The sequence below is a fragment of the Trachemys scripta genome, chromosome 4 (assembly GCF_013100865.1).
Source record: "Trachemys scripta elegans isolate TJP31775 chromosome 4, CAS_Tse_1.0, whole genome shotgun sequence".
In the NCBI taxonomy this organism is placed as follows: domain Eukaryota; kingdom Metazoa; phylum Chordata; order Testudines; family Emydidae; genus Trachemys; species Trachemys scripta.
Genome location: NC_048301.1, coordinates 88,543,039 through 88,831,396, shown reverse-complemented (window position 1 = coordinate 88,831,396; position 288,358 = coordinate 88,543,039).

Sequence of the window (288,358 nt, the reverse complement as noted above, 5' to 3'; positions counted from 1 at the left end):
GACTTCTAGACTGCTGCAGTGCTCTAAATCTAGAGCAGGGGTGGCCAGCCTGAGCTGGAGAAGGAGCCAGAATTTATCAATGTATATTGCCAAAGAGCCACAGGAATACGTCAGCAGCTCCCCATCAGTTCCCCCACACCACTTCCAGCGCCTCCCGCCTACTGGCAGTCCAGCTAATCAGCGCCTCCCCCTCCCTCCCGCATCTCCCGATCAGCTGTTTCGTGGTGTGCAGGAGGCTCTGGGGTGGGGGAGGAGCGAGGGCATGGCAGGCTCAGGAGAGGGGGTGAGAAGGGATGGAGTGGGTGCAGGGTCTGTGGCAGAGCAGTGAGCACCCCCAGCACATTGGAAAGTTGGTGCCTGTAGCTCCAGCCCCGGAGTCGGTGCCTATACAAGCAGCCGTATATTGACTTCTGAAGAGCCACATGTGGCTCCGGAGCCACAGGTTGGCCACCCCGATCTAAAGCTTCCTTTAAACAGTTCCCCAGAAGCTTTGGCTGGTAGAGAATGCAGCTGCTCTCTTGTGGAGTGTGAGAGAGCACATAATGCCTGTGCTCTACACTCCAGATGAAATTCTAGATGCTGGCTACCATCTATAAAACCATAAATGGCCTAGACCCAAGTTACCAAAGAAGCTACTTTTCATTCCCTGACATGCTGCTCCACCTGCATTCATCTAACTATTTCAAGCGTGAAGCTCATGAGACTTGGGGGCAGGACATTCTCAATGGTGAGCTCCTGCATTTGGAATTTGCTCCCAGTGGTAATCTATTATTTATTATTTCAATTAAAGTAGTACCCAGAGGCCTCACTGAAGATCAAGGGCCTAGCTGATCCATCCACATCCCCTGCTATTGTCAGAGTTACTCCAGATTTATGCTTGATTAACTGAGATCAGAATTTGGTCCTTGTTTCTTAATAAAGGAATTCTAGTTTCATGGGAAAGAACTGTTCATTATATGGGGAAAAACATTTCTATCAGCTGGTATTCATTTTTTAAAAAGCAAGAAAGTTCACAAAGCAATACTATCTGAAAATCATGACTAGATTTTAATACAAAGCAACAAAAGACAGCAATCCCACACTACATGGTTCCACATGACAAGATGACTTTTTAATCGTACTGCAGCTGCAAGGAGGAATCTTGATCTTAACTTTGAATTTTCTTGCTCTTGTCAAAACATTAATGTTATGTAAAATCTTTCATTATTATTATTTATTATTAATTTGTTTTGAAAATATGTAACTTTCCAGTGTAGTTCATTAGTGACACTGTTTTATCTGCTGCCTAACCAGCTTGTTGTGGTTGTAGCTTCATTTGCTATCTATTGACACCCTGGATTATGTAGGGTTATCTTAAAAAACAAAAACCACCACCATCACTGGCACAGTCTGTGTAAAGTATTGAAAAGACATTTGAAGACAAATTTAACTGCCTTAAGGGAAAGTGCCACAGTGATATCATCAGTATTTCGGCACAGCAATATCATCAGTGTATCTCAAAGTGAAAGGAGGTAAGGCATCTTCACTTCACAACTCTGCCTTAATTTTGATTAAGTGCAGAAATTATCAATGAGCTTCACTTCTTTAATAGAAAAGGGGAAAAACCTGACTAAATACTAGTAAGCTGCTATTTAATTGTTAACCCCATTTAACTGGCTTCAGGGCGCTGACACCAGAGATGAATTTGGACCCATGTTTCTTAAATTTCACATCTTTGGGCTATACCATGTTTGAGAAAGAAAACACAATGTTGTTGTGGGTGGCTTGTTTATGACTGTTGTGAGTAAAATGATCCCGTGTTCATGGGGAATGTACATGTAGAAATCTCCTTTCGTGGTGTAGGTGCCCCTCCAGGTTGAACTGATCAGGAACATAATGCTTCACCATGTTCATAGTGGTGCGATAGTTTGATTCATTCATTAACATTGAATAAAAATCAATCACACGGTGGGTTATAGCATACAGGCAGGTGGTTAGTGCTTAAGGTGAAAATGAAATATATGGCCCAATCAGGATGGGTGGCTCAAGGGATTGGGAATGCAAATATAGAGCATTTCACCTCTATCTTGCTAGTTCATCTCAAGAATAAGCAGGTAGTGATCGAAATTAGTTACTATCTGATGTCTGTGAGGTAGCCCTTGTGTAAAAGCTCTGGGAGGACTGATGTTGACATCACTAAAACCACTACTACATTTGGACTAATTGGCATCTTCTTGGCAGTCTCCTCAGCAGATAGGCTTCAAAATAGGGCTTAAGTGGTGCCCAGGCCTTGTACTAATCCTCTCCCCATAGGTGAATGTCACCCTCAGTGATTACCAATCAGTGGTGTGGGTATCCCTGCTAGTACTTCAGGCTTTTCTAACTGGTATTTTGTGCTCCCACTCCCTACCATTGGGCTGAATCCTGAGGTCTTTACTCAGCAAAGCTCTCATTAGCTTCAGTAGGAAATCTGGTTACAAACCACTGAGGGGGGAGCAGTGTAATTGATTGCAGACAGTCTTTGGTTTTCCTGTGGGTTTTGGTTTTTGAAGGGGAAGGGGAAATTCTGGCAGAACTTAATAGCTTTCCTCTGTTCTCTTCCCACCCAAAGAACTGGATCCTCACAGAGATTGTGTAAAGGAGGTTCCACAGCATATGGGCAAGAGGGTAACAGGCTGTGAAAGAAGCACTCTCCCCATTCCCCTAGAAGGCTTCTCAATGCTTGTTGCCTTTTGTGTCAAATTGCATTCTAAGCTTCCTGGATACAGGGACTGTACCTCCTTATAAGTTTGTATAGCACCTATGACAACTGGTCCTGGTCCTGATTGCAGTGTCTGGGTGCTACCATAAAACTAATAATAATAATAGGGGGGAGACTGGCTTTTTAACAATAAACTCTTCCTTTGACAGACCGAAGTTTTAATTGTCTTGAAAGCACCATTCCCACACCCCCTTATGGATCTGTAGCAACAGTAGATACAAGTGATAATCTTATAGAAGTGTTCATGGCTTAATATACCAGTAAAATATTGCTTAAAGCAATGCTTGAAAAAGTAAAGGAAGCAGATCAGTCATTCTCATAGTTGGTTAAATGCTAAGAATATGTGAGTGGCTTCTGATATTTCACCTCAAGAAGAGGTGAAGCAATGCTTCAAATCTGCACATGGCTTTGGGTTAGTTAGTGACAAAATAAAAGATATAGCAGATTGCTGCTACATGTTCAAGGCTCTTGCTACACCTCAAGTACTCACTTTTGGAAATGAAGAGATAGCCTCAGGCTTATTTGTTTGACTACTTCGTGTTAAAATCCTGAAACTGTGTCAGCCAGCATGGTGGATATTGTGCATCAGCTTGATATTGATTTTTCCTTAGGTGACCTACATTTGTTGAAGAGAATAATTCATAGACATCATTAGAACTGGCTGAATTTTTTGTTATGAATAATTTATCTGAGACATTTAGGGCCCCTCCCCCCTTGTTTTCCCCTGTATAAGAATGATCTGTGAGAAGAGCTAGTTGAAAAATAGTGGAACAAATTTTTCAAAAATATTTTGCCATTTTGGGCACAAATTTTTATCAATTTCAAATTTTCAAAAAAAAAAAAATTAGACTGGTTTAATAAGCTGGTCATAAACAGCAAAACATTTTTGCTATACATTTTATTGAAAATGTACACTTCTTTTTGTTTAAAATACAAAAAAAAAATGTAAGGCATGTGCTTTGTATCTTGCTGAATTAGGAGACTTAAGATATAAACAAGCTTGTTGTAGCAGTGAAATATGTCCTAGACCTGAAGCAGAGCTCTGTGTAGCTCAAAAGCGTGTCTCTCTCACCAACAGAATTTGGTCCAATAAAAGATATTACCTCACCCATCTTGTCTCTCTAATATGTCTGAAGCCTTTGAGCTTCTTATGGAATAGGATAAATCCTGCTACATTTTCACCTGCCCCTGTTGAATCAGAAGTTTTCAGCTCTCTGGGGCTGTGTGGTAGTATCAGATGAGTTTCAGTTCTTAATTTTTCCAGATTTGAGCTAAATACAGCATACAAGAGCATCCACTTGGGAGAGGATTTAGTGAAGACTGGCAGCATTAAAAAAGGCTTGGAAGTGTCTGCATTTTCTTCACACCTGCTGAGCAAACTGACAAAACATTAAGCATCACAAGTGTTAACGCTATTTGTTTACGATGAAATACTAGGTTTTGCTGCAAGTGTAGAAAATAGCAATAGAGAAATATCACATGGTGCAGCCAAAAGAGCACATGGGAAATTTACAGAAAAGCTAAACATGACAGAAAACAGCAAGAAGAGGATTTGTCAGCCAGCTACTAATGTCTACATTTGCAGCCATCTTTCTCTCCTACCCACCCCAAAAACGTGCAGGATTTTGAATTCTTCTACCAAGATGCAGTGTAGTGATGCTAATGTTTTTATAAAACTCTAGGATGGACAAATCAAGAGCAATCCTCGTGAGAAAGTTTTCTGTAGTTTCTAGTACTGCTTGGTTCCAGATGGGTGGGAAACAAATTAATGACTTCTAAATAGGCTACTTAATGGAGGAAGAGTATGGAAAAGCAAACACTCCCCTTATTTTGCTCATCACTCATAAGTAATATACAAATAGCAATGGAAGATTTCATGGATGCTTAATATCAAATATGACTTCTCTTTTTTTAAACCCACTTCATTTAATGTGATAGCGCTTATCTTTGTACATATGTGGCCCAATTAATGTCTGAGCAGCTGACAATAACGTATTCTGATAACAAACCCTGTGAGATAAAGCAGTGCTATTATACCCAATTTATAGATGGAGGAACTGAAGTACAGGCAGCCCTCAGACTTACGACACAAGTAGTTCCTGAAAATTGTGTCGTAAGTCGAAACATCGTAACTCGGAACCGCAATCCACTCCATTGCGAGACCGAGTGTCATAAAGTCAAAACCAACTGTTGTAAGTTGAATCAGGGTGTCAATTCAGAAACATCGTAAGTGCCGTTCATCGTAAGTCGAACGTCGTAAAGTCGAGGACTGCCTGTACAGAGAGAGTAAGGGCCTTGCCCAAGGACATGCAGAAGGTCTGTAACCAAGCAGGGAACTGAACCCAAGCCCCAGCTCCCTAAATACTGGACCATCTTTCCTCTCTTGGAAGCTCTCCATACAAGGATTGAGGCCCCTCTGTGCTAGGCACTGTACATACACATAATGAAAAGACAGTCCCAGTACATGGTCATGGGGTTCCTTGGCTTCATTGGGAGTTGTGGATGCTTAGCAGCTGCGAAAACTAGGCCATATTTAATTAGGTGCCTAAATATGGATTTTGGTGCCTAAACTTAGGCACCGACATTTGAAAATATTGGCCTCTATGTAAAAAATGTAGTAAAAAGAGCATCACTTTTGTCCTGAAACGTGAATTATTCCATGGCTATACCAAGCAATGTCAATAATGGCACACTATGCATGGGTTTAGTAATATAAATAGACAAGGGTAAACCAGTCAATATAAAATGAAAAATCCCCTCCAACCTTTATTCAAAACCTGAACCAAACTGAACCAGTTTGGAGGTTTGGAAAAGTAGATATCGTTTTTCCACATCCCCATTATTTCTTATTATTTGTGTATATCTTTGTACCCTGATGTTCTTGCTAGGAACCAAGTGAAGAGCAGGAGAATGTGAGAGTCTGCTTTTTGTGGTATTTCTGGCCAAACTGGAAGCAATAGATACTGGAAATATTGCAAAAAGAGTTGTTTTTCAAGATTTCTAGTCCTTGTGGGTAGTCCAGAGTTCATGCAGGTGTTTGTGTGCATATCAAAATAGAACTTCCAACCTCATTTTGTTTTTGAATTTAGTATCTGTGAAAGATACCAAAGAGAGCTGATTAGAAACATTTGTGTTAAAATTTTCAGTTATTTTCATTCCACAGGTTTAGAAAGAACAAATTTTCATTTATTCAAAATTTTTCCAAAAAAGTGGATTATTTCATTTCCATTTTTTTTTTCTTTTTTCCTGCCCATTCCTTTCTTCTTCATTTTCCCCTCTTCTTCTTCTTCTTTTTTTTTTTTTTTTGTTCAACTTGCCCCTGCTTTCCCCCTTTTTGCCACTGAAAAATGGAAGAGATGGGGAAGGCAAGGGAGAAGATTGAGAAAAAAGAAACCCAATGAACAAATAACTGAAAAAGACTCAATTTTTTATTTTCCGCTTTGTTGAAAAGCAAACCTTTCTTAAAGAAACTTATTTAGTGCTTATTTAGTGGGAACTGGAAACCACCAAATTAATTTCACATAAGCCACGGAACATCTATCAGGTAGTAGCCAGTTTCAATCGGACCCAAGTTGAATTTGAACCTATGACATAAAATTAAATTAAAGTGAAAGGTTCTATATGCTATTACTGCTTTCCTACATTGGTCAGTCTCTCTACATCTGAATTTATTAATGTTTGCATATTGCTTATGATGCTTAAGTGCCATGGTCCATCAATATTTTTTGTGGTGTTGTTGTAGCCATTTCAGTCCCAGGATATGAGAGAGACAAGGTAAGTGAGGTAATATCGTTTATTGCACCGACATTTGTTGATGAAAGGTACAAGCTTTTGAGCTACATAGAGCTCAGAAAGAAGACAACAAGATGAAGAGCTGTGTTTAGCTTGAAAGCTTGTACCTTCCAATATCCAAAGTTGGTCCAATAAAAGATGTTACCTAACCTACCTTGTCTCATGTCTATCATTTTTTTTTTCCTTTTTACTCTTTTTGCTGTGTTCAGAAACAAAATTACCACTGAAACCAGGCTTAGTATAGATGGGAATTTAGACACTTGAGAACACTGCTGATTCATATTTAAATGACAGGGTAATTTAACATCCACCCCCAGTGGATGTTGAACTGCAATAAAATGTATAGGATTAACACAGTTCAGCCCTTTAGTTGTAAAAAAGATTTTATAACTCTCATTGGAAAAATAAAGATTGATTTTTGTCCAGCTATTAGGCTGACTTCTGATGAAATACAGAGACACTTGCAAGAAATCCTAAAGAAGAAAAACCTCCACAAAGCAGAATATATTAAGACGCTATGTCACTGAGAAGAGTGTAATAGGAAAATTTTATTTTCAGAGATAAGGTAATAATTTTAGCTGTCACAACTATAAAATATTTCTGTGTCTGTGTAGGCACAGGGCTTAAAGTCAGCAAAGAAAGTAAAAAATTTGTACTCTTGTGATAGATGTTTACAGTTGTGTTGTTCGGAGAATGTAGCTACAGCAGAAAATATATACAGTGCAGTAGTTGGTTTAACACCTACATATTGAATCCACTTCTTTTGTGGACTTTTCCAGATTTGTTGCAAAGTTGCTTATTTTTTAATGAGAAGGGAATCCCATATTTAATTTGCTTCTGTTTACACATGAATAACTTAATATTCTTTGTGATGCTGAATATGCCTCCCACACTTTCAGTCCTAAATTCCTTGTATTGTAATAAAACAGAAAAATTTGAAAGTATAAGAGTGAATTTTCAAACATGAATGTATGAAAGATATTATTAACCACCTGTTCTGGTAATGTATAGGAACAATGGTAATAAAGGTAAAATTGGACTCATTGGATTTTTTCACATTAGAGAGTTCAGTTTTCTATCCCAAAAGCAAAGTAAGCCACCCACACTCTTCCCATATTTTCATTGTGCTGTACCATCCAACTCTGAAAACTGAGAAAGTTTAAGTAATTTCAAATGTTTACTGCAGAGGTGCAAATTTAATAGGTGCCTTTTGTTCTAAGTTTCTCATGGGAATATTTTAAAGTAGTTTGCAATAGTAGGTAAACATTTCAATACAAGAAAACAGAAGCATTTGCTAAGATGAAATAAGTATTATTTATTTTATTATCTTGAGTTGCAGATATACATTACAGGCAGTGAACGGCTCATTATATTGGGTGAAGTCATGCCCCACTGAAGTAATGGGAGTTTTGCCATTGGCTTTAATGGGACCAGGGTTTCACCTATTATGTATGAAGTGACGGGCTTGCTGATTTGTGTGTTGAATGTGTATTTCCAGATCTAAAAACAAATGGAGGATTTGTTTTTTCTGCAAGCATATATTTATCACTCATATCTTAGCTTACTATTTTTAAGTCATCTCCCTTAACTACCATTAGACTTTTTGACTGCAATTATCAATGATTTTTTAATTCTTATCAAAATTAAGCAGACAAGAAAAAAAAAGTAACAAATAGTGGATGAGAGATGGTCAGAATTTCAGAAGTGTCCTCCCACCTTTAAGTCATATATTTTAAATATTTCTGTGGTCCGTCTTGTTATGGTGTCTAACACTTTGTAATTTTGTAATGATTTAATCCTCATAGTCCTGCCAAAGTCACACAGAAAGAGCAAGGAACTAAATCCAGGTCTCCTCAGTCCCAGCTAGCACCCTCACCACCAGACCATTTTCCCTCTTGTATGTAAATATGTCACAATTCTGATGCCTCTGTGCTGGGACTAATGTGTTTGTTGGCTATGCTCAAAAGGCAGCTGTTCCATTTCATTGCCTGAGTGAAGAACCACATTTATAGCATATTTTTGTTCCTGGGTGGGCATTTCTTGGAGAATAAAATCTAAGAAGGAATTATGAGCCATTTTTGTGAGTTACATCACAAGAATTATTTCTGAAATGGCAGTGGCTGGATGTCAGTCCTCAAGCCTAGTGGATTTTATTATGGCCATGCCTCTTACAATGTATGTATCACCTCATTTACTGCTGTGTCAACATGCACAGGCTGATAATATTTTAAACTCAAAGGAAATATGGGAGGCTGAGGATAAGCAGGGACATGATTATGCCTACCACAGGTAATTGTTTTTTATGTTTATACATGCACTGTAAATGTTTCTTGGATCACTGCCAAGGGCTTTTTTTGTATTTAAAATGTGTATCTGTCTATCCAAATACATTTAATTCCAGCAGTTACATCTAGAGGGACGTGTTTCATGTGGTCCAATTTAATTTCACAGTGAGCTTTTTACTTTCGAGCTAGTCTTAGACAAACCATTGGAATTATACAACATGGAATAGTCCTGGACTGGCAGGGCCATGGCTACATGACATAAAAGGTCTCTTCCATGTAGTTATCTCATTAGCGTTCTCTACTATGGCTAATTCACCTGCACTTTATGAGTCAATTATAGATCTTTGGTATTATGGTTTTGTATTTCATTTTTCTTCTGGACCATACAAGAAGTGGAGCTGTGGTGGTTCCTTGGCACAGGGAGCCTATGCAAGTCAATCTTCACCTTTCTGCATCACCGTGGAGGGAGCTTAGGATGTAGGCAGAGGATAGCAGAGTGGGAAAAACGCAAGTGATTCCAGCCCCCATTCACCCCAAACTGCACGTGAGGGATGCAGCCATGGAGGCTATTGCTAGTCTGGAACTGAGAGAAAGATTCCTTCCTCACAGACACCTGGTGGTTCTCTGCAGGTGACAGCCTGATCAGACTTTGCTTTAAGTACAGGATTTAATCTTGCATATATATTGTAACAAGAGAAATTATTATGGTTCTGTGCAAACCACTGATAATCCATCGACTAGAGACTTCTGGTCTCCATTGGCCTTTGTAGAACTGGCTGGTCGTTCCTCTGTATTATTATTTTATTTATATCACTGTAGCATCTATCAGCCCCAGCTAAGGTCAGGGCCATACACACAGTGAGAGACAGAAGAGCTTACAATCTAAATAAATGTAACCTACATAAGACAGACAAAGGGATGGAGGTGAAACCAAATCAGAGAGAGGTCAAGTGACTTGCCCAAAGGCACACAGCATGTCAATTGCAAAACTAGTCATACAACCTAGATTTCCTATTTCCTACATCCAGTGCACTATCACTAGGCAACACTGCCTTTCTAGCTGCAAAATTGCAGTAAAGATGACTAAAATCACATTAGGAAAATATGTAAGGAGATTTTCCAGCTAAGCAATTGCTGTGGTTGTCCAGAGATATTTCCCAATCTCCGATGGGAAAAGTGGTGTGTAAGGTGATGAGGTGTGCCTGAACTAGAGCCTGATTAAGCCACATGCACCAATGAGTCATTTCTCTGCTAGGTTCCAGCCAATTTGCAAGCCAGGAGCTGGTCTGCCGACAATCAGGGCACTCTTTATGACTGTCCCATACTCTTGCTGGATAGTAAAATAGTGAAATGCGTTAAATAGCATGTTAAGTAGAACATTTCACCATCCTACGATCCATGCAATACTTGTATTGCATTAGTGCCCAGATGCCCCAGTTATAATCAGGGCCCCTTTGTGCTAGGTGCTATACAAACAGATGAAAAGGCAAGGATCTTGATTTGATGATGTTTAGTTTCAATGCCTAGAACTGTCCCGGACACACTGTGTGACCGTGGTCTAGTTACTTAATTTACCTGTGTCCAAGTTCCCCATCTGTAAGGTGGGTATAATAATACTTCCCTACCACACAGGAATATTGGGAAGATAAAGTCATTACTAATGTAATATAGTGCACAGATGCTACAATGATGGAGACCACATTGCTAGCTTGAGATACCTGTGTTGGAAATAGAATCTGTCTGTCATTAGGAACCTTGGAATATCAGAATTATTAAATAAAATACAAGTCATGAAACCCACACATCAACAATTTAAGTCAAATATCAATCCACTCAGCTGCATTTTCTTTATTGGCTTCTAGCACCATAGAGGAAAATTTGAAAAAGCATAGAAACAATTTGCTCAGGAAATGTATTCAGAAGCATTGTTGTAGTGACGCAGTGTGGCCCTGCGTGATCATACATGGTGGTGTTGGCAAATGCATCAGATTGCTCTATTGGTTCCCTGAGCTGTGGAAATGTATAAAAAAGCCATCCCGCCTGGCATTGACCTCTGCTGTGTGGCAAGCAAATATTGGGTTGGGTAAATGAGAGGGACACTGAGAGCTGTCTGAGGACTTACCTGCATAGGGACACTCAGAAAAATTAATCCAAATTAACTCAAGGTAAGAATTTAAAGTGGATTAGTTAAACCACATTAAGCCTGTGTGGATGTTCTTATTCAGAATTAGTGGTCAGTTAATAAAAATATTTTGTATTTAATCAAAATAATCTTTTTTTTAATATAATACCATGCCTGCCTGTCTTAATCTCAGTCTGTCTCTCTTTCTTTTTCCTCTACCCATCACATCATTCATTTATTCCTGAAATCATAGTCTCATCCCTCACAATGTACAGAGCTGTATTGTTCAAAGGTAAAAAAAAAAGGAAGAGAATGAGGGGAAAAGTGGAAAATGTGGGTGACATAACTCTAACATCCGGGTACTTTCACTCATCAGTGATGCAGAGATCCCATCACTCAACAATGAATTGTTCATGGGCAGTAGCAGAGGGATACAGGAGACTCAACTGGTAGCCACTATGGGGCTGGGAGAAAGGGCTACTTGAGTCTTCCTTCTGTGCCCCAGCAACAGTGCAATTAAGATTTTTAAGGCAGATGGTTCCAGTCCCAGGGCTTTAGGAGAATCATGTGAACTGGAGACCTTCACAGAATTTCCCAAACATGTGGGACTGGAGGAAGCAGAGAGTCTGAAAAGGAGAAATTCAGCGGCAGCAGCAGCAGGGGGCAGAAAAGGAGCAGCCAAATCCCCTGTCTCTGATGGCTTTGGTTACACAACACATATTCTACCCTCTCCCTTCTGTAATACAAGGAGTTCTCTTCTTCTACTCCAGTATCCCAAGAGTGGAAATCCTATTGCTTGAAAAATTTATAATTAGATGAAAAAAATACTCAAAAATGTACTATAAGGTACAATCCTGCATTGGCCGGGAGATGGGCTGGAGCTCCTATGAGGTTTTTTTCCAGCTGTAATATTTGATTCTGTTTTAGAGTAAGGTATTCTTCTCTTTTAGATCATAACTAAAGAATATGCTCTCTCTGTGGGCTTTTCAAACATTTTAGTTATCCCCAATACAATCGGATAAGTCATGCTCTTTGCATTGGTTTTCATCAAAGCCAGAGGCACATTCCATGCTGCAGGAGCTGGCAAGGTTACTTTATATTTTGTAATGGCTTAGTTCACTATCCTTTTCTAATGAACGTATCTGAACACATTGTATAATTGTGTTTTCCACAATACTCCTTCTTTTAGAGCTCATAATCCCTCTATTTATAATGTATATTTTATTTACTAGACCTAACCACTTACAAGTTTTTAGCCTCACGATTGACTGAGTCACTTGGAACAAGAACAGCCAGAAATGCTACACTATCTTTCGTGGTTTTATTACTCATTTCTCAGTGCTCTGCCTCAGTTGGTATTGAGGCATCAAATTCATTATACATTTTTAGAAGTTGTGACAAAGTTCCTCCTCTATCTTGGTGGGTCCTGCGCCTATTGGCAGATTTTCTTGCCTCAGAGATTCACCATGTGGGTTGGGGAACAGCCCAGAGACCTTCCCCTCTGGGAGAACCCACAGTCCAGGTCAATTGGGAGGTTTGGGGGGAACCCGGGCCCACCCTCTACTCCGAGTTCCAGCCCAGGGCCCTGTGGACTGCAGCTGTCTATAGTGCCTCCTGTAACAGCTGTATGACAGCTACAACTCCCTGGGCTACTTCCTCATGGCCTCCTCCAGACACCTTCCTTATTCTCACCACAAGACCTTCCTCTTGGTGTCTGATAACACTTGTGCTCCTGAGTCCTCCAGCAGCACACCCTCTCACTCTCAGCTCATTGCACCTCTTGCTCCCAGCTCCTCACACTCCCACCACAAACTGGGGTGAGCTCCTTTTTAAAACCCAGGTGCCCTGATTAGCCTGCCTTAATTGATTCTAGAAGCTTCTTCTTAATTGGCTCCAGGTGTCCTAATTAGCCTGCCTGCCTTAACTGGTTCTAGCAGGTTCCTGATTACTCTAGTGCAGCCCCTGCTCTGGTCACTCAGGGAACAGAAAACTACTCATCCAGTGACCAGTATATTTGCCCTCTACCAGACTCCTGTACCCCACTGGTCTGGGTCTGTCACAAAGTACATTGGAATGACTGCTGATCTTTTATTTGGGCGTTAGCCCTTTTTCCATAGAAGCATATTAAGTAGAGAGATGCAAAATACATGAGCACCCAAAATGTAACTGGAAAATGTGTGATTTTCAGTGAGTTCCATTTTAATTATGACATTTTCCTTTTGCCACATGTCTAGTTCTGTGAACATAACAGTTAGGCATGGAAATTCAGTTTTGCTGGCCTATTTGGGAATCAGACAGGCTCCATTTTACTTCTGTCTGGAGAGCTTTGCACTGTAAACATATCTGTAAATGGTAACTGTGTTCCAAACACAATGAAACCAAGGGGCAGGTGAGATGAAATCATTTCCTTGTCTCTCTTGTAGGTTATAGCAACACTGACTTATGGGATCACTGGATAGGTAGAAGATAAGATCATGAGGAAATGGACAAAGTGGGATGCTGGACAGAAGAGAAAAAGCAAAGAAAAAGGAATTCTTCTGTTGCGTAAGTTCCATGGCGATAAGACACAGAGGTATGGACTCCTATGTTCCATCTGTTGGGGAGACAGGGAAAAAGACTGTTCTGAATGGCTACCTTGTGTTGTTTTGGTTGGAATTTGGTTGCTGTGATGTGTAAATGTGATAACAGATTAACAGTACAGTACTCATGACAGGATGTTTGGAATTGTGCAGGGTTTTGGAGGATGTAGCTTTGGTGAGACAGGTTCTGGACCTCCATCAGCTGGACATTTAATATTTGGAACTCAGTGATGGTGTATGTGTGATCAAACTCTAATATATTAATTTGAGTTTCTCAATTCCGTATATGCAAGCAAACACACACACACGCGGGGGCGGGGAGGGGGGGAGAGAGAGAGAAGAGGCATTTTTCTTTTGACTGTTTCCCCATTTTCCCCCAAATAAAAAATACTTGTGTTCCATGTTCCCAACAAACTCGAGTGCTTGTAAATAGGGGGCAAACTGTTTGCAAAGGTAACCAGGGAACTTCCCAGAGCCAGAAATAAGAGTATAGCTCAGGGTGAGGGGTCAAGCCTCCAGTTTTATCTATTTTTCAAAAAAAGTCCCCTAGACACATTGAATCCAGCCCTTGTTGCTTCTGTTGGCACCTGGCAGAAGGGTTACAGAAGGAAAAATTAAACTTCCTTAGGCTCTTCCTTCTTAGGCCATCCCTTACATCCCAACAACACTTACTCTGTTCTCCTTTCCCCAATCTAGTACAACCAGATCTGGGCTCTGTGGACCTGGGACTTCAGGACTCAGATGAGATAAACTGATCCCAGGCAGACAGATTTAATTCCTCTTCAGATAATTCTGTACAATTAACCTATGATTCACCATTGCTCAGCAACTTCAAAATGCATACAGATGCATCCATTACGTGCTACTAGACAGAAGATGGGACTTGTATCCACTGTGAAAGCATCAGACATGGTGGATTTCTCCAGAATATAATTTGGTACCCTTCAACTCATTAGATGGGTTATACATAGGGGCAAAACTGACTCATTCCATTCCATGGGCATTGCACAGTTCTATCTGAGGCAATTACAGTTAAGCTGATCCTTAATATATGTGTGCTATTTATGTGTGTTTTTGCAAATAGCACACATATATTTGATTTTTGGTTTTGTTTATTTCTTGTAGTTGAGCAGTTAGAGTCTATCTCCCATCTATATTTTTATATGACATTAATCACTGTGGTATCTGAATGCCTTTGATAAAAATGTTAGCATTTTAGGGCCCATTCCTCATCCAATTAAGTCCTATATCACCATGATCAAGCTCCCCATACTTCAAAGTACTTAAGCATGTGCATGAGTTTAAGCACGAAAGTAGTTCTATTGACTTAATTAGCACTATTCAGCTTCTGAAAGTCATGCATGTGCTTCAGTGCTTACCTAGATTGGTGTCCAAGTCCCTAATAAAAACCATAGAAGCTTGTATAAGGGAGACTTTTTAAAATGAAATAAGTGTCTCTCTTAAAACCTAACCTAAAATACAATTTTTTCAACTAAACTTTATTGTGAGGGTGGGTAGTAATGTGCGGTGAGAAAGTCACAGCAGAATCAAATACACAGTCCCTGCCATGACCACAGCCACAGCTAAGAATCAATTATACTGGCTAGTTACTTAGATTTACGCCCACAGTTGGAAGTGTGGGTACAAACTTGAAGGCACAGTTTGTGCTCACAAAAAAAGTAGTTTTTCCTTTAGAGAACTTGGTCCATAAAGTATACTGTATATAATATAGAGACAAAAATGAACCTCTGTGAAAACATGCATTTATTTAAATACTCCTCTAATATACATGATGATGGAGACCATGAAAAAAGTGCACCAGATTCATAGCAATCTGTTTTGAAATATGTTTGCACTTGCTTTATATTCTACAGGGAACTTGTAGTGCCACCTATAGTTAAAGTTGCCTGACACTATTATTGTACCCTGTTTTCTGTTGCTTATAACTGTGATTGAGATGGCAATTTCCTGCAATATCCTGAACGAACCTTATTGAATTAAGTTTAAGTATCTTAGGAGCTCATTGTATTAAAAATGCAAATGTTTATTTGTTATTGTGGGATTGTACATAGCTTGTCTAGGGGACATGACTAGTATCAGTCTTGGGAAGTGTTATGAGCGTCACAGGAGTCTTTTAAACAATGGGCTAAGACAAAAATGAATTGTTACTTGAGTACGTTTCCTAGGAAATACTTGGGAGGAAGCGGAGGATAAATGTCGCCTCTGGACCTGATCTTGTGAAGGCTTACCCTGGGAGAGGAACTTTGTCTACAAATTACCTCTTCCCAGCATCAAAAGGTCTAAATAGCATTAAGGAGTAACTCTCAGATTATGCAAAAAGAACAGGAATACTTGTGGCACCTTAGAGACTAACAAATTTATTAGAGCATAAGCTTTTGTGGACTACAGCCCACTTCTTCGGATGCAAGTGGGCTGTAGTCCACGAAAGCTTATGCTCTAATAAATTTGTTAGTCTCTAAGGTGCCACAAGTACTCCTGTTCTTTTTGCGGATACAGACTAACACGGCTGCTACTCTGAAACCTCTCAGATTATGAGCGTGCTGGTTCTGAACCAAGTGGTTATGAACTGGTATCCACCGAAAAACCCACTGGTGGGTTTGAAGGACTGTTCACCAGCCAGAGCCCAAGGTTGGAGTTGAGATAATCTCTGGTGAGCTTATTAGCATGTTCATAGGGTCTTTTATTGTTTTAATATGTTTTATCTGTAAAGCTTTTACCTTAAGAACAAATGTGCTTGCTTAGGAAGAGCTGTGTGGTAAGTCAATAACACTGTTTATCATCTCGGAGGAGAAAAGCAAAGCAGGCTGGCTTAGGCAGTCTGACTTTGTCGGGGAATTCTCAGTGTGATCAGAGAGCTGTACAGCCTTGAAATACCCTAGACAGGAGCAAGAGAGACACATGTTTCCATCGAACGGAGGTGATTGTTGGGGAGCCAGAAGCCTAAGAGTGAGTGCCCTTGCTGAACTATAAAGAGGGAAGACAGGTGCAGTTGCCCTGATCTGTGACAATAACTTTGACAGATTTTAATCATTCAATCAATTTTTAAAGATAGAGGTGTGCCTAATATCCAGGGTGTTTGCATAATATCCAAGGCGAGGTGGGGAATTTGCATTCACATCCTCCACCCCCGGATATTTCCAAGGACATCCACTTCACATGTATTGTTCCAAAAGTCTATTATTATCTGGCACATTGTTCAATATGTTCTTTGATCATCCAGGCCTTATTTCCCATCTTCCCCTAGAGATACATACAATCCTGACTCACAATAATACACAAACTTTGCAAAGATATTTAAATTTCCTTCAATAAAGTTTTTCAAGGAAATTGCCATATCAATCACACATTGAAAAATCAGGATGTGATTATCTCATGTTGGGAACCCAAAATTAGTGGACACTTGGAAATTTTGGTTTTTATTTCTCCATTCCTCAGTTTTTCAACAGTATAAAGAGAATAACAATATCAATTAACACAAAGGTTGTGAAAATAAATTCATTAATGTTTGTGAAGCACTCAACTACTAGGATGAGAGTGCCATAGAATTGCTGAGGAGGAAATAAGTAATAGTTGTATTTAGTGCAGGGTTTGAATGATGTAAATAAGACCTAGGGTCACATGCTGAATGAAGAGGATAAAAATGAAATATTGAGCAGCTACCCACCATTCACAGGCTGGGGCAGGAGTTCTGTGGGGAAAATGTAGTATATGATCATGTAATTAAAGACTGCATCATACTGTATATGCAGAAAGGGGGAAAATTAAGGTTGCACAAGCAAGCTTAATTCTGGCATTTACTAACTCTTGAGTGGTTAGCTTAGCTATCTTTTTTTTTCCTATTAACTTTTTATTTTTTAAAATATATCTACCGAGAAAACAAACATAACAAAGCATACAAAGTTCTCATGATGTATTAACAATTTGCTATCTAACCTTAGCTATACTTGAAACATTTAATTCTATATGTAAAATATAAATGGTTAAAATATAAATCAATTATTTGTATTACAAATTTATAAACAGAATTTGTTTATAAAAATCCAAATATTTAAAGAAAAAATATTAAGTTAAGATAAAGAATAGAAGCAAAATTCAGAGGAGGTGGGTAGAAAAGGGGAGGGAAGAAAGTGGATAGAGAGGACAGGGAGGCGAGATGGGGGCCATGCATTTAATAGGATTATTCAGATACATCCAGGAAAGCATCCCATATCTTTGAGACATTTTCTGGGGTATTTCTGTTACGATAAACAATTCTTTCCATTGTGGGCAAGCTTATGATGTCTATGCTCCAGTTTTCAATTGTTGGTCGCTTTTTGGATTGCCATTTTTGTAGTGCTAGTCTTTTAGCAGTTATTAGTGCTCTGCTGAGCCAAAACTTTTCAGATTTATTCAGCTTCCACTTAACATCCATTTGGTTTTAAATTACATGTTTAGTTTGTAACATGATCTCACATAGATGAGTAGCTTTGTAACATGAACAAGGGTCTGAGACTGATTCATTTTAATCTTTGCATCTGCTATTGACATGCAGGCAAGCTTTGGGCAAGTGACTTCACTTCTGCCTCAATTCTCCTGTCTGTAAAATGCAGATAATAACACTTAGCTACAGTACCTCAGAGTGGCTGTGAGGGTTAATTAGTTAATGTCATTGAATGTGCTTTAAAGACATAATGTGCCATGTATTTCATTAAATTAGATCTCTGATGTCACTAATATATAGATGTATACCAGACACTGATATTAAATTGTAGATCTCTGATGTCACTAATATATAGATGTATACCGGACACTGATATTAACTTGTAGATCTCTGATGTCACTGATATATAGATGTATACCGGACACGATATTTATCTGTACTGTGCTTTTTGAAGCATTCTTCATGAAAATGCCACAAATACCATGGTACACTCAGCACATGTCCAATTTTTAATGGCACCCACCATATGTTGCATGACTGACTGCATTTTAGGATTCCTAGAAATTAGAGCTGAAAAAGATCTGTAGTATTAGATTATCCAGTTCATCCCCCTGCTGGTGGTATAGTGACATATATGTATATTTCTGCACAAAGGTTGTCATTCTGTTTGCTTTCCTTTTAGGATTATGGCATAAAATGTCTTTTGGAAAAGCACAGCCAGCCTGTCTCATTTATAGACCAAGAACTGTGCATACTTATGACATTTCTTTTTGTAAAATTTCACATGAGATGAGACCTCATAATAAATTAGCACAAAAGTACCTATATTTCCAGTAACCACAAAGGAGCATTATGGATGATAATTGGCTCTGGGAGTAAATGAGGTACAGTCCAGATAACTAAATAGCAGATAAGACTCATACCTTTTAACACCTACTATTTAATTTCTCAAAGTTAGTTTTGGCTACAAGGGGGTCAGTATTCCTCCAATGAGAGATACAGTGGGCTGTAGCTCATGAAAGCTTATGCTCTAATAAATTTGTTAGTCTCTAAGGTGCCACAAGTACTCCTGTTCTTTTTGCAGATACAGACGAATACGGCTGCTACTCTGAAACCAGAAAATAATTTGGTATTCACTGGAGTGTCAACAATTGTAATGTAATTTTTCTTAGCATAAAGCAGGACAATGAATTGAAAGAGTTGCACGATTCCAGTGGGAAATTAAACACCCACTAGGTGAAGGAAGGTGCTGCTCAAATTCATGAAAGGAAGGGAGAAGAGGAGTAAGACCATTTTCTTAATCTTGACCTTGTGTTGCCTTTTGTACTAAGGTGTGGGAGTGAGGTTTTTTTTTAAAGCCTTTGAAAAGTATGAGCATTTCCGTGCTGACCTGAACAAATGTGTGGAAAAAGGTTGGTGCTGAAAGGTATTATGGCAAAGTTTGGTTTGTGAAATGTCAGCGTGGGTGGATGTGAAATGACTGAAAGAAGGTGGCTTATGAATATTTTATTAAGATAAGCTTGCCCCAACTCCTTAACATTTGTGAGAGTCATTTATAAAGGGGATGAATGATTATCTTTTGAATTGGGTTCTGTGTGGTATAAAGGGGTAATTTTAAATTATTGGACACAAAGTAATTTGTGTTTCAAAAATAACTAAAAATATTTAGTCCAAGAAACAAGAAAATGGTAAGTCAGCTCTTACTAATTGTTTCTCTTACCACCAAATCCGGGGTGTGACTCCCACTGTTTTAGTCACAGAGGTTCTTTTACATACCTTAGGGGACACAATAATTAAGATGATCACAATTATTAATTAAGGCTATTTAATTATTAAAGAGAGGAAAAGAAGATATTGAACAAAACAACACAAAAGATAGAACACAAATGATAAACTGGTTACTTCCATTACGATTTCTTCTGTATGTGTCCCTGTGGAGACTATTAGCAGAGATTACACCTCTGAAAGTGGACCCAGCTTTGGTGGGCCACTTTCCCTTGGTAAATTGAGACCAAAGTATATTGTTCCCCAAAATTATAGCAAACCCAGACTTAGTATCTTATTAGATACTTAAAATTGGTTATATGTGGGCAAACTAGTTTGTTTATGGTGGATCTGTTTTTAGTTATTAATAATAATTTAAACTGTTTATGACTAGGGAAAGTAAAAAATCTTAACTAAATTGTATGACATCAAAGAAAATATTTAAATCAGTTAGAAGAAGCCATTTAAGGAGCTATCTGAAAACAGGCTAATTATGAATGTTAAGAATTTTAAAACCCAGTATTTCTTCATTTACCAGTGTTGAGCCCCTGTTTTCTCTGCAGGAATACATGGTCTAACCATCTGGGGATTAGCAGGACAACTGGGTTAGTATTTCAAGTTACAGCAGCATTTTCATATTCCAATAAAATCATTACCAGAGTTTAAATCTAATCCCTTGGATAGTGTTTTAGTTAACTTTTTCTCACCAATCTGTTCTGGAGAGGTTTTTTTTGGGTTCGTTTCTTATTGAGTTTTCTGTGTTTCTTATCTGTGGCAGATTTCTTGTTGAGATGGACAGGATAAGTCAATGAGTGCTTGCTGTTTTAAGCAGGATAGCAGAAGGGGGATATGTGAGTGAGAGGTTTATTTTTTAAATATTCTTCTCCTTCCTATTTCCATGCAATTATAGGAGGGAGGGACTGAGTGAGCAGTGGGTGGCAGGGGCCTCTCAGGAACTCAGTGAGAAGTGGTGAGCAGCAGGGGCCTCGGCGGAGGAGAGAAACAGGGACTGGAAGAAGTGGCGTGTGGGTGGGGCCATGGAGGAAAAGTGGGAGGGAGCCTCGGGGAAGAGCGCAGGCGGGGCCACCAGGGCCCAGGCGTCCATGCCCTCAAAAGGTAGCAGGTCAGCGCTGCATCACAGGGGAGGCTTAGCCTCCCCTGGCCTATTATACCTGTCACCTATGTCTTCCAGGCTTCCTTAGATTTAAAGTTGGTTGCTGTCATTCTCTTATTGGCTTCATGCCTTTGGGGTTGGCTTAGGTGACATCTTTGGCTCCTGAATATGCAGTCTGCCTAATGAATATGCAACATTTCTTTAATTGCCTTTGTTCTTGCAGTGGGAAAATCCCAGATAACCTTTTAAAGTTAAAATCTAACTTTTTATTCAATTCATTTTCTGAGTTAATCCCTCAATTTTGTCAGAGGTCAACAGGAAATGAAATTCTGTTTCCAAAAGTCCAAACATTTCTGTTGCTGATATAAAAGTTTTTAGTTCTCAAAATAATTCTTAGAAAATCTTTAGCTTAAGTTGTTGATTCTACATGACAATTTTTGGAAAGATGATTTTTCTTGTCTTGCTGAATGGGATGAGTGTTGAAAGTAATTATAATTAATTCCCCATTAATATAAAAATTCTATACTTACATGACTTCTTACGTTGGTAATTAGTTTAGCAAGATCATTAGATTTCATGTCGGTACATAAAGCATGTTTCCATTTACATAGCAATAATATTAGGAGCTTTGCATGTAGCTAACATATCTGCAAGTATGTATTTCACAAAGGTCTTTGCCTTTTCAACACTTAAGAAATAAACAAAAGTTCAAACCAGTTCCAACTACACATTTTTTTTCCTGGAAAGTTTTAAAAAACACAGAGATTTTGATTTGGGGTCGGGGTTGGGGGCGGAAGTTGTTATAGTGCACTTTACAGCCTAGATTTATTGCTCTGATAACACACACTAAATTCCTGTTTACAATTAGGAGTCTTCCTAAAATATGAATGTTTTACATGGTTTTATGACTAAGGAGGTTATTTTTTTGATGTTTGCTTGTCCCTGGGAGACAGAACAGAAATATTCTGAAATTCCTTAAATAAGGCTGAACATTTTATAATATAACTAATCACATACAAATACTGTATACCTTTAGGCATCCTGGCTACATCATACTTGTAGCTATATCTGAATACTAATTAAAGGCTGAAACAAGTTTGTAATGACCTAATATTTTTTTAAAGTTATAATAAGTTTATTGCCATGTTTGCATCCATACTGAGGTCTGTCCATCACAGCTCTCAGATCTGACCTATTGTTGTAGCTCAACAAACTACCCAAGGAATGAATGTTCCATTTCTCTCAGCAAGGTTGTTATATTGTATTTCTCTATTTAGTTTTCGTATTAGAATCATCTTTGGAATGGCATCTGAACAAGCACTGTGTAGAGCCTGCAGGTTCAGGCAGGTGTGGTGAGAGGGTAATATTCACCTACTTGTGAACAGGAATTACATTACCAAAGCTGCTGTTACAGGAAATCAAGATATAACAGAACACTAACAATAGTAAAATAAATAAACCAGCATTCTTAGAAACATTTACACCTAACACCTATATAACGCTGTCCTCGGGAGCCAAAAAATCTTACCGCATTATAGGTGAAACCGTGTTATATTGAACTTGCTTTTATCTGCCGGAGCGCACAGTTCCACCCCCCCTGGAGTGCTGCTTTACCGCGTTATATCCAAATTCGTGTTATATCGGGTCGTGTTATATCAGGGTAGAAGTGTATTTAAAAAACCATCTGTACGAAAAAACACAGAAAAAGCTTCCCAGTAAGTAGATATGGGCATGGTTGAGAACAAAGTGGCTGTCTCTCACTTCAGGCAGAGTGGAAGTGATGCTTCTTGACATGAGGAAACGCCTGGAGGAAATGGCAGCATTGATAGCTCCATTAGCTATCGTGGCATACACCTGTCCCTCAGCAAAACAGTTTGTAGCTTCTGATCTCCAGTGGATCCACTGCTGATCCTGGATTCACAACTATAATGATTGCCATTAAAAAGTCAACATTTGCTAACAGTTATTGCACAGTAATTTCAGAGCTACCATTGGTGTTATACAGAAGGTAAACTAGATTATCCAATGGTCCCTTCTGGCCTTAAAATCTGTGAATATGAATCTTCCTCTGTAGTTTCAAGGGGGAAAAAATGTATGAAGTGTGGGATATAGGTTGGCAAATACTGGCTTTTTAATGGTGGCCCCTGTGCCTTTCATTATCTGTGGCTAGCCAGGAAGTAGCAACCATTCCTCTTAGATGTGAACATCACGATAGTCTTCTATGCTTTGGTCATCTCCAAGCTAGACTGCCATACTTAGAACTAACCATGAAGTCTACCTTGAAGATTCAGTTGAAAGAGAATCCAGCTATTCATCCTGTGAATGGCCTGAGGTGTCTTCTCAAGTCTCTTTGCTGGTTTTCTGTTTATTTTTGGGTTTGGTACAACGTATTGAAGGTCTTTAAAGCCCTGAGTGGTCAGGGACTTGACTACCTGAGAAAGTGTCTCTCACCCTGTACCCCGTGAAAGCAGTTAAGATTGTCTGGGAAGCTATTCCTGAGATTGAACTCTCTGTGACTGGCAAGAGGGGAGTCTCCACTTAAAGAATTCCACCTCTGGAATTCTCCCCTTACAGACCTTTAGTCTGCACTTTGTTTCATCAGAATTCACTCTTGGTGATCTTCTAGAAGGCAAGCTACTGATGTGTGCACATAATGGACAGTTCTATCATCCCTCGATAGCTAGGGGAAGCAGGAAAGTGTTTGAGTCCCAATCCTAATATCTAAGGGATCCCATTGAAGGCAAAGTTTTACACTAGTATGGACATCATAAGTGTGAGTGTAAAATTAATGTAGAGTTGAGGCATCTGAAAGAGGTGTCCATGACAGTGACTAACTCTTCAGTTAAAACAGGGAACTAAATATCTTTGCCAGCTCTACATCACTATGTAAATACGCCCTTCAGCAGAAACCAAAAATACTTGCTCTTTTAGTGAGTAACACTTCGAAACACAACTTTGATCTCCTTTTTGGCAACATCCTCCATGATTTTGGCATCTGTTACTTCCGAGGAGATGGATAAAGATGTATGTGTTTTTAAAAATGTCATTCGTCCTCTATACTGCACACTGACATGCCATTTATTTATAATTTATTATATACTGAATCTATTAAAAGTATATGAGTTAAACCTATATTGTTTTTAACTAGCCAAAGCCTTATTTATAAGTGATAAATATTCTGGCGTAAGATTTATGTCACTAATGAGTAAATCACGAGTTTACGAATGCATTCTAAAGCAAGACAACCACCGTTTAAAGAAAGAGACATCAGGAGCCAACAGGGCAGATTGTCTCTAGATCTTTTATATTATTTTTAAGTGAATTTAGTGCTGGTGAGAGAGAGGGCTGACGTTGGAAAGTGAAACACTCTGTTTCCAGAAGAAGGATAACAAAGGCAGTGGGAATGTAGCAGAACAAATCAGCTGACTGTACATCTCAGCTCTGATCTGGAAGGATCCCGTTACAAAGAGGTGAAAATGGTTTTCTGGAGTGAGCCCAAGGGAAGAATAATTCAAAATCATTTTTAAATATTGCTGATAAAAACAATCTCACAGAATGAAGGGGTGGTGTTGAAGTCTAAGGTTTATGTTTGCAAAGCTGTCTCCCTAGAAGCACAGATTCATATCACAAAAGGGCTGGCTAAACCCTTTACCTTTTGAAGTTGACAAATTGAGTTTCATAAATTTTACTGTGTGGGGATCTTTTGGTTGAGACCTTAAAAAGGAGGCTGCCTTGTCTGCTCTGCATATATGTTAGAGATCCTACTTTTGTAAAAGTAGTTATTTTTCTGTGGTGTCCTTGGCCACAATGTTTCCCCTCTCCCATGATGGCCAGGCTCACTGTCTGGTGCAAAGGACTGAGGGGGATCCTTTGGGACAAAAGACACTATATACATATAAAATATTATTTTAAAGCAATTGTATCTTTTTCTGGACTTGCAGTGTGTTTTATGTTAATGTAAATGGAGCAGTCTGTATATATAATATACCCTGGCACCTGGAGTTCATGTGTACCACTTCGCTGATCTCTACATGCACATGAACTGCTCTTGAAATCGGCATACATGTACAGTCTCTGTTCCTTTCACTCCTGAAAGTAATAGTATCTAATAGAGTTGAACAGCTACTAGGTATTCAGAGATGTGGATAAATGTGTTTTGTTCTTTCTTTAATATATTATGCCACTGTCTATAAAACTATGATCAAAGGCTATGAAGTAAATTCAGCCTTTGCTTACAAAGGTGAAACCCCCAATGGAATCAGTTTGGATGAGTGCTCGCTTATGCCATTTGACCACGTCATTCAAAAACTCTAGAGTCCATTGTTATAAAATATATCTCTTATTGTGTTTATCTTTGGAGGTTGTAACACCACATTACCTGGCTATGAGCAAATCTCCCAAATGACCCCAGCCCAAATAAAAGCTCCCAAGCAATCCATTGGTCTCAATCAATTCTCCCACTGCTCCTTTAACAGATCCTTCCACACTGGTTAATTCACCCCACTCCAGCTCAACAAACGACCTCACCTTGTCCAAATTCTTTCCCCCAACCACAGCAAATGTCTCTTAGTAGCTCTTTCTATCTGTTTCTATCTTTGGTGGTTCAGCAGATTTTTCTCTTGAAAGGCTGCTCCTATTAGATTACCTACCAAAGCAAGGACTTTTGAAGTTGTAAAAAGTTTAGGGGAAATTATTGATTTATAACTATTTCACTTAATGTAGAAGAGGTAAATTAATAAGAATCATAATTGAACTTACCATACAACAACTATGAACAATTGATTTTCCCATGAACTCAAATGGGGCCTGCAAATCCTTATTGTTACATGACATTCTTACTTCTCCCACTAGGAAATCTCAGGTTCGCCTCTCCCACTGAGACACCATTGAAGCCGTTGGAGATAGAGGAACATCATTATCGTTTGTATTTCACTATCACATTAAATGTGCTAGGTGCTGTCTATAGTATTAAAAAGTAAGTCTAAATATTTTTTTAAAATCAGTCTCACAATAAATATTTATTTATTTACTCTATCACTAAATAAACATGCATTTCCCCAGTATGGCCGTAAGGAATTGTGAAATAAAAATGATGATTTGGGGCCAACTCTAGGCCCCATTCAAATTAAGAGCAAAATCTCCATTAATTTCAACTGGGCTGGGATTTGATCTCTGAATAGCAATCCTGAGGAATGTCAGGCTAATTAGACATCCTTGAAGATGATGAGGTAAGAGAAACCATATATTAATATACTAGCAGTGGCTTGGGGGTCTCTGGTGTCACATCATTTTTCTAATCCTAGATTCCCCACTAACTTTATTGTACAACATCACAAACTGAAGTGGCTCCAGTAAACCCCGTACCCACATATAAACAATCTGTTTTTTCTGCTTAGAAAGTTTTTATTTGACCAACTTAAGTGCACAGAGTGGGTGTAGTGATGGGGGTGGAATCCTCACCATACTATTAAAAGCCAAATCGTTGATGCAGGGATAACAAAATCTTTAAAACCTTGCAGCTGCAGTGTCAGTGAAATCAGCCAAAACAACCTTCTTCCTAGTTGCAAGGAACTGTCAATGATCAGGTATGACTCAGAGTCAGAGATAGATGGTGGCTAAAGCCCGGGTTAGCTTGTTGAGTATGCTTATTGTACAGTTCTCTTCACGTATGCTAATGGGGAGATACTGCTAAAGTGTGCCTGATTTAATGCTCATTGACATAGACAAAATCAAACATTTATGCCCCAACTACTGTAGATAAAACTAATTGTGCTTGGTAGGTGATCTATCTGGAGTACATACAGTACCACTTATCAACTGTGGTAAGTGGGCAGGTAATAAGCATTTTTATAGAGGGCCTGGTGCTTTACAGAAAAAATAAATGACAAGTCTCCGCTCCAAGGAGTTTACAGTGGAAGGGTCTCATCTTATAGGCTGCTGAACAATGTGAAGACAAGGGAAATAAGAACCTCACAAGATTAGACAAAACACAGAAAGGGATGACAAAGAGGAGGTAGACCAAGAGGTGAAGTGAAGTGAAAAGTGGCTGGAGACTCAGAGAAATGTTCATAAAAGTCAACAACTTGGGGGTGTTCGTTTACACCACTCTGCTTAATCTCCCTTTCCTTTAGGCACCCTGGGTTTTATCTTCCTTGGGTCAGTAGTGATGAAAACTGCTTGTACTGGCACCATCATTGGTCCCACCTTGCTTCACTAATATGGAGCGGATTTGTTCAGGTGTCAAACACCCAGGTAATTGACAGATTACTCGCTTCCCTATGTGTAGTTGAGGGGAAACACTTATTGAATTTTCATTGCTGTTAACCAGGCTATTTTTATTTTTTTAGTTAAATCCTTGGTGTCATATATAAGATTATTCATAGATCAAAACACCGACTAAAATACGTTTTAAATGTCAATATTTTCAAGCATTAATTACTTTGCTAATATCATGCATGAATTTGCATGCTCCTCTGCTGACAGATTCATGAGTAGCCTTTTCAAACCTCACAGGGTTAGCTCATCCTTCATACAAAGCCTTTGGTTGGGAAAATGGCAAAACTTAGAGGGGAGCAATTACAAAGGGTGGAAGGTCAAGGGCAAATTGACCAGGACAAGCACGTAAATGAATGACAGACGCATGGAATAGGGTTAAACAGCAGGCCTCAACTTTATTAATTATACCTCGGGGAGGAGCAAAATACTGCCGCACCCTGCTCTCATGTAGCAGACAGTAAGTTGGTTCCCGTGCGGGTTACAGAGCTTTATTCATGAACCAAAGAATAACTTGGGGTATAGCCTCCCTGGTCTACCCTATGGACTCAGCTCTCCCCCACATTACACAAAGGGCGGGGGGAAGGAAAATGACAGAGGCTACAAGGCTGGGGAGATGGGGGAAAATTTCAGTGCACAAAGACTTCAGGCTTCTCCCCCGCCCCCATGAGCACAAGGTCCAACTGCACAATCCTGGGTTTCATTTACCATGTGGGAGCTGGTCCTTTAGTCTTTATTTACACTGGACACCAGCCACACATTGCAATCAATCAGTAATTTTAATCTAACCCAACTATACCTCTAGAAGGCTTTAAGGAAGGCAAAAACCCCCACCACACCACACCACATAATTTGGCCCAGTGAGAAAAAATCCTTTCTGATTCCTGAAAGCAGGCAGTTGGTCAGACCTGCAGAATAATAAACGGTACAGTTCCTAATCTACAACTACGGGGAGGGAGGCTGGGGCAGTTTACCACAGAGAGAGAGGCTTTTGAAAAGCCCAGGCTTAGCTTAAATTGGCTTCTATGTGCCCGCCTCTGCCTCTCAGCTGGCCCCATCCCCTTTTCCCAACTAATGGCTTAGCAGAGAATCAAAGGAAGGGGGCACTGACAGGATAGAACTCCCTCCCCCCCCATGCATGCTTTTGAGCTTCTCTCTTTCCCAGCTGTCTAGTTAACCATCCTGCCCCACTAACAGCAGTAGAGTAAAAGGATGTTTTAAGGTTGGGGTGGGATATGCAGCATCATTTTGGATTGTGATAATTAATCAAAGTGCTGCCTTACACCATTTGCAGCTATAAAAATTGATCCTTTTACTGCCCTGTGAATATTCACTTTTCATCCCAGGGGTAGATGTGTGAGCTCCAATGACCATACTGAGTTAGCGGGTTGGCTTTTATATTTTCTTCTTTCTGGGTCCTGAGCAGGCTGGACAGAAGGTGCACATTCTGGGATTAATTGATCCATATGTGACTTAAGCACTTCTTGCAACCTGGAATTAGAGCTCTATGTAAATGATTTTGGTCCTGAAGATGGGAAGTTTTTCCTCTATCAGACTTCCCACTTATGCAGGCCCTTATCAGTGTTCTATCACACATCTATTTTACATGAAGATAGTGGAAGAAATTTGGTGTTCAAGGAAATTAAATCATGAGTAAAATCGTTGGTAAATTTAAGACAATAAGCCAAATCCAGAAGAGTTTACTCATTTTTACCTCTGCCCTAATGCAACTCCACTGAGAGGTCTGCTGTGCAGGTAAACATGTTCAGAATTTGGTTTGATGTGATGACATAATGGAAGAGGGAAAATCTCAGTAACTTTGATTTTCCTTAATCTCAGGCTGACCTTCAGGATTTGCTTTTAAAGTACAAGGTTAAATGTGCTAAACTTTTGAGAATATTTGCCAGCATGAACCATGTTTTACTGTGTCAGAGAAATGAGGATGTAACTTTAATTCTACTGAAAATGGCTAAAATCAACTGGGATGAGAATTTTCTATGCCCGTGGCTCCTCCTAATTCCAAGAATCCTTCTGTTAGTCACAATTCCCCACTAGAAATAATGGTTTGCAGTGAACTGTAACTGGGTTGGTGAAACAGGTTGTGTAGAACCTGAGTAAATGATCTGAGAGTCAGACAATTGTAATCTTTCCAGATATGTCTCCTCACACCATAAGTCTGTCAGCGCAGGTTTTTACTTTACAAAATCTTGGATTTTGAAAGGAGAATTTTCATTATTGCTCCTTCGCACATGCAATGAGAGATTTCAGGATATGACCAATCAGCTTTCTGATTCATTACAGGGAGAGCTGAGTGGATAAGACTTGGATTGTCATGAGCTTCTGCTAAAGTTGATGCTACTAGTTGTTCTGAGGGCAAGCTGAGCCAAAGCATGGACGTTAGAAGATTTAGAATATTTAAAATGTTCCCTTTTGATACAGAGTTGATATTAGCATTACTGTTTATTTTTTAAATCGAGAAGGTGGCTGAGGTAAACGTCTTATTGGACCAACTTCTGCTGGTGAACAAGACTAACTTTCAAGCTTACGTAGCATCTATTTGCTATTTCCTGAGGAAAATATTAATATCAATGTGTATTTTGTGTGTGACTGTGAGTAATTGACTACCCACATTAGACCCCTATCCAGAAAATCATAATAGCAAGAATAATTTTGAGTTGTCCCAGTGACTGCAGGGGGGTTGCTCATCAGACTAAGAACTACTTTGTATTAGTGGCATTCACCCAATCACTCTGACCAAAGTTTTGCGTAGATTTTTTCCCCTTTAACTGTATGTATATACTAAGTTTATTAACAATGGCCTCTGTTTTTAAAAATGGACATAAAGAAAAGGCAAAGTCTGTCCTTAAAATATGTAGCAGAGTATAAAAGAGAACTGGATAAATTCATGGTGTTTAATGGCTATTAGCCAGGACGGGTAAGGAATGGTGTCCCTAGCCTCTGTCTGTCAGAGGGTGGAGAAGAATGGCAGGAGAGAGATCACTTGATCATTGCCTGTTAGGTTCATTCCCTCTGGGGCACCTGGCATTGGCCACTGTCGGTAGACAGGATACTGGGCTAGATGGACCTTCAGTCTGACCCGGTACGGCCTTTCTTATGTTCTTATGTATTACGTATAGTTCCAAAAAATCATACCAAAAAATTGATAATATGACTAGGAATATGTACTGAGGAATTTTCAACTCTGTAAGGATAGCAGCACATATATAGCCAATGGCATACTTAATGATGCAAATACTATATTAATATACAAACCTGATGAGAAATTTTGTAAAAGATAGAAGATACTGCATATTTTATTTATTAACAAGCTCTCAGACAACATGTGTTATTAAAAAGTTCCATAAACAGCTTGGTCACAATGAGCCATGCATGTAATCAGATTAATGAGGAGAGATCTACAATTCAGTGCTGCTCATGAGTCATAACAAAATCCTTCCCTACAGCTTCATGGATGCCCTTTATGTACCATTCATTAGATACAGACAGGTAATATTATTAAGAGTGCAAGGAACTACAGGCCAGGAAAAATTCACTTGACCAAACAAACTTGTATACTTTAAATTTCATTCACTTCACCTCATACTTTCACTTCCTTCCTAGCTTTAAAAAGATTTACCTGTCTTTTAAAACCATTAAAGTGGTATGTTCAAGTGCCTTTGCTTGGCATGTTGTTTTGCATGTTTATTAATGTATGTGGGACTGGCTGCTTACTCTTCATTTCCTATATTCTAAAACGTGCACCCAGGTTTTGAGCACCTCATCTTCTGGCTGGTATTTTCAAAGGAGTCTAAGAAATTTAGGCTTCGGATTCCCACTGAATCCCAATGGAATTTCAGCACCTAAATTTTAGGCAGCTTTGAAAATCCAATCCTATATTTCTTCCTGTTATAGGAAACTCCTTAACAATAAGCCATCTCAGAGTCTCTCCCCCGTCTCCCCTCCACCCCAGTGAAAATAGCTCAAATCCTTTAGGATTTTCCTTTCATGAATATTCTGAAAAATATCAACTAACCACACAACGAAAAGCTAAAATATCCTTCCTATGGAAAGGTGGCATACATTAATGTAAGTATTTCAGAAAAGGATTGACCGTTTTTAAAAAATACAATAATAATCACTTTCCTCTTCTCGTGTAGGGGTCCTTAGTTCCTGCATGGAATGATTGGTATCCCACAGGAATCAACCTCTCTTAAGACATCCCCCCAAGAGACCCTACATTGCAGCCATAATTCTCCCAGATTAACATAACAGGACAAGAATCCCTTCCATGGGAGCCTGCTTTGCAGTCCCCATCTCCTGTATTCATCTTAGACATCAAGGCTCTGATCCATAGGTCATTAAGGTAAATGGAAAGACTCCCATTGACTTAAAAATGGGCTTTGGATCAGGCTTTAAGAAACCAAGTCAAATTCAAATCTCTTGCAAGGATAGCAGAAAGCAATATTGCCAGGGTATTTGGGCCACCCAACATTTTTTCCTTTATTTACTGTGTAGATTCCATAATCTTCATGTATTTTCCCTTTGGGGATGCATCCTATGTGTCTTTTTGTTTATTTACTGGGGTTGATGCCTTCAAAGATTTTTTTCTAACTCCCTGATCTGTCTCATTAGAACATGCATGTTAATCAGTTTGGTTTGTTGTCTCCAGCCACATTGCTCCAAATTACAGTCTCTGTGAACACATGACAGATACATTTATTTGAATGAATTCACCAACAAAAATAAAGGACTCGTGCTATCAGAAAAGTTGAGCCAAGATTCTCCTCAAAGAAGACAACTCCATCATAACCTGCATTGTAAGTAGGTCCCACAGCATCATTATCAATAAGAAAAAACTTCCTCTGGAAGGATACTTGGATTACTGGATGAAAAGCTTTTTTTCCAATTTAGAAATGTATTCAATTCCTTTTCTATATCATTGTGCTTTCTTTTACTTTAGTAATAATTTCATTCCAATCATATTGCTTCTCAGAATATGAATGAAGCTGTACAAAGGGGGCTTCCTCCTTCCAAAGAGAATAATAAATCAGCAGACTGCTATGCTACTTCTTCATACTCATTTGCACAGCTAAAAATGAGATCTCCAAGTGTCAGATACAACCTTTCTCCTCAACAGTGACACTCAGTATGACACATAGAACTGAGTAGAACTCAACCTACTCAAGCCATTGACCAGATCTCACTCAATGCATAATAATCCAATAGCCCCAAATACAGTCTTTCCAGCTGATTTTTAGTTTCATCAACAGGCTTGCAAAGCTTCCTGTTTCCACAGGGAAAACTCTTAATGTCCTTCTTTTTGAATTTCCCACATTATTTTCCAATCTCTGCCAGGGCCTGAAATGTAAGAGTTGAGAAGGAGGGGAGGAATTAAAAAGCTAATCAAAATTTGTCATGCCTCCAAAGCAGTTTGAGGTTGTGGCTTGGTTTCATTCTAGTACTGGGTCGTATTTTATATAATCCAAACAGCAACCATTCAGCTATTTCTAAATCTAAATGTGGGGTGGAAGAGCCTTCAATTTAGGTGTTGAACATCTACATATGTGCGATGGGTAGAGTGCTGTTTAGCTCATTAGAATATGAGAAAGTCTTGTGAATAAATATACAAGTATATAATGTTAGGGCCTGATCCTGAGACGTGCTGAATCCCAGCAAGATTAATAGGAGCTTTCAGGATCAGGCTCTTTATTATTAACACAGTTTTCAATTAATTTGGTTGTTTTCAGCTATAGTTCTGTATTGGAATTTTTAAAAAATCAAGTATGTTTTCTCCAGTATTATTAGTGGCTAGATTCTGATCTCAGCTACACTGATGTAAATCCATAGTGTCTCCACTGAAGTAATAGAATGACTCTGGGTGTACAACAGTAACTGAGCTCTGAATCTAGCCCAAATCTAAACAGTTATGAAAGGCAAAGTGTCAGAAGCATCTGTTCCAAGTGTTTAGTCCATGCATTGTATAGTTCTTTCATCTATAGTTCTCGTCCCATGTTGTCATCCTGAATTTCTGTTCCACTTCAAAATTAGCAACACGTCAGCCAGCAATTTCCTCAAAATCCCCTCCACACTCATGGGTACTTCAACAAGCATGATTTGACATCACTGCTGACACTTGACATACCTCCTCCAAAAGACAGTATTCATAGGAATGGCAATCAGCATTTCCAATGCTGAAACATTCTCGAAAGTGCTGTCTGACTCATCTTCATTCGAAAGAGTCTTCAGCTTCAAGGTAAATTAGAGAATATACTCTATTGTTGGAAAGGACTCAACCCACAGGCCCAGCGTACAAATCAAAATAGGACCGCTTTTGGAGTGTTTCAGAAATGGAGGACATTTATTGTAAAGCAGTCTTAAACACATTATATTATGTGGTAAACATAGACCCTTCATTACAAGTCTCAGATGGAACTGAAATACGTCTGCATGTTCTGCAGTATACGTTTTACATGGCGATTTTTTGTAGCTTATGCAACCATAGTATCGTACACTTGTAGAGCTAATATGAAGCCAACAATTTTTTTTCTCTCAAAATATTTGCCATGGGGAAAAAAAAACAATTACCCTACAAAAACTGGCAAAATGTTGAGGGGGGAAAATTGGTAGAGTTTCCTGGTAGTATGAAAATACATTTTAATTCCCCTCTCCATCATGATGTTTGGTCTGTTTTCTATGATCATGCAAATTTATGCAATGATTTGTCAAAGCCATTTTGACCAGTGAAAAGTTTTTCATATTTGAAAGTAGCAGGAGAGACTTTTGTTAATTGCCTTTTTTTTTCTTTTCATTATGTGGGTAAGGTCTAGAGCCCTGTTTATTGAAGGTAGAGTATTAGCTTAAGAATCTTAGATTCTATTTCCAGCTCTGCTACTGACTTGAAGTGTGTCCCTAACCAAATCTCACTCCTTCTAGACTTCAGCAAAAATACTGTTACCCTGACCTTAATTTTACTATTAGTAAAATTGAGAATAAGTTAAGAATGATTCCTGTTTATGGGCTAAGTCAAGTCAGAGGCTGAATGCTGATCCATTCATGTATAGTATACCTACATTCGAGGTATTTGTGTTGCTGGAGCTCAGCAGGGTTATAACCGAGTTTAAGAGGGATCCTTTCTATTAGCGGATTATGGGAAGGGGTAAGTGACTGGGTCAGCGATATTTGTGAGCAGAGAGAAGTAAATAGTAAGGGACAAATGTGTGAATCCCTTTCCATGGATATTTGTGTCCAAAGTTGACTAGCTGAATACTTGCCAAAAGCAAATGTTAAGCTGAAATTCTCAAATATTCATCGAATGCAAGTTTAAGATACAATTGTAAAATTTGCAATGTGCACTGTATTGGTTAGCAACATCAAATTTACATCACATTAATGAATATTAATAATGCCATGTGATTATATAAATAACTAACACAACTACAAATATTCACAATTAAAGAATGATCTGCAGATAGGAAAGAATACTCTCAAAAAATATTTGGTGAATAATTTCCAGTAGCAAATACATTTGAGAAGTTCATGATCTGTTAACAAAGAATTGACAAACAGGTGTTATTCACCAAATAAATTATTATTTCCATATTACAATCCGAGTGGTGGAGTTCTGAGGCCAGTAGTTGACAGAGCTGCTCTCTATTAACCAGACCACAGGGATTATTATGCTTTACAGTTATTGAAAACTAAACATACTGATCCACTGAAATCAGTGGAGCTATGCCAATTTATACTAGCTGAATATCTGGCCCAATATCTGCAGCAAATGCTTTCACAGAACTCTTATAGGATGCCAACATCCTGAAAACTTACTTCAGACAAAAAATATGACAACCGCCATTATATACAATTAGTCCACATGTGTTTCATTTACACTGATGTAACTCCATTTAAGGAGTTAGTCTAGAGTTAATCTAGATTTACTTTTGGGGCAAGTCAAAGTACTATTTGGCCCAATAACTCTTCTCTCATGCCATAGTCCTATTTATTTCATTTCCATCAGAATCCAAAAGGTGAGATTGGTAAGTAAAATGAGAGAGCAAAGAACATATTCCACATTTCACAGACCATACCCCTACTGATGTCACTTAATCTCATTGACGTCAATGGTAGTTCCATTCATGGAATGAATATAGAATATGCCCCAAGGTTGTATGTAAATAGATTATTCCTAATTCTGTATTTCAGGCTTTATATATCTTTGTTTTTGACTGTCAGCTTGTGCTTTCTGTGGCAAAAGAGATTACATCTTTTATCTCAGGGGCATTGTTTAGCTTCTGTGTAAACAGAAATCAGGAAATGAACACTTACTTTCTCTTCCCAAATTTTAATAGCAAATTATCTATAATGATCGTAGGTGGACATTGATGGCTGAACTACAAGGGATAGATTTACAATTCAGAGGAAGACATTATTTTGTGGTGAGAAATGACTTTTCTGATGCAATGTAAATAATTCAATCACTCTGTATTTACTGTATAATGTAAGGATTTTTCAGACCTTGATCTCCCTTTTTCTATGGGAAAAGGGGAACAATGCTTTGAAAATTTCATTCATTTCTTTCAAAAATTTCTGAATGAATAAATGATGCATCCTATGGGGTTTGTTTGTTTTGTTTTAACCGTGTAAAATTAAGGATCCTTTTTGTATTTTATTATGACTAATTGTTCACTGAATGGAACTTTGTCTTAATTCAAATGCCACTCTAATAAAGGTTAGCTCCTATGATCGTATATAACTTGTGTGGAAAAGCTTTTATAAATTACCTTATTGTTTCACAGGCCTGGGAGAGTGCTGCTGGGGATGGCAATGAGTGTGACTCATCTGGCAGTATAGCTGGAAATGTAATATTAAAGAAAATAAATAACAGGACTGAAAGGGCATTAAGTGAGGAAATGAGGCACGAATGCATGAGACCGAGGTTAGTCTACTGCATGTAAGTGGATTTTGCCCAATTACTTGGGAACCAGAACTTAGTAAGGGAACTGCAGGATCATGAATGAACTGAGGCATACACTTGAATACTTCTGGCTAATTGAAACTACTAGTTTCTCCTAGATTTCATTTCCAAACAGAAGACTGCTAGTCTATTCCCATTCAACATTGTATGGATTGACAATTTGAAAATTAGAATATTTGAAGAAAATACCTTGTGGCTGTTTATATTATTTGTACTACTTACATATGTCACCATGTCGTATTTTGGATTCCCTGACTCAGCAGAATCAGAGTTGCAAACTTGTTACAAACATTCTGAACTAAAATTTCCTAACCTGTACATTGTGCAGGCTTTTGAAAGATGCAGGCTGGAACCTGAAACTGACTTAGATCCTTGTTATATCAAACTCTGAAGTGTCGATGGAAGCCCAGTTTTCTCATTGCTCTTTATTTACTATATGTAAGATTTCTATATTTTACTGTAGTAGAAAAGAGTAAAATCTGCCTGCTTTGTAAAGTTACGTATGAGCTAATCTGTTTCAATATACAAACTCCATTTATTATTTCAGTTGACTTACTGACCATATCCCTGACTAGTGCAGGAACATACATGTTACCATTTCTTTCTCACTATTCAACCACTTCAGGAATTTCAGAGTACTTTATCATGTAAAAATTATTTAATTTTAGGCAAAAAAATCACTTGGCCATGGCAAATTTATTCAAATGTTCCTGACATGGATATGTTAGGTATTTGTGTTGCTGAGAGTTCAACAAGCCATCAATACATAACGATTGATGACTAATATTAAAGGACTACACTTTTGGGTTACCATTCTTCTAAGAAAGATGGTTGATATAAAAGGCTGATGCCTGTTTAGAACTTTATACTGTGAGGCCTACAGCTTTGGATTCAGATAAGTTTTGCCTCATGAAGCTCTTGGGACTACGTGACAACCTTGCTTTGCCCAAATATTGGGTCTGCTAGGTGACAGTCTGTCTGAGGCTATAAATCTGCCTTGCGCTGAGGAGCAGTCAGCCTGCCTGCCCCCAGGGCCAATTCTGGTATATGGAGATGAGTCAGAGATTGCAGCTCCCTGGCTCTGCCCTCTTTTCTCCAGCCACACCTCTCATACATATGGGGTCAGCTTCAGCCACTCCGTGATTTACCCTGACAGCAGTAGGGGTGGGATTGTGGTGGGGCGGACCACTTGAGGGTAGGATTGGAGTTGATGCATCCATAATTACATGGATCTCTCAGCCAACCCCCCATTATCCTATGCAGAGGGAGGGAACAAGGGCTGCAGATGATACTGTAAGTGAGGGTAAAGTAGCAGCCTGAGGGAAAGAATTTTTGTTTTCCCTAAACCCTGAGTGCCTAAATCGCCTCTTCCCTCTTTAAAGTCAAAAAGTTGATGAGTTTGTCTGAGATTTGGGCACACACAACATGGAGCGAAGGTGTAGAGGCCAGAGTCTCAGCTATGCCCAATGAGTTCTCAGTGCATCCGGGGTGCACAAAAGGACTTGTTTGCAGCCCCTGATTTTAGGGCTAGATCTGTGCTAGCCCAGTCTCAGTGTAGTCAGGGCCGGCTTTAGGCCAATTCCACCAATTCCCCCGAATCAGGCCCCGCGCTTAAGAGGGCCCCGCGCCCAGTGGCAGGGTCGCCCAGAGTGGGGGGCAAGTGGCAGAGAATCCCTTCCCTGGCTAGAGGCACCTTTTAATTTTTATTCACCCAGCGGCGCTCCAGGTCTTTGGCAGCGGGTCCTTCACTCGCTCCGGGTCTTTGGTGGCACTTTGGCGGTGGGTCCTTCAGTGCCGCCGAAGACCCGGAGCGAGTGAAGGACCCGCCGCCAAAGACTAGGAGTGCGGCCCGGTGAGTACAAGCCCCACGTGTTTTTTTTAAGGTGGTTTTTTTTTTTTTAGTCATCCCTGTCGGGGCCCCGTCGAAACTGTTCGAATCGGGTCCCACACTTCCTAAAGCCGGCCCTGAGTGTAGTTCAGAGTAGCCTCCAGGCCAACAGCCCCAGAAGGGATGGCCAGGTCTCAGGATACCAACGTCACAGTCCCACCACGCACCTTTCCCCCTACAATGGAGGTCCTCAGAAGGTGGTGTAGGAAATGTTATGATGACTCTATACAAGCTAGGTTTACCCCATGCCATGGGAATCCTCCACAGTCATGAACTGCCAGCTGTGAATCTGCTTTTCCCTAGGGAGAGCAGTTGGAAGACTTCTCAGAACTACGCCCTTATTATATATAAATATCCAAGAACTTTTTTTCTCCTGCTTTTACTGAGGTCAAGCTATGGTATGTTATATAGTTGTAGTGAGAGACAGTAGCGTGCTCAAGTGTAACCCTAGCAACCTTGTTTGACCAATTTAAAAAAGTGGCAGAAACAAATACAAAGCTAAAGAGACAGACCTAGATGAACAAGGCAGAAGTAGCATACAAAACAAAAACAAAATGTTCATAGGTGTTGAGCCAGCAAGTTATTCCACTGGGGGCAGTGAGGCTTAGGTATCTATTTTATAGTATGGAGTTTTTCAGTTTCATAAATACCTGTGCTAAACTAGTTCAGTCCATCTCTAATATTCTATGTTAACATTCACCAATATTCCTTTTTAAACAGCCATGACATGCAGTGAATAGGAGAGGACACTTAAAACTCATAAAATTTTACTGTAATTAATTTTATATGCTTTATATTCACTTTTTTTGAAAAAGGGGATATTTTTTCCTTGATTCTCAACTCTAATGGAATATTCCACGAGGATGAAAACTAAAACTGTTCAACCAATCAGAATTCCCCTGCATTCTGGCAGCTGCACAAAATGACTCTCTTAGGAAAATGTACGTGCTTTGGAACTTTGAGAGACCCTGGCAGCAGACTGATGCTAGCAAGGAGGTAATTATTTATAATACCTGTATGATGTTTTTGAAACTGTAGTCAAATGCAGATTTTTGTAGGAATGCCGCTCCTGCCCTTCTCCCTTGTTTATATTCCTGTAAGTGTGCATGGCTGGTACTTTTTCAGTCTTAAAATCTTGCAAACAGCTTACAGGTCAAATATGGATGCAATGCTTTTGTCCCAAACCAGAACATTCTTGTACTCATGGATTTTCCTTGAAATGGTTTCATTCATAAAAGCACAGCCCTCCAATTAAAATGTGTATTTGGTAGGTGTGCTTACTGCAATCCATAATTATGTTCTTTTAGATCTGCTCTCTCCTTGTTTTGTACATCAAACATCCTCTTGTGCTGTGCAAAAGAACAGTTTAGCCTGTCATCAATTTGGCATATCCTTAATATAAATTAATATACGCATATCTGAACTGATCCTCCAGCATTCTGAAATTTAGTAAGGCAACTTAAAGTTGTAGTTAGTCTATTCCAACAAAAGATGGCAGCGCTCGGTTTATTACAAAACCATAGGGGGCTTGCACTATATTTAACACTTGTAAGGCTGCTCCCTTGACTTCGCCTGGAGTGTGCACATTATGAACAGCATTCCTTATTACCAATTAGCTCTGCTCCTTGGTCAAACAAGTTAGCCTTACATCTTTAAAAAAAAATGTGTTCTTGAAGAAAGTTCCTGTAAATACTGGCCTGAAATTGCTGCATATTTCATGAAATGTAACTGCATTTTTAGCAATACTAGCAACCTGTTAAAGCCCAGCTACAGCTTGTCAAATCATTGCTTTTATGAAAATTGTGCTCCAACAAATAGGAAATGAAAGAAAAACAGTAGCCAAAGATGTCTTAAATCTGTCTGCATAGCAGTAATCTATTACACTCTATCAAGGCATGAATTCAAATATTAAAAATACAATATTGACTAAAATGCTTTTCCTTAAAACTTTTGCTCATATTATATCATTATTACCAAACATGGTACTTGACATGATTTTTGTTTGTTTGTTTTTGGCTTCTGCTTTGCTTCAAATCAGAAAGATATTTGCTTTAGAACTCTAACTTTAGGGATCACTTAAGAGTAACCCCTGTAAATATGACAAATACATGAAAAAGTAAAATGATAATATATATTCGACAGGCTCTTTTTTTAAGTGATCTGATAACATTAGATAATAATTTCCTCAGGGAGGTACCATTCTATAATGTTTTTTTGTAGTAGTACAGTGTTCTAAATTGGGACCTCTTGACCATACCATGATTAAAAATAAATGACAGTAAAAAGTGCAGGTGTGGGGAACCAGTTTGCATAAAAAGGGAAGAAAGAAACCTCAAACTATATTGAACTTCAGATATTGTGTAAAGTTTTGGAAATAAGTAAAACTGTTCAACTCTATTCCTCCTATTTTCAGTGGGGACCTGGAGTATCAAAGTATTGCGATAGAGACTTGGCCTGGATGACACCAGGGAGCACTGGAAATCTCACAGGACCGCATAATTTTATAAATATCCATCCTGTTTTCCAGACCAACCAGATTCAGATAAGTTTGGATAAACACCGCAGTTGAAATTGATCTTTTGAGGTTCTTCTATCACTATGTGTGGACAAACCGCCGAAGTTTGAGTTCATGTGTCAGATAAGCACCCAGAAGTTCAGATGTTTCACCACATTTTCCAATTTTGGGGGATTTTCAAAATGTGGTTACATATGCCATGAAAAAAGCCTTCCTTGCAATATTTCAGCACTTTCAATTCCACTCCTATCTAGAACAAGGCATTATAGAGACAACACAATAAACTGTTTTTCATTATTTTTTCTTAACTGAACACTTATGAACCTTCCAAAATGTTTGAGCTACCTATGTGCAAAAAATTGTAGTGAGAGTGGGGAGGGTATTAGTCTATCTTACTTATGAAAGACAATTCAGTCGATAGTGAATTCCTGGATAATCTCCCACTTTTGTGATGACCATCGTCTTGGATGAGACCAACTGCTGAAGTAGGGACCTCCAGAGCAAAAAGAATGAATCACTACAGTTTGAGCTAAAGGACCAACTTTTGCATCTGGTAGCTGTAACCTTGTAAAATGCTAACACACTGACCAGTGGTTAAACCTACAATCACCTTTACTTTCAAAGATTATTCTAGATAAAATTATGTTGCCCAAATGTATGTCCTGTTTTCCATTCATATTATCAGATATGAAAGTTTGGTAAGAATAAAGAGAAAAGGTGACATCTTTTAAAGCTTTGTTATTCAAACAGGAAATTGGAAGAGTTATGCTAATGAGATTAAAACAATCCAGATAGTGAAACAATGCAACTCCTGGAAGCAATGCTATGCTTCCTGCATTACAGATGGTCATAAAAGAGATGCCCAGTGCAGAGGTTGGACACTTGTGACTCTTCAGTTCAACCTGATTGTATGTGGTTCACTGGATCAGCCGTCTCAGCAAATGATATGTAGACAAAAAACTGTCATTTTTCTCTATTATTTAGAAAGATCATTTGCATTTTGACAGATCTTGGCACATTTGCACAGCAAGAAATCTCCTTACCTCATTAAAAATGCATGACTGCTTTATCAGTTTAAAAAGAGGATATTCAACTAAATTCATCTTAAAATTACTGTTCTGAGAGTCTGGGTAACATTTTTGACCAACATTTTCAGGGTAAAAGATGCAGAATCAGCAACCTTAAAACGTTTGTGAATTTGTGTCAGTTTTTCCAAATTCTTCATTCCAAAAACAACTCCAAAAATTCTAAAAAAGTCAAAAACTTGTCTCAACATTCTTGAAAAGAAACACATTGATTTTCTTGGTTTGGAATAACTTTTAGGAATTTTAGAATGAATTTTGGAATTTAATTCAATTTTATTAAAATCAAAAGCTTTTAGAAGAGTTTGAAATTGAAATTAAATGTTTAGTTTCAGGTCAAACAAGTTTTTTGGTTTGCTGAAAACATGTAAAATATTGTCAGATTTAAATAGTAGATGGATGTGTCAGAATCATGCTTTCAGAATTATTAAGACGAAATGTTAAAAAACCTTGAGTCAGATTCCAAAAAATCATGGGATTGGCTCAAAAATAGAGATTAAGAAAAAGTTACAGTGCCAGATTTTTGTGGGGAGGGGGGGCGGGTCTGGTTTTGGATTTTTTAATGTCATCTTGCCCATCGCAAATGTTTGTGGGGCAGAAATACAATATTGCCAACTCTCCTACCTTTATAGATTAAAGTGATTTTGCCCGTCACCAGGAGCGCTTGCTAGCTGTCATGTGTAGACAGAGCTTCTACCTTCTCTCCAAACCCCAATAATCTAATTAATTATGGCCCCAACCCCACATCTACCCATTCTCCTGACCAGCAATTAATTATACACCTGAAACCTCCACATCAACTTTGCTCTCTGCCCCTTGCCCCTCGGTGAACCTCTGCTCCTCCATCTCCAGGGATTCTTTATCCCCTTCCCCCAAACTTGTGGGAAGGGAGCAGCTTCTGGGATTCTTCACCTCCTTCCCAGACCTGGTGTTGCAGAGATGGAGAGGGGCAGGGAGCAAAAAGCAAGCTGAGCTATTTTTCCTTAGGAGAAGAGGGAGCTTCCTGAGCTGCTGAAGCCTATCCGCTCCCTTTCCCCTCTCCCCTCCTGTAAGAATGGTGGCAGCTGCTCCCTCTACCCAAAAACTCCTCCCAGAACCTGAGAGATATGTGAGGGAGAGCTCTGCCTGATGCCTGCAGCAACTCTGAGTGGCTGCTCTTTCCCAGGAGGCGGGGAAAATAATCAATCAGAGGATTTTTCCTCATGGGCTAGAAATCAGGTTGGGGCTGGAGCTTTCTCACTGGAAGATTTGCTCTAGCAAGGGCCAAAAGCACATTACATGATCAAAGGTAAAATTGAAACCTTTTTACCAGCAAAAACAGGTATCTTCTGCGAATGTAGAAAAATTGTTTCAGAATATTAATTAGTCACTATCCATGCTTCCCAGAAATAGAGGCACATGAAAATGAAATGAAAAAAATAACTTAAAGTTTACCAAACTTTTTCAAACCACAATAAAAGTTCAGTTTGAGTTTTAGAGGAAAAGCTTGAGTTGGTCTTTACTTTAGCCAAGTAAGGGGGAAGAGATAGCTCAGTGGTTTGAGCATGGGCCTGCTAAACCTAGGGTTGTAAATTCAATCCTTTAGGGGGCCATTTAGGGAGCAAAAATCTGTTTGGGGATTGGTCCTGCTTTGAGCAGGGGGTTGGACTAGATGACCTCCTGAGGTCCCTTCCAACCCTGACATTCTATGATTCTAAGTTAATCATTCTAGATTATTAACATGATATTCTTTGGTGGAAGGAATGCACCTTCTTTTATGCTGGTACAGCATCTAGCTCATTGTGGATGCTACCAAACAAACAACCCCTACCCACAAAATGTACTGCTGAATATTAATGAGATGGGATCGGGCTTAGAAGAATGAAAGGAGAGAATAACTTGCTTGGGCTGGCTGTAGAGCTCTGATGATACTTTTCAGATGCTTGGCTCCAATATTGTTTCATTATTGGGTATAGCAGAGTTAACATCAGAGTTTGAACAAAGAGCTGGGTTGTGATGCCACAAAACCTCGGTGGCAAACAAAAGTCTAGGTGATTTGGCTAATATGGAACTTGCTTCTGGAGTTGTGTGGGAAGCCGTTCAGGTTTGATTCACGTTTTGGCCTAATTCTAGTATATTCATTTGCCATGTATTTCCCATCTTTCTCAGTTGGGAGATTTTTCCATGCACCCTCTTTTCTCTGAGTGGAGTTTTGAGTTTAGAAATGCCCTCTCAGAGAATATCATTTATTGAACCAAATTCTGTTGGTGAGAGACACTAGCTTTCAAGATTACACAGAGCTCTTCCTCAGGTCTGGGAAATGTACTCAGAATGTCACAGCTAAATGAAAGATGGAACATTTGTTTAGCATAAGTAGTTAACACATATTTCAAGGGACCATTCAAGGTGAAGTGGCCTCTCAGGGGACTGGACCCTGGGTCTTCACCTCCCACATGGGTGCCCTAACCACTGGGCTACAGTCACTCTCTCTGTCAATTCATTCCCTCAAGAAACAGGATTCCCTCAATCCAGTTGTGGATTGCTAATCAAAGGGAGGTACCTCCCTACAGCCAGGACTTAGGCACCTAGCGCTGAGATAGGGGGAGTAACTTAGCACATACCCTGCTGGCTAGCTTCTGTGAACTGCATTCTTATACAACAAATAGGGAAAGAGAGGTGTCTAAGCTTTGTGGACAGCAGGCTTGTTCCTGTTATTTTCCTGGCACCATTGTGCTCAGAACTGCAAGCCTAAATCTCTTTGTGGATCCCACCCCAGGTGGCTTAGAGGCCTAAGTCCCATTAACCTAAACTCCTAAGTGTCTGAGTCACTTTTAAAGAATGGGACTTGGGTGCTTTTGGAATTTTTATCCTACATCTATATAGGGCAGGGATCACACTTACCCAGCCCATTACTTATTACGCTCTACTCCGCGCTGATTAGGCCTCAACTGGAGTATTGTGTCCAGTAATGGGCGCCACATTTCAGGAAAGATGTGGACAAATTGGAGAAAGTTCAGAGAAGAGCAACAAAAATGATTAAAGGTCTAGAAAACATGACCTATGAGGGAAGATTGAAAAAATTGGGTTTGTTTAGTCTGGAGAAGAGAAGACTGAGTGGGGACATGATAACAGTTTTCAAGTACATAAAAGGTTGTTACGAGGAGGGAGAAATATTGTTCTTAATCTTTGAGGATAAGACAAGAAGCAATGGGCTTAAATTGCAGCAAGAGCGGTTTAGGTTGAACATTAGGAAAAACTTCCTAGCTGTCAGAGTGGTTAAGCACTGGAATAAATTGCCTAAGGAGGTGGTGGAATCTCTGTCATTGGGGATTTTTAAGAGCAGGTTGGACAAACACCTGTCAGGGATGGTCTAGATAATACTTAGTCCTGCCTTGTGTGCAGGGGAATGGACTAGATGACCTCTTGAGGTCCCTTCCAGTTCTATGATTCTATGATTACTTGATATAGGAAACACTTATAGGACATTCCTAAAGTAAAGAAGATGGACCAGATCCTCAGCAGTTGATATAGATGGAAATCTATTGCAATTCATACTAACTGAGAATCTGATGCTCACTTCAACATTTCAAAAAGACCTGGAATGCAGATCATGCAGAAGCTGAATCCCCTAATACTGGGCCCTTTTCTTCACTGTAGGCCCCCACAAGAAATTAAGAATAAAATTTTCTAGATAGTCTGGGAGCATGAGTAATTCTGTGGGCAAGTTAATGATAGAAAGGTAAGGCAGTATCATTTGATGCAGAAAAAACAACAGAATCGTAATTTCAATGATGTCACCCAATATGGTGTAGTGGAGGGGACTCACCATCCACCCACCCTGGCTCCAGGTACTCTGGTAGGTGGAAATTTTGATAATACTTTTCATTGGAAATGGTTCGAGTTAGGACTTTCGAATGAAACCTTTCTCTCATGAACACAATGGTACCAAACATGAAAAACCTAGAACAATTATGTGGATAAATATACAAGAAAATGTTTAAAAAACAAAGTTTTGGTCAAACGTGCAGTCCTCACAGAGTTAAATTGTGACCCTCGACTGACAGTACTCAGTGAGTACCCAGAACATAAAACCCAATTTTTTTTATTTTGCCATCAGTAAAAAAGAAGCAGTTCAGTGGTATTAATGATCAGTTTTGTTTATAATGCCAAAAGTGTTGTAATGAGGCACTGGTTAAGACAACAGCATCCAGCCAGAAATTACTGGAATCCATCCACAAATGTTATGCATATAGTTACATAACACATTACACAACAATTAATTACAATCCCAAATTAATTTGTTACACATCCTTGTTTTTACTTTGGTCTTGATCAATTTTAGGCATCAATGAGGAGGCAAAGAGTACCAAGTAGTAGCTGAAACACTGGAAATACCACTATGGAGGACCTGGTTAAACACAACACTTGGTGGCATCTTACATGCTATAAGAAGTGCACCCATAAACTGAATTTGACATGAGGAAGTATATTGAACATTAGGAAAAAATTGAAGATGCTGGGACAAGTGTCAGCTGTGGGTGAGACTTGCCTTATATCAGGTTCCATGGCACAAGTTTTAAGCAGAACACCTGTTTCTTCTGCAGTAATCCAGAAGCCCGAAGGCATCCATTAAGCATAGTGGAGACAGGTGAGAAACTGTACGTGAGCAATCACTGTTAGCGAGAATGTTCCATTGAAAGTAAACTTAATTGGGTGCATTGAGCCAAAAGACGTTCACACATATGACAAAACACTCAATGTGATATGCCACGCCAATAATGTATGTAACATATTGCATCAAAAGATAAAAGCACAAATACTGATTTTACTATTGCAAACTGTGTGACTCTGTTGAGTTCTAAATTCCCTCACAGAGGCTCTAATGGATAGGAAAATGGTGGCAATAGCCAATGCAGAGTCTAAGTACAGAGAAATATGCATTTGATTAAGAATCTTTTTGCTGAGCACCTATTCCTCTTCAAAGCACTCATTGAAGAGGAACTGTGGGATATGGATGTAGTGTTTAGCAATCCTATCTCCAGAAATGAATCTCAGTGCATATCCTTAAGACGTGACTCTATGAAAAGCAAGGCCATCATAGATGGTATGGCTGATGTACAAGCTCTAAACAAACGAAGAATTGTTAACACCAGCCAAGATTTGGCTGAACACTTTATTATGAGGCTACCGAGAAAATACTGGACCTATGATGAAGACCACTTCGTGTTTCTCATGGATGCAGAGGAATTCATTTAAAATATTACATTTAAGGTGCATATTGTATTGCACCTATCCAATTCAAAAATCACTGATTTTATAAACATCTCTCATGTCACAATGAAGAAGCTACTGTCTCATAATAGCCCAAATGACAAGTTAACTGCATACCTTGCGAGAAAAATGCTCCAGAGAAGAATTGCTCAAAGAATTTCATAGTCACGTGGCGTAATGAAGCTGCTCACTTGCAGTGTTCCATGGAGTTTCTTCATTCTTCCCATGAAGAGGCTGGCACAAATTATCTTGCATACCATCAATGCCACAGAGAAAGGTGCTACTAAACTCTGATTTTGGCACAAGCCAGATATTCTAGTGCTCTCTGTGAGACATTAGACTTCCACTAGATTCTGTTTTTGTGGTCGCCGCTGTAAAATAGAACTGCTGTACTCATTGATGTGTTCCTATCACATAGATAATTAAAAGCTGTTGCACTGCCAGGATTCCACACCCTTTCATGATGTGACACTATTGGAAGGTTAGCTGGAAGTTACCTTTCTAGAAGGCATTTGATTCAGCCTCCAAAGACTCTCTGCTCATTCTGAAGGTGCTCGGAATGACTGAGACAGTCATTGATGAGTTTATACATACACTGGAAGCATTCTTATGCCAAGTTTACCATTGGAAGACCAACATTACAACATTTGCAGATGTTTTCTAAGAAGATGGTTGATGTTTTCTAAGAAGCAGACAAATAGAGAAAAATTTCAACCAGCAAATGGTGCATTTATATCTACTATCAAGAAAGCAAATTATTAAGCCACAGAATGGCTCTGGGATGATTGAGCACATCCAAGACTACTCCCCTATCAGGCATGGATAGGTTTTGGAGGATGGACCAGTCACGCCAGTTATGCGTGAAATACAATGTACTTCCAAATCAATCAAAAGATGCTCAGCACCCTGCAAATGTCTGGCCAGCTGCCTGCCTTGTACAGAGATGTGTGAGTACAGCATGGATGAGGATCAGTGTGACAACACATCTGGTAGTTCCCTAGATTGAGAGGAAGCTGAAGATGACTTTGAGCTTGGCTAATACTAAGGAAGTCAGCCTTGACATGTAGGACTGAAAACATTTATTTATCAAAGTCTTTTTTATGTAAGCAATGCATCCATGTGTTAAAGTATAATTTAAAAAAATGATTTTTAACATTTTCTTGAATATATATCTGCATAATTGTTCTAGGTTTGTCATGTTTGGTACCACTGGGTATATGGGAGAAAAGGCTTTTCAATTATATCCAACTTGACCCATTTCCTGCAAAACTATATTATCAAAATTTCCACCAACCAGAGGACCTAAAAATGGGATCCAGGTGGGAAGGGGGCCGCAAGACTCCCGCCATGCCACAGTTGGTGACATCATTGAAAATATATTCCCAAATCAAATGATACCTCCCTTACCTTTCTATCGCTAACTTACCCACAAAATGAGATTTTACTACATTATGCTCCCAGACTAAGAAATGTATAGGCTAAACATTCTTTTCAATGGTCACTGAAGGTGTCATTTAGCCCAAAAAATTTCTATAGAAGAGTTTTGTTATTTTATAAAGATTTACATTTAAATGTTTTATCTTGATTCCCTGATGCCTAAAAACAGTTGCACATTTTAAAACAGCAATCTTAATTACATGAGAGTGTATAGCTAATGTACTATCGGTAATATTTTTTAAGACTGCTGTGAATAATCAAGAGTATCTAAAAGCTGCAATTTTAATTGTTTCAGCATTTTTCTCCAAACATATTTTAGCACTCCTGCAAGTAGATCAAAAGAACTCATTTTTATTAATAGTATAATTCAGCATTTAGTGATATGAAAAAGCAAATATAATCTTCTTCCATCTGTGTTTGCTTTACAAATTGCAATTAACGTAATGTAAAATAGAAGTGTAATATTTGGATTACAACATGATCTCATGCAAGAGAATTTGTGTTGCTCTTTCTTTTCTAGAGTTTGCACCATTATATTTATGGGTGTTGTAACATTTCCATTAAAAGGGGTTTTCTCCCTTGTATGCAACTTCCATCAAATAGAAGCCTAACTCTACTTGTAGAATAAAGGCAGCTTTAAGAAAGCAGGTTCTGTAGAAAAGGTCCATAATTCTGCCCTCAGTTAGCTCCCTTTGAAGTCAATGAGAACCATGAGCCTAATTCTGATCTCTCAAATTTTACAACATTGTAACTCAACTGACAATGCAGTATTAATCCCTATATTCTCTAGTGCTTTCTCCATCACTTTCTTTTCAATAGTCTATAAATTTCTCCAGTAGGAAACTTTTAGAGACATCAAACCTATCCTCCTCTAATTTCATCCCATTTCACCTACTGTAGTTTATATGCCCTTAAATTCAGAGGCCTGAAGTTTATCATCTAAAGGTAAGACCTATGGGAGGGACAGAGGATTAAAAAAAAAGTTTCACCTTCTGAAGTCTTCACCAAATTATCCCTGAGCAGGAAGCTTCATGATGGATTGGAAAATAGATTCAAAATGCAGCTTCCAAACCAAAGGATCCAGGGGAAAAGTCTCCAGCTCCGAAGGGCTTCTCCTGCTTTTGGTAGCATGGTTTACCCAGGAATTGTGTTGCCACCAGCCATCCATGTTCCACTTGATGCATCTCATTCTTCCTCCGTGGTGGCAAATGACACTTGCAGCACATCAGAAGTGGTACTTTTGCACCTTTGATATGGGAACATATTGTGTAAATTGACGCTAACCCCACTTCAACACTCTCTCCCAGGGCCATGAGTCCTAAACACATGGAGTGGTATGAAATGGACCTATGGACCTTCCTTCAGCTCCTTTTGGGCTTCTCTGTCCCATTTGATACTTGTTTTCTCATCACTGCAAGGGGCAGTGGAAGGGGGGAGCAAAGGCCCAAGAATAGGGCCAAGAATCCAATCCTATGAAGTGCTGAACACCATCAGTGGGAGCAGAATGACAGCAGGATTAGTGTCAGGCTTTTATAAGTCTGTCTCTTGGCCATAGCATTATTTACATGTAGGGCTTTGAAGCTGATTGATTTTAAACAGTCTAATATGTGTCACTGTCATATCCCTCTTGTAAGGTTTAGTAAGCTCTGTAAAATACCTTCCATTCATCCTTTCTTTCTAAAGATTTTCATAATTAAGTTTAATCTCTTCTCTTTGGAGGTCTAGAGATTCCCCTCACTATGCACTAATGCCTAGTACAGAGACATTTTTATTCTTGCTGTCAAGGGGTCTTATTAGTTTGGATTGATTTGGAATTGCCTTATTGGTATTGAAGTTTGAAAGCTCAATGTTGTAATAAATAAAAGTAAGTTATGTTTGACTCAGTTTTAGGTTGGTCAAATTATGCATTCCAAACAAATTGTCCAGCACAATTAGCCCTTTTGTCTTTTCATGAACTGATCTTGATCTCTCAAGGTTTCCACTTCTTGAAAGTATTTGCCAAGTAATCTATGCCAACTAATCTCAGTTGATAAGATATTCAATAACTTTGGAAGTCATCACCTGGTCCTCCTCCTATTCTTGTTCTTAAGGACATGCTGCCCTACCATCTGATTCTCCCTTCCCCATATACAGGATGTCCAGCTGCCTAGTTCCCCTTTCCAGCTCTTCCCCTGGATATGTTTTCCAACCTCCTCGTTTTCTTCTTTTTGCATCTCTCTCTTCTGCTGGCAGCTCCTACTGATACAGTCTTGCTGGTGGTTCTAGTACCTGGGAAGGACTTTTGTTTCCTCACTCGCTCTCATATGTAGCAGTATCCCCTAAAGGTAGCAGTTTTGCTAGCTTCTTATTTTGTTTCCAATGTGATTTTCTGTGCATTGAAGATTCTGGACATTTGTAAAAACAGCTGAAAACAATCAGGAAGCCAACCACATGTGAGTTCCTGGTTCTGTATACACTAGTAACAAATGTTCCATGGTATACTGCTGAACTACAGACCACAGCTTGAGACCCACTCCATAAAAAAATTCTGAATAATGATAATTTGGAATTGTTTAGAAATGTTGTAATAGATGTCCAAAAACAATTGCACAATCATAAAAGAGTGCTTCTTTGGGTAAAAATTCTATCCTGGTTAAGAGAGGTGAAAACATCAATTAAAATAATTTATAAAATAGCATACAAAAAAATAGGGAAGCTGATAGTGAGTGGAAATCAGCACTTAGGAAATGCAGACAATTGATAAAGGAAGCTAAAGCTATTAATGAAAAACAAACAAATAATCTATAGCCAGTAGGATTCAGTAACAAAAAAAAAAAAAGGAAAAAAAGAAAACAAAAAAAGCACTAAACAAGAAATCACTGTAGCCCAGACTAAATGGATTGGAGATGGGTTAACTGATACAGGACATCAGAGTAGGTAAATGTGCACGAGGGAACTGCTAGTGCACTATAGAAGGGTTCACACCTAATTAGTGTGTGGCAAACCAGGATGTAAATCTACAGCACACTGTTGTGTCACGCACTATCTGTTCATCTAGACAAACCCACAGATTGACCTGGATTGCTTGGTAAGGTGGACTCATTTGAACAACATGCATTTTGATAAAGCCAAATGAAGGTCATACATCTAGGAAAAAAAACTTAGGCCAGACAAGATGGGAAGATTGTATTCTGTAATGCAATGACACTGAAAAAGATTTAGGGATAACAGTAGATAACCAGTTGAACACAAGCTCTAAATGCAATGCCATAGCTAAATGGGCATTTATGATCCTCTGATATATAAGAACGTTGGAGCAAGGAAGTGGTATTCCCTAGGTATATGGCATTAGTAAGACCACTGCTGGAATACTGTGCTCAGTTCTAACATCCACACTTCAAAATGGGTGTTGAAAAATTGGGGTTCAGAAGAGAGCTACAAGATTGATCTGAAATCTGAAAAAATCATGCCTTATAGTGAGGTTTAAGAAGCTCAATCTATTTCGTTCATTCAAAAGAAGACTAAGAGGTGGCTTCATCACAGTCTATGAGTACCCACATTGGGAAGACACTTTTGAGAGTAGATGGCTCTTTAATCTATGAGAAAAAGACATAACAAAATCCAGTGGTTGGAAGCTGAAGCTAGACAAATTCAGAATAGAAAAAAGTGCAACATTTTAAGAGTGAAGGTAATTAATTATTGGAACATTCTACCTAGGAATCTGGTGCATTCTCCATCACATGTCATCTAAATCAAGACTGTATATCTTTCTAAAAAAGATATGCTATAGTTCAGGGGTCGGCAACGTTCGGCACGCAGCTCGCCAGGGTAAGCACCCTAGCGGGCCGGGCCAGTTTATTTACCTGCTGACTCAGCAGGTTCGGCCGATCGCGGCCCCCACTTGCCGCGGTTCGCTGTCCCGGGCCAATGGGGGCGGCGGGAAGCGGCGCGGGCTGAGGGATGTGCTGGCCGCGGCTTCCCGCCACCCCCATTGGCCTGGGATAGCGAATCGCAGCCAGTGGGGGCCATGATCAGCCGAACCTGCCGCGTCAGCTGGTAAATAAACTGGCCCCGCCCGCTAGGGTGCTTACCCTGGCGAGCCACATGCCGAACGTTGCCAACCCCTGCTATAGCTCAAACAGAAGCTATGCATTTGATGCAGTTTATAATCTAACCTGTGATGCGCAGGAAGTCATTAGATAATCATAATAGTCTATTCTGGATTTAAAGTCTATTAAATTAAGTGACAAATAGCAACATTCTTGTCATGTATTTCTCACTAGTTTCTTCTTGTAAGTCTTCAAATTATTTCCTTTTTACACATTAAGGACCCAATCCAATTTCCATGGGGTTTTTACTCTTTGTGTCAATGGGAGCTGTACTAGACCCTAACTCCAGCTATAGCAGTCTCAAACATATATTAATCTTTTCATACTTTCCATATTTATGGAAAGCGTATTGTGTAGTTTTCTTCTAAATTGTCTCATGGTAAATAACAGGTGCTTCTAATCTTATCATTGAGGATTATAGATCACTAAAAAATCTGAGCAGAAGTGAATTTTCTACTAGAGTTGAGACTGGTGAACCCTCCCCATATATAAAATCATACAAAACCAAAATTTGACAGTGGCCACCTTGTTATCTGTTGTTTCTGGGAGAGATTTTAAACTCTTCATATTCCAGAGACTGTCTCCACCTCCTCTTTCCCCAGAGCACAAAGTATAGCTTTTGCAGAAACTGCATAGATTATAGAAAAGGTTAAATTTATTTCCATATATACTGAGGTGTTCCCATATGTATGACTGTGTTGCAGACAGGCTAACATTTCCTAGTTGAAAAAATATAGAGATAGCAAACAAATTCTAAATTTCAAAATACTTCCATTCTGCAGGGGTTAATATGGATGATTTTTCAAAGATTTCATGAAATATCTTTTTAAAAAAGTCAATGAACTAAATTTTTTTATATTGTTTTTTTCCTTGTTTCCAACTGAGAAATTGCATCCAGGGCTGCTCACCCTCCCCTTCACTCCCCGCCCCCTTTTGCCAATCTGTAACATTTCAAAAATTGAGAAAGTTTTGAAAAACTACAGTGAGAAAAAAGAAAAAAATGACTAAGCAGCTCTGAGAAGGACTCCGTTCAAGCAAACTCACAAATCTTCTTAAATTGAGATTTTCTAGATCTTAAACTAGTGAATCCTGAGAAGCATTGTCAATTGTTGCACCAGGCTAAACAATTATGTGAAAGGTTAACAATTTTATACCTGGCATCTAATTTACAAGGTTTGGTTAGATAACTACATGTACAATTAAAATGATGAATGAGGGGTCATTAAAGCTAACTTTGGGGAACAGGTTATAATATTTGTGGGTAGATTCAGAAATTGCAAATGTTTCAGAAAAATTGCTGAATTTGTTAAACAGAATAGTAACTCAGGGCTTCTCAACTGACTGAACACTGGTTTTCTAGCTAAGTCATTCAGCAGAGGGAGCACAGTTTTTAATCTCACATGGAAAGCTTTAAGATTATTAAAGCATCCAGATACTCTATTGATGGGCACCAAATAAATGTCTATGATCATGATAAATAATTCATATAGGAGTGGCTATATTTATCCCTAGTGAAATCGGTATAGCTGCACAAGGGATGAACATAGCTCCTCTAGTAAAATTGTGCCATATCATTCAACTATGGTAAGCTATAAAACCCCAAGTTTGTGAATAAGTTTGGGATTTTTTCCCCAGGTTAACAGGGCAAATAATATTACTTTCCTGATCTACGGCTGTACAATAACTGCATGCATGTGAGGACAAGAGGGAAATTTGTTTTGTGATTTGCAATACAGATCACTTTTTATCTTTTACATTTAGAGAGTCACAGGAAAATGAGGCCCAATGTTTTCAATTTTGGGCCCTGATCTTGCAGCTGGGGCCATCCAGGATGTGTCTTTGTGAGCTCTAGTGAACATTCTGGAGTAAGAGGATGGATAGGCCTGTAATTGAACCTCAGTATATCTGGGTTCAATTTATGCCCCTACCACCAATTTTCTTTGTGCCCTGGGGTAAGTTGCTGCTGTCTGTGATTCAGTTCCCTATCTGTAAAATGGAGAAAATACTGCCTTTCTCCCATCCCGTCTGTCTTGTCTATTCAGATTGTAACTATGCATTTACACAGCACCAAATAAAAGTCGGCTCTGATCTTTGTTGGGGGGTCTCATGACTTTAATGTGATAATATAATAATTAGAGTCAATGTGGCTCTACAATGGCCTAGAAATCTTCCTGTTTGGATCCAATTTTAGGATCAGTATCTTGCTTTAGAATTTTCCACATTGAAAACTGCCATTTGGCCCTCTGTGTAATGAATCCTCTCTCCTCCTTATACATTTTTGATTTGTTCTCCAGATATATCATCCATTTATTTTTAAACAGTATTTTTCTATTCAAGTGAGCTTGATTTTTGTTTTACAAGAAGATTTCTCAACAGGACCACACTGAATAATTCACAGTATTGTCCAGGTAGACTTTGGACTGTTATTCCTCTCTTAAGGGCATCATTTTTATTGGGACTAGCTACTTTTTTCAGACTATAGGCCTGATTTTGCAAGCTGTCTGTATGTGCAGAACTCCCATTAACTGGCTGTTTCACACATAGGTGAACTGAGGGGTCAGGTCCCCAAAGAGTACACTTTCAGCATGGAAGCCAGCAAAGCACTGATTATTTCCGTCACTGAAATGTAGTTTATTTTCCTTAAATCAGGGATTTTCAAAGGAGCCTAAGGGAGCTAGATGGTTAAATCCCCTGAAATTCAATGGGAGTTGAGTGCTTTCTTCCTTTAAAATTCCCAGACTAAAGGTATGTCTACACTTACAGTGGTGCTTAAAGTACAGACACTACACACCCAGTTAACACAGGTATAAACAGCCGTCTGGATGGTGAGGCATGTTTTAGGCAAGTAGCATGGTCTACATGCCAGAACCCTTGGGTACATACCCTACACAGCTCTCTGGATGCCTAAGCAGTGCCTCCCATGTCCCTATTTTTAGCAGTGTAGTGTCCCAGTGCTGCCTCTAAAAAGCATGCCTAGTGCCTGCCCCACCCAATTTCTGGTTGATTCTAGCCTATCCAGCAGAATTAGCCTGCCCAAGTTAGGCAAGTCTGCAGGCACACATAATCCTCCAAACAAAAAACTATGTCTCGGATTCACAAAGGGACTTAGGTGTTGCAACACTAAGCGTCTTAGTGTCTAACTTTTAAGCACCTACAAAATCACAGGACCAACACTACAATCCACAAAGCCTGAGTTAGGTGCCTAGGCCCCTATACAATGAATGGGTAGAGATAAATATCTTAAACTGCAATCCACAAAAGCCAGCATGCTAGGCAGGGAGTTGTGTAAATTAGCCAATGGCAAAGGCTAGAAAGAAGGGTGTGTCTTAAATCCCACCCCTCTCTTCGAGCCAGGCACTGAAGTCTAGGCTGCAGGGCGGCACCTACCCCTGTTTAGCAATCCACGAATGGAAGACCCTTTCCTGCAGTCAGGCAGTTTCGGTGCCTAAATAGTTTCTTGCAGCTGCCTCACTCCATACATAAATGACCAGAGGAGAAGCAGGAAGAGGAAGTGGTGCCTGTGCCCACCTTATAAATTTTAGCCCAGTGGTCAGAGCATTTGTCTTGGATGTGGGAAACCTAGCTTCAATTCCTTCCTCTGCCACAGGGGGAGAAAGGATTTGAATAGGGATTCTTGCACCACTCCAGAAAGTGCTCTAACCACTCAGCTATGAGATATTCTGATGCAGAGTTCTCTCAGTCTCTCCCATTGAAGCTGTTCCACTGTGGATAAATAATGGAAGTGTGGCTGGAGCTAGGGGAACTGGACCCTGAGTCTCTCACCTCCCAGGTGAGTGCCCTAACCACTGGATGACAGTCTCTCTCTATTATTCAACAGGAGAGATTGCGGGAACCTCACATTAGCATATCTCATAAATCAGTGGTTAGAGCACTCTCCTTTGACATGTTCAAATTCTTTCTCCCCAAAAGGCAGAGGGGGGAATTGAATGTCAGTCTTCCACATACCAGGAGAGTACTCTAACCACTGGGTTAAAAGTTTTAAGATGGGCACCATTGCCTCCTCCTGCTGGATTTTGAATGGCATGTGATCTAGTAGGCAGCCTTTGAGCACACCTACTGGATTGAGCCCTGCATGCAAATTAGGCTGATGAAGCCTGTCCTCCCCTGCTTTGAGAATCACACTGGAGTTAGACAAGAGACGTTTACAGGCACCAGTGCACACAGCATGAGGCAGAGCATGGTGCTTAGACTTCCCAGTACCTTGTGACTCCTCTCCACCATTCTTTCCATTATTTAGGCAACTAAATGCTACAATGCAAGTATGTGGAATATACTGGCACAGAGATATTAAGGTCAAAATATCCACTAATTTTGTGTGCCCAAATTAAGATGCCTAGGGCCTGGTATTTCACACTAAGCATTATAACACTTTACATATTCCAAGTACAGCTCTCTCTGATTTCAGTTGCAGCTGGGAGGGCTCAGCACTTCTGCAAGACAAACTACAGGGTCTCAAGTCAGGCACCCAGAAAATGAGGGACACACTTTGCAGATCTGGTCAAGTTTCCCCCGTTCAATACTCACCAGACCACTGGGAGGAGATTCAAATGTTGTATCTCACATGCTCTAAGCATACAATCAAGGTGTAAACCTCATTTCTGACACTCCTCTTGGGTGGGCCAGGGACCACACATTCCAATTACCTAGGCCTTGAAACCAGCGCCATCTCCCTTAAGCCTCCCCTGCAGCACTTGCTCATTCCTCAGAATCCCACTGACCCTGGTTTATAAAGTTTACCTTTTCAGGGATGTGTGATAGCCGAAGCAAACATATATAGGCTTAGCAAAAGGTTTCTAAGTCAACAGGAACTCTTTACTTAATCGATAAAGCATAGAAGAATACAGAGCATTTAGAAAACAATACCCTGAATGCAATGTCCCTTATTCTAGCTCACCTTTCACTCAGGATTCTCTTTGGGGACGGAGAGGGAGGGCTGCCTATGTTCAAGTTGGTATGTAGACAGCAAAACAAGGATTCCCTCCACCTTATGGGGCTCCTTAGCTTGAGCTGATAAAACAGTGGTGTGCAAAAAAAAAAAGTGGGGGTGGATGGGTGGGAAATAGCTTTTCCCCTTTTATAACCTTCCAATCTCCTCTGTCAAATGACCTCTGGATCAAGCTCCACAGGAGATCACAGACTCTTATCAGATGATTTTGTTGTAGCCCATCCATCTCTCCCCTAAAAACCCAATTCTCCTGGGTATAGCAACAAAGAGTCCTGTGGCACCTTATAGACTAACAGATGTATGGAGCATAAGCTTTTGTGGGAAAAATAGTATATGATCATGTAATTAAAGACTATCATATGCAGACAGGAGCTTAATTAAAGATGCTCATGAAATCTTAATTCTGTCATTTCCTAACTTTTGAGTACTTGACTTTATACCCTTCATAATATTATTTTAATGTAGTTTAATGTGTGCAATTTACTGGGTAAATTTTAAAAAAGCAATCTGGAAAAAAAAGCAGAAATGGCATCATTTTAACATCCACATGGGTCATAATCAGTGTTGGACCCTTTAGATACACCACTGGCACTTGAACTGAGTAGTTAGTTGTCATCTCCTATGTGGACCAGCAGTGAGACACTTTGCCCATGCGGTCTCAAAGATATTTGCTCACAGAAGAGGCATGGTGAAAGTGAGGAATCCTGGGTTCCATTCCAGGCTCTGGAGGGAAATATGGTTCAGTGGGCACAACCTTTTCTCTCTATTCTCCTTAAGTCTGGCCCTTCCCTTCAAAACTGTCCTTGGCCCAGTACTTTTCTCCACCCTTGGCTACTCATGCCAGTCCCAGTCTCCTTGTCTACCCAGTCCCAGTCTCCACTCATCAGGCTTCTCATCCCAGTCTCATTCCCTAGCCCAGGAATCAGCAACCTTTGGCACAAAATCACAGGCCCGCCAGGGTAAGCCTCCTGGTGGGCTGGGCCAGTTTGTTTACCTGCCATGTCCACAGGTTTGGGCAATCGTGGCTCCCACTGGCCAGAGTTCACCATTCCAGGCCAATGGGGGCTGCGGGAAGCGGCGCGGGCCGAGGGATGTGCTGGCCGCATCTTCTCGCAGCCCCCATTGGCCTGGAACGGCAAACCATGGACAGTGGGAGCCGCGATCGGGCAAATATGCGGATGCGGCAGGTAAACAAACTGGCCCGGCCCACCAGGGGGCTTACCCTGGCGAGCCGTGTGCCAAAGATTGCCGATCCCTGCCCTAGCCAGTCCCAGTTCCCCCCAATGCCAGCTCCTCGAATAATCTGCCTCTCTTCTCCCCCTTGACTTCCAGGTCTCCACCACCACCTTGCCAATGTTCTCTGTCTTCACTGACTCCTCATCTCACTTTCCCTCCATAAGCGCTTCATCCAATTTCAGTTGCCCACCCCCCATTCCTTGTCCCTCTTTGCCCAGCCAATCCCAGTTCTCCCCTGCCTTGTGGCTTCTCATCAGATCTGCCTTTCCTCCTACCATCTAACTGACTCCCATAGTCTCCTCCTCCAGATCCTAATCTGATCTCAGTCTCCCAACTACTGTTCTTAGTCTTCCTCCCATTTCTCTCCCTGGCTCCCAGTCTCCTTTTGCAGACAGTCCTAGTTTCCCACCAGATCCCAGATCCCAGTACCAGTCTCCTTTTGCCCAACTAGTCCCAGTACACTCAGCCCCTTCCGGCGCCTAGTCTCAGTCTCCCCCAGCACCCAGTACTAGTCTCCTTGCCCAGCTAATCCTAGTATCCTCAATGCCAAAATTTACTTTCCCCCAGCCTTCTCCAAAGGCTCCTTATCCCAATATACTCCACTCTGCCACCACTCCACAAGACTGACTCTTGTCCCCTCTGCCTTAAATCAAGCTGCTTCCTACTCCACAGTGCCTGGGGAGGCATTCAGAGTGGAAGAAAGTCTCTCTTCTTTTCAATTCTGGTGCCTGGTCCTGGCATGTTCCTTAGCAGTAACTTCAGGGAACGTTGTATTCAGTTCTAGGCTGGAGAACGTTCAGTTTGGATGGACTCTTCAGTGATTTTAGATGCTAAACTCTAGCAAGTCTCTACTGAGCATGTGGGAACCGTGATTTTTTCTTCAGATGTTTATAACTTGGCCAAATTTGGACAGATTTTCACAGCTATGGCAAAAGGCATTCTGACACAAAGGCCCCACCCAGAAAAATGTCAAGTCCATTCTCCAAAGCATGGGCACATTAGAACTTCTCAAAGAAAAGGGCAACAGAAGCTTCTAGCATGGGCAAAGCAATATATTTGTCTCTAACCTTGTTCTCAGAAATGGCTGAACCATTTTAGGCTGAGAATTTCCAAAAATATTTCAGCCTGAGGCAGACACCAAGACCAATGGCTGAAAATTTCAGCTCAAATGGTTAAAGTTTAGCAAAATTATAAGCAACTGAAAACAGGGTTTTATAATGGGAACTGTCAGACAAACAATAATAAATGGTGCTATCAGGCCCACCTCTAATAGTCTGCATTAAGGGCCAGAGCCTGATCATAATTACACATGCATAACCCCACTGAATTCAAAACACTTGCTTAGATTAACCAAATCCAGAATTTAGCTCCTAATTGTCTTTAATTTGCTCCTGTATTTCTGCCCTTTTAGTGTATATTTATTTTTAATGGAAGGAGACACTTTGCTTGGATTCATCCAGGAGCTGAAGCATGTTTTAAGCCTCAATAAGACTACTCATGCTTGTAAGGACTTGGGACCTTAGGACCGGAATTGCCTCTGCATTACTCCAGTTTTATGTTGGCATAACTCCATTGGTGGAAACTAGAGTGACACAGAGGTGAATCAGTCCTTAATCTTCATTATAACTTTCTTTAGACCAGTGGTTCTAAACCTGTGACCTGCAGGCTGCTTGTGGCCCAATCAGCACACAGCTGTGGTCCATGTGATATCCTCAGGCCCATACAGGGCCATATATATATATTGTATGGATGCAGCCCACATAACAGAGAGCTGCATATCATAGAATCATAGAGTTATAGAAGATAAGGGTTGGAAGAGACCTCGGGAGGTCATCTAGTCCAACTCCTTGCTCAAAGCAGGACCAACCCCAACTAAATCATCCCAGCCAAGGCTTTGTCAAGCAAGGCCTTAAAAACCTCTAAGGATGGAGATTCAACCACCTCCCTAGGTAACCCATTCCAGTGCTTCACCACCCTCCTACTGAAATAGTGTTTCCTAATATCCAACCTAGATCTGCCCCCACTGCAACTTGAGACCATTGCTTCTTGTTCTATCATCTTCCACCACTGAGAACAGCCTAGCTCAATGGATGCGGCCCACATAACAGAGAGCTGCATATCATAGAATCATAGAGTTATAGAAGATAAGGGTTGGAAGAGACCTCGGGAGGTCATCTAGTCCAACTCCCTGCTCAAAGCAGGACCAACCCCAACTAAATCATCCCAGCCAGGGCTTTGTCAAGCAAGGCCTTAAAAACCTCTAAGGATGGAGATTCAACCACCTCCCTAGGTAACCCATTCCAGTGCTTCACCACCCTCCTACTGAAATAGTGTTTCCTAATATCCAACCTAGATCTGCCCCCACTGCAACTTGAGACCATTGCTTCTTGTTCTATCATCTTCCACCACTGAGAACAGCCTAGCTCAATCCTCTTTGAAACCCCCCTTCAAGTAGTTGAAGGCTGCTATCAAATCCCCCCTCATTCTTCTCTTCTGCAGACTAAATAAGCCCAGTTCCCCCAGCCTCTCCTCATAAGTCGTGTTCCCCAGCCACCTAATCATTTTCATTGCCCTCTGCTGGACTCTCTCCAATTTGTCCACAACCTTTCTGTAGTGGGGGGCCCAAAACTGGACTCAATTCTCCAGATGTGGCCTCACCAGTGCCGAATAGAGGGGAATAATCACTTCCCTCGATCTGCTGGCAACGCTCCTATTAATGCAGCCCAATATGCCGTTAGCATTCTTGACAACAAGAGCACACTGTTGACTCATATCCAGCTTCTTGTCCACTGTAATCCCCAGGTCCTTTTTTGCAGAACTGCTGCTTAGCCAGTTGATCCCCAGGCTGTAGCAGTGCATGGGATTCTTCTGTCCTAAGTGCAGGACTCTACACTTGTTCTTGCTGAATCTCATCAGATTTCTTTTGGCCCAATCCTGCAATTTGTCTAGGTCACTCTGGACCCCATCCCTACCCTCCAGCATATCTATCTCTCCCCCCAACTTAATGTCATCTGCGAACTTGCTGAGGGTGCAATCCATCCCATCATCCAGATCATTAATATGCAGCCCATAATGGTAAATCGGTTAAGAACCACTGTGTTACACAGAGACTGCACCAAAATAACAACATTGTGTCTTATTTAATAAAAAAGAATTGGAGAATAGTTGTCAAATATGAGGGCCCAAAAATATAAGATACTCCCTTCCCACCTACAATTCTGCATTCAAGAACAAGAATAGGAGCTGATATGACTGTGATTGTTTCCAATGGGAAAACTGCTACATTTCCTAATGCCATGCTTCACTGTTTGATACCCTGGTATGTCACCGTTCACTGGAACGTACATCATAATGATGTAACAGCTCCACAGTACACAGATTTTCCTTCTGTTTTAAATAATCTGGTAGGTCCCAGCTGATAAACTGTAACAATGAGCCAGTATAACTAAAGATTCGTGATGGGTGAAACTCCTGTTCATGAACCAACTACAAATGTCAATAGTAGGAGTTTAGCCCATCTCAAGATGTTATATGATTCAGCTTTGAAATTATTATTTAAAGTGAAAGAAATCTTTTTTATATAATTATCAAAGAATGGGTTTAAAACTATTTGCCTATTTTTAAAACTAATCGGTCAAATTCCGATCTCATCTTCAGGGTCCTGTATAAATAATCACACAAATATCCATAATATTTGTATATAAAGTGCTACGTAAAAGCACTACAGTGCCATTTTTCAGCTACCATTCAGCTCTTCAGGCTGCCAGCCTGAAATTTTGACTCTCTCCTCCATGTCTGCCTGCATTTCAATGTTTTCCTTACAAACAGAGATTTCAGTGGGTGCAGTAGCACAGTTACACATCAAAACTACATTATGTGTGTCCATACAGAATTGTGGGTGTAAAACCGCAACCATACAGGGTGGTTAGCATGAAGCGCCAGTCAAAATCAGGCCTTATCCAATTGCAATTGCATAGAGCGGTTAGTGTATAAAATCAAACATGAGATAGAAAGGTCCAGGGGCATTTTCAGTTATGGTTAATGGAAGTCAGGGGAGAGGCATAAGAGGCTCTGTTGGGCATCATTTTGGTAGAGACATTGGGAGGAAGTACAGAAGAAGGAATTTCAGCCAACACAGAAACCCTCCATGGAATCAGAGTAGCAGCCGTGTTAGTCTGTATCCGCAAAAAGAACAGGAGTACTTGTGGCACCTTAGAGACTAGCAAATTTATTATAGCATAAGCTTTCATGGGCTACAGCCCACTTCTTCGGATGCATATAGAGTGAAACGTATATTGATGAGATATATATACACACATAGAGAGCATGAACAGGTAGGAGTTGTCGACACACCACACGATCCATTGTCTACAGCCAAGCTCTAAGATATAACCGCATTTGCTCCAATCCCTCAGATAGAGACAAGCACCTACAAGATCTCTATCAAGCATTCTTAAAACTACAATACCCACCTGCTGAAGTGAAAAAACAGATTGACAGAGCCAGACGAGTACCCAGAAGTCACCTCCTACAAGACAGGCCCAACAAAGAAAATAACAGAACACCACTAGCTGTCACCTTCAGCCCCCAACTAAAACCTCTCCAGCACATCATCAGAGATCTACAACCTATCCTGAAAGATGATCCTTTACTCTCACAGATCTTGGGAGACAGACCTGTCCTCGCTTACAGACAACCCCCCCAACCTAAAGCAAATACTCACCAGCAACCACACATCACTGAACAAAAACACTGACCCAGGAACCTATCCTTGTAACAAAGCCCGATGCCAACTCTGTCCACATATCTATTCAAGTGACATCATCATAGGGCCTAATCACATGAGCCATACCATCAGGGGCTCGTTCACCTGCACATCTACCAATGTGATATATGCCATCATGTGCCAGCAATGCCCCTCTGCCATGTACATTGGCCAAACCGGACAGTCTCCACGCAAAAGAATTAATGGACACAAATCTGACATCAGGAATCCTAATACTCACAAACCAGTGGGAGAACACTTTAACCTGTCTGGCCATTCAATGACAGACCTGCGGATGGCTATCTTACAACAGAAAAACTTCAAAAACAGACTCCAACGAGAGACTGCTGAGCTGGAATTGATATGCAAACTAGATACAATCAACTCAGGATTGAATAAGGACTGGGAATGGCTGAGCCATTACAAACATTGAATCTATCTCCCCTTGTAAGTATTCTCACACTTCTTATCAAACTGTCTGTACTGAGCTATCTTGATTATCACTTCAAAAGTTTTTTTTCTCTTACTTAATTGGCCTCTCAGAGTTGGTAAGACAACTCCCACCTGTTCATGCTCTCTGTATGTGTGTATATATATCTCCTCAATATACGTTTCACTTTATATGCATCCGAAGAAGTGGGCTGTAGCCCATGAAAGCTTATGCTCTAATAAATTTGTTAGTCTCTAAGATGCCACAAGTATTCCTGTTCTTTTTTCCTCCATGGAATGCAAACCTTACTGGACAAGCTGCCAGGAAAGGTGGACACATGTACTTAAATAAAATGCCCACAAGAACAGCTGGAATAATTGTCTTTCTTTAGTTAGTTTTACAGAGAACTGAAAAGCTCAGAAGTTCTTCTTAATACTATGGTAGGAGCTAAGCCAGGTATTGCATATTTTGAAGGAAGAAAAGACAAAGTGATTACTTTGTCAATTGCTGTTTACTATCACTATGAAGAGTAGAAGTTTCATACTATGAAAAGCAGAAACATTTGTAGACTATTAAAATGAGTCATTTCGATGGCTAATTATGTAGGAAGAGAGGTAGCAAAGTGATCAGGAATTAAGGAAGGAATCGATGTACAGAACAGATGATATGTAGGATTATCTCTGATAGGTAGGATTAGGATATTATACATGCATATACATTTTTTTACTGGCATTGCTGTATTGTATTGACACTTTTCAGTTGTTATTTGGTTAGATGCTTACCTCCTATCATACCAGTTTCTGTTTAGCAAAGCATTATCCTTCATCATCACATGTAGAGAGACAGGTATATGGTTCTAAGTGTCACATGAATCACAATCCTTCATTTGACCGCAACGCTTTTAGGCATACTATTAAAAAATGTCAAATGAGGAAACCTTTCATTTGACATTTATCTGAACAGCTATAATGTAGCTGTACATAAATGTCAAATGAGAATATATGAAACTGTATACCTATCTGTATAAATATCAAAGGAAAGGTGTTTTCCTCTGATATTTAAGGTGCTGACTGGGTGATGGTCAAAGGAGGTGCCTACCCCCTCAAAGGTTAATGGAGAAGATGGGTAGAGTGACTGCAGAAATCTGGAGAAATAGACATTGATGGTGTGCAGGCTTTGGTAGCCGATAGCAGCTCTAGTTAGTAGCTTACAGATAGAATCTTCCCAAGGCATCTTTTACCCTCAGCCCACACAACACTATATTCCTCCCCCCCACCCCAAATGTTAGCTGTACATGACAGCTGGTGTTTAGTATTTTTGTTTGTTTGGCTTTACCCTAGTTGTGAAGAAATATGCCACTTTTAGCTCTTTAAAAAAATCATTTTCTTTTCTCTCCCACACCCAAATTTGCTCAGAGATCCATCATGAGGAATGATGTAATTTTGCGTGCTCACACACACGCACACTTGTGTTTTTCAGAAGCTCAGTGACTGTTGGTAGAGCTGTGTGGAAAATACTCATTGCTCGTAAAAATTGGGGGTGGGAGGGAAAGGATGTTTTTCTAGGTTCAGACTAAAGAGAAGACAGCCCAAAAGTATAGGCAACTTACATAGTCCCTTTACACACTCAAGAGGGAGTGTGCCGTACTCAAGGCTGTGGCTAAATGCCATAATCTAGCTCTATGATGGATGCGTGCACTTTATTCGCAGTTGCACCAATTATGCCTTACTTTGAAATTTTGTCTCTAGAGGCAGAGTATATTAAGAGACTCATTTTATAGCAAGGAAACACAACAGTAGTAGCACTCAATACTTAAGACCATCCCTAATTGTAGTGCATGGTCATTTTCCCAAAGGTCATGGAAGCACAAATTGACAAGGGAAACGTTCAAAAATATATTAAAAAATATTTATACAGTAAAATTCACCATTTCAAGACTAATAGAACAATTGTTCCACACCTGGAACTCCCACAGAAGTCTATGGGCATTTGTAATTCACATCTGTAGCTACTTAGTTACTGTCCCTTATTGCTTTATAGTTCAAACTGGAATTTAGCTATAGAACAAGTAGGGCATAGTGCACAGCTTCTCCAAGTAGCTTGGCACGCAGGGGACTGTACAGTCTTCCCCCTTTATTAGATGCCTTTCATATGTGGTCTTTTATGTTTGCATATGAAATTTTTGTTTAATTGTGAATAATGGTGTATGGACTCAACTAGTATTCTTCCACCAATCTCCACCATATAATATAGTCTAATTCAAAGTATACTGGAGATAGGATTTTCAGCTACTTCTCTCTGTTTGATTTAATGGGCCAAATGCAGAGTTGGTATTAGCAGGTGCAACTTCAGTGAACTCCATGGAATTGCGCCCACATACAATATGTCTGAATTTAGACCCAATACTTTTGCACAACCTGTTCATAGTGGTAAATCAACATTGAAATTACTTTTAAGTGCAGGGGCTTGATGGAAATCAGTTTAGGATTTAGCACAAATCCTTAATAAAATAGATGGTGCATTTCACTGTAACAATAGTGATTTTCATGATTATCATTTAGTATTTGTATTGGAGTAGAAACTTGGAGCCCCCCGGCATGGACCAAGACCCCATTATGCTAGGAATTGTACAAACACAGAACAAAAAGACAGCTCTAGCCTCAAAGAGGTTAGGCCCTAATCCTCAAAAGTTTTTAGGCACCTAACTCCCATTGGGAAATCAATGGGAGTTAGGTGCTTAAATACTTTTGAGAATCTCGGCCTTACAATCTCAGATATGGGCTGAATTCTCAGTTAGCAGAATCTGCTGCTATGGGCCTGACTCTCAAACACAAATGCCCCTTTTTACATGGCTCTGATAGTGTAAAGACACCACTGGATATGTGTGCCTCCCAGCCTAGGTATCAGTGGAGATGTTGCAGCATGGGTGGCAGCTCTGGGGGGCTAGACACCTGAGCTCAGATGCGGGGGAAGGATGGCACCGTTCAGGAATGTCCATGCTGCTATTTTTAGCGCTTTAGCTTGGACAGAATTAGTGTGAGTCTGTTAACTCGAGCTGGGAGCATCATTCAGTCGTTGCAGTATAGACAAAACCTTAGTGCTAATGAGAATGAGGTCCTATCTATTTAATGCAGAAAGGGCTTACACGACTAAGTTAGTGACTGTTAAGAGGAGAGGGAATACCTAAAATTTGTTTCATCCTGATTTTATTTTTTATGCTTCATAATACATTTGACACTTTTAAAAACTCACACTTAGTGTTCAGTGTCTAATGTTCTGAGTGTTTCATGGTTTTAAACTATCCTGCTAATGTACTGCTTTGCATAATATTCATGTCTAACTGCTCCCTTTGTAACCTGCTCCCATGCTTATCTTAATACCCTCTTGCATGTGACCCCTTTTTGCTTAGAACAGCCTCCTAATCCTGGTGCAACCACCATCTCCTTTCAAAGCCCTCATTAAAGCACACCTCTTCCAGGAAGCTTGTCACCTGTGTTTAATTACCACAAGAAGAAGTGCTATTACTTATTTGTTTAAAAAAAAAAAACACCTAGAGAATCACTATGTAATGATTCCATCATCAGTTCTCCTGATGCTCTATGTGTTTCCTATTATTAAAACTAGAACTGTTACCTCCATGTCCTGTACAGCACTGTGTGCAATTAGTCCTCAGTAAATAATCATAAGATTTGTGGGTCAGTGAGATCAGAATTGGGTAGTCAGTTAATACGTTCATTTTAGTCTTTTCAATAAAACAATGAATGGAGGTAAGGATGACAATGGAAGGGTCTAGCAGAGTGCTATATTATCTTTCTCTCCCACCAGGTATAGCCAATTCAACTTCTTTTTCGATTCTACTTTGTAGGATGTCTAATACATTCTCTGCAAACATGGTAAGATGTGTGAAATGAACAATGTGTATATAAGTGTGCTGGGAAGAGTGTTGATGTTGAATCTGAAGATAAAGCTAAGGAAGCATATGATGTGTGAAACATATGGCCCTGCATATGTATGAAGTTTGGATGAGAATATGCTTCACAAAATAGTAATGTATTTTTATTTTTTAGTGAAGGGGGTGACGAGGCAAAGAAGGCCAGAAATTCACACTAAAAACAAGAAGTGGAATCTCCTTCCCCTTGTCTGCTTGGCTTTCTCCCGTGAGGGGAAAAAGGTACTTAAATATCTTTATAACCTTTATTATTAGAATGTGTATTCCTTCTGATCTCATTTAGAAGCATGTGTTCTGTTTGGAACAAATACGTGTATATAAATATTTCTATATACTGAATTGCAGTAGACTCTCATTTTCTGCACTAATGTGGAGAAGAGTGACCCATTGTGGTCCAGAGAGCATTTGCTTTAGTGAGGAACAGGGCAGGTGACATTATATTCACCACAAGCCAATGGGGAAAACAGCTTGTAACCTCAACTTTGATTCCTAACACAGGGCTAGGAAACAGCTCTTGGCACACCCTCTGTTTGGATACTTCTCCTCTTGGTGGTGGTGGTACTGATGTTGTCTCTGCCAAGGTCTCATTGGTCTCACTCTGGCCTCAGCAGAACTGAAAGAAAAGAAAAAAGAGAAAAGGAATGTGTTGATGGTATTAAGCAGAATGAAATGGCTTTTAAAATGGCTGTCAATCTGGTCTCCTCCTCAGAGTGGTGCTTCTGTGCTCCTCACAACACTGCTGGTTTCTGAGACGAGAGGTGTGTCCCCTCCTCCACTCCGGCATGAATGTCATTGGAAGGGATCTGTTCAATGGGAGCTACTCAAGCCCCACAGAGGTGTGGGGATGTAAGAATACATACCCCAGCAGATCCCCTAGCCCTCCCGCCTTGCTAAACCCATCTATACTCTTTTCCAAACAGAAAATTCCTACAAGCCAGTCTTTTTTTTACAATATTTATCTTTAAACATTTAATTAGGTTCAAACTTCATAAGGTTCGAAGGTTCACTGTGAAGTTCAGCCTCCTTAGCTAATTTTCTCATGTTTTCACCTTACAGCATCAGTGTTGTAACTGCTTATTCAGACTCAGTAAACAACCGAACAGGTCATGCTACTGCTCCCTGTGCAGCAAGCCTGCATATTTTAAGCTGCTATGGGGTTTGCTTCAGGCTTTCAGGGTACACTTGGATTTGGACTTCTATTGGATCTCACCTGGTCATCTGAATTACAAGCTTTCAGACCAAAGTGGAATCCAACTTTCAGTGCCTCAACTTGAGAATGCCCACTTTTAGATGCTTACAAGAGTAAGCTCTCGGCTGGTGAAAATTGATGTAATTCCATCCAGTGCAATTGATCTATGCTAATTTTCATCAGCTGAAGATGTGGCCTCAATAAGTACCCCTGTCTAAATATTTTGCCCCTGGGCACCCACAAACTGAGGCACCCATAATTAGAGGTCACTTCTGAAAATTTTCACCTTCCTGATTTAGTTCTGTGTATGTGATGGTATCAAGATCAGTGAAACATGAAACTACATACCTGCCTGTTTATACTAAATGAGCCAGATTCTCGACTGTCATAAATTGGCATAGCTCCACTGAAGTCAATGAAACAACACTGATTTACAGTAGCTCAGGATCCGGCCCAATATGTTCTCTAAGGAACAGGCATAGAAACATGGCAACTACATCGTTCCTAAAGAGAATGGCCACTTTCTGTCATTGTTACTCACTGGAAACAAAATGTACAATTAATTAAAACTGTTCAGCAAATATATATATAAACAGGGTTTGGAAAAGGTTCAAGTGTAAGTGAAAGTGAGGATAGAATATAATCAAGCCACAGAGCAGATATTATTATTTTGTGCTGTTCAGCACAGTAATTTCATTCAGATATTGTGACTAATGGACTGAAGCATACTTGTTAAATTGATCATGGTTGGCATTGCAGTATATTTCATAATTGCTAGGAGTCAATACCGTGGTGGCACAGAGCTCAAATCATTTTGTAGTCTCTTTCTGAGGGCCCTAACTTAGGTTCTTAATCGTCATCTAATTCGTCCAAGAGAAGAAGGTCATGGAATAGGCAAGAAATCTGAATTGTCAGCTCTAAAATTGGCCAATGGATTTATCTGAAATTTGACCAGGATGCAAAATATTTTTGTTTGTTCATTTGTTTTCTCCCCCCTTCAAATTTTAAACTTCACGCTATAAATTTAATTTAGAGCTGAATTAACCACTATGGAGGTGTCTCTAAAACCAAAGTCTTGCTTTCACCAACCAAAGCCAATAAGCCCTAAATCTAAAGTTTGAAGCTATGCTACTTGTTCTTAAAATAGATATTGATTTATAGCAGAGATGTGCTCTAGCTGCAAAATAGTCAATAGCTTGGAGTAGTTCAGATGCACCTTTTGCTTTGACCATTTATAAAAACAGGGGCCATTTGCAAATTTCGGATCCAAATCAAAATGTGGGTTTTGAACATTGCCCCATTCAGAGTAGTTCAATCCAGTGATTTAGGATGGATGACAGTAGCCACGGGAGACTCTGGGTACGGATCTCAATCATTGACTGGGTCATGAACCTTTTGTAACCCCAACCCATGTCAGTTAACAGCACCAGGAAATAGAGACCATTTTCTTACTAGCACGCTTTTGTGTCACACCTTTACTACAGATTGGGTCTCTCTCCATTTACAGCTATGATTAATGCAACAATTACTATCAAACTGCCTTATAGAGAGCTTCCTCCATCCTTCTAAATTTTCTGAGCATGCATTGGCCCATTTCAGCAACCTACTCAGGCACATGTCTACCACATGAGCATCACAAGCTTGAAGTTAGGTATATGCAAAAGCACTTTGCTAAACTGGGACCTCAGTGCAGTTCACACAACCATATTTGGAATATAGAAACAGAAATATGGTGTATTAGAAGGAAACTGGTAGGGACTGAAACTGTCAAATGGGAATCCTCATGGTCCTTAGGTGAGGGGGAAATAGTATATTTTGCCTTGTAAATTTATTTTATGTTGATAACATCTTCCCTGTACTCATCATGCAAAAGTTAGCATATTGCATCTGAGTTGTTGACATACATTTATTCCTCTGGAAAATCTTTGTGAAATTTGTGTTCTATTTAATTTTAAATGTTTTTCTTCTTTTTTGGAACAATTTTTGTAGAAGAAAAACTTAGTCAAAAAGAATTCCGGGTTAATTAAGTGATCTGAGTACTTTATGTCGTGTGTGTGTGTATATGTGTTCCTAAGCACTCTCCAACTTCTCATCTAGACTTAAGTTCACAAACATTAAAGGGTTGACATGGTTTAGACTGAAAAGTCATCTCTGACTTGCCCTTCATTCTTGATCCACATATCCAAGCAGTATCTAAATCTTGTCCCTTCTTTCTACTTAACATCTCAAAGACCTGGCCTTTCCTCTATGATTCCACCAAAACAGAGCCTTATTTTGTGTCTTGACTAATACATCCCTTCTTCTCTCTGGCCTTACTTATTGCAACTTTGTCCCCCTAAAGTCCACGAAGAATGTTGCTGGTAAGGTCATCATCCTGGCTTGCCATTCAAACATTATCACCCATCTCTTTCAGCACCTCCACTGATTCTCCCTGAACTTTCACAGCAAACACAAGCTTCTTGTATTTACCTTTAAGCACTGTCTGCTCTTGTAGCTTACATCAACCACCCACCATTTGCTTTGCTAACATTCCCATGCAACCATTAGATTCACCTTCAAACAGCCCCAAACTTTCTAACACTTGGAAGAAACTCCCTAAAATCTATACAGCCACTATCTTGCCCTCTTTCAAATCTGATCTGAAGATTCACCTCTGCCATGATGCCTACAAAAGCCATCTAACTGTGGTTAGGCAAGTGATGGCAGTGAGCGCCTACCTCTCTTCCTCTCACTTTTTCTTCCTATTTCCTTACTGTTACTAACTCCCCCATTCCTGCCATTCCCCAACCCTCTTCCTTTGTCTCTTATTAAAAAACATCACCACCGACAACATGTAACAAAACTATGGCATTCGTTCCCATAGTCATTTGCTTGAGCAGGAGGCACTAGTGTAAATTAAATAAGTAATAATAATAGCAATAAATATTTTACATGCAAAATAGGTTCATATGCTAAATATTATTTACATTACACACAAAATAGGCAACATCATGATATGAGCTCTCTGCTTTTTCAATGAACTAAATTGCAAATGTGGCTGCTGTCCTAAAGTAAAATGAACTCAATTGGGGCAAATTCTCCTCTCATTTACACTAGTGTAAAAGTAGAGAGATTACATTGTCTTTAGTGGAGTCACTTCAGATTGACATCACTGATAACTGAGACCAGAATGGCTCAGCTACTGTTGGCTAAAACAAAAGGACAATTGGGTATAAATGCAATGTTTTCTCCGGGCTGTAAAATGCACTCAGTGCAGTTATCCAAACTGTAAAGCCCGCTTGTGTTCCTATAATACAGTATGTTCTAATTTTAGAATAACTATTTCCTGCCTTTTTGTAGTGATTAAGATAATTTTGCTGGTATTTTATTGATTAACTCAGTACTAAAAGGTGCTGAACTGCAGAGTCTCGATTTCATGAGAACTTGATTTCAAATAATTTATCACAGTCAACTACAAAAATTAAAGAATTGAAACTGCTTGTGGGGAGATGTGTCACTTTCTGGTCATTTGATTCCAATTATGCTATGCACATGTACACGCAGAACATTTCTAATAGCAAGCTGTCACTATTACTGCACGTCACTTTTGTCCCAGGAATGTTGGTTTTAGAAACACCATTACACAAAATGAATTGCATCAACCTTTAGTTTGACTTCTTTCTTTCTTATTTTAAAGACAACCTATGAAGTTCCTGATAGAGTTGAGGTGGAGCAATAAGTACAGATTTTTCTGAGTCTTCCACAGACACGTAAGTCATCTGGTTCATCCGTGGGTGGTCTTTAACTTATTCTGTTGGCTTTGTTATAGACTCACTAACACATCCAACATGATTAGATAGATTCACAGTATGGTCTTTACAGAATATCATGCAACCATGTCTTTTACAACAAGCAATTATGAACCATCTTCAGGGCACTGATTTATTTCTCATTGCCCTATCAATTTAATGACCTTATGATTTATACTGATTATGGGAGGCTCTCTGTGGCAAGCAAAGTAATTATCCATCAATCTTAAATTCATTAAAGGAAGAAAATGTTTATTTTCTGTCTACATAATAAGCTTTATGTCATTTTTAATGTCATAACACCCACATACACTAAAGATATATGTAGTGACTCCTAATACCACGGAGAATGCAAGTTGAGAACTCAGTCTGACAACAGACGTCGCTTCTAATGTGTGGACATTTGGAATCATACAATGAAGATGCTTAGCCTTGTCACTGGAGGGTCACACCGTATTCTGCAAAAAGAGTACGGACCAAATTTGTGGCCTGATCCCAGGGTCCTCAGGAAAAAGCACTGACCTGGGTGGGAGATTTGCCTAGGTACTGTAAAGACTTCAGGATTGGGCCCTTGAATGGGAATGGGTTTCATAGTGGCTCTCACTAAGGGTAGGTCTATACTTACCTCCGGGTCTGGCGGTAAGCAATCGATCTTCTGGGATCGATCCCGGAAGTGCTCGCCCTCGATGCCGGCACTCCTGCTCCGCGAGAGGAGTACGCGGAGTCGACGTGGGAGCCTGCCTGCCACGTCTGGACCCGCGGTAAGTTCGAACTAAGGTACTTCGACTTCAGCTACGTTATTCATGTAGCTGAAGTTGCGTATCTTAGTTCGAAGTGGGGGGTTAGTGTGGACCAGACCTAAGAGACCCGATATTCACCAGATTAAAATGCCGTGCATCATTCTTGTTCTTGAGGAAAGTTTCAGACAGATAATCCATCCATTTGTGGGATTTTCTTTAATTAAAAGGCTCTGCATAAAAATAGGAATATCTTTAAAATTCAAAGACCAAAGCAGGAGTGAAGCACTGAGGAGTAAATCTGACTAACTGTACTATTAATGCATATGAGCTTCATTCTTACCTCTCCCAGTTCTGTTTTTCAGAGATCAATAACGTACATGTGTCCCAAGCTAAGCACAGTGGTCGAAATTTATCCTGTGTAATAACCTCTGCACCTTAAACTCCACAGCAGAGCAGCCATGTGGCAGAACTCTGTGGCCTCTATGCTTCATTGAAGATGAGTCTCCAGACCAGGCCTACAAAGGTGGCCTAGATGACAGTGATGGAAGAGGCCAGGGCAATGGGATTGATGATTATAATATTCCAATGGCTCTGGCACCCTACCCAAAAGGTACAGATGGGCTGCTGCAACTATATCAACCTATAGTTTGCAGTAGCAGTTGGTGGGTACGATGGGGAGGGGAGATTGCACCGTAGCCAAGACCATGAACTGGATTTTGAACCTTGCACTTTACTCACCAAATTTCTTATTAGACTGTCAGCAGGAGAAGTGAATTTCATCAACTCTTTTTTTTTTTTTTTTTTTTTTTGCTTTAAAGTTTACCATCAGGTCTTTCTGAAAAGTGACTATCCTAATACAACTACTTGTCACTTTTCTGACCTGCTACAAAAATGTTGACATGTGAATATATTCCCACCACTCTTTACCTTGAAGATGAAAACTACTTTGGTGGTAGTTTTCCTCCTTTGAACGTCAATACTTTTTACAATCAGTTGCTTTGATTTAGAAATGAAACTGAATCAATTTTCCTGATCCAATCTCCCCTGAATTTTCAGGGAAGGACTAGGAAATAAAATTTGGATCTATATCTACATTTTAAGGCAGACCCCCAACTCTATTACTGGCAAAACCAAAATCATAGATCTGCACACTTCCAAACTTGGGAGGCCACAAAACCCAGCTCTGAATGTTGTGGCTCAGGCACACATAGGGTCAGGTGATTAGCTGGGGCAAATTGATTTCATTGGAGTCATGACAGCTTGCAACAGCTGAGGCTCTGGCCCATTTACTGGAATATTGTATTTTTTAGCTATATGAGAAAAATAATAGAAGAATTCCACAAACAGGTCTGAGTCTCCTTCCCCATACACCAGTTCTACATCAGCACAACAGCAGGACGTTGATGGAATTATCTTGTATGTAATATTAGAGCCATTGAGATTAGAATCAGGCTTGGAATGGCAGATACATTTTATGCTGCTATGCCAAATGGAGTCTCTCGCTATTGTATAATTTAAACGGTTGTCAGCCAGATAAATGGAGCTTGTTGTAGTATCCACATAGGCATTCATATATATTACTTAACTTTTGTTTCATGCATATACCATCAGCAAATTACCACATCCCCTGCACCAGCCCATCTATGTTGGCCTGCACATTGGGGGACCAGCAAAGACACTGCCCATTTCTGACCCTCTTTACCTATCCGCTCCAGGAGCTGAATAAGTGGGAGCCTGGACTCAAGGTTTGGGTAGACCATGGAGTAGTATAGAAAGTTTTTTTGCCTGTACAGGCATGTAATCTGATCCACAGGCTAACTCTAAGAAAGGATTTTTGTAGAAATAGTAATAGCTTTTCATATAGACCAAGGGGAAATAATGGAATGGCTGGTACAGGACTCAATAAATAAAAGAGTTAAATGATGGCAATAGAATATAGGTGCTGTTAAACAAATATTGTATCATTTTTATGAGCTTACAGTTTGTTATGATGTAATATCCGTAGACTTCTGTTAGGTGTTCGATTTAGTACTAAACAGCTTTCTGATTAAAAAACTAACACTGTGCAAAAATCAATATGACATATTAAATGGATTAAAAACTGGCTAACTGACAGATCTCAAAACACAGGTGTAAATGGAAAACCATTAGTGAATGAGAATATTTCTAGAGGGGGCCAAGGGCTTGGTTCTCAGCACAACACTATTCAATATTCTTTTACCAGTGATCTGAAAGAAAATATAAAGTCACTATTGATAAAGTTTGCAGTTGACACGAAGATTAGTGGAGTGGTAAGTAATGATGGGGACAGAGCACTTAGGTTACATCTACACTATGAGCTGGGGTGTGGTTTACATACACATACAGTAGTTCAGTGAGAGCTAGTGTGAGTAGCTGCAGTAGCATAGGCAGTGGAGACACGGCTTAGATATGCTGCGTACATACCCAGGGGTTTCAAACAGGTTTATACTCAGCATGACTAAACTCCACTGCTGTTGCTTGTGCTTCCAGGGCTACACTATTTATAATAGCACTAGCTATCATCCAGAGCTCACCTTGAGTATGTCTCTGTGAGCTGGGGAATCACATCCTTAGCTGGAAGTATAGACATAGCCTTATACAGAGATATTTGGATTTCTTGGTAAGTGAGATCATTCAAACAACATGCATTTTAATATAGCCAAATGTAAGGAACAATGTATGTATTTACAGGATTGGGGACTGTGTCCTTTAAAGCAATGACTCTGAAAAGGATTTTGGGGTCATGATAGATATCCATATGGACATGACTCCCAGTGTGATGCTTGGCTATGAGATCTAATTCAATCCTTATGTAAGCAGAAGAACATCAAATAGGACTAAAGAGGTGATCATACCTCTGTATACAATATTGGTGTGACCATTACTACATTACTGTGTTCAGTGCTGTTGTTCACTCTTGAAAAATTATAGAGGATACAGAGAAGAAAAGAGTCAGAAGGATGATTCCAGAACTGGAAAACATGTGTTCCAATCAGAGACTTAAGGAGGTAAATCTGTTTATCTTATTGAAGAGAAAGTTAAGCAGATACTTGATCCTGATCTCTAAGTGCCCTCACAGAAAGGTATCATATTAGAGGATTTTTTAATGCAGAATAACATAATCTAATGGTTGGAAGCTGAAACTAGCCATTCTACCATATTGTGTGGAAATGCAACCAAACAAACCTCAACTCTGCTTTGTAGTGACAACATGAAAGGAAAAATTTGAAAACAGAACCTAATGTGTTTTTAAAAATCAATCCAGGACCGCAAACACTAAAATGCCTTAATCATAATTGTATAGCATCATTACAGGACAGAGTTAAGGTGGTTTGGGTCCTTAGTTGTGCCTTTCCCTAGCTTACGTGTTTGGATGTCTTTGAAGTGTAACCTTAATTTGAATTTCCTGTGTTTGCAATGTTTGAATTTGGAATAATGACAATATCCTTGTAGTATTTTTGCCCTTAAATTACTGCTATATACGCTCAACCTAACTCTCTTCTGACATAGTTTTTTGTATAAGACTATATGAAGGCATTGAATTTCACTGCATTTTGGACTGGTATATTTTATATCTAATCTATCCATCTCTATTTTCACCTGTACTTCAAGGGATTTCCAGCCCACAGGATGAATAACAGTCCCTGTATAAAAGTTCCTTCTTAAAGGACAAATTTATATTTATATTTTTAAGGCTACGTGGATTACTCGCTCTCTTTTCCCACATACCTTCCCTGTCTTATTTAGGTATTTCTAGGGAACACATCACTGGAATCTCTCTCTCTCTCTTACACACACAATTTTTCATGCCATAAGGTTTATTATAAAACAAATCTTTGCCCTGAAGTTTTTTCCTAGTGCTATGATTCACTCAGACCTCCTGTACAGTACATAGGCTTATGCTGCTTCTCCCACTCTCTTAATCATATGCCAGTGTACAAGACCTAAAAATGGGTTGTTTTTGTAGGGGTACCACAGAGATAAAGGAAAACACAAGGAAATATAAAAAATATGCCTGATATCTGCACAGTGAATCACTAGTTATTTTTATAAGAGAAACAGAGTTGATTGGAAATGAAGTTAGACACACACACACACATTTCATGATTATATGAACAGTTCATGTTCTTTCCAACATTTATTGGGTGGGAGGCAAAAAATTATATATATATATATATATATAAGGGGGTACTCCATACTCCCTTGCAAAGAATCAGGAAATCAGAACTGAGGAAATGATGGAAAGGAAGGATATCTTTTTTTTTTCCTTTTAGTTTTGTTATTTTATATCTAGCAGAGTAGTTTATTTTGATCAGAACTGATGCTTCAAAAGTATTTGATCATTAAGAATATAAGAATGTTTGATTGTGTCGAAAATGTCAGGGCCTTTGGGAATAGAACATGGGAAGCAGATGTTTGTTAATTAAGGTTACAATGTAATTAAACCAATGGGACTGATATCACTTATATGTCATTACTTAAGAAACAGCTGTTCCTCCTACCCCCCGCTCCACTGATTGGATCATATATATTTTCCACCCCCATAACACTACCTTCCTGTCAATATAAGTTTTCTCTTTCTGGTAAATTGGATAGCAATGAAGGAGGGTAAACATTATTGTAAATTTAAAGGAAACTACCCCAACATTTGCATGCTTTCAGGTAAATAAAGGTATTTGTGCTCCTGTAAGTTATATGCTCAACACTTTGAACCTGGCTGCACTTTAAAGGGATGCTTTGTCTGAATAAATCAAAAGAATAGGACTATTTAAAAAAAAATAGCCCCATCACAATGTGCATTACAATATTGATAGAATACAATCATTTTAGGTTATTGGGGGGCTTATTAGGGGGGTTATTGGGGATTGCCTGTATACCTATCAAGCTGGCCTTAGTACTCTGTTCTCCTGAGCAGGCAGAGTTTGAAATATACAATATTTTTGCCTTCTGCATAAGTCATGGGAGAACAGGTGCTTGTATGTCTCAATCTGCTTGCCTCCTCACAGGCACAAAGCATACTGGATAGCAGGGATATTTGCATGCTTATGGCTGTGAATCTAAACAGAATGTCTATAGTTAATTTTAAGTCTCTGAGTCTTGACAGTGATGCTAAGAAACTGTGTGAATGTGTAAAAAAAAGTAATTATTTGTAATGAAGTTTAATTGCCTGGAAAATCAGGGAGTTTATTAAGACAAACATATTCAAACCAGTGTCCCATCAAATCCATTTTCCTGGCCCTGACAATGTTCAGTACCAAATGCCATGGAGGATAAGTGCAAGACACTATGTAGTAGGAACAAACTGTGCATAGGGAAAGTTTCTTCCTAAATCACTCTATAGTAGAGGTTAGTTTAAAGCATGAGGGGGTACTCTTAATGTTGATTCTTAGATTTCCTACTTCTGGAAATAAAGTAAATAGTCCCAATATCTTCAGTCTCTTTTTATGAGAGATTTCCATACTCCTAACCATTCTCGTTGCTCATTTCTGCACATACTCTATCTCTTCTATATCTTTTATTTACCTTGTGGAGTTCCCACTGGCTCCACACTGCCCACCATATAGTGCTTTAACTTAATGCAACTAATTAGCTATAATATATTTTCTACATAAATGGGGCCACTGTTGAAATGTGTTCTATTGTTAAACTGCTGGGGTGAAATCCTGTTTCTACTGAAGTTAATGGCAAGCCTCCCATTCACTTCAATGGGGTCAGAATTTCAACCTAGTACTAAGCAAACTCAATATTTTTCAGCCTGCAGATTGTTCAGTAACAAATTTGGTTATAGCTGTGTGCAAAGACACATTTTTTCCCATCAGCAAGATAGTTGTCTTCCTATCTATTTACCTGATAAATCCATCTACGGTATTTAGAATCAAATCAGATAATGCAAAATATTAGGTTAAAGTACAGCTGAGTTGAGTTGAAGTGTAGTGACTTTCTGTATGTGCAACATTTACACAAGTCATCCAAATTGAATGATTGTAATAGTTTGCTATTTTATTATAGTGTGAAATTTATTAATATGAAACTTTGGTATTTAATTTTAATAGCTGGATGATGACATTTCAAGACTGAAGTAAAACCTTTTCATCAGTAAAACCTGTATCTTTTTTGATGTATTTTACAAACAAAACTACTAAAACCTTCCCCATTTTTATGGTTATAGTAATGAAGCCTTTACATTAATTTGCAAAAGGCCCCCAATCTTTGTTGGTATTCATCTGAAGTTTGGAAACTGTTGATCTCAGTTAACCTCTTAGAACCTAATCTCCCACAAAGCACCTTGCTCCAGGTTTTCAAAAATACACATCTATACAGATAGCTAGCCACGTAGGGGAAGATTTTCAAAAGCACAAATGGCATTTTGGCAATTATGCATGCACTACAACCACAAAGCAGAGAGGTATTGGATAAAATTTCCCAAATAACATAGAAGCCTAATTTTTAAAAGTAACTTAGACATTTAGGAGCCTAAATCCTATTGTCTTTCATTGAGATTTTGGGTCCTAAGTCTCTTTTGAAAATGAGATTTAAGGTCCTTAGTCACTTAAATACTTTAGAAAATGTTACCCATTATTTATTTATAATATTTATCTATAATAATGAGGGGCATTGGCTACAATACTCCACTCTGACAGCCCTTTTAAGAGGAGAGTTAAAACAGATGGCCAGCTTAGCGAACGTGAGAGTCACAGTAAATTGCCTTCAGAGATATACTCCAGTTACACCAGCCACAAAAGACTTGTTGGGTCAGAACCCCTTTTTTCTTCACTTCTAACTGGCTCCTAGAACATGGATTCACCCTATCAAGGAAATCTATGACAACAATTAAATATTCTCATTATTTTCTTATAGCCCATGAGCAGAATCACAGAAAATATTTCATTTGTAATATCCTTTATGAGTACAAAGTACACAGTGAATTAAAAAAAAGAGAGTAGCAGCAAATAGCAGAGGTTTAATTGAGCTGTCATTTTTGCCACAGAAGGAAGGGATACTGCAGGCATTAAAGTATGGGCTCTCTCACACATCATACATGTCTCCAGCATGTCCGGGAAGTCTAGATAGGAATTTCAAATCCACCCATTTTGTGCTATTCTGATGCTACAATTTCAATTGATTAACCCACTTCTCCTGCACACTCCACATAGCACTATCACTAGTGTTCTCAATTTTGCCCAGGATGTAACATAATATATAACACTTTCTCACCAAAAAGAATCCAACTCAAACAAATTAATACAATGGGATGGGTCCCATATTCCCATTTCCTCCCTCCATTTCCCTGGATGTCTACACTCAATCCATGGTGTGATTGCAACTTGGGTAGCATATCCACACTAGCTTTAATACAGCTAGTGAAACAAAAAATAGTAGTGGAAATGTGGTGGCATGGACTCTGGCATGGGCGTGGAACACAAGTACATACCCAGGGTTCTGGGCAAGTTTGTACAGCCTGCTCTGAAGCCTGCACCACTGTATCATCGCTGCTGTTTTTAGCTCCTTAAGGCGCTCTAACTTGTAGCAGCAGATAGTTCAGCTCCCGGTCAGGCACAGGATCAGGGAAGGCAGAAAGGTGGCTTAGACTCATTTGCCTTCAACCCCAGAGCTACATTGAGCTCTGTTCTGCCACAGCTTAGAAATTAGCCCAGTGTTGGTAAATGTAAAGCTATGTACTAATTCTCAAGGTGAGAGGTAATAGTTGTATCTACATAAGCAGATTTATCAGAGAACTTTTACCCTTAGGTCCAAACATGAGGTTGTGCAGGTGTGAGAGAGGGCAGAATCTAGCCCTGAGCTGGAGCGCTTATTTTCATGATAACATTTCATGTGTAAATCCTTTGAATTTGCAAGTACAATCTGTACTCGCAGCTCATTAGCTCATACCATACACTCTGCCAAATTGCCAATTATAATGCTAAAAAAAAACCTCAAGCAAATTCTAGAGAATAATGACATGCATAACAATATATTAATGCCAAGTAGTTTAGCATCAGTTGTATCCGTAAGAGATAAAAGGCAAAATCTAGTTCAGAGAGGCCATGAGTTTGACAGGTTTTTACTATGGGCCAAAATATGTTAAATGGTTACCTTACGCTCTGAGTAGTCCCATTTATTTCAAGGAATTACTCATGGAATAAGTATCAGAGGGGTAGCCGTGTTAGTCTGAATCTGTAAAAAGCAACAGAGGGTCCTGTGGCACCTTTAAGACTAACAGGAGTATTGGGAGCATAAGCTTTTGTGAGTAAGAACCTCAGTTCTTCAGATGCAAGTAATGGAAATTTCCAGAGGCAGGTATAAATCAGTATGGAGATAACGAGGTTAGTTCAATCAGGGAGGGTGAGGTGCTCTGCTAGCAGTTGAGGTGTGAACACCAAGGGAGGAGAAACTGCTTCGGTAGTTGGATAGCCATTCACAGTCTTTGTTTAATTCTGATCTGATGGTGTCAAATTTGCAAATGAACTGGAGCTCAGCAGTTTCTCTTTGCAAATTTGACACCATCAGATCAGGATTAAACAAAGACTGTGAATGACTATCCAACTACAGAAACAGTTTCTCCTCCCTTGGTGTTCACAGCTCAACTGCTAGCAGAGCACCTCACCCTCCCTGATTGAACTAACCTCGTTATCTCCATACTGATTTATACCTGCCTCTGGAAATTTCCATTACTTGCATCTGAAGAACTGAGGTTCTTACCCACAAAAGCTTATGCTCCCAATACTCCTGTTAGTCTTAAAGGTGCCACAGGACCCTCTGTTGCTTTTTTCATGGAATAAGGATAGTTCTACTTAGCATGACTAAGGGTGGGAGAAATTGCCCCCAAGAGAAAGGATTTGTGTGCTTATTTCACAACAGTTAATTGTATGGGAAACATTATGAGATACTTATTCATTCTGGGGGAGCCTCCACTTTTGGGTGTCCAAATTGAGGCACCTAAGATCTGATTTTCAAAGGTCTTGAGGTCCCTCAGTTCCCTGCATATTCTTCATTGGCCCAAGCTTGCAAGAAGCTGAATGCCCTCACAACCCATTTAAATTAAGGGAATTGAAAGCATTCAGCAACTTGCAAGACCAAACTCTAAATAAACCACTTAAATATAGTAGTCTAGGACATGCTAATGCTCTCATGAAAGTCAGCTGCAAAATTCCCATTGACTTCAGTGTTCATGATATAGCCCTTAGATCCTAGATTTAGGTTTAGTTAAAAATCAGAGAAGGGGGAAGGTGTGGGAGGCTTCACAGATCCCAATAGGAATAAAAATGTTTGTGTTTCAATGAAAGCAGGCATTTAATGTTCCCTTGAAATACTGGCAACCAAAACACAACAGCAGTTTCCTACTGTAGCTCACGAGAGCCCCTTTGCTACACAAATGTACAAAACTCATCTACACAAACGTGCTCACCTTACTGATGCAAGTAGTTCTGTTTAAGTCATTGTAAAAATTTCACTTGCAATTTCATGAGAATGGAGATGGCAAGACTGGGAGGCCAGATCCTCAGCTGGTGTACATTTGCGTGGTTCCATTGACATTAATAGAGCTACGCTTATTTAGACCTGCCAATGATCTGACCTAAGTATTTCTTCTGCTAGGGGCTGATCCAAAGCCAGTTGAAGTCAGTGAAAGACTGGTGGGAATTAGGAAAAAAAAAAAGCTACGCAAATATTAAAGACAGAGAGAAGTTTTCCAAATCTTCTCAAACATAAACAAAAGTTTGGGTAGGATTTATTTCAAGTGTTGTGTGAAGAATTGGATCAGTTCTTATTTTATCCAAACCAGTCCACTCTTCTTTAAAGATCCAACTATGGACCTTTAAATCATACAAATAATCTCAAATGTGAGTCACTATCTTTGTTCCAATAACTTCATTCATGGTGGGGAGAGGGGCACAAAGAAAGAAGGTGGGGAAACTAAATGGCCTAATTCTCAGACATATTGAATGGAGTAGAAGATAGAAAAATTTAACCCTTATGAAAGAATTTCAGAGCGCTGTATAAGAGTAACAGTGTAGTATGAAAAGTTTTCCCTGAAATCACTGTAGAAAGCAAAAAAAAAAAAAAGTGTTTGTGTGTTTTTCCCACGGATATTAAGTATCCTAGAGAGTTGCCACGGCAACAATGATTTTTCATTAGCATCAGCATAAATAAGTACATATTTTTAAATGAAATACTGTACCTTCTCAGCTCCTAAGTTATAATATACATTGGAGAAACTAAAGGATCTTTTTTTGTAATTTTTTTCTGATGATTTCCAAAGCAGAAGAATGTGACTGCTTATTTGTGCCTGGAAATTCAAGCCATGTTATGTATTAAGTGATGTACAGTAATCAGATATTAAAGTGGTGAAGAAAGGAAATGCTATCCAATGTGAAAACAGACCATCACAATTGCTATGCTAGCTGAATGCTTGAGTTCTTGTTGTATTTGTCATTAATACAGCCATGTCAAGTGATAGAGGCAGGGAGGTGATAAAAAATTGAAATTGGGTACTGGTGAAAGTTAGGGAAGGACTCATAGCACTGGTTAGATTCAAGCATATTGTAGTGCTGTGGGGTACTCTGCACATATTTCAACTCTGCCAATGCAACAACACCTTGCCTTGCATCCTCATTGCTCTTGAGACTTCTATTAATCTCACCAAACTGCATGGTAATTTTGTGATCCAGAGAACTATCTAAACAGAATTAGGATGAGACAGCCAAACTCACTTCTGTTTGTGGTATTAGTTGGAAAATAGTCTCTGGGACGAGAGGCTTGTGCATTAAACAATAATATTTTGTACTTCTCTAGCACCTTCCATTGATGGAACTCAAAGAATTCTGCCCGCATTAGCTAGTTAAGCCATGTAGGTCTCCTGTGAAATGCTAGTATTACCCTCATTTTATAGACAGGGAAACTGAAACTTAGAGTAATGTCTACACTTAAAACGCTACAGTGGCATAGCTGCGCTGATGTAGTGCTTACGTATAAACACTACCTATGCCAACAGGGGGGGTTCTCCCATTGGCATAGGTAATCCATCATCCCAAGAGGTGGTAGCTAGGTCGACAGAAGAATTCTTCTGTCAACCTAGCACAGTCTAAAGGGGACATAGGTCGTCTTAACAATGCCACTCAGGGGTGTGGATTTTTCACATTCCTGATGGACATAGTAAAACTGACCTAATTTTCCAGTGTAGACCAGACCATAGTCTCAGGAAAGTATACATGTTTTTCATTTTGACTATTAAGCCAAATACCAGATACCATATGTTGGTAAAATGAATGGAACTTTGTGCTTGACATTTTACCCATTAGGTTTTCAATTATTTATGTTATGATCAATTTTCCAATTCCTGTAACAGCTGTTTTTGTTTTGTTTTGTTGTTTTTTAAATCTCATGCAAGCTCTACTTCTACTCTTTATCATGAAAAACATCCTTATGTTTGGACAGCTCTCTGAAGTTCATCACTGACAGAACAGTAGCTAAACCATACAATTGTTGGAATTTCAATGTATAGGAAAAGATGAAAGATGGGAAAAGAATAGAGAATAGGTCAATGAAAAACCAAAGAATTAACAAAAAGGGTCAAATTACATGAAGTTAAAACTGAAAGACATCAAAGAGCGAAAAGCCAATTGATAAAATAAAGGGATGATAGAAGATGATTAGGGAAAGTATTATAACAAGAAGGAGATAATGGTTTGTAACTGGAAAGAGAATTGTAAAGAACTAGAAACAAATGGGTGAAATAGAATTAAATGAACTATAATGAGAACTGAAAACATAATACACAGTGATGCAGTGAAAGATAAACCTATCATATTACCCAAAGGTGCTGTATGAGCCCAGACAAATGCCTGGTTATTTTAAGTTTCTGAGTGGATGCTTTGGAACCATTATTTCAAGGTGTGAAGAGAAATTCTGCTGACATGAAAATAAATTGGGAAAGAAACTCTCTGGAATATTAAACTGGGGCAAGGTTATTTTATTATTATGTAAAAGAAATTCCCTGCTTGGTTGCACAGTGTAAAAGCTGGCAGTTGTCTGCAAGGATTTACAAATTGCAGTATTACACAATGTGAGAGGAGACCTGAGAAATCTAAAGAGCTTTTTTTGGATTGTGAAAAGAAAGTCAACAATTCTACTAGGGTTCCCTCTCTTACATTTAGCAGCAGATGGGGAAAAGGAAAATGTAGTTATATCACAGCTGTTAGCTACAATGCAGGCAATCACTATTACTGAATGACGGTACTAGAGATTGTTTCTAAAAAGTAATACAATACACTGCATATCCACAGGGAGCATTGCATTATTTCTGCAAGCCTCCAGCCCCTGGTGAGCCAAGAGCAAAGGACCAAGCCCAGATTCCGACCTTGGATTCCTATATGGTAGTAAGTTGTACCTACTTCTAATAAATAAATGGAACATGCGTCTCTTTGATGAGATCCTTCTCTAAATTCCATAGAACAAACTGCTTGCGATGAATAATTTCATCACTTCTTGTCTTGACTAACTTGTCTTGGTCAGCCTGTTTGGTAGGCATCGTGTATATGTAGAGGAAAGATGATTTAGTGGTTATGCCACTAACCTAGTACTTGAGAAGCCTGGGTTCAAGTTCTTGTTCTATATAGGCTTCTTGTGTGACCTTGGGAAATCATTCGTCGTCTCTGTACCCCATCTGTAGTATGGGGACAATAGTACTTCTCTACCTCACAGATAATAGTACTTCTGCTGCACGGAGAAATACATAAAATCTTGTAAGGTGCTCAGATATTATGGTATTGGGATGCCATATACATACCTCAGGTAGAGAAAGATCAATGTGGATGTCCTTAGACATGATCCTGCCAAGCTGTTTGCCCACAGGTCTCTCACTGAGGACTCTGCATGTGGATGGCTTGAAGAACTGGGCCCTTAGCTTGTTTCATGTAATGAGTTTATTACATACATGACTTACCCACTGGTGGTAGTTCTCTCTCCTGGACAATAGAGTTCAGGAATGGATTTCTTTTCATAGTGAGGTGACCTCTTTTGAAGGTTGTATACATTTATTTTTAGTTGTGCAGTAATGATTGGAGAATATGTTGAAATTTTGTTTTTGTTGTTCTTCCAGTAACTAACGGTCCCAGATTGGTGGTTTGCATATTGGCACAGGGAATGTAAGTAAATTGTAGGGAGTCTTCGACTGCCACAAGTGGAACATCAAACTGTCACAGATCCACAGCTTTGAAACAGCCTCCAGGAGGAACCCCATCAGTGTGCCAGAACCTCCATGGGTCTCACTCTTCCTCCAGGGTAGGCCACGTGGCTTCACTGCCTTCTTAGAATACGGCTTTGGGCCTTCAGCATTCCTGCTTCACCCCATGAGCTCTGTTCAGCGAGTGCAACTGAGACAGACTCCTGTTGGAGACTTGTGCACTCTTCAGGGATTAATGCACCTGACCAAGCATTTGCAGCTACACTCACACAGCGTTATCAAACAGTAGGGTTTATTCATTAACTGGAACACAGTATAGGAAGTCCTTAGGTTAGCATAGAGCACTGAAGGTTAAAAAGAGTAGTCCATTCTCGTTAGCCCAAAGCCCAGCCAAGCTGTAGTGAATTCCTTAGTTCAAGCTCTATCTGTCTCTCTGCCTGACCTCCTTCCTCAGATGCCAGTTGAGAATCCTGAGTCCTTCCAACTTTTATCTCCTTAACTCATACTTCCCAGTCTTTTGTTGGCCAGCTGGGGAATGTTGTTAAGCCTTCCTGTGAATAGGTGAGGAAATCCTCCTCCCTCTCCTGTGTTGGTTGCTAGGTATCAATGTCCATGTGATTTGCCATTGCCTTTTCAAATGCTGCATTGATATGGGGACCTAACCCCAGACAGCTAGGTAACATAGGTAACACCCATACCTGCATCTCCTAATCTGGGTCAGAGCAAACACTCCTTTTGCACCCTCAGTGGATAACAGTACAGCATATGGGTGAAACTAAGGCACAAACAGGACTCAAAAAATATTACAAAAATATCCCCACCTCATCACTCAAACCTATGCAGTTAAGAAGTCTTATCAGCTCCTCATAAATATAAGAACAGAGGGGAAGGTGCAAATCTGAGCAGGCATTTCTGTTTTTCACATCAGTAAGCATAAAATGTTTACATGTTAACAGAGAACTCTAAAAAATGTGTGGTCGGAAGAAAAACCAATTCTTAAGTTTTAAACAGGATCCTGCTTGGTAGAGATGCAAAATTGAGTGCATCACCATGTGAGTGCAGAGTGTACGGCTTGATCAAATACCCTCATCTTAACTCTCAAGACAGTCAATGTCAGTGGAGGGCTCTGATCTAGCAAGTATGGGAGAAGGTTCCAGGTACGTGTGTTGAAGTTTGCTGGAGGGAGCTGCAGGATGATAACAAGAGAATGGGGAGTTGAGTATTTCAGCTTCAGTAGGTTCTGAGACAGTACAATGATGAGCTGGATAAAACCTTAGGATGGGATTATAGGTGCACTCACCCTTCAATTAATGTAACTGTAAGCATAAGACCCACCTAATACAAAAGCAGAGTGTGAACCTGCCCTACAGATTTTCTGAGTATTGTTTTCAGGAGGGTTGTGGGTCTATGGAGAGTGTGTGGCACGGGGTTGGGGAGGCAGAACACAAAGAAATGGAGAAGGGATGAGAAAGAGAAACAGCTGAAAGTTCTAGTTTCTATCCCTGGAAGAAACCTAGGAATAATATTTTGGGCAGGGGCAGGCTGAAAAGAGTATTTTTGGTGCTGTGAGCAAAAGAAGCTGTTTCCTGCAATTTTATTCCATCTGCATTCAGAGACACGGAATTTAGGTATTTCTTTGATGCAATTTTGTTTATTTACAAAGCATCACCATATTTAGTCCCAATTAGAATACCCTCAGGGCCCAAAACTTTGACTAGGCACTCAGGTCAAAAGGGGCTACAGTGCAGTTTATGATGCAAAGTACTCCATTTAGGAAGGAACAATCAGTTGCACACATACAAAATGGGAAATGACTTCCTAGGAAGGAGTACAGCAGAAAGGGATCTGGGGGTCATAGTGGACCACAAGCTAAATATGAATCAACAGTGTAACACTGTTGCAAAAAAGCAAACATCATTCTGGGATGTATTAGCAGGAATGTTGTAAACAACACACGAGAAGTAATTCTTCACTCTACTCCACTCTGATTAGGCCTCAGCTGGAGTATTGTGTCCAGTTCTGGGTGCCACATCTCAGGAAAGATGTGGACAAATTGGAGAAAGTCCAGAGAAGAGCAACTAAAATGATTAAACGTCTAGAAAACATGACCTAAAAAATTGGGTTTGTTTAGTCTGGAAAAGAAAAGACAGAGGGGATATGATAACAGTTTTCCAGTACATAAAAGGTTGTTACAAGGAGAAGGGAGACAAATTGCTCTTCTTAACCTCTGAGGATAGAACAAGAAGCAATGGGCTTAAATTACAGCAAGCGAGGTTTAGGTTGGACATTAGGAAAAACTTCCTAACTGTCAGGGTGGTTAAGCACTGGAATAAATTGTCTAGGGAGGTTGTGGAATCTTCATCGTTGGAGATTTTTAAGAGCATGTTAGACAAACACCTGTCAGGGATGGTCTAGATCAGCGTTTCTTAAAGTGGGGGTCCCTGACGGGACACCAGGGGTCTGGTGGCCCCACTGAGAAACTCCTCCCCATCCCTCCCAGGCACATCTCCATCACACTGGGGACAGGGTTACCTGTTCTGGCTCCCTGCCACTTCTGGAAGTGGCAGGCATGTCCTGCGGCCCACGGCGGGGGGGGAGGGGAGTGGGGAAGGGGAGGTCAGAGGGTCTCCACGCACTGCCCCCACCCCATGCAACAAGTCCGCAGCTCCCATTGGCCATTGCCACCTTCCCCCTCCATCCCCCCCGCCTAGGAGCCATGGTCAGAGGGATGTGCCCGTCGCTTTCGGGAGCACCCCAAGGTAAGCGCCGCACCCCTCACCCCCTCCCACATCCCAACCCCTTGCCCCAGCCCAGAGCCTGCTCTCCTCACCCCCTCCTGCACCCAAACTCCCTCCCAGAGCCTGAACCCCATACTCCCTGCCCCACAACCCCCCTGCCCCAGCCTGGTGAAAATGAGTGAGGGTCGGGGAGAGGGAGTGACAGAGGGAGTGGGGGTGGGGCCTCGGAGAAGGGGCGGGGCAGGGACATGGCCCAGTGGCAGGGGTAGAGAAGGGGGCAGGGCAAGGGCTGAGTCGGGGTCCCTGAAATTTTTTAAATCAAAATGGGAGTCCCTCTGGTTGCTAAAGTTTGAGAACCGCTAGTCTAGATAATACTTAGTCCTGCCATAAGTGCAGGGGACTGTACTAGATGACCTCTCGAGGTCCTTTCCAGTCCTATGATTCTATGGATTAACCATTTGCTTTGCAAACCAAACAAGAAAATAGGAAGCAAAGCAATTTATGGAAGTATATTCTTAAGTGGAAACAGTAACTTAGACCTGGATGCATCATTGTGACACGGAGCATCACAGCACCTAACTTTAGGCTCCTAGAAAAATCACTGTCTATCACGAAGCCTGAGTTAGGCACCTATGTTCTTTGTACAATGAATCAGGAGAGACAGACACCTTAGACTGAGATTCTTAGAAGTCAGCATACCAGGCAGGGAGCCACCTAAACTAGTCTAATTGGAGATACTGGCAGTCACTAGACGGATGTGTGCCCCTCTCAAAGAGATAGGCATCTAAGACCTGGCTGCAGGGAGTTGCCTATCTTTGCTAGCGATTGGCAGCCAGAAATCCTCTTTGTATGTAAATGCCTATGCTGTTTTTGCAAAAAGGTGGGAAGGAAGGAAGGGAGGGAAAGAGGTGGAGGAGCAGAAGGACTGGATCTCCCAAGGTGTCACATATCTTGGATGAGTGCTCTAACCAGCAGGCTATAGAGTCAATCTCATGCTTTCTCGCTCTCAGATAACTAATTATCTATCCAGAGTGCAATACCTTGAACAAGACAGACCAAGGAGGCTATATCTACACTTGTTGCTGGGGGATGATTCCTAGCTTACATAGACATAATCACTTTAGCTCTCATTCAGTTTGCTTGCTAAACATAGAATTGTAGCTGCAGTAGCAAGGGCAGTCTTCAACAGCTGCAAGGGCTAGCCACCCCTCAGGACATACCCATGGGTCCAGGCAGGCTTATACTCAGGACTGCTAGTCCATGCCGTTGCTCACTGCTGCCTATGCTACCATGGCTACACTCCTGTTTTTAGTACGCTAGCTCTATGAGAGCTGGGGCCAGCATCCTACATGAGCTGGGAATCACTGCCTTAGCTCCAAGTACAGATGTAGCCTGAGGGATACCCCACATCAGAATATCCCATAATGAAATAGTTAGAGCACTCACCTTTTCCCACTTAGGCAGAGCGGGGACTTGAACTGGGGATCCCTCAAATCACAAATCAGTTTCCCTAGCTCCAGGACTAAAAGTAATGAAATGATAGCGGCAGCATGCCCAACCCAGTTGCCTTGATCAGAGAGTGTTGGATCGAGGTCTGCGTATGATGTAAGTGGCCAGTCACCTATATTCCCCTAGTTTGTGAATCACCCTCGGGACTAGGCAGAAGATAGGTGTGAAAATAGAGTGAAACAGCAGTGTGCAAGCCCAGAGGCAGAAACATAGGCACCCAGGGATTTTTTATGCAAAAACTTAGGTGTCACATATGTTTAGGTGCCTACAGGGATCAGCGGGAGTTCTGTGCATCACAGTGGTGCTGAAACTGTTTGCAGTTTCCATTAATCCTAATGGTAGTTACACAACTCATTGAAACAGCATAAGCCTTAGTTGAACTTGGTCAGCCTTTAGGAAGAGATACTCTTCATTAAACTGAACAAAGGTTTTATTGCAGTCCTTCTTTCAAAGTGGACTTGAACCTCCCCATTGATTTGTCTTCTAATTTACTTAGAAGAAATGTAACATTATCATACTGTTAAAAAGAGTGTACAAGAATGTTACTAATGCTGATGACACAAACTGCGAGCATACAATTATTTATTATTATGATTACCATAATGCCTACAAGCTCTTATCATGAACCAGGATCCCATTGTGCTAAGTTTTGTACAAACACAGAACAAACAAACAAAAAAACAGTTCCTGCCCCAAAGAACTTACAATTTAAATATGAGATAACTTCAGACAACACGATCCCCTACATTTCACTGATTCAGTGTCATTGTGCCAGGGTTTGTAATAAAGAAAGGTTTTGCAAAGCACACTGCACTTCTGCAGTTATTTCTTCTCTGATATGTTTTGTGTGGGGGTTTAACTGGGCAGCATAATTCACTCAACTAAAAGGAAAAAAGAACTCTGTGGCACATCACAGTGGTACTAAACGGGACTGTTTCTTCTTTCATAATGTTATCAATGGGCACCATGAACATTCTAGTGTGACTCTTAAAATCAGTTTCTGATGCAGAGAAGTGAGCAAACAAAAGAATGTTCTTCCGTTCTTGGAACTAGGTTCACCTTGAACCTCACTCAGAGAAAATGGGTAATGGAATTTCTATGTTTTTAAGTTACCAGGCACCTGGAAAACTACTGCTATAAAGCCAAAGAACGAACCAGTCAATAGAAGAAAAAACACTAGAAAAGTATCTATGGTGCAACAACAAAAGATACACTGGCCAAATTAACTCAACTGTTTTGAATAGAAGATACCTGATTGTCTTATGTCTGATCAGACTAGTCCCCAGTTTTGAAAACTTTACATGATAATAGAGTCGCAGGTGGACAGAGAGAGGATGTTGTTCAAATGCTGTAAGTGGGTGTTAAATAAATTCTAAGGCACTTCATCACCACCAATAACAAGTAAGCAATTTTCTGAAACCTTTGCACATTGGGGATCTATAGGTGAGTAGAAAGCCTATGTTGGCTTTGGCTTCACATGTTCAGTGGAGAAATTCAAAGGATTGTCCTCTGGATAGTATGAGTCTTGTTCATCACTGGTCTATCATTAATCAACATAAGTTTGATTGCCTGCAGCTATTGTGTGTGCTTTATTCTTGTGAGTAGATCACTTTTGTTACTGTGAATGCTCTGGAAGCTTGGTTCTAATGTACAGCTCTCATCATCTCTGGATGGTTCCACTCACTACACCTTTGGTTTAGGTTACAGAACATGTAACCTTTGTGATGTTTGTATTGTGTGATGTTGTGATGTGATGTATAATATTTGTGATAAAATTATATGCACTTATGTTAAACTGTAATGCTTTGGATTTGAATTCTTTATTGAACTCTTTAAAGGTTTGCATAATTTAGAAAACATTTTCTCTGCAATATGAAGGTGAAAGAAATACAGCATGAGGTGAAAAAGAAAAGTTGAAAGACTTTTCAACAATTAGTCAGAATCATCATCTGATTATTCCTTCATTTACATACAGAATTTATGAAGCAGCCTGATTAATTTATCAATTTAAGAGGGTTCTGAGAAAAGCCATGAGAATGATTAAAGGATTGGAAAAAATGCCTTCATGAAAAATCTGTTTAGCTTACCCAAAAAAAGGTTAAGAGGTGACTTGATCATAGTTTTGAAGGCCTACATGACAAAGTTTAATTTGATAATAGAGTACTCTCCACTCTAGCAGACAAACGTAGGGCAAATTTCAATGGCTGGAAGATGAAACTAGAGACAGTCTGACTAGAAATAAAGTGTAATTTTTAACCGTGATGATAATTAACCATTGGAACAGTTTTCCAAAGGTTGTGGGGGGTTCTCCATCACTTGACATTTTAAAATCAAGATTGGATGTTTTTGTACAAGATAAGCTCTAGTTCAAATGAAAATTGATTCAGGGAAGTCCTATGGCCAATGTTATACTGGAGATCATACTAGATGATCCCTTTTGACTTTAGAATATATGAATTGTGAGTTTGGGACTGAGAAGAGCCACAGGATTCAGAAACTGGAAGAATCTAGATACAGACAAGCTAAGGCCTGGTCTATACTACCCGCCTGAATCGGCGGGTAGAAATCGACCTCTCGGGGATCGATTTATCGCGTCCCGTCGGGACGCGACAATCGATCCCCGAATCGGCGCTCTAACTCCACCAGCGGAGGTGGTAGTAAGCGCCGCCGACAAAAAGCGGCAGAAGTCGATTTTGCCGCCGTCCTCACAACGGGGTAAGTCGGCTGTAATACGTCGAATTCAGCTACGCTATTCACGTAGCTGAATTTGCGTATCTTAAATCGACTCCCCGCTGTAGTGTAGATGTACCCTAAGTCTATTAAGTTAAGAGTTTCTATAGTTAAGAAGCTGGGAATTGGCACATCAGTGTGTCTGGATTTGACTGCGGTAATTAAAAGTTTAACTTTCTTGAGACTTGGAATGGAATTATTGTTTTCCCTTGTTAGCGCTGGGAGTTTAAAATATCTGTTGTTGAAACGTGAAAACAACTCCAAGTTAATGGAGGGAAAGGAATGATTTTGAGAAAACTCACCCAAATCTGATTTTTGTAGGGAAAAAATTAATGAGATGAGATGAGAAATTGACATTAAAACTAAATAATAAAAATGTGAATAGAGAGACTAGGATACAGTCTCTGAGCAAAATGCTTTAAGATTTAAATGGGAGACAGAGAAATAATCCCAACAAGAGTATTTTAAAGCACAAAGATGATGGTATTATTAAATATAAGTGTCTGGTCCTTAAAGAACAATTACCCTACAAAGCAATTGCAGAAAGACAATTTGGTTTGTTACTGACTCTGATACAGTGTAAAAGCCTCTTGCTTATTAGGTTATAAACACTGCATATGTTTATCACTATTGTTCCAAACAAAGAAATGCTGGCTTTTTGAGAATACCATGTAGAATTACTTTTTCTATTGGGAAAGCTATTGCCAATTCTTATAGTGGTTTTCTCAGCCTGTAGTAAAATGAATTAGTGTAAAACAGACATTTAAAATGGGTGAGGGTTTTCTTTTGATCAAAAACTGAATATTTCCAGGAACAGAACCAGTTCAGTTTGATTCCTAAAGGACTCTGTGTCTCCTCTATTCTTCACCAAGAAAGAAGCAAAGGCATGGGGAAAAAATAGTTTGGAAGTTCCCAACCCTCATGGAGAGGGAAGTGGTTGACATTCTTCTCCCTAAGAGCTGGCAAAAACCACTCCATTTCCCTTGGTATCCTGTGGATGTGGAGCAGGGGTGACAGGCAAAGGTAGCACAGTTTCCTCCAAGAGGCAGACAGATTAGGAGGGTCACATTATGTTCCCAATAGATTCTAAACCTCATCTTTATCCCAAGTGCCACAAGCCTTTACCCTTGAGAGGGACCTTTCCCTCCACAAAGTAAACCTTGCAACATTCCTTCATGCTTTCAAGGGAGGGAGCTATGTGGTTCATATTTTTCCCCCCGTTTTGGATTATAGTTTGTAAGTTTTACAAGCCTGGATTCTAGCCAGGCAGAATGAAAACCTGAGCAATGATTGCCAATTACACTATGTTACACGTAAAAGTTTTGTCAGAAGATGCCAATTTATGAAACCAAAAACCTTTAATATGATTTTATTAGGAGGGTCACATTATTTCCACAGGCTAATCACATGCATGCTCACAAGCATGCTCAGCCTTGAAGTTCAATACAGTGTCAGAGTAGATAGTGGCATGCAAACACGCTTGTGTCTTACGGTGGCGGGAGGGTGGGGGTTGTGATGGGTTCGGTCAAAGAGACCCCCTTGGAACTGTTACCTGATGTGCTGAGATTACCTCTGAGCCTGTTTTCTCTGACAGTTTGAGCCTCCAGAACCCTGCCTGGTTGAGCCAGACACGCAAGCCTGCTACCACACAGACCCAGGGCCTGAACCACACCCCCAAAGCTGCAGATTTAACTGAAAACAGCTTAAGAAGTCTTCCTGTCTCCAGCACCCAACTCCCAATGGGATCCAAACCCCAAATAAATCTGTTTTACTCTGTATAAAGCTTATACAGGGTAAACTCATAAATTGTCTACTCTCTATAACACTGATAGAGAGATATGCACAGCTGTTTGCTCCCCCAGCTATTAATCACTTACTCTAGGTTAATTAATAAACAAAAGTGATTTTATTAAGTATAAAAAGTAGGATTAAAATGGTTTCAAGTAATAACAGACAGAACAAAGTAAGTTACCGAGCAAAATAAATCAAAATACACAAAGCTAACATAATACACTAAGAAGCTAGTTACAAATACTAACTTCTCACCCTAGATGTTATCTCAGGTAAATTCCTTTTCAGACCCACATTGTAGTTTATGGCCTTGGTCCAGCAATCACTCACACCGCTGTAGTTACAGTCCTTTGTTCAGTTTCTTTCAGGCATCTCTTTGGGGTGGAGAGGCCATCTCTTGAGCCAGCTGAAGACAAAATGGAGAGGCTTACAGGCCTTTTATATTCTCTCTCTCTCTTATGGGCAGAAACCCCTTTGTTCTCCTGTGCAAAATCACGACAACAAGATGGAGTTTGTAGCCACCTGGATAAGTCACATGTGCATGAATGATTCAGCTTTTTGCAGGCTGACACCATTGTTTACATGTTAGTTTGAACGTTCCCAGAAAAGCTCAGATGTGGATTGGTGTCTTCCAAAGTCCATTGTAGTTAAGTACTCCTAATTACTTGAATAGCCCCTTCACAATATGTTGGCCAAACCTCCCTTATGTGTTTCCTACAACAAACACTTCAAATACAAGCATAGAACCAATGCTCATAACTTCAGATATAAAAATCATACATGCATACAAATAGGATGAATATATTCAGTAGATTATAACCTTTGCAAAGATGTGTCACATGGCATATCTAGCATAAAACATATTCCAGTTGTTATATTTACACTTATAAGCATATTTCCATAAACATATAGAGTACAGCATCACAGGAGTCATCTCGATACACTTATTTGCAGCAAAGGTGAATTCAAGAGAGGATTGAGATGGATAACTTCATTGCAAGTTGACTGGTAAGTTAGCAGTAGTGCCAGCAAAAGAAACAAAGAGAGCCCCTTAGCTAGGAGAACTGGAGTACCTAAGATTACTTTGCATGAACAACCTGGCCACCTTCAGTTGCAAACCCCAGGAAGTCCCTTGTCAATCTGTGCAGGCCTGGAATCTCCCCGCTGCAGCATTTCAGACCTGTTTGCAATCACCCCTGGGAGAAGACCCTGGATCTGCCCTAAATCTCTCTCTCTGCCCTCTTGATTAAGTCTACCCCCTTACAAAATCTCAAATGGTTTTCACCCAGGTATACAATAATAATTCCTGGTAGCTAATTCCGGGCTGCCAAAGAATGTAAGAGAGGCACCATCTGGTCCCAAAGCATGCTCTTTTTGCCATGCCAACTCAGAGGCCCAACCCATGCCACCACTGAGGTCACCTGTGAACCTCCAGATGAACTGGCTGATCAGTGCAAATTGCTGTGCCTGCAGATTCAAACACTGACCCTCATGATGCATTTTTTGCACCTTTGGGCATGTTTCTCCATCCAGGACAACTCAACTCATATCTTAATACACTGCCTCACCACTGAACTTCCATTCCCCTGTAGGCCAGATGAACAATATTCTATTCCAAGATGTGTTGTGGATGTAATCCCTCCAATCCTGCACAAATGGAATCCCACTTCACCAGGGAAACTTCAACAATCTGCATACTTTGACATCACCATGAACTGAAATTTGCATTTCCAAGGTAACTCCTCTTCCTGTGAGGAAAGAGTTGCCCGGCATCAGGACCTCTACGCAAAGCAAGTCTGTACTACTCTAACTAGGCCAGTTTCAGTACTACAAGAATGTGTGGAGGCTATGATTCACCTTGCCATCCCTGAATCAAATTTTGAACACTGAGTCAGGATGTCAGATTCCTCCCTCCATTGCAAATCCCTGAACTCGAAAAATCTACCTAAATCTCCCTTGTTGATTTTTTTTAGCCCTCAGAGAAACCATCCCTCCAACAGCCTATGTAAAACCCTGGTGTTAGGGAAGGGGCTGTGAACTACCTGAGGTGCCGATGGGATGTAGGAAAGCAACCAAGTTAATTGCTAGTACCTCCCTGTGGCAGGTGATGGGGGAAGTGCTCCCTCTCCACCACCTTTTCTATAGTGGGCAGTAAGCTCCCCTCTGCCAGCCTACCCAACTCTACTAGTCTCTTAGGGGAATGCAAGGAGTGAAATTTCACCTGCCTTCTGTGCCAAGGAGGATGTAAAGACTCCTTGGTCTCGCCCCTGTTTGTGCATTTGTACCTGACTCAGTCTTGCCCCTGACAAACTTCCAGGAGAACATGTATATATGAAGTTAATAAATAGACTGCCAGTATTATATGAGCCATTAGATATAAAACATCTAACAGTGTGTATTAAGATATGCACATATCTATCGTCATCAGAGAGCACTTGGGCTTTGCTCTCATGGTTACCATGATATCATCACAATCCCTCTGAGTGGCTACCACCGTCTTTCTCACCATGTACATCAATTATTAATGCCTGTTCAAAACACGCATCACCCACAAATTCATTCTCAGTTCTCTCTCCTATATATCTTAGAGAATTTCCAATAGAGATGTGCTGGCAGTAAAAATACCTGTTTGCAGATGTCCAAAGAAAAGTACCTGACTCTCCTGAATTAGCTGGCCCACTAATTACCCACAGCAATTGAATTGGATGTGAATCACTGGAAGTGTGCTAAGCAAGGCAGGTGGGAAATATTTATATAGACTAGACAACTAACTGTTGCTGGTGCCAGAACAAACAGGTGCAGATTTTATTGATACAACAAACATGAAAACTAAACCAAACAAACACACAGTTTACAGGGTATATTTCTGTACCACAAACACAGCCTTTGCAAAGTAAAATAAAAGATGTTCTGTTTTCATGGAGGAGGAACCCTCATCATTAGTGATGCACGGACTCTTCCTTAAACCTTTGAACTCTAACATTAGTGCCTAAACTTATGGGGTTCTTCTCAGCTCATCAAATGCCCTCCCAGAAGGTGTTTTAGCCCTCCTAAATAAATTATTCAAGATATGCTGACAGGTCTTATTCCTTGTTGCCTTTTTCTCCATATAACTCTATCCCACCCCCATCTCACATAGCAGTTATACAGGTTCTACCTACAACATGTAACTGTATGGCCAAAGGAGAGAGCCATCTCTGCAGTACCATTCAACACAGCCAGTGGTTGCTATTGCCATCATGTTGCATTACCAGCTGGGCTACTGCTAAACTAGGTAGAAATAGTTCTTTCAGCCAATCTTGTGGTTCTTTCTCCCTGATCACCTGCAAGACAATTTCCCCCATTCTTTCTCCCAGGTTCATATCAACACAACCTTGAATTTCCAAAGGAGCCTGTAGTCACACCTCTCACCTCCACAGTGTCCCTTAGTGTCTGAATGGGGTGTTGCAGGGATTCTCTCAATCTAGTGCCCCCTTCAGATGTTCTGGTGTCACACAGTTCCTGAACTCTTCCACTTCTGGTGCTCATAACTTGATCTCTTGATCTGGAGGAGGGCAGCAGAATTCAAGCCCACTCTCCCCTTTGGGTTCTTGCCAGGGGACCCTGTTTTAGGCAGATAAGGACTGTTCCACCACTTTCCTGAGTTGCTCCTACATTCATCCTACTTTTTGACAGCTTCATTAGGTCCCTGCACTTGGCTACCCCCACCGGGATCTGTGGTTTCTCACAGCTTCTCCCTAACTAGCTACAAAGGTGCTTTCTCAAAGCCCACTCTCTCCCAGCCCTTCTCTACAGTGAGCTAGGCTGTATTGTGAGCAATCCTTTTTGTCTCACTAGTTTAGAATGATGAATATCTCCTTCCTCGAGACAGGAGTTCACCCACAAACCTCTCTCTGGGGCTGGGAGTTGTATCTCAGACCTCTTGCCTTAGAATAGTCTCTCTTCCCCTCCTTCAAACAGGAGGTCCACCTCAGCCTTCTTCCTGTAACTGGGGCTTGGGTCTCAGGCCTCTTGCTTTGGAAGAGCCAGCTACAAAGCTTTTTGCCAGCTCCCTTCAGCTGAACACCTGCTCCAATGAGCCTTCCAAGCTAGAGGGGTCAGCAGGCCATCCCTCTCCTATCAGCATCTGCTTGCTGTGAGCGAGAAGGCAGCTTTTGTTAGTCCCCTTCTCCCAACTCCTCCCCCATTGATTGGTTGAGAGGGAAGCCTTACCTTGCCCTCTCTGCAAGGCTGTCAGGATTCCTTCCCCTAGCACCACTCATTCCCATATCTATTGGACCTTTCCCAACCCTTAAAAGACTATGCCAGGCAATGGGGTGAGCTAAACACTAGTCACTACTACCTTCCATGGCAGACTAGCCCATCACAGAGGTTAAGGGACTTAGAACCCCACCTCCATTGAAATAAGAGTTGGGCACTTAACTGCCATAAGCTCCATTGAGGAACCCCAGCCTTATATCTCACCACCTTTTTGCTGCCAAGTAAATTTCTCTTTCAGCTCACTATTTCCTAAGGGCTCAGAGAAATAATCTATTTTCCCCTTAACCTAACTATTTGCTCCATGTAGGTCAACATGACACATTTGTTTGTTAATCTTGTTTTCCAAAACAGAAATGTACTATAGCAGAAAGTGACAAAAGCTGTATGAATTCTGAAAAGCAAGTAAACGACCAAGAAACAGAGGTTCCAAAAAATTTCATTTTTAAATGATATACAAAAAAAATTAATTTTAACTTCAGCTGATTTGTAAAATCAAGTATTTGTTTCATGTGTTTCACCTGTGCCATGTGATTTGGTCATGCCAAATAATTTATAATAAAGAATCATCAAATATTAAAACAATATTCTAAGGTTTTTGCCTCCATTTTCCTGCATTCATCTGTCAAAATTAAGAGCGGGAGGGAAGGGATGTGAATGAGGTATTTTCCACAATTCGCCTGTTTTAATAAAACGATCTTTTGTTTAGGATGAGAACAAAGATAAAACAATCCCTGGGTTTTCCTTCACCATTCCCCCTTAAAATGCTCTTCCATAATGTCACACATTACTTTACTTATATTTTAGATGTTCCTGTACATTTACAGAAGGAAACACCAGTATTTGAGCAACTTTTATGAAATCTTGATTTTTTTACATTAAAATAATGTTCAAATGTGTCTCTCTGAATGGTGATGTCTTCTAAGAAGAGATGACAAAACAACATTGGAATTATATTGCATGGAATGATAATAATAGCAGTGTTGCCAGCTCTTGTGATTTCGTCATGTGTCTCACATGATATCTGGTGTTTTTCTTAAAGCTCCAGCCCCCAGATTCCTGTCATTAGTTAAGAATCTCAGCCTTCATTTAAAAAAAGTAAAGTTCTTGCCCTCATAGTTGCAGAGAAAAGCTTAAAAAGTGCACCCTGAAGGGTCAGAAACCAGAAGACAAATACAATAAATCCAACATTTATTACTGTGCAACAAGCTCGTGATTTTTGAGGAGTGAGTTATAATTTTTGAGTGTTTGGATTTAGCAATACTGTAATAGATATTACTGTCAATTTAATTTACTCTGGTAATCATGCTAGTAATCATGAACATAGTTATAGTTCTTGCAGAGATATGTGCAAACCTGGAGTCTAATATTTCCATCTGTCCTATGGCAAAGGATCTCTACTCTACAGAACTCAGTGGTGTTCAGTTAAATTCACACTGCAGGGAATGTGGGGCTTTCAAGCTCAAGGTCTATATTATGTCATTTGTTTTACTTAGACTATCAAAGGTGATATGGGGCAAGCTCTGCAAGGTACTCAGCACCCTCAGCTCCCAGTGAAACTAACAGCACCTTTAGAGAGACCCTCAAGCGCCTTGCAACATCCCGATTGAGCCCAAAGTATTTTCAGAGTAATTATTTCTGTTCCTTCTTATTCTTCCTTACTGCCGCTACCTCAGTTGTCACTGCCTCCAGAAATATCTGCAAGTTTATCAGAAGACACTCATTTATTTTCAAGGTCATGTGCAGATCTGACCGCAGCAGGAATCTGGTTTATTTAGAGAGTCTCCTTAGTGACAACTTATTTTTTAAGAGCTCACCTGTGTGAGGTTACTGATGCTATATATATATTTTTTTTTTACAAGTAGTGTATGAATCTGAATCTCATCCGGCATGCCTGTCATCTTTGGAAACTCTTTTCCACCTAAATTGTACTAACAATAGCCCCTGAACCTCTAGTTATTGTTTTTTTCTTTTCCTATTCTTTCCTGTAGACTAAATATTTTACAAAATTAAACCCAACCCCTCTAATCTGTTGATCTCTCAATAGCCCATTTTAGTTATGTTATGAGAAGCAATATGTTTGGCTTTATTATCCTAAAGTTATTACCATCCAGGTTTTGTTGTTTTTGTTTAATCTACCATTTCCTGAACAACGGCATAAAAATCCCCATAAGAAAAATCCACATTACAGAGTAAGCAATCAGCACACATCAGTGGTCTTTTAAAAATCTTAGTCACTCATTAAATATGGAATAAATGTTCTTTCATATCTAGACGCCTTATTAGGAAGAATATCCCTGTACAAACTCTCTAAATTTTATACACGATATATTCCATTCATACCAGCTCCTGTGTCATATCAAAAATGCAAGTTGGGGAAATGATTTATTATTATGCCTCTAATATCTGTAGGCAAAACAGAGAACCTGTAGCTTTGCATAATACTCCTTCATTTTCTTGTTTGCATAATTAACGCTATGCAAGGGGCTCCTTTGTTTTTCTTCCTCAGCTAGTTACTATGACAATGGCAATTGTTTAGAGAGCAAGAAGCTATTGGCACGAGTGTGTTATTCAGTGCAGAATTATTACAGAATAATCTGACTCAAAGTTGCAATGAGTATGAAGAATAGCAATTCTGATACTATCCTAACCAGTATTTTTCTGATGTTAAATCCACAGAAACATTTGGAAAGATGTGAATTAATGTTAAAAATCATCTGGTTTGACTGTTATTAAACTGTCAAGAAGAATCAGGCTGATCTTTCTTTCTGAGTTAACACATAAAATACTTGTTACCTGTATGATGAATGGGAATACATCTTTATACATCAATTACCTGCCATCAGCAGCAGTAGCATTTAGCCAGAACTTTAGGTGAAGGCATTGCAACCCTTTGTAACCGCTTGTTAGATGCTCTTCAAAAGCCCTTTTGGACTTACTCTGTCCTTTTCTTTAGGCTGTCAAAGCCATGAAATCTGCATCTTCTAAGTAGAGAACTTTGGTTAAGGTTTTTGAACCATTCCTACATATGAATGCCCTTAAGCATGTGCCTAACTTTAAGCATGTGAGTAATCCCACTTATTTAAATGGGACATGTCCAAAGTTATGCATATGCTTACATACCTTGTTAAATCAGGGACTCAGGGAATATGCTGTTAAATTACCACCTGTGAATGCAACATATAACCAGATGATTGTGAATTGATTTTCTTTTGTTTCTTGTTGTCAAAGTGGGCCAAGGCCCCAGATGCCTCAAAGGAAGAACCATAACTGGCCATGAACATCTTCTTAAATTAAAACTTAGGCCAAGATTTTCAAAAGGGAGGGAGCCTAAAGTTAGGGTTCCACGTCCATATTTAGGTGCCCATTGTTTTCAGTTGGAGCTGTTAGGAGCTCAGCACGTTTGAACATCAGGCCATTTACTTAGGTGTCAAAATAGGATTTTATGAGCATAATTTTAGGCAGCTATATTTAACAACCTTGAATGAGTTTAGAATAAAAGCCTCTCTTTATTTTGCCTTTTGTAATCACATGATCGCATTTACTTTTCCCTTCCTCAGGCCTGTCAGTTGGAGGGAGAGTGGAGGCATTTCCCCAGCCCCCAGTGGATTCTCCTTCCCCTGAAGTATCAACACTGGCCTCGACTGGAAGGGGGACACTGAGCCAGGACTCTGATGTGACACCAAGCATTCTCTCCCTCTCTCTCTCATGTACTTGGATGGCTGGTTCTTGCTCACATGATCAGGGTCTAACTGGTCACCATATGTGGTGTCAGAAAGGAATTTGCCCTCTAGTCAGATTGGCAGTGACCTTGGGATTTTTTCCCTTCCTCTGAAGCACATGGGTGCAGGTCACTTGCCAGGATTATCTGGGTATATCTGACTTAATCATTTCCCTGCCATTGCAAGGGCCTTGAGCACTGGTGCACTTTGATCCCTCCTACATTCTGCCTATCTAACACAATAATCTAGTCTCCTGTGGGCTGTAATTCTTTGGTCTCATTTTGATTGTTGGGTTTGGGATGGGTGGTGTTGGTGGCCTATGATATGCTGGAGGTCAAACTAGATAATCTGGTGGTAACTCTATGTCCTATCCTCCAACTATTTGTTATACTTGCTTGCTGTACCTTGCTTTAGTCAGGGAGTAAGCTCTTCAGGACTGTCTTCACTCTGTGTTTGCTGAGTGCATAGCATCCTGATGACTCTATCCCGATTGGAGCCTTTTGGCACTACTGTAATAAATAACAACGATATGGAATTAAGTGGGAGTCTAAGGGTTCTATTCTCAATATAGCCAGTGACCTACTGTGTGATCCTGTACGAGTCACTTTATCTCTCTACACCTGTTTGTCTCCCAGCCTTTGTCTAGCCTATTTAGTCTTGCTCTTCTTTTCTATTCATGCTCTTGCTGTGTGTCTGTACAGCACCTAGCACAATGGGGTCCCTGTCTCAGTTGGGGCCTCCAGGCATTCCTATAATGTAAATAAGGCTAATGGTTTAAAAGGATAATTTGCTACCTTTGTTTTGCATGAATAGAACAACCTGTATAATTTGGCATTTTAATAATACAATATTTATATTACATATCAATATATTTGTAAAAAAACTTGATATATAGGTTAGAAAAAGAAAATCCCAAGTGAAAACTTGTGTGTATAACATTTGTGACCCTATTTATAGGAGTAAGGATTTCTTCACAATCTTTTGGTGATAAATAACTCATTCTATATATACTACAACATTGAGCAAATCTTTCTAGAAATTATATTGCATAATTAGCAAACAGCATTAAGAAATTCACTGCCGTTTATAAAATATTTAAAATAATTATATGTGATTATGAGATTAGTTCCTAAAGCACAGAGCAAAAGCATAAAGTTACTGCATGAGTCATTCGAACACTAAATCCCCGTTTTCTGTGTCAATTTTTAGTTGTTCACTGATTACAAGTTTTTATTAAATTTAGTGAATAAAAATACCATTAGTTTGGTGGCAGACTAATACAGTGTTTTCATCTTCACTTCATTATTAGACCTGGGTTTACTCAGACATTAGCTTCCCAGTCTAACAGGAGGCTAGGAATATTGTCCAAGTGACCCATTCAGGAGAAGATTTTGTCTACATCTCTTATAGGGCACCAAATACTCTTTCAAAAGCAGCATTAGTGTACATGCAGTTGTGTCCTACAGGGGCTAAGCACCCCCAGGTTCTAGTGATCATGATATTGGAAGGTGATCTGCTGCTTCAACTCCAATTGAACTGAGCGGCACTTGGAGATTGCAAAGAGCCTCACAAAAGATCCTCAGCAACTAAAAGGATCATGCTCGCTCAGTTTCTCTTTCCTTCTCGCTGTCAAGATGCCTCACGGACTCCTGTTGCCAAGCTGCTGTTCACTCAGCTTCAGGAATTCAATGATTCTATCACTTTCACTCTCTATTTTCTTCTTTACCATCCTCATTCATTCTGAATTTTCTCCATTTACTACTGGGTTCTACTTCTCAGAGCCACTCTCTAGCAGACTTGCTTTCCCACCCTGCCTGTCCTTTCCTTTCCCTTCTAGGCCATATCCCTTTCTGCTGCCAGCCCTTCCTACCTTCCTATCTCCAGACTGTCCCTTCCTCCAGGATGCCTTTCCTCTTCCCTCCCACTTCCAGGATCCCTCTTTTCACCAAGCTATGTCATATCTAGACCTCTCTCCCTCCCCCCCCCCGCTTACTTTAAGTTCCACTGATAGCCCCAATCCTGTTAATTAACTGTCATGCCATTTGCTCTCTCGGTATTCCCACTGCTGTTTACATGTTCCTTATTAAGCCTGCTACTATTACCATTGTCGTTAATGGGAATTTTGCCATAGATATCAAAGGCAGCAAGCCCGGAGACCACAGTTTATGTGGCTGTTCACACGCACATTCATACATAGACTTTAAGGCCAGAGGGACAATTCTGATAATCTAGTCTGGCCACCTGCATGATACACCACATAGAATGTTACCCAGTAATTAAGCCTATAACTTCTACTTGAGCTAAATTCAGCTACTCCTTTTTATTCAGTTGACATTATGAGCACAGCTTATACAATGAAACTCTAACCACAAAATCTTCACTTTCAGAGTTAGACTCGAGGCCTGATTCTTCATAGCCTCCCATCTTATGGGGGGGTCAAACCAAACTTTCAATGAAACTCAGAAAAAATTGGTTAACTTTTTCAGGTTTGTGTTTTTCATTTTCAATGCCTCTCCACTTTCAGGTTTGGATGGCAGTAGAAGTGACAAAATATTGCTCTTGCTATAAAGTATTTCCAAGAAGCACTGTGACTCTCATGAGATACCAACTTTGTGTAAGATTTCCTGATAAACAAGATATTGCATATTTATCTGGACAACCACTCAGTGTTTGGGAGGAGAGTTAGGCCAATGCTGAGTGCTTTGGAAAATTTCACTAAGTCTTCCGATTTTGTTACCCTTGTTTTGGATACATATTTGCAATTAATCTCTTAGTCGGTGCTACTAGTCTTTTTATAGTTATAGAACTCAGATCCTGGAACCTTCATAGGCCCGTGCACTTGTATTACTTAATAAAGTAGAGTTGCACCTTAAGTATCTCTTGAGTTTTCAGTACGTGTCTTTTGTACCTTCTGTAAATACATCTCTTTTGCACTGCATACTGCCAATGCTAATGTTGCTGTATGATGACCAGTGAAGCCAAATAAGGACCTGATTTATTCTATGATTCTTTTCTCTGCAGTCTTTCAGCCATCTTGTGTTTACCTGGTCATTTGCTTGATGCTACAGTGGCAAATAAAATGGTTGAACTCTGAGAAAATGTTTTAATTTTTTTTCTCTTGTAAAACTGCAGACTATTATCCATGACCATTACTACTAAGGCTTGGTCTACACTACCCCCCTAATTCGAACTAAGGTACGCAACTTCAGCTACGTGAATAACGTAGCTGAAGTTCGAAGTACCTTAGTTCGAATTAGTTCGAACTTACCTTGGTCCACACGCGGCAGGAAGGCTCCCCCGTCGACTCCGCGGTACTCCTCTCGGCGAGCTGGAGTACCGCAGTCGACGGCGAGCACTTCCGGGTTCGACTTATCACGTCCAGACTAGACGCGATAAGTCGAACCCAGAAGTTCGATTTCCAGCCGTCGAACTACCGGGTAAGTGTAGCCAAGGCCTAAGGCTCCATAACTAGACAACATGGTTATATTGCATGATGATGTGATCAATAGCCTAGCAAAGCTCGACTCCTAGTAAATAATGAACAAATCCTCTTCCCATTAAAATGAATTAACATTGTGCCTCTCTTTTCTAATGGATATGCATGCAGCTGGTCTGAACTGAGCACCCGCAGCTCCACTGTTTCTACCAGCATTGACTCATTGGGTGGGTTGGAGGAATATTTAGGATATAAGTTCCTCCGTCCTTCTCCATGACTTTATTTATGTTTGTCTAGTGAACAGCTTCATTAGTCCTTCTTTTATAGTTTTCAATTTCTAGGTATCTTTTATGACTAATTTCTATGGCTTTCCTTTTGCATAGACACAAACAAGAATAATGATCTTGTCTACTTTTGGTGCCACTCTTCATAGTGGTGCTGATTCATCCCAGAAGGGATTGTGTTGCTTGCATGTGCCTGGGGGACAAAGCTACACTCACTCTAGCCACTACATTAGATATTTTTTCCATAGCCTGCCATTTATTTTAGTCTAAGTGTACAACTGCTACAGAAAAATGATGTCCTTACTACATTATTTCCCTCAATAAGAAACTGACATTTTCTCCTGTTTAGTATCAGTCCATACAATTGAGTTATTTGTAGTGCTTTAATTAACCTGTGCATTATGTTATTTTACCCCATGTAATATAGACACATATGTACATAGTATCTATCCCTGACAGATGACCTAGAGGGATACTTCCATTTTCAAATGTGTCTGCAAGGAGTCAGGCAAAGCATCTCCTATAGCTTAGAATAGCATCTAATATTTCAATCACTATTTCTGCTCATTTGGGTGTCTGGAAATGCTCTTTTTTTCACATCCAGAATGAGACCTTTTTCCCCCCCGTGTCACATGCCACTATTCTAATCTGCCCATGGAATGATTGTTCAATGCTCTCTATAGCCTGATTCCGCAATGTGTGTGGACTGAGGAGCCGCACTGACTTCACATGGCAGCATAGGAGCCTATCTTTTAAAAACAACATGTCATCTAACTATTATATGTGATTATATCCAGGAGCCTTTTCCTAGGGGCACTATCATTCTCCCAGGATACAGAGGGGGGAGGAAAGGGGGAAGGGGGGCACACTGTCTTTTATTTTGAATTTTCATATGAATTATATTTGTTGTGTAGGTAAAATCCCCTAAAGTACATTTCCATAAGAAACAGGGTGACACAGCTAGTATGCAGCCAACAAACTTGGCTCATGTCTCTGTTATTATTACTAAGCATTTTCCTTTTACTGACAAACTACCACCCTGTCTGTACACCTTACTGAGAAACCCCATCATGTTATTGGAGTGCCTGGCTCCCATTCCCTACCTTATTTCAATATTAATCTAACTTGTTGTGACACTAAGGTTATAACTTTCTGGGACACAGTCTGTGTCCTTGCCATTTTCTGCACACTACCTAATATTCTATTGGGTGTTAAAAAAATAATAAATGATCTCCTATGTATGTACTCCATATGGCCCTTATCACCTCTCAGACATTAAAGGATCTTATCCTCACAACTGCACTGTGAGGAGGAAGCTTTCATGGAAAATAACCCCCCCTTCCAACTTTACTGTATTCACTCAATACAGTATAAAACAGTAGAGCACCATATCTGTGCTTAAAAACTTGATTTCATTAGCTACAGCAGAGTCCCTAAAACCTTTAGTTTCACGCTTCTAAGGAGTTATTACAACCAATGAGAGAAAAGCCTTTCATGTTGTTTTTAAACCTTTAAGTTGAAACATGGACACAGTCTCAACAGTAGTGCCAGAGGATGTGATTGACTGAGCTTTGCCAGAGTAAGGCCTGAGGGCCTGATCCTACAATGTGCAGAGCACCTTCTGCAAGAAGCTTGGCATCAATGGGAGTTGAGAATGCTCCACAGTTGAGGCTGGTGAGGTCTAGAAGTCAAACACGTGAATGAGATTGTTCATGTCCAACATGGCTGTTCTAAGTGGAACTTTAAATGTGATAGAATTGCTGACCTAAGGGAAGATTTCTGTGCTACAAATAGAAAAGTCAGGCCTAAGAGCCTATCAACTGTGACTAGAGCTAGACATGAACCAAAATCTCAAGTCTAAATTCCCTTGAAATTTGGGGGTCCAAAACTAGATCCAATCTCAAATTCACAGCAGGCCACTCTCTCTTTACTCTGAAATAAACAAACAAACAAACCCAAACTTTCAGACACCTGAAATCCAAGTCTGAATTTTATAGTTTGAACCCATGTCTAACCTTGCAGAGTATGTGGGCTGGGAGCAAGGCCAGGGGAACACGTACATCCCCCTGGCACATAGAAGATATCAGGGAGGACAGTTCAGTAGTTTATTCTACAGGAAACCACTTAATATATTCACTCTCCCTATGGGCCTTCTCTGAGGTGCAAAAGCTAAGGGGGCAACACTGATGCAGACAAAGGGTTGCTGGTAGATGCCTGAGGTTTAGTTGGGATTTAGGAAATTGGCTAGGTTTGTTGGTCAGATCCCATGTTTTTTCTGTGGAGAACAAACCTTGAGTCCACGGACAGAATAATTCAGAGGAAACTCCAAGGGGAAGCATTGTGAAGTTTCCTGGCCACTGCACCAAGTATTTGTATGTGAATTTTCTCCCTGTGTGCTGCTACAATAGTTGAGGCCAGCAAGTCCCTAGATTTAAACATCTGGGGTAGAAGGAAGGTTGTTCCTAGTAGAGGGTCTTCTACTTTGAAATCACTTTTCCCATGACCAGCGTCTGTCAGTGCCTCTAGTCACTGACAATTAAGGTACAGTGTAGGGCCATCTATTTTCTCAGGCCTTAGGCTCAGGAATGTTGGGAGAGCAGGGGCTATGTATAGTATCATGAACATTATTTTTAGGAGTTAAGAGCACATTTGCAGTGACTTTAGTCTATAGGTTGTTGTAGATTTTAATAGTGCATGTGTGCATAAGGGTAATTTAATAAACATTAAACAGAAAAATAAATACATAAATAGAACTATTTTAGCAGAAAGAGTTTATTTTATTTGTCACACTGAGATTGCTTTGTCATCTCTGGACATTGGCCTTGGGCAGCTGTGGGCCTACAGGGAGGGTGATTTCAGAAGAGGCAGAACATACAGTACAAATAAAAAGAGGCTTCAGTCATAGTGAGCTGGATAAAGGGAGAGGGAGACACAGATACGCTCACTGATGTGCAGTTACCCTTCAGGCAAGACGGTTCTAGAGTGCTGCCCACTCACTGACTGCACACATCTGTGGGCTAAGACACAGCCTTAGCTTTGGTGTAGCTTAGGAAATGTCACATTTCCCTTGGTTATCCTAATACAAGGGAATTAAAGACCACATGGAAATAGTCCCCTTTTTTCCTTGTTATTTTAATAGATATACTTTTTAAAGTGTTTGTGTTGGAGGCACAAGTACCTGGTTCCACTTGAGCAGTATGCAGTGGACTTAGCCAAATGGAGAATCTAACTTATACATGGATAATGGTACAGATAATTTCAGCAACAGGTGTAAGGTGCTATTTTAAAATTCAGATTACAGTGGACCAAAGCAAATCCCCAAGTCCTTACTATGTCAAATTCATTGAGATTTTTACATTAGGAAGAACTATGTAAATCCTGAGGAATAACTTCTGGATTTCAACCCAAAATGAATGAATCCATATGCCAGAAACCGAAATATAATTATGAGTGTTAGGCCCTGCACCCACCAATGCAACTTGGGAAAGTTAAAGGAAAGGCAAAGAGAAGTCAGACAGCTGGAAGAGCCAGAAGTGCTCACCAATCAGCCTGAATTGGTCAAAAGAAGAAGACTGGATCCAAGATAAGGGCTATACAGTATGAAAACCAAGATGAGTGCCTGGAACATTTAATCACAGTGCCTGCAGGAACCAATCAAGAATCAGAATCAAAAGGGATAACATGAGGCAGTTGAGATAGGACCAAGAAATCCAATTAGTTTCTCTGATCCACTGGTGAGCTACAGCATAAGAACAAGAATTACTAGGGAGCATTCTCACCCCTCTCATCTCAACTGCAGTTAGTGGAGGCAGTGACAGAAAGAGTTTGAAGGAGAAAAGTGGGAGAAGAATGATAGGGGCCAGGAAAGAAATTTCACAGCAGCATGGAGGATGTGAGAGGATTAGACTGGTTTAAAACCTTCATCAGAAAGTCTTCAAGACAGCGCTTGGTCATAATATACTGTATGAAATGCATTGTCTGAGCACAACAGGCTATGCTAAGGACAGAATATGATCACAATCATTTATGAATTCCCACATACACCCCGAAAGAGTCCAGTCTTCTTTAACTACAGAGGGGGGTTCAATGTAAATCAGGAGATTAAAGTACATAGGGTATGATTAAACAAATACACTTTAGTATTGGTATACATAATGTGTACTTACTGATGATGTGACAAAGTAGTCACACATTTCAAACCAAAGCTAAGTTAATCCCCATTTCGGGATTTTTTTAAACCAATAGGAAAACAATAACCTTTATGAAAATGGAACTTATCCAGGGCCCGGGCCATCCTTATTCACTGTGAGTAGTATCTTACCATAGGACTAGTCTCTCTGAAATAAATAGGACAGTGTGCATAGCAAGGTACAATTCACTGTGAATAAGAATGGCACAACTGTGCTCACAATACTTATATCTAGTAAATACTATTACTACAAAATATTCAGCCACTGCCAAACCCAATTTATCCTAATCTACATACCATGTGGCTCCTGACTCCCTTTCCTTAGGCCTTTTACAGTCCTCTCTGCTGAGATCCAGTCCTAGAAACAAGTTTTACTGTAGCCCAGTTGAATATACATGGGAACAAAGTATGTCCAAGATATAGTTCCACTTAGCATTTTATTATGTTTTGTGATTTGTATCAATATTGAACATTTATATTGTGCTAATGCTTAGGGGCCTCAACTGAGGCCTGGTCTATACTGTGGGGGGATCGATCTAAGTTACGCAACTTCAGCTATGTGAATAACGTAGCTGAAGTCGATGTACTTAGATCTACTTATCGCAGTGTCTTTACCCCTCCTGCGCCTCCGTCTGCTGGATTGATCGCTCCGGAGGTAAGTGTAGACATACTCTGAGGCTCCACTGTACTAGGTGTTGTACAGACATAGTAAATGACAGCCCCCTGCCTCAAAGAGCAGGTACTCCAAAAGATTTAACAAATGAGTGAGATAAACTGTGGGGAGGATAGAATAAGAGTAATAACAGGCGGTTTTAGTGTAGCCAAGCTGTGTGAACATTTCATAATTTTAGTAAGATAATGGGGAGCAGCAGTCACAGGAATCATAGCTTGCCACCTTGCCTAGTCAATATACGATGACATCTGAATTATAGACAGATCCCTGATTTTATTTTAGAACATCTATATTTCAACACAAAGCTGTTTAGGCACATCTAATGTAAAGGGAAACAAGGTATTAAAAGAGATAGAAACCCTTTGTAATGTTTATTGTAGACTCTGATCAATTAAGTGACTTTCATGTTTTGGTCATCTCTCACAATTACTTTATTTCCCCTGGCAGTCACACACTCAGGTTGCAAGCAGTGCAATCTAGTGATTGGAGCAGGAATCTGGCCTGGTGGTCAAAGCAGAATCAGAGGCCAGACCCAGTGGCATGATCAAGAAGCAGCCAAGGGTTGAAGCCAGCAGTCAGGAGCCAGAACAGAACTGAAGGGCAAGCCAGGAGACAAACCAGAAGTTAGGTAGCAGGAGTTCAGAGATAGGCAGGGACTAGGTTTGGAGTGGAGCAGGGAAGGGATGGAGCAAGTGCTGGCCAGGAAGCAAGTCTGGCTCAGCTGCAGGCATGGAACACATTGAACATCCACTATACTGCTGTTGTTTCAGAGCTTAAACGGCAACTTCTTGGCTCTTCTAAACAATCAGGGAGCACAGTAACTTAGTAAGGGTTTACTGGGCCAAGTCGAGCTCATTGGGTTGGTAGGCAATCAAGCCCAGATGTAGCTGAGTTCCTGACACAGGCCAGAGCTGCTGCAAGATCAAGCTGTTTGTGCTGGGAAATAACAAATAAGGTCAGGACTGAGACCTGCCCTTATGACACTTCCTAGGGCTATCTGAGTGCACACTGAGTACAGGTGGAGAGTGAAGGAAGCCTTTGTAGTTCTACTCACCACCCATCTACGAGGGAGGGGAAGGAGTAGGCAGGTAGTTAGCATGAAGAGAGCAGTTGTTTTAGACCAGTAGTAGAAAAACCAAGAGGAAATTGTGACTCTTCCCTCTCTGCTCCCAGGGCAGTGCAACTATCTGCTGCCCTCTGCTCAGCACATAATAACTATGTTTTTACAGCTAGATTGTAACAATTCAAAGTCTCTCCATTTTTTCCTTAAAACCTCTCTAACAGATTTCACTGATATACTTTTAGTTGCTCTTTTTTCTGCTGTTCTGATTACTTTGGAACGGGAGGAAGTTTATAATAGGCATTTGATAGAGGGATAACATCTGCCGTTTCCATAGTGGTGCTTAGTGTTTGATAAAGTGGATCTCTGCTTGGAAAGGGCAGCAGTCTACAAGACAACAGTGTAATCTACTTGGGTGTGAGGCTTAGAAAATGTATTGTGCTGGGAACCTAATGAGCAGGGAGTCATTTTAGGAGGACTTGGTGACGTCAGATATGGTCTTTTGAAGGTCAGCAATTGAGACTATCTGCATTTTTAGAAATATAGAGAAGCACTGAAGTCCTTTGATCTGCATAATATGCCCCATAAATTATGTTGCAAATAATTAATTTTAAAACACTATATTGTTTTGGTAACTTACATCAGGGAAACAGAGATCCATGATGCAGCAGTGGGCCACAGCCATATTTTACTGTGTTCTAATTATTTACAAATTAATAGCTACCGTGCAAAGTACATTTATCTAACCAGGGTGTTAAAGCAGGCATATACATTAACTTCCTTAAATCTGGGTTCTCTGATACAGAGTATATAAAAGCAAAGCTTTACTTAAAAAAATGCTTAGAGCTTTGTGGATAAGACATTTCTGTGATTCTCCAAAATGAACTTTTGATGAGAGGGGGATTTCAAAGACAGGTTTTAGCTTTCAAAACTTTATCAAACAGAAACTACTTAGGACATCAGCAGGATTTCATGGATATATTATTATTGCAATAGGGGCATGTGAAATTTTGAAATTCCCAGCACCAGCACTATAACTTGCAAGCAAATCTGATTGGGTGCAATGGGGTAAGAAAGGAAACTATATAATGGATTGAAAAATGGTGTTGAAGCCAGTAAGGACTGCGGAGTATGGAAGTAGAATGTCCCCATTTCTGAGCACAAGAAAGCTGAGGAGGCGATACATCAGATATGGAGAAGATGAGAGAGACTGTCTCTTATATAGCCACATCCCCTAAAGAGAATGAGTAAGAGGACGACAAAGTAAAGGGGATAGTGAAGGAAATGAGAAATAAAGGGGGGGATGAGCAGCAGGAATACTTAGAGGAGACAAAGAATAAATATAAGGGGAAGAAGAAGTGGGAGAGCCCAACTAGTCAGTTGGAGGACTGGGTTTTCTTGGTTCCAAGGAGGATTATGACTTGTTCTTCAAGGGTAATTTTTAAGGGTAAGGGTAAAATAAGGGTAAAAGGAGACACAATGGGTGCAATTGATTCCATTTTTATTCGATGTACACGATGCAGCCTTAACAGATGATCATAATCAGAATTCTTCTTAAGTAAAGGTTATCCTAAAATGCAATGCTGAATCACATCCAGCTTTCACTTAATTATCACTCAAAGAAAACTGTGTGCTGTGGCAGAATTCCAGTTCAGACCAGGCAAGAATATCCTATTAGGGGCAGAAGACACATATTGGTATATAAACTTCTCTAGTTCACAGAAGGAAAAGGTTATGTTTTGGTGCTACTATTGATCTTCTCCGCATCTTCTTGGCTGTGCCTTCTGTCTGTGACTCATGTGTCACATAGGTCTATATTTAAAAGGAGCTCTACAAAAAATGTTTATAAAATGATCCAGTCTGATTACCTGTTGATGAAGACACAAAGACTATGTGGTGATTGAGGCCCTGATTAAGCAAAACACTTAAGCTCATGCATAGACTTTTCACAAGTGTAAAGTTAATTCACTTCAATGGATTTACTCATGTGCTTGAAATTAAGCATATGCTTAAGTGCTTTCCTGGAGTGAGGCCTAACTCTGTTTGCAAAACAAAGTTACGAGGTACTGGTTCAGATGGATTACAATGTTATGAAGTATCAGTCCCTCAGCTATTGTTATCGTCCTGATCTTTGAAACAACCCACCATGCATTCTGCTGATGACATCACAAATATCGTTCCCTGGTTCTGGAAATTTTGGCAAAAGTTTCTGGCTCTTTTTTAACCAAGTCACCATTCCATAGTCTAGAGAAGAAAGGAGGAAGAATGGCCTATTGGTCTGGAACTCAGGAGATATAGATTCAATTTTCTGCTTTGCCATAGACTTCCTGTGTGATCTTGGGCAAATCACTTATCCCATTTTACTGAGACACAGAAAGGCTCATAGCACTGCTACCACACAGATGTGGTAAGGATAAATACATTAAAGACTGTGAGGTGCTCTGACGCTAGAATAATGGGGAGGAATAAATAGATACTCTCTTTTGAAAAAGCTTTTTAAAATTTAATTACATCAGACCTCTTCTCATGTTAAAAAAGACTTTGTATCCTAAAATAATGTATAAAACTTGGCACCATTTCAGAGAAATAGAATGAGGGAAACTGAGAAAAAGAAGAATGGCATTCCACATACTACAACTTATCATTGACCATAATGGACAGTGATATAGCAGATGGAATATCAATATCATTTTAATAGATCTTGATGCTACAAACACTTAAACATGTGAGTAATTTTATTCATATGGATTGTGCCATTGAGTTCAATGAGGCAACTTACAAATGTAAAGTTACTCATGGCATAAGTATTAAAAAAGTAGAGGCAACCATTAAGGCCTAGGGATCAAGGGAAAACAGACAAGACGATGCCAAGGCTTTATTTTATATTACTGCATAAAGATTATTTTAAATCAACAGCCAATTGGAGTGGCATGAAAAATAGGAGAAAATTGATTTTCTAACCTTGTTCTATGTACAGAGACAGATACCCTGCAAACCTTGGAAGGCTCTCTAGTTATCCCTCTGAAAGGGCGTTAACTGGACTGTGTTTATTGTTGTTTATCATTAAAAAATAATTTATTTATCATGATTTTCTCTGTTAAGAGCACTAAAATTCTTCCATAAGTCATAGATTTTAAACTAAACAAATATGCATATTATATAGCATAGATTTATACTTATGCAAAATTAAAATTTCTATTATCTAAAAATGAATGTCATTTAAAAAATATAAAATCTGATCAGTTGTTTTTCTTATCACATAGGGCTTTAGGGTTTAAAATAATTTAATAAAGATTTCAGATGAAGCTGAAATAGTTGGTGACTCATAGGTCAACAGTGGGAGGTAGGTGAGAGAAGGGAAAGCCTAAAGCAGTTAAGGTTTTAATGAGACTCTCAGAGCTAGTTTTCAATTCAGAACGTTATTAGTTATTATTTCTCCTGTTATTTTAACCAATAGCCAATGTAAAAATCCAATCTCTTTTCTAGACTTTTGTTCAAATTTATTCTGTTTATTCCTGAGAATTTCTGAATAGCACACAGGATATATCAAAGTTTTGAAAAACTGGAAAGTTAGAAAATAAGAATAGGTCATTATCCATAAGATTACTCTGAACCTGGAAAGGTTTAAAGGGAAAAAAACAACTGCATTTATCAATGCTGATTCTTAAAAAGAGTTACAAGTACATGTAAAAATACTACTGAGTGATTGCAAGATTAAAGGTACATGCTGTATAAAGCAAGATATATTTATTTAGAATTTAACTTGTCAAGAGGATCTAGCATTTGACATGTTTACCAAGAGTTTGAACAATTTCCCAAGGACATTCAAGTGAGCACATTAGCTGTTTTTATTGTGAGAATGCCATCTACCTCAGTTTGGCTGACATTATACTGTGCATGAGTGGACATTCAGACACTCACAGGGACACAGATGTTCACTGAAGGAGGATCGGAATATTATACAGGAAGATCTGGATGACCTTGAAGACTGAAGTGACAGAAATGGGATGAAATTCAATAGTACAAAGTACAAGGTCATACACTTGGGGTCTAATAATAAGAATTTCTGCTATATGGTGGGGGGGTCATAAATTAGAAGTGACGAAGAAGAGGAGATACCTGGGTGTGTGGGTCGATGAGAGGATGTCTATTAGCAACCAATGCGATGAGGCTGTGAAAAAGGCAAATGTGATCCTAGGCTACATTAGGTAAGTCATTCCAGTAGAGATAGAGAAGTATTAATGCCATTGTACAAGGCATTGGTAAGACCTTATCTAGAATTCTGGTCATCCCATGTTCAAGAAAGATTAATTTAAAGCGGAACAGGCGCAAAGAAGAGCAATTAGCACGATCAGGGGAATGGAGGGCCTGTCTTATGAGAGAAGACTGGAAGAGTTTGGCTTGTTCAGTCTCACAAAAAGAAGGCTGAGAAGGGATATGACTGCTCTCTATAAATACATTGGGGTGGGTGGCGGGGGGGGGTTAAATAAATTAGGGGAGGGTGAAGAGCTATTTAAGCTAAAAGATAATGCTGGCACAAGAACAAATGAATATAAACTGGCCACGAACAAACTGAGGCTGAAAATCAAAAGAAGGTTTCTATCCACCAGAGGTCTGTGGAACAGCCTGCCAATATGCGTCTTAAGAGACAGCAGGACACATTTATGATTGCAATTGTACAACAGGGTTGCTTGTGGGGAGGAGGGAGGGCAGAACTCTATCCTTTTACCTTCACAGAGTTATGGGTGGGTGCTAGGGGCATTGAAGATACTTGGGCCATTATGGGCAACTCTAACGCTGCTCCCAAGCCTTGAGAGTCAGGTGGATTCCCTCCCACCTTTCCCTTTTGCAGAGAGCTTTGTGGCCTATCTGAAGTACTCAGCTTTGCACTGAGGAAATGGTTTCCCCAACATATACTATCTTCGTATAACTGAAATTTTCTCCAAGTTGCATGCTCTTTACTAAATTGCAGAGAATCATTTATCAATAGAACTGTGCTACCTGTTCCATAAATTACACAGTTTGGGCCATAACTGACAACAGACAATCACCAAACATGTTATTTTATTCTTCCTGATTGATCAGCGATTCCATTGATTTGGGAGGCTTACAATATTAAACGGATAACTTGTTAACTGACTTGTGATGTCTATTGATGCTAGATGAAGCATTTAGGACTTAATCCTGTGAGGTGCTGAGCTGCTCAGCAAGCTCAACTCCTGTTAAAGGGCCAAATCCTGCAAGGTGTTTAACTCTGGGAGTTGAGGTCACTCAACACTCTCTAGGAGACACTCAGCTCCCACATGATCAGGTTTTAAGTGAACTCAGAAAGGCTTGAATTTCAAAGTAACAGGACCTACTTCTAATCTCACTAACATCAGTTTTATGATGGTATAATTCCACTGATCTCAATGGAGTTGCTCATGTTTTATATTGATGTGAGATGAGACTCAAGTCCATTTGATTCTGTCTAAACACAATAGTATGGGAAAATCTTAAGCCTTCCTGTGCTGCCCCTTTAATATCTACTGCACCTTATATGCAAACTCTGAATGCAAATGTTAATGAACTTCATATTTTAAAACTGCTAAGGCTGAAAACTATGCTTGGTCAATTAGAGTGACCCAGAGGCTATACCTGCCATTGGCATCAGTTTAATATTCTTTGTGCACAATATTTAATAAAGACCTTAGAGGCAGCAAAAATAATTTTCTAATTCTAGATTTTCTTCTTTTTCAGCAGCGCTTGCACTCATCATTTTAAAGTATGTGCTTCATCTAGGCCTGCTCATTAGCTGTATACACACACTATTGCACAGGAAACACAGTGCATAAAACTCCCCAATTTTCCAGGAGAGGCCTGGAGACTTAGAATGACCTGGATTTCATGAACCAAATCTACAGCTGATTTGGTATATACCAAATCTATAATCACACAATATGCCCTGATAGATTTTTACACCAGATTATCTCCATTTACTTCAATCAAATTACTCCTGGTTTACAGCATTACTTGATAATATTCAACTAATTATACGTGGAAATCCACTATCAAAAGCACAGAGATCCAATGAGGCCCACACTGAAGTCAAAAGCAATGACTTCAGCAAGAGTAGCATTGAAACCTAGGTATGCATCTCATGTCATATCATGCTGTGCCAGGGTATATAAATATCTATGGCAAATTTTGTGTAGGTATCTCCACTATTTGTACTTTCAAGCTCTTTTATATCCTGGATTGGTGTCAAAGTACTCACGGCATCTGGATACTAGTATGAGTCAGCAGAACACCTCTGCATCATGCTGGGTCCTAGAACTTGACACAAGAGTGAGTTAACAGTAGATCATAGAATCATAAAAATGTAGGGAATCTCAAGAGGCTACCCCACATGTACATTTGCCCCCATTCCCATCTCCACCGAGGTAGGCTGCATCTCCGTTCAATCTAATACCTGTTAAAGGCACAAAATGGCAGCAAGAAAGAAAACTGAAGCAATTCTACTTACAGCATTTAACTTCTAGACCTAGCTTTGACACAGGAGGAGATGGCCAGATAGTATCTTTTGCTCCCTATCAGCATCGGTTATAATTTAAAATGGTGGAAATGGCTACTGACAGAGCAGCAAGAGTGGAATTCTCATTGCTAGATGAAGCAGCAGCACTCCAGGGCATATTAAAAATTATCCAGATCCTCAAGTATCAGAGGGGTAGCCGTGTTAGTCTGAATCTGTAAAAAGCAACAGAGGGTCCTGTGGCACCTTTAAGACTAACAATGCTTCTGTTAGTCTTAAAGGTGCCCTCTGTTGCTTTATCCAGATCCTGGAGACTAAAATTAACCCTTAAACTGCCCAACAGACTACTCATGATCAGCCCCTAAAACTGTTTTGATGCAAATTGTTAAAAAACATTTGGAAATGAGAAGAATATCAGCCAGTCAATCTCATTCTATATATGGGGAGGTTAGTATTAATCATAAAATATCCTTATTATAAATTTGCCAAACATATCACAGGAGTCCACTTTGGGTTATTAATTTGTATAATACAAAGATGAGATTGTTTGTTCTTTTAATTTGCTAGTGCAAAACACCAGTAGAGTGTGCTGCTAATTTGGGTTTTTGATTTAGCACTTCTGTTGCCTCACTGTATGTAATGTCACCTAACTTAATTTAGAGAAAGAGAATTTCTATATATAAACCAACATGGCAATTTTAGACATTTTTAATTAGTGATACCTCCCACAACATTGATTACATTTGGCTTTGGCTCATTGATTCCAGAATTTTTTTTAATCTGTAAAATTTCCATGAGCTAAAGAGATTATTCATTTAATATCTTGTCTTTCTACTTTTTCCTTCTAAAATATTCTTATTTTAATGGAGACCACTACTTCTGTTTTTTGCTTTTCCATTCATTATGCCATGGTCTGGCAATTCAAGATTCCTCTCCTTCCTGCCCCCCAAATTGTCCTAAAATGTATAGACATACTCCCTGAAGTCTTTGCTCAGCTTTTAGTCACTCAAGCAGAATTCCCAGATACATCACTGGTAGTTTTGCATTGGAAATTTTGCCTGAGTAAGTACTGAATAAAAACTAGCTACAGCTGGGATTGTCTAAAAAAGCACTCAGAGTTGGCCTAACTCTTCTCCAGTGATGTCAACACTTTGATCATTACTCTGCAGTTCTGTTTCTCTTCCTTTCCACCAAGAAAGTTTTATAAATTGAAAAACTGAAGTGCCCAAAAGTTAATTTTTGTAAACCTTAATTCTGCCCCCATGTGCTTCCAAACTGTGCACTGAATGAGACAGAGGTCCTATGACCAGGTAATTAAAGGCTTTATCAAAGTGCACAAAGGGGACCAAATTAAAGCTGCATGGGCAAAAAACTGGTATTTCCTAATTTTCCTGTGCTGGGACGTCTGGTGCCTCAGATCTCTCTGGAAGGGAAGTGCCCCAGGTCTATCAAAGGTATTTATAAAGCCCCATTATCATATCTGAATACTTCACAATCTTTAACATATGTTTTGGGAGCCAGTGCCCCATCTGGTGCTCCCAATGGTGGAGATGGGGGTGGGGGCAAGATCAGAGGGGTCCATGTAGCAGGCTCAACTCTCTCTCCTGCTGCTGCAGGTGATCTAGGAACTCCCAGCTATTCCCAATACAATATGTGCTGCTGCTGTTGCTGCTGCTGCTTTCACAGGGGGCATGCCTCCTTTAATCAGCTATATTTCCGGTAACCTGAATGGAATTTCACAGATAGTGTGCCAACCTTGCAGGATTGTCCTGGAGTCTCCAGGAATCAAGACTAATCTTTAATTAAAGATTATGTCATGTGATGAAACCTCCAGGAATACATGCAACCAAAACTGGCAACCCTATTAACAGGCAAAGAAAATGCACTTCTCTGCTCCAAGTGCTTTTTCCCTGTAGAATTTCTAAGCTCTGCAGCAAACATTGGAAGCATTCAGGTGTCTCAAACAAACAAAACAAAACCCACACAGAGTTGTCTAGAATCTTTATAATGTAAAGTGTACAGCAATCTAAATATAGAAGTTGCTACCTGCTCCTCCTATAATTAATGTAATGTCAAAACTGATAGTCAAATTATTTGTTGTGAATCATATTCACTGTGAATTTTGACAATATTGTCATTGGCTAACTCTTCATAAATTATTATTTTTACTATCACTCAATTGTTGACTAGAAATATGAAAAAAATATGACTTCCACTTTTAGATGACCAAGGAAACCATCCTATTCCTCCTTCTTATAAAATCAGCTTCTTTCCATAAAGTTTTCAAATACTGAACATTGCATTGAGTGAAAATCATTCATCCCATTGCAGAAGACATGACCTGCATAGGGCCTTATGTGCCAGTTAAGTCTTCCACACTAGGGTGAATTTCACCCTAAGATTGAGCTTCTATCACAAAGAATTAAATCCCCAAAATGAGGAGGATGCAAGTCTATTTGTTTTGAACTCTTGGTTTTCTTCTGGATTCCTATTATAATTTGGGCCCCATTTACTTGACAATTCTATGACTATGTGGAATTTACTTCTTTCTGCAGAATTGTGCTCCATGGTCTTAGCTTTCATTTTAAATAAATGTGTCTAGGTCTTGTGAACTGATGCAGGGACATCTGCCCAAGTCTGCAGAAAGCCTGACACAATAGCTGCAAATGGTGTCAATTGTCCTATCCATCTTAATCAGGGCCCACATAGTCCCTTTCCACAGTCACAGACTTTGGCCATTTCCCAGAAGGCAAAATTCAGCATTCTTGCTGTGGAATTTGCCATTTTGCTACAGCTGGGAGGCCAGCATTTTGTTTTCTTTCTTCCTACGCTGACAGAATCTGCCTGCAGCTGACTCGGCCTGACCACCATTCTCCACAAGAGGGAATTAATTGTATTACAGTACAGCATCCTCAGGCTATTCCATTAAACGAGGCAACGAGGAGTTTGGGAACCCAGAAGTTTGGCATCCAGCTTGTAGCCAGGGAAGGAGGAACCCAGAAGTGTAGCTGGTGAACTCAGCTGCCTGGAGACCAGCACAGCAGCTGAGGTCTATAGCGTGAGGGACCTGACCCAACAAGGTAGGGTACAAGTCCCTCCTTCCCTGATACATGAGGGGAAGAAAGTTCTGTGCCAGGCCACTTGGAGAAGACTGGGGGAGGCAAGATCTGGAGAGTGGAGCTGAACACCTTTAGGACACAGTGAGGGGAAAAAAACAAACCATCCATGAAAATAATCTTCAAAACCCACAGTGATGATTATTTTAAACTAATGCTTTTCTCGTGTGAAGATCTGTTTCTGTTTAGAATGGAAGGGTATGGGAGTTTGAGTGGGTAGCTGGTGGAAGGGAGGAGCAATGGTTGATAGAATAACATTAACATTGCTGTAGAATTTAAGAGTTGCTACCACAGAATTTGCAATGGAGCATTCACTGCCATGATTAGCATGATTCAAACCACTGATCAGTAGGGAAAATGCACCTTTGCTAACACACTAACAGAGGGTCAGCACATCGGGTGAATTCCTTGATTCTCTGTTGCTCCTAACTACAGATTGGGTAGAGGAGGGGTCTGGCAGGGAGCAGATTGCAGTTCCCCGAATCTCAGTCACCTGGCCACAGTGTAAGAAAGGAAAGTTTAAACTTACACTGCTGGAGAAAAGAATCAAGTGAAATGGAGCTTTGCTCCAGGACAGGTCCTCCCCTTCTCTTGCCTTCTTGGAATGCCCCCTCCCATGATACACTCCCTTCCTCCTTCTGCACCAGGAGCAGGGGCGTTCCAACCCAGAAAGTGGCAGAGTTGGGCAATGGAGCTGGCATTGCAGACAGACTGAGTCCCAATTCCTTTGCAGGTTCCTTCTGGTGTGTTGCAGCTACATGGTGCCCCATACTCAGGCTAGGAGAAAAGACAAACTATATTTTTCTCTCTCTGGATAACCTGAACACTCTATTTTCTAAGCCTTACACCAAGGGAGACTCTTTAGGATGACCAGATGTCCCGATTTTATAGGGACAGTCCCGATATTTGGGGCTTTTTCTTATATAGGCTCCTATTACCCACCACCCCCGTCCCGATTTTTCACACTTGCTGTTTGGTCAGCCTAAGACTCTTACAAACTGTGAACAAACAAACACCATCATCTGTCATATTATTATGACTTCCCATGCCCCACACATGCCTTTTCCTTCATCTTTTAGTTTCTAAACATAGTGGGCCAGATCCAAAGCTGGTGCATATCAGGATAGCTCCACTGGCTTCTGCTGTAGGGCTGGTCTAACTTACCCCAGCCCATAAAATGTAAATTAGGAGATAGTAATTCTTTTCTTTTCCAAACATTTCAGATGAGGTCTTTCATTTGTACTCTTCAGAGTATCAAGATACAAAGCCTTTTTCCTACATCAGAGTATCTTCACCTGAGGCCATCCACCTACTTCATGGTTGCTGACAATGTCACACCCAATGTGATAGCTGACAGTTTTATTATTTCCTTAGTAGCCTACACTATTCTGTTTTATTTAGGCCTATGGAGCAGACATATCCAACAACTCTAGACTTTGATCTTCTCTGCTTTATAAGAAAGGATTATTTCAGTAAGTGAAGAGGAGCTGTTCCAGTTCATAACATTTGGTTATTTCTCAATACAACAGTATTTTGATATGGTCAGATAGGACAACTAGTCAAGACCTATCTGTGAATTGTACTGTAACACTTCATGGAATATCACTTGTCAAAGCAGTGTATTTCACAGAGACCACATACATTTGACAATAGGGAATGTCTAATCTGTGAAGACATGTCTACATCTGTGAAAACTTTATAGGTATTACTTCCAATAGCAATGAGAAAACATGGTGGTGCCTATCAACAAGTGACCCAAGACCAAAGAAGGCAATATATTTTCAAGTTGATAAAAAACTAGAGGCCTTATTCTATACTCATTTGTAACAATGTCTGTATTAGGAACTGGAGCATAGGCAGTCATACCTAGTGGTCAGAGCTGGAGTCAGGGTCAAAAGTCAAGACAAAGGTCAGAGCCAGAGTCAGCATTGGGACTGGTAGCCAATGGTCAAGAGTAGAGCGGAAATGCAGGAGCCAGAGACAAGACAAGGAGCATGGCAGGAACTGAAGGCAAGGGCAGGACTGAACCTGGAACAGGATGGGAACAGAAGAGGAACTTGATGCAGAAGACAGGCAAGAGCAGTGTCCAATGCAGTAACAATATGCAGCACAGTTGCTCAAACAACCCACCCACTTCTGTTCCTGGCTTAAGTGGTGGGTGTGAGCCAATCAGATCACCACATGCTTTGGGTGTTCAGATAGTCATGCCTGTGGGGCCAGACCTTCTGGGATTGGTGAGGTACTACTTCATCTATCTCCCTTGGTGGTGACCCTTGTGTGTCAGAGACCCAGCATCCCCACAGCACCATGTTCTAGACCCACCAACACTTTGCCCTTAAATCCTAACAGTCTACCAGAAAATCCCTAGTGAAGCTCCACTGATGTAATATTGGTGGGAGTGAGTTAAGAATTAGGCCCTGGGAGCTCTTTATGAGAATCTTTTCATTGGTGATTACTTCTGTAAATTCCTTTATGGATCTGGTACCCTGCTCCTTAATATAGAAAATAGTCCATCTCTAATGTTTTGCCATAGGATCTGTCCTGTGTTGGCAATTTTCTTAGTCTGATGCAGAGTTTCACTGCATAGCTTTCAAAACCAAAGATACCCATTCCTGACTCTTTTACTCCATCTCGACTGTCATTTATTAGTCCTAGACTAGACTTTGATTTGCTGAGTCATCCTACTCTTATTGAATATTGAATTCCTGCTCATTTCTGAGCATCCTTTTCTTCTGACAAGAAGGCTGATTGACTACAGAGCACAGAGGTTTGGAAATCCCTGAACTGCCACCAATTCTATCCTTTAAAAACATTCCATTATTTGATCAATAAACAAGTTATCTGAGCACCTTGTTTTCCAAGAATCCTGAAGAGAGCCACAATGACTTAAAGCCTAAACTTTAAACCTTAGAGTTTCTCCATCATGTTTGTTAGGTCATAATTTTTTAATGCAGTTATTTTTAATCAACTTAACCAAACCATTGTGTTCCCTACAGGTTTCCTGTTAATCTGGATGACATCCCATCAGTCTTTATAAAAGATCCTGACATACCTGCATAGTCTAAAAAATGTCACAGAAATGAACACTGCACCACGTTAAGGTATGAATAAAGAATACCATAACTCTGAAGACTGCTTTGTTGTTTGAGCAAAGGAAGGGAAAAGACCGATTCACAGGAACATCAGGGCCCCCCAGAGTGCCTAGCTGCAGGCAGGAGAATCTCTCTGCCTCTTGCTGCTGCCTACACTTATCAGAGGCAGCAGCTTAACTTGTTGCAAGAGGAGATTGCAGCCTGCACTCTTAACAGAAATGAGGGTATGTCTACATCACAATTTACTGTGAATCTACACTGCACCAGCTTGCTGCACAGTGGAAGTCCCAGAGTGAAGCTTAGGCCAATCCTTCATTCTTTACATACCTATAATTCCTCAGAGTAACAGCCGTGTTAGTCTGTATCCGCAAAAAGAAGAACAGGAGTACTTGTGGCACCTTAGACTCTCTAAGGTGCCACAAGTACTCCTGTTCTTCTATAATTCCTCCTGACTTAAGTGGGGATTTTGGCTGTGCAAGAACGTCAGAGTCACTCAGTGTTTGAAATAACAATGCAGTCCATGGAGAATCCGCTTTTGTTTTCTCCCTCCAGAATCATTTTGGTGCAGTATTCTGACAGAACAAATTACCAAAACAAAGAGATAAAGGTCAGATCTTCAGGTGATATAAATGGATACAGCTCCATTGTTGTCATTATACACCTGTTTACACCAGTGAAGGATCTGGACCGCCATGTTTTGATTTAAGTGCTTACCATTTTTCTCTACTGATTTGATTGGAAGATTGTCCCCTGATCATAAGCTGGCAAATTTGGGGGATGTAATTTTATTTTAAAAATAGGAATCTTGTTCACTACCAGGATTTTCCAGTCTTGGTCAACTAAGTCTAACTATAATACTGTACAAAGCTCCAGATGACACTTACAGTATGATTTAAAGGCAGCTTCCTTCCCTCTCCATGCCTCTTCACTCACTCACACACAGAACACCGACATAAAATTAAAAAAAATCCCTAATGCTCTTAAACTTCACTTTCTCCTGACCAACAGAGAAAAGAATCACTGGCTCTACCAGTCATTGGACACTCTGCTGGTCCTATACTACACTAGATTTTATAGTTATTACTATACATTGTGATATATTGGATTTGCCCCATTTCTTAGAATTCTGCAAGTAAATGCTAGAGCTTTTGCAAGTGAGATGGTAGGGACTGCCCATAGTTAGAATCTCCAGCGATTCTAACTATGGTCAGTCCCTACCATCTCACTTGCAAAAGCTCTAGCATTTACTTGCAACCTTCTCTTCAGCTCCAGATGAATCCTGAACATGCAGCACTGACAAATTATGCTTCTGAGGTGTGGGAGGAATGCTAAGATCAAAAAGTGAGGGAGACAGGGAAAATATCATTATGCTGCTGAAGCCAAGGCATTATGCGTAGAATGACATAGTGACTGCATCATGGTCCTTTTTTAAAATCAGAACTGCTCTGAGCACTTTCCCATAGATTCAAACTCTGGCAAATATACAAATACTGTAATTTCAGTAAAGCTTCCTTACGAATGCAAGCTTACAGGTATCTTAGAAAGCAAATAGTTTGTTCATTGCTTTGGTGTGAAATAAGGTCTAGTGATTTAAACATGGGAAAAAGTAGTTGATCAATCCGAAAGTCTAATCCCAGCTCTGATGCTGACTGTGTACACCTGAGCAAGTCTCTTAAATGGGCTGCCTCCATTTCCCAGTGTGCAAAATGGGAATAATACTTAATTGCCAACTCACAGGACTTTTTGTGGGGGTTGTAAAGCACTTTGAATATGAAGGGTTAGATTGTCAAATGGCCACCCAAACCCAGCTTCCAGAAGTACACCCATAGTTATTTGCATTCACATTTTTTGTAAGCACAAGTCAGTAGCAAGTGCAAATAGTAAAATTTATGGTTAATCTCTATCTATCTGATTTGTAGAGGTAATAAGGTACTTGGGTGCCTACCTTGTATTTGCACCCACAAGATAGTTCACTTGGAAAATCCGGGATGCAGTGTTAGAGATTGTTTTTGAACAGGTGGTTTACAAAGGATTTGACACTGCAGTCCTATTCATGAGTCATCCCATTGACTTCTGCAATTATAGTGGCCACACAGTGATCCACTCCTACGGCACCACAAGGCTAAAGTAATGCAATGTGTTCTATCTATGGCCACTCATGATGTTGACTCTGAAGTTTCAGCTCATGCAGAACACAACTGCCTCAGATATGGTGAAATAGGTTTTCAGTAACCTCTCACTATACTGGACCAATTTGTCTGGATGGGAGCTAAGGGCTGGAATGCCTGAAGGGGATTGTGTTTAGCTTCTTGTTAGCCAGTGTGGTCTTACAGAAGCTCTTTTGATACTGGTTCGGTGAATCTAATTATAGAATAAGCCACCAGGTTTGGGGGATTGTCTGCCCTATTCCTTGCAATCTTCCCTGAGTGTGGCATTCTCACTGTGGTCCATCCCAGACATCAGAGCTGGGACAAACTGGCAAGAGCATGTTACATATGCACTATGCACTGGCTGCTACTTCATTTCTAAGTGAAATTCTGGCCCCATTAAAGTCAATGGTAAAACTGCTGTTGACTTTAATGGGGGTCCAGATTTCACATGTTCTGCTTACCATCTTCAAAGCCCTAATTAGCCTAAGTCCCATTTTGCTTATCCTCATTATTGGTTTATACCAGTGCTATCCACAACATGCCAAGTATTGTCCACACATTGAGTTCCCCAGAAACCCTTGGACTGGCTGTCCCATGGATGGAACTCACAGGAACCAGGGGCAGTATCTGTAATAATAATGATAGCTAGGAAATGTTTGCAAAATGAAGTCTAGAGGTTTCATGCCACTCTATGCCTTCAAGATAGCCAGGGGACATTTAATGACTAGTATGTCACCACAGAGCATGGGTTTATAGCTCTAGCAGTAAAACTATTCTTGGACCTATTGACTTTTTAAAACATGATTGTTTTTTAAAAAATCATTGCGATAAGAGTGTTTTAGCTAACACCATGGCTGGAATGTATAAAATAAAGCTATAAAGCTGCATATAAACAGTAGCTCTGTTCAAAACACTTATCAATTATTCAGCAACAAATGATTCTTATTCATGATAATGATAAGCCAAAGTTAGAAAAGAACAGGAAGGTAACAGAACAGTACTTACTCAGGACTGAACTTAATGAGGAATCAAGAACATTGCTCTGGCAATACTAAACACTGGACATTTATTCTCTTGGGGTGAAGGTTACCCCTGTGCACAATGCTTATGCTCCAGGTGAATTTCACCCTTTGTGTATTTATATAAACAAGATCACATTCAAAAAGTACTTTAATAGAGCCTCGGTGTAAGGAAAAAAACTTAAGTAATGTAAGGAAATTATTTTACTTTAATATATTTTATCATCTAATTTTATTTTAATGACTAAGCTTCAGGGCCACCCCTCCCAGGGGGTCTCTGGTACTCTTGCACTTGGCAGCTTCCAAGTTTCAGTCAGCTCTGCTCCTCTCCTGGAGCAGCAGCCTCTGGACTGCTTCCCTAAGCCCCTTCCTCCAGGGACCCACCACAGGAGCTAACACCATGCTGCTATGGGTTTCCCTTCCCAGGGTGCAGCCTGTCTCTGTCCAACCCCCAACTGCCCTTTAGCAGCCCTTTATAGGCCAGATGCAGCCCAACACTCATTAATTGGCTGGATTGGACTCACCTGCTCTTTTCCAGGGGCAATGGGTTTAGTCTATGCTTAGGGACCTGCTACCCTGTGACAAGGGGTTTTAGAAATACGCAAGCAAGTTGGATTTGGCACATGTCAGAGTTGTATTGAATGCAGGAAAGAAAACAGAGTGAATCTGATCAGAGAGCATCATGTTCACCCGCTTCTCTAGCCAGCAGAGCAAGCATGTCCCCCAGCAATTGGTCCTGTGGCATTGTTTGCTTGAGTGAAGGAAAAAAAAAATAAGACATACAAGAAACTTCATAAAACTGAAACATTTGAGAGAGCAATCAAACTAAGTGGGGTGGCACTTCAAAGAGGAGATGATGATAGGTTATGCAGAAGATCTGTGATGACTTGATTGCTAAGGATGCAGTTTATCACTCAACAGGCTTTTCTTCCTACTTGAGTAAAATGAATCAAAGCATTTAGTTACACTGAAACAATACAATGACCTTATGACACTGCATTTTATCAACTTATTGTCTATCTCTTCAATGATCTTATGTACAGGAAGGCTCTTCTGTCCAAGCTGCTACAAAGATACAAAGCCTTAGTTTCCTCAGATATAGAAACTGCAAGCTATTCCAGGCAGGTCCTAAAAGGATTTGATAAAGCTAATTCTGTAATCAAAGTCTTTGACAGATATGACAACAGTGACTGTGAAAACTGCAGAAAAACAGCACCAGATAGGATCTACGGTTGTATGCAAGAAACACCAGGTGAATGGTGGACACTCTGTTCTTCCATGAAAAAAAGTTTCTAAACATAGCATCAACAGTCACTTGTAAAATTCCTTTGTGAATATATGGTTCAAAATGCACCTGAGAGTATAGGAGCAAACCCAACACAAACATTCCTTTCTGGAGTCTTTTCCAATGGTGAATTAGCAAAGTCCACCAGCAGTCAGGGTGTTGAAGAAGTTCAAGACCCATACTGTACTAAAGAAGAAGTGGACAGAAGGATGCTTCTGCATACCGTATGTGCCAATATGACTTTTAGATATCTCAGTGTCAAAGGACTCATAGTAATTACCTGATACAAATGTTTTGATCCTTGCTGTTCACTTCTTTCCAAAAATGGAACACGCACATAACATGTGGATTGAAACAGGCACTGTTACCAGCACAATGTGCACGCAATGTATGATTGCACTCACTTCTGACTTCTGCAACATACTTCCTGCTGTACAGTCATTAACGGGATATGACCTTGTCATCCCTATTTAGTATTGGGAAAAAAAATTATGCTTAATGTTGTCAAAACAAAAGGACCTTACTGCTTCAGAGGTCTTGCCAAATTGGGAGAGTGACAGACAAGCCATACTTTCTGCAGCAAGAAAGTTGGTAGCAGTTTTGTATGACCGGAGCAAGAATGAAAAAGAGACCCACAGAGACCTGAATTGCTTGCTCCTCAATCTAGCCATCAAAAAGGATAAGTCACCAGCCTAACTCACATTATGTGAGGGCAGTTTTGAAAAGCATGTCAAAAAAAAATATCTTGGCAAACAAAGATTTGGATGTCTTTGCACATCGGGAAACTAGATCTTGGCTCACCATTGTAACATGGATGGAAAAATGTAGATGATGAACTACTTCCTATATTCTTCCAGAGCCCAATGGCAACTGAGCTTCTACATGATCTTATTTGTGCCTGTACCACTAGGGGTCAGTGCACAATCAACGATGTCCTTAGTCAGAACAAACTTCCCTGCACAGAACTGTGTACATGCCAGTGAGGACTGTGGTAACCCAAGCACTCATGACAGAAATCATAATGATGAACAACATGATGATAATGATGTTGACTAGAAATGTCACAAGCGCTGTTACATTTCAATGATACTTGCACCAATTTTTAGATTTTCTTTTACCCTTTAGATTTTTGTTTTGATGCTTTGAGGTCCTAAAGAAATCCAATTTTATGTCTTGTAACAATACATAGAGTGATTAAACAAACAGAAAGTAATGCAGATATTTGAAGTGGTCATTTTAACATGTTGATGGTGTCATTCTTTATCCCTGTTTTTATGGTAACAGCACCACTTGACATCATACCTCATCTTAAAGTAGACATAATAAGCTTGTGTGCGTGTGTGTGTGTGTGTGTGTGTGTGTGTGCGTGTGTCACATTAAGTCAACCAAACAGGTGGTGTCTGCTGCTTGCCTATTGATGCAGTGGTGAGCTTCAGAGAGGTGCAGACCTTTCTATCTTGTTCCCAAAAAAGGTAAAATAATAGTTTTACTTTCTGCTGGTGTCATTCTCCTGCATGGTTGGTGTACAGCTTGAACTCTTCTTTCCAGTGGTCCCTTGCTGGGCTAGATTTGTATCTGCAAAATCTAGGGCTCTGGGAGCTTCCACCATGTTTCACTCACAAAGACTGAAGCTGAATACAGGTTAAGTTGAACAAGTGGAACTTTATTAAACCTTTTGCACTGCTCTGTCCATGTGACTGAGTTTCTTCCAGCCTAATTTCACTCATTCTCTGTTCCCCTCATGTCTCATCCATAACTGTCCCTCCAGGGAACATAGGCTCTCTGACTCCAGTTCAACTAAGCATGATCTAGTCAGCTCCCTCTGCACAGGAAGCCACTGCCCATCTTGCCTGTTTAGCTCCCTGGGAGCTTCCTTAGCCCACAGCTGTTCTTTCCTTCACAGAAAGACTCTGCTGCTGGCCCTCCCCAGCGCACTCCCATAGGGAACCGCTACCATCCTTACCACAGTTGTTGGAGAACCTCTGCCAGCTCCTACTGATCTTTCTAGCTCTCCCCCTTACAAATACAGGAGTTGCCCTTTCTCCTGCTTCCTTCTTCCTAATAGTCCTTGCTCCTGGCCCACAGTCACATAATCAGGTGGCAAAGTTCAGACCTGGTGCTTTAACACCCCAAAGACCCTGTGCCAGGCCCACAGAGAAATCCTCCTATGCCAATTCAGCGCCTGATCTTGTGAGAGCCTGGGTGCCCTCAACTGCCAATAGGCCAGATTGTGTACTCATTCGAATCAGTGATGTTGTTTCATGGGAGTGGTACCATTTGTTTCTATGGAAATTGGAGGTGCTCATTCACATGTTAGAGCTGGTCCTTAATACTTAATATCTGCTTTGCTGCTTTGGATTTCAAAAATAGTAGATTTAATTTTAGTTAACATTTATTTTCATTAGAACTTTTTAGCTTTTTTCCATTAGCATGATTAAAGGTCAATCAATTCCTATCACTTACCTCAAAATTCCTCTCCACTCCCACCAAAAATCTGATCAAAACCATTTCCTGGGTCCTGCTATTCACTTTATATTTGTATTGGGTCAACGCTCAGAGGCAGCAATCAGTACTGGGTACACATTATTTTAGGCTCCCACCCAAGAAGTTTACAGGCTAAGACAGCACACGAGATATAAAGGATGGGGAGTGGACTATGATCAAATAAATAAAGTGAAATATATATAAAACACCACAAAAACCCAATCATTCAAAAATCATGAGACAGGTCCCTCAAAACCATGAGATCGGACTAACACACATGAGATTTAAATAAACACATTTGGGATTCTTCTGATTTGCCTGTGGGTTTTTTAACCTACCAGGTTCATGTTTTCAGGCTTTCTTCCTCACCCATTAAAGCTAGAAACTTTTTTTTTAACAAAGCTGAGAGTCTTACATAATCACATGAGTCTAGGAGCTTGGGCTTTATGAAAAAAATATCAAATGTAACAAGAATCAAGATACAACTGCAAGTTTCAGCAGCACTGTGAATGGATAAAAACACTTCACCTCTACTCAATTGCCCTTAATCTATTCTTTCTTGTAGGCATCATGGAACAAATAGGTCTTGTGGAGAGATCTGGAAGATAAGACGACCTTTGCCTTACAGATAAATTCTGTCAATATGTTCCAGATGTTAGGAGCAGTGCACAAAAAAAGATGTGGAAATGGTTGAGGAGAAGCAGATAAATGAATGGCAACTACTACCATCACATGTTAAAGACCCAAAAAGAACAGTTCAGCCATACAGGATAGTGTAACAGCCCCACTAAATGACTGTTTTGAGCAGCCATTAGGGGACACAGAGCAAGAAGGTAAAAATCTGTTTAAACAGGAAATAAAAGTCTTGCATTCACCCCAACCATGGTGTGCTGGGTCTCTGCAATCTCTGCAGTAGCCACTCCTGACAGTTTGCTGTGCTCTGAGAAGAGAAGAGGATTCACCTTTGTTGAAAATGAGGAATGGAAAAAAACAAATGAAAATTTATTCCTGTGCCACATCTTTGGAAACGAAAGTGACAAAAATTCCAGCTTGTCACTTAATAGGACATTAATGACTACAAACCAATTAATTAGAAAAAAAAAGATTTGGTGAAATTCACCAGCCTTTCAACCCCATATACAGTCCCCTTAAAGGAGTAGGAATGGACTTGAGAGCCAAATCTCCAGCGTAAACTGCAAGCGAGACTCACTAGCACAAGTCTGTGGACCCAGGCTGGGAGGCTCATTCCCAGATACAGCGTGGACATGCCTTCAGGATTTTGGTCATAAGTGGACATGAGAACTGCTGAAGAATGAAGAGCATTCGGTTATTCTTTGAATCAGTTACTTGTTAAGTTATTGAGAGTGGCTTGAAAAACAAAGATTGGTTGTGTTTGTTTCAAACAATCAACAGTCTCTAGGTATTACAACTGGTGGTTGGTAATTCGAGGACAAGCTTTGCCTAGGAAGCATCAGACCTCCAGTCTAATTTTGTGGACAGTGAATAATAGATCTCACACTAGCATGTGGGCTTTGGGGTGGTGTTCTGAACTGAAAACAGATGGTAGACCCACACCACAATCCTTGCTTACTCAGGCAGAACTCATCAAATGGGAATTTTGCCTGAATAGAATGTGTAGTATCATGCCCCCGTGCACAGTGAGTCCATTACTGCTTTCAGATAAAATATTCCATCCAGCAGGTGGGATGCTGTTTAGCAGGAAATACTGTAGCCTTCACAGCATGTTATGTACAGTCCTGAGAGTTAATTACACTTAGGTGTAATATCGTCTCTGTACAAACGTAATTGCACTAAAAAAAGTCAGATTGGCAAAATTAAAAATCGGCATGCTGATAATAGTAAGAAGCTGGAAGCATAAATTTGAACTATACTTCACCCAGTAAATATTTGCACACAATAAATATTGATTTTCATACCTGTAGAAGACAATCAACAACTGTGCAGATGTGACGAACTGGGACTGTTCTTGCTGGGGTGTGGGAATGCTGACAGGGGAGTGTGACTAGGATGGTCTGCATCGGAGGATGGGAGTCGGCCCGGGGGAACATACCTGAGCTTGTAACATGAGAACCCAGGAGGGGGTTGGAGGTCAGGTGACTCCGGGGCCCGGGAAACTGAACAAAGGCTGTGGGAGGGGTCGCTGAAAGGAGAGTGCTGGAAGCAGGCTGGAGAGATGGCTGGGAGGCAGAGATGGCTCTGACCCCCCAAGGGGGGTGGGCTGGCATGCCCTGGGACCCCAAGCTGGACCTAACTGAGGGGGGCCCTGTTGTCTGTGCCTGCAAGACCTGTCTTGGACTGTATTCCTGTCATCCAAATAAACCTTCTGCTTTACTGGCTGGCTGAGAGTCATGGTGAATCGCAGGAAGCCGGGGGTGCAGGGCCCTGAGTCCCCCAACACTCCGTGACAGCATATCAATTTGATTTTTACATAACTCAGAAATTCTATATGCCACTTTCTTCCTTGTTGTACCTTTGTGACAGAGTATTAGTTTTAATGAAGAAGTTTACAATTTACTTTTTAAACTAACATTTCTTTAACAGATACAAATATGGGCATATTTTCTTACTTTAGAATAACATTTAGCCTGGCTACAGTAATTGGGTGTTTTACACTAAGGGTTTTTACGAATTACAATCATGGAACTAGAACTGTATGTACAGTATGTGTGTATGAGGGAGGAAAGAAATATTTCATAGGATTCTTTAACAAATACCCCTTTTCAGCCACTTAAAATAATTAGCATTCCTTGTCTACTGGGAAAAGCACTAATTGGACATATCGGCTGTCACTGTGGCGTGTCACAAAGTGGAAAATCCCCAACTAATGGTTGCTGAACTGCCAATCCCAGGTAGGTGGCATTAGATGATTCACAAAAGACAAGCATCTCTGCAGATTAATTATTTTTTATTTTGTTCGGACTTTGCTGATTTATTTTGAACTCGTCGTCAAAAAGTTAATAAATGTCATTCACTTCATTAAAAACAAAGTTCTGATGCTGCTGTAATCAGTAATCCAAGTCCAGTTAGAGCAAAAAGAGATTCCTCCCCTAATGGATTCTGCTTAGAGCTATGAAACACTTACAAAATACAGCTAAGTAAAAGAAATGTATTCTGACTACACTGTTCTTCTACTGATGGGGAAATTATACACATTACATACAAAAATACATTAAAAGAGTATTTATGTTACAAAGTCAAGCACTCAAAAGTTAGAAAATGCCAGATTTATGATTGCCCATGAAGCCTTAGTTCTGTGCCCATGTGCATCCATCTTGTACCCTGAATGAGAGAAGTAGAAAAATAGCCTGTGATTATATACTTAGAGACTGTTCCATAATGCAGATGCACAAAGGGGCAGAACTAAGGATGAACAGGCAATCATAAAGCTGGCATTTCCTAATTTTTGAGTGCTTGACTTTGCAACCTAAACAACCATCATTGGTGGTGGTTGTTGTTGTTTTTTGTATGTTGTTTCCTTGGTTTGTTTGGGGGTTTTGTTGTTGTTTTAAGGAAAGAGATAAAACCAGATTTTATTATGTGAAACTGTAATAACCCCTGCCCCTTATTATGCATCGTCTTAAATACTGCCGCTCTGTATCTTCAGAACCACAATACAGACTAAATACATTAGCTGGCAGAAAGAGAAGGCTGAGAAACCAAAGGAACGATGGACCACTGTGTCCAGGTGCTGAATCTCGGGTGTGGAGCTCATCTTGGTTGCTCTCTCTGACTCTCCCACATGGGAGCTGGAGGAAATCTGAAATGTTTGGTATCCCCAGAGAAGGAAATTGTTACTGGGGCCAGGAGTGATTGGGGGGGAACCTGGCCTGTTTCTCTCTTTCTCCCCTGCCTCTCCATCAGGGAGCTGAGAGAGCTCTGGCCTCATATGGTATCCCTGAGGTGGAATGGGCTAATAGAGTGGTTTATGGGGAAGAAGCTTACAGTCCCATCTCCTTGTGCATTGATACACCCTTTAACTGCATGATCACTTACTATTTATACACAGGACCACAACCTCTTTCAATGTATAGGAAGAACCTGGTCTGAAAATGAATCTGGATTGTATAGTTAACGAGGCTATTCTCTGAAGGACCGCTGCCACATCTATGGTGGAAGTTAAGAACATAAGAATGGTCCTACTGGGTCAGACCAAAGATCCATCTAAACCAGTATCCTGTCTTCTGACAGTAGCCAGTGCCAGGTGCCCCAGAGGGAATGAACAGAACACGTAAGCATCAAATGATCCCTTCCCTCTTATCCCATGGTAGTTTACTTTGCGTAAGAGGCTTTGGTGAGGGACTTTGTCAAAGGCTTTCTGAAAACCTAAGTACACTATATCCACTGGATTCCCATGGTCCACATGCTTGTTGACCACCTCAAAGAATTCTAGTAGATTCGTGAGGCATGATTTCCCTTTACTAAAACCATGTTGACTCTTCCTCAACAAATTATGTTCATCTATATGTCTGACAATATTGTTCTTTATTATATTTTCAAACAGTTTGCCTGGTACTGAAGTCAGGCTTACAGGCCTGTAATTGCCGGGATCACCTATAGAGTCCTTTTTAAAAATTGGCGTCACATTAACTATCCTCCAATCATCTGGTACAGAAGCTGATTTAAATGATAGGTTACAGACTACAGTTAGTAGTTCTGCAATTTCACATTTGAGTTCCTTCAGAACTCTTGGGTGAATACCATCTGGTCCTGGTGATTTATTGCTGTTTAATTTATCAATTTGTTCCAAAACCTCCTCTAATGATACCTCAATCTGGGACAGTTCCTCAGATCTGTCACTTAAAAAGAATGGCTCAGGTTTGGGAATCTCCCTCACATCCTCAACTGTGAAGACCGATGCAAAGAATTCATTTAGTTTCTCTGCAATGGCCTTATCGTCCTTGAGTGTTCCTTTAGCACCTCCATCACCCAGTGGCCCAACTGGTTGTTTAGCAGGCTTCCTGCTTCTGATGTCCTTAAACAAAAATTTGCTATTACTTTTTGAGTCTTTGGCTAACTGTTCCTCAAATTATTTGTTGACCTTCCTATTTGTATTTTTACACTTCATTTGCCAGTGTTTAGTTCCTTTCTATTTTCCTCACTAGGATTTAACTTCCACTTTTTAAAGGATGCCTTTTTGCCTCTCACTGCTTCTTGTACTTTGTTCTTTAGCCACAGTGGCTCTTTTTTAGTTCTCTTACTATGTTTTTTTAATTTGGGGTATACATTTAAGTTGAGCTTCTATTATGGTGTCTTTAAAAAGTTTCCACGCAACTTGCAGAGATTTCACTTTTGGCACTGTACCCTTTAATTTCTGCTTAACTAACCTCATTTTTGTGTAGTTCCCCTTTCTGAAATTAAATGCTACAATTTTGGGCCGCTGTGGTGTTTTTCCTGCCACAGGGATATTAAATTTAATTATATTATGGTCACTATTACCAAGCGGTCCAGCTATATTCACCTCTTGGACCAGATCCTGTGCTCCATTTAGGATTAGATCAAGAATTGTCTTTCCTCTGCTGGGTTCCAGGACCAGCTGCTCCAAGAAGCAGTCATTTAAGGTGTCAAGAAACTTTATCTCTCTATCCTGTCCTGAGGTGACATGTACCCAGTCAATATGGGGATAATAATAATAATGGGGGATTTCAATTGAGTTTTTTATTTTAATAGCTTCTCTAATCTTCCTGAGCCTTTCACAGTCACTATCACCATCCTGGTCAGGTGATCGGTAATATATCCCTACCGCTATATTCTTATTATTAGAGCATGGAATTTCTATCCATAGAGATTCTATGGTATAGTTTGATTCATTTACGAATTTTACGTCATTTGATTCTATGCTTTCTTTCACATATAATGCCACTGCCCCACCAGCACAATCTGTTCTGTCCTTCCAATATATTTTGTACCCTGGTATTACTATATCCCATTGATTATCCTCATTTCACCAAGTTTCTGTGAGGCCTATTATATCAATATCCTCATTTAATACGAGGAACTCTAGTTCACCCATTTTATTATTTAGACTTCTAGCATTGGTATATAAGCACTTTAAAAACTTGTCTCCTTTTAGTAGTCTGCCATTACACGATGTAATTGACTGGGACTTTTTTTTTATTTGACTGTTTCTGATCAGACCATGCCTGTATTTTATCATTTCCATCCTTGCGTCCTCATCCTCACTAGGACATAGAGATTCTCTATTAATAGATCGTCCCCTAAGGGATGTCAGAACCATGTGCTCCTCTGTACCTGTTGGCTTTCCCCCCAGCCCTTAGTTTAAAAACTGCTCTAAGACCTTTTTAATGTTAGAATGTATGTAGTGAATCAGGCATGAAGGGAAAGGATGGTGTCACCATTAAGGATGCTGGATACCACCTTGAAGAACTGGATTCTATGCCTGCCTGTGCCACAGTGTTCTTGGGTGATGCTCGACAAGTCCCTTGAACCAAACTTTCCACAGATGGCCACAAAGTGTGTGTTCCTCATATTCCTGTTGTCCAGCATGAGATACCTGGGTTTTGATTTGCAGAAGTGCTGAATGCTCACAACTGAGTTCTGTATTCTGTCTCCTCTGTTTTCTCCCTCTCTTGGGTGGCTCTGTGGGGGGTGCGAAGCCTTTGATAGGCTCTTTCTTGGCTCAGGCCCAGCCCCAGCCAGTTAGAAATTTTTATCTTGCTCCCACATATCTGTGACTCCCACAGCCAAGCAGCTAAGCTGGTTATGGAGCAGCCATAACCACTCTTCCCTTCCTCCCTTGCAATCCAGCAGGCAACTATTAGGTGCCCCTTACTGCTTCCCTGTAACAATGGGACTGATCCAAACAATTCAGCTTAAAAGTTGCAGGGCCCACCCACCTTAGGAACACATTTCTTTCTTAACAGAGTTTCCCTTGAAGGCCATAAGCCTTGAGGGTTACACATTCCTTTAGTTTAGCTAGATCTAATGTAAATAATTTTCCACAATAAATGTGGGGGGGACACAGGTAACTTTGGGACTAAAATTAGGAGCATTTGAGAGGTATGTCTCTTATTTATGCTGGTGAGAATCAGAAGTAATCTGTTTGACTTCAGTGGCGTTACACTCATGTGTAAATGAGTGAGTGCTGCTTGACATTATTAATTGAGGCTTGGTCTACACTACCCCCCCCCAATTCGAACTAAGGTACGCAACTTCAGCTACGTGAATAACGTAGCTGAAGTCGAAGTACCTTAGTTCGAACTTACCTTGGTCCACACGCGGCAGGCAGGCTCCCCCGTCGACTCCGCGGTACTCCTCTCGCCGAGCTGGAGTACCGCAGTCGACGGCAAGCACTTCCGGGTTCGACTTATCACGTCCAGACTAGACGCGATAAGTCGAACCCAGAACTTCGATTTCCAGCCGTTGAACTAGCTGGTAAGTGTAGCCAAGGCCTGAGATAGAAAAAATATCCTTTCACTTAAGTGCAATAGTTCTGTCACAGGGTCCACTCTCTGAGTCGCTTTTAGAGATTAACTCCTTTGAGGTGCTGAGTCCTCCTATGGCAGTCTCTCCACCTGTCTCTGCAAGTCCAGATGTTCCTTCTTCCTAACTTGGCCCTCTGGCCAGGGCATCATGCATGTTCCCCCCTTTTGGGATATCAACATCTTTTGGGACAAACTGTACCAGGAAGTCCACTTTCCAGTGCCTGGTCTGTACCACTTCCCCAATGGCTGATAGGGGAATCCAGGCCCACTCTCTACTTTGGGTTCCAGCTCAGGGACTCTCTAATCAGCGCCAAGGTCTGTTCCATTCTAGACTTTACTGCCTTTCCCCTGTGCCTTTCCTAACCTTCTGGCTCTCCAGGTTTACCAGCCCCAAAACTCTTCACAGGAACTAAATGTAGGCTACTTTGGCTCTCTAGCCCCCAAACACGTCTTCTCCAAAAGAGTGACTGCAGACTTCTTCCCTACGCCCCCCATGTTTGCCAACTTCCTGTATTTATAAACTCAGCCCAGCTCATTCTTCCTCAGCTGGGCTCCCTCATTATTTAGTCAGGGGATTACTTATGTCACCTGATTCCTCTCAGCTGTGGCCAGTTTGGTTAATTGCCCCCTTCCCCTTCGCCTATATTAACCTCTTTAGGGCAAGCATGGGGTGAACTGTGTCCCCCTGGTCCCTATATAACCCCTGTCAAAGTTTCTTTCTTTTTGGATAAAAAACTTTATCTTCTTTCTTGGTAGCGTATGCACATGTACAGTTAGAAACATTCTGTTTTGTCAAGAGTGCTTCACATGCATAAAGCGTTTTTAATGGATTTCAAAAATGTAAATATAGAACAATATCAGTAAGAAAAAGAGTTATTAAATATGAATAGGCATGCTTTTACCTCTCTTCTCAAGGGTGCTACTTATACATCCTTAAAGGTCAGTTCTCAAACCTTAAAAATAAACAAGGTAACACTCCCCACAACAGGAAAGACATTGAAGCACATCCACTCATTTGGTAGGCAGTATTTACCATAATCCGAGAGGGGGGAAAAACAGACAATAGCAAGCTTTTAGTGGGGCTGGATTGCCAGTTTGGTAGCAGTAGAATTGTTTCCATGCTTTGGCCTTTTAGATCAATTTTCTATCAATAAGAAAAAAGTATCAGAGCTGTTGTATGCCATTATAGTGTCGTGGGATTCATATTTAGAAAGTTTCTTATCACTGCTTTGTAGGGGGCGCTCCAAAAAGTTGAAGAAGAGCCTAGAGAACCTAGTCTTTGTATAGCAAAGTGGATCATGCAGTCCCTACAATGCCTGTTTGAGAAGAAAAATAACAATTTCTTGACCATCTGAAGGTGAAAGATGGTGCTTCTGACCACCTCTGCTATCTGGTGAGGAGGAGTCTAGTAAAACCATGAGATTGTGAACCACTTGGACAATATAGGTGTACCTTCATGTCAGTAACAGGTATAGTGTCTGCCCATTCCTCAATATGCTTCCCTGCTAACAAACATCACTTCCAATTTATCCAGATTGAGACTAAGCCAGTCCTGGCTTTGGTCCTGGTCCCTAGCTTCACCATACAAGGAGAGAGCAAGGAAGCAGTTTTATCTGGGCCTGAAGAAAATTAAATTCAGGCCTTTTCTACTCTAGGAATTTACTTTGGTATAGCTATGTAGCTACATCTCTCAGGAGTGTGAAATATCCACACCTCTGAGAGATGCACCTATACTGACCTAAGCCCCAGTGTAGACAGTGCTGGGTCAACAGCAGAATTCTTCTGTCAATCTAGCTACCACCTCTTTGGGAGATGGATTACTTATGCCAACAAGATAAGCCCTCCGATAGGCGTAGGGAGTGGCTACACTGCAAGCACCTCTATAGCGCTTGAGGGTAGCCACTCTCTACAGCAGCAGGAGGGCTTCTCCCATCGTTGTAGTTAATCCACCTCCCCAGGAGGCAGTATCTAGGTTGATGGAAGAATTCTTCTGTCAACCTAGTGCTGTCTAGACCAGAGGTTCATCTGGTTTAAATGTGTCACGCAGTGGCTGTGGATTTTACGCACCTCTGAGTGATGTAGCTGGGTTGACACAACTTTTTAGTGTAAACCTGGCCTTAGAGTGGAGCATCATCAATATGCTGCTGCTAACACTGTAGTCCATAGCCCTTCACAGGCTATTGAAGGCCCAATGTCTACACATACAGCTTCAACAATAGGAGTTCTGAAACGAGAAACATTTTGTTTTCATGCAATCCTGTGACAGTGCTAAATTTGGATGGACTTTCATTTGTAGCTTATAAATGAAAAATTGTCTCTTACTTCTGAGAAAACTTCTCACCCAAAGGATCCCAAAGCACTATATGCAAAGGAGGCCTCTGGATGGAATTGCACAGGTGTCAGCTAGTGCACAGCAATAAACTAGTGCGTAATATAGATTTCCATAGTCAACAAACGTTGCTGGGAGAAGAAGGAAGGCAGAATATAATCATAGAAACAGGAACTCCTTTAAAAAGTGAAATGGGATATTTAACAGATCCTATGTGAAGTCATGGAAGTGGTGAAGTCATTCAGGAGTATGATATATTGAAAACTGTGTTAAAATTGAACATTGTCACGACAAATTTCAGTGACGTTCCTGGTCTTGCTTGCAGGCTAGGGGCTCCGTAGGGAAATGTGTAATCTGAGCCTAGCTGTGGTCAGTCTACAGACAGACAGTGTACAATAAGTTGGGCTGAGTTGGGCCTCTCTGTTTTAGGGAGCAGCCTGCTCTCTCTCTCTCTTCTCCTCCCCCCGAGTTCCCCATGGGGAAGGGGAATTCTTGTATGTTATCATTCGGAATTATAAGAAATAAAGTTGTGTTACACTGCAGCCTTCCGGCAAGAGTATTTTATGTTTTTTATGTAACTTCTCTGTTGTATGCAGTGAAACATAACAAGGACAATCTGTGTCTGCCCATTCCTGGACAGTAAAAGGGAATAGAGAAGTCCTAGGATCCCCGCTAAAGGACCTCCTTTGACATGGTGAATCCATCACCCATCCTAAAACGTGCAATGGTGCAGTCAGAATTAAAGAAACCAACACTCAGAACTAAAGACCTTACAAACTACCATCTGGCATCAAACCTCACTTCTCTAAGGAAGCTAGCTGAGAAGCTAGCAAAAACCACTCACCAGTGCTACCTGTAAGCTGTCAATAGCCTACATCCCTCTTAGGTCAGGTTTCAGATCACAGTACAGTACAGAGACAGCACCTGTGGCTCTGGTGGATGACCTCTTTCTGTCCATAGACAAGGGAAGTAGAGCCATACTCATCCCGCTTTGCCACTAAGGATCACTCAGCGCAAACATTAAAGGTCCTGCAGGTGTTTTTAACAAATTCAGTCAGAGTTATGAGAAATAAAATGAGGAGATACATGTAACGGATGCTAGTTTAGCATGAAGTAGTCATGGGGCAAGGTAGAGAGAGACAAAAACAGATTAAGATGCCAAAGGCATTTGTTACTTAAATAACAGCAGAGATAGAAAACACATAGGGGTAACATTTCAAAGATGTGTGTAGATGATATTAGAACAAAATATTTCATCAACAGGATTTCTGAATGTACCTCTCACACATTGCTCTAAAACTGTACCTATGAAGGAAAAGTATACTATTTGGGTGGGTATTTAGAGGCAGGGATGAGGGCAGATTTGCAATATTTTCAGCACTCTATAGCAGGGGTAGGCAACCCTTGGCACGCGTGTCAAGGCAGCATGCAAGCTGATTTTCAGTGGCACTCACACTGCCTGGGTCCTGGCCACCGGTCCGGGGGGCTCTGCATTTTAATTTAATTTTGAATGAAGCTTCTTAAACATTTTAAAAACCTTATTTACTTTACATACAACAATAGTTCAGTTATATATTATAGACGTATAGAAAGAGACCTTCTAAAAATGTTAAGATGTATTACTGGCATGCAAAACCTTAAATTAGAGTGAATAAATGAAGACTCGGCACACCACTTCTGAAAGGTTGCCGACCCCTGCTCTATATGCACCTCATCACTCTCTCTTTTTCTCATTCCTGCCTTTGAAATACCTACAGCTCCTGAGAACTGGCCACTGTTTGGCTAGAAATCATGTTCCTTGCTTCTATAAACTATCCACAACTATTAATCACAAACCAAATTAGACATAACAGTCATTTCCCTTGGTCTTCATGTTTTTTTCTGCCCCCAGAAAACATTTAACTGTGCATGGAGGCAAGAAAGGAAAATGCATTTTGATACCACCTCTGTGTGTACAACCTCTAGAGCAAAATTAGGATTAAATACCTAGAAAATAGAATTTCTCAATACCCTGCCTTTATATTTCTCCAGCCCAAGAAGATTTACTGACTGGATTTCGGAAGACAAAGTTAATTTCTTTCCCACTTTTAAGATGACAGCCTGAGGAGGGGAAAAAATTCAAAGGAGTTATAAGAATACCCTTATGAGCATGACTCACATTATAAAGTAAATAGGGGACTGAGCAAAAAATCACTAACATGAACAAAAGGCCTGATCCTGTGGAGTCCTGAGTGCCCTCAACTCCCATGACCTTCAACAGGCATTGAGGGAGCTCAGCACTTTGCAAATTTGGCTCCAAGAGGCAATTTCATCAAAAAATCAAGCACTGTGACCAAAACAAACAGATAGCAGAGTAATAATCATTCACTTGCCCTAATGGGCATCCTCATTTTAGGAGAAAGAAGCTCTATTATGCTACTGTAAATGTTAAATGTGTACATTGAAAATTACTGGCATCTGTCAGCCTCTGGGCTTCTCTTGTTATACTGCTGAGAGAAAAGGTCTTCCTGGGATTCTTAGAGATGTTCCAAAAAGGCATGGGAAATTATTTTTTTAAAGTGTAGGGACTGTCCTAGGTGCAAGAGTTGGTAAGGTAATTTCCTACTGAACATTGCTTCCCTGTCATTCACCAATGGGGCAGTTAAGTCAAACTATGATAGTAGTATCATTGTCTTTAGCTCATGTAGATCCTTTGGCCACTCAGAATGTTAGAGCAGTTAAACTTAAATTCCTTTTATTCTGTTATAAACTGGCATGTGTACCATATGTTAGACCTGTGATGCTGTATAATAATAATTCATAATTTCAAATGAATTAAGTCTCAAATTTGATCTATGGCATTAGTGTCAAAAGGTATCAGAGATCATCATACAGAAGCAAATTTACTGTCTTTTGTAGACGTATTAAAACAGTCATGTCAGTAGAACTCATTCCACAATACAATTTAGCTTTTTTCATATTGAATATGCCCATTTCTTAGAGAAACAGGACTTCATTCTAGTATCTTTTAAACTGGTTGAAATAAGGGCTTGTCTAAACAGTGCATTGGTGCACACCAGCTGTGGTATAAATTCTAATGTGAACCAGCATTAGGGTGACCAGACAGCAAGTGTGAAAAATCGGGATGGGGGTGGGGTGTAATAGGAGCCTATATAAGAAAAAGACCCAAAAATCAGGACTGTCCCTATAAAATTAGGATATCTGGTCACCCTAACCAGCGTGTTGTGCACTAGCTGTGTGGACACTGCTGGTGTGTACTAAACTTTCCTTTGTGCGCATTGACTCATTCCCATCAATGCCTTCACTAATGGTAATGGAAGCAGAAAAGTGTTTGCTTTGTTGTGTGCCTGAACTCTTGGTAGTATGTTTCTGTGATTCTCCCTATGCTGACTCCTTTGCAAATAAACACAGTATGGATTTTGACAGAGGTACTTTAGTTTAGCGATTTAGATATTATTTTGATCATTGTTAGAGCTGAATGCCGACAGTTATTGTAAAAAGGGATAATTTGGGAGAGGATTGATAGTTGAAAAATTGTTTTTATGGAAAAGAAAATAGAAAACTGTATTACTGAACAATTTCCAGGAGAAAGGCCAATTTTTATTGAAACATCTGTTAGAATCCCATCTTTTGGGTTGACTTTCAAGTATTGCGGTGGACATTTTTGTTTAAAAAGTGTTACAGCCGGATGTGTTGTTATTTATACCAATAATATTGCAAAAAATAGTGCTGAAGTTAGTTCAGTTTCCTGGGGAGAAGCATATGGGCCAGATCCTCAGCTCCCACAACACAAAGGATCAGAAAGTTGATGTAACAGAGTAGTTCATGATTAAAGCCTCCACATTTCTATTACATTTGATTTGGGGGGAGGGGGTGTAATTTTATTTGGTTTGGTTATGTATTCATTAGGTAAAACTTGGCCTTTCCATTAACTGCATGTCAAGGAATACTGATTTTAAATCACCTGTCAAGATTCAATTGTACTACTTATTATCTGTACTGAAGTAGTATCTAGAAGCTCTAGTGATGGACCAGGATCCTAGTCTGCTAAATGCTGTACAAACACAGAACAAAAAGACAAAAAAACAAGCTTGACACAGGGAAGATACTAACCATAACTGTAAAATCCCAAACCAGCATGTGTCAGTGCACTATTACTTTAGATAGGCAAGAGATTAATCTCGTTGAAACTATTTCCCATTTCATTCACAGAACATGTCAGACATGGATTGAGATCCAAAGTGACTACAGCACCCAGGGTTATTTTCGTTTTCCCACATTGTAGAATGGATGTGAGCCACCAGTGCATTTCCTATTACATGATTTATTCAAGAGAGAGCAAAGTAAAAAAAGGCCTATAAAGAACGGCTCTAAAACCATGTAATGAGATGTGGCTACAGACAGCAAGGATCAAACCCACATTCTTCTACACCAAAGGCACAAGTCTCTACCACATGATCTAAAGCATTCCTATTGTTGCAAGAAAGTAGCAAGCGGGTTGTAATAGTTGCTGGAGTTAGCTGCTGGAGTAGTCCTGATCACATACACTGTGCCAGTGTATTATTTGCATGCACATACATCATATTTAGACTATCCAGGATCGATTTTCCTTTGCTTCCATTGATCCTGCTTCCACAGAAATCAGTGGGAGTTTTGACCTCAGTAGTAACAGGAATAGTGTCCTGGATGGGTGGTGGTGGTGTGAGCTAGAAATGAAAAGCCTAATTCCAGAAGGTACTGAATGGCCCCCGAGAGTGGCTGAGCACTGTCAACTCTCAATCAAATCCTGACTTTGACAGGAGCTGAAGTCACTCAAGACTGCACCTGGTTGAAAACAGGTCATTGGTTTGTTTGTTTTTCACCAAAATGTCACAATTTAGAAAAAAGCATAGCTCAGCATAGCTCAGCATTTCTGAGTCATCCTGTCCCTTACAGAACTGTGTCCTACAGCATGGAATTTAAGCATATTTCTACACTGCAGCTGAGTGCAAGCCTCCCAGCCCGAGTAGACTGACTTACACTAGCTCCGCTCAAGCAAGTGTACTAAAAATAGCAGTATGGATGATGTGGCATTGGCAGCGGCTCAAGCTAGCCACCATAGCTCGGACCTACAGGATTGGGTAGGTTTGAGACTGGATGGCTAACCTGAGCTGCCATCAGCCCTGCATCCCCACGCGGCTATTTTTAGTGTGCTAGCTTGAGCCCTACTAGCAGGAGTCTGTCTACCTGGGCTGGGAGGCATGCTGCCAGCTGCAGTGTAGACTTACCCATAGAGGCCAGACCCCTGGATTATTCCACTGGCACTGATTCACATGACCCAATCCTGTTGCAAATGAAAATCAATAGCAAAGTTCCTTTTGATTTCAATGAGAGCAGGGTTTGACATTGTGTGACCCTGTACAAGTCACCCAGGGACTAATTTTATGAGATCCTGAGCATTCGCCACCCCTTAGAAATCAAAGGGCATTGAGGCTGCTCCACAGCTCAGCAGATTGAGCTCCTACGCGCTCCTCGCCTCAGTTTACCAATTTGTAAATGGTTTTAACACCTTTTGAAATGTTCTAGGACTTAATTAATGTTTGTTCAGTGCATTAAGGGCCTCAGCTTTAAACAGTCAAAGAAGTGGAAAATATTATTTGAAAGTGTTTTAGATTTCCTGTGTTCATTGCTCTGTACATTGCTATTTACAAATCTGGTAGAGGATCCATTCCTGTAGTTAATGGAGCTGCTTGCATGAATAAGGATTACCCATATGAGTAAAGGTTGCAGAATTGGGCCTTATATACAGACATTTTAATTTAATCTTTCTTCCTTTAACCTTAAGAATAGTTTCTTTTTAATTACCGACGTGCCCTCCTTCAGGCATTTCCAGTGAGAGCAATCTAGCACCTTCATTTTAATTTACTAATTAGTTCTCTTTGAAATTATATATAAACAAAGGCAACTGTAAAAGTGTAGTCGATTTGTGCAGCTTAGTTCTGGAAGAAACTGAACTCCTTTTTAATGCTTTAAATCCAGTTCAGTCCATCCACAAAAAGTCTGGAGTATTGCAAAACAGACGTAAGGGATTGTATACACTAAGGAACTTTGGGGGGTGGGGGTGCAGAATCACAGTGTGCTCATCAGTTGAATCATATGGACAGTGAGAAAGATGCAGCACATGATGTGCTCCGAGATCGCATACAAACTGCTTAAACCACAGCTTATGATCCTCCCACAATGTGATATTTTTACCACTTTTAATGAAGCTGAGGCAGGTGTTTACAGCAATAATGCATGTCCATCTAAAGTTGGAACTTTGGTACAGACAAAAAATAGCTGTGCTTGACGCACTAAACCATGACATACTGTATGTACTGTAATTAAAATGCACTACTCCCTGAATATCTTATTGAAGAGGAAACACAAAAAGCTATAAAGATGCATATTGATTTGTGGAAAGCTACAAACTATTCTGAGGAGTGTTAAATTTGCTGAGTGGAATAAAATGGTCTAACATACTTTTTAGCCTTTAAAAGATGCCTCTGGTGCTTCCTTTCTAGGTGCAGTTTTTTGGAGAGAAAAAAGTTATTTTTCATCTCTCTTGGTGTTCGGATTCTAAACATGCTCCTGAATTAATTTGGGTCTTTTAAAAATGTGAAATAAGTTAATATGCTCTAAAGCAATACAGCTTGTCAATCATCAGTGTTTTTCTCAATATCCGCCCACTGACTTCCTCCTCCTACTTGCAGGCTCTCGAGACTTCTTGCTCTAAAACTATGTTTCCCTTAAGAGCTGCAGTGTTCAAATAGTATCATCAACAATCATAAGGACGTGTCTAATAAAACAGACCGGCACAGTGTGAATGGCAATAAAGGGCATAATGCTGTTTTTTCATTTTGTGTCTATGTAGTTTTCTGCTAAAAAGTCTTCCTGAAGTGTGCACATTTTCAGAAACCACAATACTAAATTATAGTACTTTTTTTCTCTTATACAGCACTTATCTAGAGATACTGAAGCATTTTATAAAGGAGGAAAAATATCATTATAAAAATATATAATTTATATAAAATACTCTATTAAAGCAATAAGTGCTTTTTAAAAATATCTTTGTTGCATGGGCATGCTAAGTCTTTTTAAATCAAGGTTCAGTTTCAGTAGCCTGCAAATTGAAAATTAGCAAAGTGGTCTAGATTCACAAAGGCACTTAGGTGTCTAACTGCCACTCTAGGCCCCTAAATTCAACATTTAGGCACCAGTGGCATTCACAAAACCCCTCTCAGCAGCAGCCTGATCAATTTCAGAATGAAGTGTCATGGATTATCCTTTGCTAACATAAACGGAATGTATTGAGCCTCCACTGTTCCCTATGAATTAAGTTACCCATGTGAAGAGGAAGTGACCCAGAGGAAATAGGCAGTTGGTGTGGGAAGCTCATGGAAGCAACCAACATAAAATGGAAGAACGGAGGGGAAATTATACCAATGGGAATTCCCAGAGAGTCACGGTCCTGTGTGGGAAAACCAATGAGAATCAGCCTCTGGCTTCAGATACTATTGTAAGCCAAATCTAAAACTTTTCTAATCCCATTTATAGTAGAAATGATGTTTGTTGTAAATGAAATGCAATAATCCAAGTGATAACATTTGATGATGGATACAGAAATTAAATAAAGTACAGCTCTATCTGCTGTCTTTTTCCACAGAGATGAGATTTTCATGTTAGTTTCACTCTAAGCTTAAACAGATGTAAAAATGCCAAATGATGCCATGGCTCTTTGTTAGTATTTTTTAGCTAATTTTTTTTCCCCTACATGGCTCACTTCCACTTAAGAGCTTGGAAATTCTGAACATTTGGACTCCCTGGGCTAGATTTGTCATAATGTTCTAGCCTTTTTGTGCCACCTGCATGTTGCAAAGGGGCTGGAAAGCAGCCAAACATACCCAATGGAAAATTCCTCCAGTGTGGGAGAGCTCTCAGCTAGCAAAAAGCTGGTATATCTTGGCTTTGGTGCAGCAGGCATAGCAGGGTGGGACTACAGTGCACTGTGTTCCAGATATTCTCAGCTGCCACATAGTCTCTTAGGTAATTTAGCAAGCTGGTGGTAATTAGGACATCCCCCAAGCTGCTCTAACCTCTTCCAGGGCTCAGGGTGGCATAGATCCATCCTTAGAATCAGGAAACCACAAGCAGCCCCCTCACAACACTCCTGAAAGGTTGGTGGTACAGATAATCTGGGCCACTATCACTCCCTTCCAAAAAAAGCAGGCCTTGTCACTTGCACAGATAGACAAGAGGCTTCAGACACTAAACCCATAGGCATCTAGGGATCCACAGAGGCCCTGTTTCCCCTCGCTAGGTCCCCGCTTCTCCTGTCTCCCTCCAGCTCTCTTCTAGCACAGATCCTATGGGCACCCTGAAAGTCCTCTTTAAAGAGGGGGTCCACATTTCAAAGGGAGAAGTTTGGTATATTATTGCTGAGAGGATCAGTAATGATTTTCCCACTAACATCCCAGAGGTTTCCAGGTGCTGCCATCTCCCAGCCCCCGCAGTGGAGGTGGCACTCTATGTATCTATGATCCCTAGGATAGACCCCACCAGATGCCCGCCCTCTGCTCATGGACAAAAGGAGATGATATGGTGCTAGGTCATTATATACTCATTGAACATGTTTAGCAATATGATGCAACCTGTCGTAGTGCTGTGTTCTATATATTGTTATGCTAGCCTACAGCAGCCCACCGCTACTCCAGCCCTGACCAGCTCCTCAGCCAGTGCTGCACATTTGCACAATAGCTTCCTAATGCAAACTGTTCGCATTCTGCCTGGGATGTTATTGACATTATAAAACTCATTTGAATTGTGAGTTCAATTAGATTTAAACCCAGGTCAGGAGAGGTGAAAGACTAGCTAGCAAATTAAACCTCTGCCCCACTTAACTACCTGTTTGTCCCTCAGCAGAGATATATTTTAAAATTGTTTTTAATTATACTTAAACTCAAATAAATAAAATATATTTTCCTGTAAATGAGTGCAAGTTTTGCCAATTAAACCCAGGTCTATTTTAAAGGGGAAAAGATCTTTAGCTCCCACCAACTGCTTGCTGGTCAATACCGACTCTTTTCCCACTAAAAGCAATTCTAATCACTCATGCTCTTCGCTTTCCCTATATCATTTAGCTGTATGTTCCTCTTGTTAATATTTAAAGCTTTTTTTCCATATGCATTTGGACCAAAATACAAAACTTAACTTTTCCATTTAAATAAAACCTTGTTTAAAAATCCTCATGTGCTTTGTATTAGGAGGGAACTTTACCAACATGACCATTCACACTCACACAACCCCAACAAAGCTCTTAAAGCAACATCACACAGGATATTAATTTTTAAAAAGTTTAGCATGGGAAAAGGTGTCTTTTCATCACCATCCAATTATTTATAGATTTTTGTAGCATTCTGGTTATAGCTCTGTAAGCTATCTGAAGCTTGAGATAAGCAGGATTTGGCCCAGGACACTGAAGTTACTACTTAACAACAGTTATTCTAGTGCACCTCTATGAACAAATAAATGATATCTCTAATCCTGCCATCCTTGCACCTGTACAGATCGGACTGCAAGCAGGGCCGGTGCAAGGAAGTTTCGCGCCCTAGGCGAAACTTCTACCTTGCGCTCCCCCCAGCCCTCCCGCAGCTCCCTGCCCCCCCCCCCCCCTGAGGCGCCCCCCCCCCACGGCAGCTTCCCCTCCCTCTGCCCTGAGGTACCCCCCCACGGCAACTCCTCCCCCCTCCCCGGGAAGCCGTGCGACAGTTCCCCACTCCAGCTCACCTCTGCTCCGCCTCCTCCCCGAGCACACCACCCCTGCTCTAATTCTCCTCCCGTCCCAGGCTTGCGGCGCCAAACAGCTGATTGGCGCTGCAAGCCTGGGAGGTGGGAGAAGTGGAGCAGTGACCATGCACTCGGGGAGGGGGCGTAGGAACAATGTAAAAAAAAATTGGGAGCACCGCTTTTTGGCACCCCCAAATCTTGGTGCCCTAAGTAACCACCTAGTTTGCCTAAATGGTAGCACCAGCCCTGACTGCAAGACTGAAGCAATTCAGCATGTGTATATAGAGAATACTATGATGGAGTGTGCAATATAAAGGTTTTACCTCTAAGAGTTTGGATTGTGAACGTTACCTGTCTGTTGCTTTTTCCTATGTGCTGTTTCCTTGTCATACAGAAAAATGTCTCCAGCAAGCAGGAGCGAAGATGTGAACTTTCTTCTCCACTGCAATGTACAATAAGCACTCAGGAGGCCAGCTAGTTAGACAGGAGTCTCAGTACAGACTGAGGCCTGGTCTACACTATGAGTTTAGGTCAACTTTAGCAGCATTAAATCGAATTAAGACTGGACACGTCCACATGACGAAGCCCTTTCTTTCGACTTAAAGGGCCCTTTAAATCGGTTTCTTTACTCCACCTCCGATGAGGGGATTAGCGCTAAAATCGGCCTTTGTGGGTTGGATTTGGGGTAGCGTGGACGGAATTTGACGTTATTGGCCTCTGGGAGCTATCCCACAGTGCTTCATTGTGACCACTCTGGACAGCACTCTCAACTCAGATGCACTGACCAGGTAGACAGGAAAAGTCCCGGGAACTTTTGAATTTCATTTCCTGTTTGCCCAGCGTGGAGAGCACAGGTGACCATGCAGAGCTCATCAGCACAGGTAACCATGATGGAGTCCCAGGATCGCAAAAGAGCTCTAGCATGGACAGAACGGGAGGTACGGGATCTGCTCGCCATCTGGGGAGACGAATCAGTGCTAGCTGAACTCTGTAGCAGTAAACAAAATGGCAAAATATTAGAAAAAGTCTCAAAGGCCCTGGAGGACAGAGGCCATAACAGGGACGCACAGCAGTGCTGCGTGAAAATTAAGGAGCTAAGGCAAGCGTACCATGAAGCCAGAGAGGCAAACGGAAGGTCTGGGGCAGAGCCGCAAACATGCCGCTTCTACGCGGAGCTGCATGCCATTCTAGGGGGTGCAGCCACCACTACCCCAACCGTGTGCTTTGACTCCATCAATGGAGAACCACGCAACAGGGAAGCGGGTTCGGGGTTCGCGGAAGATGATGATGATGATGATGAAGACAATGAAGATAGTTCACAGCAAGGAAGTGGAGAAATTGGTTTCCCCAACAGCCAAGATATGTTTACCACCCTGGACTTGGAACCAGTAACCCCCAAACTCACCCAAGGCGTGCTCCCAGACCCTGAGGGCAAACAAGGGACCTCTGGTGAGTGTACCTTTATAAATACTACACATGGTTTAAAAGCAAGCGTGTTTAATGATCAATGATTTATTTGCCCTGGCAATCACGGCCAGTACAGCTACTGGAAAAGTCTGTTAACGTGTATGGGGATGGAGCGGAAATCCTCCAGGGACATCTCCAGAAAGCTCTCCTTCATGTACTCCCAAAGCCTTTGCAAAAGGTTTCTGGGGAGGGCTGCCTTATTCCGTCCGCCATGGTAGGACACTTTCCCATGCCAGGCCAGTAGCACGCAGTCTGGAATCATTGCATAACAAAGCATGGCAGCGTATGGTCCCGGTGTTTGCTGGCATGCAGACAACATCCATTCCTTATCTCTCTTTGTTATCCTCAGGAGAGTGATATCATTCACGATCACCTGGTTGAAATGGGGTGATTTTATTAAGGAGACGTTCAGAGGTGCCCGTTCCTGCTCGGTTGAGCAGAAATGTTCCCCGCTGTTAGCTACGCGGTGGGGGAGAGGGGTGAAGTGATCATATCAGAGAATTGGGTGTGGGGGGGGGAGGGGTAGTTGGGTTTGTGCTGCATGTTAACCCGGAAACTCCAGCCCCTCCTTTTACATTGCAAACCCATTTTAAATGGCCAACCCAATGGATCCTTGGTATGGGAAATGAGGGTGCTGCTGTTTGAAACCATTCCTACATGTTATGAAGGTTAAAAAAGCCAAAAGACTGTGGCTTACCATGGCTGCCTGCAAGCCGAATTCTGATGCCTGGCACTGCATGAGTGATCTCTCACACCAAACCGGCAGGCCCTCAATATAAGAGGAAAAATGCGACCTTGTAATGAAAGCACATGTGCTGTGTAATGTGAACAGCAAAATTTAATGTGAAAGAGTGTACCCATTGTTCTCTAAAATGTGTCTTTTTTAACCACCTCTCCCTTCTCCTCCACCAGCTGCAAATGTTTCTCCTTCGCATAGGCTAGCAAAGATTAGAAGGAGAAAACGGCAGACTCGGGATGATATGTTCACGGAGCTCCAGATGTCCTCCCACGCTGAAAGAGCACAGCAGAATGCGTGGAGGCAGTCAATGTCAGAGTGCAAAAAAGCACAATATGAACAAGAGGAGAGGTGGCGGGATGAATCGCGGGCTGAACAGAGCAAGTGGTGGGCTGAAGATGATAGGTGGCATCAGCTTGCAGACAGAAGGCAAGAGTCGATGCTCCGGCTGCTGGAGCATCAAACTGATATGCTCCAGCGTATGGTTGAGCTGCAGGAAAGCCAGCAGGAGCAGAGACCGCCACTACAGCCCCTGTGTAACCAACAGCCCTCCTCCCCAAGTCCCATTGCTTCCTCACCCAGAGGCCCAAGAACACGGTGCGGGGGCCTCTGGCCACTCCACCCCAGATGTTTGCCTGAGCATCGGAAGGCTGGCCTTCAATAAGTGTTAAAGTTTTAAAGTTTTAAACTGCAGTGTGTCCTTTTCCTTCCCTCCTTCCCCACCCATTCTGGGCTACTTTGGCAATTATCCCCCTAGTTGTGTGATGAATTAATAAAGAATGCATGAATGAGAAGTAACAATGACTTTATTGCCTCTGCAAGCGGTGCTCGAAGGGGGGAGGGGAGGGTGGGGTGGTTGGTTTACAGGGAAGTAGAGTGAACCGGGGGGGGGCGAGCGGGGGGGCGGAGGGTTAATTGAGGAGAAACAAACAGAAGTTTCACACCGTAGCCTGGCCAGTCACAAAACTGGTTTTCAAAGCTTCTCTGATGCACCCCGCACCCTGCTGTACTCTTCTAACCACCCTGGTGTCTGGCTGCGTGTAATCAGCGGCCAGGTGATTTGCCTCAACCTCCCACCCCACCATAAATGTCTCCCCCTTACTCTCACAGATATTGTGGAGCACACAGCAAGCAGCAATAACAATGGGGATATTGGTTTCGCTGAGGTCTACCCAAGTCAGTAAGCTGCGCCAGCGCGCTTTTAAACTTCCAAATGCACATTCCACCACCATTCGGCACTTGCTCAGCCTATAGTTGAACAGGTCCTGACTACTGTCCAGGCTTCCTGTGTACAGCTTCATGAGCCATGGCATTAAGGGGTAGGCTGGGTCCCCAAGGATAATGATAGGCATTTCAACATCCCCAATGGTTATTTTCTGGTCCGGGAAGAAAGTCCCTTCCTCCAGCTTTCGAAACAGACCAGAGTGCCTGAAGACGCGAGCATCATGTACCTTTCCTGGCCATCCCACGCTGATGTTGGTGAAACGTCCCTTGTGATCCACCAGGGCTTGCAGCAGCATTGAAAAGTACCCCTTGCAGTTTATGTACTCGGTGGCTTGGTGCTCCAGTGCCAAGATAGGGATATGGGTTCTGTCTATCGCCCTACCACAGTTTGGGAATTCCATTGCAGCAAAGCCATCCACTATGACCTGCACGTTTCCCAGAGTCACTACCCTTGATATCACCAGGTCTTTGATTGCCCTGGCAACTTGGATCACAGCAGCCCCCACAGTAGTTTTGCCCACTCCAAATTGATTCCCGACTGACCGGTAGCTGTCTGGCGTTGCAAGCTTCCACAGGGCTATCACCACTCGCTTCTCAACTGTGAGGGCTGCTTTCATCCTGGTATTCTGGCGCTTCAGGGCAGGGGAAAGCAAGTCACAAAGTTCCATGAAAGTGCCCGTACGCATGCAAAAGTTTCGCAGCCACTGGGAATCGTCCCACACCTGCAACACGATGCGGTCCCACCAGTCTGTGCTTGTTTTCCGGGCCCAGAATCAGCGTTCCACACCATGAACCTGCCCCAGTAACACCACTGATTTGCACATTGCTGGGGCCCGTACTTTGTGAGAGGTCTATGTCCAGGTCAATTTCCTCATCACTCTCGTCGCCGCACTGCAATCGCCTCCTTGGCTGGTCCTGGTTTTGCTTTGGCATATCCTGGCTCTGCATATACTCCAGGACAATGCGTGTGGTGTTCATAGTGCTCATAATTGCCGGGGTGATCTGAGTGGGCTCCATGATCCCAGTGCTATGGCGACTGGTCTGAAAAAAGGCGCGAAACTGACGGAGGGAGGGGCGACTGACGACATGGCATACAGGTACAGGGAATTAAAATCAACAAAGGTGGCTGTGCATCAGGGAGAAACACAAACAACTGTCACACCGAATGGCCCCCCCAAAGATTGAACTCAAAACCCTAGGTTTAGCAGGCCGTTGAATTCATGGAGGGAGGAGGAAGCAAATGAATACAGAACAAATCTGGTCCATCTATTTTTTACCTCTTAAGCTGGCAGCAGATGGTGCAGCATGACTGATAGCCCTCGGCATCTTCTGGGTGCTTGGCAGAAGATACTGTACCACGACTGCTAGCCATCATCGTCAAGACGGTTCAACAGGACTGCCGGCAGGACTCCAGGAGATAAAGCATGTCTGCCCAAGTGCCTCTGATCGAACTGGAATACGACGATGACGGATACCAGTCGTAATACACCATCTACTGCCAAAAGGCAAGGGGCTGCTACTGTATAGCAATGCAGCCCCACGTCTGCCAGCACCCAGATAGCCGATGAAGGCTACCAGTCATACTGCACTGTCTACTGCCAAAAGGCAATTAGCTGCTGCTCTGTAGCAATGCAGTACCATGTGTGCCGGCACCCAGATGACATATGGTGACGGTGAGCTGAGCTGAGCTGAGCGGGCTCCATGCTTGCTGTGGTATGTTGTCTGCACAGGTAGCCCATCTAAAAAGGTGCGAATCGATTGTCTGCCATTGGTCTGATGGAGGGGGAGGGGCCTGACGACATGTATCCAGAACCCCCCGTGACACTGTTTTGCATCATCAGGCATTGGGATCTCAACCCAGAATTCCAATGGGTGGCGGAGACTGCGGGAACTGTGGGATAGCTACCCACAGTGCAACGCTCCGGAAGTCAACACTAGCCTCAGTACTGTGGACACAGTCTGCCGACTTCATGCACTTAGAGCATTTTATGTGGGGACACACACAATCGACTGTATAAAATCAATATCTATAAAACCTGCTTCTATAAATTCGACCTAATTTCGTAGTGTAGACATACCCTGAGTCAGCGAAGACTTCTAGAAACCTCTACTTCACTCTAGGCATGCTCACAGGCTTAACTCAGGTAGTAACATAGACCACCTCACACTAGCATGACATCATCTCATTAGCATAGCCTCTGTTTCACAAGTCACTTGATACCTACAATTACATACTCCATCCCATTCACTAGAGAGTGTTATGTCTACTCACAAAGTTTCATTTACCTCAAGGAAGTAGGATCTTAATGTCCTAGTTGTGACACTTTAAATGCAATTTCTCTCCTTTTCTTTGTTTTATTTAAAATAATAAAAACGCACAAAAATGAAATGCAAAATTACCATTAATGCAAAATTAAGGCTACATAATTAAACACAAAAATTTTGTGAATGCAAAAGTTAAGTTTAATAACACTGACTCACCCATATTGCACAAACTCTACTGGGGGTGGGGAACTGGTATAATTAAGTTTACAGCAGTCCCGTTCTTATAATGACTTTTATGGCTTCATAATTTCCTCAAACATTCTCCTTTCTGGTTGCCATTTTCTGCATTTTTTTTTTGTTTGAGTAAAATTTCTTCATCTATTTTTGAGTTATGCAAATATGTAAAATCACCTCCCTACCAATGTTGGTAGAGCCACCCCATTCTATCCACGTTTTATTGTTTATAAATTATTGTGAACCTTGAATGAAGTAAGATAATGGATCATGTCTGAAAATTCATGTGAGGGTGTATGTCAACTCATTCATGTAAAATTATCTATATCAACATAACTATTTACATTAATTCTGAAAAAAAATATTAATTCTCACACATAAACAGTCTAATTCATGCAATTCACTCCTAGCAAAGTTTGATTCCAGTTGAAATTTTACCTGAGACAAGAGAAAAGGGTTTATTTATGGTTTTCAATTCTCCCAGATTGCTATTACATTAATCCACCTTAATTCACCCACCCCCCAAAAATTCTGAAAATGCTCATACTGACCTAAGTATTTCCTTCACCTTAAATTTCAACAGTAAATTTTATGAAAGGATCTATTGTGTGATGGAACTAAAAATTCATACTGAAAATATATAGCTTGTCAGACTCTCTTTTTGTAGTTGGTTTGTTTGTTTTCAAAAGGCTTTTTTCCCCAGTAACAATACCACCAAATCTGTTCCCTAAATAAATATTTAATGGTATAAAAGTTGAGTACTCTGCTGCAGAACAACAAATTTTAAAATGCCAATCAATTCAGCCAGTTCTAAAAGGTTACTCATCTGCAGTTTTAACATCATTTAAATATTTTCCATCAATGCAAAGAGTCAGCCATAAAAGGTCAACCTAAAAAGTCATTTAGTTACCTATTCTAATGCTTCCTAGATTCCTATAGTTCTTACTGTACAGCTGATACTGATATCTAACTTGAAAGAGTCCCTATTTTCTGGAAAAGCTGCTAAAATTTGATGTATGGGAATCCATAATTTCTTTCAATCAGTCAACTCTGTCATTCCCAACTATGCCAAATTTGGGGTATGATAATCCCATAAATTAATATAGTAATCACTATTTCAGAAATAAGATCAATAATAGGCACTAACTGCCTCAACAGATTTCTAATAGGAATTAAAACCTTTCACCTTTAGATTGCAGATTCTGATCAGTCCCAGTACATTATAATGATCATGAGTCATTAGTTTTTGATGACTGGGAGCCATGACTTGAGGTACAATATGATATGAATTGATGGATTCAGTCAAATTCCCAGCCGGTGGACAGACATCCTGATTATAAAAGCCACCAGGCCTGTTTCTCCTCTCACTTGCACTGGTTTTACACTGGTGTAACCTCACTGATTTCAATTGAGTTATTCCTAATTCACTCCAGTTGAGAGAAAAATTAGTCTTACCATCTCTGTCGCTAGTAAGTGGTGTGCTTGTTGGAAGACTCAGTATATTGGTTAAGAATTGAATGAGTTTGAAGTTGACTTTTTCCCCACTTTAGATCGGGTTTGTGGCTAAGCTTCCACTCCCAACCTGTTCTTTTCTGCAGATAGAGACCTTCAATCTCCAGGGATGCCAAACAGGCACTTTAATGAGCAAGAAAATTTGATTTAAAAAGAAAAACAGGTAAGTTCCCTAGCTCCCCAACAAGCTGTTAAATATGCCACGTTCACAATTCCTTTGTTTCAATGACCTTTTGGAGCCCTCTCCAGTAATGGTAAAAGAGCATGTGTGCAGAGGAAAAATGAAGGTTATGAAGAGTTAGGGCTTTGAAAGGTCATTTATTGGTGGAATCACAAAAAACAAATGGCCAGACTTCCCATTATATGGTCTAAAATCAGCTCCATGAAGTAAGTTTCCAAGCAAGCTGTCCGGACTCTTCACTTATACCCCATATGATTATTACAGCTTGCCCTTCACATTGTGATGAAAAGTAAAATTAGATGGAAAATTGTTTTATATATCACATATAATCAAATTGCTGAGCCATTAAAACGAATCACTCTCCAAGGATAAAGTTATGTGAAGTACTTCAGTTACAAGCAGAGTTGAGGAAAACTTCCATAAAGAAACTTGAAAACAAATAGCTTCAGATTTCACTTTGAGTTCTGAAGAGGATGTAACTGCTTTTCTCCTTCTCCACATAACCACCACCATAACAGGCCTTAGACTGCCCCCTTAAGTTGTAGTCATTTTCTTGTGGTGTCAGAGGAATTCTGTTGTCCTATGCCTTCATCTTCCTATCTCTATGGGAGTAATCATCTGGCCATTTCTCCTTCTCTTTGATTGGCTCACAACATAAGCCTGCTTCCCCAACATAGTTAAATAGTCTTTGGTGACATGACTGCCTTTTCATTCCCTCAACTCCCATTAAGCAGGAGTGGGACTGTATAGACTGCTGTTAGTCCTACTGCTGTTGACTACCTTTATCTCATTTTAGATCCTGATGCACCCTGGAGTATATGTGTGAATAGGAACATCCCAGAGTAATATGTGAGAGATTGATGGGAGTTTTCCTGGAGCTTCCTGCAGTGAGGGGCTATTGTGATTGTATGACAATTCACCAATTTCATTGCAGAGGGAATCAGTATCATTGGGTTTGGTGGTAGCTTTCAAAGATTGATGAGAACCCAAAAACTCCAAGAAAACCATAGAGCTTGCAAATCTGGGTGACTTCCACCTGCCTGGTTAGGTTTGGCAGGTCAATGTAAACCAAAAACAGGGGGCTCCACAATCACAAATCAGATTGTTACCCTCAAAATAAGATCATCGTATCACCTTGTTAGACTTTTTAAAAAATATTGTAGGGTTCTTTTGCTGACTTCTGATACAGAGGCTCACTCATCAAAGAGACAGATGGCCTAATTCTGATCTCACTTACATCAGTGTAAATTAACAATAACTCCACAGATGTCAGTTGAGCTACACAAATAAAAACTGGTATAAATAAGATCCAAAGAAAAGGAGGAGGAAAATACTGTAATTTGTCCCATGCTGAGTATGAACATTGGTCCCTCTAATCCAGTATTTTGTCTCCTGCAACAGACAATAACTGATGCTTCAGAGGAAGTTAAAACCCCTCATTAATACACCTTGTTAATCATGCCATGCTGTATGTAGAGGACCTTTCCTTTCTTGACCCCTGTCATAACCAGCTTATACCCTGATGTGTGACATTTGTTTACACTCATCCTCAGCTTACAAAGCTCTAATTGTCATTAGTAGTCATAACATTATCTAGGTCTTTTAAAATCCACCATAACAGTTGAGCCTATGACCTCCTGTGACAGTGAATTCTACAGGTTGACTACATGCTATTTGAACTAGTATATCTTTTTATTAGTGCTAAATTTATTGCTCTATAATTTAATTGACCATCTCCTTGTTCTGCTATCAAGGCATAAGGTAAAAAAGGTAGGTCTGAGCAGTTTTCATTATGTCCTCCATAATCAAATCCCCTCCAACCCATTTCTTTAATTCCAAGACTAAATATTATAATTCCCACCTCTGTTTTTTATCATATGGAACCAAGTCTTGCCATATTTGATTTAAACATCTTCATTGCACTTTGCTGGAGTTTTTCAATCTTTGCTTCAGGATTATAGAGTAGCCTCTCTTGGCCTTACCTAGACAGAAATACTCAGTGGACAATTTCTCACTGAAATCACACCTTGCAGCAGAAATGTGCTTTAGAAAAAATTATATTTCTAGTCCTTACGATTGCAGAGAAAACCTCAAATATATTAACCGAGTGTAACCCAAAGCAATATCCTCTGTCTGTTTCTGCAGGAAGACTGAAACTATAGCTCGGACAGGTGTGTCCTGCCTTTTCATCTCAGTCAGGGTTCTGAGAGCTCCACACTTCCATTGTTGTGTAATTTGGCATTTTCCCAGGATGCCCCAAAATTCAGTATTTATGCCATGAAAGTCACCATTTTGCTGCAGTCAAGTGCCTGAATTTTTAGTTTTTGTCTGTCACTCTGCTTAGCTGTGGCATGTTTATAGCTGCCTGTGCAGCGTTGCCCATAAGGGGACAAGAGGGAAGCAGGGCTCTCCTGGCATAGCTCCACACCTCCTCCCACCATTATACACTCTATCCCCAGCACAGGTCTCTGAACTGCCCATTTTCCCCGGGAAAGTTTGTGACTAGTTTGTGTTTGTGGCGATATCATCTTAACTCTGCATGTGTTTGTTTTCCAACATTTGCTATTGGTTTGGGGGTGGGGTAGGGAGTCTCTAACATTCTTGTGAGGGATATACCTCTACCCTGATAGAACGTGACCCGATATAACATGAATTCAGATATAATGCGGTAAAGCAGCGGGGCCGCCCCAGGCCCTTTAAAGCGCCACCCGAGCCCCACTGCTTTACTGTGTTATATCCAAATTCGTGTGGAGCCCTGGGACCTTTAAATCACCTCCCGAGCCCAACTGCCGGAGCCCTGGGGCTCCGGCAGCCGGGCTTGAGCAGTGATTTAAAGAGCCAGAGGCTCTGGCCGCTGCGGAGAGCCCCAAGCCCTTTAAATCACCGTGGGAGCCCGGCTGCCAGAGCTCCGGCAACGCTTTAAAGGGCCCGGGACTCCCTGCAGCTCCCTGCAGTGGCTGGAGCAGCCATCACACCATCAATGATGTTGCAGGCTCCCTGCAGCGGCTGGAGCACCAGGCCCTTTAAATCACCACCGGGGAAGCCGGTCCACTCCGGCACGGAGTACCGGACCGAACCCGATATAACGCGGTCTCACCTATAAGGCAGTGAGATTTTTTGGCTCCTGATGACCGTGTTATATCAGGGTAGAGGTGTATGTAGGGAGACCTTACCTTTCACATTTCCAGCATTGAGATCGGGTGTTTAAATTTTCGAATTCATGAAGTCATGATGACCAAAGGGCAGTAAGTCTGGCTGTAGCCTTGATGAAATTTGTCTGGTGAATGACTTTTTAAGGTGAAGCAACCAAAGTTGGACCCAGACATCAACTGAGGAAATGCTATTATTTTATAAAAAAAATACACTATGATGCTTCTGTCCCCTTTTCAGTATAGCTCTACATACTCTTCACTTTCTTTAAAGGAAAGCAGGAAGCCAGGACTAAGATGACAAAAGCTCACTTTTTAAGAAGTTATCTATTTGTTATAGTCTTTCTTAATTTTCAATACATTCCTTTTAAACTCAAAAGCTTTATTGTTCAGGTGCATTGTACAGAGTCAGCCTGACTCCCATATAAGTGGCATTCCCAGCTATTTTTTCTTGGTTACTTGTGCCAGTATTGTGCACAAAAGGAGATAACAGAGTCCCTCATTTGGAAAGAGCATCACATGCATACTCCATATGAAAACAAGGGCAGAACTCTTAGTGACAATAGAATAGAGAGATTTTCTTAATTTTACACCACAAAAACATCAAAAAACTTCAACTTTGAGAACAAGCTTAATGGACTAAGAAAAGCCTAAAAAGTATTTCTGATTTATATAATATTTTTTCTTTCTACTTCCTTGAAGAGAAAAATGAATGGTATTGACCTATCTTCAAATTAGTGGCTGAAAAAAACCACATATATAATAGCTCCAATTAGTGTTTCGCTTGTCTATCATGGGAGCACCATTATAGTATGTATGGTAAATGGTATTAAACAGCTGAACCAATATGGATACTATTTTCAAGGTAATTATGCTAGCAGTTGGTAGATCACATTACTAATGCTCACGCTCAACATATTGAGAGTAACGGAAATAAATATGTGCAACAAAAGTTGAGTGTGCAAGGTAATAGGTCTTAAAAAAAGTAACTGCAGGCCATTGAGTGGCTGTATTAGCTTGCACACTTTCAAACAAGGAATTTTTGAACAGTTAAGGATACAAGAAAGACAAAACAATAAATAGATTCTATTTTATATACACACAATCAACATCTATTGACTTATAAATACATTTGCATGGATGGTTGCAAAATTAGTGTCCCTTTGAATGAATGATCTCTTGCTGCCTATCATTAGTTAACACTGGTCTACACTTTTTGAGAAGTCGTCTACTTCAGAGATAAAATGTGCTATTTATTATGTATTTTGATGTGCTGAATTCAAATATAACAATTAAAACAACAACCTTTGAAATCGCCACAAAGCTGTTGTTTCTAAGATATTTAAGTTTTTACATTTTATGTCTATGTATATTGTGTAGATAGTAGAGTTTTAATCATAAATTGTAAACCTAGGTCTTTTCATGTGTTTATGATTGCTTTACATGATAATATTTCACTTGTCTTGTTTATGTAACCCTTTAAAAATCAGCAAAAGGGTTATATAAATAAAATTGATTATGAAACAAAAGGCAAAAGTTTAGTCCTATTCAGTGTCTACTCGGCGCTTCTTGGCTTGTCTCTTGTATTCATTAAATGGAGCATCTCTTGTCACTGTCCAGCAATAGTCTGCAAGCATTGATGGGCTCCATTTGCCCTGATAGCGTTTCTCCATTGTTGCAATGTCCTGGTGAAATCGCTCGCCGTGCTTGTCGCTCACTGCTCCACAGTTCGGGGTGGAAAAAAATCTAGATGAGAGTGCAAAAAATGTATCTTTAGTGACATGTTGCAACCAAGGCTTTTGTATGCCTTGAGGAGGTTTTCCACCAACAACCTGTAGTTGTCTGCCTTGTTGTTTCTGAGAAAATTTATTGCCACTAACTGGAAGGCTTTCCATGCTGTCTTTTCCTTGCCACGCAGTGCATGGTCAAATGCATCATCTTGAAGAAGTTCACAAATCTGAGGACCAACAAAGACACCTTCCTTTATCTTAGCTTCACTTAACCTTGGAAATTTTCCATGGAGGTACTTGAAAGCTGCTTGTGTTTTGTCAATTGCCTTGACAAAGTTCTTCATCAGACCCAGCTTGATGTGGAAGGGTGGTAACAAAATCTTCCTTAATTCAACAAGTGGTGGATGCTGAACACTTTTCCTCCCAGGCTCCAATGACTGTCGGAGTGGCCAATCTTTCCTGATGTAGTGGGAATCTCTTGCACGACTATCCCATTCGCAAAGAAAACAGCAGTACTTTGTGTATCTAGTCTGCAGACCAAGCAAGAGAGCATCAACCTTCAAATCGCCACAAAGCTGCCACTAATGTTGGTCATAGTTTATGCACCTCAAAAGTTGTTTCATGTTGTCATAGGTTTCCTTCATATGGACCGCATGACCAACTGGAATTGATGGCAAAACATTGCCATTATGCAGTAAAACAGCTTTAAGACTCGTCTTCGATGAATCAGTGAACAGTCTCCACTCATCTGGATCGTGAACGATGTTGAGGGCTGCCATCACACCATCGATGTTGTTGCAGGCTACAAGATCACCTTCCATGAAGAAGAATGGGACAAGATCCTTTTGACAGTCACGGAACATGGAAACCCTAACATCACCTGCCAGGAGATTCCACTGCTGTAGTCTGGAGCCCAACAGCTCTGCCTTACTCTTGGGTAGTTCCAAATCCCTGACAAGGTCATTCAGTTCACCTTGTGTTCTGAGGTGTGGTTCAGAGGAGGAGGATCGGAGAAAATGTGGGTCCTGTGACATTGATGGTTCAGGACCAGAAGTTTCATCCTCTTCCTCTTCCTCGTCTGACTCAAGTGAGAATGATTCTGGTGCATCAGGAACTGGCAGTCCTTCTCCGTGGGGTACTTGTATAGCTGATGGAATGTTTGGATAATGCACAGTCCACTTTTTCTTCTTTGACACACCTTTCCCAACTGGAGGCACTATGCAGAAGTAACAATTGCTGGTATGATCTGTTGGCTCTCTCCAAATCATTGGCACTGCAAAAGGCATAGATTTCCTTTTCCTGTTCAACCACTGGTAAAGATTTGTTGCACAAGTGTTGCAGCATATGTGTAGAGCCCACCTCTTGTCCTGATCTCCAATTTTGCAGCCAAAATAAAGGTGATCAGCTTTCTTAACTATAATGGTTATACTGCACTTTTGTGATGCAAAAGTCACTTCACCACAAACATAGCAGAAGTTATCTGCACTGTTCACACAACTACGAGGCATCTCTGCTCACTTTGGCTAAACAGAAATGTGTCCCTTTGCAAAATGAAACACTGACAAATAAGAGAGCACGACACTGTATTATTTCTAGAGCTGATATAGGGCAATTTGATCAGCAGAGTGATGTAAGCTTCATTATGATTGCATCATCCATGACTTCTAGGAATAACATAATGCAATTCATATCACGTATGACGCCATACAAGCTTCAGATTGCATCATTCATTGTTTTGCCTAAAAAGCAAGTACTGTCCAAACCCAGTCATAGATTTATTCATAGATCCAGTCAAAGATGTATTTTAGTCATTTCTGGTTTAAATTGAGATCCCTTCCCTTTATAACTCACTTATCCTCCGCCATTCCCAAGTCAAGGGTCGTATATACTGACCCAATAGCATATCTTGAAAACTAGAGCCAATCAACAATTTCAAGCATCATTTTCGTTCTCAGTGACCCAGAATTAGTAAAGTTTGACTACATTTATTTCAGAAGCATTTTGGCTGTAGAGCAGTGTAATTAGAAATCATTTTCCATATTAACACCTATAGATCTGTAGTCTGACTCTGATCTCACGGTTCTATAAACCTGAGGTGACGCTGCTGGAAACAATGGATTCAGTGTAAAACAAATGTGACATCAGCAACTGCATATGTGATGTAATTAAAAAAGGATTATGCCTCCAATGGGGAGTAAGCCGCAGGAGCTGATGATTTTTGCGACTTTTGCTTACATGCAAATGAGCGAAGAAGAAAAGAGATGTAAATAAATAAATAAAATAAGTTAGAGAGCCAAATTCCATCCTCTGAGACACCTGTACACTTCCTTTGACTTCAATGAGGCTGTAGGAGTGTAAACAAGAAAAGAATTTGGACCTGCTGCCTAAGCATTTTCTGGTTTCCATTAAAGAGGCAATCCATTCACTAACATTTACTCTTTAATTTTCAACGTGGTTTTCAGATCTGGCAGCTTCTCTGTAAAATTTAAAAGAAACTTCTCCATGACCCAGGGCAACACCATAATGCAAATGAAAGTTATTCTCATTTGGAATGGAAAGAAAATGACATCTACATTTCCCTTTCTGCCATCTTCCTTAGCTTCATGATTACCTGTTCTGTTCATTCTCTTTGGGGCACCTGGCATTGGCCACTGTCAGAAGACAGGATACTGGGCTAGATGGTCCTTTGGCCATTCTTATGTTCTTAGTTGTTCGCACTGGAGAGGATTTCTTACTCCCCATTTTTTAAAAATACAAAGCAATAATTGAGGCTAGTTTTGATTTGACCATTGTAAACCCCCTGATACTAAAGTCACTGTAACAGTGCAAAACCAATTTTAATGAGATCAGAATTAAAACAATTAAGAAACATAATAGGTGAAATTCTAACCCCAATTGAAGTCAATGGCAGTTTTGCTATTGACATCAATGGGGCCAGGATTTCACCTAATGAACCTGATCAATAAAGATTAAAACACAAAAGTCAACAACTCTAAGGCTGCAAACTTTGCTGAACAGAATAAGATAGGGCTTTTTCTGAATTCAAATTTTATATAATAAAACTGATCTGAGTGAATGCCATTCATCTTTATTCATATTCTCTTAATGTCTTAAAGAATTTCTAAATTACATCATAATAAAAGTTTTATATGCATAATATTTTATCCCTACTTTGAAATATTTCATTGCTATTTCTTTCCATTTCATTGTAAATTTTTATGACAAATATTTATTTTCTTGGAGATTTCCATTCATCTATTAAAATATTTTAACTCCATGTGAATAATAATAAAAACCTACACGTTGTTTTTCTTTATATCTAACACAGGCGAGAAGTTACTGGCCATACATAATTTGAGTTCAATATTGATGATATAAATACTTTATAGGACAGAGTACTATGATGCAAATTTTGTGCTGGCATAATACTCCAGCATGTTTCTGTAGACCACTAATTAGAATTTATGAAAATGATACAAAATTGAAAAATGTTATCATGTGTAATATTAAGTGTACCACGTTTGCAAGAATAATATATGCTGTAAGAGTGGAAGAAGGAGGGACTTCAAAATGCAGTATAATCCAAAAAATGTAACAGTGTAAATTATTTACAAGGCCTGATTTTCCTGTCACTTATTTTGGTGTAAATAAGGAATAACTCCACTAATGTAAGTGCAGTTGCAGAGAAGTAAAAATAGTATAAGAGATCAGAATCTGGTCCACACTGTTCAGTTTTCAAATATAAGCACATCATGTGCATGGATATAACAGGTATAACTTTGAGCATTATATGATGAGATGGACTTGAAGAGAAACATCAAATATAACATTTCCTTCAATCTCAGTTGTGTGTCTGGAGAATTTTCAGATTCAGATCCCAGATCCAAACCTTATGTTATGGCCGTTATTCCAGGATAGATCCAAAATTAGAAGAGGGCTATTTTTTGATCCACTTTGGAGATGAAGCAACTTGGAAGAAATCTCAGTAGAACAGCAAGCACTGTGAGATTTCCATCATTTTAAACCAAAATGTCACAGGAACTGCTCAGGGGATTTTAATTATGTTTTATCTAACAAGCTACTCAACGTCTGTTTCATCTTTCAACACAAACTTCAAGCCCTCCCCAAAATCTAATCCAGATTCCTATTGGTCTATCTTTAATTAAGTAATGATGCTCTAAAGAATGCTGGACATTAGGCTTCATATCACTTCAAGAAAGCTAGACATTTTTTTTTCTGCACTTTGGAAAAGAAAAAATGTCATATGCTCTTGAATTTCACTACATGACAAGTTAAGGGTTATTACAGTGAAAGCACAGTGTTGGATGTGGTTATTAATTGGATGCTTGTCAGTTGGAAGGTGACAAACTTTACATTTTGAAGCTAAGAAACTAAGTCTTTCTGAAGGAAAATGAGTAATTAATCACATTATCTTTCGTCACTTGGACAAGGAAAGAGCAGAGTTCAGAGTAAAGAAGGCTGGAAAATAGTAATGAAGTTCATTCTGAGTTAATGATATACAGCATGTGTAATAACCCAGATTTAGAATATAAATATAATTGTGCTTTAGTTTATTGCCTCTACTGTCTATCAAATTCACATAATTTATTAGGGAGTACATGGTAGGAATCTCTCTCCCTACTAAAAAAAAATTAAGCCAATTACCTAGAGTATACAGAATTCTACTAGCTATACTTTGATAGCACAATTGCAAAGCACAATTTAATATCACGTCACCAGATAAATTACAAGCACCTAGATTCAGGGAAGTAAAGAAATTTCCCTTCTACTATGTTGGTTTATTGGCCCAAATCCTCAGATGTGGCTAAGGAATACACTACACAGGTTAGGATGAGGAATTGCAAAAGTATCTTTAAGCCTCCTTTGAGCTTCCTTAAACTTGGCGAAACTGTGCCATGAGTCCAGGTCTACACTAAAGGTTTGGTCGACCCAGCTACATTGCTCAGGGGTGTGAAAAATCCATCCCCCTGAGCAACGTAATTAAACCAACCTACCTTGCAGTGTAGAAAGTGCTTGGTCAACAAAAGAATTCTTCCACCGTTATAGCTACCACCTCTTAAGCTACCACCACTCCCATTGCTGTAGTGAATGGCTACACTAAAGCGCTATTGTGGCTCAGCTGCAGTGCTGAAGCTGTCCTGCTGTAGCAGTTTAATGTAGACATAGCCTGAGACAATCCATTATCAAAAATTAGAGCAGCTGCTTTAAATGACACAGGTTGTCAACGGCCCTAAGAGGTCAGTGCAGAAAGCCTTGGCCACAGCACCCTACCTCCATTCCATCCCCAGAGTGACAGTCATGGCTCTCCTTTTGCTGGGGTGATTCTACCGTAGCTAGTTATGAAGGCTTTGTGCCAACAGTGTAGCAGAAGACAACTCCAATGCAGGTAGGAGTCTGGATCATTATCTGTTAAAATTTCTGTGGCAAAATTAGAAGTTGAAAATTGCTTAGATGACAGTAGTGAAGAGCGAGCAGTAATGAAGATCAAGTCCCTCTAGTTGTCTGTTATGTATCACAATAGATATTATATCACTATAGATAATAGTTATATCACTATAGATATTTTATAACACAGGGCACATTGCCATAAAACTTCAGATCACCTGGTCATTGTTCAAGGACCCTACTATGTGTCAAGTTACCACCCAATATCCTTGCTGTCAGTGTGTTTCAAGAGGTTTGAGTGTTTGATTCTCCAACGACTCACTCCACATGTGGATGGTGTCTTGCAGGTTGAGCAGGCAGGGTTCAGGAAAGGATACAGCACCTGTGACCACACAGACCTGGCCTTGACCACCTTTGTCGAAAACCCTTTTCAACAAATCTAAAGATGGGAGCCGTCTTCTTGGATTTGACCACCAGCTCTGACACAGTTTGGCACAGAGGCCTTTTGTTTAAACTCTATTGAGTTGCCCTGCATTGGGTGGTTGAAGTAGGAGAGCTTTCTTTCTCCAAAAGCAGCAGTTTAGAGTATACATGGGCAACTGTTATAGCTATTGGAAGTGTCAGATCAACGGCCTTCCTCAAGGTTCAGTTCTTTCACCGATACTGTTCAATGTGTACATCAACGACTTGCCAGCTACGCTCTCACACAAGTTTATCTATGACGACATATGCTGCAGCTACCAAGCTCATTCCTTCTCAGAAATTAACAAGCTCTTGAATGATGATATGAAGCTCATGGCAGACTATTGTAGTAGATGGCGCCTGTGGCTGAACTTTTCCAAGACGGTTTCTAGAGTATTTCATCAGCATAATGCAAGTTCAAGACACGAGTTAAACATTTTGCTCAACTGCCAATGTCCGCAGCATGATGCAAACCCAGTTTACCTCAGTGTAACATTGGATAGGTCATTAACATACCACAACCACTTGAGGAAGACGGCAGCCAAAGTCAGCACTCGAACAACCTGCTCAGAAAATTGGCCTGGGATGTGAGCGCCCAGACGCTGAGAACATCAGCCCTTGCCCTCTGCTATTCAATGGTGTCACTCGTTTCACACAAAGCTGGTCGATATAGAGCTTAACAAAGCTATGCATATTGTTACTGGAACTTTATTGGCAACTCTGTTGCCATGGCTACCGATACTTAGTAACATAGCACTGCCCCATACTCACCGTGAGAAGGCCTCTGTCATGCCGCTGGCCATGATTCATGCAGATCTGGTGAGAATCCTGCCTTTGTACACAGACCTTTTCAACTACCTGCCAATTGCCTCTCTTCTACGCCCTTTATGGTCATTTATGCCACCACAAGACATGAGGGTGGAGTCTACTTGGCATGAGTGGTCAGTGATGACAGTCGTTAATCACTCTCTCATCATTGATCCAGCCATCTGTCCACCAGGTTTTGAGCTACCCAGGCACCTATGGTCATCTCTGAACCAGTTTAAAACAGGACAGCTGTGTGGCCAATCTCTTTAAATGGTGTTTTTCTAATAACCTGCAATGCAGCTGAGGTCAACTTCAGACTATGTCACATTGTAGAGGTAAAAATCCTAAGGCCATCTTGGATCCTCTAAAGGACAACTAGGCGTCCATGTTTGTAAGCCTTCTTGTTCCCTCCCCACTCCAGTTTGGCACCTTTTCCTTGTTTAGGCAGGAAAGTCAGTGGCTGTCAATCATCTAATCTGCCTAGTAACCAAAAGTCTATATAAGGCAATGTTCAGATCAGATCAGGGCTGCCCGTCTGAGTGGCAGAGTGCACAACAGACAATTAAGGGTAGGCCATTCACCCCACAAGGGTTACTTGGGAAGGGATATTACTTACTTACACACACCTGATCCATCTTCTGTAGAGTACATTTACTGCACCCATGACGACGCAGATATAGGGGGAAGGGAGGAGTTTAACAGCTTACCTGAAAGAACGATCGCCTGATCCTGCCTCAAGATCCAGTTACCATCTAAGGGATCCAGAAGGTCCTGTGGTGCTGCTCCAACATAAAAAGGAAAAGACAACAGTAAATCAAGCTGCCAAAGATGGTATTGTAATCATTATCTGTTTGTATGTATAGTTCCCTTATTGTTACAGCCTGCCTTGTTTTATTATCTGTCTGACTGTTATCTGTTTTACCTTGTTTTTCTGGGAGTCTTGGCCACCCTCTTTAATAAATTCTGTTGTATCTTTACTTGTTTAAGTTTTTATGTGAAAATCAAGACCCTGGTGATAGATACGGGTAGGAGATGAACCTGAGACCGAAAGATCTGGGCCACTTTTAATTTTAGCTCCTGTTTCGGTCAACAACATATCATTCACGAGTACCCACTGACTTATTTTGACTGCAGGCTACTGGCTCTCCACCTGGCTGATGACAATGCTATCAAATGGCTGGGCACATTGAGTATATGCTGATATACTGGCCAGTTCACTGCAATGGGAAGACACTACTTACAAACAACAAACTAAACAAAAATTTGCTGAGTGTGACAATCTGTGATAAGTATCTGTATTAATTACATATTTTGATCTGCATCTTAGAAGTTATTTATGTGCATAATTTACAAGATTGTAGGATAAACTAACAAAAGCTGCTGAGGGGGTTACCACCTACTTGATGATATGAAAATCAGGATGAGTTATCCAAATCAGCTTTCAGTTCTTGAACATACTCACCTACTGATTAGACACAGCCATCAGGCCACTGATTACACCCCATTAAGGCCAAATTGGTCTAATCCTCCAAACAATGGGATAGCCACCATGAGGAAGCTTGCTCTCTGATAACCAACCAGGAGAAACCCTGTCTGAAGCACTAGGAGGCTTCACACGTGGGCCCTGAAACAAAGAAAATGACTGAACAATTTGGAAATGGCTTCCTGTTTGAATGTGAAGGTCTCTCCTTTATTTATTAGGACACTTTCACTGACAAGAAGGCAGCGCAGATGTGACCAGGATGGGTCACAGAAGAATATGGGCTTGCTAAGAGCAGGTGGGTTGGTTCAGTCCTTTTTCTGTAATTTAAGAAAAAAGTCCCTTTAACTTAGCTTGTAGTGATGCATAAGATTAAACAAAATGTGTGCAGTCAGTTGGCTGTATTAAAATAATTTTTCTCTAATGCGGTGAAATCCTAAATAAAAATACTACATAAGAAGGCTGTTGGTCAATATAATTGCTCATGGATTCCTGAAGGTGCCCCAACCAACCAAGATGGGCCTGCACTGTAATAAGCGGTTAGCATAAACAGGGTAGTATAGCCCGGCACCAGTCTAAAAGTAGAAAAATTATGAGATTCCACCCCACAACAGGCAAGGGGAAGAGGCCAGACACCTAAAGGGCACTCAGAGAATAGAAAGGGGACAGAAGAACAGCTAGCCCCATAACCCTGACTCTGACAGAACCCCAGCATTTTAGAAAACAGTCACATCACCTGAGAAGTGCAATAGATTTAGCCTCTTATTTTAAATCTTGAGTTTAACAAGGTGAAAGATACCAAGCTGGAAGTTGACCTTGGCCATTTATTCACAGGAGATGATAATCCACAAGAGTTGTTGTGTGACATGGAGACTTGTGCAACTGAAACAGGACTAAGACCACCAAATCATTTCACTAAGAGACCACATAGTCATCACAGAGTAATAATTTTTGGCCACTATTCCAAGCTAGGATGGATTTCAAGTGGTGATCTAAATGTTAAACCCTTCATAGTCCATTGACTTCAAGCCATCCACTCCCCCAGTTTAGCTACTCTTTTAACAGACGTAAAGAGTACTATTTTACTTTTTAACATTTATGGCATATTACATTGAATCACTGTAGTAATTTCTATTTGTTTGGTGGGATGTCTAGAATCCCCTAGAAGGTGAGCACCAAATAAATTTTATTATACCCATAATTTTATGGTATAGCCCAATATAAAACCAAATGTTCTATTAGCTAATGTAACTGCATATTCTCTAAATTTTCACTGAGGAACAGCGCACAGCTGTTTTGAAGTGCAAATATTCCTGAAATAGATACGTTTTGGAAAACTCATAGTGCTACATGGCCTTCACACTCATAATCTCACCTGTGTGAAATTGCTCTTCTATTAGTGCCGAGATAAACATGGAATGTTTGAGACTACTGGATGAGTCACAGCCTGCCAGAGGACTCTTAACCCCCTTAGTGCTTTTTCGTTTCTCTAGTTTCGTTTCTCTCTACACTTGGTTACTTTGGGCCTGATCCCATTCTCACTTACACTGGTTCTATACCACTTTAATCCTATTGACTGCAGGGGAGTAAGTGAAAAGAGAATCTGATCTGTATTTATTTTTTATCATACAAAAATAGGTAAAAAGTTTTATATATGGCTAAGGTAGAGTATATGGAAGCTTTAAGTTTGGCTTTTCTTCTGCCTGAGTAACAAATAGCACTGGCTTTTATGCTACTGACCATGCCTATTTTTCTGATTTTTTACTCATTTTCCAAGGAGCGTGCAACACTTTTGTTCAGCATTCACTGTATGGGCTCTTATCCATGGCTGCTGTTCTGCTCTGGGGTATAACTCTTAGTCATTGTATGGTTGCATATACTGATCACATTTTTGTTTTCACCGTAATTTCCTTATCAGCTCCCAGGTACGGAGGAACTTTTATGACATTTCTATCACCTGTCATTGGTCTCATTTGACTTTAATTTGCTTGACTGTTGTTGCTTGTACACTGTTTATCTGCACAGTTTTTGGAGCAATATATTTTTGTTGTGCACATTGGCAAAATCAGACCCCTCTACATTTAAAAAGAGAGAGACAAATGTGCCTGTCTCCTTCAGAGCAAAAGTAGCATTTTCCCTTAGAAAGCTGGAGAGACCAAAAAACAAATGTTAAGATTATGAAGACTGCAAGGGAAAAGGTCAGATGTCTTAATCATAAAGGAAAAGGAGTATGTGCACGTGTGTGTAAGAGCCCCATTACCTACAACATACAGAATTCTTAAGGACTGTTCTTAAAGATGAGTCAACCAAATCAGACTTCAGTTCTTCATAGGAAACTTTGCAAGCACTAATTACTTCTATGCACAATTTTTGCTCACTCTTGTGGCAAGTATCACTAAATGGGCCTTCTTCACATGGTCTTATAATTTCTGCTTCCTAGGCTATGTCAATACTATACTACATTGCAGTCTACAGGGTGTGAATTGCAGAATGCACCAAACTGCTGCACACTAGGTACCTTTTAGTTCATGCCAGCAGCATCCACATGAGGCACTTAGCATGCAACACACGCCCTGTAATCTGCACAGTGTAGACAAGCCCTTGGTATACGAGCATGATTTTAGTCTTGGAAGAAATGCTTGTTTGCTGTTGGCAGTTTTTTTATAGGGCTGTGGCAAACAGCATAATTTTTTTTCTTCTGTCTTAATCTCTCCTGTTAGAGTTAATTCTTGAGGCAGAGATGCTCCCTGGGAACTGACTTTGGTGGTTGAGCTGAGATCCCCTGAAAGTTATGATTGCCTGTATGCCATGCATGAGCATATCAGTTTGAGGACTGATGTGCATATGCAAATAAAACAAGTTGCACCAAACATCATGTCACTGATTTCTCCATCAGCAGGAAGCAGACCTACAAAAGCTCCAATGTCTGCTACCACAACAATAAGGCAACATGTACTATCACTTGTGCACAATGATTATCCATTTACCTGCCACAAAACTATTTTTGCTCAGTTTCTGCAAAATGTATGGATACAAGTGGGATTTTTATGTGCAAAATCAATAATTTATGGATGCAAGTGAGAGTGAATTCAAATAAGCGTCTACATAAGTGGAGGCCCTTTTTGAAGATGAAGCCCCAATTATTATTAAAGAGGACAATGGAGATACCAATAATGTAGAAAAAGGAGAGTAAAAGATAGTGGAATAAAGCTTGGCAATGCTAATATTGTCTATATTAAGAACAGTCAAATCAGTATCTACAAGAAAATTGAAATGTTCTTATAGCACTAGCTATTCTAAGAAACACAAGCAATGCAATTTAAAGCAAATCTATTATCTAATAAACATACAGACATTTTGCCAAGAATAACAAATCCAGAAATATCCAATAAGCTGCTTAACTGTTTATAGATAGTGAAAGCTATTTGAAGGGAGAGGCATAGGCCTGCATCCTCCTCTGCTTTACACTGGTTTATGCTGATGTAACTCCAGTGACTTCAGTAAAATAGTACTCCTAATCTCCACCTGCATGGAGCAGGGCCGCCCAGAGGATTTAGGGGGCTTGGGGCAAAGCGGGGGAGCTTGTACTCACCGGGCGGCGCTCCGAGTCTGTGGTGGCAGCATTTTGGCGGCAGGGGGCCCTTCAGTCGCTCCGCGTCTTCTTCAGCACTGAAGGGCCCCCCGCCGCTGAAATGCCGCCGAAGACCTGGAGCAACTGAAGGGTCCCCTGCCGCCAAAATGCCACCGAAGACCCGGACCGCCGCCAGGTGAGGAAAGGGACTCTTGGCCAGGGCTCGCAGGGCCCTTGCTGCCCCCCCACTCCACGGGCTGCCCTGGCATGGAGAAGAATCAGGCTTTTAGTTTGAGTTGTTGCTATTGGCCTGGTTGGTATTGCAGGCATTAATTAATTATTTTTGGTATGTGTATCTAAGTTGAAAAATAAGGTCCATTTTAAATAAACCTGAATACTGTATATACTCGTTCAGAAGCTGAATATTTCTGGTAAAAAGGTGATGCATCAAAGAATGGGGGTCGGCTTATAAATGAGTCTACACCAAAATTTGATGATTTTAAACTCTATGGAATCAGTGAATTGAATATCTAGTACATTGTCATTTTGTTTACCTGGAGCGTCTGCAGGCCTGGAGCCCCTCAGCTCCCTGTGGCCACGGTTCACCGTTCCCAGGCAATGGGAGCTGCGGGAAGTGACACGCCACTTCCTGCAGCTTCCATTGGCTGGGAACGGCAAACTGCGGCCACTGGAAGCAGAGGGGCTCCGTGCCTGTGAACGCCCCAGGTAAACAAAATGGCTAGGCCCGCTAGAGGCTTAACCTAACGGGCCAGGAGCCAAAGTTTGCCAACCCCTGAAATATAGGGTCGGCTTATGAAAGGGTCATACCGTTTTTGCTATTTTTACCTAACCATCTTGGGGGGGTCAGCTTATAAACGAACAGGCTAATGAACGAGTATGTATGGTACATACATAACACCACATTTGTTATGTTCTTGTTTGCTTCACAGCACTGAAGCTGTATCCCTTCCTTTCTCTTCCTTTCATTGATGTTAGGCCTTATAGCATAGTTGCCATCCCATCAGGATTGTCCTGGAGTCTTCAGAAATCCAAGCTTAATCTTTAATGAAAGATTATGTCATGTGATAACACATCCAGGAATACGTCCAACCGGAATTGGCAACCCTGTCTTATAGAAATTATACAGTCAGTAAAATATTTTCTCTTTCCTTTAGGCTGTTATAGATTTCCCCCAAACATCTATGCAGAAACAAAGAAAAGATATGCAAGTGTTTTAAAGATTTAAAAAATGACATTCAAGTTTTAAGCCAAGGTCTTGAGAAAGAAAAAGAAGTTTTCTTATTCAACATCCCATAACTTAAAGGTTATAGATTTATTTTGAACATCAGAGCTAACTAAGAAGTTCCTGGGTTGGTTCTGGAGATGGCTACTGGGATAGGGGAGGAATGGAAGCCAGATTGGGGCTATGAAAACCTTTTCAGGAAGCTCAGTCTAGACATTGCAGACTTTTTTCACCTGTGGGTTGCAGAATATTATAAATATGGAACAAACACAAAGCTGAGCCTGAGTGTGAAGTTGATGCACTTTGTTCAAACAGCTCTACTGAAAGACAGCTGAAAAAATAGAATGTGACACAACTGAACAATCTCTCTGTCATTATAAACTGGCCACAGATCACCTGTGAATTTTCTCTATCTGGATCCAAAGATCCTTCTCTGCACTTCATTCCTTCCCCCACCTCCCTCAACTCACACCTCCTCATCAAACACTTGACCTTTCCTAACTCTCACAAAAGGCTCTCATTCTGTCCTCTGTTGTCTCTGAAAATCCCATCTCTCCTCTTCTCCCCAACCCTCACTGCCCTTGTTCCCCTTCCTCTCCTACCTGTCCTCAAAACCACACTTCTCTCCCACTGCCCCCAAACACTCTCATTCTGCCTTGTCTTTTTCACACTCCCTCAAAACCTCCTGTGACAGGGCAGTTTTCTCTCCCACCCTTGGGTTCCTCAGGAACAATCCTGGACACCTCTTGCTTGTCAAGATCTCTGTGAATTTTATTAATGTTACCACCACCAAGTCCCCATCACAATCCCCATGCAGCACTTCTAACTACAGCATCCTTCACCGTCAGCCCTTTCTCCAGGAAGCTAAGGTGCTCTGCTAGCCCCTCCTTCCTTAGCATTGCCTTCCTCTGCTTTTAACTAGTCTCCCTAGCTGGAGGGATAATTAGCACCTTAGCTCCCAGTCTGCTTACGCAATTAAGTACTCTGTCCCTTTCCTGGTGGAGCTAATTAATGCTTAAGTAATAAGAATGCTGGGTCAGTTACTGACTCTAAGCACTCTGTTACACTTCCTTATTCCCCTGTTTCTTCCAGCCTATCTTTCTCCTCTCTCCAAACCTCGTCCACCAAATATCCCCTCCTAAGGTCCCTCAAGGTACATTCTCCTCTTCAGACCTGAACCACCTCTTTCCTTGGGCGGGGGTATAAAAACATCATAAACTGCTTATACTTTCCAAAAATCACTTACTGAGGCCAAGCATAGAAAGTTCCAACTCAATGAGATTTTTTTCTGAGTTATGCACATGTGAAAACAAGGTAATGCAAGTCCTGATATAACCTTAACTATAGTTTGTTATTGTGCGAACTATAATAATTAGACCTAAGCCAAGCAAGCACTGCTTTATACACATTTGTGAGCTTTGACAAGAACATGGAATAGCCATTATGTAGATTCCCTTGGGGATTACATTAAGAGTACCTAGGCCTCAGTACGATTTTCTCTTTTTCATAACAGGACAGACAACTGTGTGCTAAGATCATTAGAGAACATTATGGTTGAGAAGTCACTGTTAAAAGTGAAAAAGATCCTTCCTCTGTGACATAAGGATAGAATGGGATCTCTAAATTTCAATCTATAAGCAACACAGATATTAAAATCCCTTTAGAGAGACGTAGGTGTTGGCAAACAGTTTGGCTCTGAATGCAAACACCCCCGTACCTCATGAATTTGTATTCTGAGCCAAAAAAGCCATAGGAGTATAAATAAGTGTTCAGCTGACTAGTGGGTTTCTCAAACCATCTCAAACACTCTCCTTACTAAAATATTTTGTAGGCATCTTCATTCGAGATAATAAAAACCTGCCAGAGATTTGTTATTCTTTTACATTAGGTACACATTAAACTCTCTAAAAAACAACAAATTCCTTAGGAAAAAATTAAAATTAAATAAGTGACAAAGGCATTTTCTTTTCTTTCTAACTTGTTCTAAAATTAAGATCATTTACCAGTCCAAATAATTGTCCTTGCTCAGACAGAGAAGTGAATGCAATATATTCAACATCAGGTTCAAATACCCAAGGAAGTTTGCATGTTCACTTTTTTCTTTAATTTATATATATACAGGAGCTGAATACTCCTCTCATCATGGATTAATTCGACTGACCTCAGTAGACTTATTCCTGATTGACACAGTGTAAATGAGAGGAAAATCAGACCCTGGGGTTATACTAGCACAAATCTGAGGTATGAGAGAAGAATGGAGGCCTACTGCCTTCAATTGAGTTAAAACTGATTTACACCAATGTCAGTGAAATCAGAATCAGGCCTATTTTGTTTATTTTCGTGCATGCTGAAATAATGCTCAGAGTACCTCATTCCAACTAGATGAAACTAAAAGAAGATGTAACTAAAACCTCTGGGAGAAAATAAATCCAGATCCTCTGTAATAAACAAAAGCTTGTGTCTGCACCACTAAGCAATTGTTAAACAAGCTTCTTTTTTTAAGAAGTCTGCCTACGCAGCTTCCTGGGCAGGTAGTGCTGGTCCAACCCATGCCCTTGGGACATTTCAGCCACTCTAATTGGTTGATGACTCATGTTTTCTTTCCCCACCTCTCCCCATGTTCCTGTAAATACAATAGTTCCAGGAAAAAATATATTTGCTGGGATTCTTGTTGCGAGTGTGTGCATGTCAATATCCAGGGTGTTAGAAAAGAAGAACAAATAAAAAGGCATTGCATTGAGATCAGATAGTTCAATTATAGGAAAACATCTTGACCTTTTATCATGCTGAAGCCATCTCTCTCTCTTCTTGCTCTGGAACTAGTCTCATTTAGTTAAACAAAATCCATGGAGGAGACTGAGCATCAGGAATAAAATACAAAGTATACCAAAGGACATTAGAAAAGGGTAAAACATAAGTAATGAGAATAAAATCTGGCCCTTATTTAGTATATCATATACTGTACAACTCTGATGCCAAGAAGAATATAAGTGAAATAAGGTATTACTCTGTGTCCAGAGAAGACAGAATCTGGTCCTGAATGAATTGTGGCTGGTGTCTAATGAGTCTATCAACTTTGTGTGTCTATGCAGGGATTCATGGGTGGGGTGGGGTGGAGTGGGGGGAGGGAGATATCTTTGCTTGCCAACTTTATCCTCCCTTTGTCAGAGCACAGGCAGTGTCCATAACAGTCCCAGAAGGGCCAGCTTCTAATAAGTTACTCTATTGAAGTCAATTTACAACATTGTAAATAAGATTAGAGTCTAGGTCAAAATGGCTCCATTTTAAACCAAATTTTCCATCTATTATAAACAATGAAAGTGAATGACTGAGAAATGTCTCAATTGTGCCACTTTCTACATGTTGCTCAGTACCTTACTCCTCAAGTGTTCCCATTGAAATCAAGTTACTACTCAACATTAGTGGCAAAATTTGCTCTTTTGTGTTCTCTAACAATAAGTGGTTGTCCAGATGAAATTAATTACATTTTTGTCACAATAAAAAATAATATTCTACAAAACTAGTTAAAGTGTTTCTTATACTTACTGGGCCAGCTCCTCTGTCATAACTCCACTGACATCAACTGGGCTACATACAATTTATAAAAGTAGAAGACCTGGGCAATTGTTAACACTTTAGGTTTGTTAAACTCCATTTATGTATCTGAGTACTATATAGTATCCTGTTATGTTTGAAAGATTCTGATGGCAAGTCATCTTAAATTCTTCTCCCTCACTGTGCAATGGTTGCATGCCAGGAAGCAACACATTTTGTGAAAACAGACTTGCTGGTATTACTTCGGGGTTCTTTCAAATCCAGCTAAATAAAATGGTCAAAAACAAGGGCTGAATCCTTTTCTATTCTGTACTCAGTCACCTCCAGGGCAACTGCACTGATTTCTGCTTCTTCTAAGTAGACAGCAAGTCCAGTGGGCCACACTATGCTCTCACTGACACTGGTGTAAATATGGAGTAACTCCACTAAAGTCACTGGAATCATAGAATCATAGAATATCAAGGTTGAAAGGGACCTCAGGAGGTCATCTAGTCCAACCCCCTGCTCAAAACAGGACCAATCCCCAACTAAATCATCCCAGCCAGGGCTTTGTCAAGCCTGATTTTAAAAACCTCTAAGGAAGGAGATTCCACCACCTCCCTAGGTAACCCATTCCAGTGCTTCACCACCTTCCTAGTGGAAAAGTTTTTCCTAATATCCAACCTAAACCTCCCCCACTGAAACTTGACACCATTACTCCTTGTTCTGTCATCTGGTACCACTGAGAACAGTCTAGATCCATCCTCTTTAGAACCCCCTTTCAGGTAGTTGAAAGCAGCTATCAAATCCCCCCTCATTCTTCTCTTCTGCAGATTAAACAATCCCAGTTCCTTCAGCCTCTCCTCATAAGTCATGTGTTCCAGGCCCCTAATCATTTTTGTTGCCCTCCACTGGACTCTTTCCAATTTTTCCACATCCTTCTTGTAGTGTGAGGCCCAAAACTGGACACAGTACTCCAGATGAGGCCTCACCAATGTCAAATAGAGGGGAATGATCATGTCCCTCGATTTGCTGGCAATGCCCCTACTTATACAGCCCAAAATGCCATTAGCCTTCTTGGCAACAAGGGCACACTGTTGACTCATATCCAGCTTCTCGTCCACTGTAACCCCCTAGGTCCTTTTCTGCAGAACTACTGCCTAACCACTCGGTCCCTAGTCTGTAGCAGTGCATGGGATTCTTCTGTCCTAAGTGCAGGACTCTGCACTTGTCCTTGTTAAACCTCATCAGATTTCTTTTGGCCCAATCCTCTAATTTGTCTAAGTCCCTCTGTATCCTATCCCTACCCTCCAGCATATCTACCACTCCTCCCAGTTTAGTATCATCTGCAAACTTGCTGAGGGTACAGTCCACGCCATCCTCCAGATCATTAATGAAGATATTGAACAAAACCAGCCACAGGACCGACCCTTGGGGAACTCTGCTTGATACCGGCTGCCAACTAGACATGGAGCCATTGATCACTACCTGTTGAGCCCGACGATCTAGGCAGCTTTCTATCCACCTTATAGTCCATTCATCCAGCCCATACTTCTTTAAGTTGCCGGCAAGAATACTGTGGGAGACCGTATCAAAAGCTTTGCTAAAATCAAGGAATAACACATCCACTGCTTTCTCCTCATCCACAGAGCCAGTTATCTCATCATAGAAGGCAATTAGGTTAGTCAGGCATGCTTTTCCCTTGGTGAATCCATGCTGACTGTTCCTGGTCACTTTCCTCTCCTCTAAGTGCTTCAGAATTGATTCCTTGAAGACCTGCTCCATGATTTTTCCAGGGACTGAGGTGAGGTGACTGGCCTGTAGTTCCCCGGATCCTCCTTCTTCCCTTTTTTAAAGATGGGCACTACATTAGCTTTTTTCCAGTCATCTGGGACCTCCCCCGATGGTCATGAGTTTTCAAAGATAATGGCCAATGGCTCTGCAATCACATCGACCAACTCCTTTAGCCCCCTTGGATGCAGAGCATCCGGCCCCATGGCCTTTTGCTCGTCCAGCTTTTCTAAATAGTCCTGAACCACTTCTTTCTCCACAGAGTATTGGTCACCTCCTCCCCATGCTGTGCTGCCCAGTGCAGTAGTCTGGGAGCTGAACTTGTTCATGAAGACAGAGGCAAAAAAAAGCATTGCGTCCATTAGCTTTTTCCACATCCTCTGTCACTAGGTTGCCTCCCTCATTCAGTAAGTGGCCCACACTTTCCTTGACTTTCTTCTTGTTGCTAACATACCTGAAGAAACCCTTCTTGTTATTCTTAACATCTCTTGCTAGCTGCAACGCCAAGTGTGATTTGGCCTTCCTGATTTCACTCCTGCATGCCTGAGCAATATTTTTATAATCCTCCCTGGCCATTTGTCCAATCTTCACTTCTTGTAAGCTTCTTTTTTGTGTTTAAGATCAGCAAGGATTTCACTGTTAAGCCAAGATGGTTGCCTGCCATATTACTATTCTTTCTACACATCGGAATGCTTTGTTCCTGCAACCTCAATAGGGATTCTTTAAAATACAGACAGCTCTTCTGGACTCCTTTCCCCCTCATGTTATTTTCCCAGGGGATCCTGCTCATCAGTTCCCTGAGGGGGTCAAAGTCTGCTTTTCTGAAGTCCAGGGTCCGTATTCTGCTGCTCTCCTTTCTTCCTTGTGTCAGCATCCTGAATTCGACCATCTCATGGTCACTGCCTCCCAGGTTCCCATCCACTTTTGCTTCCCCTACTAATTCTTCACTGTTTGTGAGCAACAAGTCAAGAAGAGCTCTGGCCCTAGTTGGTTTCTCCAGCACTTGAACCAGGAAATTGTCCCCTACACTTTCCAAAAACTTCCTGGATTGTCTGTGCACTGCTGTATTGCTCTCCCAGCAGATATCAGGGTGATTGAAGTCTCCCATGAGAACCAGGGCCTGTGATCTAGTAACTTCTCTTAGTTGCTGGAAGAAAGCCTCGTCCACCTCATCCCCCTGGTCTAATGGTCTATAGCAGACTCCCACCATGACATCACCCTTATTGCTCACACTTCTAAACTTAATCCAGAGACTCACAGGGTTTTCTGCAGTTTCATACCAGAGCTCTGAGCATCATACTGCTCTCTTACATACAATGCAACTCCCCCACCTTTTCTGCCCTGCCTGTTCTTCCTAAACAGTTTATATCCATCCATGACAGTACTACAGTCATGTGAGTAATCCCACCAAGTCTCTGTTATTCCAATCACATCATAATTCCTTGACTGTGCCAAAACTTCCAGTTCTCCCCACTTGTTTCCCAGGCTTCTTGCATTTGTGTATAGGCACTTAAAATAACTCGCTGATTGTCCTGCTTTCTCAGTATGAGGCAGGAGTCCTACCCTTTTGTGCTTTCCTGCTCATGCTTCCTTCCGGTATCCCACTTCCCCACTTACCTCAGGGCTTTGGTCTCCTTACCCCGGTGAACTTAGTTTAGAGCCCTCCTCACTAGGTTAGCCAGCCTGCTTGCAAAGATGCTCTTCCCTCTCTTCATTAGGTGGAGCCCGTCCCTGCCTAGCACTCCTCCTTTTTGGAACACCATCCCATGGTCAAAGAATCCAAAGCCTTCTCTCTGACACCACCTGCGTAGCCATTCGTTGACTTCCATGATTCAACAGTCTCTACCTGGGCCTTTTCCTTCCACAGGGAGGATGGACGAGAACACCACTTGTGCCTCAAACTCCTTTATCCTTCTTCCCAGAGCCATGTAGTCTGCAGCAATTCGCTCAAGGTCATTCTTGGCAGTATCATGGTGCCCATGTGGAGAAGCAGGAAGGGATAGTGACCCGAGGACTTGATGAGTCTCGGCAGTCTATCCATCACATTGTGCATCCTAGCTCCTGGCAAGCAGCAGACTTTTCAGTTTTCCCAGTCAGGACGGCAGATAGATGACTCAGTCCTCCTGAGGAGGGAGTCCCTGACCACCACCACCAATCTCCTTCTCCTTCTATTATGCAGTGAAGATTCATGGACCATCTTGTCTAATAATATTCAGAGAGTCAATGGAGTTACACCAGATTAACAATCAAAATTGAGGCAGAGTTTGATTCCCTGGGACTGATTCCTGAAAGTAACTCCTTTGGAATCAGTGGAGTTACATCTGTGTAAATAGTACCACTGACAGCAGAATTTGTCTCTGATGCTTTAAGGCACCCACATACAAAATAATGTAAGAGTAGGACAGTGAAACCATGCAGTAACACATCAGTTATGCCTAACTAGTATGAGTGGAGGATACAGTGAACATCACACAGTAACCTTGCATTAACAAAATGAAAGCCTGTGACAGCAGAATACATGAGTTCCTCTTTCCCTCTGACTTTGACCTTTCTGTTGAGACAGGTGCTCTGGTGATAATGAAACCCCTTTTTCTCAGTTGACAGAAGAAACATCTACAAATGGCAATTTTCAGTAAATTGTAAATTGGCCTGAAAGCTACTAAGATACCAATTTTGTCAAGTTGAAATCTCTCAACTGCCTTTGGACTGACTATCTATGAAACTTCAACAGCTTCACTTCCACAGATGGGATGTGTACAAATAAGAGATGTTCTGGCATGCGTCTGTGCCAAGCTAATTTGACAGAAAAGGGATTTGTTTAGAAATTTCTTATTGATATATTGATCATGAATATTCAAAATTTGAGCAGTGTTGCTTCATTGCAGCTGGTTGGGGGGGCATGATATTGCTTCGATTCCCAAATTAGATGAATTTGCTAGCGTTTACAATTCAAAACTTGCTTGTGCTAACTAAACTTTCAACTATGGCAAGCTCTTAACATATTTGACTTTGCAGTTTACTTTCTGCATGCATTTGTGACAGTACAGTTTGATTGCTTGAATGTTCTCCAAAAGTGAACATGAGACCCAGGGAAACAAGTGTGGCCAATGTTAATTTGTTTAAAAATCCAAACCAATATTTATGGAAAATATTTTGCATGATTTACCTAGCTCCAAATGTGCTGTTACATTTTGGTGGTCAGATTCCCAGTTCAGTGTAGCTATGCCAACTTTCACCAGCCAAGGATCTGGTCCTGGGTTTGTACGTGTTTTTAGAAAGACACATGGTGTCTCTGCACTGTGGGGCATACACTAACTTAGAATGCTGGATTTTATAGGTACTATATCAAGGGGGAATCTGGTAAAATCCATGTGTATGTATTGGCAACATGTTCATATAATGCTTTGTTAAGTAAAATTACTAAGTCAAAACTCAGTGATTTTACTTCACCGGGGGTTGTAAGAAATTTCCATTCATTTCAGTTACTGTAGAGTTGTAATCACAAGTTTTGCTTTGAGTTCAAAATTCCAAAATCTCATGTGAAATTCCATCACATCTGTCATGTAGCACATGTTTTCACATCACAATCATGAGGGAAATCAAAATTTTAATGGTTTTTGGTGCATAAATTATGACAGGTTTGCTTGAAACTGGGTTCAGTCTAAAGGGCCATTACATTTGGTGAACTTTTCAGCTGATATAAATTGATATAGCTCCATCAAAGTATATAGAGCTATGTCGATTTATACCAGCTAAGATCTGGTATTTAGTCTGTAACAAAAACTGAGCTTAGACAAGTTTTGTCTAGTTTTAGTATTTGCTGCTAACCATTTTCACAACTAGATCTGCAAGCAACAAGAACATTATTTAAGGTACACTTGAACTGGTAATATTTATGTGAATATCAAATTAGGAATAATGACCGCTGTAGCAATATACAAGGAAAGCACCTCCATATCCAATAATGAGATAACCCTCTAGAGGGAGACATCTCCGTCTGCTTTCTATGCTCATTTATTAGTTTGATTGTGTTTGAAGATCCTTACATTTAGAAATAAAATAAAAGTCCCAAAGAGGATTAATATTCTGCATGTGTTGCCTAAATGGGGGAGGGAGCATTTTACTGATTTTTTTTTATATGAAAGAAACATTTACAGACTCAGCCATTTGTTAGGACCTGGAACAAGCCCACTTTACTTAAGTGCAGTTTTGCTATATTGTAAGGCAAAATCCAATATTAAAGTAATTGTATACAGCTGAAAGGAGATGCTGGATGTAGTTATTGAGCCAAATTCAATAGGGACATAAGCAGGGCTGTAAATTGGTCAGAAAATGTGTAAAAATAAAATGGTAAAGTTGTGCAGGAATACATGCTTGGTGGAGGATAACATGTTGTGATATTGCTACCGCCATCTGCTAGGGACACAGCTTTAAACTGCAAGTGGAGGTTGCCTGGGAGATATACTGAGTCAGAGGATCTGGCTGGTCCTGACCTCATCTTCTCCCCAGTCAGCCCAATATACACTTTGGGCTGTGCCAGCCAGCTCTGTTACCATTTCACTTGGACTTTTGCCAATGTGTGGCTCCCAACAGAGAAAGCCAGTAAGACCTGGGCAGTGAATGTGATCTCATAGGTGTATATCTGAGACGGACTCCTTAGAACCAGGTATAACTGCAGGTCCCAAAGTGCAGCTGGAAGTGTAATGTATAGTTTGCACATCATATATTCAGAAGGAGAGTCTTTAAAAAACCTTTGCTGTGTGTTAACACTGTTTGCATCAGCTTATAATTAGAGCTGGTCAAAACAAAGTTGATGGAACAGGTTTCTGTTGGAAAATGCAGTTTCATTGAAACTGAAACATTTCAGGGCAATGTTGCAATTTTGAGGAAATATTTTTGACGGGAAAAAGTAAAAATGAATTGTTTCAACTTACTCATTTAATTTTCATGTTGTCAAAATGTTTTGGCGAGGTAAAAATGTTTCATTTTGACTAATATTTAGATGTATTTGATTTCTATTTTGATATTACATGATAATATTACATATTATGTTTATGATATATAATGTATAATATTTTAATAAGATATAAGTATAATTGAAATCAATATTATCAAAAAGAAATATGTTGACATTATCTAAACAAAAGATTTTGATGGTCCAAATCAAACAAATGTTGGAACTTGGCTGATTTTTAATGATTCTGGTTTTAATTTCTAAATTTCCCTCACGACAAAAATTCCAGCTTCTGACTCGGTCCAGTTACAGTAGCAGTATCCCCTCTCAGCTAGCACATCACATTCAGCTGATGTGCAAGACAATTCTAGTTCATGCTGATGCTCCAGCCACACAAACGGAAAACAGGAGGAAAAAGTAATTACAGGCTTGGATAGCAAGAGAATTTATTCCAAGTCCATTTAGATGGAGCCATAATACATTTTTAAAAATTAACTGTTCCAAAGTCTAAGAGTAAGAGAAAGTTTAGCTTGTTCAAATCACTCTGAAGCTGTTGCCTCAGCTTTCTCTGTGGGATTTTTTCCCCAAATGTATTAATTTTATCTCAGCAATAAATGTTTATACAGTAGCATCTTAACGTCTTGACACCTGGAGTCAAGATTTTCTGATATGAAACATGTCTGAAATAATGTACCTGATTGTACTCAGAAGTTAGAAACTGGCAGGAAAGTGGAAACAGTATAGCATGGTAGGAGCTAAAAGGGGTACACTCTGGCTTGTCAATAGCTGCTCTAGTTACCATATGTGCAATTTCAGAACAAGTTCATTGACTTTAATGGAGCAACTATTGAGTTATACCCATGTAACTCAGAGGAGAAGTGATCATAAATGTATACCATTCTTTGTCCTCTCCTGGAATTGACACCTCATCTATTATTGGGAGTGGACTACATCCACCCTGATTGAATTGGCCCTGTCTACACTGGCTCTCCACTTGCGAAGTAACGCCCTGCTCTCCGTGTGTCCATATATAATGCCTGCATCTGTAACTTTCACTCTATGCATCCGAAGAAGTGAGGTTTTTACCCATGAAAGCTTATGCCCAAATAAATCTGTTAGTCTTTAAGGTGCCACCAGACTCCTTGTTGTTTTTGTAGATAGAGACTAACACAGCTACCCCCTGATTCTTTGGGACAGTGACCATCCTTGCTTTCTGTGTTTAGGCAGCACCTGGACTGTGGTAGTATAAATAATCAATAATAGTTTCACACCATCAAATCAGCAATCAAAATCAGGTGAACTTTCTCATAACTTTAGATGCTTAAAAGAAAACTATAGAGCTTTTGAATGCATGATCCTAACTTCAAATATATTTGAGGACAAGTGTAGGGAATACACTTTCTATTTGAAGGCATTGTGGGGGAGGGCTAGGCAAGGATGTGGGGCAAAATATGAATCAAGAATATCATGGTGACAGATTAAATTCTCAACCCTTGTGAGACTCCCTTTAAGGCGTTGGTAACATAAATCATTTATATCCATCTGAAATGATGAGTCTTATGACTGACATCTGCAGTAACACATAGTAAGGTACATTATAGTATAAGATCCCCTGGCAAGGAGCTTAATGAAAACAAGATAATCCAAACTATATTGTTTATATCGATGAGGCACTCATGTCCCAAATTCCTCCTACATCATGCATGTTCAGTAGCCACCAATTCCTCTCACACCCAACTAGGGGCACCATGGCAATATATTCACATAATCTAATGGCACTAACAATCTGGATGGTATTGCAATCATGAGTATTACCACTGGCAATGATTTATAAAGAATAATTAAATTGCCTGGGACAGTAATACTAATTTATAGATGGAAAGCTGGCTAAAAGAGTAAACAAAATAAATAACAGTCTCAAGTTAGGTGTCTATTGGGTTACTGATGGACTGGTGTTTGGTCCAGTCTTATACAACATCTTTTATTAATGAGCTGACAGTGTAAACATCAAACTAATGAAATTCAGACTACACTAATGGTACATGGCTTTGGTGCTGACATACTGGAGTGACACTACAAATGCCTTAAAATACCATAAGGAAGAAAAACTGGGAGGAATTGCAAATAACAGTGCAGACAGTAAAACAAAGGGGATAATGACAAGATTAGAAATGTGAACAGAAAATAATGAAGTGATATTCATCTTGTAAAAATGCAAACTAATGTACCTGAGAAATAGTGATCCTGAGCACATACATTTTAGGTGAAAACCTGGAAAGCAGTTATGCTCCCAGACTGAGGGTGATAGTGGACAGCAAATGAAATATGAGTTTGCATTTCAGTATGTCAGCAAAAACAGCCAATGGCATTTTAGATTGCATTTGCAGAGGAGTCACATCCAAGAGAAAGAAGGTAATAGATATCTCTTTACCCAGCTCTGGACTCTAATTACACAGTCTACAAATATTTGAAGGATGTAAACATGAAGACTGGGAATTATTTAGGAAGGTACAAAGGAATATAACTGGAAATTAAGAAAGGTAATGTAGGCTGATATCAGGTAAATCTATATGCACGTGGAAGCAATTAGGCTGTGAAATAGTCTCATACATGCAGTGATGGAAGCCAGTTTGGACATTTAAACTAGTTTTGACAAAACGAGAAAATGTACTGTAAGTTGATGGACTGGCTGGACAAATGGGTCTTTTTCCCCTCTCTGCCTTGCATGAGTCCATGATCCCAGATGCCTAGCCCATCTTCCCTGCCTCTGCGCTGGAAGACTTGTGATTCCTTATCTGCTCTGGTAACTTCTGATGAAGTGGATCCTATCACCTTCAGATACAGTAATTACACATTTTCATTATAGCAACACTTCATACAGTATAAGCCATGGTCTGTTAGACACATTGTCATATTACCAACCATCCTAACAAAATATGCTGTATCTCTATAATGTAATGCCTCTAAGAGCAAGCAAGAATGAGCACCATTATGGCTCAGAGAAAAATACAAGAGAAATCATTATATTTTAAGTATGAAAATGGAAACAAATTGTCTGTCCATGAACTATGTTTAACAGATTCCTTTTTGTAATGCAGATATTGTAGCACTGTGATCTGTTTCACTTCAGCACCATCTCTATAAGAATAAACAAACTAAAACCTCATGAACACTTTTAATCTCTTATTTTTAGCATCAAAGATTTTGACTGAACATTACCAGAAAAAAAGCTTTAAAACACTTACCCTTTTTCCCAATGTATTTGCATCTCCAGAGTTGTACTTTATTTAGCCCACCACATTGGTATTAATTTTCTGTGGTGCAAGTTGGAATGTCAGTGTACATTAACACCTGATCTATAAAGGGAATGCTGAGATCTCACTGGAAGTATTAGTCACTGCACCTTGGGAATGTAGTTGTGTATTTTCATTGTTGGCTCAAATGTCTGAGATGCCCATGCCTTGATTCTTAATGAAACATGTACACCATCAAATTCATTACCGATAACCCTGAAAACACAAAGATCAGAAACTTTTCTTAAGTTATTTAGCAATTCCCAGGCCTCCTTGCTACTTTTATTAGGCTGAGAGGTAGAGAACATTCTACCAAGCAAATATGTAATTCCCTGGAGCATGCACTCATTTCCTCTTTGTGAGTGGGTGGCTGTTCTCTATTTTTACTCATGGTATTTTCAGTATTTAGCAACTGATGAGGTCTTTTACCTAGAGTCTTGCACAGGTCCTTAGCTAAGAGTTAAACTCACAACCAGAAATGAGTTGAATTCACAATCCTGTTAGAAGATCCCTTTGATGTGTCCTTTGGGCTGCTTATTTACCAAACCTGCCCAACCAGCTCTTTTCTTAGCCCTCATCCATAGTTTCCTGACTACTCCAGTTGGCCCTTTCTAACAATCCACTCCAGATACTCCCTGGTTATTACTAAACAATCTCCCAACTGTTTCTAGCTTTTCCAGTGTTGTGTGATATTGGCCTGGCTCTCCCAGCTGCTCTCTCTTTCACATGATCTCACCTGTTGACTACACTGGCCCTCTGTGATGTTAATATAACCCTACAAGCTGCACACCCAGTTTCTAATAGCTCTCCTAGTCTTTCCCATGTTTCTTTCTCACAGCCAACCCCTTCTCCCCCTGACCCAACTAGGTGCTCTCCAGTCCTGCTCTTTACTGTCCTCTGTTTTTCTCTCGGCCATTTTCTCCTAAATTCTTCTCCTTGTTGGCTTATGTTCATCCAAACAGCTACAAAATAATAGTTCTGTGTTTCCAAAGGTGAAAGTTTTATATAAAGCAAAGCATCTCTTCCTCCTGCACATCCCAATCATTAGCCTGTTGTTATTAAGCACTGATTTTAGCCAGTCAACGTTGAGAGAGTTCCTTGTGAAGATGTGAGCAAAGAACTCCTAGATATAGCTAGTGCATGGTGTATTGCTGTACCTAGATGGTATTGTTACATTACACCCCACATTCTTCATAGAAATATTGTTATGATATGAATATGGCATAACTTAGGTATGTTTTATGCAAGATGGGTCATGTGAGGTATCATTGAAAAGGTTATGATTGACTGAATGTGATGTGATTATCCAATTTGTATGCATATATCATTTTTGTATCTAAAGTTAGGAATATTGTCTATGTAACAATTACAACTGTGTGGGTATGTGCTTGGAAAACACCCACTAGACAGTAAGCAATCAGCCTTAATGGGCTATTAGGAAAAGACAATGAGTCTTCGAAGATGGGGATCCTTTTCTCATGGTTGCCCTGCCACTGCAATGTCATGTGATAATGTCACCTGGTACAAAATACCACCTTGGACACTACTGGTACTTTTCCACTGGAAACAAAGGCTTCCCACCTTATATACATTCTATTTCAGGCTGGGAAGCAAGGCCATTTGGACTCTCCTCCATTGCCTGCCCAGGAAGGAAGACTGCTAAAAACCCCTGAAGGAAAAGGCCTGGTTGAGTCCAGGCTGAGACACGGTCCAGTCTGTAAAGAGAAATAACTGGAACTCTAAGCTACAGAAACTCTACGAACTTGCCTAAAACAACATTTAGGGTGAGAAATTACATTTTGTAACCTGTTTCTTGAGTGTATTAAGCTTAGTTTGTGTGTGTTGTTTTATTTACTCAATCTGCTTTGTTGTTTGCTATTCCTTATAATCACTTAAAATTTACCTTTTGTAGTTAATAAACTTATTTCTTCTTAATTTCAAAACCCAGTTTGTGCAATTCATATCAGGGGGGTGGGGGAGGAGGGAACTGTGCTTATCTCTCTCCACATTGAAGGAGAGGGCGAATTTTTATGAGCTTCCACTGTGCAGATTTGTCTATACAGTGCAGAGAATTTTATTTTGGGTTTATACCCCAAAGGAGGTGTGCACATGAGTGCTGGGCAATCCCCAAGCTGATTCCTCCCACACAGAGCTGATCTCAGTGTTCATTTGCAACTGGGTGTGTACTGGAGAAGAAGGCTTGAGGGCCTGGCACAGCTAGAAGAGGGTGAAGAAATCCAGGCTGGTGGAATGGGCAGAACTAGTGGGACACCAGCACATCAGGTGGCATCCCGGACAGGAGGTATAACCTGTAATATAGCCATAGCAGTTCAGCTCTACCACTAAACCGTTGATTAAAATTGCAATTACCATAAAGATTAGTTACCTCACAGAATGTATACAATTAAAAAAATATGAGGTCAAGAGGTGCAATAGAGTCACATGTGAGTATATAAATAGCAAGGGACAGAGGAGAAAGAAAAAAGCATTAAAGGTGGAAATAAAAAGAGGAAAGAAGAAAGATTGCAACATTAGATACAGTTGCCATGGAAATAAAGAAGCCATAACTATCTTTTATTTTTTGTTTTCAAATGATTTTCTCTATTTTGACACCGTTGGTCAGATCCTCAGCTAGTATAAAGTCAAAGGAACTATGCCAAATTATACCATAGAGTTTAATTTAAAAATGCTTAGAGTTTAAGGCCAGAAGGGACAATTAGATTATCTAGTCTGACCTTCCGTATATCACATGCCACTAAATTGTACTCAGTTATCTCTGTATTGAGCCCAGTATCTACTAGTTTGTGATTACAGTGAAACCTGTGTTTGACTACAGCATATCTTCCAGAAAGGCAGCCAGTCTTGATCTGAAGATATCAACAGATGGAGAATCCATCACCTTGTTTGATTGGTCCCTTGGTTAAAATGTGAAGCTTACTTCTCATTAGAAATTATGACTTCAGCTTCCAGCCACTGTTCTTTTTATACCTTTCCTTGCTAGATTGAAGAGCCCTTTAGTACCCAGTATTTTTCCCCACTAAGATACTTATCCATTGTAATCAAGTCACCTCTCAATCTTTTTGATAAGCTAGCTAAACATATTGAGCTCTTTAAGTCTCTCACTGTACGACATTTTCTCCAGCCCTCAAATTATTTTTATGGCTCTTTTCATTATACCAGCTGAAGATCTGTCCCATTTTGTTATGAAGATTCTGATTTTGTGATCCGTACAATTTAGGATGTTTCCTCAATTAAAATTATCTAATACATACACTTTATAAACCTTGCAATAAAACTAACATTAGTATAATGTAGATGTTAAAAAATTGAACCTTCGAAGTCAGGAAATGCAGATGTAAGGTATGCTTGAAATGGTCCTTTATAGCAAAGATAAGCTACTACCAAATAAAAATATATGTAAAGCGGATAACTAACAAGTTGGGAAGAATGTACTTTGGACACTAAGCTGCTATTATATAACCACTAAGTCCAAATCCAATTTTTGTTTAGCTGATTGTTGTAGTCTAGATGTGTTGCTTTTTGATAGTGCACTTGGTTGGAGTGTAAGGAACCCACAGATACAGTTATCATAATCACATGAAATATGTTTTAGGTTTCATACCGATCTCCAAATTCTGTGTCCTGGGAATATATCTATCATTTGCAAACATAAAAAACAAAATCAGAAACCTATATCATCTCATTTTAAGTATGCTAAATCAAAACAAATGTATACAGTAGGAAATATACTAAGATAAGCGGATTTACTGTCTGGAGAATATTTATCACAGAGCCTGGGGAATCAGCCTTGCAGTTCCTGTTACTGTTTACAGACTTGTGTGTCTAATTCCTCAGACACTATACTAGAAGAACAATTTAAACATGACATTTTTATGAGGAGGTCCTAAGTTATCTAGTGTTCTTACATTATAAACATTTTACATTTAGTATATTTATTTAAAAATTTTACATACTCACACGCACACAATTCTTCTCTCGGAAACTTAGCACTGACTCCTAAAACACTTATGGCTACTAGAATATGGTTGATAACTATCATATGAAAACTATAAAGATCTCTGTTATACTAGGAAAATGAATAAGGGTGGAATACCAGAGTCTTACCTCTCAACCTGACAAGGCCAAATATAGGATTCAATATATAACAAACTCAGAATAAGGGACACCAAAAATGTAATAATGCAAAACACTTTGAAGGCTGTGGGATTCATTCCTTTTAATATAAATGGCTCTTTCTGTAATCTCAATTTAATGATTTTTTTTAGGTAAACAATTTTCAACAATAAAGTGAAGGAGGCACCAAATTAGTATGGAACATCGGTGATCTTGGGTATAAAACGAGTTGAAGTGAGGGAAGTTTAAGAGGTATGTGTGGAATGTGTTATTCAGACTAGCTTTGTAGTAGGAGACAGATCAGATTTTTGGGTTGACAATAGATTTGTGGATAAGATACGTTGTTGATCTTAGACTACAGATAAGGATAAGATATGAGATGTTGGAGTTTTCCATTGTTAATGGGCAGCTTAAGTGGATTTCAGTCTACATTTGTAGCCTGTGAGGCCTTATGTACTACATCTGTATTTACAGCATGTGAATCTGCAGTCTCCACTGGCTAAAATACGTTGAAAAGTGGTTTGATGTCATGAGACTAATCTTGAATATTGTTTGTGGACATTTGATTTTTTTTTTTTTTTTTTTTTTGCCAACATTTCAAACACTCATACATTTAAACATCTCTCCAACTCCAAGGCAGCTAGATGGACTTTCTTCAAGCAAGGAACAAACCAAAGAAACTAAAATCTTCCCTGTTCTATTATTATGCAGAATCTGCCTTTCAATTTTCAGACTAAAAGGAGGTTTCTTGCTGATGCTACAGGAACACTAAGAATAGGGCTCATAATGGGTCCCTGGCTGCAACTTAAACTATGGAGTCACCACAGGCAGCTTCATAATCTATTTTTATACTGCATCTGCACTGCATTTTGTACAGGAGGTCAGAGTAGAGAAAGCTAGCCAATTGATGGTGATAGCCAGAGGCAGTTACATGAACCACTAACAGCTTTATTGTCTTCAAGAGAAAGAATTGAAGAATGGCTATTTTATGGCTGTATCGTAAAGAAAAAATGTACTTATCTGTCACTAACATAAAATAAGGTTGATGTTCCCTAACCTGGCTATCAGCTGTCACAGGCTGGACGCAAATCTACCAAGCAAAGAAACAGATAGAGCCACATATATGTATATGTGCATGCATAAAACAGCAAGTTTATAGGTGTTTAGATATATTGCAAACTATTGTCGAAGACCTGGCATTACCATGATACTACACATTTGGATTCCCATGTCACACTCAATCAGGATCCAATTATGCCATCTTTGCTTGTGATAATAGTACCTTACTACACAAATAGTCACATGGACATCAGTGTTGTATGCTACTTTCAAAATGCCTAAGGTTGTCAATCCCCGCCCGCCACCTCTACCCCCCCCCCCGCAATATTAATTATGGAAAAGCATTTGAAACTGTTGATTTATTTTAAAGATATACAGATGAGCCCCTGCAAATTCTCATGGCTTAAGTTGTTCTAATGGTTATCATTTTTAAACGTTTGTACCATATTTTAGACTGAATTTGTCTAGCTTCAGCTTCCAGACTCTGGAACTTGTTATGCCTTTGACTTCCAAATTAAAGAGCTCTCTATCATCAGAAATCTTCCCATGTAAGTGTAACTCACACACCTCCTGGGTGTGGTGCTCTGTCCCATGTAGTGGCACTGAAACCACTTAGAGATTAATGAGTTTGCTACAGCCTTAGCTAACAACCATGTGGCTTTTTGTTCAGACAGTAAAGGCTCATACACTAAGCTCCCAGAGGTCCCAGGTTTGATCCTGTCCACCGACACTTGGGGTCTATCAGCATTACAAATAGGAGCTCATCTGGAATATCAACTGGGAAGTCTCTGAAGCTCAGGATGTGCTTCCTCAGGTAGGGGACGTATGTAACCCACACACATCCTGGGTGTGGTGTTCTGTCCCCTCTAGTAGCACTGAGACCACTTAGAGATTAATGAGCTTTTGCTCCCATAGCCCCACTGCATTGTACTGTGAGCCCATATTCAGCTGGTTATCTACCATGATCCCCAAATCCTTTTCTGAATTTTGCTTCCCAAAATACAGTGCCACCTACTGTAAAGATGATCTACTTTTTTAGTTCTTAGATATAGGACCTTGCATTTGGCTATATTAAAATGCATGTTGAACAAGTGAGCCCAGCTTACCATGGTTTGTGGCATGGCAGAATTTAACAGTTTATCCAGCCAATTAGATACTGCATCCATAACTTAGTACATAGCTGTGCTTGCAGATCCATTGCTGCCTTTACAGCTAGAATCAGCCTCCAGTCCCACCTAAAGGTAATGTGTTCCAGTAACAAAATGTAATACGCCCTCATCAGGTGTAAACCATTCAGTCTCTTCTACCTGCTCTAGTACCTTCTTATACCTCACACGGTAGCTACTATCAATGAAAGGCTGGCTGCTAGCTGATGTCACAGCAACAGTTTGTGTGGCTAGTAGGACCCATAAAGGTTTCTGAGATTATAAGACTAGGACCCCTGGGAGGTCCCTTTTGTTCTTGTCTGAATGAGGAACATATCTGTCATCCAAGCTCACTGCAACCTGTGTGTGACCAGGTGAACCAGTCACCTCTAGGATAGTACCTCCTCATGGCCATTCTGGGGAATAGCTCACTAGACCACCGCCCCATCACACTCTCTGGTCAGCAGCCCCTCTCTCATGCCAGGGGCTGCTGCTGCCTCTTCATGACGTAGCCCTCCAGCCAGATCACCAAATGGTTTCCCCTTCCAGGACTGGAAAGACTCTTCCTACAAACAGACTCAAGCAGTTTTCTTATTCACTGTCTCATAGAACCACTCCCTCAGTGCATGGCAGGAGAACCCAGGCCCCTCCTCTACTCTGGGTTCCAGCACAGGGACCCTCTAGTCACCAGTCATTGTTTGTTCCTCCCCAGACCTTGCTGCATTTTCCTGATCTCTTTCCTAACCTTCTGGCTCACCCTTCTTTCTATGAGTCTACCAGATTCACCACTCCCTCCTACTAGGGAGCAACTTCAGGTTACCTGTCCCTGTAACCCGCAAACTCTTCTCTCAAGGAATAACTACAAACTTTCCCAGCAGCCCCTTTGGCTTCCAATTTCCTCTCTTTATAGTCCCAGACTAGCTAATGACTCCTCATCTGGACTTCCTCATTCAATCAGGTAGGGCTGGCCTTACCATGAGGAGAACTGAGGCGGCCACCTCAGGTGGCAGAGTATGGGGGGGTGCCACTAGGACCCAGAGTGTAGAAAATTGTGTCTGCTGCTGATGCATATGTATTCTCTCTGCTCTAGATGCACAGAGATGGTGGAGTGCTGTGCTGGAGGAAGGAGGGCACAAGAGAAATAACAGGCAGGCAGAAGAAAAGGTGAGGAGGAATAACAGCAGAATAACAGGAGCTGCAGGGAGAGGGAGGAGGAGGAGTCTCTTATGTACCTCTCTAGCACCCCCTAAGAGCCTGGACTGATTAACACAGCTTCTCAGGGAGCTTCCTGTTTCCTGCTGCTTCCCTGAACCCACTTGAGGAGAACAGGCAGTCAACTGAACTAGTAGGAGCCAGTTAGGCCCTTAAGACGTTAATATCTTCCCTCACTCAGGCCCTGCTTGTCCCCTTCAATTGAGTGTTGAGAGCCACTATAGCTGGCACAGAACAGCAGTCATGCATGAAGGAAGAAAACGCCCCTCTGGGGCAGCATTCAGAAAAAGAAAGAAAGCAAAGGAAGCTTTTCTATCTAAGCAGGAAAGAGCTCTCCTGAGATACATAAACACAAATGTTCACGGTGACCCTTCCAGCCCCAATGAGGTTGTGAGTGGTGAGGAGATGCCTGATCTTCCAGTTAGTCAGAGTGCAGGTGACCTGGCAGCTACTGCAGCATCCATATCTTCATCTCAAATGGATGTAACTATGCACATTCCTGAAGAAAAGTATAGATCAGAGAAGAGTGTGGTGGAGGTGCAAGAAACAGCTGCTGCTGAGTTTAGTTCCTTAAGTCTAGATGATCCAGGACTGTAGATCCACTTGAGCAGTAGCCTGAGGGAATTCCTTGTACTGCATCGGCGACAGCAAGTGAAAAACTTCATGTTTCCCAAAGACAATGAAAATAGAAGTTTCCATCCAACACATTACTGGCATGAAATCCCCACGGTGACAAAGTGGAGAGGCCATGTTTGAAGTACTCAAAAACCCAGAATGCTCATACTGTTTTTGTTGCAAACTCTTCCAGTCTAATGTTCCAGTCACATTGGGTTCTACAGGAACAAAGCACTGGAAAAATCTGGCTAGAAATCTGGCATGCCATGAGAAGGCAGCAAATCACCAGAGAGCATTCCATAGTGGAAAGAGCTTGAGATGAGACTAAGGTGAAAGGCCACCATAGATGATCAGCATCAAGAGAAAATTGCATCAGAGTCTCTTTTCTGGCAAAATGTTCTGAAAAGGCTCATTGCCATTGTGAGAATGCTTGCTGCCCAAAACCTAGCACTGTGTGGCACTTCAGATCAGCTGTATGTGCCAAACAATGGAAACTTCCTTAAAACTGTGGAGCTGATGGCTGAGGTTGATGCTGTACTCCAGGATCATCTAAGAAGAGTTACCACCCAAGAAATGTACACACACACCAGTACCTTGGAAAAACAATTCAAATTGAGATCATATTGTTACTGGCAACAAAAGTCAAACAGAAGATTGTGGCAGATCTGAAGTCAGCAAGATGTTACTCTGTTATTCTGGACTGCACACCTGACATCAGCCATACGGAACAAATTACTTTAATGGTGCGTTTTGTAATAACGACAGAACCTAGTGAAAATGTCCCTGCAATGGTGACTGTCAGATAGCATTTTCTAGAATTTATTGACATTGATGATACTACAGGAGCTGGTATGACAAATGTGCTTCTTAAAAAGCAGGAAGATACGGGAATTGCGATAGCTGACATGAGAGGTCAGGGCTACAATAATGGTTCCAACATGAGAGGAAAGAACAGAGGAGTGCAAATACAGATCCGAGAGTTAAACCCTCGAGCTTTTTTTGTCCTATGGGAGTTCTCATTCATTGAATTGGTGGTCAGTGATGCAGCATCAGCTTCTAGTGAGGCTGCTGAATTTTTTAATGTAATTCAATGCATCAGTGTATTTTTCTCCGCATCAACTCATCGATGGCAAAAAACGCCTATCAAACACCAAATTGAGAAGATAGATGGTGCCATAGTTGCCATTATGGAGGATAATGCTATGACAGGAACTGTTTGTGGGAGAACAGTGGCAGAGGGAAATGGAATCACCAGAAACATACATAACTTCAAATTTCTGTGTGGCTTAGTGTTGTGGCATGACATACCGTTTGAAACAAATGTTGTAAGCAAGAGACTCCAAGGTGTTGACCTTGATATATCTGGAGCAATGGAACAGCTGGACAAAGCAAAGTCAAGCCTACAATCTTAGCAGTCAGATGAGGGATTTCAAAACATTCTGAAGAGTGCACAGAAGTTGGCAGAGGAACTTCACACTGAAACTATTTTCCCATCCATTCAAGAATACAAGAGTCACCGAAGAAGAAGACATTTTGATTACGAGGCACGGGATAATCCCATAAGAGACCCCAAACAACAATTCAAAGTTGAATTCTTTAACCAGCTGCTAGATTGTGCAATAGTCACTTGAAGAACATTTCTTGCAGCTCAAGGAACACAGCAGTATATTTGGGATGTTGTATGATATTCCAAAACTCCTCACTATACCTGAAGAAGACCTACACCAGCAATGCAGGGCACTAGAGACAGTGTTGACACATGATGACATGCGCAATATTGATGGAAGTGATTTAGATGATGAACTGAAAGCCCTTTCAAGATACATTTCAGCAGGATCAACTCCAAAGGCTGTTCTGGAATATATGTGCACAAATAAGAAGACCACCCTCTTTCCAAATGCTTTTGTTGCTCTGCGCATCCTTCTAACACTTCCTGTAACAGTTGCCAGTGGAGAACGCAGCTTCTCCAAGCTGAAGTTAATAAAAACACATCTACGCTCCACAATGACACAGAAGAGGCTGGTTGGCCTTGCAACCATCTCAATAGAGCATGAGCTGGCCCAGACTGTGGACCTTCAGCAGGAAGCAGTTCAAATCTTTGCAACCAAGAAGACACGGAAAGCACCACTTTGATTATTCAAACAGATAAAAATGCCAGTGTTTACTATGCAGACAAGAAAAGTTACATTTGCTGTTCAGGTGTTTGAAAGTTAAGTGTTACTTAAAATTTTTGAACAAAAGTTGTTAGTTCTCCTTTATTGGGGTAGGTAGCAGAGCATGAGAGGAGTAGAACAGGAAGAAGGCAGAATTGAGACCTTTCAAAGTTTTGGCCCAAGCGAGGGGGCATGGAGGCGTCATTTGAGCTCCCAGCCTCAGGTGCCAAAATGTTGTGGGCAGGCCCTGAAATCAGGGGATTGCTTAGCTATCTGATTCACTTCAGCTGTGGCCTGTTGGGTTAATTAGCCCCCTTCTCAGTCTGCCCTAACCCTCTCAGGGCAAGTGCAGGGTGAATACCCCATCACACTGTGCATATGGGTAATTTTGTACTTTTCTTGGAGACACAACACAGGAGACGGGAGGGATTCACGGTTCCTTGTCCTTAGTCATTTTTCATCCCCTGTGTATTTAGTTTGCAATACGTAGGTTGCCTGGAACCCAAATATTTAAGTTGCTAAACTTGTATTATCATCAGGGGCAGCAGGGCTCTCACTTTCTGTGTCTTTACAGCACAGTGCTACCATAACAAGAGGGAAGGGAAATCTACGGGACTAATGTGTGACGAGGAGAAATGTGCTATTTGTTTTCGTGGTTAGCTGAATTTGTTGTCAGAATGGAATCCCCCTGCTCATATGGAAGAATTTTCCTCTCACTTTCTTCTGCATTTTTCTGCTCTGAAACCCTGAGAAAAGACTATCACTTAAATTCACTGACTGCGGCTTGTGCAACCCTGTCAGAACCAGTTACTAGTTTTACCTTAACTTTATTTTGCACATATACCAGCCTTACTCATCACAGTGTTATTGTCAGTGACATTTGCCTTCCAGTATAATTTCTTTGAAAAAGAACAGAGCCAATGCAGCACAATCCAACTCAGAAAGATCTTTTCCTTCTTCAGAACTTCCACCAAAACCAAAATATACTAACATGACTCATTCATTTTATAACAGGTATCGAAGATGAACCTCAAGGAGCTTTTGCTGCTACTTCGCACAGAAAACTTTGAACATTGCTGTTTAGAAAGAATTGGTTTCTGGTCATGTAATGTTTTCTATGTGTCTCTCAATTGACTCTTTAGATTAAAGGATATTTGTATGAAAGTGGGAACTTCCTTTAACAGTGGATATCTCTCATAAAAATCATAATCACTTCCACAGCAAGAAAAAAAATATGCAACATAATTTTACATTTATATAGGGCAACTCCAGGGACTCAGCCTAAGTAGCAGGTTGTGCACTGAGCATCTCTGGAAGAGAGAAAACGATGGAATCTTACCCCCAAAAGCTGGAAGGAGCTCACTCCATAAGGAACACTGTAGGGCAAAATAGAAGAAATAAGTGCAGGAGTGGTTGTTGGTTTTTTTGTTTTTTGACAAAAAGCTGTGTGATGTCTGAAATGTTTGTGATTACACTTACGTGTAAGAATGAACACACTCAATGTGTTTTTTGAAAGTTCCAGTCGATGGCTGTTGTATACATATTATCCTGTACTGAAACTGATATAGTAAAGTTCTCTTATTTCTTCTTTTGGGGCACACAATCCAGATTTGAATCCAGCAGGCACAACCAGAGGGGCCTCATTTCATTTCATCTGCCTATCAGATGAGATACAGTGATGTATTTGTTACCAACTATTACAGAAACTCCTAAAGGTCCCAACCAGATCGGATCACCATTGTGCTAGGGAGTGTACAAACGTATAATGAGACAGGGCTTGTCTACACTGCCACTTTCCAGCGCTGAAACTTTCTCGCTCGGGGGTGTGAAAAAAAATCCCCCCGCCCCCCTGAGCGCAGCAAGTTTCAGTGCTGTAAAGCGCCAGTATAGACAGTGTACCAGCACTGGGAGCTATGCCCCTCATGGAGGCAGGTTTTTTAGAGAGCTGGGAGAGCTCTCACTGCCGCGACTACACACGCCACATTGAAGCGCTGCCGCGAGAGCACTTTAACGTTGCCATTGAAGACTAGTCCGAGTCTGTGGCCCAGATAACTTACAATTTAGCTAGACAAAACAGATAACAGGTGGTAGGTAAAAAGTTATTCCCATTTAGAGATGAGGAACTGAAACACAGTGTGTCTTGGACTGTGAATGGCTATCCAACTACAGAAGCAGTTTCTCCTCCCTTGGTGTTCACACCTCCACTGCTAGCAGAGCACCTCACCCTCCCTGATTGAACTAACCTCGTTATCTCCACACTGATTTATACCTGCCTCTGGAGATTTCCATTACTTGCATCTGAAGAAGTGAGGTTCTTACCCACGAAAGCTTATGCTCCCAATACTTCTGTTAGTCTCAAAGGTGCCACAGGACCCTCTGTTGCTTTGGTCAAACAAGACAGCCATTTTTCACTAATGGGAATTCCATCTTCTGAAATTGTCAGGGTTAATTCATAGTGAAAACTGCATAAGTCTGTTCATAATAGAAGATTTAAAATATTTCAGAACTGTTCTCCATCCAAATCTACTGACCAGCTCAAGAGCATTGGCTAGAAAATAGCAGAACATAATTCTCTTGAAACATAACAAGCAGGTACCATAACAATGTGAAACTGCATTTTTATTACACGTTTTAAGCATTTTTGTTACTGTTTTTCTTCTTTGTTTCTTAAAAAAAACCAGAACAGAATATAAAATATTGTATTCTTTAAATTTAAAAAGGTAATTTTTGTCTATCAAAAAGCCCAACTTTTTTTTATACTAGTTTACTTAAAAATGCTTCCAGAACATTGACTTTACAGTAAAAATTACATTAACTGGTCAGTGACAAAAAACATTTAATACAGAAAGGTTCATGGTGGAAGACAAAATGTGAGAACTTGATAGCTTTCATAAAATGATCCAGTACTCCCAGTATTTAATAGAGAATGGGAGCAAAGAGAAAATCTCTTGCATACGAATTAGAATACATGAGAAAAGAAAAGAAACTTATTTTTGGAGATCAGAAAGCACTAGGAAAAGCCATTTTGAATAGGCAATTCCATTTTCTGTAATGCAGACATAACCAGTGAAGGAGGTAAAGAGGGAACCAAACAGGCTGCAAAACATCAAGGAGGTGAATGAGGTAATTCAATAGAAAAATAAACAACCAGCTTCATATCTGTGTGTTTAGAGTGGTTATCTTGTTGGATGATATGGTGAATGTTGATGAAGAAAATGTCTTTGATATCTTATGGAAGGACTGTGTTTACACATTAATATACCGGAGCTCCTGACAGAAGATTCTTCAGTATTTCTCTTCTACTACCTTGCTTTAAACATCTCCTGGCCTTGGTCATTATCACAACAAAACTTGCAAAGAGCCTTTCCACAGGTACAAATGTTTGTTTGTGACTTTGCTCACCTCTTTCAACCTCTTCCTTCAACCACAGTAACTGCTGAATAAAATAGTATCAGAGGGGTAGCCGTGTTAGTCTGGATCTGTAAAAAGCAACAGAGGGTCCTGTGGCACCTTTAAGACTAACAGATGTATCGGAGCATAAGCTTTCGTGGGTGAATGCCTACTTCATCGGATGTTTGCTTTTTTTGCAACAGCGTTACACTGTTGACTCATATTTAGCTTGTGATCCACTATGACCCCAGACTCCTTTCCGCAGTACTCCTTCCTAGGCAGTCATTTCCCATTTTGTATGTGTGCAACTGATTGTTAAGGCTGAGTGAAGGGCTTGCTGAAAATATGTCTCACAGTCCACAAAGCCAGATCATCAGCTGATGTAAATCAACTTCAGTGGAGCTATGCTGATTTATACCAGCTGAGGACCTGTCCCAAGTGTTCAGAGGGTATGGAATTAATGGATCTTTTGAAAGGGAAAGTAGGATTTTATGCAGGGAATGTCAGATATATCACCACCCATGAAATAAAATTTTGATGCAGCCTCTTTGTTAAAATTTTGCTTTAATATTTGTGGAAAGCAAACATGCATGAGTTACAGACCTAGAGTATGTCGACACTGCAATCATGGGGTATGACCGCAGCTCATGTAGGCAAACCTGCATTAGATTTAATATAGCTAGCTCAGGTCTCAGTAGCTGTGAAGCAATAGCAGCATGGGCTTCAGTGCAGGCTGTACAAGCCCGCCTGCAGCCCTGGGCAATTCCTTGAGCGGTTAGCTCACAGGAAGCCATTGCTGCTGCACCTTCACTGCTCCAGTACCTTAGATTAAATGTAGATTTATTTAAGTAGATTAAACCTAGTTCAGGTACGTCCACACAACCTGCAATCACACCCCAGGATTGCACTGTAGCCATATTGATAATCAACAGGTCCATTTTCAGATGACTGTTTGTGGGAAAATGTTTTCCACTATTAGCTCATCTCTATCATTTACATTTTAATTCCTTACAATGAGGTTTGCATTGTGAGACAGTCATTAAATATTGCAACACAAACATCTTTACATATAAACACCAATTCAGGAAAGCATTTAAACATGGGCTTAACTTTAAGCATGTTCATAAGTCCCATTGAAGTCAATAGTTAAAGTTAAGCATGTGTTTATGTGCTTTTCTGAATCAGGGCCATAGTACAAGAGGGCTGGGAAATCTGTTTCAGCTAGTTGCCTATTTCTGTTCTAAAACTAAAAGCTAAAAAGAAACAAACCAACAAGAAACTAGGAGGTAATACAAGTCCAACAGAACCAACTGTACATAAGCTCTCAATGCAATGCTCTAATATGATACTTGGATATATATAAACTGGGGAATATCCAATAGAAGTAGGGAGGTGTTATTATCTATATATATGACATTAGTGAGATTGTTGCTGGAATGTTGCATCCAGCTCTGGTGGCCACACTTCAATAAGACTGTTGAAAAATTGTCAGATTTCAGACAAAAGCTACAGAAATAATTCGACATCTGGAAAAATGCCTTATATTAAGACACTTAGGAAGCTCAATCTATTTAGTTTATCAAAGAGAAGGCTGAGAGATGATTTGATTGCAGTCTACAGGAACCTGCATGGTGAAGGGATTTCTGATAGTAGACAGCTCTTTAAGCTAGCAGAAAAAGATGTAACAGAATCCAAGGTCTGGAAGCTGACACTAAACAGTTTCAGACTAGAAATAAGATGCACGTTTTTAACAGCGATTGCAGCAACCTACCCGGATGTGGTGGATTCGCCATCAGTTGAAGTTTTAAATCAAGACTGGTTATCTTTCTAAAAGATAGGCTGTAGCTCAAACAGAAACTAAGGACTTGTAGGAATTACTTGGTGAAATTATCTGGCCTGCATTATGCAGGAGGTCAGATTACGTGATTGTCATGGTCGCTTCTGGCTTTAAAAATCTATGACAGTTTGATGAGAAGAGATCCTTTCTGGTCTCCAGGAATAATTTTAAAGCACCTGTTTCCATATTTCTACTTGTATGAGCTCTTCATAGGCAGATGTGGGCTTTGCGCATTAGCTTTGCGAGATCTTGGGACTTCAGGCTCTGCTCCAAGGATTTCAAAATAATCCTTTGTCCTTCCAAAGTAGATAAACTAAGTGCTGTGCAGGTTACTGTGTCACTGTCTATTGGATGGGACCTTAAAAACTGAAATCTTATCTGGTATGTATGGGCATTAAAGAACCCATCATATTTTATGTAAAAGTAGGAATTTCCTCCAACTCTAGTGTTGTAATGGCTAGTTGCAACTCTCCTGTTAGAAGCTGATGCATTTTTTTAGTGTTGTAGATATAGAAATCAAAAAGTGTTATATGACCCTTGAAGATGAAACGTTCGTTATTACAATGAAAAACAATATATGTGCATTTAATACTTTATTCTGAAAAGGATAAAGTAGGTATTACTGTTATTAAAGGAATAAATTAGCTGGACCATATATATTATATGAGATGATTTTTGATTGAACGGTGTCCAGTACCTTAAACAAACATATTTAGGCATCATGTTATTCTTTGCATATCATTGGCAAGTATCTCCTGTTCATTAAACTTTTTGTAAACACATCTGCTGCCCAGAAGCATAGATAAAAGTACAAGCAGTTCCTTTAGATTTGTTACCATATATGTCTCTTCTTATGTTATAAATGACGTCTTTAAATATCTCTGCCATAGTCCTGTTAGCCTTAATATGTCTGTGCTAGGTATGTGTTACTCTTCTTTTCTGTTTATATAAGGGGTGCTTTTTCATTCACTGTGTTGGCTCCATTAACAAAAAAATAATAATAATTCTAAAAACATTAACAATCTCTTGCATGCTTTCTGCTGCCACAGCTTCATCCTGATACATCCATGTGTCATCTGCAACACACTCTGAAAATAATGGCACAACCAGTCAAAATATTTACATATTTCCTCATGAAATATTTCACACAAAGACTTAACAGGCATCAGTAAGCTATGATGAGTATGTTCATTTATCTTAAGAAAAATACTTTGAGAAAATTTCCTGGCATACAAAAAGTAAGAAATCTAAGTGACATCTCTGCTTATGGAATGCAATAGTGTAACTAGTTGGCCATCCTTTTTTTTCCCTTATAGAGGAAGCTTGGTTCAATATGAAACTATTTTCAATTAAACTCAAATATGGGGCAAGATCCTCAGCAGGTGTAAAAGAGCTTAGCTCCATTGAAGTCAACAAGAAATTGTCTAGATTTAAAACTGAATTTTTAAAACTGACTATATTTCAAATTGATGGTGCCCTTTCAATTAAGCCTCGCAATGGGCTTGCTCATCCTCCCACTAGCATGAACAGGAGAAGAAAAGAGTCCAATAGTCCTCTGAGGTAAGTATTTTTGATTAAAACATGGCACAAATAGGTTAATGAAGGTGGCAGGAAACCAGTGGCAGAACTGGGAACGTAACTATGGGTTACTAGCTCTCAGCTTCCCACTGCTCTTATCATCCAGTGATTCAGGAAACACACTGCAGTCAAAGGTTTGGTTCATATCACCGTTCAAAGTCCACTGAAGTAAGTAGAGTGACACAAGTGATGCATCAGGATGAATATATGAGCTTTTAGTTAGAAATAAACAGTTTAAAATTTTTGCCTCCAATTTGACCCAGACAAACTCCACAGTTAGGAACATCTACTTTCTAAGGGCCCTATCCTGCAAAGTGCTGAACACTCTCATCTGCCATTAACGTTAATGTGAATTAAGGGCATTTAAACACCTTTCAGGATCAGGCCCTGTCCACAGTTTATCGAGGTCATTTAGTGCTATGAAACATAAAGAATACCCGTACCATCAAAGTTGGTGTATAAAGATTAAAGAAAACTAATTACAGTCAAATGAGATTTCTGACAAAAGCAGAAAAGGAAAATGACCGGCCCAGAAAATTTATCAGCATATAAATTAATGTTGTAGTAGGAAGTACTGCCATTAATATGCTGGGATTCTAAAACATTCTGCTAAAAGAATACTAGTATGGTATAACAGAATTTGTGAACTGCAAGGATAGATCTAGAAATCATTAGGATGGGAAATCCCAGAACCATTTTGAATTCCTAAATATCTTTTAATTCTTTTTTAGAACATTTCACATTTTTGGAGGAAGAAGTGAGGTGAATCACTGTTACTCAGTATTGAGAAACAGACCTGACCTGTAAAATTTATATCTGGAGGATTTGGAGTGAACTTCTTAGCTAGTGTAAATCGGCGCAGCACTGCTGAAGTCAATGAAACTGATTTAGGACAGCTGAGGATCTGGCCCTTTGAATCTTCCAAAGTTCAGTTGTCTGGATCTATAGTTTTCATTTAGCCCACTCAAGAGATAACATCTGTATCTGTATCCTGATTAACTGACCCAGAAGCTCTTTAAATCAGAGTATCAAGACTTGAGATTGAGGTATATACATTTGAACTTTATTGATCATCTCTGCACCAAATAAGTATTCCCCACAACATTACACAGAGAGATCTTGAATGGGGAAAGAGACTTGAATGCAAAGAGAAGGGATATTCTTAATTAAGAATGAATATTCTTAATATTACCTATACCCAACATTTATACTTGACTAACATTCTAGGAAAGTTCCACATTCTAGGAAAGTTTACTCACACAGCTTAAAACTTCTTATCTTCACAGTTCATCCATCTTTTTCTCTACCGGTTTACAAGTCACATATTTAAAGCAATCGGTTTTTAGATTCCCTTAGTTGAGCATGACTGTGTTCTTCAGGTATTCAAAAGGACAAACATTTGGAGAATGTATCATGTGAGTTTGCTATTGAAGAATTTATTTTTGTACATTACATTCAAATATTCTATTGCTATACCATATAATAAATCTAACAATATTAAGACAGAGGGCATTAGTTTCATTCCTCACTTTGCCATAGGATTGCTGTGTGATTGTGGAGAAGTCACTTAGCCCCTCTATGCTTCAGGGGTATTTTTGTGTGGATAAATATATTAAGGATTGTGAGGTAAGGGGGCCATATGTACCCAAGACAGATAGGGGAAGAGAGAACCAGAAAGTAAAGTGATTATAAAAGCAACCTGGTTTCTCTTCTAATATTAGTAACTTCAGCACCAATTGCACAGTAAGTATGTACAGGTGGCTGATGTATGTAACCAGATCGGATCCAACACCTGAATTTTCAGAAAGCATTTTCCACTTTGTGGATTTATAATCCACTAAAAGCAAAACAAATATTAGACAGGCTCTTTATTATACTGGTTTTCTTGGGGATTTATTAAATTGACCAAACCTGATATCACCCCAGACATATCTGGATGAAGAGTCCAGTAAACGTTACATGTGTGAATAATGCAAACAATTTTCCATGAGCAATCATATACATTTTAAATACATTTATCTCACCTATGTTTGCATCATTTTTGTGTTTGTTTTCCAGGAACATGGAATGATCAAGTTTTATTGGCAAAAATGTCCACAGAAAGTAAATTTCAAACTCTCATGCACAGAAATTGAGTTTAAATCACAAGAAGTGCTTGCCACTCATTGATCAGAAACAATGCTATGCAACTTATCTGTCCAATCACAGCTAACCAAGAGAGCTCAAATTTCAAAATGCACAATCCATAGAGTAAAAAGTGTGAAAATAAAGTCATCCAATAAATTCAAATAATGAATAAACGGGAGGTTTCACAGGGTTTTTTTGCAGATATTCCATGTGCAGAAATGGAGGCTCAATTTACAGAATACATTGTTTGTTCAAATAATTTGCTTAGTTCTAATACCAGCTGTACATTCAAAAAAAGTAGTAGTTGCATAGTGCAATGAATTAAAGTTTCAGCCTTTCACTTCTAGAATTCTATGTAAACTCTAAACCATTGCTGAGGTAACAAATTAAAAGGAGTTCAATAAATTCATCCGACTTGACTTCTGTCTATATTAAAAAAAAAAAATCTGTATAAGCCAGTTCAATTGCTAGGCACAAAAAACCCAGTTCTGGATCAGAAGTGAAAACCTGGGCCTCATTGAAGACAATGACAAAATGACTATTGATTTTAATGGAGCCAGGATTTCACCCTAGAAAGTTAGGCTTAAGTTACCTTGTGGTAAGGTTTGCACAGTGTAATAGACACATTCATTTTAGCAGCCACGTTTGAACCTTGGACCATCGGAGCTAACAACACAGGTCCGTATCACTTGAGCTAAAGAACTTCGCTTAACTGGTAGTTGTAGCAGACCCATTAACCTCTTTTATGGGCCAGCTAGTAGACAAAGACTTACACTGTTAGAGTGCATTGTATGTGTTTGCCTCTAGCTAGCACTACAAGTTCAAAATCAATTGGAAAATGTGCCTGTAGAGGAATTATTAAAAAAAATAATATTACTCTAGCTCCTTTCCTCTTCAACCAAGAATCTTGGATCATTTTATAAACATTAATAATCCTCCTACACTATTGTGAGGTAATAAGTATTATCTTCATTTTATATAAAGTGGAAACTGAGGCATAAAGAGGCTGGCCCAAGGTCACACAGGAAATGAGCTGTGGAACTGGAAAAATCTATATATCCTGACCCACAAGTCATGTGCTCTGAACACCAGGAACTAATGCCTTTCTTCAATGTGTAGTTTTAGTCAAGTAGGGTATAACTGTTCTAGATTTATACATTGGATCTATGAAATAAAGTCTATATTGCTTTTGTTGCTGTATGTTTAATATACACATTCTCAGTTTTCATATTGCAAAGAGTAGTTAAAAGGCTAAGACAGGATGCTCAGTGTTAATTCTCTCTGCTACATTTCTGATTAATGGTTTACAGGGAAGAAAGCTCACATTTTGCCCGTTTCATTAATGTAAATAAAAACTTGTAATACAGTTTAACTGTCTGAAGAACCTTGTAAAAAGGTTTAGGGCTTCATCCTGAAAGGTGCTGAGCAGGTGGTGATGGATTAGTCCTTTAATGAGTAGATTAAAGGCTGTCTCCTCAGAGCATGTTGGGAACGGCTGTTCTCACAGCACCTTTGTGTCTATTCTGTACAGCTCTTAGTATCTCAGTTGTTTCCTTCACTTTACACCTTAGAGAAGCCTGCATAGCGCCCATTTCTCACTTTATGCCTCAATAATACTAATTTAAATGGCCATCTTTGTAATAACAACTCCACAAAAGTGATTTCATATAAGAAAATAAGGTCAATTATTGCAGGCAAGTTTTGCAGCTGTACATAGGGAAGTAATTTCTTCTACCTAATTCCTTAATAAAGCAACTTGCTGCTGACCTCAAAAATGAAAATATTTAATTTGAAACTGTTTTTACGTAAGATAAAAAAATAAATAAATAAGACCCCAAGTCATTACTGAACCAATTACATTCTCCCCTTGAAGTCTTTATTATCCTTCAAATTATGCTACACCTTTAAGGTCCCTGCAACTTATAAAATACTTCCAACATGCCCCAAAACACACTAGTTGTTCATGTACAAAAAAGAAAAAGAAAATAATATAGTTTAAGCTGGTCTTTTTGACATGAAGTGAATTTTCCATGCAGAAAAAAGCCAGACACATAACTGTGTTGGGCTCAATTCTACAAAAGAATTCAGCAGCTCTAGCATTCTATTATATTTTAAAGTGGACTATTAACTAACATAGAATCATAGAAATGTAGGACATGAAAGGACCTTGATAGGTAATCTAGTCCAGGCCCCTGCACTGAGGCAGGAGTAAGTATTATCTAGACCAACCCTGACAGTTGTTTGTGTAACCTGCTCTTAAAAACCTGCAATGATGACGATTCCATGACCTCCCTAGATAACTTTTTTCAGTGCTTAACTACCTTTACAGTTTGGAAGTGTTTCCTTATATCTAACCTAACTCTCCCTCGCTGCCATTTAAGCCCATTATTTTTTGTCCTGGCCTCAGTAGATAAATCATTCTCCTTATCACCCTCCTCTTTATAACAACCTTTTACATATTTGAAGACTTCTATCATGTCCCTCCTCAGTCTACTCTTCTTCAGACTAAACAAATGCAATTTAATCAGTCTTTCTCCAGGGATCATGTTTTCCAGACTTTCAATCATTACTGTTGCTCTCCTCTGGACTTTCTCCAATTTGTCCATTTCTTTCCCCAAGTGTGGTGCCCAGAACTGTCACAGGAGTCCAGCTAAGGTGTTATTTGTTCTGAGTAGAGTGGAAGAATTATTTCTCATGTCTTGCTTACCACACTCCTGCTAATACACCCCAGAACAATGTTCACTTTTTTTGCAACAGTGTTACATTATTGACTCATATTTAGTTTGTGATCCACTATGACCCCTATATCCTTTTCTGCAGTACTCCTTCCTAGGCAGTCATTTCCCATTTTTATTTGTGCAATTGATTATTCCTTCCTAAGTATAGTACTTTGCATTTATCCTTACTGAATTTTATCCAATTTATTTTCGACCATTTCTCTAATTTATCAATATCATTTTGAATTTTAATCTTGTCCTCCAAAGAGCTTGCCACCCTCCCAGCTTGTTATCATCCACAAACTTTATGCCATAACGCAAATCATTTATGAAGATATTTAACCAAACCAGACCCAAAACAGATCCCTGCGGGACCCCACTTGATATGCCCTTCCTACTTGACAGTGAACCATTGATAACTACTTTGAGTATGCTTTTGCAACTAGCTGTGCCTTATAGTAGGTTTGTCTAGGCTATATCTCCTAAGTTTGCCTATGAGAAGGCCATGTGAGACAATATCCAAAGCCTTCCTAAAGTCAAGATATATCACATCTACTGCTTCTCCCTAGGCACAAGGCTTGTTACCCTGTCAAAGAAGGACATTAGGTTGGTTTGACATGATTTGGTCTTGACAAATCCATGTTGACTGCTACTTATCACCTTATTATCTACTAGGTGCTTACAGATTGCTTTTTTGATTATTAGCTCCATTATCTTTTCGGGTATCAAGGTTAAGTTGACTAGTCTATAATTCCATGAGTTGTCTTTATTCCCCTTTTTATAGATAGGTACTATATTTGCCCTTTTCCAGTCCTCTGGGATCTCTCCTGTTCTCCAGGAGTTCTCAAAGATAATTGCTAATGGCTCAGAGATCTCTTCAGGTGGTTCCTTAAATATTCTAATATGCTGGATTCAGAGCAAGCATTTCTTTCAGTTTATGAAATATGTATTCTCTTCTCACACTGTTTTGTATATCAGGAGTAACTCTAGAGAAGTCAATGGTTTTACACCCACGTAAAATGGATGCAAGCAAGTTCAGAAACAAGCATGTGTTTTCTAGGCTCTGAGGGTTTTAAAGATAAAAGGATAAGATTGTGCCAATGCCTATACTCTGGTTCAGAGCCTTTGGGAATGCTGATGCACAGGATGCAACATATTCTTTCCTTCTACTCCCATGTCTGTGTAGTTCTGCTGACTGATGTGGAGACAAGGCAGGACTATGGTCCTACCCTCAGACCAAACCTTCATACATACTTTGAGAAGCTAATCCTGCTGTCAGTTCCAGTTGCCTAAGATCCTGACCACCTGAAAAGCAAGGACCAGGATTATACTTAGTTCTTGCACTCAGATAAAGATAGGGGCAGGAGAAAAAGATATTTTCTTCCACCCTTACTTACCCATTTAAGTGTAGGCACAATCTAGCCCAAAAGCTAAGAGTCTGTAAAGAGCATCAGAATAATTTCACTTGATCAAAATAATATACAAGCCATATGTTTTGGCTTGCTCTGGGGGGGTGATGAGGGTCCAGTGCCTCATTCCTATGCTGGTTTGACTTCAGGAGTCTCAGAACATTTCATGAGTCTATTAAGATTTACTAAGATATTTACTCTTCCTTACCTATTAAAAGAAAAGCTCTCCCCTTAACCTTTCCTTCTATTTACCTGACATTCTCTTACAATAAAGCACCTCAGTGCTAGTCATGAACAAATGTCGATTTAACATTTTCCACTGCCAACCTTTATGACTTACTATAGATGTTTGACAGCATGTTACTTAAACATTTCCTCTGAACACTTTCTCTTTCAAAAACACCAGCACATTACCTCAGAGCTAAAGGGATACAACTTTAAGGAATTGCTCTTTGCCTAAGTTCACAGTCTCTTTCTTTAAAAAGGATGTTCTTGGCAATTTACTGGTTTACTCATACTCTGGAAATAACTAAGGAGTACCGATAAAACTAAGTGTATCATTACACTGCTCTGACTGCTCAGCTAAACACAAGTGTTAGCAGAGTTACTGTGATAAGTTTTTAAAAAGGGGTTCAGTAGGGCTTACCTTCCTTGTTCAGCTTGCATATTGTGAAGTAAAAAAATTATGCTTTAAAAACCAAACAGGATATTAAGGTCAACATGGGCCAGTGCCCAAGTGAAGAAAAGCTTTTTCTTGCAGACTTATCTTTTTCCCTTTGAAGTTTCATGTTGTATAAAGTAGCTGTTAATGAAACAAAGAATTTGGGCATGTCTAAACCATTTGCTGTGATGTGTGCCACTTTCAGTTTTATTTTAATTATTTCTCAAGTGTCTTCACCCCCCCCCCCCTCCCTTCCCTGACCTGTTTTAGTTTTTGGAATTTTCCCTAACTTCATTTTCCATACAGATGTTTAGGAAATGAGTAATGCTAGGCTCATGTTGTGACAGATATTGCAATCACATGAGCATCTTTGGGGGGACATATTGGGTTATGTTTGTGTATCACTGTGGGCCAGGAATTGTATGTATGATTGTGTTCTACACCATGGGGGAGGGTTACCACAGTTCTTTCAGTAGGGGGGTGACTACGGTGAATCACTCACATTGTAAACACCTCCAGAGAGGTACCACCTGGGGAGGTTCACATATACTGGTTCATACTGGGTTTCCAGAGACAAGAAAAACAAAGAAAGGGCTTTTGGCTTAAAAAGCCTGCTTTTAAATTGACTCAGAGCCTTCTTTCTGATCCACAAACAGACAGGACCTTCTATCCAAGAGTCACAATCCTCACAGAAGGGTTGGAAAGATGTTGGCCTACCAAGGCCCTATGAGATTGATGAATGACCTCTAGTAAGCTTTCAACATGCATATAGGAACATTTATTGGGTTTTATATATATTGTCTGTAGTGCTTTTGCCTTAAGAATAAAGCTGAATGCTTAGAAAGTGCTTTGTGGTAACTTGTAACTGGTGTCAACACGCTGTTCATAAGACTTGGAGAGAAAGCAATGCACAGGTACTGGCCTTTTGGGCAGGCTGGTTTACTGGGCAAATTGCATTGTAAGGCAGGGAGATTTGCAGCCTTAAAACCCCGGGCAGGTGGGAGAGAGACACAGATCTCCACCCAAGAGAGGTGACAGCTGGGAGTCTTAAACCATAAAGGGGTATCCTTGAGGGAAAATACGGGTGCAGTTACCCTGAATCTGTGACAATATGTCAGTCATTTTGTGCTAGTGAAAAATGCTGCATTAGCAGCATTAGAAACTGACATCTAGTTCAAATAAAATAATAATTTTCATTTAGTGCATTTGGTGTTCGTGAAAAGTATCAGATTAACACCCCTGTAATTTGAAGGTCTCCATACATCCACAGAACTGACACGTAATTGGCAGCAGCAGTGCAGGCTCTCCTCACTGCTTTAGCAAAATTTGCTTCAAATCTGATCTTGACGGGACTGCCTCTTGTTCATACTAAATGAATATTCAAACTAGGGGCCTCTTTGCTAACATGGCTAACAACGGAGTGTAGCGGGGTGGTTACTCGCTCCTGCCCTTCGGGGTTTAAAACAGCCCAGGAGAGGGCTGTGACTGGGGAAAGAAGCCTGGGCTGATTGGGGAAAGTAGTCTCAGATGTGACCATGCCGCAATCAGGCCCAGCTGGCCCCTATAAGAGGCTGTGAGCCAGGGCCCAATCAGTCTCCCTCTGCCTGTAGAGGGAGAAGGGCCTGGCTGCAAGGTGCCAAGCAAGGAACCTAGATTGGAGCAGGGCTAGGGAAGGGCCAGAGGAGCTGGGAGCTCCAGCCAGGAAAGCCCCAGGCTGCAGGCCTGATGACAGGCCAAATAGGTGCAGGGTTGCAGGGGACAGCCTATGGGTAGGCAGAGGCAGCAGATCCGAACCCCTTTGCCTATGATGAGTGGCTTACACTGCAGTCTGTCCCAGTGAGTGGGGGCTAGATGGGGACTGGCAGTAGCTTTATACTGAGGCAAAGTGGGGATAGTGGGTGGAGGTTCCCCTGGGAGGGGGAGACCTTGAGGCTGTGAGGGGCACTGAGGTCCTTGGAGGGACATGGGGCCAGTGGTAAGGCGGATCACTAGCCTGCAGGGAGTGCTCCGGAGGTGGACGAGCTAATTCCCGAGGACGACCAGCAGGAGGCGCTGCAGGGGTGAGTCCACATGCCTATAGGAGCCAATTAGTGTTATCTACCATGATAGGATCTGCAAAATGGACACCAATTATTAGACACTAAACTGAGACCATCAACTCATTTTATACAGAGCATTGTGAACAGCACTAAGAAGTGGTGATTCCACAGTCAAAGATGCCAGAAATTGTCATGGTCTTTGAAACCAGTCAGAGCATTGGCTACCCTCCTAGTAAATCCCTCCTGAACAGCAGGGATCCAGACAGCTGCTTTAGAAGCAGACATTTCCAAATGACACTATTGGGAAATACACCTGTGGAAACTGTCATTCTATGGCACCTACAGAAACAGGGAGAAACTTGGAGCAATCCACTGAATCTACAGATTGCAGGATGGAGAAAGGAATTTTTGAATGAAGTCTTTTTGTAAAGGCAGGCATTCACAGCCTCATGCCACACAGATTGTCTCAGGTTCTATAACAGTGTCATAAACACAATTAGGATCAATAGTTCTTAATATACCAACATACACATTGCCAGAGAATGGACACACTCGGACCTCAAAAAACAGCCATATTATGAAACTTTGACTCATATTTTTACTCACTCAAGTAGTCTTACAGGAGCCAATGGAGTAACTACTCAGCAATGTCAGGAAGAAGGTTGCAATCTGGTCCACAATTTTTTAAAATTCAGTATTCCATGTACTCACATACTCCTGATTTTTAGTTTACATTTTCATAAAGACTATCTCAGGAAATGATTTAAACATATGATACTGAGGCCTGATCTACACAAAGGGGGGGGGGGTCGATGTAAGATACGCAACTTCAGCTACGGGAATACCGTAGCTGAAGTCGACATATCTTATTCCGACTTACCTTCCGCCCTCACTGCGTGGGATCGACGGCCGCAGCTCCCCCATCGACTCTGCTACCGTCACTCGCTCCGGTGGAGTTCCGGATTCGATGGGGAGCACGTTCGGGGATTGATATATCACATCTTAACGAGATGCGATATATCGATCCCCGATAAATCAATCACTACCCGCCTGGGTAGTCTGGAAGTACCCTAAGGATTTCCATCCAATCGGCTGTTGACACTTGCACTGCTCTTGTTTATTACCTATTTATCTGGATTGTACAGAAAGGATAAACAAATTCAATATTGATATAAAGAAAATGTTTGGCTCGCTACTGAAATGTGTTCCCCCCCCCCTTTTTTTTTTTTTTTACTTTCCCCTTATTGCAATGGTAAGCAACTTTGACTGAGTAAATTAAGTGTATAACACTATATTACTTTATATTCTGTATTCCATTAGAATGTATGGAAAAGCTGCTGTAGGTGGGAGACATAACTGGAAGAAGTCTAATCCTGTTTGGGTCCATATGAAAGAACCTCATGATGCTACACTTCAGATCCTGCGTTAGTCATTATTTTGCTAGCTATATATTTTATATTTGGTCATAGCTGACACCTATCTGAGTCTGCCCAATGCAAAAATTGCCACGAATAAGGGACTTTACATGCCGTCTGAGATGTCTCATTATGATTTATTAATACTTCTGATTCAATATTTATAGTTAGTCTGTCTTGCTCTACAGTTCATTACAACTGTTTTAAAATATATTTGTAGGAGTCTTTTGGGGCCCAATCCTAGTCTCGTGGTAGTTCATAGCAAAACTCCTACTCAGTTCTAGGATCAAGACTATATACTGAAAGTAAGCAAACAAAATGTTAAAGGCATATCTTTTAAAAATGGATTTCTCCCTCTATCATTCTCGCAATCTTTTTTCCTTTGGCCTATAGTATTTCTTTGCTGTAGACTGGGTTTTTTTTAATGTTGATAAAACTATCATGAAATAAAAGGAACCTCCCTGAATCACTCCCCAGATTTATATACTCCGTCATTCTTGCCTTCCTCCTCCACTCCCTCTTCCTCTCCATCTGTTCCATGAGCAGCACATTTGAGAAGAATTTTCATGACAGGGATCATTTTCAAACACACTCTATTTAAAGATAATTTTCCCTTTCATATATCCCTCCTCCCATCCCCCCCCCCCTAACTTTTCTTTCCAAAGCTATTTTAAGTGGAAGCAAGGCTTGCTTTCTCACAGTCCATTTTAAGTTTAGTATTACATATTATGTAACAAGTGCTGTCAGTATGCCCAGCAAATTTAGAGGAACACACAGTCTCTGCCCCAAGGAACTTAACATCTATATCCTAAGGAGGCAGAGACAACACAGTTAACATACAAGATACACACATCTAAGGTGCCATCTCAAAGCAGTGAATATTTTTAAACAACTTGTCTTTGGTGGGGTGACAGGATGCATTATCCTTCTGGGTTTGTGAGACCCTGAGGATGGTTGAAGTTTGGCTCCACGTGTGTGGTCCCAACCCAACTCTATTTCCCTAGAACAGTGGTTCCCAAACTTGTTCCGCCACTTGTGCAGGGAAAGCCCCTGGTGGGCCAGGCCGGTTTGTGTACCTGCCGCGTCCGGAGGTTCAGCCGATCGCAGCTCCCAGTGGCCGCGGTTCGCTGCTCCAGGCCAATGGGAGCTACAGGAAGCGGCAGCGGCAGCCAGTACGTCCCTTGGCCCACGTCGCTTCCCACAGCTCCCATTGACCTAGAGCAGCAAACTGCGGCCACTGCGAGCCGCGATCGGCCGAACCTGCAGACGCGGCAGGTACACAAACCGGCCCGGCCTGCCAGGGGCTTTCCCTGCACAAGTGGCGGAACAAGTTTGGGAACCACTGCGCTAGAAGGAAGGAGAAACTGACAGGAAACATATCAAGCGTGTGGAGCACATGCAGCTGGACTCAATAACCTATCAGGCCCAGGTACTTAGGCAGAGAAAATAGAGAAGGAAGCCAGAACACATGGTCCGCTACGGTGAAAAACAAGCTAAGGACGGAGAGTAAACTGCTTTCCTGCTTGAACCCCAGAAGGGGGTAATATTTTATTTGAAACTTTGAACTATTATTATACCCTGAGAAAGGAAGAAACATTTTGTCAGACAGTTCTTTACAAAGAAGGAAGGAGGATTGTCCTCTCATTAAGGCACTGAGCTTGGCTCAGGAGACCTAAACTCACTGTCTTGCTCTGCCACAGATTTCCTAGGTGACTATGGGAAAGCCAGTTAATCTGTGATTTAGTCTTAGTTTAGTTCCCGTTTTTCTGCTTGTATGCTGTATCTCTGAAAACTAAAATTCAGCTCTTAAAAACTTACATTTGATCTGTGTTAAATTACAGTTGTGAAACTTCTAATTGGTATAGAATAATTCTGAAAATATCACAGCAAACTTGCAGTAATGGAGATGCCACATAAGAAGATGTTGTCTCTCTTTATTCTGTTCTTTGTCTTGCCTACTTAGACTGCAAATTCTTCAGAGCAAGTACTATGTGTTTCTGCAGCACCCAGCACAATGGGATGTCAGTGCTGGCTGAGGCCTCTAACCACTGCAACTGTTTCTCCAGATTCCAAGCTAGATTAACTGTAATCACTTCCGCACCAGTAGTTTAGGATATTCACCCGAGGACAGGGAGAGACCTACAAGGAGAAGAGGCAACAAACAATAGGCACAGAGACAGAGATGAGAGTCTCATCATCTCCTAGTTGATCCTTCATAGAAGTCATAGTGCTGGTTTTCCATCTCTCCATCTTTATGGGAAAAGTGAAAAATAAAGAAATGCAATGAGGGAGGCAGTACTCATGAAAACGTTTTCAGTGTTGGTAAAGGGGACTCAGCAGATGTCCACGCATATTTCTTTTGGTGTGTATATATACCCTAGCTTTGCTTAAATGTGAAATTTAGGCCAATGCTGATGCAGAAAACTTTAACCAAGGTTTCTGGTGGCAAAGGGAGAATAAGATTACAAAGTAGCCACCTCCCTCCCACCAGGAGACCAGCACAGCATGACCAGTGACAAGATAGAGAGGGCCTGGCCAGGGTTTCTGCAGGATGAATAGATTTATCAAAAACTAAAACTTATTTTTTCCACCCTGCAGGAGGGTGACAGTGGACTCTGGATAATCTTCTCTAGGATGCACAAGACTTTGATGGTGCAGAGGAAATGCAATATGCATGCCAGGTGCAAGCTGGTTTGCACCCAGCACCGTGTCTTTCTGATACTTCTCTATACTTCCCTCCCTTTTGTCTAGTGGTTGATCACAGGTTGTTCTTTGTCAACTTCCATATACAGTCTCAAGCTAAAAGTCTTTACGTCAAGTCCTAACTGGAGGGTTAAATCTCCGGCAGTGTGTGTGAGAGGGCCTGGGTTGGGTTGTGACAAGGTATACTGGAGATGCAATGATTCCGCACTGGGTCTGGAAACACAGTTCTTTGTGTAAAGAACTGGTAGGTTTATTGTATAAATGAACTGCTTGAGAACACTGTGAGAGTAAACAGAAAGGAGACTACTAGCAACATTAATGGAAGCCATGCAATCAAATCCCTGTCCATTATGCTGAAGGTGTACCCCTACATCGATGTAAGTAAAATAAGTCTCTCCCATACCATCATTGAGTCTTGCAGCCCTAGATAGCTAGGCTTAACCAAATGACTTATTGAAAACAGAGAGGGTGCTAAAAAAATTTAGTGTCACAGATACAGAGAATAGAGAAAATTTAGGCCTATTGAAAGAACAATCTTTAGCCCAAACATCTAGCTGAGATATTCTTCCACCTGTGACAGCTTTTCCTTATGCTGTTGTTCCTAACTCTTTGCATTGCCTGTGAAAAGTTGAAGCATTTTATTACTAGCCTCTGGGTCTCCTTTCTGTTTACTCTCACAGTGTTCTCAAGCAGTTCATTTATACAATAAACCTACCAGTTCTTTACACAAAGAACTGTGTTTCCATACCCAGTGCGGAATCATTGCATCTCCAGTATACCTTGTCACAACCCAACCCAGGCCCTCTCATTTTCAAGGCTACATTGAGTTCCCGGTGGAGCAGGGGGTAGTGGACATCTTATTTCACTGCATCCCCCCATACTGGGTGGGCTATTGGCCCTTCAAGGCCAGCAGCATGCATTTTCAGCAGCAGAACCCATGATCTTCTGCTTATAATGTTCTACTACTTGTGAGAACCATATCATTTGGAGCTGGGAAAAGGCTTTTCCTTGCTGACCTTTCTAGACCCTAACTGCATAGTTGCACTTTGTATTGGGCTTTTTAATGCAAAAGCATACATTAAGATTGAATTCTCATGTTCTGTAATAATAGTTTCAAAGCTCTTTTCTCACACAGGCACAGAGCTGCTCCCATTGAAGTCACTGGGAGCTTTGTCATTGATGTCAATGGGAACAGATGGGCCAAGTTATTTATTAATATTGTGAGGAAGTGATGTGCTCAGTACTGTACATAACACACATTAAAACGGCCACAGGTCTAGAGAACTTGCAAAGCAATCTGAAAAAGAAAAATGATATAGGGTGCACTGGGAGACCTAAAGTAAGGGGTTGGCATGGCCATATTTTCGTTGGATTTACTTTTCTCTGTTTGTGGACATTAAGGAAAAATGAGTCTTAGTTGAAATTTGTATAAAAAGTGAGTAGAAGCCTCGCAAACTAGGCTTGGGAGATTGTTCCATGACTAGGGGGCAGCATGGAAGAAGTCAGACAGAGAAAGAGAGAAAACAAGGGGGCATAGTAATAGTAAATATTATGGGAGTGCCCAAATCCCCCAGTTAAGATTGGGGGCCCCATTGTGCTGGGTTCTGTATAAATACTGACAAAAGACAATCCCTAACTGGAATGGCTTGGCATGGAGGACACTGCAATGGATGGAGTAAAGAAATGGAAGGGAACTGAGACAAGGAATAAGAGCTGAAGTGCAGGCTGTGACAGAGTTGTGCAGGAACTTGAACATGAGGACAAGAAGCTTCATACGATGTGCAAGGAAGATTCAGGGGGGTTAGATTTTTAAGGCCAGAAGGTACAACTACGCTCATCTAGTCTGACCTTCTGCATAACAGAGGCCATAGAATTATTAATTATTATGTATTAGTCCTAGAAGGGAGCGACATGATCAAAAGGATCAGGGCTTGTATTTCTCCTTAGGCCTAACAGTATCTTTTTGCACTGCCTTTTATTTCATGTTATTAGAACACAGACCAATAGCAGACAAAATTAATGTGGAATGTTAAGATCATGTACAGTACACTGGAAAGGGTGAAACCTTCAATCAGAAATGAAATCAATATTTCACCAGGAAGGTTTTATTCTTAGCAAGTCATTCTGATGCTAGTTGTCAGACTTCCAGACGTAAAACATAGCATTTGAGAGCAAAGTAGAAAAGGGCACTGGCCCTGTGAGTTCTTGCTAATTAACCCAAAAAAAGCAACTTCCTAGCTTGTCCTTAAGAGCATACGGGGGTGGTAAACGTGAGCTGTTCCATCAAGATGACAAGTCTGGTCCCACCAATGAGCTTGGGTGACTGGGAAGTGATTAATGTTTACAGTTGCAAAATTAAACATTTATTTATTGTTAGGTGGAAGGAGCCAGACCACAAATTAAAACAAGCAAACAAAAAACACTGTTAGCCCTACTGATATTTATGCAGCATATCTTGACTACTAGAAGGAAATATGCTGTAGGCATATGACTTGAAATAAATATATATAGGGCCAGGTTCTGCTCTGGGATGCTTTATATGGGATCTTTTCATATTTCAACTGGAGCTCCATAATACAGCTGGTTAGGAATTATTTTTGAAACAAAAAAAGCTGGTTTTCTGTTTTAAACCAACTTTTCATTTCAAAATGTATGCTAAGAAGAGTTAAAAAAAATTTAATGGTCAAAATTGAAATGAAATACTGATTATCCCAAACCAATACATTTGTGGGATTTTCAGTTCATGAAAATTTGAGATTTAGAGTTTTCATCCCAGGCTAGAATGGGAAAAACTTTTTGCAGAATGGAAAACCCATTTCCTGCCTAACTCTACTCCATATGCACATCTAAGTGTAACATTTCTGAATCTGACTCCTTCCCATATCGTCAGATGTCACACAAAAAAAGGCTCCACTATCTCCATTTATCCTGGGATGCTCTTTGCATTTCTTCTGAGTTAAGTCCCATAAGTTTGCCCTCTCAAAGTACTGTTCAATGGAGGGATTCTTTTGGTGGTCCCCTTTTACCTATTCCTCCAGCTGCCCAATGGCATGTCTGCCATGGCTGATGCTCTGATGACGTCACAGATATTTCCATTTTCTTTTCTAGATAATTTTGGATATAAGAAGTTGTTGAACTTTCTGATCAATCTCAACATTTATTATGAATTCACTCTATTTAATATCTCATATTTTCTTTTTCTTTTTAAGGCATTTAGACATCTGTCTTTATCTTTGGTAGATTTCACAACCATATATTGAGGTGTAACAAACAGTTGAGTTGAAGATTTATAGCTTTGTCTATTCAAATACCAAATCTTGTTTAAGCTGGTGAGTGCAGCTTCCACCCTGCCAGCTTGTGACATGATTTCCTCCTGGACATTCCCAATGGCTTGCACATTACTGCCAATGTATATGAATTGACTCACCTCTTATATTCCTTTGCCTTCTTAGTACTTGAGTTGGGAGTTACTGGGGTGCTCATTAAATTTGTGTTTTTCATAACTGATTATTAACCCCATCTTTTTTGTGATGCCTGACAGTCTTTCATTCTTTCATTTAGCTGTCACTTAGAACATCTCTGTCATTAGCAAAATCTAGATTTTTTTTCTGGTGTTGAGCCACTGGATGCCTGTGCTGTATGTCTACAGTTTTTTCTCATAATGTAGACAATGGCAGTGCCAAACAGGAGAGGTGAGAGCATGCATCCTTGTTCGACATCAGTGTCAATGTTAAACCAGTCACTCAAGTCTGTATTTACTTTAACTGTGCAAGCTGCACCTTGATATGGAGCCTTAATCATGTTAATTATTTTTACTGGCATACCACAACACTTAAAGATATTCCAGAATAAATTGCAATAGAGACTGTCAAATGTTTTATTGAAATCTATGACGTTTATGATGAGTGTGTTTTACCAGGATAAAATTTGGCTCTTATGTAATCAAATAAAATAATCCGAAGACTGGTATATATTCATTTGAGTGAACTTCAAAAAGGTTCAGAGGATAGAATAGGTACTAAAATGTTAGGATACTTCTCTAAACCAATTAGGGTCCCAGTCCTGAATTTCCTACTGAAATTAACGGGAAATTTTGGCACACAAGGAATGAAGTTCGGGACTCTTCTTCTGGAAGTTAGGGCCCAGATCCTACTCCAACTCTACTGTAGTCAATAGTAAAACTTCCATTGACTGCAGTGGTAAAGGATTAAGCCCTTAGAAGAAAGACTCACAAGAGCATAACATTTTCTGGTTCCATGAGGGGCTGGAGATATTGGAGCCTCTCATGCTACGCCTGTTTCTAGTCCTTGTAAAAACCAGCAAATGCAGAGAGGTAAACATTTCAAAAATAAAAATGTAACTGAAACGCTTTCATATCTCCTAAAAGGTTGGAATCTGTTTGGATAAAATTGAAGATTCCACCCAAAATTCACCCATATCTAGGGTCATATATTGCCTTTCATGCATATACCACTAACATCAATGGGAAAGTCACACGGATCGATCAGTCTCCAGAATACATACTGAATAGCTTTCAGAAGGCAATTGACAAAATTCTGTTAATAGATGGATAGTTCAATAGGTGATGATAACATTCCTTGCAAAAGGTCAGCTCTGCTCAAACATCTGTTACAAGAGGAGCCATGCAAAATCCAAGGTTCACTTTGCAGGGGTCAAAGCGAACTTTTGCTTCTGTTTCGGTCTCTGTAGCCTCCTTAAGTTTTACCCTGAAGTTTGCTAGTTTCTACTGAGTTCTGCTTTGAGTTTTTGAATTTGTTTCATTCTTAATTTTGGGGAGTTTCTGGTAGCCTTAATCTTATTGAACAACGCTTTATGCCATGAGTGGTCTTACTGTGCTCGATAACTTGATTAAGGTTACCAGAAGCTGATTTAAAGTTCTAGAGTGAAACAAACATTTGGGAAATGTTTCTTTATTCCATGAAAAAAGTGAGACAAAAATTAACAATTTTACACTGCTCTCAAAATTTTTCTTTTAATTTTTTGGGCGGTTTGCTAAAAAAACTGAAAACCAGATTCTTTACACATTTCAACAACCAAAATGTGAAAAATATCAGCCAAACACAGTACATGTACAATCTGAGAGGGTTAGGGGTTTTCCCCAGGAAAACCATAAAATTTCTTTGCAAACAGACATTTCCCAAATAATTTCCATTTAAACTAAAAAAAGCCATTTTTTGTTTAAAAAAGCTTGACAGAAAATTTTCAGCTAACTCTAGAAAAAAATATAAATATTTAGGATGAAATTCTGAAGAAACTTGCACATTTCAATTCAAAACCCTAAATCTACTCAAAACGGGGCCTACATCTGGGAACCTCTCAGTGAACCTTGGCTGAGTTTAAAGACTGTAACAAAACACCAAGCACAAGTTCCATGTCATTTCAGATTTCATTGTGAACATTTCACACAGCTGGATTTACAAGACAGCTATCTTCCTGACCACTGTTTTCATTGCTTTGCTTACATCATCTAATACACTGTTTCCACTATGATAAAGAAACTATCATCACCATCACAGACTTTCACTTAGGTTTAAGATTCATAATAGCTAAATAGCTTGAAGCAGTTCTCTTCCACTTAGCTTTTATTTCCCACCAGGGTGGAATTATCTAATTAGAAACATCAATACAGGAGAATTATTTTGTCAAAACTGGTTGAAACATTTCACAAAGGTAGAAACATCGGTAACATTTATCATTTAATTTATTTTCACACACCAAAAATCCCTTATTAATTCATCCTGCTCTTGTGAATTTCCTAAGAGCAATGATGCCCCAGCTAGACTAAACAAATCATGCTCATCACTGGGGATCAGGAGAGGAGTCAGGAGGAAAAGGATACAGTTCACGGGACAAATCTTGTATCGCCTATTCAGTCTTTATTGATGCTACTGGAGGGTTTACCCAAGTAGGGAACACAGTGATTCCAGGTGTTCTCAAAGATAAGAATAATCAAATCACATGTTTCTATGTACAAGTTCATCACTTGCAGGGCTCAGAAAGAAACATTCTTCCCTCCCTACAATATACAGCACTGCACCATGAACTAGGTGCCGGACTAAATCCTGGATCCTGTGTGTGTGTTGAGGATGTCCATGAGGATCAGAGGATGTCCATGTAGGCCAGCAAGCCTACAATTATTGCAAGCTCACACCTCCCCCATCAGACAATGAATCTACCTATTCTGGGATCCAATGAATTTTCTAGCACACCTAATATGTGCTCACCACAACTGTATGTAATGGGTCCTTGTATGGCTGGCTGGGAGAAATGGGGTTCTTGCCCCACAAAGATCTACCTATGCAACTGGTTGCAAAGGAAAGAGGAAAATTTACCCAGATAGAGCAGGTAGGAGCAGAAAGCAGCTGGACCAGGTCATGGGAACTATCCTTCCAGCTGACCAGAAGAGGGGGTTGGTATTTATATCTCAGGCAGTCTGGAAGAAGCCAGAACTTGAGAGTTGGTGCAGGAAACCAGCAAGGAGCCCATTAGGGTATAGTGAGTTCTCAGGAAGCTTGGTTCTTTATTGACCGAGCTATTTATGAAGGCTGGGGTATACCTATTTAATTGGGGAACAAATATATTTTTGTCTGATATTAAGGAAGGAATCAATAAATATCTGAGAACTTGAAGGATGTGGGGGAAGGCAGCTAAGCTAAATTGTCTGCACCTCCTTGTGGAGGATGTCCAGCGCAGGTACTCATTATGGAAGGAATACAGTTATCTGATAAAATGGATTGGAAAAGGATTTAAGGAAAAACATCCCTCAAGGGAGCTGAGGAAATGGGGGTTTCGAGGCTCCTATGTCTGGAACAGCAGGCAGCCAACCCCCTTCCTTTTATAGTCCTCTTAAACCCTCATATGAGGGGAAGGTGGCAGATTCCCAGCAAGAGGATGGCTGGGACCAGGTTAGGGATTACGTGGAAATCACTATGACCAGCACTGTACAATTTACTGCCAGGTACTCCCAGATATTTTAAGTGAATAAAGTTGTGGCCTAATCAAACCACATCTGTTGTCTCCTGTCTTTCTTCTGGTGTGGCCACACAATACCAATGAACACAGAGAAAGCTCCCAAAGAGCTCCCCTACTCATCTTCATTGGAGTCCCTGTGGGGGCGGAATATTTGTCCCTATAAATATTCCACCATTTTGTGTCCAATCTAGGCCAACCTACACAACAATCCAGGAGAGGTGGGACTAGAACAACTATTATTCTGAGGAAAATAAAAGTCCAGTTTTTCCACATCCCTGGTTGCTATCCAGGATGGCAAGAGGAAGGGAAGCCTCCTTGTGACCTCAGTTTCTCCTTCCAAACCTGCACAGGAGAAGCCACACCCACCCTTGTGCATCCATACAAATTGTCTCCACTACTGGTATGACTTTCTGCTGGACTAGTTCAGCCAAAATAGAAGTTCTTCATGGATAAAAAGATGGTCCAGCAGACAAATTTCAGGAGATACTTTAGAAAAGCTGCTGCTTTAAACTCTAGGAGTAGCTGTGTTTCACGTGTAGGTTAAGTGATCCCTGTACATAAGTGATCATCACTACACTTGCACAGCACTTTGAAACCTGTGAAGGGTATCACAGTATATTTACCAATAAACAACAACAGAGTCCAACTTAAAAAAAGAGCCTCACAACCTTTTATTTTCAGAATGAAGAGTAATCTCCAAATTGTCCAAACCTCAGGACATAGGATACAATTTTCAAAAGCTTCTAAATGATTTAGGCATCTAAGCTCCATTTTCATAAGTGACTTAGGGCCATATTTTTAAAGGTATTTAGGTGCCTAAAGATGCAGATAATCCTACTAGGATTTTCAAAAGTGCCTAACTTCCCATCTTTACGCATCTAATACCTTTAAAAATCTGCCCTTTAAACACTTGAGAGACTAAGGGCATATCTACACTTACCAGTAGATCGGCACTGCTGCAATCAATGCAGCGACTGTCGATTTAGTGGGTCTGGTGAAGACCCGCTAAATCAATAGGAGAGTACTCTCCCATTGATTTTTGTACTCCACCTCCCCAAGAAGGGTAAGGGAACTCGATGGGAGATGCTGTAGCCACGGCAGTAAGTGGATCTAACTATGTCGACTTGGTTACGTTATTCACGTAACTGAAGTTGTGTAACTTAGATCAATTTAGTGCAGTAGTGTAGACCAGTATCACTTCAAATTGCCTTACTCACTTCTGAAAATGGAAGTGAGGTGCATTTGAAAATATTACCCATAGTATCCTCTTATTCCACATTGCAGGACTCCTAAGGGGATGGATAATATTGTGGTTAAAGTGCCAGGCTAAGATTCAGAAATTCTGGGTTCAATTCCCAGCTTTTCAAAAAGCTTCCTGTATGACTTTGGATGAGTTACTTAGCCTCTTTGTGACTCAGTTCCCCATCTGTAAAATGGTGATAAAACTTCCAGTCTCTTTAATTTGTAAACTCTTTGGGACAAGAACTATCAATTACTATGGGGGCCCAGATCTCCATTGGAATGTCTACGTGATAGTGGAATACAAGTAGTAGTAATTTCACATGAAAAACTTGGGAAGGTTGCTAAGATTCAGGACACATGGAAAAGTTTGCTATTTGCAAGTGACTGAGAAAGTCTTCCGGGAATAGGAAGTTTGCAGCCTTTATATATTATGGGTATTCATTCTAACCTCTTTCATGAGTGAAATCCCTGGAAAATCTACTTAATGGTAATGAAAGGGAACCCTAATCGTCATGGAATTTTACATTCTTTAATTAAACTAGCAAAATGCTATTTTACAGCAATGGCTTCCAAGAAATAGATACTGCCCAACAAATCTACCAGGATAACATAACACTGCCAGTTTTAAATATCATTTGAAAAAGGCATTACACAAAGCTATCTCATGAACAAAAGAAAAAATAGTATTTTTGAAACATAGGACCTTTTAACACTGAGTAAGCTTTTGTAAACTGAAGTCTTTTACAGATATAGTTTTCAGTAAGGGTCAGGAAAATTCATTCATCAGAATTACGGGAGATTAAAATTTTAATGTTCCTATAATATTTATAGGAAAAATGTCAGCAGTATAAAATGGACTTAAATCATATTCATTAATTATTAAACATTTCTCTACATTTCTTGAGTGAATTTTTTAATGGAATGAAATCTCCTCAACTGCAGTAACGTCACTGCTGTCTATTTATAGTTAAGTTGTCTTTGGGTATGGAAGTGCCTTTTCATGTTGATATCAAAGCAGGTTTTCCCTTTGTAGCAAGACTTCTAATCTTAAATTAAAGTAATCCATTACTTGGTGAACGAAAGAGATAGAACTGAGAATATCTTTTGAATTTAATAGGATGCCCGGCATACATTTACAATACTATTGTTAAAACAAAGTCAAGATTTGGGGGGGGGTCCCCTAAAGGGATAATATACTCTTTTTATTTATATTTTAAAGGTCTTATCGAGATCAGGAGAAATGGGGTTTCTTCTTTTCCTTTGAGTTATTTTCCCTAGGCCAATACCATTAAGCACTTCTAAGGTCAAAGTCCTGAATGAGGCTGCATGAAATTATCCTTCCTTTACATTCAAAAAAGACCTCAATCACCCACCAATCCCAATCCTAATGCCCAGTGTTAGGTTTGTGCATTTACCTGGTACATTCTATCCTGTCTCTGCAATTTCTTTAAAAATATTAACAAGAAGTGGTGATACAGAAAATTAAGGAGATTCACCTTTCCTGCACAGTTATATGTACAGAGGGCCTGAAGCAATGACACTTGAAGTCAATGGAAGAACTTCTATTGACTCCATTGGGCATTGGATTGAACCCAGATTTCCCAGCAGTTTCTCTGCTATATGTGCAGTTTTTGCAGACATATGTGTTTGCACATATAATACCTTCACTTGCATATGGATACTGGGTAATTTCCTGTGGAAATGGGCAGTTAAAAGTATAGTAGACTTACAACTCAAATCATTTTCCTTACTTACAACTTGTCTTGAAGTTAAGAATGAATTTATTTTTTTAATTTTCTCTTGCTTCTGTTTTATACATATAAGGAATAGTACTTAAGGAAGAAGCGGGAGTAATTAAGGAGGAAGTCTAATGTGATTGTCCCTGAAAAACACTATTATAACACCATTGAGGAGGGGGGGGAAATCCCCTAGATCTGTGGTCTTTTTACATACAAATACAATAAATGTTCTTAAAGTAGCAGAGTAAATAACTTTCTCTTTAAAACTCCATATTTCCTTGGTCTGGTCAGCTTTGGGTCTGCAGAAGCTGCCAATCACGAATTCTGAAAATACATTCTTAAGGTTATGGATATTCAGTGGGAAAACTCATATGAACTAAAGTTTGTGTGCTAGGTCTTTGCAACACTCCGGCCTTATTACATACATCAGGCTAAAAATTCAGTAGTCCTTTCAAAGTGTACCCACATATATTGTGCCAGATACCATGGGATTTGCTAGTCCTAAAGAAACTCATGAGGCTGAAGGAGGTCCAGAAGAAAGCTAGTCAGCACCAGGAAATCCACTGCAGTCTGAAAATGATGCTGAAATGTATGAGTCAAATTAAGAATAGAGAATCATCACCAATAATATATACTAACATTTTGCTAGTACCAGTTTTGTCATTATCCAATTTATCCACCATTTTCAGCTTCACTGAATTAGTTACAGAAGGAGGTGGTGTCTGTTTCATTGTTTCTTTGTCCACATCAAAAAGTAAGAGCTGAAGGAGTCATAGCCACATCTGTACCACTGAGGTCCATCAAACCACTTCCAACCTGGGGGCTGAAAATGCTGCTTCTTGGAATAGAAGGAGTGAAGTGGGTATGTTCAGAGAGAAAAAGAAAGGGGATGGCCAAAAAAAGTTTTTCCCCAGAAAGGTCTTCTGAGGCCTAGCATTATAGAGCCTGAAAACTGAGAGGGGAAAACAATTTGAATACAATCCCATTTAGATTCTATTTTATCTTCAAGATCTATAAAAAATCAAGTAAAATGAATACATAGTGTAAACTGAACACTTACTTCTTCAAAGAGAGGCAGAGTAAATACAGAGCTGTTATATAAGACAGTGCGTTAGTACAATTCCTCTAGATTACGTATCTAGAGGATGAAGTCTGTTTTCAATGGAACAACACAACTGCAGCTTGGAAATGAAAATATAATGCAGCTGCTGCAGCATAACAAGACAACTACAGCTTCAAATAAACTGCCAGAGGTAAAATTTCAGTTACCTCAGCTGGTGCTGTCTTCAAGAAATCCAGTTTTCATTCTGATCTCAGCATTTGTGTGCGTCAGTTCTTTCCATCCTATTTTTTCTCTCCTTCTCTCATCTAGTAATAGTGGGGTCCTTCAGAGTTCTGTCTGGAAAAACTAAGGACTCACTTCCCCAACTTTTTTGTGTCAGAGAAACTTCTATCTGGTCCACAGAGGTGGGATGTAGCTGTGGTGTTAAACTGAAATGGGTCAAGTCCACAATCAAACAAGTTTGACTGATGCCAGATTAAGATAATAAAGGAAAAGAATCAGAACTATCAAGTGGAGAAAAACATGGATTGTTTTATTTAGTTATCTTTAAAAAGTTGTTATTATTATTATTATTATTCATACCAATTTAGTCATATCACACAAAGGGGAGACCTGCCCTACTAGGCCAGTTGGGAATCCCATGCCCTGGTGAGCACTAGGTGGAAAAGCAGTCCCTAGGTGCATAACAGGAGAGCTATTTATGCTGGGGTCCACCTTTTTCCTTTACCAAACAGGTCTTGCACCAAGCTCAGCAGATTCCAGGATCTTGTCTACTGTAGGGCTAGATTAGAACAGCAGATATCACTTTTAAAGCAGTTAAAAATGAGATACAACTAGCTCAGAAGAAGACTCATGCACTACCTCACACTTTTTTTTTTAACCAAACACAATTGGCTATTACCTGGAAACAGTACAGCTGTTGTCCAAAATAAGTGGTGGTTCTGATCACCCTTTGTCAGGCAGCAGAGCACCCTCCCACCCCCAAATCCCCTCTCTGTTCATACAAAAACCTCACCAACAGGCAGCACAAATAACCAGAGCCCTCCCAGCCCCCACATGCACCTTCTCCCCCTCAACAGGGCAGCATAACTCCCATTTTTGCTCCCAATGGCCAAAAGTTCCCCCACTGGCCTGCAGGCCTCCCCTGGTTTACGGAACTCCCAAAACCAGCTTGATTCCTCTGCTCTTCAAATTCAAAGGATGGTGCTGACCAGCTCCTCTGCCTCATTCTCTCCCACGAATACTCCTTGTACAGCTACAGAGGTGGGGGTGGTGCACTCCACTGCTCAGACTTTGGGGCAAGCCTTTTTTCAGCCTGGGAAAACACACTAATCTTGTAATTTCAGCACAGGGAAAGTTCTCTTAAGGGCTGGAAATCACAAGCCCCACCCTCTCCACACTGCACTCTTTGGTGCTGCAGCTTCACTTAAAGGACTAGATATTGCAACTCCTTTCTCTCTCTCTCTGGACTGCATTCAAAGGGCTAAACATCACCTGCCCCACTAGCCACCTCCTCTTTCTTCCAACCCAGACTGCACTTGTGGTGGAGGTAGTTAGCAGAACCCGTTTTTTTAAGGGGCTTAGTTGGTGGGGGTTGGCCCGATCAGTACCAGCCACCACTGCCAGGCAGAGAAAGGTTGTGGAACCTCAGTTAGTGTATGCTGTCATTAAAAGCAGTAGCAGCTGGCATCAAATAAATACAAGTTTTAGCAATATATAGCAGTGGGGTAAGAAGAGGATTGAAAGGAATCATGCTCACTGCAATTCCTGTAAATCGGCATCACATTTAGGGGGCATATTTGATGTATGTGTGCATTTAAGCAATATTAATGTCTAATAGGCAATGCCTTGTTTGGCAGAAGGAGCTGAAAGCCTTAGTCAAAGCCAAAGGCATTTAGCCCAGCTAGTCAGTGGGCCCTGTATTCATATCAAATAGGTCCATTTCAAAAAAATCCATAAAGTTTAAGGACAAAATCCTTACTGTTAGGAAAGATGCAGAGTGAAAGGGAGAGGAGTTGTGCTGATCCAGATTCTGCAACCCTTCCTGGTAGTGAGTAATCCCTTATTCTGTGAGTGGTAGCATAGATGTGGTCCAAGACCCATTCTGATGGCAGAGGGCAGCATGGCTCAGGGTGGGGTAAAGGGAACTGGTACTAGGTGCACCTTACTGGAGCTCTGAGTACAAGCAGATTTGCACTCTCTACTGCATCATGTACATGAGCCTGCTAGGACCCTGGCCTTGCTCCTCAGCAGGTAGACCAGGCTCCCATTCAACTAAGTACTGCTATTATTCTTAGCAAAATACAACAGGGACAAGTATTAATTTTACCATTAATGTGACATAATGCGACAGCATTACCACAGGATTCTATGAGTTAACACTTGTTATCATCATTGGTTTTCAATATAAATATCACTTTCTCATTACTGCATCTAGGCATGATAAGGGGTGTAATACCCACAACTTTTTGCGTGATAGGTGATAATACTCATAACTAATACTGACTGAGGGGAAATTTTGCAAGGAAACTCCTAACCACATGAAATAGACTTCCCCAGTTTCAGGATTTGTTACAAACCCAAAACTCAGATTGCATTTCTGAAAAATATTCTTTAAGACGCACCAGTCTTTTGGGTGAACGTTAGCCCAGTTTTGAGCAAACTTGGATGGATGTTGGAAATCACAGCTTTGCAGCTCAGCGATTTCAACACAGTATTAACTTACAATTTTGGGTATACATGAGCCTGAAATTCTGTGGATGAGAACTCATGCAGATCAAAACCCAAAGAAATGGTTTTCATTAATCCCTTTGAACTGAATCTGCTGAATTTCACATCGCTGTACTGATAATGCCAATAAACCATGGACAATCTTTATGCCACTTATTAGTGACTCGAGTCATTAGACTCATATGACATACAAATCAGAAGTGAGTTTTGAACTTTTATGCTTTAATTAATTGCCATTCTGAATAAGATACTGATATGGGAATCCTGTTGAATGTTGAATATTATATTGAAGCGCACTGCTATAAGCTTTAGTGCTGCAGTGTGAGTGTTGACACTGGAAAGCTAAGAAAAATGATACCATTGACCAAATGCTTCCATGCACAAGCTACAAAATATGTATATTAGATGAAACAGTAATTCACCAGTAGGGGGAAGAAACACTTCACCAAACTATCAAGAGTTTAACTTTCTATTTCCTAAAGTGAAACTGCCTTTGGTCTGAGAATGGAACACAATGACTGCATGATCTGCCCAATATAAATACAATTGGTAGAATGCCATCAGTAATGTCTCAAAGATACATGAAGCAGTACTGTTCCCAAACAGCCATGCCTAACCACATGAAAGACAAACAGAATTTAAACTGACACAAACATGTGATGATAAAAAGGCTTTTTCAACCCTCTTTACAAAGGGAATTAAGTGTAATGTTTATACAAGACATAGAGAAATAAGAAAGAAAAACAGGTGACTGTTAGGTGCACATAAAAGGCCAGAAGGCTGAAACACTTTCAGAGAAAAAGATAGAGAGCTGTGTATTTATAAATGCATTGTGTTGTTCTGATTTATCTCATGTCAGTCAAAGATGTGAGGATTTGTAGAAAATCAGAGGCTTATGGAAACCTTTAGAACTTTTATAAAATCTCTAGATGTTTGGCCAAACATTTGGAACTACTACGTGGGTTAAAAAAAAAAAGAACAAAAAACAAACAAACAAAAACTAGAGCTGAATTCTGCACACAAACTTTGGACACAGACATTGATTTAATGGGAGTTTTGCTACAGTAAGGACTTCAGGATTTTGACCAGGGCAAGTTGTGAGTATATATCTGAAACAAGAACTGGGCATATAGATTTTCAAGGGAAACTGAGATGAATGAGCCCAAAACATGGTTAAGTAACTTAGGACCTGGTCCAAGCCCCATTCAACTCAGTGGAAAGACTCCTGCTGGCTGCAGAGGGCTTTAGATCAAGCCCTCAGTATTTTACTTTGCCATCCTGTGGCTAGAAAATAATATAAAAAAACTTCGTTTATAGATTTGTTAATTTTTGATGGGATAGACTCTGATTTATATATTCTTTTGTGGTCTTCTGGTTTTAACTCTTCATTGTCTCATTTCTTTTCATGTTCCATCAGGGCAGCTAGCATGGACTAGCTGCTCAGATAATAAACGGACAGTGTTTTCTGCTGTACATATTTTAGTGCTTTGTCCTGACCAATAATTTATACCATAGTTTTAGTGATGTGTCTTCCTTCCTTCCTTTCCCTTGGGAGACTATTTCAGTTTAATGGTTAGCAGCGTTAGACATTTTTTTCCTAATTTTTACCTTACATTTTCCTTTGCTTAACTATATCTCATTACTCCTAGTTAAATGCTCTTGGGCCCCCTAAGAAATTATGTTCCATCTCAGTGTTTGCACCTTTCATCTATTTTGTAGGGAGTTCTCATCTATAGCCCTGTTGGCTGCTTTGTGGCCAAACTATACTCTTTCTTGGATGAAAAATATAGAATCCTGAGTGGATCAAAAAGGCTATTCATCCACAAAGAAATTAGAAGAGGATTGTACAGAATGAGCTACCATGGCTGCAAATCTCCAGTTATGGAGATGCTACATAAGAAAGAGAAGGTACACATTTAGGTTTTTGAGGCCTGATCCAATGCCCATTGGAAAGCCTCCCATTGACTTCAGTGGGATTTACATCAGTCCCTTAATCTCACCCTCTACCCCTTTAATCATGTTATTTTTTTTTTCCCCTCTAAGGTCTGAAATGTCCAGTGGAGGAGGAGTCTCAGCAAGTGCCCTACAGAGAGACCACAATGCATTGTCTCTCTATATGCAGCCTAAATCACATTAGCTCTTTTGCCGCCATATGGCATAATAATATTCTTGTTTGGCTCCCTCCATCATCTCTGTTTGCAGTATTGCAAACTTATTTTGAATGTGATTTCCCTAATTGGATTGGGAGGCAGGACAGGAATGCAAGTGTACAACTATATTTGTATTGCACTAGCAATTCGAGGTCCCAACCAAGATCGGGTTCTTATTGTGCTAGGCACTCTGGCCCGGAACCACAAAGGGACTTAGGCTATTCAACACCTAACTTTTAGGTGCCTAGAAAATCAATGAAACAGTAATGTGAGCCATAAAGCCTCACTTAGGCACTGCATGGGGAGAGACAGATATATTAGAATGTGAGCCACAAAAGCCAGCATGCTCAGTGAGGAGCCACTTAAGCTAGCTCATGGGAGAAACTGAAACTATGGATTGAGAGTTCATTTTGAGTCTCAGGACCAGAGCTTTTAAAGTAATGAGGAGTCCGGTGGCACCTTAAAGACTAACAAATTTATTTGGGCATAAGCTTTTGTGGGTAAAAAACTGAAGAAGTGGGGTTTTTACCCACGAAAGCTTATGCCCAAATAAATTTGTTAGTCTTTAAGGTGCCATTGGACTCCTCATTGTTTTTGTGGATACAGACTAACATGGCTACCCCTCTGAGCTTTTAAATTAGGCACCATTGCTTATATGCATGAAACCCAGCTGTGTGTCCCAGCCAATGGAAGTGGGCACACATAATTCTCAAATCTGGCTGGTTTAAGTGTGCCTAAGTATGTATGTGCCATCTTGTGTATCCTTAACAATGGGTATTTAGGGGCATAACTAAGACTATAATTAAACACCGTTGCTAGCTGTTTTCCTCTGATGAATGTGTGATCCTGTGCTCACCCTTCCGGTTGAGATTATTGATGTATGTATTGTTGTTTTTTTCAAAATCTGTTTGCTGCATATTCACGCCTACATACAGATTCCAAGTCCATCACGAACCATTGTGGTCATCTAGACTGCCCTCCTGTATAACACAGGCCACAGAATTTCCCCAAAGTAATTCCTAGAGCATATTGTTTGGCAAAACATCCAATCTTGAGGGGTAAGTCTTAACTCAGGGAGTGAAATGCCCAAGTCTGGGTTGCAGGAAGGCACCTATCACTACTAGCAGTCCACATATGGGAACCCCTCTCCTGAGTCAGACTGCTTAGAAGCCTACGGCAATTCTTGCATGAATGAGTTAAGTGCCTGCCTCACTCCACACACCAATGGCCAGAAGAGGAGGTGGTAGTGCCACCCACCTTATAACTTTTATCCCAGTGGTTAACACACTCACCTGGGGTGTGGGAGACCCAGGCTCAATTCATTCCTCAAACAGAGGGGAGAAAGGATTTGAAGAGGGGTCTCCCACCTCTCTGGAAAGTGCTCTAACCACTGGACTATGGGAGAATCTGATATGAGAAGCTCTCAAACTCTCCTGTTGAAGCTGTTGTACTGTGTATAAATACTTACAGAGTCACTGGGTCAGAGAGAGCGAGAGAGCCACTCTGTAGGACAGTAGTCAGGGCACTGACCTGGGAAGTGGGCGACCCAGGCCCCTGCTGCCAATGAATCTTTATTTATCCAAAGTAGAACAGGTTCAATAGGAGAGATTCCATAACTCAGTGGTGAGAGCATGTCTGTAAGTTGCAAGAACTCCCCTGTCCCCCCCCTGCATTCAAATCCTTTCTCCTTCTCTGCCTGAGGGGAACATTTTACCCAGTTCTCCCATATTCCAGGGGAATACTTTAATCACTAGGAACTAAAGCACAGCGAGATTAAGTGATTTCCCAAGGTCACCCAGGAATTCTTTTGCAGAGCCTAGAACTGAATCCAGATCTTCCAATTCCTGATCTTCTGCTTTAGCCACAAACCCATCTTTCCTGATGAGGCATAATAAAGCAGAAAGCATGCCAACAGCCTCTGTTTACAAAGAATAGTTCTAATTCCTTAGTAAAATGTTACCTTTCCTCCAAAACAGCCATCAAAATCAACAACCAAGTGACTAAATAAATAATTTCTCTTTAAGAAAGCAACAGCTGATCAGTTTCTATGTTGATTATGTTGAAGACAAATTAATAAAATTATGTACAAATCTGTTTATCATATGGTATCATCCTTAAGCTGCAGGTGTGCTTGATCAAATTATTAATACCCTACAGCTTTCCCAGCTGTCCAATTCTGTAATCACCTCAACCGAGGGTTTGTTTATTACTAAATCAAAACATAAATCTTCAGTTTGAGAATATGAAGGGTATGAAATACACTGTGCATTGTGCCATTTCAATGAGAAATACGAGTTCAACTGCAAACTGCACCAGAGTCCACTGAACATTTATAGTTTGGGGAAGGGGTGCTCCAATGCTATTTTTTCTTCCTTCTGCAATGTCACAGTAGAATTACACAGCACCTCTGGTCACAGCAGATGAAGGCACAGAAAATGGTTCTCCTCAGCTTTCTGTCAATACAAACAACTAATTAAGGTTCAAAGTCAGTTTTATTTTTTATGGGTGTCTTTCCTTTCTTCTGGCATTGTTCAGGTTCCTGTAACAGGGTGACATGTATGAGTTTAGAACCTGAGAAGTCAAGTGACTATTAATGGGGGAAAAACCACCTCTCAGGGGACAGAGAAAGCCAGAATTTTAAGTCATCGAGGCATGTAGAAAAGTCGCACACACCCAGAATGAGAGCACTCTTTTCAGAACCACCACCCCCAATGCATGCCAAGTCACACAAAGTAAGACAAAGAAACTACACACATACACACACCATTAACATAGCCATGAGTTGTGAATGCACCATTTAAAGCCAGGAGGGACACAGTGCTAGAGACACAAGAAGGATGCTGATAAATTGGAGAGGGTTCAGAGAAAAGCCATGAGAATGATTAAGGGATTAGAAAATATGCCTTATAGTGACAGACTCAAAGAGCTCAATCTACTCATTTCAACAAACAGAAAGGTATGGAGTGAGTTGATTATAGTCTATAAATACCTACATGGAAAACAAATATTTAATAATAGGCTCTTCAGTCTGGGAGAGAAATGTATAACACAATCCAATGGCTGGGAATTGACACTAGACAAATGTAGACTGGAAATAAGGCATAAAATTACAGTGAGAGTAATTAACTATTGGAACAATTTACCAAGACTCGTAGTGGATTCTCCATCATTGACAATTTTTAAAATCAAGATTGGATGTTTTGCCAAATAATATGCTCTAGGAATTACTTTGGGGGAATTCTATGGCTTATGTTATGCAGGCAGTCAGGCTAAATGATCACAATGGTCCCTGCTGGACTTGGAATCTATGTACAGGCATGAATATGCAGCAAACTGTCAGACTTTGAAAAAAAAACTACATACATTAATAATCTCAGCTGCAAGGATGAGCACAAGATCACACATTCATCAGAGGAAAACAGCTAGCAGTAGTGTGTAATTATAGTCTTATGCTATGCCCCAAATGCCCATTGTTAGGGATACGCAAGATGGCACATACATACTTAGGCCCACTTAAGCCAGCCAGATTTGAGAACTGTGTGTGCGTGCTTCCATTGGCTAGGACACACAGCTGAATTTCATGCATGTAAGCAATGGTGCCTACTTTAAAAACTCTGGCCCTGAGACTCAAAATGAACTCTCAATCCATGGTCTTCTGTTTAGAAGGGGCATTTAGTTAAGGGTACCGAAGATTAAGGCTTCTAAGAAGGCTCATTAAATGCCCCCTTTCTCTTCCCTAAGGGAGAATGTGGTATTGTAAGGATATCTTTGACAGCCTGTTAGTGTATAAACCCTGGCCTTTCCAGAGACAGATTAGAATGATATAAGGTCTGTTGATGGAAAAAGGTGACGGCAACAAAGAAAACAAAAACCAAGCTTCAGTTCTTCAACTCTGCTTACTGTTTGTTAATGTGCTGGGGGATGGTTGATTGTTTCTTTTGATTGATAATGTCACAACTCCCTTTGCTTTAAATTACAGAGACAATATGTCAAATATTCTAATAGCACTGAGCCCTTAGACCTTGAAAGGGCAATAACTTAGTATAATTAAAGGCTTCTCAACAGATATAACTCTCCTCTCCCAGTGCCCAGAGGACAATGATATTTAGGATTGTTAAAATTGTACACCTCTTTTGAAACAGCATTATAAAATGGAAAATTCTGCAGAAAACTATAGATAATCCAAATATAATTCCCAGCAGACTACATCTCTCCTCAAAGAACTCAGATAATTCCTAGAGAATTCCAATAATTTGTGGTATTTTCTGTCTGACTATTTTAAAGGGTGATTTTATACTTTTGCCTCTCTGGTTTGTATAGTAGCTTTTTTTTAAAAAAAGCCTTCATGCACATTTCCCTGAAAATAGTTGTAATTGTTTCAGTGCCACTAAAAAAAAAAGTTCATGCTCTTGGAAATTAATTATGCTATTTTCTCTCATCCAGAATAACTACTAAATGCTGAAGGCAGCTGTTTTTACACTGATAAATGTAGAATAAAATGTACAGCTCCCATTAGTACTTGTGCTGTTCTAATTAAGGAGTTTTTCATAAGAACATAGGAATTGTCATAATGTATCTGTCGCATAGTCCAACTAATCCAGTATCTGTCTCTGACAGTGGCTAGTTTCAGATGCTTAAAAGGAAAGTGTAAGAACTCTCTCAATAGGCACATGTGGGATAATCTGTCAAGTCATTAAATCCCACCCTGGTCTCTGATAGGCAGAGATTGTCTTAAACCCAGAAGCACAAGGTTTAATAACCCTTCCAAAATGTCTGTTGTTATTCATTATAACAACTCTGTATATCCTTGCAATTCATATAAATATCCAATCCTGTTTAGAATTTTGTTAAATTCTTGGCCTCAAATACTTCCTGTGGCAATGAGTTCCATAGTTTAACAACACATTGTGTGGAAAAAATATTTCCTTTTGTTAGTTTTGAATTTCACACCCTAAAATTGTGGTGCTTATGAATGTGAGGCAAGAAGAAAAATGGTTAGAGAATAGATACTGTGGAATAATTCCACACACAGTTCTGTTAATCTACCTCAATCCTGACCTATTTGGTAATAGCTTTATAAACTGGACAAACATACACTAGGAACAAGCACCAGGGTCATTTTTAATTAGGTATGAAAGCATACTGCATGCGCTTTCTGGTGGACTGAAACATCTCGGTTCCCTGAAACCACATATTCAAATCCCAGCACATTCAGCTCAGCCCATCATCCTTACAAGACAGATACCATGCAGTTTAATTTAATACATTAATACACTTTAAAAATTAGGTACCTTCAGCTCTGATTGGACACTGAAGAGCCCATGTCATTTTTTATAATTTGTTCTTGTATCCTTTGGGAAAACTCTTCTGTCCCTCTCCTATCGTGGAGATGGCTGTGGACTAGCTAGCTGTTGTTCTCTGCCCTATTTCAGTTGGTAGGTGCATGTATAGGGTTGGTGATGTTCTATATCAGTTTAAATTAGTAATTATTACTGTTAGTAAGCCAAACCCAAAAGTTCCCATTCAGTTTGATTTATTCAGCCTTTCCACGGATGAAGATCTTACTGACTTCAACAAGAGTTTTATCTTAGTAAGGACCAAGTAAGGATAATTATTATTGTATTCAGTGGTGAGAAAAATGGAATTCTCCTGTATCTGTGCTGCTGGAAACATTCATTTTGCACTAATGCTGGTACAGTATATTACATCAAAATTTAGATGGATGGCACGTAGATTAGTCAGCCATGTAGTTATGGAAGTTACACCTGTGTACAATTACTGCAATTAACCTATTGTTTATTTAGTTCATTATTATACCATGCCTAACAATTCCAGTACATCATTATGAGTTGGATTGTGCCTGTTAGGGACAGCCCAGGGCAGTGTGGAGACGCACCAAGAAAATTGTGCAGAACTCCCAGTTTACAAGAGGGAGTTCACTAAACCTTTGTGGCTTGTTCCTTATGTTGTATTCATCTCTCTCAGCGGGCCAGTGCAGAGGAAGCACCTTTGTCCTTCCCCATTAGGGTCACTGTGTAACCCTGTGGGAGTAGGGGTGGAGCTTTATATGGATTAAATATAATACATGGTGCATTAGTCAACTATCATGCAACAAAAAATATTTATTCTTTACTTATGAGCAATTTTTATTGCACAACGGCTGCTTGTGATCCTATTATATGAACAAATCCTGCAGCATTCTCACTGTTCTTTTATTAACAAAGACACTAAGTATGAGCCTAACAATGTACGACCTCTGTTCTGACAAATGCTTTACATGTCTCATAATGGATATGTGCTGTGGTTTCACATTAAAGATTTTCCTCCCTTACTAATGATGTGCCTATTATAATCCTGTTTCTTAATGTTAATCTAAAATGTACCAAAGCAATGAAAAAAAATGTTTACACAGATGTTTCTGTTTCTTTAGTTTTTTTTTTCCTTGTACAGTTATGTGATTTCTCTGTCACCATAATGATAAACGTTTTTGCCAAAACTCAGTAAGATGTTATTACTGAAAGTGTTGATTTTGTTACACACAGTGCTTATCACAAGGGAAAGAAACCATTACATTCTACCTGAGTTCCATGTAGGATAACAGCCAGCTGTGCTGTTGTCCAGGTATCAAGAACTACAGAGAGGAACCAGTCAGAAACTCTAGCCAGAAGGAACAGCCAAAGCAGGGACTGCTGCACTGGGGGTGGGGGTGAGGGTGGGAGAGGCAAGCGGTAAAATGGGGCCCAGCCAAGGCCACTCTTCCCCATGCACCTCATGGATCCAGAACTATGAAGGGGAGACCCCCCACAAAGTAGGAAACTAGGACTCAGCTCCCCTACCCCACACCTCATGTCCTTGAGGAAAAATTTCAGAGTAGAACCAGCCATACACTACATCCAATAGGAACAGCTGCTGAAGCAGGGACCTCTGAACATTCAGAGAACTTTCTATACTTTTCATTGGACTTTCTCTGCCCTGTGCTGATTGGCTGTTTGCTCCAACCCTCTCCCTCCTCTTCCCCTCCCTCACAGAGTCTTTACCTTAGCTTCATTCTTCACCAACCGCTTTTCTCCCCCACTCTGTGCCCTTCACCCATTCCCTCCAAAGTCCCAGCTCCCTTTACTTTTATTTCCATTTAGCTTGGCCCCTTCTTAACCAAACCCATCCCAAAAAGAAATTGTGGAACTAACATGATGTTTGCTGCCATCCCATTGCTCAGTTTGCTTGTGTGTTACACCCCTTCTCTCACTCTGTGTCTGTCTTGTCTATTTAGATTGTAAAGTCTTCGGGGACATATATATTACTATGTTACATAAACTGGTTGTCAAATACAGGCACAAAGTGATTAATCCACCTCTGGATACAATTACTTTTGGCTAATTAAAGCAAGTTTAAATTAAAAGTTTTAGGGCAGAGGGGGGCTCATTTTTTTACCTTTGTGAGTTAGGTGGAGACCATAATAAAACTGATTAAACCAGCTTACCTTCACCTCTTCTCATTGATGCTCTTTGCAGGAGGCAGCATCAGAGTCGTCCAAAGCAGTTTCCCATTTTCCCCAGTCTTCTCATTCACCCCTCAACCATGTGCAAGCAAATCAGTGATGCTTCACAGAAAGTTTGTTTGGCTTTTTAGCTGAATGACGGCACCTGCAGACAAGCATAAAACATATTGCAAAACAGAAACAGAAAGGATCATCTATGAAATCAAGATGGTGAGACTCACCCTTCTTGTGTAGTGTTTTGAGATGACAAGCACTATATAAGAGCTAAACACGAATATCATCATCATCATATAAATATAACTGTTTCCAAACAAGTCTACCACACTTAGAGCTGGTCTCAAAATAGTATGTTCAATGACAAATTTCTTAAGAAATGAAAAAAATAATAATTTTTTTCAAACATTTAAAAAAAATTTTCAATGAAATACCAAAGGGGGGGGGGGAGGTCATTGAAAATTCAGAAAAAAATTGAAAGAAACAAAATTTTTTTTTTTTTTAATTTTGAGAAAAGGCCATTTTTTGTTAAAAAAATATTTTTGAAAAAAAAAATCCCATCAACTCTAACTGATTCCTTTGCATAGTGAATATTCCTTACCCAGTTCTACAAAGAAAGATTATTTTTTGTTACCATACTTTTCTAGACTTTGACATTTCAAAGTGAAATAAATTTGTCAGTAAAGTTCTTGAAGTGAACAGATACTTTTCACATCTAGAAGTAGAATGGAATGGACTGCAGCAATAGCTGCTAGCAACGAATCTGTCAGCAATTCTATTATAAAGCCCAACTCTCAAGGGGTTATAATTATCCAAGCATGAAAATTTGTTCAGGAATAACATTTGGCCTAAAGGACTCCTGTCTAAGATTTGGAGTATTTTCTTTCATTAAACAAATAATGGTAATTACTCATGCATAAGAGGGGAGAACGGAAATTTTATCCTATCCTACATCCTCACATGCTGTTCTCAACCCCCTGCACTGCCAGAAGACCTTAGAGCAAGCCTAGTTTTCAACTCTTCAGGCTTCTGTGATGTTGCAAAAAGTAGATCATGCCAAACCAACCTGATCTCCTTCTTTGAGAAGGTAACAGATTTTTTAGACAAAGGAAACATAGTGGATCTAATTTATCTTGATTTCAGTAAGACATTTGATACAGTTCCACATGGGGAATTATTAGTTAAATTGGAAAAGATGGGGATCAATATGAAAATGGAGGGGGTCATACTGAAAGGTGAACTGTCAGGATGGAGGGAGGTTACTAGTGGAGTTCCTCAGGGATTGGTTTTGGGACCAATCTTATTTAATCTTTTTATTACTGACCTTGGCACAAAAAGTGGGAGCGTGCTAATAAAGTTTGTGGATGACACAAAGCTGGGAGGTATTGCCAATACAGAGAAGGACCGGAATATCATACAAAAAGATCTGGATGACATTTTAAACTGGGGTAATAGTAATAGGATGAAATTTAATAGTGAAAAGTGCAAGGTCATGCATTTAGGGATTAATAACAAGAATTTTTGTTATAAGCTTGGGACTCATCAGTTAGAAATAACAGAGGAGGAGAAGGACCTTGGAGTATAGGTTGATCACAGGATGACAATGAGCCGCCAATGTGATATGGCCTGAAATGAGATAATGTGGTCTTGGGATGCTTTTAGGCGAGGTATTTCCAGTAGAGATAAGGAGGTGTTAGTACAGTTATACAAGGCACTGGTGAGACCTCATCTGGAATACCGTGTGCAGTTCTGGTCTCCCATGTTTAAGAAGGATGAATTCAAACTGGAACAGGTACAGAGAATGGCTACTAGGAAGATCCAAGGAATGGAAAACATGTCTTATGAAAGGAGACTCAAAGAGCTTTGCTTGTTTAGCCTAACCAAAAGAAGGCTGAGGGGAGATATGATTGCTCTCTATAAATATATCAGAGGGATAAATACCAGGGAGGGAAAGGAATTATTTAAGCGCAGTACCAATGTGGACACAAGAACAAATGGATATAAACTGGCCATCAGGAAGTTTAGACTTGAAATTAGACAAAGGTTTCTAACCATCAGAGGGGTGAAGTTCTGGAACAGCCTTCCAAAGGGAGCAGTGGAGGCAAAAGACATATCTGGCTTCAAGACTAAGCTTGATAAGTTTATGGAGGGGATGGTATAATGAGAGAGCCTAATTTTGGCAATTATCTGATATTTGACTATTAGCAGTAAATATGTCCAACGGCCTTAGGTGGGGTGGTATCTGAGTTACTACAAAGAATTCTTTCCTGGGTGTCTGGCTGGTGAGTCCTGCCCGCATGCTCAGGGTTTAGCTGATCGCCATATTTGGGGTCAGGAAGGAATTTTCCTCCAGGGCAGATTGGCAGAGGCCCGGGAAGGCAGAGGGGGGTTGCCTTCCTCTGCAGCATGGGGCACGGGTCACTTGCTGGAGGATTCTCTGCAGCTTGAAGTCTTTAAACCATGATTTGAGGACTTCAGTGGCTCAGACATGGGTTAGGGGTTTGTTGCAGGGGTGGGTGGGTGAGATTCTGTGGCCTGCGTTGTGCAGGAGGTCAGACTAGATGATCATATTGGTCCCTTCTGACCTTAAAGTCTATGACTCTATGAGCCCATTATAAGTCCCAATGAAAGATTTAATCCAAGTTGTGGTCTGAATTTTAAAAACAAACCTCTCAAAGTTTAGGAGTGTTGAGATTATTGGTTCTTATTCACATTCGTCTCTTAGTTTCAAATGTTTGACAAATCAAATCAATCTAAAAATATGTGAGTGAGTTTTGCCTGTTTCATTAGAGATGTAGTTTATGCCAGGCAAGGAAGAATATCAATAAAGATTTATCTATGATTGAACTCAGTCAGCAAGAAGTTCCTGGCTCCAGAGTGACTTCTTTTTAAAGTTAATGAAATTAACATATTGTGTTTTTGTATCATCTTGTTCCAAGAGTAATGCCAGCAGTGCAAAAATACTCATTGCTTGGGAAAGGAAACAAACATTATTCGACCACCAGTCTTTGGCTTGAATTGAAATTCCTTAGAGACAAGGATATGTGACTTGAACATTAGTGTTCTAAATCACTACAGAGAATGTGGCATGTTTTTCTTTGTTGCAGTTGTATAAAAATAGCCTTCACGTTTCCACAAAATAGAAAAAAATATCAAATTTCTGCCTTTTGTTATTTTTTGGAGAGTTGAAATGAATTAATGTATTAATGAAGATGCAAATTTTCCATGCTTCTAAAAGACTCTGTTAACATAAATTCATTTCATTTTACCCTTTTCTATTGAAGAACATTGCAACATTTTATTATTAAGAGAAAATGGCAATGTGAAAGACTAACAGATAGCAAACTCCAGGTGGGTATATGTTCTTGCCCAACTGCATTTTTGTATTCATTGTTTAAAAAAATAAAGTGATGAGGAAAAGGATTGAGAATCTCAATGTTCTTATGTTATTGAATGGACTGTCACACTTCAAAGCAAAAAGATTATCATAGCAATGGGCTGACCCTCTGCAGCTCAACAGTTTCCTACCTCATGTGCAGGTACAGGCATGAAACCTGAAAATACAATTCTTCAGGTTGTCGGGGACTGTGAGTAACCACAACTTACCTAAAGAACTACAATGTTTAGTTTCACTCCTAACCTAAGGCCTTTCTATGGAGTGTAGACAACCACTAGGGTTGGCAACCCTCCAGGATTGTCCTGGAATCTCAAGGAATTAAAGATTAATTTTTAATTAAAGATAATGTCATGTGATGAAACTTCCAGGAATTCATCCAACCAAAGGTGGCAACCTGAACAACCACTGAACTATTAGGTCCACTCATTTATATGACAATCCTTAGCATGTGAGGTGATAGTGCTAGAGTTTAAAGCCAGAAGGAATCACTAGATCACCTAGACTGACTTCCTGTATATCACAGGCCACCAACACCACACTAAATCCAACAACTGAAATTAGACCAGAGTATAACAGCCCTCAGGAGACTAGACAATTGTATGCCACAGGACAGAGAACAGAAGGTTCTCAAGATCCTTTCAGTATGCCAGAGTGTAAGATTGATTAATCCTTTTTCTTTGTAATTTTCTTCCTGATTTCCCTGAGTAAAAACTCAAACTGCACATATGAGGTGGTGCTCTCAAACCACTGGCAGAGCAGGTGAAGACCAAATCACTCTAACACTCAGGGATTGGTTTGGAATCTCTCTTACAGCTTTGGAGAGAGCTACTAGCTCTCCTGGCCATGGAGATGTTATGCTATGCAGCTGCAGATATACTGGAAAGAGGTGTGCAACTTAGGAAGGAAACTATTCTACTTGAAGAAGCATACCTGGGTATGACCTTAGCAAGCCCATTTACATTACATTGCTTGGATCTTGCCCGCAGCAAAGGAGGAGAAGTTCCTCTGTGCGTTTTCCCTTCAGAACAGGATGATTATGGAATGGTATACAAGGTCACTCTATTCTAAGCTGTTTTCTGCAGGCATCAGGATGAAAAAGGGGAGGAAGACATGCAGCTCAGATGCCCAGTATCTCTAACAAGATACACATTAAAATGTTAAGTCAGATTACATTTCACTGGAAATCTCTTATTCATGGACATTAAGTTACATTTCTGAAACTTTTAAACAATTTTAAAACAAGCTAATGTCTCCAGAATCCTTCTGCCCTCCATTACCAGTCCATGGGATTACATGAGAATAAATTGGGCACATATTGGGCCCACAGCAGTCATGGAGAGTAGAGAAGATTATTATTGAGTGGTTGACCCAACTGACACAAGGACTTTCAATCCTCATTTGTTGTCTGCACATCATGACAAACCACACCAAATTTTTTTCCTCTATCCACAGCAATTGTTGATGAATGAGTTGGGCAGGAACCTGCTATGAGACATTCCATAGGCTTGCACACTCAAGAACACCATGGAACTCTTCTGCTGACTAGAACCATAAAAGCTGTCTACTGCCTTTGATCCAGGCATGGAATTCTCAGGGATTTCACTGGAGTTGCACATGCAGATCAAGGCAGAAGTTTGGACAGTATAGTACAATTAAACAATTTTTTAAATGTATAAACTTTACTTGATGTTTTGTTCTTATGAAATGTGCTGGTTAGCACCTCTGAAAAATGAGGTCCTCCTTGATTCAGAGAACAAGTGCAGTAATGGTACAAATAGTGCAAACTTCCCCACATTGTCCCACCAATCTGACTATCTTTAGGAGTGTAGAAATATTTCATGGGACATGCTTATTAAGGGCCTGAGCCAATGTCCATTGAAATCAATGGAAAGATTCCTATTGGCTTTAATAGGTGTTGATTTACACCCTAAGTCCTTAGCTTCTCTCTTTCAAACACCACAAGGTTGTCAATTGTAGCAGTGTTTTTTTCTGACATGAACATTTTGCCCATGGAGGACTGAATGGAGACCATCAAATATCCATGTGAGAGACCATTTTCATGGAGACCATTTCACATAGGCCCCTGAATCAGCAAGCATTTCACTGAGTTAGCTTATTTTGTTTACTTACATTTAACAGGGATACAAAAATATAGTTTATAAAGGAAGCTAACCATCAACTTTCCAACTTTCAAGTATAATGACCTGGTCCTTTTGGTAACTAATTATGCTGAGGAGCTATGTGCCTTTTAAACTTTTTTTCAGTAATATTAAATAAAAATTTTGAATACTTTCTAATATAATTCTTGTCGTAAATTAGCATTGTTGGGTTTTTAAAAAACTTTAAACAAGCTTGAGTCTATCTGTATTATATAAAAAGACAAATATACAGGCAGCAGAATTATTCTGTCAACAAGTTTGATAACATCAACAGCCATGAAATCAAAAGTTACTCAAAGCTCTTGAGGGAATGTTGATGTCATTCCTTATATATGGTACAAATTCCACTGTATAGTTCCAGCATAACTTTAGTAACGTGTACACTCACAATAATGTAGGCTGTTTTCCATAGATTACAGAACACTAGCTGTGCAAGTAGTTCATAGAATTATATATGGTCCTTAAGATGCTGGTAAAAAAAGGGTTTTGGGATTCATGGTGGAATACATGTCCAAAAGCTCTGAACACTGTAAAAAATAGCTTCATCCATAAAGAATGGAATCCAGAAATGGCAGTTATGAACACTTGCAAAGATTCTTACTGAAAATTGGGTTGATCAGAAATATTACATAGAGAGATATATAGATTCTTAGATAATAGGATTAAGGATACTCAGCTCACAAAATATTCTGATTAGTAGAGCTTTCTGAAATTTTTCATTTGAAACTATTTGTCAAAAAATGGATTTTATTTAAAAATGAACATTGTCTGCAAAAAATATTCATTTTTTTTAAATTCCAATTTTTTTCAACTAAAGAACAAAACAGATTAAAATAATTGTTTTCAAGTTTTATTTGTCCACTCCTCCCCCTTTTTCCTCTTTTTCTCATTTTGCTCATTTCCCCCCTTTTCCATTTTGCAGCTGAAAGTGGGAGAGCAGAGGAAATCAAATCTGAAAAGCAAATAATTTGGAGGTTAGTTTTTGGTTTTCTTATTGAAAAAAAACAGAAACATTTGACATTTTTGAAAAAAATGGAAAATTTTCGAAATGTTTCGTGTAACAAACTTGATTTTTCCATTAGCTCTATTAATTTACTTTCTAACCCATTTATTCTGATTCAAGCAATCCAGGAGGCCTTCTCTAGAGCATCCAGTCTCAGCAAGAGATTCAGCCCACTTATCTTTGACTGTTCTTATTGTGTAATTAAAAACAAATAGGAAAAAAGAAAATTAGCTACCCAGAATTCTCAGACCAAGAGTCAGACTAAAGCTTTTTGAATGATTAATTGCAAATAAATTATTCATTGAATTTAGCTCTTTTTTCTGCTTGAGAATCATTCAGAAAGACTTTCACATATACTTCTGAAATTCCTTTTTAGAAATTGTATGATAAGCTAACATGAACAAATTTCAAATTACATGAACAAATGGGCTGTTTCTGATCTGTTCATTTCAATTGTCTCTGTTTTGCTGCTGATGGAATATGGTTAGTTACCTACGCCACATGGTATTGTTTCTGCTCCTTGATGGGATGTTTTAGACAGCTGATTAACAAATGACAAATAGCAAATGATGAATAACAAATATTCTTGTTTGCACATGGATACCATTGCTGGCATACCAACATGGATATTTGTGTGAAGGTCATCCATTCCCCAAACATTTGTGCAAGATAAAATACTGGTTTTGTAGTATTTAAGCACCTCTGTTTTAGACTGTGACCTTGGTCTATGCTGAGAAGAGATCCATGCTATCTACAGCTGTGACAATCTAATCTATCTATCCATGGCATTTGATTTGTAAAGCACCTGTCACTACAGTTCATAGACACTTAAGTTACACTTTTGTAACAGGATTTTTGCATGGCTTTTTATGTAATGTTCACAGGGATATTTTTCAGAAAACTGTGCTACTCAAAGTATGTTATAGATTACTCCATGAGTCCATAATTTTCTAAAATGTTTCCAGTTGTTCTTTAAACTTTGTCCAAGTTAGCAATGAAAACTGTGGCAAAGCCCTGCATCCAACAGCCATGTTTCTTCCCCATTAACTTTTTACACACACACAAACTATACTTAAATTTCTCATAATGTGTTAACCATTTACTCCCTAATCTTACCTATACTTGAAACACTGGATTATATATAATATGAATAATTAAAATATAAACCAAGTACCGTATTTCTGTTACACAGTTTACAAACAGCCATGTTTAAGCACAATTGTAGATAATATATTGTAGTTCTGCTACCAGTATGGGCAGGACTTTGGTGAGAATATATTATGAAGAATTTGACTTCACGTCTCATTTATATGCTAATCCTATAAAATATTAAATCAATAAAACTTAATTGCTTGCATATAGAATAAAAGTCAAAATGAGAAACAAGCAGAAATGGTCACGTCTCATCTCCTACAGGTTAGAGCCATCCAATCTCAGTCTTTCAACTAACTTAATCTTTGGCTCCAAAGATCTTGCTTCCTGGATCTTTTTCCGAAAAGATGTTCAATATATACTGTACTGCTATTTTCTAAAAACTTTGGCTAAATCAAAACTTTGGGATATATGTAATGAACTGTTTTCAGAGTAGCAGCTGTGTTAGTCTGTATCCGCAAAAAGAAGAACAGGAGTACTTGTGGCACCTTAGAGACTAACAAATTTATTAGAGCATAAGCTTTCGTGGACTACAGCCCACTTCTTCGGATGCATATAGAATGGAACATATATTGAGGATATATATATACACACATACAGAGAGCATAAACAGGTGAGAGTTGTCTTACCAACTCTGAGAGGCCAATTAATTAAGAGAAAAAAAAACTTTTGAAGTGATAATCAAGCTAGCCCAGTACAGACAGTTAAGAAGTGTGAGAATACTTACAAGGGGAGATAGATTCAATGTTTGTAATGGCTCAGCCATTCCCAGTCCTTATTCAAACCGGAGTTGATTGTGTCTAGTTTGCATATCAATTCTAGCTCAGCAGTCTCTCGTTGGAGTCTGTTTTTGAAGTTTTTCTGTTGTAATATAGCCACCCGCAGGTCTGTCACTGAATGACCAGACAGGTTAAAATGTTCTCCCACTGGTTTTTGAGTATTTTGATTCCTGATGTCAGATTTGTGTCCATTAATTCTTTTGCGTAGAGACTGTCCGGTTTGGCCAATGTACATGGCAGAGGGGCATTGCTGGCACATGATGGCATATATCACATTGGTAGATGTGCAGGTGAACGAGCCCCTGATGGTATGGCTGATGTGATTAGGTCCTATGATGATGTCACTTGAATAGATATGTGAACAGAGTTGGCATCAGGGTTTGTTACAAGGATAGGTTCCTTGGTTAGTGGTTTTGTTCAGTGATGTGTGGTTGCTGGTGAGTATTTGCTTTAGGTTGGGGGGTTGTCTGTAAGCGAGGACTGGGAATGGCTGAGTACTCCTGTTCTTCTTTTTATGTAATGAACTGGCTCCCCTGTACTGGATGGAATCAGAACTACATAGGACTGTGCTGCTAACAGTGAATGAAGATTCTCCTGAGGCCAAGTTTGAGGGCTCTGTGCTTTAAGGGCAAGATGATGGCCTCACCGCACATTAAATAGTGGGGTCCATTGTCTGGCTTGTTGGAAAAGGTTGTGTGCCCTTTTAAGGGCTAGAGAGCCAAGGAGTGACTTTCTGCTGCAGCTGCAGACCAGGTCAGTGTGGGGACTCTGTCCCATCCTCCCCCAAGGTGACCGGAAGGGGGGGGGGGCTATATAGGGCCATGCTAGTGCAGGAAAAGCCCTCTTTTATCTGGACCAGGCAGAGCAGCACCCACTTTCCCACCCTTGGGTTTTGTCAGGATTCACTGTGGGCATTGTGCTAGTTGCTCCTTTCATTGAGAGGGTAGGGGTAGGGGAGGCTGAGCCTCACTGCCGGATAAAAGGTGCCCCCCACATAATTCTCATTTGAGGAGGAAGGAGGGTGAGGTCCCACCAGCGGGTTGGCTGGCGACCAGGATGGGTAAGTGGGAGGGCTGACAGAAGCCTCCCATGTATATATTGAAAGGATTATGGCATTACCTGCACTGTACCCTTTTGTCTGCCGGGTGCTCCCAGACATTTAAGAATAAAGTGCGGCCTAATTAAACCACATCCAGTGTCTCCTGTCCTTCTTCCAGCATAGCTGGACAATCTCAATTATATTTCTGCTATTGCTGTGTTTTTCCAAGTGGCCAGGGCATGCAGCATAGCAACAATCACAGGGATGTGCTGGCCTCCGCTTCCCGCAGCTCCCATTGGCCAGGAACAGTGAACCGTGGCCACTGGGAGCTGCGGGCAGCGGTGCAAATGTAAACAAACTGTCTCACGGGCCATCAGCGGATTACCGTGACGGGCTGCATGCAGCCTGCAGGCCGCAGGTTGCCCACCATTGCTCTAGATAGTGACCAATGGTTATTACTATCTAATGGCCTACAATATATGAAATGACCTATTGGTTTTTGTCTTCCCATCCCTAGCAGAGAGATACGCACATCACAAAACCACCACCTCAGAAGGCATGAATTGTTAGTCTTAGCAGAGGCCAATGACTGAATGGGCATATAGACTGAAGCATCCTCACATTTCTAGTGACAGGGCTCCCAGCTCAGGGCTAAGGCATATTGGCAGGCCAGCATGAAGCATCTTAAACTGCCCCTGCCCTGTGCTGCACTTCTTCTGTAGGTCTGAAGAAGACTTCAGTCTCCAGGACTCTTAATCCAGCACTTTCCAACAGGAACTAAAAATCCCTTTATAGACTGAAAAAAGAAAAGGTCTTGGGGCAGCACAAGGGTTATGGGGGAAGATTCTCAAAGAGTGTAAATTGTCATCGTTTCATTTACCGCAATGTACACCGTCTCAGAATCTGCCCTGGGGATTTTAACTATTTCAGAACATCAGAAAATATTGCTGAAGCAACATAAACGAATCCGCCTTTACTTTAGGTAGCTGAACCACAATATTACATCAGTCATATTACTCAAGCAAGGCCCTGTTGAAGTTCTCCCATATTCTATGCATAACAAGGCATAAAGTGGCAACATATTCTTGCATAAGGATAAATCAATTGTTGATCATAGACTCATAGACACAGACTTTAAGGTCAGAAGGGACCATTATGATCTTCTTGTCTGATCTCCTGCACAACGCAGGCCACAGAATCTCACCCACCCACTCCTATAACAAACCCTAGACCTATGTCTGAGATATTGAAGTTCTCAACTTGTGGTTTAAAGACTTCAAGATGCAGAGAATCCTCCAGCAAGTGACCCGGGTCCCACGCTGCAGAGGAAGGCAAAAAAAACCCCAAGGCCTCTGCCAATCTGCCCTGGAGGAAAATTCCTTCCCAACCTCAAATATGGCGATCAGCTAAACCCTGAGCATGTGGGGAAGATAATATTTATTATTTATCTAATAATTATATGATATTTTTCTATATAGGTACTTATTTGGCTCCCATCACCAAAGTATCTAAGCATACATGCTTACATTGTCAAAGTTAGTTACATAATCATATAGATGACTGGCTTCCAATATTTTCAAATCATTTTTAATTTATACTTTTCAAATTACTATTATGTAAAAAAGCAAACAGCACTTGAGAACACAAATTTATATTAGTAAAAACTCTATCAAATTCAGAAAGATTCGATGATAGAAATATACAAGTAGATTTTAAAACTCTAAAAAGTTAAAATATTCATGTTATCAGTTTAACAGGAGCAATGAGTGCCTCCTACATGCACACAAACCACATGCCTAATCAAAAGCCTATAAAAACCTAACCTGTGACAACTGTACATACTTTTAGGTGAGTCTTATTTAAGACGGTGTAAACTGAACCAGATCTCAGACTAATCCTCTGGGCGGAATGGGGGGAGGAATGTAAAGAGACTTTTTAAGTATTATCATATCATTTGACTAATTTCATTTCCACATGGAAAGTATCTCTGCACTTAGAAAATAATTGAAGACAAATACTGGCAGATAAACAAGGCTTGAGAAAGAAATGCTGACATCTTTCATGGCACCCCAATAAAAAAGCCTTGACAAGCTCATTCCTGCAAAATATTTCAATAGAACACAAATGCGATATTGACACCAGCTTAGCAAAGAAAGGACAGAGGACAAAAAACAAGGTTATTGAAAGAGCTTTGTGAGCCTGCATAACACAGTGGATTTAACAGAATCAGCTTGAAAAGGTGACGAATACTGAGTCTGTCACCATGCAAACTCTACGACATATGGCCAATGGGTTGTTGGTAAATATTTAATAAAGTGAAACATTAGTCTCTGACGCAAAACCTCTAGTATTACAAAGAAGTAAAGGTATTGCAACAAAGCATGTGCTCTCTTTTGACAGTGGTGCTGTGTTACAAGTTGCTCATATCTACAAACTAAAATTAAAACTCAGTCTGTTAACATACTGCAATACAACTTATCAGAAGAGGCCTCTGTAGATTTTCTTTTTAGTTAAACCTGTCTTCTGTGGTTCAACAGCTTTACAGAAGAGTAAAATTATAGATTTTGCTGGAACATCTGTCATCCACAGAATGCACATTGCTGTTTCTCCTTTAAAATCCTGATTGTAAAAGACAGTAGAGTTGTTTATAATCATCACATTGATCCCGTTATGTGGATACCATTTATATAAAACTGCTACTTAGCAAAGGAATGGCGCTGTTACAGTAATACAATACTACATAAAGTATCCATGCTTGATAAGCAGAGTTACTGAGGAATTGTCGTGATTAGACACTGGATGGGGCAATGGGTTAATATAATAGTCTTTTATCTCTGGAGTTATGAGTTCAAATCTGGGTTACAAGTAAAAATGGGTTTGGCAGCCTGAGTCACTAGTGGATCTCTATCCATTTGAGGCTGCATTATTGGCAGGTTTCAGTAAAGGAAAGACCTTAATTACTGGAGTGTGGGTTGCCAGGACTGAAGTGCAGCATGCCAGAGCTGAATGCAGTATTGCCCACCCCAAGCATTCAAACGTCAGGAGAAAAGTCACGCCTGAAAAAATCATGTGATTGGTTTCAAAATCATGCCATTATTTAAAAATAATAAATGTTGGGTTCTTTTTATTTGCTGTATGGTAAATGATCCCCTAGGGTCACATTTGCTTTGCTCTGAATTTGCACATTTCTCTGGCCTGCTTCTCCATCTTCATGAAGGCAATAAACTTAATTTCTTTAGCATATGAAAGCTGAGATACTCATGCAATCTCTTGATTCCAACAGCGGAGGCTTTAAGAAAAACATCAGACACTGTGAGTTTAATGATGAAAGTCATGGGAGTTGGCAATATAGAAGTGCTAGAACAGTGCTTGCCAAGTGTGTAGGATGGACGTACAGTTAATGAGCCATCAGATAAGAATGTTTGTCTCAGTTCACTTGCTACAGGTACACCACTTGCATCTAGAAACATCAATATGCAGAACTCAACACAGACAGCCCAGCTGTTGAATGGCTACATGCATTAGTTAGCTAAATCCATTCTAGTATCTGGCCATCATTTGGCAGACACCATACAGCATCTTTAACCACAATAGTCACGAGTGCTCCATTTATAACATGAAGGAAGTTTAGAGCATTCCCTATTTGCCATAGGTTAAACTGAATTATATTTAACTCTTCTACGGTGCTTTATATTTTCAAAGTACTGTATAAACTGTAAGCAATTAATCTTCACAACACCTCTGAGATTGTTAATCATTAGCTATATTTGACAGATGTGAAAACAGAGACACTGAACTGTTAAGTGACTTACCCAAGGGCACACAATAGGGACAATAGGATTACAATTCAAGAAATCTTGGGGATGATCAGACCACTGGACTACGGTGCCTCTAAGTTATGTGGACTTGTGTTTTTATAAAGAAGGCTGCAGTCCTGGCAAGAACATTCAGCAAGCTACAGTTAAAGTCATAAAAGTCATTATGTTAAAGTCATAAACGGTGTTGCTACCTTCTATGTATTTACAGACCCTAGCCTTCTTTTAACAGTCACTAACATATGTATATAGGTGGTGATGGACTCTAACATCTAAGCATGCAGTTAATATTCCAGGCCTCATGCAGGAACCCATGCAGATGAGCATTTATAGGAAAAGTTTCATGAAAGGGATTGAGACTCCTTTTGTATGTAAACATTCACCGACATGAGAAAGTTTTCCACAGTCATCCCCTCAATTTTTTAAGTGGACCTTGCTCATGAAAATGTGTGCACCTCTTCATATAATTTTTAGAATTTATTAACTGTACTGAGATGCACACAAAGTTATATGCACACAAATGAACCCTTGTAAGTTTCCCAGATAAGTCATCCGGCCTTGCCATGCTTATTATTATTCTCTATCACTGGTGACATTAGTTTTCTTTCTAGTATGGCTGTAGCAGTGAGTATGGCAAGCTTACCACCCACATGATGTGTTTTCCCTACACTAAGTAAATTGCTGAAAAGATCTTGTTTGGCAAGGTAATGTCTGCATTTATTTGATTTGTTTTTCATTTAACCCAAAAAAAATCAACAACCCCAAAACCTTCGCTAATTAATGAAACTGTAGACTAGAGTTCAATTTCTAGTCATTAGTGGAAAACTGTACATTTGAAAAGTTCCTTATTTTAGGGATGAAACAGCAAGAACAGATTATTTTTATTTTGTCAACAATTCCCCAGAAAAGAATAATACTAAATATTTAAACTGGAGAAAATCCATGGACACTGAAGGTATTTTCCATGCACCTTGATCAGTAGAAATGAATAAAGAACCCATTAATTATAGAAGATACATTATTGAGATTTTTGTTAGTGAGTAATAACATTCATTGACAGCCCCAAATAGTGTAATCCGTCTCTGTGTCACAATTACAGCACTGGGGACTGTGAGTTCAATTTGTTCTGTGCAATAACACATCTTTGTAAAGTAATTCAGGATGCTGTAATCCTTAGAGAAGTGAGCAGGCACTAATACACCTACCTATAATGTTTTTCAGATTCTAAAGGATTTATTAAAGCTGGTCATATCTGACTTTGCAGCTCAACCCACTTTGGAAAAATGCAGATTACGATTGATTTTGAATCCTATCCCCATTCCCGCCCTCTTCCTCCCCTTCAAGCCAAACCGTTTTCAGATCTGAGGCTTTGGTCTTGCCCATTATTGCAATACAAAATTTGGAGTTCATATCTGGGAATTTTTTTCAGGACCATGTCTAATGCTAAAAGTACTCTAAAATGAACACTGACCACCCTTTTTTTTTGCCCATTAGTCTATACTTGCAGTTAGCTCATTACATGCTTAGGTAACTGATTACACCACAAATCAGTTATTTAGATATATAAGTGGCACGAAGTGTGGGTGGAAAAAAGGTGGATAAGAAAATTTCATTCATAATTATTTCCATCTTCAAATGTCAAGTGCCAAAATTTAGGCCAGTGCTTCAAATTCTGTCTTGGGTGGGATACTGGTGGGGTGTACGGGTGGGATACTGTAAGTGTAAGAGGTCAGTGGTCATTTATCTCCTGTGGGAAGAAGTTCCAAAATCTATGTCTGGCTTCTATGAAAGTGCCATTTTCTTCATGCTTCTCTCTGTTGATCAACAATATCATTGTTCCAGAGTGTAACTCACTTATTGTGAAAAAACTTGGTCAGAGAGGGAGGGGTGGGTGATCTCTCAAGCATGAGTTAGCTCTATGGTGAGCTTTGAGCATCAGGACAGAGACCTTGAATTAGACTTTGTATTTTTCACTGAGCCTGCACATACAGCAAAGAACGGGACTGATGTGTTCATGACCAATTGTCTTCCTAACAAGGCAGGCTATAGCATTTGGTACTAGATGAAGTTTTTTCAGGGTGTGTGGCTTCATTCCTAATTTTAATGAGTTTAATAATTGAACCTAAATGCATATATCACCACGACCAAAAATGGTCTAAAAGGATTGGGGCACATTTTTCTGGCCAGCACGAAGAGGAAATTGGTTCTTTTCACATCTCTGGTTAATTTGGCATCCAAAAGCATTGCAGCAGCACCTCCGCCCTCCCCCAGTGAACTGATTTTACAATCAATGGGAAGGCACCCATAATAGAGGGGAATGTTTGGAAGGAGGCAATTTCTTCAGAATGTTTCCCTCTCTTTACAGCATCACCATTGTGCTGCTTGAGTTAAGCTTTAGAGAGCTGCTCTTAATCTCAGTGCTTAGCTCTGCTAGGCAATGTGAGAGCTGGGAAATGGCCCAGTTTATATCTGCTGTAAAAAGGGATGTAGAGCAGAGAGTCATCTCTAAATGTCTGGCATTTCAGCCCATATTATCTATCCAACTCCCCCGCTGGCTTCATATACACATTGAACAGGATGGGAAACAAGACTGAGCATTGTGGCACAACAGGTGAGGGTTCTGGGAGAAGAGAATCTGTGTCTATCATGGATCTCTGAGTTCAAAACAAGAGGTAGGGCCTGAACCATTTCATGACATTCCCATTCACCCCTACAGTCTCTTGGAGGCATGAAAAGCATGTTTGCTAATTGAGAGTATCAAAAGCAGAAAAGCCACAGAGAGATCCAGTTGGGGAATGGATATCGTTTCCCTCTTAATGGGCAGGAGAAGATAATCCAACCAAGCAACAAATTGCTGCCTGTACCATGCCCTTGCCTGAACCCTGCCTTGGAGGAATTCAGAGTCAACTGGCTGGCATTTTAATCTGTTTTATCTAGCTGTTCAATGAGCTTGCTTGGAAAATGTAGGTTTGACCCTGGGTAATAACTAACAAGGTCACCAACATCAAATACTCATCCCTTCATTAGCAGTCAGATGGTGGTTATGTTGGGGTAGAAGGTGAATTCTCTCTTCTAAAGACGTGTTAACTGTCTCTGTTAATAGGGTCCCAAATATCCTCTACACTATTACTAGCCGGAAAAAGCAGCAGTCAGAGTGAGTTGTGGTGGCCTTCTTTGCCTTCCATGCGTCTGTACCTACTACCTGTGCAGATAGACCAACTTTTGGAAGACATCTTTGGCTAGTTGCTACTGGTAACCTGAAAGGCCATCCCTGATGTGATATGACTTCTCTGTGTGGTTTTAATGATCTTATTTCACTTGTTCCCTTCTCACATTTTTTACACTTTAAATATTTTTCAGCATGCTACTTATAACTTTTCAGCAAATGGATAGTGAAGCATGACTTTTCCTCTTGGAGAATGAGTCAGATTTTATACCTTTGTGTTAGTCCTTCAGCTTTGTTTTTTATAGCCCCCATCACCATGACATCTTCATTTGCTACAATACTTTCTTGATCTTCTCTTAGATGCCTTCAAAATGTATTTGAGCTCAGTTCAGAGAAATTTCAGTCCCTTTGAATCAAGAAATTATAGCCTATTTAAAATGGAATATCTCTAGCCACAAGGGGTTTTTTATTATTATTGTAAAAGATGGGCTTAAGAAATACATTTGGCTGAGTTGACAATGATCATTCTCTGATGTGTTGACCTCAGAGGTTGCGCCTATGCAAGTACATGTGTTACATAAAGAAATGTGTCTTTAATATAGTCTTTTATGATCTATGGATATGCAGTGAAGTACAGAAATAACAGCAGTGACGAGCAAACTGCAAGATACCTACCTATGAAACACAACGTTAAATAACAATATGTACAAAAAAATTTCTAAAAAACCATAGCTGCTTGGCAACCAAGTGAATGTAAAGAGAAAAACAAATGTTACCTTATTTAATTAAATATTTTCCTCTTTCCTGAGAAATACAAGTCATCTTATCAAAAACCTGTTTTCGTGTTACGCGGTTTTCTGCCCCTCCACCCTCAACTACTTATAACCCACATTACCCTGAAGAATTTTCATTTACTATTTTTGATTTGATTGTATATTTTAATACTTAACCAACAAGATAATTTGTTAATGCCAGAACACATTTTGGCTGTCCAATTTAAAAACCCACCCCAATGACAACTTAAGCGGTATGTTTTTAGTGTGGGAAGACCTCGAATTAAAGGATTTCAAAAATGTAAACACAGGAGTTGGTGGGAAGGGATCGGTCCCCTGGTAACTTTCATCACTCACATGCAGTGCTGTCTGGGTTTGTTTTCAGCCAAAAAAGCAATGAAACCAATGAAAAAAATGTAAAAAAAAAAAAAAAATACTCCAATATGGTCAAATCCACGCTATTATCTTATTATTTTGGCCTCTGTTTAGCAAAGCTACGTGTTTCACTTTAAGTCCTATTGAAGTCAAGGAATTAAACATATATTTAATGTTTTATTAAAAAGGGATGGACTTAAGCACAAGCTGAAGTGCTTTGCAGAAGGAAGGCTTCAGTTTCCATAAATAGAGCTGGCCAGAAACTGGAAATCCCGTTCCATGGGAAATTCTGAAATCATTCCAAAATGGAACAAAAAAATGAAATGTTGATGTTTCCCATAGAATGGGAATTCCAAATTTTCATTTAGAAAAAGGCAGAATGACATTTCACTTTGACCTTTTCTAAATATTTCAATCTCCCCAAACTCCCCAGAGCCTCGGCAGCCCATCAAGCAGGGAGCTGGGCAACCTTGGGACCCTGGAAGCACCAACTCTGAGGCAGCCTAACTGGTAGGCTTCCTCAGAGCCAGAATCATAGAAGTTCTGAGAGTCTGGGCTGCTGAGATGCTGGGAGTCTGGAAGCCCTGAAAGATTGGGCTGCCACAGAGCTGCAAGCCTGAGAGTTTGGGAGCCAGGGCACCTACACCTCCAGGCTCCCACCTCCACTTCAGCCCACCACCTGGCAGCAAGGAGCTGAGAGCCTGTGGAGCCAGCCAGATGAACTGGAGCCAGTACGGCTCTATTGGAAAAAACGTTCTGTGAGAAAATTTCCAACCAGCTGTATCCATAAGTATATTGAGTACTTTACACATATATACAAAAGACAACCTGAAGAGATTACTTAGTAACTAAGAGCTAAGTCCTGCTTGCATAACTTGTGTGAGGAATCCCATTGAAGGCTCATCAATGGGCCAAATTCACTACTGGCATAAACTGGTGTAAAATGTTACTAAATCAGACCCAAATCATTCTTGCAACCAAATAGGAGATCTTCTAACCCTTTAGACCTAGCTTTTAAAAAAGTATTTAGATGTTGCCCCTCAAAGTGTTCCAAGGCCTGAGTGACTTAGGAGCCTACATCTCATTTTCAAAAGTCACATTGACTATCAAACTGCCTGTTTACTTATTCAATTTTTTTCTCCAATGTTCTAACTTACCAGAAGAGAATCATAGTGTAAATCTACCCTGTAATAACAAATTTTCAGAGAGATACTAAGCAAATAAAAGGAGATGAAAGTACACCAGAGTTCTGAACTCTCTGGACTTTTCCATTCAGATAGCAGGCATGCTCATTTCACTTTGCCCTTTCTTCAGCACTGTATTATGACCCTGCACCCAGTCCAAGGCAGCCTGGGGATCCTACTTTACTTTAGTGGTGGCTTTGCGACAATAATAATAATTTTTCAAAAAGCTGAGAAGAAATTAGGAAACCTCAATCTTAGGTCCAACATACCAAAGATTTATTTGATCTGCAACACATGGGCAATCATTATACAATCATATTTGTTATTGTTACTTATGAAAAACATAAGTCCAAAAAGCTTTTCTAAATACAAGAAAAACAGTCAAATACAGAAAAATGTTATAAAGAAATGTGTCATATGCTGCCAGCATCCCTACCTACTTTATAACAAAAGCTACATCCTACTTGTAGAAATGGTCTCTTCTCCTAGAATTTGGTTTTATTAACAAACACACACTTCCAAAATAACATTAACCTCCAGCCTAACCCTTCTTTCAGAGCTTTGCTGCTCTTAAGGTCTCTTCCCTCAGGTTCAACCCATCTATCCTAGAACTTAGTTCCTTCTCTCAGAGAGCTCTCTCTCCTCTCTTAGAATCATGCTGGAGTCAAATGAGCCACACATGCTCCAGTGAGTCAATAATATTTACCCCTCAGCTCTCTGCAAGTGTCCAATATTTGTAAACAGAAAGGAACAATAGGAAAATCCTGTCATCCCATTTAACAGTATAGGTTACATCATCCTTTCCCCTCCAAAAAAAGATGCAGGAGTGTCTAACAAGCATGATGTTGTAACAATACGGAACACAGGGACAGAATGTAAGACAGAAAAACTACTCTGAAATTCAACGTTTCACACAATCCACAAGTTTTAAGATGGTTTTAGCAACATAGTATAGTCTAGAAAACGCTTTGATGAAACATATAATAGCTGTCAGTACAGTGTGCCTCGCTCCTTGCACAGTGATCAGGGCTGAAACTTTGAATCATGCTTCTTTTGAGAGGCATGTGACCTACTTGAGATAGGTAAGACCCATATCACCACTTACCACCCACAAACATCTGAACTGTATGCTGACAGCTATGTTGTCATATTTTATAGATGCCAAACAATGGAGATAGGGAGAAAAAGCTATGTCACAATGCCCTACAGAACTAGCATATAGTCATGTTTAGACATAAGAATCACCCTCATGCTAGAATTGTTGGATGATGCAGTGAGAGAAAGATATATTAATCCTACATAATATGTAACCTATTTGGTAGGCATTCTCAACACAGCTGGCGAAACAGTAAAGCATCACCAAAGACTACTCAGAGGCAAAAGGAAAACTATGGACTAAGAGTATCCACCCAGGAGTACCAGAAGAAAGAACCAGTTTGGATTAGGGAACACAAATGGAAGAGGGAATGCTAAATTTCTACAGAAGTACCAGGTAGACAAGAAGTACTCTATGAACTAGCTCCTGTCATTTGGTGGGAATGCCTCTGTTCTGCATTATAATAGGCTATGAATGGGATTTTCAAAAGTTCCTCATGGATCTGGAGCACAAGTCCCACTGAAAGTTAATGAGAAAAATCCAACATTTTTTAGGAGTCTCCCCTAAAGTCCTATCTGACCCATCCAAAAGCATAGCCACATACCACAACAAGATTAGGCAAATGTTTGAGGGTACCCAAATCAGCAAGGTGTTTGAACCAGCAGGCATCAGAAGACCAAGCCAGGGCAGGCACTTGTATGCCCCCATTATGATGAACTGGAGTAAGTAGATGCAAGGATGCTTCCTTTTCAGAATCTGCTGTTCTTATTCCTCTTGCACCTACAGATTATAGCGTCACAATATGCAAATAAGGGGTGATTTAATGTGCTTTTAGGACAGTTGCTGAGGAGTGGGTCAGGCAAGGATTTGTGAGCAGCATGGCAGTTGAATATTTGGGACCTATCAGGTGCTAGAGCCTAAGGGCCTAGCCACTGGAGCATTTGCCCGAGAACCAGAACATAGAGGATGCTACCAAGGACTGTTCCAAGGCAAAGAAGTGACCTCATCACTCTGGAGACGCCAGAAAGGAAGGGGGGCATTGATGATTACAATAATGTTCCTCAATATTGTTTTGTAATGTAAAGAAATCCCAGTCATAAACTACTGTATTCGATATGGTAGTGACCTATCCTTTTAATGCAGATAGTGAATTCTGATATCTGGAAAAACACTAAATATATTGAAACCCACTTCATCTCCCCTTCTGAAAATATATAAATCCAATGCTTCTCAAAGGACATTAAAGGACAGCTAACAAGGCTAGGTGTGCATTTCAGATGAACATGAGCTGATACAAAATGTTATCACTTACCTAATAAAATATTTTACTATATTATTATTTCCTGAATTGCACTGTGGAAGCAATAGGGGAAAGAGGGTTGGCCCGTCCCTGGAATGGTGAAATGGCAGCACTCATGGAATTCTGCAGCCAGCTATGGATTCAGACAGTGTGGAATTACAGAATCTGCTCAGTTGTCACAAAATATTTTCTTAAGCTAACTGCAGATATTGAACCTAAAGTCGTCTCTAATTCCATGTCAGAAGAGACACCAGGTTCACCCTTTTAGGGACAGTCTAATATTCTCACATCCCTCTTCAGCTCTCAGTGAACAACTTCAGTGGTCTCCAGGTGGAGCCATCTCTAGCTGTCTTTAGCTAGAAGAATGTGGGAACTGCTGAGCCTCTGAAGATGGGGAGTGGTAAAGATAAAAAATGGGTTGAGTCCTTTTTTTCTGAAGAAAGCTAGCCAGTCCTCATAAGCACTGACTTATTGCTCAATTAATTAAGCAGCAACATGAAACCATTTTGCAGCAAAACCTATCCATGGCAGAAATGAGGCCCATCATGACTCTCATAGTGAAATTCTGGCCCCACTGAAGTCAATGGCAAAATTCTCACTGACTTCTATGGGGCCCAGATTTCAGAGAGTGACAAGGAACAAAGATGGTCTTCTTCTGAGATGCCATCATAGTCTCTCAATGGAAATGCCTCAATGAGGTAAAACAGGAACACCTGCTCTCAATAGTTGTCATAGTTCTCCGCAAAGCACTATTTTTTGAAGTTCCTGGTTGACTTAGCACATTCTCCAGTAGTACAAGAGCAGCACCTTTGAAAAACTAATACTTTCCTAAGGATTTTTAAAATGCAGAAAAGTACATGAAACTTGGAACAAGAGGCAATCCTGGACAATATGTTACTTTGTCTTCTGACTCTACTTTTTCACTGATACTATTTTTAATACAGACAAAGAGCTCTTTCTATTGAGGAAGACACATATTGCTGACGCTTTTGTCCTTGCCAGACAGCTTTAGAGCAAACTAAAACCTTGCCCCCCCTCACCTAAAAAACTAGAAATGTACAGCAAGGATATGAGTAAGCAGACAACAAAGGTACATTTTCAACTTCCTAAAGATATAGCAACTATTTCTACTTCGTTAAGTGCAAGCTATTCCTTTATATTCTCCCTTCCTATCCTGGCCACTGGCAAAGTTGCATTATTATCTTATGAGTCATTCTTCCTACAAAATATCTCTCTGGGTAGTACTTGTTAATTAAACTTTCTTTCTCTCTCTCTCTATTACAACTGTTGGCAACAGTCTTGTATCCTCTCCTTTGAATAGACATTTATATGTAATCTCCCTTTACTATAATGGTAGGAAGGAATTACGTATCCTTTACTATGTGTGTCTGTTGATCATACAATCACTAATTATTTCAAGTATGCTAGTGAGCATTACTGGTGATTTAAATAGTACATTTTCTTCATCTGCTTAGGACAATGTCATCATTGTACAATATTTCTAGCTCACTCTTCAGTGGCATTTTAGTCAGTGAACTTGAAAAGTTCCTTAGTTTTATAAAAAAAAAAATTGGAACATCTGTCTCTTTTCTATTGATGTTACTCTCTAGTGGCTAAAACAGTCTGCTTTTTTAAAATGCCGAGTATGAAACAAAAATGTCGTTTGACTATTCCTGGTAATAACTCGGCCTGGTGATGTCTATGTAGCCAAAAGAAGCACATCAAAATTATATTTAGTAAAAATATGTACATTGTTTTCTTCATTAATTTTTTTAACGGTCGGGTAAAAAAGTAAATATTATTTCCATAGCAAGATAGTCTATTGGTTTTTCAAGAAATTCTTGGCATTTCACTGCCAATAAAACAAAAGACATAAATATTTCAGAATGGCACAGTCCTAGAAAATGAAAATATCTATGAAGCACTTACAAAATATAACTGAAAGAGCTCTATTTAGTTACTGTTTAGGTCCAGTGAACCAAACTTGTGATGTGACTCCAGTAAAGTCTGTGGAGTTACATCAAGAGTGAATTTGGGCCAGTCTTAAAAATAAAATAAAATAAAATAAGCAGAATTTGGTCCTGATTTACACCTCTCATTCTTAGCATAGCAGGCAGCATGGGAGAAGATCCAAAAATGAGAGAAAGAAGGAGAAGAGAATGGATTTGTTGATGAAGCAAAGATGAATAGGAAGGAGTAGTAGGAAATGAAAACAGAGCTGTGGGCATGGAAGGAATTGTGCACAGCCTGAGGAAAAGAATGAGAAGCTTGCATTCGGTGAGGAAGTTATGAGAAAGCCATTAGAGATCAGAAGAAGAGATGTATCTAATTGTGATGTAGTTATACTGAAATTACTGTAAGCAAAAATATCAAATTTAATTCTTAGCTGAAGAGGTTAACACTATACATACTATCTCTGCATGTGACAGATATGAAACAAGGTTACTGTGGCTGGTGAAGGTTCCATACCGTATTTGGCAACACTTGCAAAGGTTGCACTATGTAAATTCTATGGGATTCCATGGCTTAGTTTTCATGGAGTCAAAGCATTCTTCTAGTCTTACAGTAATTTCTGTACCTCATCTGCAAAGCTTGAATTATTCCTTCTGGCTATGCTCCATGCAGTACCAGAGAACAGTGCCTTGCTCCGAATGACCCCACAGAGGAATTGGTAATATACTATTAAACTGAGAATATGCAGACCATGTGTGACAAACTTTTAGAGACTGTTTGAAAATGCCCCTTTTTGGCCCCTGAAAGATGATGAATATACAGAATAAATTTTCTTTTAATGCATGCCAGGGCACTAAATGCGTAACAGGTATCGCAAAGCCTTTGTTTTTAAAGTATGCCACCCACTCTGTCGATGTATGTCTATCGCTTGTTTGGTTATGATTTGTTCCAGGCTGCTAGTAGTAGTGTTTTAGTAATACCTAGGGACCCCAACTTAAGATCAGGGCCCCGGTAGCCTAGGTGCTGTACAAACATGGAGTTAGTGATAGACCCTGTCATGCAGACCTTACAAGCTAAATAGAAAAGACAGATAAAGGAACTGAGAATGGAACTTAGACACAGTGACTTAACCAGGGTGACACAGAAAGTCTGTGGCAGAGTCAGTAATTGAACCTTAAACCCATTCTAGTACCTTAACCACAAGACCATACTCACACAAATCAGTATCAAGATAAAGATAAGGCAATTAGACAATTACAACACGCTTAGGATGTTTGTGTGCTACCCTCCCCCAATCATGTGTGAACATCTAATGTGTTTGTTGGGACTGGAGTTTTTAAGTTTTAAGACAGCATGTGAGAACAGTTATCTATCCCCAGAGTCACCATACAGATCTGTCATCAAATCTCCAGCACAGAACTGGATTATCTTCAAATTTGAACAACAGTTTCCACTGTGAGCTACGCCAAGGAAGCCTAACTCTGCTGAATGAGGAGCCATGTTTCTAAGCATAGTGTAAAGAGAGTCTCACTCCTGCACGGAGGGGGCTATATCAAATTTCTGCTCTGCAAAGTCAGTCATCTCTCATTAAATATTCATCTCATAATCTGCTAAAAGAAGTAATTCTGGAAAACAAAAGTGATTTACATGTTTAATAAAGTAATAATTACATAGTTTGTTTATGCTTATATAATTTTAAGTTGATTACACTCCAACTGGCTGTATTGCTTCCATGTTACAGTGATAACAATCCCTTGAAATCCACAAACTGTCTTATGACTCTCTCAAATGTTTATTAGAAGAGACTGGATGGCTCAGTGGGGCTGTAATGGGATACTGAGCTTTTCCTCTCTAGACAGATGTGGATACAGCCTATGTTAGTAACAAAAGACTGAAAGACAACCAAAAGCAACTGATGGCTGGTCAATGCCCTAGGAGAGATGAGCTGATGTTCTCAGTTCTATTTTTGATAGATAGAGGACTCCATCATGGAAACACCACATTATCAACATACAGTAGTTGGCAAATTCAGCATAGGCCAGAGCTGATGAGCATAAAGAGTAAACTACACTCTCATTCCAAGATATCAGGAACAAAGTTAGTAAACCACTGCGGGGATGCTTTTGCTACCATTGCTCATGTAATACCGGTTCTGTGGATTAAACAGAAAGGACTTCAGTCTCCTGTTCTATTAATCTAGTATCTTCCATGTGCATTGCATGGGTCCTTTAAGATATTTGAATAATACCCCATAGGCTCTATAGGTATATAAAAATGTTTCCTTTTCTAACATGTATGATGCTTTCAATACTGCTTTCAGTCCCAATCCTGTTCACTGAAGCCAATAGCAAAATTCCTATATGCGGATAAACAGCTCTATGAATATATATTGTGGAAACTCTGTGTGTTGTCTGGTATTGACATAAGATGACTGCATATTTACATTTATACCTCAGGAATAATAAAGCATTATTTTTCTACATGTGGGCTATTCACTTAGCTTTTGGAGGTCATTAGATGAAAATATGGTTTCGGATTGGATAGTAAGTCCTATTTACAAAGAAGGGAAATCTGACCTCTTCAGGGTCAATTTTCTATAAATTTGGAGCAAGAGAAAGATGAAGGTAAGTGTAGGTCCACTAGTTAATGGAGAGGGAGAGCTTGTAGGAGATGACATCTAGAAGGTTGTGGTGTTTAATGCCTAATATGCTTCAGTCTTCACTAAAAAAAAATTGTGACCAGATGCTTAACCCAATTAATATTAACAAGGGAGAAGAGCAAGCCACAACAGGGAAAGAACAGGTTAGAGTATATTTAGATAAGTTAGATGTATTCAAGTTGGCAGGGCCTGACAAAATCAACCTTAAGGTACTTAAGGAACTAACTGAAGCAATCTCAGCACCATTAGCAATTATCTTCAAGAACTCCTGGGGAATGAGTGAGATCTCAAAGGACTGCAGAAGGGTAAATATAATACTTATCCTTAAAATAGGAAAAAAAGAAGACCCAAGGAATTATAGACCAGTCAGATTAACTTCAATACATGGAAAGATACAGGAACAAACTATTAAACAGTCTATTTTTAAGCACTTTGAGGATAATCGGGTAAATACCCAACAGGGATTTGCCAATAACACAACATGCCAATCCAACCTAATTACTTGCCTACTGGATTTGGGGAAGCAGTAGACATGATATTTCTTGATTTTAGTAAGGCTTCTGACACAGTCCCACCTGACATTCTCAAAAGTATAGTAGGGAAATGTGGTCTAGATAAAATTACTATAAAGGTGGGTGCATAATTGGTTGAAAGACTGCACTCCAAGAGTAGTTCTCAATGATTCACTGTCAAACTGAGAAGACAGATCTAGTGGGGTCCCACAGGGACATGTGTTGGTCCAGCACTGCTCAATTTTTTTTTTTAACTTGGATAACAGAGTGGAGAGCATGCTTATAAAATATGCAGATGACACTAAGCTGAGAGAAGTTGCAAGCACTTTGGAAGATAGGATTAGAATTCAAAATGACAATGAATTGGTCTGAAACCAATAAAATGAAATTAAATAGAGGCAAGAGCAAAGGAAAAAAATCAAATGTACAAATGCAAAATAAGGAATAACTAGTTAGGGGGTACTACTGCAGAAAGGGATCTGGGGGTTATAGTGGATTAGAAATTGAATATGAATCAACAATGTGATGCAGTTGTGAAAAAGGCTAGAGTGTATTAACAGGAGTGTTATATGTTAGACATGGGAGGTAACTGTCTTCTTCTATTGGGCATTGGTGAGGCCTCAGCTGGAGTACTGTGTCCAGTTCTTGGCACCACACTTTAGAAAAATATATGGACAAATTGAAGTGAGCCCAGAGGAGAGCAATAAAATGACAAAAGGTTTAGAAACCCTGAGCTACAAGGAAAGGTTAAAAACTGGTTATGTTTACTCTTGAGAAAAGAAGATTGAAGGTGGAACCTGATAACAGTCTTCAAATATGTTAAGGGTTGTTATAAAGACAGTGGTGATTAGTTGTTCTCCATGTCCACTGAAGATAGGACAAGAAGTATTGAGCTTAATCTACAGCAAAAGAGATTTAGGGTTAGATATTAGGAAAAACTTTCTAACTTTAAGGATAGTTAAGTACTGGAACAGGCTTCCAAGGGAAGTTGTGGAATCCTCATAATTGAAGGTTAGACAAAACTGTCAGGGAAGGTTTAGATATACTTGGTCCTGTCTCAGTATGGGAGGCTTGACTTGATGACCTCTCGAGCTCTCTTCCAGGCCTATATTTCTATGGCTCTATAAAGTATTTAGTCTCCTGACTTCACTGCAATCAATGGAAGTCAGGAGCCTAACTACCTTTGAAGATCTGGGCCAAGGGCCTTTTCATTCAAACCTGATATCAATTTAAGAGAAAGTTGATACCTTAAATAGACAAAAAATGTTTCTTCCTCCTTCTGAATGAACCAAATCACCCATTCTTAAAATGAAAATGAAGTAAGGCTTCCATCCCTCCTGATGTAGGCTCTAAAACAGCAATTGGATCCACATGGGAGAGCCCTTAATGCTATCTCAGAACCCATTAAAGCCACCAGGTGCAAGGGTTCATACATGTAGATCTTATTGCAGGATGCTGATGTCAATCTTCATGGACCGAAACTTGACTTTTGTTTCATGCTTGTGCAGGGGAAAAGGTAGCACAAAAGTCCCCTTATGACCCTGTGCTTGTTGCCCATATCAATGATAGCAATACAAGTTGGGGAGAGGAGCCACCACTTGGTTGGTAAGCCTCCTCCATATAGGTAGACAGTGAATAGGCAGAGCCCAGGGCCGACTCCAGGGTTTTGGCCGCCCCAAGCAGCCAAATCAAAACAAAACAAAACAAAAACAAAACAAAACAAAAAAAAAGCCGCAATCGCGATCTGGGACGGCAATTCAGCGGGAGGTCCTTCACTCCCAGGCGGAGTGAGGGACCGTCCGCCGAATTGCCACCGAATACCTGAACCTGCCGCACCTCTCCGGAGCGGCCGCCCCAAGCACCTGCTTGAGAAGCTGGTGCCTGGAGCCGGCCCTGGCAGAGCCTTAGCCTTTTATACCAAAACACCACCCACTACAGCCATAGTAGAACAGAGGAGAAAGTAAGCTTACTCCAGGAAAAGGGCTAGTGCAGATGACTTTACCCTGGAGCCAGGGAGGACCAGGGACCAAATTGTGACATTCTGAATCACAATTCAGTCCCTGTTCTGTTCTTGGCACAGGGCAACTATGCACTGCCCCTCACTCAGGATAAAAAGTAACATTACAATCAAGTTGTTTGAAATTACTACTTTTATAATTTATTTCTGAATCTACTCATAGCAATATCCTCACACTGATAATAGTGATAGAGACAAACCTTGTTCTGTGAGGCAGAGCACTTAAGCGTTGAGTGAATGGACCAGGTGCCCTAATAAAATTACCCCCTGTGGTGCTGGAGAAAGAAAAGGAGTTTGGGAAGTATACATTAAAGGTCTTCCCCCCATTCATGTTGAAGACTCTAGCTTCACAGGCCCTTTATAGACCTTAGACACAGGTGCAGTCATCTCACACTGCAAAGTCAGCTCTGAAACATTACTGCTGTTGCTACCAGTCTGGTCTACTCCTGTCCCACAGATTCATTCCACATAGGATGAAGAATCTCTAAGTGGAAGATAAAACAAAGAACTGCCCTTGGACCCAGTCCTTGCTTTGTGAGGTAACACTCTTGGTCTCTAGGAAAGAACCCTTCTGACCTTCTTTCTGTTGAGCTTGGGTTTCAGTACCAAACCAAAGTCCTGCCAGTAAAGTTATGGTGTCCCACCCGCTCTAGGGCATATCTTGCACAATTCCTATGCCCTTTCATGAGAACAATAATAATAATTTATTACCATTTATAAAATCAAAGCATAAACACATTCATACTAAAGCAACAAAACTCAGAGTTACAATTAAGCAACATTATAATTCATGCACAAGAGGCTGGCCAGAGCTGGCATTTCCCCTTCTTCCCTATGGATGGAGCAGGGCTCCCTTCCTCTAAATCCTCTGGGCCGAGGCCTACATATCTTTTACTTCAAGATGCAGCATTTGTAAACTTTGACGGCAGGTGGGGATGTTTTCGGTGGGGATGGAAAACTCTTTGGGGGTTTGTTTCCCATATATAGAGTCAAAATCTAAAACAAACAATCAGGAGAGAGGAAAAGTAATGTGAGGAAAGGACGCAGATGCAGAAAAACCTAGGAAAGAAAGGGAGGAGATTTAGAGAATGGAAAGCAGGCTGGCAATGGAAAGGGCAGGATCAGGAGGAGAATGAAGGAATTCAATGGAAGAGTGACTGAGCAAAGAAAGTGAGAAGAGATTAATGTAGGCTGTTAACTTGGTGGGAGAGGAGACTTAGGCTATGTCAGTGGTTCTCAACCTCTCAATCAGCACACAGCTGTAGCCCATGTGATACCCTCAGGGCCATAAAAGTGGTATATATATTTTGTATGGATGAAGTCCACATAACACATAGAGAGCGGCATATGCGGCCCACAGGCATAAATCAATTGAGAACCACTGAGCTATGTGGACTACAGAGGTGTGAATAGTAGTGTGCACTAAAGTGCTGCACAATATCTCCCCCTCGTGGAGTTTCCTAGTTTGCATCAGTGCAGTCCTGTTTGAAGATTACTACGTTAACACATACTAGGAACTTTTTAGTTTGCACCTGCACCGTCCATACAGGGGCATTACAGCACAGCACTTAAGTGCATATCACTATTCACACCCCACCCCAAATCCCATAATCCAAACTGCAGGGCAGTGTAAACAAGCTCTTAGCAGTGTCAAAGCAGGGATTCCTCAAGTCCACAGATTGGAGACCAGGTAGTCAACCACTCACCCAATCCAAGAAGTATCACTGAAGTATCTAACTTTATATCTGTTTAGTCTCAGGAGTATCTGTGGTTCTTTCTATTTTTATGTGTGTGTTCACACCAGGAGCTGCCCAATGCACTATAGCCTGAAAATGGAGGTCAAGTGTAAGCTCCTGGGCTAGTGCTCCAACCCAGGAAGGAACCAATGCCAGGCCCAAGTCTATTTCAGGCCTTTGCCTCAGAACACAATGTATGGATTCAACAGAAAACTCATGAGTAACACCATTTTCCTGCGGAACATGGGCTGCACTCCCCAGAGGCTTTACCTTGCCTCTCACAGCCCCAGGAAGGAGGACACAACCTTCCCTTAAATGCCTTGCTTGGTCTTGTGACAGGCAGATAGTCCTTAACCTTTACCTGGCTATTTTTCCCTGTCATACCATGATATAAAATAACGAGGCACTTCCTAATAATTGAGATAATGACAGGAGTGCCTGGGCCTCTGCAGCAGATACTTGACCTTATGTCTGATACACAAACAAAATTAGGATCTCAGGGAAATACATTTTCCCTTGTAAAACTGGGATGTAATTGTATATACATATAAAATAATAATGAGACAGACCCCAGTACTCAGGGGCAGGAGGCGAGAGTTCGCAAAAGAACATAGTGCCAGATTTTTAAAGATATTTAGGTGCCTAACGCCAACTGATTTTAATAGGAATTAGGCACTAAAATGCCTGTGAGGATCTGGGCCATAATGTATTAGGCCACTGCCTACAAAAGTCTAATAGAAGTAGATGACCGGATGTCCTGATTTTATAGGGACAGTCTCGATATTTAGGGCTTTTTCTTACATAGGCACCTATTACCCACCCCCCTTCCTGATTTTTCACACTTGCTATCTGGTCATCCTAACTGGAAGCAAACTGAAGAAATCCCATGTAGAGAAAGTAAGAACAAGTCCCCAAATAGTTTGATTAGAATGTTGCAGATTAGGGCAAAAGAAGACTTCACAAACCAATGCTGTTCTGTAACTTCAGACTGGACTAGTACCAAAGGGGATTCACAGAAAGAGAACATTTTTGCAGAGCCATGTTTCAGAGCAGCAATGTGGTAAAAGTTTCATTTCAATGGGATTACTTGTACAGCAAGGTACCTCTCCCCACGAGTAAAGGTGACAGAACATAGACCTTACTGTTCAAACTTGATGAGTGTGCATGATGAAAATGGGAGGAGTGGAGTTTTGCAAACCACCTCAGATTTGATAGTGATGGTCTCAGAACAATGATTTGATAGATAGATAGATAGATAGATAGATAGATAGATAGATAGATAGATNGAACAATGATTTGATAGATAGATAGATAGATAGATAGATAGATAGATAGATAGATAGATAGATAGATAGATAGATAGATAGATTCGATTATTCTGAGACTACCAATATATATATCACCAGTGTATTATAGAAAAAGATCAATTAGGTGAATGGAAGGGTTTCTTAAGAATCAAACTGACCTTGACAAAGTATATTGGGTTCATGCTACCCTCTTCAAAGATCTCTTTGGGCTATGTTTAAACCCTCCAATCCATCCTGAATAGGTAGGCATCCTCAATATAGAATTCCAAAAATCCCATTCATCAGAGTAGTAAGTGTCTAGAGGCCAGAAAGAAAAAGGATAAGTTTCACTTCTGTAATTCTGCCCTGATTAGCTGGGAAAATATGTCTGTAGCCATCCGAGAATATATGAATTTCTTAGATGTTCTTACTAATCGTGTACTCAATAGTGTAAAGGTGCAAAAATACTTAAAAATTCAAGGCTTTTCTACAAAGAAGTGGTGATTCACAAAGTACTGAATATACAAAAACTGTTTTGAGTCTGAGTCATGCGGAGCTCAATGTACTATTGATTTTTGCCAAAGGCAATTGTAATAATGCTTAAAAAGATTAAAATTTTAAATATTATTAACTCATTTAAAATCTATTTTGAAGCTTTACATGAATGTGGAAGTACAGGAGAGAATTGGCAGTAACTATGCATCATGCCAATTTCACGTTTAAAATTTCACTTATGTTCTGGGATTAGGGAGATGGGCCAAACTGGTTTCAAAATGTAGGGGGGCTCCAGAAGTATTCATTTACCTATGGATATTGTTTTATAAAGTGCCTCCACAGGTCCTACCTGCTGTTTACCAGATAGTAATTTCAGACTATCTTTGAAGTTGGCAGGGAAGCAGGAATAGAAGGACAAAGAGAAATAGAAGCTTTTTTGTTTAGTAATTTAGTACCCTTACTACACATGAGTGGGAGTACTTCTTTTGTTCCAGATTTCCTGTGACCTTGGGCAAGTTACTTATCTTCTCTGGGCCTCAGTTCTCCCCTCTTGGGCAGGTTTTGTGCAGACAGGTACACTGAAGGTTGTGCAGCACTTTTTAGATCTGCTGATGAACACAACTATACAAGACCTAGGTATTAATTATTATGTATGATTTCTCTGTGGGAGGTCAGCTCCAATTGGTTATTCCAAGAAAATCAGATTAATGGCACTCAAACTAGCAGCCAAAATTACTCATTTGGGCTGCAACAGACTAGGGTTGAAGGTGATTTTATGTTTGTGGCTTTGTAGATATGAATAATACATTACATTTTAATTCCTTGTGAGACTTTTCCCATGGCATCCTCTCCTCTTTGCAAGATATGATATTTGCTTTTACACTTGGCACAGGACTTCTCAAAGGAAGGCTTCTTCCTGAAAAGATAAGTACAAGGAATATAAAAAGGTGAAAAAATCCCAGTCACTTCTAAAGCCAGATATGTGTATATACCTAATTTAGGTAAAATATTAAAAGAAAATAATTACTGGCTGGAAAAAATGATCATTTGCAATTTATGAGAAACAGAATTGAAATACATTAAAAGAGTTCCTTACTTTAATGATTTTATCATGAGTCTCACAATCTCATGTCTTTTTTAAAAGCTTCTTGTAAACTCTTCATTTTTGTTAGGAATCTTCTGAACAGTTCAAAATGTTTGCCGTTTTGTATTACTGTCAAAGGTACTGAAGCCACAGACCGCCCTCAGACAAGATATTCCTGCAATGTTTGCAAGTGGATTTGAGGCTGCCTCTAAAGAAGACAAGGACACAAACTAAGTTGTCCTCATAGCTACTGATAATGTGTGTTCTGACAAGGCAGATACAGAAATCTCCATTTTTCTGTTAAATTTAGAAACACACAGCCATATTTCTTTTCCCCTGGCCAAACCCCTAACTACAATGGGCTGCAAGGAAGGGTTACACAGAGCAGCTACACTGCCTCTATGCCTCCTGAGGAGTCTCTGAACACTGGAGAAATTCCCAAGTGACCAGATTTGCCAGGTTTATAGTCCAGTTGTGTAAGCAGAGTGAAGCAATGGGGCCACATTGAAACCAAGTAGCAGACCCAAGCATCAAGCCTTAGTATTCCAATGAAGATGAGGCTTGTACACCTTACAAAATTTATTTGTTTAAATGATCATAAACTGTCAGCCTGTGTAAGTAAGTTTGTTTGCTCCCCAAAGGTGTCAGAAATAGAACTGTAGAACTGTCAGATCCACCATCCAGCCTTTCTGGGACTGATGAAGACATATTTGTCCAGAGACTTTGTCAAGGCTGCTTCCCCACTTTGAACTTTAGGGTACAAATGTGGGGGCCTGCATGAAAACTTCTAAGCTTAACTACCAGCTTAGATCTGGTCCGCTGCCACCATCCCAAAGCTAATTCCCTTCCCTGGGTAGCCTTGAGAGACCTTCACCAATTCCCTGGTGAATACAGATCCAAACCCCTTGGATCTTAAAACAAGGAGAAATTAACCATCCTCCTCCTTTCTCCCACCAACTCCTGGTGGATCAAGATCCAAACCCCTTGGATCTTAAAACAAGGAGAAATTAACCATCCCCCCTCCTTCCTCCCACCAACTCCTGGTGGATCAAGATCCAACCCCCTTGGATCTAAAAACAAGGAAAAATCAATCAGGTTCTTAAAAAGAAGGCTTTTAATTAAAGAAAAAAGGTAAAAATCCTCTCTGTAAAATCAGGATGGGAAAATAACTTTACAGGGTAATCAAACTTAAAGAGCTCAGAGGACCCCCCTCTAGTCTTAGGTTCAAAGTACAGCAAACAGAGCAAAAGGTACATTCACAAGTTGAGAAAACAAAGATAAACTAACATGCCTTGCCTGGCTGTTTACTTACAAGTTTGAAATATGAGAGACTTGTTCAGAAAGATTTGGAGAACCTGGATTGATGTCTGGTCCCTCTCAGTCCCAAGAGCGAACAACCTCCCAAACAAAGAGCACAAACAAAAGAGACCCACCCCCCCCAAGATTTGAAAGTATCTTGTCCCCTTATTGGTCCTTTGGGTCAGGTGTTAGCCAGGTTACCTGAGCTTCTTAACCCTTTACAGGGAAAAGGATTTTGGAGTCTCTGGCCAGGAGGGATTTTATAGTACTGTACACAGGAGAGCTGTTACCCTTCCCTTTATAGTTATGACAGATTTAAAAGTACATTCAGTGAAACCTAGCCATACTCAGATGAATAGTCCCATTGCAGCCCTTGCCTCCTGATAAGATAAGGAAAAAGAAATAGGAGAAGACGGCAGAAAATATAATATAGGAAAATTATTATTTGAGTTCCTCTTTCTTTTTTATCTAATTTAGTTTTTATGGCAATTTTGAGAATCAAGACACTCATGCAGTTTTCAGAGTCTGAATATTCTTAAACTATTTTCCCTCTGTGAACCTCTTTTCATATTTTCTTCAAGAGAAACAGCATAATGAGTATAATGATCATCTCTAGTTTCAAAAAGATTTCCGAGCAGGTTTGGGTGGTGCATGAGAGGACTTATAGGGGACAGGGGTGACCTGATTTTCAAGTGGCTTCAGTAGAGGAAACATGTAAGATGACTTTAGTCAAACCCATCTGAGTTTGGCAGAATTCTGCACCCGTTTTTTACATTTTTGCATTATTTTCTTAGCTGACGATGTGTTCTAACCACTTGTCACATATTATACAATCTTGTTCTAATAGCTATTTCAGAATATATCAATTAACAACACCCTATTGCCATAGTTTGGCCCATGTATTAATAGGGCAGCACCTTTTGGTTTTTGGAAAACTATGTCCTGAAATGTCAGACTTTGGGTGTAGTTGTGAAGTAACAATTTTTTTTTCAATAATTATCATAGTTTTCTTTCTTTTAGAAAGCTACAAGAAATCGTACAACTGCAGATTCAGTCTACTCATATGGAAAAGAGATTCACATTGTTTTGACACCATTAATACTGTTTCCTTTCTCAACAAAATCAGAACCAAAAGGTAATTTCTGCATCTATATCCACTTTGATATTTTATATCTTGTATTCTCCTGAACACACACTGCAGAGTCATTTTACTGTACTTTCAGCTGTAGCTTTTTAGAATTAATTGTGAGAAAGTAGAATCATAGCATTGAAAGGGACCTTGAGAGATCATCTAGTCCAGTCCCCTGCACTTGTAGCAGGACTAAGTATTATCTAGACCAGTGGTTCTCAAAACCAGTCTGCCGCTTGTTCAGGAAAGCCCCTGGCAGGCCGGGCCAGTTTGTTTACCTGCCATGCCTGCAGGTTCAGCAGATTGCGGCTCCCACTGGTCGCAGTTCGCCGCTCCAGGCCAATGGGGGCTGCGGGAAGCAGCACAGGCCAAGGGATGTGCTGGCCGCTGCTTCCCACCACCCCCATTGGCCTGGAGCAGCGAACCGTGGCCAGTGGGAGCTGCGATCGGCCAAACCTGCAGATGCAGCAGGTAAACAAATCGGCCCAGCCCGCCAGGGACTTTCCCTGAACAAGTGGCGGACCGGCTTTGAGAACCACTGATCTAGACCATTCCTGACAGGTGTTTGTCTAACCTGCTCTTAAAAATCTCCAATAATGGAGATTCCACAACCTCCTTAGGCAATTTATTTCAGTGCTTAACCATCCTGACAGTTAGGAAGTTTTTCCTCATGTCCAACCTAAACTGCCCTTGCTGCAATTTAAGCCCATTGCTTCTTGTCCTATCCTCAGAGGTTAAGAAAAACAATTTTTCTTCTTCCTCCTTGTAACAATCTTTTACATACTTGAAAACTGTTATCATGTCCCCTCTCCATCTTCTCTTTTCCAGACTAAACAAACCCAATTTTTTCAGTCTTCCCTCATAGGTCATGTTTTCTAGACCTTTAATCATTTTGTGGCTCTTCTATGGACTCTCTCCAATTTGTCCACATCCTTCCTGAAATGTAGCACCCAGAACTGGACACAATACTCCACTTGAGGCATAATCAGTGCAGAGTAGAGCAGAAGAATTACTTCTCGTGTCTTCCTTACAACACTCCTGCTACATCCCAGAAGGATGTTCATTTTTGCAACAGTGTTACATTGTTGACTCATATTTAGCTTGTGGTCCACTATGACCCTCAGATCCCTTTCCGCAGTATTCCTTCCTAGGCAGTCATTTCCCATTTTGTATGTGTGCAACTGATTGTTCCTTCTTAAATGGAGTACTTTGCATTTGTCCTTATTGAATTTCATCCTATTTACTTCAGACCATTTCTCCAGTTTGTCCAGATCATTTTGAATTTTAATCCTATCCTTCAAAGCGCTTGCAACCCCTTCCAGCTTGGTATCGTCCACAAACTTTATAAGTGTACTCTCTATGCCATTATCTAAATCACTGATGAAGATAATGAACAGAACCAGACCTAGAACTGATTCTTGCAGGACCCCACTTGTTATGCCCTTCCAGCATGACTGTGAACCACTGACAACTACTCTCTGGGAACAGTTTTCCAACCAGTTTTTTTTACCCACCATATAGTAGCTCCATCTAGGCTGCATTTCTCTAGTTTGTTTATGAGAAAAACACACACAGGAAAAACCAGTCCCCCATATTTATGGTACAGCAGAGAAGAAAGCCAGAAAAATGGCTTGTCCGGAGAAGATAAAGAAAAATGAAATATTGTGATAGATGGCTTGGCAGTCTAGTGGTTAGCATACCTAACTTTCAGTCCCTTGCCTCGCTATAGGAGCAGTAGAGGTGCCTGTTCCTGACCTTAAGTTAGGAACCTTTAGTTTTCCACCCACATCTGGGCCTCAGCCCTTAAGGGAATGTGGTAAGCCGACCCAGGCCCAACCTCTCGGTTTGGTCCCAGATCAGGGCCCTGTGGAAAGCAACCCTCCATGCAGCAAGTCTAAGTTCACATCCCTGGGCTACTTCCTACCAATAGATCCCTTCAGTTTGGGGCATGGCTCCTATAGGCCAAACAGTTAGTCACTCAACAAATAAAAGAATCCAAAGGAGCAGGCCCCTGAAGGACTTGCTGGGCTTTCATTGAATGTGGTGGTTGGAGGGTCTTACTCACTCTGTAGTCCCATCTCAGGTGCCACCTTCTGTCTAGTTTCCTGCAGAAGGATTCCTCTCACCTACAGCCTGTCTTCCACCCTTTGCTTGGGCTTCTGAACTCCATTTAATCTGCTCCTCCAGTCAAAGAAGGTCTGGAGGTGTGGAACTACCTGTGCCCAGTATTGCCTTTTAACTGCTTTGGGCCCAGTCTGAGGTTTTTATACTCCATCACATAGATAAATAGTCCAGTTCATTCCGAGCACAACTAAATTGCTGTGAACATATCAATTTGACCCAATAGTTTTTTTAATAGCTAGATATGATGTAATTCAGGAATATTATTAGCTAGATTTCTGTATAAAGCTTTTGTGACCTGATTCAACTCCCACAAAAGTCAGTAGAAAGAGTCTCATTGACTTCAGTGGACAATGGCTCAGACTTTAAGCCCCGATTCAGCAAAATACTTAAACATGTGATTAACTTTAAGCGTGCTTGGCTGATTTGGGGCCTTAGTCATTGAAAATGTCAAACATAGATTGACATTTCAACACCGACTCTTTTATGGATGGCACATTCAATCAGAACTGCTGAAACTATTTTACATAAAATAAATAAATATATATTTAAAGACATATTTTTGTAGTTGCCAAAAATAGACATCAAAACAGCATGCTGCAGTGATGACAAATTTGATAAATAGCAGATTTATGGGTCTGCAAATGAAATTTAAAGAGCCTGGCACCAGAGAAATAGAAAATATAGTAAACGAAATATCTACAGTTTCAGGGGGGAAGGAAAGGTTATAAGGTTTTCAGATGTCCTTATTAGCAAAAAGAATTACATCAGGGATGAATTTGGATCCTAATGCATAAAACTGGAGCTTGTATCTGTATAATTGCTGTTATAACTGCACTAGGCTTTCAGCTTGCATACATGGCAAACATGATGGCTGGGTCCTTCCATGTTAGTAAACTGTCCCCCTAATAGAATGACTGCCTTGAATGCTAATCAAACATCTTAAGTAAATGTCTTATCCAAAGCCTTGAACTAAATGAGTATCTTTCCATTGGCTTCACTGAGCTTTCTATCAGACCCTAAGATTACTAAACATCTAGTTTAAGGGCAAAAAAAGTTCAGCTTGTCAAGAGGTATTAAAATTGTAATGCTTCATTACTTTTTTGTCTTTTCATCAAGATAAATCAATGCTAAAACAGTTTATTCTTTCTGGATCACAGAACATTGTGCAGTAACATGATTATCAAGAATATACTGTGTATTTTCCCTCAAGGCTCCCTGCGGTTATCATAACCTCTGAAAAGAGAGAGAATCCTTCCCCCATCACATCCACATTCCCAAACCCACCCACTCCTGTAGTTTCAAGGTGCACTCACCAATTTAAAGATTCATTTATGATAAATACATTGGACACTGACTCATAGCACGTCACTAGGAATAGGTTAGACATAATAGAGGTTAACTGGAATCAGACTACCTGTTACTTGACAGTACCATTAGGTACTCAAACACAATTTGCAGGTAACAAGATTATCCAACCTGAAAATTACACATTGAGGGACAGATTTTCAGCCCCAACTCCACCTTTGTGCTGCCTAGCAGGCAGAAAACTTAAAGAGACCACTGAAGTTATTCCAGCAGAAGAGAGTTCTCAGGTGGTATTGGGTCAGAACAGCAGTCTCTTGGAAAGGTGACTCAGAAACCCCTCTCCAACCCCTGTGCTCTTCAGATGTGCTGTGATTGAGTTCAAAAGAATAATGGGCTTGTGCAATGAGAGCATTAAAATGCAAATGTGGAACACATGAAAAATAGAATCCATCCAAAATGTGGCATCATCTCCATTCACTGCATATATACTTTTTTTACACTGCAATCTCAGTGGGTTCTGGACTTTTCCAGCACAAACCCCATAATATTTAATCCGATCAATATGCTGCATAGGTGATGGTTCCATAATTAATTGACCCCAGATGTTGCTTTTTTATGTTCATCATATTATATTTCTAAATATAGCACTTGTCTGGTCACCTAAAAGGTTCAAAATTCACTCCATCAGGTTGAGTTATTCCATATTATTTAATATTCTGATAATATTCTGTTTTATTACAGAAAGTAAGATGTGCTGGTGGTTAAGACACTGGACTGGGACTTGTGAGATTTGCGCTCAACTCCTGGCTCTTCCACAGATTCCATGGGTAACTGTGGGCAAGTCATTTAACCTCTCTGCACCTCAGTTCCCCGTCTGTACAAATAGGGCTAATACTTTCTTTCTCTGTCTTATCTTTTTTATAATATAGGCTCTTTGGGACAAGTGCTGACTATTACTATGCTTTTGTACAGCACCTCACACAATGGATTCCTGAATTCAGTTGGGGCTTCTAGGCACCACTGTAATACAGACAATTGAATTAATAGAGCTCTGTAATGGTGCAGAAGTCTGCCTGCTCAGATCCAGTTGCAGCATTGTGACTTTAGTGTGGAATTTGACAAGGTGAAAAATATCTCATCCCTCATTTCTAATTAATCCTCTTTCATCTCCAGCAACACCTTTGTTCTATTTTCCTACGTGTTGTCCATTTCACTTTGGGGTCTCTAAATGATACAGTAAAACAAACAAACAAATACATAAAATAAAATAATAATAATAATATTAATCAACACGTTTTAATCTCATTGTGATAATTTTTTCAACCAGACTATTGACCGGCCACCGACAGTACCAGGAGGCGTGAGCCAGAGTGACATCATTCTCCCACTACGAGAAAGAGACCAAGTGACCTTCTCTGTTGGATCATACGAACTGGAACCATAAACTCCCTGAACATTAAATCTCACCAAATGAGGGTCAATCCATCCTCATCATCATACCCACTCATTATTATCCACACCCGAACATAGCCACTTTATGAACTTCATACCCTCATATCTCAATGTCTGTACTTTGACCCATCAACCTTTTACCCCCAATCAGGGATATTGCAGATTATATATTCCTCATGCCACCTTATCTTAAACCAAACTTTGCACCCTCGATAATCTGTATGTTATTCCCTGATAACCAGAAACTTCTATGCTCAAACTCTGTTCACTATTTTTTTCTGTAACATCATCTTAATAAAATTTTTATTGGGCAACAACAAAGTGCTCAGTGATGCACAATATACCAAAATAGAGACAGTCCTTGTCCCACAGAGGCTACAATGTAAGGCACTGCCCCAGAAAGTAGATCCCCATGGGTGGCCCTTGCACCTGTGCAGGCACCCACTGACAGTGGGGCTTCATATGGAGCTTCATATAGGGCAGGGACCAAAATGACAGGTTGAGAGGCGGTGTAGATGATACATGCTGGTGCACCCAGAGGAAACAGTAACTTCATAAACCTGGTTTCTTTCATAGTTTCCCCCAAGAGAAGCTACAGTTCACTCTGTTTTTCTAAAAGCTGTCTTTTCCACAAGCTGTTTGGGCCCCCACAGCATAGCTTCGTCACTGTTATTTAGTAATTCTTGATGTGAAACTTTAACAAATGCATATTCCAGGCAATACCTCCTCCTCGTTGAATCACACAGGCTGTGTCCTAATCAAATTATATTTTTGAAGTGTTTCCTCACCGAATCCCACAAGGTTTTTTGTCTCTTATTTCTCCCCACACCTGCTTTTTAAACTAAACAGTCTACAACTGCCAGCAGCGCCTCATGCCCCCCACTCCTTACCCCCTTTTTTTTTTGCAATGGTGTTATGTTCATCACTTTCCAGTCCTCCACAATCTGACCTGTCGCCTGAGAACTTCTCAAAATATCAGTGAATACCATGCTTATTTCTGCCTTTTCAGACTTGTGCATGCACATTATCTAGTATAGGTCAGGTATTATCTACCGGTTAAAGGAAGTCATTCATGGTCAGGGCTCCTGGGCAATAATCAATGTAATGAGTTGCTGTGGGTTCAGTGGACAGAAGCAGGAGACATCTTCAGCAGCTATGATGGGATCTCCTGTGTCAGTATATTTGATTCTTTTGGGTGGAGGGCTTGTTGGAGGCTGCGGCAGCTGGGCAGTGGCATTAGGTTGCTGCTTGGAGCCAATGGTGTTGCATGTTCATCTCCTATCTAGGCTGCATACATTCGCTGCCAGTGTGACAGCCTCATCATTCAGAGCTTGTGCACAAGTATAAGCCAGTGTTCTTGACTATATCATTATTTCCATGGCCTATGGTGAGTCAGTGAAGTCCTTGTCTTTTTTTTTTTTTTTTTTTAAATTGGACCTATTTTCTCTTGTGCCTTATGTTAATGTTCAATATACTTACAGGACTCTTTGTTGTGCATTGCAGTAGTCACTGGCACTCCTTTCCTCCTCAGATTAATTTGCAATGGGATATTGGTTTCATTTGGGCCTAATAATTTTCTGCTACTAAAAACTCAGGCCCCAATGCTGGGCTTCAATCTGCTGCTATTCAGCCCTTTCATATCACTCCTGAGATATAAAAGGGCTGGGTCACAGCTGGTTACCCCCACTCCCTGCAATTTCCGCAGATCACCTCACAACTCCTGGTATAATGGCATGCTTTGGGCATGCCAATGGATTGGAGGGGACATACTGGGAAAGGTTGGGAGTGAGGCTTGTGTGCATTACTAGTCTAAGATGCTGAATAGTTCCTTGGGGACCATTGCAGCCTAGGCATAAATTAAAGCATCCCCAGGGTTGTTTTCTTATGCTGGCACCTGAACCAGTCCCAGAAGCCCCCTAACTCTGGAGGCTCAAAGGTGGTCAGTCTCCCTGGACTACACGAGCTGTAAGACACACCTCAGAACTATGGACTCACTCAAAAGAAAGCCAGTGAGGGCTGGTTCATGATTGCCACAGATGTCTAAAACTGAACAGCCAGTTCGCTTTAAGTTGTTTAATCTCCATGCCCTGCCCTCCCCCAAAATTAATACTATTGAGTATGAACCCCACTCAGTAAGGATGCTCCCTAAGAGTAGGTAGATGGATTGTATGGCACAGAGGACTCATAGTGTCAAAGTACAAAAAAAAAATAATGCTGATGCATATTTTCCCACTATTTATACTGTGGCACACAAGTTAGCTGAAAAACTGAAATATTGCTTTTCTAAAGATAGTAACCAAGCTGTCATTTGAATGCTCTGATTGTCAAGGTCCCATACATAAATTGAACTGGCACAAATGAACTTTGTTCTATACTGGAGACAGAAAGAAAGAAATCTATTGCTAGGATGAGGCTGGGGAGTGGCCCACAGCCTAATTGTCAAGTTTGTAGATTCTATATCAGTGACTCAAAAACAAGCTGCACAAGAACTGAAACAGCCTAGGGAGTTTGGTTGCCACATTTGTTTTTTAAAAAGTCATCATCTAAGATTACAAATTAGACATGATGCTTGGATCAATTATTATTTCAAACTGGAGGAACTAGCTTGTAGCTGGAAATGTTTTTTTGGAATTGAATCTGAAGGATATAAATGGCAAAAAGCATAGGAAAATCCCCAGTTTTCAGCAGTGAAAAATGGGTATATTCAGTCATATGATTTACATTGTCTAAGGCCAAATTATGGCATTTAGGCATTAGCACTGGGTGCAACCTGCTTCTCCAGTGCACTTAGATCTGCTTCCAATGTATGTATGCACCAAGGGTAGGCATACCCAAGCAAGATTCAATCTTGCTAGCATGAGTTCAATAGCAGTGACATCGCAGAAGCATAAATTTCAGAGTGGGCTAGATGCCCAAATAAATACCCAGGGTCCCAGGTGGACGTGTACTGTTTGTGCTGAAGCCCATGCTGCTGTGGTTTCCCTGCTATTGGTGCTCACACTAGATGGACTAAAGTTAACTCAGCTATGTCTACATGTGCTGCAATCACACCTCCCATGGCAGCGTAGACATTCCCTGTCTGGCCTTTACATGGGTACAGAGATTGAGGAGAAGGGTTCTGGCAATCTTTAGAAGATGCTTAGCATCACACAGCGATGGTGTGGTGCTAAGCATCTTCTA